At 43.5% G+C, this 254,906-nt stretch overlaps 1 protein-coding gene across 1 annotated transcript; it reads left to right on the plus strand.

Moving 5' to 3' along the window:
• The first annotated feature begins 36,440 nt into the window (after positions 1–36,440).
• LOC126484944 (histone-lysine N-methyltransferase 2D-like) lies at positions 36,441–184,485 on the plus strand. Its single transcript, XM_050108544.1, has 8 exons — positions 36,441–36,761; positions 113,551–113,745; positions 122,287–122,927; positions 132,062–133,691; positions 137,409–137,558; positions 168,011–168,280; positions 174,749–174,915; positions 184,335–184,485. Exons 1-8 carry the CDS (start codon positions 36,441–36,443, stop codon positions 184,483–184,485), a joined length of 3,525 nt encoding a protein of 1,174 aa, XP_049964501.1.
• Positions 184,486–254,906: the final 70,421 nt, after the last annotated feature.

Here is a 254,906-nt window from a genome sequence, read left to right on the forward strand (position 1 = left end):
AATGGTTCAAATGGCTCTGAGCACTTTGGGACTTAGCATCTGAGGTCATCAGTCCCCTAGAACTTAGAACTACGTAAATCTAACTAACCTAAGGACATCACACACATCCATGCCCGAGGCAGGATTCGAACCTGCGACCGTAGCGGTTGCGCGATTCCAGACTGTAGTTCCCAGAACCGCTCGGCCACATCGGCCGGCCAAAAACTGGTAACTTGTTTTAAACGTATAGAAATATAAAATTATGCAATTCACAAAACGAAAAAAAGTAGTTGAACCGTGCGTGGCTCGTGTTCGTGCCATCTCTTATTTAACATCCCCTCTGACTGACAAGTTATTTTAAATGTTGTCGGAGTACTGGCTCTGAGGAGTCGGTCAGTTGGCGTGGAGGGAGGAATTCTCGGCGGGGCGTAGTTTGGTCGGGGCCCGCTGGCGGTCTCTACGTGATGTCTGAGAGTGTGGCGCTGTTCCCATTGCTACGAAATCCGTGGCTCAGCGACCCTGAACATGAAAGTTGAATTTTGATTTAACCTACCAGCAAGTCAAGACTGTTCACATTGTGTCGTTTGGAGTTCGTTGTCGGCTGTTGAGATATTCCCGCGAGCAACAACGTTGTTTTCAAGTTGGAAAATTCTAGCCACCCTCCGGTGGAGTTTCACTGTATTTGGTTATTTGAACTGAAGTGCACCAGCGAAATTTTCTGCCTCGTGGCCGTTAACGTTCCGGTTACCTGACCTGTCCGTTGACGTAAATTTCAGGCAGTGTAGTTTCCTCATCGTGTTGTTGGTGTCCAGTACGGTGTGTAGTTTGACAACTCTGTGTATGATTGGTTGTTCCGTTGAACTCCCTATTGTCCCCTGGTCGGGTGAAGTGGAAGTTATCTTGTCGGTGGGTCCACTGACTGTCGGTCTTTTGGGTTGTCTTCGGATCGTGAATGGTTGGCCCGACTGCCTGTCTCACCTAAGATAGTGTTTGAATTCGAGGCTGACCCTCGAACATCTGGACGCCCTTGTGTGTACTGCCTTATTTCATTTTAATTGTTCTTTTTGTTGGTACTTGTATGGCTTCTAGCCGGTTTGGTGTTTTAAAGTAGAGTTGTTTTACTCTTAAGGCCTTCAGCCTAGTTTAAGATACTGTTTCACGTAAGACCTTTGGCATTTTAAAATTTTTGAATTTTTAAGTCTTCGGCTTCAACCGATTTGAATTCAACTTTTTTACGTCAACCGATTGAATTTTTAAGTCTTCGGGCTTCAGCCGGCTTGAGCTTCAGTTGTTTGTTCTTACGCCTTCAGCCTAAATTAAAGAACTGTTTCGCGTAAGGACTTTGATACTTTTAAAAAAAAGAATTAATGTTTTGGAGTTTTCCGATTTGAATTTAACTTCTTTACTTCAGCCTAACTAAAAAACTGTTTTAAGATAAGGCTTGCCTTTTAAATTTCTGATTATGCTTGCGTTTTAAGTCACTGGCCTTCAGCCGTTTTTGAATTAATTAATTAAGTCCCAAAGATTAAGGATGTGTGTTTAAAAAAATTTTTTGAGCTCTTGTAATGTTGGATCAAATAATGAAGTTGTATGTTCGAGTGTAACTGACAGCCCCTTATTTTGGCCCCTTTCCACAATTTATTCTATGTCCTGTCCTGCGGTTTAAGCAGGGCATTTGAGTAGTATCCTATGACTACATTGTCAATGATTCGCAGCTGTTCGCTCAACTCATACAAATTCCTAATGCGTATATCTAAAGGAACAAGAATTGGAATGATCACATAGGCTCATTCGTAAGCAAGGTGGGTGGCACAGCGTAGCCCTAGAAGTCGTAGCTACGCCGGTGTTTCTCACTCGCCGATGCGGGGTGCAGCCACTATCGTTATCGTTTTCGTTTTCCGTGGCTCCGCTGCCGAGTGCCAGCCTTGCCTTGACACCCTATTCTTCGGACGACACCATAACAGTGATGTAATTTCAGATCGCTGAATGAAAAAATTATCACTCAAATTGACAGATGATACGAACCTACCATAGAGCCTTGTTTGAGTCCATTCTGAGCTTTGCAGCTAGCACATGGGCCCATCATCTCTACCTCACATCACACAAAACCATAGTGCGACGCCGACAAAGAAGCATCCTTTAAAGAATGTCAGGAGCGTTTGGGACGAAATCTATAGAGGTATTATGCGTCGTCCTGGGTGTATACACAACAGACATTACGGTACGTTTCAGAGCTGCAGCATACTGGATGAAAAAGGGTCGATAGGAAACAGTACAGGAAATTACAGGCCAAGAAATTATTGGCAAGAAACAGCTTAATGAATGGCGAAATGATACTTGGCAGACCGAATGGGACACAGACAAAGGACGCAGAGTACACAGACATTCTTTTCGAACATCCGAGAACGAATGAGAATGAAATATATAGATCCACTTTCTTACAGGGCATGTACCGTACCCACATCTCCATAGCGTTGGAGTAAGTGATACAGACATATACGCACGTGAAGAAATTGACTCAGCGGAACACATCCGATTACACTGCGACGTGTTTAGACACACACGACCACAACAGCACGACAATGGCATACGGCAAAAAATAAGACAGCTGGATGATTGGTTAGAACTAACCACCATCACAGACAAAATTTCATAAGCACTCCACACAGCATACAGACAGGAACGACCCCACATGAGACGGATAATAGAGACACACCCTACAAGACAAGGCAACACATGCAACGATTCCGACATCGCAGCTACTGGCTCTGGTGCCTCAACAAACTCAGAACAAGAAAACATGGATACACAGAGCACTGTAAACGTAAATAATAGAACAATGGAAAAATAAGTATGTCTAGAACATTTACCAACGATAGAAAATGTATAAGGATTGTAATTATAGGTAAGTAACACAAAAATAATTGCTAATTTTAATATCATTACGGCTTACACTACAGAAATACACTGAGGTAAAACTTCTAGGGGAGGCGAGGCACGACGAACTTCCAAGGTTGTTCGCCGCTCACGTGAAAAGCCATGTCATTTCCAGTAATTATCCAAGGATGTCATACTGCTGTCAAATGGCATCTAAGTTGAAAATTTCCCGTAATAGATCATTTTCCGTAATGCTTTACAGAAATTTCACTATAACAGTAAAATTAATATGAAAAATTTATACTAATTTATTATATATAATGAAAAATTGTAAATAATATATTAATAACATTTGTACTTAGATTTAAGCTAATTGCAGCTCTCTCTGGGAGCGGATCGAAGTTGTTCCGAGGCCCTCCCACCTGGAACAGCCAGGTAGTGGGACATCTTCATCTACTGATAACCTCAGCTATCACCTGTTAGTGACTTCTTAAATAAACAAATTGTTTCTGTTTTCTTTTCCTAAAAATTACGTTCATTTTATACCAGTATTAACTCATTATTGTTACTCTTGTTTTATCACTCAAAATAAATTTTGTCAGAAATATGGAAGCATGCATTATAACTTGACAAACTGTAAAATGTACGACCCGCTTTTTAAAACAGGCAGTAGGTTTTTAAATATGCAATAAAAGAAATGAAACAACATGATATACTTTACTAATGATGTACTTGTATGCTTACTATTTAGGAATCAATCTGCCTAAGGAACATTGAATGGGTACTTATCAGTCGTTCGAGATACACTGCATTTGCTGTCAGATTCAGTTTTAGGGGCATAATGCGTTCTCAGATTCAGTTTCAGTATTTTGGCCCCTATTGAATGAGTTTCTGTGGACGCCCATAGTTTCTACTAGTAGCCTTTCACGGCCTCGGTTGCGATAGTTATACCAGCACTTTGTATACAGCGAAGAGTGCAGACAACTCGCTTAAAAAATGTATGCTCTTCACACAAATGGAATCGGAGCTGAGCCATTTAAAAACCATACACACAATTACCGGAGAGAGCATGGGAATCCACTTCGGATTCACACAAGCGTTCATTATCTAGAAAAAATGTTTGGCAAAGTGCAACAGGGAAAGTTTCTCAGCGGGCGTCTGCACTGCACACTAAAAGCTTTAAACGAGAGGAAACAATAGAGCCTGCTGCACGAGTGGCGCCGAGAGTTTACTTACAGGGCAGGAGCCGTATCCAACAACGTAAATGAATAGGTTTCTCTCATCAACTTATAAAGTATAACCAAAGTGTGCATACGACAGCTAAATCATAGAAACATACAAAATGCGGCAAATAATGGTCCCAATTAAAATGTTTACTGAGCTCCTTGATAGATCGAGAAATAAGACATCTTGATTGCTTATTAATTACTAACATCTTGCTTTTGTCAACATTATAATCCTAGGAGTTCTAACAGTTCTGTCTGGAATTTTAAAAAAATAAAAAGCTTTCCTAATGCCAAGGACTTTCCAGTTGTCACTTTTACAACAGCATCAGTGCTTCCATTTTGACTACTTGTACTACAACAGTATGGAACGCTGACTTTTTCCTTCATAACAGCTATTATCTCATGCTATTCTGGAGAATCTCTTAATCTCTTTCGCAGTTAATGGCCATCCGTATCAAATTTCTCGCAGGTAGTTTTAACAATCAAGAATTACATTTTGAGCTTCTCGGTTCTACTGCGCCATACTCCAATGTCCAATCAAATACAAAATCCATTATTTCCAGAATGATATTAAGAGACTGGAAAGAGTAAATATGTCTTGAAATCAATCATTAAATATTTTCATGTTACAGGACAATGTACGTGTTCCACAATGAAACTCGACGGTTACAAACTCTTTAATCCTTCTAAGAAATAAAATAAGAATTGTACCATGAAGGAATTTATGCTGTAAGACAAAAAACAGACGTAATACGAAGGAATTATCCAAATGGGACGGAAATCGTTAGATGAGATTCACATGTACAGAGGAAGAAATGATTAGAATTTCAGAAAAATTGGACGATTTGTTCAAGACAAAGAACTGCACAAACTGAGCAAATCAAATTCGCATTGCTCTACCTCTGGGCTTGACAATAATTGACCGAGTTGTTGGACGTCCTCTTGAGGGAATCGTGGCAAATTCCATCAACTGGCGCGTTAGGTAGTCAAAATCTCCAGCGGGCTGGAGAGTCCTGCCCACAATGCTCCAAACGTTCTCATTTGGAGAGAGATCCGGGGTCCTTACTGGCCAAGGTAGGACTTACCAAGCACGAAGACCACCAATAGAAACTCTCGCTGCGTGCAGGCTGCCATAATCTTAGTGAAGTATGAGCCCAGGCTGGCCTACCACGTGTGGAAACGAAATGGGGCGTAGAACACCGTCGACGTACCGCTGTACTGTAAGGGTACGGCGGATGACAAAGGGGGGTCGTTTTGAAACAAAATGACTCTCCAGACCATGACGCCTGGCTGTCAAGTGACAGTCAGGTTGGTATTCCACCGCTGTCCGTGGTGTTCCCAGACACCTCTTCGGCCTGGAGGCTCGCTGACTGAAGTAGAATTGTCTTCAGTGACGAGTCCAGTTTCGAATTACGTCTCGATGAGCAGTGAAGACGTTGTTAGCAGTAACAGCAGAACGGATCAGTCAGGAAAGCTCACTGACTTCAAATTTGTACTAGTCACTGGATGTAACAAGAGTAATAAATGCATCGGGAACACTTCAACCCTTCTAAAGTTGCTCGACGATCGGTGATACGACTCTGATGTTGAAACGCGAAACGCGAAAACCATAGCTAAACTACTATCAGGCAGACCTAATGTACTGACGGAGAGGGACCATCGAGCATTTCTGTAGTCAATGCTAACCGACTAATGCTAAAGAGCGACCCCACTGGACGGTGAATTGGTGGAAACAAGTGATTTGGGATGATGAATCAGGTCATGCCGACAGAACGGTTTGGCTTTGGCGTATGCTTTGAGAACGTTAGTTGCTGTCATGTATTGTACCAAGAGCGAAGTACGGAGGAAGTGGCGTTACAGTATAGTGATGTTCTTTTTTCTGTTTTTCGTTAGGGTATGGTTCCCTTTTTGCGCTTAAGCAAACACTAAGTGTGGAGGAACACATTTTACAGCATTCTGTACTGCATACTGTACAGCAAAATGAATTGTATCAGCACGACAGTACACCCTGTCATAAAACATCAACTATAATACAATGTTTTGAGGACATTTACATCCCTCAAATGTACTGGCCTGCTCAAGAGTCCAGACCTCAACCCAGTGGAACTTTGCGATGAGTTCGAATGTCAACTTCACTCCAGACCCCAGCGTCCATCTCTGGTTTCTGCTTTTGAGGACGAATGGGCTACCATTCCTCCACAGACATTCACACATCTCATCTAAAGTATCCCCAGTAGAGTTCAAGCTGTCAAAGTTGAAGGGTGGACACACTACACATTAATATTTACTTATATATGTTCGTACGATTTTGGCCAAATACCGTATATTACAGCACAGATTTACCTGTGGTCTGGAGACAGGAAGCGATCGTCAGGAGGAAAAGTCGGAGTTTAATAGCCCGTCAACGGGAAGACCTTTGAAACCTGACGGGTAAGGCTAGGGGAGGAAACGATGATAAACTTTATTGGAAATTTTTACATGGCTTTACGTTGTACAGAATGTCAATGCCCTATATTATTATATAATTTAATTGCATCTTTATCTTAATAACTCATCATACATTTCATCAATTTCTTCATCATCTGCAGAGCTAGTTGGCATATAAACTTGTACTACTGTAGTAGGCGTGGGCTTCGTGTCTATCTTTGCCACAATAATGCGTTCACTATACTGTTTGTATTAGCTTACCTGCACACCTATTTTTTTATTCATTATTAAACCTACTCCTGCATTACCCCTACTTGATTTTGTATTTATAACCCTGTATTCACCTGACCAGAAGTCTTGTTCCTCCTGCCACTGAACTTCACTAATTCCCACTATATCTAACTTCAACCTATCCATTTCCCTTTTTAAATTTTCTAACCTACCTGCCCGATTAAGGGATCTGACATTCCACGCTCCGATCCGTAGAACGCCAGTTTTCTTTCTCCTGATAACGACGTCCTCCTGAGTAGTCCCCGCCCGGAGATCCTTACCCAAGAGGACGCCATCATCATTTAATCGTACAGTAAAGCTGCATGCCCTCGGCAAAAATTACGGCTGTAGTTTCCCCTTGCTTTCAGCCGTCCGCAGTACCAGAACAGCAAGGCCATTTTGGTTAGTGTTACAAGGCCAGATCAGTCAATCATCCAGACTGTTGCCCCTGCAACTACTGAAAAGGCTGCTGCCCCTCTTCAGTAACCACACGTTTGTCTGGCCTCTCAACAGATACCCCTCCGTTGTGGTTGCACCTACGGTACGGCTACCTGTATCGTTTGAGGCACGCAAGCCTCCCCACCAACGGCAAGGTCCATGGTTCGTGGGAAATTATTCAGGTAGTGAAGGGAGACGAAAATTTAATAGTCATGGGTGACTGGAATTCGTCAGTAGGAAAAGGAAGAGAAGGAAACATAGTAGGTGAATATGGATTGGGGCTAAGAAATGAAAGAGGAAGCCGCCTGGTAGAATTTTGCGCAGAGCATAACTTAATCATAGCTAACACTTGGTTTAAGAATCATGAAAGAAGGTTGTATACATGGAAGAACCCTGGAGATACTAAAAGGTATCGGATAGATTATATAATGGTTAGACAGAGATTTAGGAACCAGGTTTTAAATTGTAAGACATTTCCAGGGGCAGATGTGGACTCTGACCACAATCTATTGGTTATGAACCGTAGATTAAAACTGAAGAAACTGCAAAAAGGTGGGAATTTAAGGAATGGGACCTGGATAAACTGAAAGAACCAGAAATTGTCCAGTGTTTCAGGGAGAGCATAAGGGAACAATTGACAGGAATGGGGGAAAGAAATACAATAGAAGAAGAATGGGTAGCTTTGAGGGATGAAATAGTGAAGGCAGCAGAGTATCAAATAGGTAAAAAGACGAGGGCTAGTAGAAACCCTTGGGTAACAGAATAAATATTGAATTTAATTGATGAAAGGAGAAAATATAAAAATGCAGTAAATGAAACAGGCAAAAAGGAATACAAACGTCTCAAAAAAGATATCGACAGGAAGTGCAAAATGGCTAAGCAGGGATGGCTAGAGGACAAATGTAAGGATGTAGAGGATTACCTCACTAGGGGTAAGATAGACACTGCCTACAGGAAAATTAAAGAGATCATTGGCGAAAGGAGAACCACTTGCATGAATATTAAGAGCGGAAACCCAGTTGTAGACAAAGAAGGGAAAGCAGAAAGGTGGAAGGAGTATATAGAGGTTCTATACAAGGGCGATGTACTTGAGGACAATATTATGGAAATGGAAGAGGGTGTAGATGAAGATGAAATGGGAGATACGATATTGCATGAAGAGTTTGACACAGCACTGAAAGACCTGAGTCGAAACAAGGCCCCCGGAGTAGACAACATTTCGTTAGAACTACTGACAACCTTGGGAGAGCCAGTCCTGACAAAACTCTACCATCTGGTGAGCAAGATGTATGAGACAGGCGAAATACCCTCAGACTTCAAGAAGAATATAATAATCCCAATCCCAAAGAAAGCAGGTGTTGACAGGTGTGAAAATTACCGAACTATCAGTTTAATAAGTCACGGCTGCAAAATTCTAACGCGAATTCCTTACACACAAATGAAAAAAGTGATAGAAGCCTACGTCGGGGCAGATATGTTTGGATTCCGTAGAAATGTTGGAACACGTGAGGCAATACTGACCCTACGACTTATCTTAGATGAAAGATTAAGGAAAGGCAAGACTACGTTTCTAGCATTTGTAGACTTAGAGAAAGCTTTTGACAATGTTGATTGGAATACTCTCTTTCAAATTCTGAAGGTGGCAGGGGTAAAATACAGAGAGCGAAAGGCTATTTACAATTTGTACAGAAAGCAGATGGCAGTCAGACGAGTCGAGGGGTATGAAAGGGAAGCAGTGGTTGGGAAGGGAGTGAGACAGGGTTGTAGCCTCTCCCCGATGTTATTCAATCTGTATATTGAGCAAGCAGTAAAGGAAACAAAAGAAAAGTTCGGAGTAGGTATTAAAACCCATGGAGAATAAATAAAAACTTTGAGGCTCGCCGATGACATTGCAATTCTGTCAGAGACAGCAAAGGACTTGGAAGAGCAGTTGAACGGAATGGACAGTGTCTTGAAAGGAGGGTATAAGATGAACATCAACAAAAGCAAAACGAGGATAATGGAACGTAGTCGAATTAAGTCGGGTGATGCTGAGGGAATCAGATTAGGAAATGAGACACTTAAAGTAGTAAAGGAGTTTCGCTATTTGGGGAGCAAAATAACTGATGATGGTCGAAGTAGAGAGGATATAAAATATAGACAGGCAATGGCAAGGAAAGCGTTTCTGAAGAAGAAAAATTTGTTAACATCCAATATTGATTTAAGTGTCAGGAAGTCATTTCTGAAAGTATTTGTATGGAGTGTAGCCATGTATGGAAGTGAAACATGGACGACAAATAGTTTGGACAAGAAGAGAATAGAAGCTTTCGAAATGTGGTGCTACAGAAGAATGCTGAAGATTAGATGGGTTGATCACATAACTAATGAGGAGGTATTGAATAGAATTGGGGAGAAGAGGAGCTTGTGGTACAACTTGACTAGAAGAAGGGATCGGTTGGTAGGATATGTTCTGAGACATCGAGGGATCACCAATTTAGTATTGGAGGGCAGCGTGGAGGGTAAAAATCGCAGAAGGAGGCCAAGAGATGAATACACTAAGCACATTCAGAAGGATGTAGGCTGCAGTAGGTACTGGGAGATGAAGAAGCTTGCACAGGATAGAGTAGCATGGAGAGCTACATCAAACCAGTCTCAGGACTGAAGACCACAACAACAACAACATCTTAATAACAAATATTTTGTTCATTTCTCGATGCGTTTCGGTCACTGGTCAAGAAAGACATTGAATTAAGATAAATATGTGCAACTATGACCAATGCCTCTCGTTCTGCGTTCATGCAATGCGTTTACAACGTTGTGTGACATAGTTCAATCAGTTGCTGGGCTTCTGATTTCCATTTTTTTCCGTGACTATCAAATACCGTTTCGTAATATCTACTCACTTCCGCTAAAAAAATCTCTGTAATGCAAGATTCGAAAGTGAATGCAACGCACAGTACTTTTATATTTCCCCTGAAAACTCTTAGAACGTGTAGAGGATAGCAGGCGTACTACACTAAAGAGGAAGGCACGTCTGAAGATAAACCGTTTCTGTTCTAAGGGAACAATCAATTCAAACAATGAATTCCACTTTCGTGCATGTCCTCAGCATAATAGAGACAGTATTTTACTATAATTCTGGTAGTTACACTGAGGTGACAAAAGTCATGGGATAGCGACATGCACATATACAGAAAGCGGTATTATCGAGTACACAAGGTATAAAACGGCAGTGCGTTGGCTCAAATGGTTCAAATGGCTCTTAGCACTACGGGACTTAATATCTGAGGTCATCAGTCCCCTAGGCTTAGAACTACTTAAACCTAACTAACCTAAGGACATCACACACACCTATGCCCGAGGCAGGATTCGAACCCGCGACCGTACCAGCAGCGTGGTTCCGGACTGAAGCGCCTAGATCCGCTCGGCCACAGCGGCCGGCAGTGCGTTGGAGGACCTGCCTTTGTACTCAGGTGATTCACGTCAAAAAGTTTTCGACGTGATTATGGCCGTACGACGGGAATTAACAGACTTGGTACGCAGAATGATAGTTGCGGCTACCAGCGTGGAACATTCCATTTCGAAAATCGTTAGGGAATTCAACATTCGGAGATCCACAGTGTCAAGAATGCGCCGAAAATAGCATATCTCAGGCATTAGCTGTCACCACAGGCAATGAAGGGTCGACGGTGTTCACTTCACGACCGGGAACACTGGCATTTGCGTAGAACTGTCAGTGCTAACAGACAAGCATCACTGCGTAAAATAAAGCCAGAAATCAATGTGGGAGGTAAGACGAAGGTATTTGTTAAGACAGTTGGGCGAAATTTGACGTTAATTGACTAAGGCAGCAGACGACCGACGCGAGTACATTTGTAACAGCACGACATCGCCTGCAGCGCCTCTCCTGGGCCCGTCAGCACTTCGGTTGGACCCTAGACGACTGGAAAACCTTGGCCCGGTCGTATGTGCCCCAATTTCAGTTGGTAAGAGTTGATGGTAGGGTTCGAGTGGGACGCAAACCCCACGAAGCGATGGACCCAAGTTGTCAACAAGGCACTTTGAAAACTAGTGGTGGCTTCATAATGGTGTAGGCTGTTTACATGGAATTAATTGGGTCCCCTGGTCCAACTGAACAGATCGTTGAGCGGAAAAGGTTATGTTCGGCTACTTGAAGACCATTTTCAGCCATTCATGACTTCATTTTTATGGATCACCACGTCACCGGGCCACATTTACTTTGAAGAACATTCTGCACAATTCGAGCGAATGATTAGGCCATCCAGGTCCGACGTGAAACCCATCGAACATTTATGGGACATAATCGAGAGGTCAGATCGTGCATGAAATTCTGCACCGGCAATACTTTCGCAATTATGGACGACTGTAGAGGCAGTTCAGTATTTCTGCAGGGGACTTACAGCGACTTAATGAGACCACACCACGTCAAGTTGCTGCACTACGCGGGCCAAAGCAGGCCCGATATGATACTGGGAGGTAACCCATGACTTTGGACATCTCAGTATAATATTCTTTAATCAGTTAAGTAATGAGCCAATAATGCTTATCGCTAAAGTACACACGAAACATAGAGTATGCAGGTGACTGTCTTTCCACAGATGTCCTCGTGTTATCGCTCTACTAAGTAACCTAGATAAAAAATTATTCACATCTTGAGGCGTCATGTTAATATCATGTGACGACGCCTGTAACCTCGATAATGGATTCAGTTCTACAGAGAAGAGAGAAGTTTCTTCAGGTATGCCACATCCAGATGAGGTGGGGTTAGATACTGTTGAACTAAAGAAGTTCGTGGTTTTATGGGACTGCGATCGGGTCACAGTCGAGGTACGGTAGGTAGGTACGACTGGAGCCCTGTAAACACAGTTGTTGCCGCCTTGGCAGTGTCTACAGCGTACTCATCATCAAAATCTATAGGAATTGGCACACTTTGTCGGCTATGAAGTTGAGTTAAGCGTCCCGGCTTAATTTTCTGACAGCCTGAATGAGCAGATCAGAGTAATCGTATGAAAAACAAATTCAAAATATTACAGGACCACCTCCGGTCTGAAATACACCGTCTATATATCATGCTCAATGGTCCGTCGGTGCAGTCGACGGCTTGTATCATAGACTACTTCATGTGTCCCTGTGAACAACGGCCTTTTGTGAGGTACCCGACGCCAAATGTCGAAAGTTCCCTTTGTTATGTTACCTATGAAACAGATTTAGAAGGACCTCCATTCACTGACTACAACAGCTGCTGTCGTTTTGAGACCTATTGTCATTGAGAAGTTGTCTCCTGCCCCTGTCGCAGGGTCTTTTTACAGTCACTGCTCTATGTTGTGTCACGACGCTGCGAATGATACACCATTACTTATAGAAAGTTTGAACAGTCTGCGTTGACAAACCAGTAAATCGGGCAACTTCGCTGATGCAGTAATCATGGGTATGTTCAAACACGACGACTCTTTTCTGCCGTTCGGTCGCGTCTCTGCGTCTAATTATCTTACTGCTATGAAACCACACAGTCAGTTGGTGCATACACATGACTTCACTGCAATATCTTATGTCAGAGATGGACGGTTAGAAAATTGCCTCGTGTCATTTCTACACCTTCTACAGCACTCCAAAGTTTTGCATGTTGGTATTCCGGTTGTTATGGGTTTATTTATCAATTGCTATTTTTTATTTGAAGATCAATGTTCCTGTCTGAGTCCAGGTATTGTCATTTTGTCATTTGGAGATACTGAGTGGGGCTGTGCATGCTACAAAATGGAGTGCCAAGTGGAGAAATCGGAACATTTCCGACATATTCTTCTGCTTGAGTTCAGTAGAGGGGTGACAGCAGCGTAGATAGCCAGAAACATTTGCATCGTGTATGGGGACAACGCCGTTGGGCAGAACATGGCAAGAAAATGGTTTTCTCGTTTTAAGAAGAATTTTTTCGACTTCAGTGACTCTCCGCATTCAGAAAGATCGTTTAAACGGATTAATCCACAATGATCCACATCAGTGTACTCCAGAACTGGCAGGTGTCATGAACTATGATCATTTCAAAATCATGAAAAAGGTTCAAAAATCGGGTGTATGGATATCGCACGCTGTAAGCCAAAATCAAAAACATCAGCGGGTGCCCATATGAACATTTCTTACTGTTCGTCACCAATTTGCTCCTGAACAACACCAATCATTCGTATCCTGTATCGTTATTGGTGGCAAGAAATGGAGTCTTTATGCTAACATAAATAAAAGAAAGGAATGGCTGAGCACAAACGAAGCAGCAATCTCTCGACAAAAGATAAAGTTGTGCATCTGGTGGGACAGCCACGATGTGGTGTACTACGAATTGCTTCCACGAGGTGTAACCATCACTGCTGTCATTTATTGACAACAACTGAGACGACTTGCAGACGCAGTCCAAGAACAACGACCAGGAATACTGCGTAAAGCGATGCTACACCTTTTCCGCTCTCTATCGAACAACCTTCAAAGAATTCCTTACCGCATGAAAATGAGCTCCGAACATGGCTCGGCGAGTTCTTCACCTCAAAACCAAGTGATTACTACAGTCGCGGAATCGAAAAGTTACCTCAGTGTTGACAAACTGTTGTAAATAGTGAAGGAGAACATATTATTGATGACTAAATTCTCTGTTGTGTGTTCCTGATGTGTTTATTAAACTTATTGAAAAACGCTACGAGCGTATGCACCAACTCAGTATTTTGTCCTGTAAACTCGTTTAATGTGTGGACGTTGACTCCAAGATGTATGGACATTTACCTGACTTACTGTAACGTTAAGTCTGAACGAGTCTGCGATTATGTTTGGCACTTTATTCGTAAACGTTCGTCTCATTGGCATTATAAATTCCAATTCACATCTGTTACAAAGAACGTGAACCTCTAAAGTGACAATAATCAGTTCAAGTGGTTCAATGCCAAATATATAGAAAATCTAAGAATACATAAAAAGATAGCGTGGTTGACAGACATAATATTATACAAGTATCACTGTCAAAAAATCTCTACACGCAGGTTCATAGTAAGTGCTAGTGATGGCCTGGGGTGACCCATACTCATCTATATAGACAAGCCATAGGCGGTAGAGGTTGCTAGCCCCGAGGCACTATCATATCCAGAAGTATGAGAACCACCTGAATTGCACCTCGCCTGATTTGCACGCAGCCCACATCAAGTATCTGTCTTGCAAGTCTTCTGATCTCTTTGCAGTACAGTCGTTTGACTACACACAATGGATACCACAAGAGAGCACTAGAGAACACTGTTCTTTAAGGAAATCAACACCACGATATATTATATACTAGAAAATTTGTCACTAGGGATGAGTCCCTCCTTACCGCTTGTCAACTCAATTTCGTTACAGTAAGTCACATTTCAAAATCGCTCCCACTTATTACAATTTGACTTAACTAACCTCATCTCTTAAGTCATTTCAGAAATCTTTAGGCAAAATCAAATATTTTTACGATCAAGAGATTTTAAGACAATTTCTGAACTCCTGAAGTTCTATTACAGTTCGAAATATTTTTGCTCTTTAAAAGGTTTTTCTCACACCTGTGCAACGTCGTTCCTGATACGAGTGGTTTGTCATAAACTGAATGTTGAACTAACCAGTTGAAAGCAACGCGATTAACAGCGACAAGCGTTCTGTGGAAAGCTCAAATCTAACGTCGTATCACCAGTAACTTCTCTGTACTCATAAGTGAGCAGTTAAGTGCACACATGCCTGAACTTCAAACGACACGACGAACCTTGTTGTTCTGGATCTGTATTGAAACCAAGCACCCGTACCCGCTATACACTACAGGCCATTAAAATTGCTACACCACGAACATCACGTGCTACAGACGCGAAATTTAACCGACAGGAAAAAGATGCTGTGATATGCAAATGATTAGCTTTTCAGACCATACACACAAGGTTGGCGCCGGTGGCGACACCTACAACGTGCTGACATGAAATAAGTTTCCAACCGATTTCTCATACACAAACAGCAGTTGACCGGCGTTGCCTGGTGAAACGTTGTTGTGATGCCTCGTGTAAGGAGGAGAAATGCGTGACATCACGTTTCCGACTTTCATAAAGGTCGGATTGTAGCCTATCGCGATTGAGGTTTATGGTATGCTGCTCGCGTTGGTCGAGACCCAATGACTGTTAGCAGAATATGGAATCGGTGGATTCAGAAGGGTAATACGGAACGCCGTGCTGGATCCCAACGGCCTCGTATCACTAGCAGTCGAGATGACAGGCATCTTATCCGCATGGCTGTAACGGATCGTGCAGCCACGTCTCGATCCCTGTGTCAACAGATGCGGACGTTTGCAAGACAACAACCATTTGCACGAACAGTTCGACGACGCTTGCAGCAGCATTGACTATCAGCTCGGAGACAATGACTGCGGTTACCCTTGACGCTGCATCACAGACAGGAGCGCCTTCGATGGTGTACTCAACGACGAACCTGAGTGCACGAATGGCAAAACGTCATTTTTTCGGATGAATCCAGGTTCTGTTTACAGCATCATGATGGTCGCATCCGTGTTTGGCGGCATCACGGTGAACGCATATTGGAAGCGTGTATTCGTCATCGCCATACTGGCGTATCACCCGGCGTGATGGTATGGGGTGCCATTGGTTACACGTCTCGGTCACCTCTTGTTTACATTGACTGCACTTTGTACAGTGGACGTTACATTTCAGATGTGTTGCGACCCGTGGCTCTTCCTTTCATTCGATCCCTGCGAAACCCTACATTTCAGCGGGATAATGCACGACTGCATGTTGCAGGTCCTGTACGGGCCTATCTTGGATACAAAAAATGTTCGACTCCTGCCCTGGCCAATACACTCTCCCGATGTCTCACCAATTGAAAACGTCTGGTCAATGGTGGCCAAGCAACTGGCTCGTCACAATACGCTAGTCACTACTCTTCATGAACTGTGGTATTGTGTTGAAGCTGTATCCAAGTTCTGTTTGACTCCATGCCACGGCGTATCATGGCCGTTATTACGGCCAGAGGTGTTTGTTCCGCGTACTGATTTCTCAGGATCTATGCACCGAAATTGCGTGAAAATGTAATCACATGTCAGTTCTAGTATAATATATTTGTCCAATTAATACCCGTTTATCATCTGCATTTCTTATTGGTATTGCAATTTTAATGGCCAGTAGTGTAATTAAGCAAAGCTTTCGCCAGGCACAAAGAGACGAGATATATAAGAGTTTTCACCAATATCAGTTAGCTAATCTTAACTAAAAAAATTTTGTGCTCTGCCTGAATACTGTCGAGACCTTTATCTCCCTGTTCAGTAACCACGAGGAACGTTTGGTACAATTTCAAGTGACTAAGTCTGCACTTGTTATAACGAAGTGCATGATGTAAAGTTTTGTCAGAGATACTCGAGCGAAGCATGTAATTTGAGTGTTAGTTAAGTAAATTTAGATTTTAGATATCAAGTTTTTCCATCAGCACCGAGATGTCTGAATTTGGGATGAGGATACTTTTTTCTCTTTTTTTTGCCTTACTAGGAATTGGATCAAGCACCTACCTTCGTTGTTTTCTGTACACGAATTATTAGCCACCAGTACCAAGACGTTTGCATATCTGACGAGAAATAACGGTACCTATCGTTATTGTTGAAAACGCATGAAGAGACATTAAAAATGAAAATTGGTTGTCACTAGTAGTTCGGTGTGCATGTAGAAGGGCTTGAAATGAAACCATGGATATTTTTGTGATGGACCAGGATTCGAAACCACACATGCGCCTTTTGTGGAGACCTTGAGAAGTTTGCAGTCGTGGGAAAAACAACTAAATGACCGAACTATATCGTTCCGTGTGGGTTAGGTACCGCGAAAGAGGAGATCAGAATTCAAATCCCAGTCCCGCAAAAAAATTTTCAACTAATCAAGTTCAAGTAAAATAAGAGCCCTGTGACATTAAATGACCATTGGCTCATTAAAAAAAATATTGTTTCTAGTGTAAGGAAGCTCATGGGCCACAGAGTTTCTGTCTGCCGTGAGTTCCGCCTCTGCTATGGCCCAAACTATAGCGGCTCTGGTTCTTCACCTGCCATAACTAGGCCTGAAGGACGTCTGTTCCTGTGTCTTTAAAATGCACGCCGGAAGTGGGAATGAAACCCATATCTAAAAACTATGAAACTAAGATCAATTCATCAGACCACTAGACGTACCTGACTGTGTCATAACGCATTATGCACCTAGCTTACAAATTGGACACAGTGAAAAAATGCAGTTCTCTGTTAACTGGTTGATTATCAGGAGACTTCTGACACGGAAATTATGCTAGTCTCATGTCAGCGATACGTAAAGATGCTATCATAGCCTCGATTCGAAGACATTCAGAAATTTTCATTATTTAAAGAAATTTGTTAGATCGGGAAACGCCATTCAAGAGTATGAAGTTACCAAATATTATGATTATTATGGCCATTATCACTATTAACTCCTTCATTCTGCTGCTGCTACACGTGTGCTTGAAGGAAACATTTGATGCTTCTTGGTCACTTTTAGAAATATTTAGTTCGCAGCAAATGGTTGTGGCTTTCTGTGGAAACTGGACCGTCCTTTTCATTGTCATTACTATTGCGAAATACTGGAGACGGAATGCTTCCTTCTGTTCGTCAGAGATTTCCAGGAGGCAGAATAACCTTCCAACATGACCGTTCTCCTGTACATACAGTGAACTGTGTAAAACTCGGATTCCAAATGAACGGGGACTTTGAGCTGTTCGACTGTGCTCCCAAAGGTGCTGACCTCAGTCCCATAGAGCACGTATGAGCAGAGATGGAGAAAATTGTTAGGTGTAGAAGGCCAGCACCGACAACCAAGATAGCGCTGTCCAAAGGAGTTCATGACGCGCGGTAGAGTTGTCACAGATTGACATATTTATCCGGAAACTTGTTGCGTCTATTCACTAGTTGTTAAATGCAGTTGTAGGTGATTCCGGATACTGGGCACAGTACCGAGTTATTGTGTTGTTAGGGAGAAATTGTTAATGACAAACAAAGGTTTTTTCATCCTTTAAAGAAGACGAAAATTTGTTTGACATATCTCTCATTTAAAAAGAAAAAAGAAGAAAAGAGGAGTAGAGTATGCATAAAAACAAGGCTGTCTGTTTAATTCTTTTCAGTCGTTCAGTAGTCTCTTGATTTTAATTTATTTTACGACCTTTGACCAAAAAGACTGAGAAAAACTTGAAACTATTTTTGTTACCTACCGCATGACGGAAATTTCTATTAAGGCAACAAAGAAAAAGTATTTACCTATTTCGTCGAGGAAATGCGTCTTATCTATGTGCAGAAACGTTGCCACTACCGACAGAACCACAAAAAAGATACCATTTTACTTTACTGCGAAGTAGAAATCACAGTACATACAGATAAAAAGTGGTGCAAGAGCAGCGGTGTAGATGTAATACTTTAAAAGTATGGATATTTATTGATTCCTGTTGTCCGTCTAAACTATTAACTAATTAAAATTCATGGAAATGAGAGAATTCGAAACTCCTGTCTGCACATTAGAAACTGACCACCTTACCCACCACGCCATTCTACCAATATCGTCTGCCACGCTTACGAAAGGGTATGATATGGTCTGTAATGTCATACCTTTTCCATGAAAAAGAAATGAAATACAGAGTTAAAGCAACGCAATGTATATTTGGTAACTTCATACTCTTGAATGGGATTTCTCGATCTCATAAATTTCTTGACATAGTGAAAATTTCAGAATGTATTCGAATCGAGGCTATGATGGCATCTGTACATGCCGCTGACATGACACTAGCATAATTTCCGTGCCAGAAGCCTCCTGACAACTAACCAGTTAACAGAGAACTGAAATCTTTCACTATGACTAATTTGTAATCTAAGTGCGTCATACGTTACGACACAAACATGTACGTAGCAAGTTTGGGCTTCGGTGGTCTGGTGGATTGATACTAGTTTCCTAGTTGTGAGATATGGGTTTTATTCCCACTTCTGGCGTGCATTTTACACACACACGAATAGAAGTCCTGCACTCCTAGTAATGGCAAATGAGGAAAGTCAGGTTTCACCGAAATATAGGCATCATATGTCTTCGCTCTCAGATTGGGCAGAGCAGGTTTAGCAGAGGGAGAGGCGAAATTCGCGGCAAACAGAAACTCTGTGGCCCGTGCACTTCCTTACGCCAGAAACATTACTTTATTTAATGGGCCAATGGTCACTTAATATCACTGGGCTCTTATTTTATTTGCACTTGAGACGTTGAAAAATTTGGTGCTGGCCTGCGATTTGAATTCAGATCTCCTCTCTCGTGGTATCTGGCCCACACGGAACGATACAGTTCGATCATCTCCACGAAAAACACATATGTAGTTTGGAGTCCTGATCCAGCATGAAAATTCCGTGCTTTCATTTCATGCCCTACCATATGCACACCGAACTATCAGTGATTAATTTTCATTTATAATGTCTCTTCATGTATTGTCAGCAGTAACGATAGGTGCCATTATTTCTAGTGAAACATGCACACGTTTCGCTACTAGTCAGCAAACAGTTCGTGGACAGAAAATTATGACGGTAGCTGCCGGGGCAAAATCGTCTCAAATTCAGAAATCTTGCTTCTGGTGAAAAAATTCGATATATGATATCTAATTTTATTTAGTTGACAATCAATTTACAGACTGGTTCGAGTTTCTCTCTCAAAATTTTGCATCATGCACTTCCCTTTAAACAGGTGCAAACTTAGTCACTTGAAAGTATATTAAACGTTTTTCGTGATTACTTAAGCGGGAGGTAAGGATCTTGACGCGATTCAGGCAGAGCACAAAAATAAGATTAGGTAACTGATACTGGTGAGAACTTCGATATTTCTCGTCTCTTTATGCCTTGCAACCGGCACGAAAGCTTTGCTTAGTTAGAACGGGTATCGGTGTTTGGTTTCAATACAGATCCAGAACAACGAAGTTCGTCGTATCGTTTGAAGTTCAGGCATGTGCTCAAATAATTGCTCAATCGTGCGTACAGAGAAATTACTGGTGATACGATATTAATTTTGAGGCTTCCATTGACCGCTTGCCGCTGTTAATCGCGTTGCTCTCAACTGGTTAGTTCTACATCCAGTTAATGACAAATCACTCTTATCAGGAACGACGTTTCACAGGTGTGGGTAAAGGTTTTAGAGAAAAAAACACTTCGAATTGTCATAGAACGTCAGGACTAAAGATGTTGCCTCAAAATCTCTTTATCACAAAAATATTTAATCTTGCCTAAAGATTGGTGGAATGACTTATGTGATGAAGTTAGTTAATTCAAATTGTAATGAGTGTGGTAGTGATTTTGAAATGTCACTTACTGTAACGAAATTGAGTTCATAAACGGTGAAGATTGGCTCATCTATAATAACGCGTTTCCTAGTATTTATGATATCGTGGTTTTGATCTACATCTGGGCCGATTACCTTAAAGAATTGTGTTCTCTAGTGATCTCTTTTGGTATCCATTTTCCACAAACGACTGTACTGCAAAGAGATTAGAGGACTTGCAAGACAGCTACGTTATGTGGGTTGCATCCAATTGCATGCATGCAATTTAGGTCGTTCGGATACTTTCGGGTATGATAGTACTAAGAAATCAGCATACCAGTTGCAAAGTCTTTGATTAAAATGGTTTCACTTTGCAGAATGTGTTCCTAAAAATAAATATAAAATAAAATGCACCATGTAGAGCTAAAAGCCGTACTTATACCAAGATAAATGGTGTAAAAAGCGGCATAAAATTTATTAACATATTTCTTCTGGCGTGAGAAAGTAAACAAAATGTATCTTTCTATGAAGGGTTATTAAATGAAGCAGTAAATACTTATTTTAGATAGTACCTATGATGGTACTTGCAGGAGGCAGGACGATAGTGTATCAATATCTATGAAACATTCCGAGGTGCAGAACGAGAATTGTGACCACAACATCTCCCGTGCTGAAGTCAAGTGTTATTGGGATGGAACGTAGCAGCTCGTATAGCTCTTGGCTCATTTTGAGTGTTATTAGTTAACTAGTACACGTAGACCACCTTAAGAAATATCGTGGATCTTTTTATATCCAATTATTGACATCTTAACAATTTTATACCTGGAACAGATATTCGTTTAAACATGGAGAGATCGAAGGTATTGTGCTTCTCCGTGTCACAGCTCAGCTTCCATGTTACTTAGTTTTTCCGGTTATGGGAAAACGAAGTGACTGCTAATAATTTTATTTTGTTCACTGCTGCAGTTATTCAAATTGTCGAATCTCTGTTCTCATTGACTGCGTTACGGAGACATTCAATAAGACGCGCAAGTGTCAAGTGAAAAAAAAAATTGGAAGAATACAGCAATTAAATCACAAGTATGGTAAAATCAATACACACTGGCACTTGATAAATTTCATTTTCTTGGCAACAGCATCAGCCTTTAATCACACATCTCCCAATCCCTCCCTACCAAAACGTTCTTAGAGCATACTTTTGATTATTTTCTAGGGACGAAATTCTTCCTTTTTACTTTTCTGTATAAATGTTAGCTGCAGATGAATATAGCACGAATGTGTATACACAGATTGACAGTTTACTCAAACATGCTTCAGATTTATGTACCACCATTCTCGTAAACACATGGCCAAAAAATTTCAATAGTTAGTCCTAAAATTTTAGACCATGTAATGTCGCGTCTCGATATTTTTTAACATATAAAGTGCCTCATACGAATACTACATTTACAAGTAAATGGAAACTGTACCTACCTATGAAAAGTAACTCGTCCTTCATTGACGTACTTTTCGTTGCATCCGTAACAGCAACAGTACTGCACCATAGCTGCTACTAATACTCCAACATACAGAAAGCCACGTAAAACAAGGTAAGTACGTATAATACTCAAGTTTCGCTGCTGTCACAACACGCTATCAAACAGCGTCGTCCTAATAGCACGGAATATCCCGGTCTGATAATGAGACCATGCTCAGTAGGCTATGCCCACTCCATCGAGCCGGCCGCGGTGGTCTAGTGGTTCAGGCGCTCAGTCCGGAACCGCGGGACTGCTACGGTCGCAGGTTCGAATCCTGCCTCGAGGATGGATGTGTGTGATGTCCTTAGGTTAGTTAGGTGTAAGTAGTTCTAAGTTCTAGGGGACTGATGACCACAGATGTTAAGTCCCATAGTGCTCAGAGCCATTTGAACCATTTAGCCACTCCATCGATATTTACTCTCTATTGGAAGGTCCCACTCTTTGTGACGCCTGTGGCCAGAGTACCTAGCCATACGCGGAGCCCCTGCGGCATGCGATGCTGTTCACACTGATTGCTTCCTGAATGCGTCGAAACAGGCATTCGATTCACTCAGTTCACTAAGCAATAGCTCAGTTGCTGTTTTCTAAGTACGTAGATCTCTATTACTTTTATTGGTATTTTGTGGTTGTCAGTCATGTCATCTTTCATGTATTCTTAAATTTTCTGTACATCTGACTTATTATCGTCACATTACTGTTCTTTCTATTTTGTTACAGATCTGATTATGGAATCGCTCATTGTGAATTGTATACTACATGTGATCAAGAACGACATTTACAAATAAAGTTACCGGACGCTGAAGCACTTTGCGGCGTAATTAAGCCATTAAAGGCACGATCTTCTTCGTCAACGGCAAGATAATCACTGCACTGAGTAACGTAAAGACATGCAGAGTCAGGTTGTAGTTTAAGATGCATGGGCCCTGACTACTACGAGCTCTCTACAAGCACTGACTTCTACGAGTTCTTAACAGGCACTGTGTAGGTGGCTTAATAATACTCTTTGGCGCAATCTCTGGCGCAGTGGCTCAGTGTAGCCACCTTTCATATGCCCCTCCTCCACAGGCCAGAATTTGATGGTATTTTTGCCAGCATTGGTGGTGAAAATACCACCAAATTCGTCCACAAAAATACAGACAAAAATAAAAGATAATATTAATACTTAAATATCACATAATTAGTTAAAATTTTGGCTTTGCACTGACCTTTCAATAACCTAATATATAAAATACAGTAAGCAATACAACTTCTTTTCATACATGTGACTTTACATAAGAGTTCACACAATACACAAAAAATCAGTTTATACAAATGTTCACATAAAATACTTTTAATTATTCAAAAAAAAAAAAAACAAATAGTTGATAATTCCAGCCCAGCAATGGTCAACAGTTGCACCCAGCAATGTTGAGAGCAGGTGCAGACACCAACAAGTGACATCATTTCAGTAGAAGCAGTCCATCAGTTGCACCCAGCAATGTTGAGCAGGTGCAGACACCAGCAAGTGACATCATTTCAGTAGAAGCAGTCCATCAGTTGCACCCAGCAATGTTGAGAGCAGGTACAGACACCAACAAGTGACATCATTTCAGTAGAAGCAGTACATCAGTTGCACCCAGCAATGTTGAGTAGGTGCAGACAGCAACAAGTGACTTCATTTCAGTAGAAACAGTTCTAACAGTGGCACCCAGCAATGCTGAGTAGGTGCAGACAGCAACAAGTGACTTTATTTCAGTAGAAGCAGTTCCATTAGTGGCATCCAGCAATGTTGAGTAGGTGCAGAGAGCAGTCCATGATATTCACTATCACTGATCACACAGTTCATCAGCAGAAATTAAACATTTCTAAGTGTCTCACATCATGTTGAAAAGTGCAGGTAACAGTCCATAATATTTACCCTCACTAATCAGACAGTTCAGGCATGAACAATAGTTTGAATGCACATACAAATGCTTTTACACTAAACGTACAAATCATAACAAACACACAAATGATGTCAGATAATTTTCATATTAACTATTACAAATACTCAAATATCAGTAAACCTATAATATTTATGGGTGTCAGTGCAAGCCACTACAAACAAATAAAATAATATTTAGGAGATAGGTGGGTAGGATTAGGAAAGGAAAACACACTCATTCATCTTTCATCCACATTAAGTACTACTGTGTAATTGAATGGTGTTAACTGTGTAAATGTAATTCTGTCAAAATCTGATGTTCATCATGTGTATCAAGTAGTAGTGGCAGCAATGTATAACAGTCAATAATAGTTAGGTCAACGTCATAGTCATCATGTCAAGACCAATGTTTGCCAAGCCAGATCAAATGTACTGTTGTTGAACAACTGTCAGTGAGCCAAGATATGCAAATACTTCCTCTCTTCAAAAAAAATATATACTGCTTAGTGATTTAACAAAGTGAGTGTATAGACTGTCTTCCTTCTACTTTAGTGTTCTAGTCTGCTATCTTCATCCTCCTTGTTCCATAAGACCAACAAAAAAAATATGCATCTCACTTACTTTACCTCTTATATACGAAAACTCCAATAATCATCAACTTCACATAATCTCAATAATACCTCAATAATACCTCTTCAGTGCGTCGATACATATAAACCTTATTATTAATAGCATTTACCTTACCTCTTGTCCACCAAAACTCCAATAATCATCAACTTCATATAATCTCAATAATACCTCTTCAATACATCGATACATATAAACCTTATCGCCAATATCATTTCACTTCCATAACAACTCTTTCCTCTAGTCAGTCTCCTCGAACAAGTACAGATAAAATCCTAATGCAAACCTCATCATCCCATACAATCTGAAGACACATTGCCAACACACAACCTCTGTGTAATCCATCTGACCCAAATCTTCTACTCATTATGAATTGTAAACAAAAGAAATGCATACATGACCTCTAACAGACTTAGTTCGAATAACTCTTAATAATTAAGTACGATTACGGAGTGTGAATGATCATAATATTTCACAGTGTGTACACCACTTCAAGAATTATGGCAGAAGCAAACATGTAGAGTATTTCTTGTGTCAAGTGTCACTTCCTATTTCAATTGCTCACGAAGAATGCAGTGTAATAATTGTTAATGGTCTAAACCTAGTAGTGGTATGTCATGTCGTTAGCTTCCTTCCTATTAGCATAAATTTATACAGCTTCCATAAAACCTCAGCTCATGTGACTTCTATGAAGTTTCTTGTACTAATGTCGTTCGTCGAATTATAGCAGTTCATTTTCTTATCTTAAAAATATAAGGCACTGAGCGTAAGCAAAACATGCAATAGCGAGTAAATATACCAGTAGAGAACAGAATGTCAACAAGTGGATGCAGCACAATTCTTACAACGAGGCTCTGCCAAGCAAACAATCTATAATTAACACCATACTGTAACCTAAACTCTATGTTCGTACACTGTACATCAGCATTGCTATATACCAAATTAAAGAGTAGTTGTGACAACAAACAGAAATGTATAAATATGCAATCCATACGCATAGCAGTAAACATATGTTATCTAACATAATAAACAGGTCATTAGCATCATATCAGCATAAGCAAATAAATGTTCATATGTCATCTTAATAAGTAAACATGAAAGCGCAAGCAAATAAATCACAAAGTATAACCTACATACATAAACACAGTCAGCACAATTAATCAGGTTACAATTATAATTTAAATAAATAAGCACAGCAGGCACATAATTAAAAAAAATATGACATCAGTGAAAAAGCATAGCAGCCAAGCGATGCATAATATATACAAATAACAATCCTGTTCATTAATAAAACATTGACAAAAATCAGAAAATGTACGCAAGCACGTCGCTTCACACATAAATTCATAGAACATGAAATTAGCACAAAGTATGAATCACGTAATCGCGAGCAGCAAATTACGTCTAAAGTACGTACCTAAGTGGAAATATGTTACCTGAAAAATAAACTCAATTAATAGTTACCTTTTTAGTTTATTAGTTACTTCTTGGAAATTACATTCTTCCTGAAAATTTCTCGATAGCAAGTCGTCTTAACGTCGGACACGCACAGAATTTACCTGAAGTTCTTAAATATTTTATAGAACCGTATCCTGAAAAATACTGAATGTTAATAACATAATTCATCAAATCACTATAGCTTTATACTGAATTTAATCGGAGAAATTAAACTGTGTATTTGTTTACGGCTGTCAGTGCATTCGCACTGAGCGCTCGATCAGCTGTAGGCGCGTGACGTAGGAAGCAATTGTTCGCGGTCAACGACTGCCTTGTGCGGCGCGCAGACTTGACTGTTGCTTTGAGTATATGCCGCCGCAAAAACACAGCGCGTTATCCTTGTACTCTCCGCATGTTTACATCTAGCTGTTGGTTTCTCTAAAGTATGTCATTCCACAAAAATTTTTACGTTAGATATATGATATATTCCTTTAGAGCGTCGAGATTTAAGAGTTTCTACTTCGACAGTGTTATCATGAATAATTTTACGAATTCTATATGGACCGTTATAAAGCAGAAAAAAATTGCGACACAAGCCTTTTCCTTTGCGAGACAAACGGTGAGAATTAACACCTTCTGACCAACTGACAAGATTTTTAAACGACCAGGACGTTTAGCTGATCTCTCTCTTCTAGCAGCCGCAGATGCAATATTTCGTAGATACAAGTTGACAACTTCAGAATGCCGCAGTTTCCGTGAAGGCGGAAAAGGAACTATTTCAGAAATGCGATTTGTCGGTGCTTTGTTTTTTAATATCTGTATAGGCGGTAAAGAAGTTGAATCATTAGGGAGTTCATTCAGAATGTTTTGAAAAATATGAAGATACTGATCCCACGTTCTGTGATTCTGATGACAATAAAGACGACACAATTTATTGATTTCCTTCATCCATCTCTCTGAAGCGTTAGATTGAGGGTGAAAAAGTGAAATGAAAATTGGTTTAATTTTACGACGCTGTAGAGTACGAAGCCAAATTTTAGAACGAAACTGTGATCCATTATCTGATATAACCTTATCAACATGACCAACTTCTTTAAGAAAATGTTTGATGAAAGCATTAGATACTGAACGAGCTGTTGCTTTGCGTAAAGGTGTAAAACACACATATTTTGACGTCAACTCCACTGCTACGAAAATGTACGCAAAACCATTAGTAGAACGAACCACTGGACCGAACAAATCGACTGCAGCCATCTCCTTTAATTTCGCTGGAATGATAGGAAACAACGGTGCTCTGTGAGAAACTGTTGGCGGCTTAGCCTTTTGACATAATTTGCATTTGGCCAGAACAGATCGAATACGTTTTTCCATATTACTGAAATAACAATTTTCTCGTAATTTATGAAAGCATTTTCTGGGACCAAAGTGTGCATAACTGAAATGCGTATACCAAATCAATTTATTGACCCACTCATCAGGAATACAAACTAACCAAACGGAGTTGTCGACCGATTTTCGTTTAAAAAGAATGTCATTGCGGACTAAATAATGCTGTCTAATCGCCACGCTTTCCTTTCTCCTCCACTTCTCCTTAATGTCCTTCCAGATAGGATCCTTATTTTGTTCCTTAGCGATATCCTGGAGCGAAGACGAAATAAAGTTCTCAAACGCAACACCTTGAATATACATCAAACAATAATTGTTTTCTATGCAGTCCTCTTCAGCACTTTGTTTCAAACCCATAGGTGCACGTGATAAAGCATCAGCAACAATATTTGAAGAACCCTGTATGTAAACAATACTAAAATCAAATTCCTGTAGGTACAACGCCCATCGTGACAATCTGCCGTGAGTTAATTTTGTTGACATAAGAAATTCCAGAGCTCGATGATCGGTGTAAACCTTAGTATGTCTGCCAAACTAAAAAGTCCGAAATTTTGTAAAAGCCCAAACAACAGCCAAAGCTTCAAGTTCCGTAATCGAATAATTCTTTTCTGATTTAGAAAGAACACGACTTCCAAATGCAGTAGTTTTCTGGACTACAACGCCGTCTTCTTCTACCTCTTGAAATAAGTGTGCCCCTAGGCCCTTGTATGATGAGTCCGTCGCCAAACAAAAATCTTTAGATAGATCCGGATGTGAAAGAAGTGGAGCAGCAACTAAAGCATCACGAAGCTGCTCAAATTCTGACTGAGCTTCCTCATCCCAACACCAATTAGATTTCTTTCCGGATAGTTCACATAAACGAGGTGTGGCCAAATCGTCCAATCTAACAAAGCGTCGAAGAAAATTACAGACACCAAGAAAACTACGAACATCACGTTTTGTAGTAGGAACAGCATAATTACGAATAGCGTCTAATTTTTCTGGATCAGGACGAATACCTTCTGTAGAAATAATGTGACCGAGAAATTTCACCTGAGAACGACCAAATTCAGATTTTTCTAAGTTCACTGTAATGCCAACTCTTGCAAAGATACGTAACAATGAATCCAAAATTTTGTTGTGCTCACTCCAAGAATGTTTAGCAATAAGAATATCGTCAACATATGAAGTAATATTGTCACGAAGATAAACAGGTAAAATTTCCTTTAACTACGAATGAATGCTGCTGAAGGTAAAGTTCAAACGGTAAATTCCAAAGTCACTTTTAGGTACAATTAGTCATATCAGGTTATTGTTTACTTACTCTCTAGATAGATTGATAGTCGAAGAGTTGTTTTGACAGATGCAAAGAATAGTAAAAGAGTAGGCAGCGGTACAGAAAACTAAAAGAGAAATAGCACCACTACAGCTCGGGGCCCTATGCTCGCTACGGCACATATTCACTTAGAGTAGTGAATCCCCTGAGGACTTTAATAGCCGCACATAATTTCCAGTTTGTGACTTAGTGCCAAATTTGGCAGAAGTGCGTATATAAATTGATCTAACCATGCACATGGATGTATGTCATTCTTAGAATTGCGGAAGATATTAAATTTCCTAACAGTCAAAAAGTGTTTATAGTCAAAGTTTTCGCCTCGTGGCGACGAAGACCTACCGCGTCTGTCCCAGTCCGAATGTCGGCTATTGTTAAATTCACGCGCCTGGCGCTCTCTTGTAGCATCCCGTAAATGAAACAAATTACTTTCTTCACACCCTTCTGCTAAACTAACACTTGTCAATTTATCTGAGATCTCCTCAACTCTTTCCGATAAGTCACCTAATTGTTCTTTCTGTTTATTTACGTCTTCCGTAAGTGTCGCGACTCGGGTTTCAGTATTGACACATTTGGTAGCTAGCTGTTCATATTGTTGTGTTAGGTTATTTAATCTGTCATTTGGTACGGATTCCTCGATTCTCTCAAATATTTCTTCCTTATCGTGTGCACATTGTAAATTTAACTCTGAAAATTTTTGTACTATCACGCGATCTTTTTCTTCCCGTTCTCTGTCCTGTTCCTCTTGTCTGATTTCTGTTGAAATTAAACTATTATTGTGAGCATTCAAAATCGGTTGTACTTCTTCTCTAATTTCTTTCTTTGATTCATCTTTCATGTTTTTGAAACATGTCCCTGTTCGTGAGCCTAACTGTGTTTCCATTGTTTCCATCTCGGTTTTACTTGTTCCTATTTGTGATCCCAGTGAGTCTAACCGTGTTTCCATTGTTCCCATATCAGTTTTAATTTCAGATCGTAACTGTGATCCAACTGTTTTTAATTCGGTTTTAATTGTTCCTAGTAGTGATTCAAACTGTTTTTCCATTCGTGATCCCAAATTTAATATTGCACTCATCAACTGCTCCGTTTCTTCTGTCGTTAACCACGTAATCTGTGAATTTTCTGATTGAGAAAAATTTTGAACTGTTTCCGGACTATTTTCCCTACTTATTAAATTGTTTTCCACTACATTATTCATGACACTGTTTTCCTCTGTTGGCGAGTTCGCCATGTTAACAATTTCGTTATTCTCACTATCCATCATTTTTGCCTTTTTCATTGACCGCGTAATCATTTACAAAGTATACCAAACTCGTCACTATATGAAAATTACACACAATGACTCTTTATCTCCAACAATACCATACACCCGAGATGTTTCCATCAAACACGATTAACGAACAATTGAAATAATTGCACTAAATTGTCAAACCCATAGACAAGGCAACAAATTTAAATTTTGGAAAATACCATTAGAAGAATGACAATTACCAAATCTACACATGCAAAATAGACTACAATTACTAAACTCAAATTACTACAACAATACTACTGTCTACTATTTTTACAATCAGAAGAATTCCAAGGGACGATCCAAAGCAGCGGTCGCCACGTGCGTGGGGGCTTAATTAAATATGATTGAAAATACTTTTTAGTTTTTAGTAGCTGTATGTCCGATTACGCTGTTTCGTAATCGGTTGGCCCTGACTAGTATTATTATGCTATCTGACTGCAAAGAACAACAACAAAGAATGAAATGAAAATTTTCGTTAACACAATTAATTAATTAAGTCCCCAGCAACTATGAAACCTACGAAACCAAAGCATAAGTATAACTGTTCTGTATGTGGAAGTATGACTCAACGCACATCTGGCACGGTTCTTCTTCAACAAGACAAGAATTTTTAAATACCAATTTTACTGACGTGATAAAAGAAAATTACAAATACTATAATTGCGTAAGGAAAGCAGAATTGAACTCTAATACAAGAACACACGCCAGATGCTTTGTTGACTGAACCTGTAATGACGCATTATTTAGGATACTGAAATTTAAAACAAACTGAGTTAGTTACCTCATTTATATTGATGAAAATCACTCTAATCCTTACATTATATCTCAACCAGAACTCTCCAATATCACATCTCAGCGAGCACTGCCTAATAGCACATCTCAACAAACACATCTCAGTACAGACTACCACGAGACCTCGACAGGCACTGACTACTACGAGCTCTCTCCAAGCACTGACTACCACGAGCTCTTAACAAGCACTAACTTCTACGAGTTCTTAACAGGCACTGACTACTACGAGCTCTCGACAAGCACTGACTTCTACGAGTTCTTAACAGGCACTGTGTAGGCGGCTTAATAATACTCTTTGGCGCAATCTCTGGCGCAGTGGCTCAGTGTAGCCACCTTTCAAAGATACAACACTGAACCATGACTAGCGGCCTGTTCAACAATTCGTGAAGCACGTAGCATTACTCTACACCCCTTGCTCCTTCATTCACAGTTTTCTTCATCTCGTTTTTGCTGACTTCGAAAGGTTGGTAAGGCGGCCTAGCGCCCCACAATATGTAGCATTCATATTTTAATGATTTATATCATAATCATCGTCACCACCATCATTATCATAACCATGATCCCGACTTCTAGATGAAGGCCGTATCTCCTGCTCGAGTCCCTGGAGTCTACTCATCGTCTGAAAGACCTTTGCCCGCCGCTGTGACCAAGCGGTTCTGCACGCTTCAGTCCAGAACCGCGCTGCTGCTACGGTCGCAGGTTCGAATCGTGCCTCGGGCATGGATTTGTGTGATGTCCTTATCTTATTAAAGAATGCCAGTCAGCAGCCTGTCAGACCGTCTAAACACTCATCAGAAATGTTAAAAGGTCTTTCAAAAAATGGTTGAAATGGCGCTGAGCACTATGGGACTTAAATTCTAAGGTCATCAGTCCGCTACAACTTATAACTACTTAAACCTAACTAACCTAAGGACATCACACACATCCATCCCCGAGGCAGGATCGAACCTGCGACCGTAGCGATCGCGCGGTTCCAGACTGCAGTGCCTAGAACCGCTCGGGCATCCCGGCCGGCTCTACACAACAGATCACATGCATGAACCTCTTACAAGCTTTTCGTGAGTAGTTATTCATTGTTTAGAATCATCACCAAATCCCTCTCAAGGAAGAGAGAAAATGCATTCGGTAGCGTTATGCTAGGATTCAGACTGATCAATATCATCAGTAAGAGGGTTGTATGCAGTGCTTAGCAATGTGAATGGCAGGATGTGTTCTTTTCGTCTGAGACTGTTGACAGTGCAGTATAGGATCAGGTATACTGGTAGACAACAAAAAAAAAGGAAGTGAGAGAGGGGGGGGGGGGTGGAAGCAGAAGGGAGAGAGGCGGAAAGAGAAAGTGAGGGAAGAAGAAGAAGAAAGAGAGAGGGGAAAAGGGAGAGAGACGAAAGGTGAGAGAGAGGAGAAGAAGAAGAAGAAGAAGAAGAAGAAGAAGAAAGACTGTTGCTTCTGTCTCACCCTACGTCTCGGAACCAGGAGACTAAGCTTATTTTTTTTCCTAAGAGCTGTTACACGAAAGACTAATAAAGATATATGCTCCTTTTGCTACGTGCCAAACAATGTCTTTTGGACTACACACATTCGTGTTTGTGAAAATGAGGGAACATGATGAAAACGTTCAAATGATGCGAAGGTTTATGAAACATTTGTATGTTTGTGAAGCTCTTGATCGTTTAGAACGTACAAGCTTTCGGCAGAGTTCCTCACCGTCAAAGTGACAGATGCTAGTATAGCGGCTGGCTGCTCACCTACACTCCAGGGTACAGTCATGACGATAGAGACAGCACCACCAAGCCACTTCCATACACTTCAATGTACCTTTCCGGGGTCCAATGCGGCCCATATTTTGCTCAACTTCAAGCCATCCTATTCTTAGGTCTTCAACCATCAGGTTGGTTAGTGGAAATTCACCATGAATTTCTGTTTTCGGTCTTCCTCTTGAGAGAGGTACGGGTGGTGTAGCTGGTATTTTATGTTCAGTGGTAGAAGCAGAGATATTTTGTTGTCCGTGAGAGGTTTGGGTGCATAGAACGAACTGGGCAGTAACCAGAGACGTAGCCTCCGAGCTCCGCCCCTAAGCCGACACGTAACAGTGTTTTACTTCGTCTCGTTGTAATATCTACTCCTTCGTACGAAGTGTAGCACACGGCTTATATATGTTTCATCGTTCGTTAGTACCTCTGATAGGTGGTGTCCCAGGCCCATTTGACGACTTAGAACTTGGGTAGCTGTACAGTCTACGAGGATGTGGCGAACTGGTAATGTTTCTCCACAGACACACTGCTGGGGTTCCTCTTGCTGTAGTAGAAATTCATGAGTTGTTTTGGTGTGTCCATTTCTGAGATGACACAAGGCAATACCTTTCCTTCTTGAGCTTTGTGGCGATGTCTTCCAGAACTAGGTTGTGTGTTCGACAGTCCGTAATTTATTGGATTGTCAACTATATTGCCGTTTGTTTTCCCATTTATTCAGGATGTGGCGGCTGATGCATGCCATTAAGTCAGGATTTGGAATGTCTAGTTCTGGTGTTCTCGTCCCCATTCATTCTGTGGCTAGTTGCCAGCCAGCTGATGACGGCGTCCAGATAAAGGCGGTGACTTGTGACACCAGATGTCTATGCACAGTGTCACGTAAAACCCGTAAATTACAGGCAGGCGGCTAATGGGCGTGGATCTGGTACAAAACTACGAACCCCTCTCCCCCAATAATGACAATGAAGTCTACCACAGTGGTGGAATTATTTGCTGCATCACCTTCTGTGATTCAATAATTTTGTTATAATGGTTGAATATCTTAGGTAAACTGGTCTGATTTGCCATTGTTTCTATAGGAAGGAAATATACACAATAATCTGAATGAATTTTATTTTATTCTCTTGATTTCTATAAAAATAGTTGTTACTTGCATTTTAACGTTTTCGTAAGAAACAGAGTGGAAATGCATATGTCATCTGATGTTTTTTCTTCTGAAATATCAGTGTTAATCTCGGAAGAAACATTGACTATCAATTTTACGTATAACTCTGGTATTTTTTAGTGTTTGTACATAGATAGTTACCTCATCTGAATCCACTGTTGGCATTTAATACTTGATGAGTCCTCCACGTGTCTTAATCACCGCTTTGTACCGTGTAGACTTTGATAGATAAACTTGTGAATGCATTCGTCACTCAGTTGATAAAACCACACACGCATAAGAATCTCCAGCAGGTCCTGTCTATTCCATGGATTCTAATTTTCTACAGCATTTCTCATAACTTTCCAACAGTTCAAAGTAAGATTCAGATCAGGGCTATTTCCATGCCATTCTAATATTTGAACTCTTCTCTAACGAAAATGTGCATCTAAAATGTAGTAATGCGTAACAATTAAGCTGGAACATCATCTGCTTCATGCTTGATACAAACATTGATCACAGGAATTACTTTCAAAGCTCCGTCTCCAGGAGCAGAATCATCCTCGAAAACGCAACTGGACACATCTCCACACTGACTTATTAAGGTAATAAGCTTCATTTAAAGCATGCTGATATATAACATTTACATTAACTGTATCATTTATTCATCTGTCCTGTGTTACACACGAATGCGAAAATGCTGTACTCTCTGACTCACAACCACTTCGCCATCGGAGCCATGCAGATTAAATTTAAACTCATCTGAAAAGTTTACTCTGCTCCACATCTCTGGCGCCCGCGTCATATGTGCTATTGCCCACTTTATTGTTTTTGTCAACAAAGGCTTCTTTCTGTGTCAATGGGTAGCGAGTTCAACTTTCAGCAGTCGGTTTGTAACAATTCTACTGGTTACTGAGACGTCGCACATATCTTCCCAGTCTTGATTCAGTTCAGCTTATGACAGACTACGATCCATGAGAGAAAGTCTTTTCAACACCCTTCCTTGTTTGACAGACAGCCTTTTTCTACGACTGCGTTTCTCACGATCAATAGTCCATTTCTCCTTATATTTCTTCAGTAACCTCTAAATTATGGACTGATTAAAATCTATCTTAGAGGATATCTTTCTTGTGCTTCGACCAACTGATACATAAGCAAGTATAGCACCTTTCTTCTTTGGCGTTAATTCCACTGGCCGGCCCATCTTCTTATTTCAATGTATCAGCCATAATGACTGCATTGTAGATGCAGGTTGTTAGAAAATATGGTAGAAACTGAACGAAGAATATGTAACCGACGGGTTAACAACAGTGGACTAATATAGCCTGAAGCAAACAGCCGCCAAAGAGAAAACTATTAAGTAATAATTGGTGATACAATAAATATTTCTACCACGATAGATATGAACTATACATGTGATAAAAAGTATGCGGACACCCCTCAAAACATACGTTTTTCATATCAGGTCCATTGTGCTGCCACCTACTCCATATCAGCGACCTCAGTAGTCATTAGACGTCGTGAGAGAGCATAATGGGGCACTCCGCGGAACTCGTGGACTTCGAACGGAGTCAGCTGACTGGGTGTCATTTGCGTCATACGTCTGTACGCGAGATTTCCACACTCCTAAACATCCCTAAGTCCACTGTTTTCGATGTGATAGTGAAGTGAAAACATGAAGCGACACGTACAGCACAAAAGTCTGTTGACTGGCAAAGACCGCCGACAGTTGAAAAGGGTCGTACCGTGTAATAGGCAGACATCTATAAACACCGTCACACAGGATTACGAACTGCATCACGATCCACTGCAAGTACTATGACAGTAAGGCGGGAGGTGAGAAAACGTGTATTTCGTGGTCGAGCAGCTGCTCATAAGCCACACATCAAGCCTGTAAATGCCAAAGGAGCGTAAACATTGGGGCCTAAACATTGGGCGATTGAACAGTGGAAAAACGTTGTGTGGAATAACGAATCACGGTACATAATGTGGCAGGGTGTGGGTATGGCGAATGCCCGGTGAGCGTCATCTGCCAGCGTGTGTAGTGCCAACAGTAAAATCGGAGGCGGTGGTATTATGGCGTGGTCGTGTTTTTCATGGAGGGGGCTTGCATCCCTTGTTGTTTTGCGTGGCACTATCACAGCACAGGCCTACATTGATGTTTTTGGTGAAGAGCAATTCGGGGATGGCGACTGCATCTTTCAACACGATCGAGCATCTGTTCAAAATGCACGGCCTGTGGCGGAGTGGTTACACGACAATAACATCCCTGTAATTGACTGGCCTGCATACTGACCTGAATCCTATAGAACACTTTTGGGATGTTTTAGAACGGCGACTTCGTGCCACGCCTACCGACCGACATAGATAACTCTCCTCAGTGGAGAACTCCGTGAAGAATTGGCTGCCGTTCCCAAACAAACGTTCCAGCAGCTGACTGAACGTATGCCTGCGAGAGTGGAAGCTGTCATCAAGGCTAAGGGTGGGCCAACACCATACTGAATTTCAGCATTACCGATGGAGGGCGCCACGAACTTGTCACTTTCAGCCAGTTGTCCGGATACTTTTGATCACATAGTGTAGTTCACAACTATCGTGGTAGAGTTATTTATCTATCACCAATTATATTTTTCTGATATCCAGTATCACTAATATCTGGCTACCACAGGACGCCAGGGGCCGAGGGGAAGGAGAGGTTGCCGGCACCCGCCTCACCTCTCGGCAGGCCTTCTGAGCTGCCTGCTGTCCACGCGATGGGGGCTGATGACGTCACCGACCCTCGGAGGGAGGCTGGCGGCGGAGAGGAGAGCGGCCCGCTGGCAGCGGCCGTGGCGCCCCTCCTCATCGGACGAGGCGACTTTCGATTGCGTGAAGACGCTTTGGCCGCGCCCGGGGCAGGAGAAAGCCGGGAGCCGCGCGTATGTGAGAGGCGAGCGGGCGGCTGGAGCTGCGGCTGGGGTGACCCGGATCCTCAGTCGAGGCCCGACCCTCCGCCAGCGACGATGCCGCTGCCGCCCCAGGTCTCGCTGCTGCACCTCGTGCTGCTCGCCGCCGTCGCGGCCGCCTCGCCCGCGGTGAGTACCTCACTACCGCCGGCGACCCTACCGACCTGTACACCACCGACAACTCGTGCACCGTTTTTAAAAATTATGAATTGATCTTCACGTGCGGCTCCTCAGCCGTGTATTTTTAAAGACATTGTTTTGGTTCCTCGTCGTCTGTTTTTTACGAGTATTTGCTTTGATTAATTTTGCACGATTGGCCAGTTTCGTTCCTACAGACCATTCTCAAGTGCAGTAGATGTCAACAATTTGTGAGCGGATATAGTACGACATGTTGGTACCCCAGCACTTGTGAATGGCCTGAAAGGACGAAATTGGCCAATCGTGCAAAATTAAGGGAAGCAAATACGCGTAAACAACAGCAGAGATGTCAAAAATGGTTCAAATGGCTCTGAGCACTATGGGACTTAACTTCTGAGGTCATCAGTCCCCTAGACCTTAGAACTACTTAAACCTAACTAACCTAAGAACATCACATACATCCATGCCCGAGGCAGGATTCGAACCTGCGACCGTAGCGGTCGCGCGGTTCCAGACTGTAGCGCCTAGAACCGCTTGGCTACCTCGGCCGGCGCCGAGATGTTCTTTAATCATATATTGTCTAAGGGACCATCCAGGGCTTTCCTATGGATCAGTTCACTAGGTCGTTGAGTAAAAGCTCTATCGTCAGATAGCCAGACCAAGTGCAGATGGCGAAAGCTGTTTCCAGCCTTTTGATTTAGGTCCCCAATGGATCAGCTACAACAGGCAGTTGAGAATTTTGTCTGAAAACGGCGAGTAGTGTTCGGGGGACCGTTTGTTTCCTTCCGACCCGTGGTTGCCCGTGGCCTGGTTACTGGACTTTAGAAAAATATTGCCTTACTACTGCACTTCATTGTCAACCTCGTTGTGTTTGTTGTGCACCATCTCGCAGTATGTTTTGTTCAATATATACTGCACCAGTTATAAAAAGGAAAATTTTAGCGACAGATGCATAGGCATGACAGCCTTATCGTAAGCAATAAAAGGGCGCGCAAAATCCTACCATGGCCACAGTTTTAAATGAATGAAGCGAAGTATGTATCGTTATGCAAAACGCATTTCAGTAGCCGCATGAACATCACCAATATTAAAGCATTATTGAGCCAGAAGTTACTGACAACATTTACACACAAATGAATTTTGTCGATATATGCATCTACATTCACATAAAAATCCCGAAAGCCATCATACGGTGAATGGCGGAGCGTACCATATATCACTACAACAAGCGGTGTTCAATAAATAATGCAACCCTCACTTTTTTGGGAGGTTTCGGCTGAAAAAAGCGGAATGTGTGTGGGGACATCGTGGAATATTCTCAATTCAGTCCCCATAGTTTCATGAATTGCCAATCGGTGGCGGCGCTGTACGTTGCCTCCAAAATGGCGTCTGTAACGGAGGTACGTTCCAAGCAGAGAGATGTCATTCAGTTTCTTTTGCCGGAAAACCAGAGCATGCACATATTCAAAGGCACTTACAGATGTCTACGGAGACCTGACAGTGAACAAAAGCCCGGTGAGTCGTTGGGCAAAGCATCTATCCCATCTGAACAAGGTGGCGCGTCGTGACAATTTTTTGTCAAACATCGTCACAAGCGATCAAATATGGGTTCATCATTTCGAACAAGAAACAAAACGGCGGTCTATGGAGGGAGACCACACCACCTTTCCTCCGAAGAAAAAGTTCAAAGCCGCTCTCTCAGCCAGTAAAGTCTTGGGGAATGCCTTCTCGGTCTCTGAAGAGGCTACTCTGATGTCCTTTTTTCGGTGCAGCGAGCACACTGAAGTGCATTGTGCTACCGTCAGGAAAATGAAGAAACGATTTCTGCGTGTCCATCTGCACAAAAATGCAAACGAACTTCTCCTTCTCTGTGATAATGTAAGGCCTCACAAGTCTGCGCACCTTAGAGCAGCTTACAGAACTCCATTGGACCGTTCTTCCTGACCACCCTACGGCTCGGATATCGCACCTTCCGACTTCCACCCCTTTGGCCCAATGAAAGATGTACTGTGCAGAAGCAGTAGGTGGATGATGGGGAGGTTATCGATGCAGCACGACCTTGGCTCCGGTGTGGGCCAGTAGTGTTACCATTCGGGCATACAGGCCCCCCCAGTAAGGTGCCTCAAGGCCGTCGTACTGAACGGATATTAGGTTGAAAAGTAGGGTTTGTAGCCAGATTAGTGGAGAATAATATGGTGTACTGGAATCCCGAATAAAACCAATCTGCTTTCAGCAGAAAAATGTGTTACATTACTTACTGAATGCGGCTCGTAGTAATCCCCTTTCCTGTTCGAATCGCAGATGCGAGGGAATAACGACTGTCTAAATGTTTCTGTACGAGCTCTAATTTCTCTTATCTTGCCTTTGTGACCCTTATGCGAAATTTACTATGGTGGCAGTATAAACGTTTCACAGTCAGCCACAAACGTCGGTTCTCTAAATTTTCTCAATATAGTTTTGGGAAAAGAACGTCGTCTTTCGTCCACATACTCCCATTTGACTTTAAGAAGCGTCTCCATAATACTCGGGTGCGGACGAACCTGCCGGAAGATTTATTCTACTTACGTCACTCAGATCTCCTCAAGCCACAGTTACAATGTTGATGTGACTGAAATTATGAACACATTTTAGAATGGCTCGTACTATTCTGTCTAAAGCACGTCACAAGACTCGCATGGACAGGCAAGTCGTTGAAGTGGCATGCAACTGAAAGACGTCCGCCAGGCCCTTCGGCCAAATAAAACTATTATTATTACAAGACTCCCAGCCGCATTCTTGTCGCACGCGTTCTTCTCAGTTTCGGACAGTAATTGTGTCTAATGTAGGATTACTTGTGTGAGTGCCCATACTGCTGAACGGCCGGAGTTAGCGGTCTCCTATCCCTGCTAGTACGACTGTAAACCGTTCTTTAGTTGATGGACCGTTCAACTGAACCTTGCGCTTCATCTGTTACAAATAAAGTGTTTGGACCTACGCAGTTTTGTAGGGAGTGTGAATCTCATTCGTATTCAGTTGATCAGTCACTCAGCTTTGGGTTAATTCACAATTCAGTCATACGCCAAGACTTTTCCGCAGAGCACCTGTAATTTCACTGCAGTGCGCAGGTAGAGGGTGCGCTAAATAACATTCAAATGGTTCAAATGGCTCTGAGCACTATGGGACTTAACAGCCGTGGTCATCAGTCCCCTAGAACTTAGAACTACTTAAACCTAACTAACATAAGGACATCACACACATCCATGCCCGAGGCAGGATTCGAACCTGCGACCGTAGCAGTCGCGCGGTTCCGGACTGCGCGCCTAGAACCGCGAGACCACCGTGGCCGGCAAATAACATATCACAAGTAGCGATCCCACTGGTGTATTTCTGAAAGTGCTTCAAACAAATTACTCCGATACTCTCTACGAACTTCCCACAATCTCTATTACAGGCTGCTATGGGTTGTAAAGCGGCTTTGTAATTGAAGTTTTGATAGCGAACTTATGTCCGGAAGCGCTGAATATAAAAAAAGAATGAAGATTGTATCACATTCAAATCTCCTGCTTCGCGGTACCCACACAAAATGAGAAGAGGGCGCCGTCAGCATTAAACGATTGTAGAACAATAATGGAAACAGTTACTTCATAAACTGTCTACGAGCATGTGTACGAAGTGATTTGAAGTGGAACGACCACATAAAGCCGGCCGTTGTGGCCGAGCGGTTCTAGGCGATTCAGTCTGGAACCGCGAGACCGCTACGGTCGCAGGTTCGAATCCTGCCTCTGGCATGGATGTATGTGATGTCCTTAGGTTAGTTAGGTTTAAGTAGTTCTAAGTTCTAGAGGACTGATGATCTCAGATGTTAAGTTCCTTTGTGCTCAAAGGTATTTGAACCATTTGACCACATAAAACTAATCGCAGTAATGGCAGATACCAGACTGTGGTTCATTGGAAGAAATTTCAGGAAGTGTAGTCCATATACGAAGAAGGCAGTTTACAAAACAATCGTTCGATCACTACTTGACTGCTGGTCGTCATATGGGGTCACTACCAGATACATCTCAATCTACATCATTAATCTGCAGTTCACAGTTAAATGCCTGGCAGAGGGTTCATCGAACCTCCAAGCCGTTTCTCCACCGTTCCACTCTCGAAAGGAGTGAGGGCAAAACGACTCTAAATCTTTCCGTGCGAGCTCTGATTTCTCTTATTTTATCATTATGATCATTTCTCCCTATCTAGCTGGGCGTCAACAGAATATTTTCGCAATCGGAGGAGAAACTTGGTGCCGGCCGCTGTGGCCGAACGGTTCAAGGCGCTTCAGTCCGAAACCGCGCTGCTACGGGCATTGATGTGTGTGATGTCCTTAGGTTAGTTAGGTTTCAGCAGTTTTGAAGTCTAGGGGACTGATGACCTCAGATGTTAAGTACCATAGTGCTTAGAGCCATTTGAACCAAGTTGTGGGAAACTTGGTCATTGAAATTTCACGAGAAGATCCTGCCGCAACGAAACACCTTTGTTGTAATGGTTGCCACCCCAATTCACATATATTGTCCACTCTCCCCTGTTTGGCGATAACGCAAAACCATCTGCCCTTCTCTAAACTTTTTCGATGTCCACCGTCAGTCCCATCTGATGCTGATCCGACATGGCACAGCAGTCCTCCGAAAGAGGGCGGACAAGCGTAGTGTAAGTACTCTCTTTAGTAGACCTGTTGCATTTTCTAAGCGTTTTGTCTATAAATCGCAGTCTTTCGTTTGCTCCCTCACAGCTCCATCTACGTAATCAAAAAAATGGCTACGAGCACTATGGGACTTAACATCTGAGGTCATCAGTCCCCTAGAGCTTAGAACTACTTAAACCTAACTAACCTAAGGACATCACACACATTCATGCCCGAGGCAGGATTCGAACCTGCGACCGTAGCGGTCTCGCGGTTCCAGACTGTAGCGCCTAGAACCGCTCGGCCACTCCGGCCGGCATCTACGTAATCATTCCAATTTAATTTACTCGTAATTGTAACCTCTAAGTATTTAGATATGTTTGCAGCCTTTAGATTTGTGTGCTTTATCGTGTAACCGAAATTTAGCTTATTTCTTTTAGTGCTCATCTGGATGACTTCATAATTTAGTGTCAACTGTCACTTTTCGCACCATGCAGATATCTTACCTAATCATTTTGCAATTGTTTTTGAACATCTGATGACTTTGCAAGACGGTAAATGATTGCTGAAAACAATATAAGAGGGCTGCTCCGTATTGTCTCGTATGTCATTTATGTAGATGAGGAACAGCAAAGAGCCTATAAGGCTTCCTTGACTTTTAATGGATGAGTTCTCGTTAATTACTACGAACTGTGACGCTTCTGACAGAAACTCACGAAACCAGTCGTACAACTGAGGCTTTCCTCGATAGACACGCAATTTGATGAGAGGTCTCGTGTGCGTAAAGCCTTCTGTAAATCTAAAACTATGGAATCAGTATGACATCTCTTGTCGATAGCACTCATTACTTCGTGAGTGATACGACTGATAGAGGAATAGAGAAAATTCAAAGAATAGTAGCAGCTTTCGTTACAGGTGCATTTAATAACTGCGAAAGCGTCACAGAGATGATCAACCAATTACAGTTGCAGACTCTGCAAGGGAAGCGTTGTGCATCACTGTGTGGTTTACTGTTGAAGTTCCGAGACCGTACCTTCCTCGATGACTCAATAAGTACAGGGCGATAAGACACAGTGTGAAAGCTTAAAGTATGTTGCATGGTAGGTTTCGCTGAGAAATAATTGTTAAGAAAAAAATTCGATGTGTTGCGCCGTTTCCGAGGCAGTTCAAGTTAGCCAATCAGACCGTTGCGCTCACAAATTCAAGCAGCTCGCCAGATACAACTAGTGTTAGTTGTTCTCGCAGTTAGATGGTAATACACGAGACTATATAGCCTTTGGTTCGCATTCGATCCGAATTTACGTCGCATATTAAATATTTATGCCGTGTTCTTGTTCGGTTATAGGAAACGAACCGAAGAAGACGTTTGGCGACACCGTCTCTGGTGAACTGCTTGAATCTGAGCGCGGAACGGCCTGCTTGGCCAACCTCGCTGCTAATTAGCTCGTAAAAGGCGAGGCGTATAGAATTATTTTCTTAACAGCTGATTCTCAGCACAGCCTTCACTGCAACACCCCTACACGCAAAAATCTGTACACGGCCCAATCTAGCTACTTTCACGAATGATGAGGACGACACAAACACCCAGTTCCCGGGCAGAAAAGATCTCCAACCCGGCAGGGAATCGAACCCGGGACCCCGTGATTCAGAGGTAGCAACGTTAGCCGCTAGAACACGATCTGCGGACAGAGAGAGGTTCAAGCCCACACGGAAGCTTACTGGCAGTCGTTCTTCCCGCGAACTATTCGCGACTGGAACAGGAAAGGAGGATGTGACAATGACCGCAAGGTGGCTTACGGAGTACATTTGTAGATACAGTGCAGATGTGGATGACATCACATACCATTTTTGTCGAACTACAACAACGGCTGCGGTACGTCCTCAAGGAGGACTGTGGTGCTCCACGGACACGGACGGAGCTCTTTGAAGAGGACGCCCTATGACACGTGGAAGACAACCCGACGACGAGTACTCGAAACATTGCCCATGCCAAGGTCAAGGTCAAGGGCTCGAGTAGAGCAAACGGGTCACAGCTCACTGTCTCTGCTGTGTCCGTACCATGAAGCGGGAGATTTGAAACTGATCCGATACTCAAATTTATTTCACATCCGAACATGTGTTGCTTATCAAAACTTTATGTGGTAAATCACCCTTGCAACTCGCAGAAGCCTGTGATAGGAATTGTGAAACACCCTGCATACGCTGATTTGCTGTTGGTAGATCATTGTTAGAATGCTTCACGATAATTATGTGCAGTTCTATTTGTGATTACTAAAATCGCACTGTCTCTAGTTCAGCCTCGACGCGGTTAAATACACATATTTTTGTTTCGCTCATTCTATTACAAAAATAGTTCAGAGACCGTGCAATTGTTGGCTTGGTAATATAGCGTCAATGTCTATACAGGGCGATTCAGCTGCCGCTACCGCTGTGGTTTTATGCAACACGCAGTGTTATATCTGGCCTTTAAAACCCACATGCGAGATTTTCATATTCTCTCACTCGCTTCAAGAATGAATACAAAAGTGGCCTTTAAACTCACCCTGACTCCTGCATTTAGCCTCCCCTGACAGAATTTATAGTATGTTGCTTATTGGATTCTCACCTTCCACTGCACGAATTATTTCCTCTTTTTAGTCAAATAAAAATGGTTCAAATGGCTCTGAGCACTATGGGACTTAACATCTATGGTCATCAGTCCCCTAGAACTTAGAACTACTTAAACCTAACTAACCTAAGGACAGCACACAACACCCAGCCATCACGAGGTAGAGAAAATCCCTGACCCCGCCGGGAATCGAACCCGGGCGTGGGAAGCGAGAACGCTACCGCACGACCACGAGATGCGGGCCCTCTTTAGTCCTCGTAGTTGTCTTTGAGTGGCATTATTACGTCACCGGCTCAGTCGAGCACTTACAAATTGTAAAACTGGCATTTGTGTAAATTTTATGTAACAATATTGAGAATTTTAACTGTGGAAAAGGAACATTTACATCATTGTATTCGTCAGGCCTTCTGACTTCAGAAACTACTGCGCTTGCAAGTTTTAACTATGGATCATTTGTCAACGTAATTAGTTTTGGCGTAACCTTCAGAAAAGACGTTAACGAAACAGCTGAATACGTTGTTGGTAACAGACCAATCGATAGAGACCAAAGAAGGTCGAATATCGGAAACAGTTCGTGTCTAGTCAAAAATTTTTGTACAGTAGCAGGAGAGAGTGCCCCACGAATAAAACTGGAAATCTGATGAGGGATAAGTGTGGGTGTGGAGGTGCGTTTGAAGGGCATATTTGTACGTTTTTCTTGAATACTTCGAAAACCGTGGCCTCCAGCGAAAACATTAAATTTACTACAAGAAAGCTCCTGTTGATTTCTACTGTAGGATTAATAGTATGCGTATAGCGATTGAGAGAGTATGTAGGCCAGAACAACAATGCGTGTTGCATAAAACTACAGCTGTAGGGGCAGCTTTATCATCCTGCATATTTCTCCTACAGTCAGGCACGTCCTGTTCACCAGATCTTCTTAGATTCTTTTACAAAATTAGTCACACTTTTTTATTGCTAACCTTGCAGTTAATGACAACACTACCGTGTTTGTATACCGCAACCATCCGTCCGAACGCCATACACTCTGATTCTGTCTGACCCAGTCTGCCTGCTTAGCTGGGTGGTAACGTGCTCGCCTCCCACGCAAGTGGGCCCGGGTTCGATTCCCGTCCAGGTTGGAGATTTTCTGCCCTTGTGGACTGGGTGTTGTGTAGTCCTCCTCATCATTTCATCCTCATCACCGGTGCGCAAGTCGCCCAATGTGGCGTCGAATGAAATAAGACTAGCACTTGGCGGCCGAACTTCCCCGAATAGGGGCCTCCCGGACAACGACGCCGTACGCTCATTTCATTTCCATTTGTCTGACCCAGTCTGTCAGCGCATAATATAAGACGAAGGTGAACACGAGGTATCGGTGTCTAGCTACATTCCGAGCAAGTTCATTAAATTTTTGTGGGAACCTTTGATCCTGAGGTAGTTGGCCAAAATCGTGAGGTGCCAAAGAAACTGGTGCACCTGCCAAATATCGTTTATCGAGTAGCTCCCCCCCACCCCCACCCGAGCACGCAGAAGTGCCACAGCGCAACGTGGCATGGACTCGACTAATGTCTGAAGTAGTGCTGGAGGGAACTGACACCATGAATCCTACAGTACGTAGCAATACATCCCAGATACGATCAATAATATTCATGTCTGGGGAGTTTGGTGGCCATCAAGAGTTTTTAAACTCAGAAGAGTGGTCCCGGAGCCACTCTGTAGCAATTCTGGACCTGTGGGATGTCGCATTGTCCTGCTGGAATTGCCCAATTCCGTTGAAATGTATGATGGACGTGAATGGAGGCAGGTGATCAGACAGGATACTTACATACGTGTCACTTGTCAGAGTCGTATCTAAACGTATCAGGGGCCTCATATCACTCCAACCGCAGGCGCCTCACGCCGTTACAGAGCCCTCACCAACTTGAACAGTTCCCTGCTGACACGCAGAGTCCATAAACTCATGAGGTTGTCTCCATTACCCGTACACGTCCATCCGCTCGATACAATTTGAAACGAGACTCGTTCGACCAGGCAATATGTTTCCAGTCATCAACAGTCCAATGTCGGGCTCAGACGAGGCGTAAAGCAATTTGTCGCGCAGTCATAAAGGGTACACGAGTGGACCTTCGGCTCCGAAAGCCTACGTCGGCGATATTTCGTTGAATGTTTGGCACGCTAACATTTGTTGATAGCTCAGCACTGAAATATGCAGAAATTTGCTGAGGGGTTGCACTTCTGTCATGCTGAACGATTCTCTTCAGTCGTCGTCAGTCCAGTTCGTGCAGGATCTTTTACCGGCAGCAGCGATGTCGGAGATTTGATGTTCTACCGGATTCGTGATATTCACGGTACGCTCGTGAAATGGTCGTACGGGAGAATTCCCACTTCATCGCTACCTCGGAGATGCTGTGTGCCATCTCTCGTGTAACGACTGTAACACCACTTTAAAACCCACTTAAACCTTGACACCCTGCCATTGTAGCAGCAGTAACCGATCTAACAACTGTATCAGACACTTGTTGTCTTATGTAGGCGTTGCCGACCGCAGCACCGTATTTTGCCTACTTACATACTCTGTATTTGAATGCGTATGTCTATACCAGTTTCTTTGGCGCTTCAATGTAGTTTTCCGATGGAGGTTTCTGACCATCTGATTATACTATAAGGATATGGGCTGCTACTCTTAACAGCGCTTGTGCCAAATCCTTATCAGCGGCAATTTGTCCATTTCTTTGACACCTTTCATATTTATCACACATTGTCTACGACCTCCCTGACCTACGGACGAATTCGCTAAATCGCTTTGACAGTGGTCGAATCTAGGTAGCGTGCACAAATCGCGAAGGATTCACAATTGATTTCAACGCCAGAAAATATTTCTCCAATCGATCTTTCTGACCACCTCGTATTAGTGGTGTAGCTTACACTACGTTACCACTGACCGCTGTAACTAGCTGATTTACTCACTTTTGTACAGGGAGGACATGTGGTTAGAAAACTGTTAACGAATGTCCCCAGTTCGTTGTCTAGATCGCAGGGCTGTGGGTTCGATTCCTGGCCGGGTCGGAGATTTTCTTCGCTCGGGGAGGGTATCTGTGTAGTCCTAATCATTTCGCGTCACCTGTATCACGAAGACGCGCCAGCCGCCGAAGTGACGTCAAATGGAAAGACTTGCACCAAACGGCCAGTAATGCCATATGAGCATTTTATTTTTCATTTGTTTGTTAAATAGTGCAGGAAGATTTGAAAAGCGTCAGTGGTTGGTGGGAGGACTGACAGCTGACCCTCAAGAGGAGAAATGTGAATAAACTGCAGCTACAGGAGGGTAAAATATATTTTGTGTCGCAACCGCTTTCTTCAGCCGCTATGTGATTCTTATTTCTAGGAGACAAACCAACGGTGACACAAAATACATTTATAAACTGGATCTATTAGTTACTGCTACTGAAACTTACTGGCAGATTAAAACTGTGTGCCCGACCGAGTCTCGAACTCGGGACCTTTGCCTTTCGCGGGCAAGTGCTCTACCATCTGAGCTACCGAAACACGACTCACGCCCGGTACTCACAGCTTTACTTCTGCCAGTATCTCGCCTCCTACCTTCCAAACTTTACAGAAGGCTCGCAGGAGAACTTCTTGTTTGTGTATACTTTCTGGAATGATTCACTGGAATAAGACACAGCTTAAAGTGGACTAACAACATAAATCTGTCAGCGTTAATTTTGGAGAAACTGTCTTAATGGGACAGAGAAGATTCAAAAAGGGCCGCACGATTCGTAACGAGTTTGTATAGTCAGCGCGAGGACACCCAACAAACTCCAATGAGAGATGGTATAAGAAGGAAGTTCTGTACAATGGAGTGGTTTAATAATTCCAACAGCCCACGCTCCAATACCTCTGCCAACTTGAATCGATCACAACAACAAAAATTCAAGACTTTTCAGGTCCATCGCAGAATATGTACGCGAATACGCCCAGCCTCGCAACTGAACTCTGCTCTTCACAAACACAGTTCCATATTCTCCATTGCTTTGCCATCTTGCTCTTTCACCTTCTCCAGACTCAAGTTTGTTATGTCTGTTGCGTAGCTGGGCAGTGCAGATGACTGATGAGTGTGCATTACGCGAAGTGTAATAGAAATGAGTGAAAGTAAAAGACGGTGCTGACACGTGGCCTGCTTCCGTCTCAAGTAGCCTGCTTCCGTCTCAAGTTACAAATGAGCGGAACGTGAGGCTTTGCTGCTTTCGTGTGGTGTGATGTACCACGACCTGCAGATGGTGTATTGGACCCACTGTATAACTTGTAACCGAATCGTGCTGCGTACGGTACGAACTGCATCAATAGCTCGACTTCTGATATAAGATTTCAAATTACTTGAACGCTGAGCACTAAAATTTTATTTCCAGCGCTAACAACGTTGAGTATCAGTGGACAAAGTCCAAGACTATTTTACAATGCGCTTTAAATAGGTATGTCCCGGGCAAGGTGTGAGGGATGGGAAAGACCCGTCAGAGTTCAGTTAGAAAACTGCTACGTAAGCAAGGAGATCTTCACTGCAAATTTAAGCGTTATCAAAGCCAAACAGACAAACAAAAACCAAAAAACGCTAAAATTAGGGTAAGGTGAGCATTCAACGGATTCGAAAGTCAAGTTCTAAGAAGTGTCATTCTTATGTTAAATCAGCAAACAGATCAAAGCCGTCTGCCCAGGCGCTCTGTAATCATAATGGTAGTGAAGCGAAGGATGACACAGAAAAGGCCGAAATGGTAAACGATTTTTTCCAAAACTGTTTCACAGGCGAAGATCACACTGTGGTGGCTCTTTTAAATCGCCGCACAAACTACAAAATGGCTGATATCGAAATAAGCAACCATGGTATAGAAAATCAGTTGTAATTGCTCAACAGGGGGAATGCCACTGGACCTGCTGGGATACTAATACGATTCTACTTAGAGCATTTGAAAGAACTTGCCCTCCTCTGAAAGCAGTGTACCGTAGGTCTTTGAAAGAGCGAAGTGTTCCTGATGATTGGATAAAAGCACAGTTCATTCCCATTTTCAAGAAGGGTCGTTGAAGAAGGGCACAAAATTATAGGTCTATATCTCTGATGTCGGCCAGTTGTAGAATTCTGGAACATGTTTTTTGCTCACGTAGTATGACATTTCTGGTGGCCGAAAATCTCCTCTGTAGGAAGCAACATGAGTTCCGAAAACAACGATCTTGTGAAACCATGCTCGCTCTGTTCGGCCGCGAGACCTAGAAAATAGAAGATACAAGCACCCAGGTTGAACCGTGCCCCTTGACTTGCGGAAGGTATTCGATACAGTTCCGACCTGCCGCCTAAACAACAAAATACGAGAGTAAGGAATGTCAGACCAGCTGTCTGACTGAAATGAAGAGTTTCTAGCAAACACAACACAGCATGTCATTCTGTACGGAAACAAGTCTTCAGATGTAAAAGTAATGTCGGTCGTGTCCCAGGGGAGTGTTATAGGATCATTACTTTTCGCGGTGTATATAAATGACCCTGTAGAAGCTTTTCGTGGATGGCGCTATTGTCGCTACACAGAAGTCGCGACGGTGGAAAATTGTAGCGATATGCAGAAAGGCTTAGTGCAGGTAGTAGCAGTTGACCCTCAACATAATCAAATGTGACGTATTGGGAATACATAGACAGAAAAACCTTTTATTTTATGAGACCACAATTGCAGAAAAATCACTGGAAGCAGTTACTTCCATAAAATACCTAGTAGCACGCTTGCAGAGCGATGTGAAACCGAACGACAGCATAAAATTATTCGCGAGTAAGGCAGACGCCAGACAGATTCATTGGAAGAATGTCAGTAAATGTAGTTCATCAGCTAAGGAACTAGCTTAGAAGACACTCTTTAGACCAGTACTTGAATATTGCTCGCCAGTGTGAGATCTGTACCAGATAGGACTAACAGAGGAAATAGAGAAGATCCAAAGGAGAGCCGCGCGTTTCGTTACAGATTCATTTAGTAGGCATGAAAGCGTCACAGAGATGACCAATCAACTCCAGTGGCAGACACTGCAAGAGAGGCGTTCTGCACCACGGTGTGGTTTATTACTAACGTTCCGAGAGCTTTCGTTCCTAGAAGAATTAAAAAAATATATTGATTTCTCTCACGAAACGACCATGAAGATAAAATTAGAGAGAATCGAACCCTCACAGAGGCTTACCGACACTCGTTCTTCCCACGGACATTTCGCAACTGTAAAAGGAAATGTGGGAAGTATCAACCGTACACAAAGTACCCTCCGCCACACACCATAAGGTGGCTTGCGAGATATAGATGTAGATATAAATGTAGGTGTAGTATTAAAAGAACAGCTAGGAGTGCAGAAGCTTACTCTGAATCAAGCGCGGAATCTACCAGTTGCATCTGGAGCATAGACTATTCTATGAGGTACCGGGACTGCAGCCGGATCATGTTGACTTCTTGCCACGATATTTCGGCTGTCCCCAACCCACCTGAAGATGGCTGAACGTTTACCAGTCGAAATATTGTTGCAAGAAGTCAACATAATCCGGCTGCAGTCTCGGTACATCATAGAATATTCAGTACGTCGGGGTAACTTCTGGAGCATAGGCTGTTAAATTCCTCGCAGACAGCCAGACAAGCAGAGGAAACTAAGGGAAAGTAGTTTTAATACACCGCTGTTGATTTTTCTTTTTTCCTTCAATTTCTTTATGCCTTAAAGTGTGGGAATAGTCTCGCTCTATCCTTTCTTCCATTTCACTCCATTTCTTCATTTGCACGATTGTTTTGTCCCAGTTTCTCCACCCCGTCCTTCCACGTGGTGCGGGATCTTCCTCGTCCAGCTCCACCCTGCATACTCACTGAAATACTTGTTTGGCTTTTCTTTCCTCTATTTAGCTGGAATCTTCAATTGGTGTGTTAATGTGAATGTTGGACGCTTCAGTTACTGAGTCCAAATTAACAACCATTATACTTGAATTGGCAGGTTTCCAACCAGTCACTGTCTGTGATAAGCTTTTATGATTATTAACGATTAGATAGGAGAAAGAAGGAAAAGTGGGAGGTGGAAGCAGAAAGGGTGGAGGGAGTTATTGCTATAACGTTTCTACGAAGCGTTCTCTCTTGTTGGAGAAGAGATAAAGTCAACAAGAAGAAAGTTGAGTGGGAAGCAGAGTGAAAGGGCCTCTTGACGCCGAAGAAACCGGAGTCAGCAGACGTGCACATCTAAAACGAACTGGTCGTGAAGCAGTATAGAGAATCACGAGATTATTGACACTCACCTGAAAGATGTCACGAATGCTTACCCAGAGAAACATGAATATAAGAGAGGGGTGAGCTTGAAAATAGCTCAGGAAGCCCAGAGATGAAATCATTCAGCTTTCATGATGCATGGGAATTACGCAGTGTTACGACAGAAAACTCTCCAAGTGAAGAAGCTTCATTAAAATCGAAATTATTGGTTCGGTGAGAGAAATTGATAAATACTCGTACAAGAATCGAGCAGTTTCAAGCTCTTTAGTATCTGGCAGTAATTTCTGAAGTTATGTGCAGCTTGAACTGTTTCTAACACGGGCGGTAATTTTGCGTTGTCGTCTTCGCAGCTTCTACGCGACCTGCATTAAAGGCCCAATACGGAGGCAGCATCCTTTTGCAGAGTGTGACTTCCGTCTTGCTCATTCTTCTGATCCTCCCTTCTCACCCAAATTTATAGGCATTATTAAAAAACGATGCGTCGTTCGCTACATTCGTCTGAAATCCTTCGTCATCTCCTGCAGCCAAGTTTTCAATGGTGTTTACAGCAAAATAATGCTTTTAAAAAATACTTATCTCTGAAACGATGTCAAGTGACAAAACCACACCACTTCAGTCGTAAGAAAAACGAGTGGGAGACTACAGATGCTTGACAGTATTCTCGAGCGGTCAGCAACCAAAAGCTATCAAAAAGTTTTCGAAAATGAGTAGTATTCGTCATCTGCTGCATCCATTACATTCGCGCCAATAAAGTGTCCCCGTTTTTCTTAATGTTCAGAGACATCAATACGCATTTGTAGTCTGAAATTTTGTGTACAAACAAAACGAAACGTCATAAATCTTCATTGCAAAATTTAAATAATAAGCGTTTATTTTGCTATAAGTATGGGAAATTGTGGCAGTCTAAAGTACAAATTAGTTCATGTATCGCATTGACAGTACACGCTGGTTGCATAACTGATTTGTCGATCACTATTGTGCTCAATAACCATACAATTTAACGAAATAATAAAAAACGATAGCTCCAGACCATAATAACTTTCTTTTAACGTTGTTTCCTTTCTTGTGCTGGAGCCTGGAGCTCACGAGGTACGTGACACGATATTCCACAACCAGGACGATGATGAGCACGATCTGTTCCTTCCTGCGTCTGTTAGGAAAGAAAAGATGCCTAGTTACAGTCATTAAACAGCAATAAAACACCTCGTCTGTGAAGGTGTTCGCACAGAGCTCTGCAGCACTTTCCTCGCTGCCAGCATTTCCCCACTTTTGGAAGGGAAGCAATTAAGCACAATACACTATAACTTAATATGTTCGTCAATGGAAAGAGAGACTACACAATAGGAGGTTGCCATCATCAGTTGAACGTTCCTATGTATAAACAACTTTTCCTGAAGTTTCGTTTTTTATTGGTCTAATAATTCTTAATCCTATAGATTTCTGGATCGTGTAACACCATTTTAAGGCACTAGCGTCTCTAGCAAGTTTAATTACCTCTATGATTCCTTTTATTAATGACACACAGAAGGCAACAGATCGCGGTGACTCTTGTGAAATGTCGTGTCATGTACCTCGTTAGCTGCAGGCTAACTGAAACAATAGCTACTCCACAAGAAAGGAAATAGCGTTAAAAAACAACATTATTCTGATCAAGAGTTATCGTTTTATGTTATCATTAACGCACACAAAAAAGAAGCCGATTATTTGAAACACCGCTGTTATTGTCAGGAGGATACTTGGCAGATCGTGTCTAGTTACTTACTTTGTGCGTCTGTAACGTTACTGAGAAAAAAAAAATCTTTCTGCCTACGTACTCTACTGTCAAGTCTCCAATAAAGAAAAGGAAAATTAGAACTTTTGACGTCTAATAACATGTGTATTAGTAGACACCGAGAACGAAAGAGGAAAAGGAAGAGAAGATGAAACGACCTTGGACTGCTCAAAAAAGCAGCACGCGTTCGCCTACATTGATTTGGGGGAAATTAAGCAAAATCTAAATTCTATGGACGGACGGAGAACGAAGCCGGCTGCTCCAGATTACGAGAGCTGTAAGAGGAGCGTTCAATAAGTAATGCAACACATTTTTTCTCGGCCAATTTCGCGTGAAAAAAATGCGTAATTTGTCGCGGGAGATCGTAGAATATTCCCGCCTTAGCCTCAATGATTTAAAAAAGTTCCATTAAGTGGCGGCGTTATACGTAACCTTCAAAACGGCGTCTGTAACGGAGGTACGCTGCAGGGCAGCGAACTGTCATTGAGTTTCTTTTGGCGTAACACCGGAGCATCGCAGATATTCGTAGGTGCTTGCAGATTGTCTACGGAGACCTGGCAGTGAACAAAAGCACTATGAGTTGTCGGGCGAGGCGTCTGTCATCATTGCAACGAGGTCGTTCGAACCTGTCCGATCTCACTCGTGCCGGCAGGCTACACACAGCTGTGACTCCTGCAATGTTGGAATGCGAGGACAGTCTCATTCGAGGTTACTCCTGCATATAAGAAGGGTAGAAGGACGGATCCTCAAAATTACAGACCAATATCCTTAACATCGATTTGTTGTAGGATTCTCACACATATTCTCAGTTCGAATATAATGAATTTCCTTGAGACAGAGAAGTTTTTGTCCACGCATCAGCACGGCTTTAGAAAGCATCGCTCCTGCGAAACGCAACTCGCCATTTTTTCACACGATATCTTGCGAACCATGGATGAAGAGTATCAGACGGATGCAATATTCCTTGACTTCCGGAAAGCGTTTGACTCGGTGCCCCACTGCAGACTCCTAACTAAGGTACGAGCATATGGGATTGGTTCCCAAATATGTGAGTGGCTCGAAGACTTCTTAAGTAATAGAATCCAGTACGTTGTCCTCAATGGTGAGTGTTCATCGGAGGTGAGGGTATCATCTGGAGTGCCACAGGGAAGTGTGGTAGGTCCGCTGCTGTTTTCTATCTACATAAATGATCTTTTGGATGGGGTGGACAGCTATGTGCGGCTGTTTGCTGACGATGCTGTGGTGTACGGGAAGGTGTCGTCGTTGAGTGACTGTAGGAGGATACAAGATGACTTGGACAGGATTTGTGATTGGTGTAACGAATGGCAGCTAACTCTAAATATAGATAAATGTAAATTAATGCAGATGAATAGGAAAAAGATTCCCGTAATGTTTGAATACTCCATTAGTAGTGTAGCGCTTGACACACTCACGTCGATTAAATATTTGGGCGTAACATTGCAGAGCGATATGAAGTGGGACAAGCATGTAATGGCAGTTGTGGGGAAGGCGGATAGTCGTCTTCGGTTCATTGGTAGAATTTTGGGAAGATGTGGTTCATCCGTAACGGAGACCGCTTATAAAACACTAATACGACCTATTCTTGAGTACTGCTCGAGCGTTTGGTATCCCTATCAGATCGGTTTGAGGGAGGACATAGAAGCAATTCAGAGGCGGGCTGCTAGATTTGTTACTGGTAGGTTTGATCATCACACGAGTGTTACGGAAATGCTTCAGAAACTCGAGTGGGAGTCACTGGAGGAAAGGAGGCGATCTTTCCGTGAATCGCTACTGAGGAAATTTAGAGAACCAGCATTTGAGGCTGACTGCAGTACAATTTTACTGCCGCCAACTTACATTTCGCGGAAAGACCACAAAGATAAGATAAGAGAGATTAGGGCTCGTACAGAGGCATATAGGCAGTCATTTTTCCCTCATTCTGTTTGGGAGTGGAACAGGGAGAGAAGATGCTAGTTGTGGTACGAGGTACCCTCCACCACGCACCGTGTGGTGGATTGTGGAGTATGTGTGTAGATGCAGATGTAGATGTAGAGGTGGTTGACGGATCTCAATCAAACACCTCGCTGCTCTACTGGGCATCTGTGTTGGTAGTGCTGATATGCTCGTCCAGCAATTGGGGTATCAGAGGTATGTGCCTGCTGGACTCCTCGCGACTAACAAGAGTTCGCAAAGACCAAAGAAGGCCTGATACGCACGCGGAACTGCTTGAAAGTTACGAGGCAGATCGCAAAAATTTTTCGAAAATCGCCACAGGCGATGAAATGTGGGTTCATCTCTCCGGACCAAAAATATAAAAAAAGCGGTAATCCATGGAGGGAGGCCACACTACCGCTCCTCGGAAGAAAATGCCGGTCATTGCGACGGTCTTCTGGGACTCTGAACGGGTTGTTCCAAGTCCTCCCTCATCAACTCTGAAGTGTATTGCGCTATTCTCAGGAAAACTAAGAAACGATATCAGCGCGTTCGTTGCCACAAAAATGCAGAAGAACTTCTCCATGACTACGTAAGACCTCACAAGCCCCCACCCTAGAGGAGCTCACAAAACTTCATTGGACTAATCTTCCTCATCTACCCTACAGCCCGAATCTCGCACCTTCCGACTTCCGTCTGTGATCCTCATCCACCCTATAGCCCGAATCTCGCACCTTCCGACTTCCATCTGTTTGGCCCATTCAAGGATGCACTCGGCAAGAAGCAGTGCGTGGATGACGCAGAGATTATTGACTCAGCAAGACTTTAGCTCCGACGTCGACCAGTACAGTGGTACCATGCGGTCATACAGCACTCCCAGTAACGTTGCGTAAGTCCGTCGCACTGAACGGAGATTATGTTGAAAAATAGGGTTTTGTAGGCAAAAGAGTGGGGAATAATATGATGTATTGGTTCCTGAGTAAAACGAACCTGCTTTTGGATAATAGTGTTGTGCTAGTTACTGAATGCCTCCCGTATGTCAACCACTCCTACTCCTCGCTCTGTCACCTCTTCATGTTTCCTGAGCCTGTTCATGACACTCCTCATCTGCTCATAAGCGTGAACTATTTCTTCTATCGAAGGAAAGCGTCCTTTGCATTCTATATGTATCCTCGCGAATTAGATCCAATTTACTAAGCGAGATGTATCAGTAGTTAAGTCACTGGACTCAGACACTGATCCAAGAGGGTTGGGGAGGGGGTAGCGGGTTCATAGGAGTCACGACCCACCCCTCTCCCAAAAAAAACTTAATAGAAGTGTTTAAACTTAAGTGTAGCCGGCCGTGGTGGCCGAGCGGTTCTAGGCGCTACAGTCTGGAACCGCGCGACCGCTACGGTCGCAGGTTCGAATGCTGCCTCGGGCATGGATGTGTGTGATGTCCTTAGGTTAGTTAGGTTTAAGTAGTTCTAAGTTCTAGGGGACTGATGACCTCAGAAATTGAGTCCCATAGAGCTCAGAGCTATTTCAACCATTTTAAGTGTACCATTTTCCAAGTTCCATAGCTAACTCTCAGAGAACGAAGTAGTATGAGAAGTAAAAGTGTCGTAAAATGGCGAGGAATTCCAGAAATTACAAGCACGATACTTTTCAGTTGCTTGCGCGAGGAACTGCCTACGTGGATGTTCTTGCAGTCTGATCGGTAACACTGCAACTAGGGAAGGCGCACATTCATCGTATGCTGTCAACAACAAATCTGAACCACTTCGTAAGTCTACAGGTACACCTGGAAAACCACAAGGAACACTGAAAGGGAAAGACCCTACACTTTTCAAAAAATCTGAAAGATTAACACCTCGGACGTCAGTGGAAACGATTTGAAAGACAAAGCATTCCCCTCACTTGCACGTCCATGTAGCCGTGGACCGCAAATCTGGTTTCACAGTCGTAGTGCTTAGTGACATACTGATAATAGTGACTCCACCCTGATATTTTACATTGTTATGTTATCAAAGTTGAGAGAATTTGTTCCTGTCATAGTTCTTAAATTAATTGCACCACTCATGTACTTCTCAAATCTTCAGATATGAGCTTTTCAGGTACCATACTTGTCTGCATTCCGATTTCTTGGACATTAAGGGAAAGCGATATAGTAAAAAGTGACAATGAAAATACTAAAATTATTGTCATTGTATTATGTCCAATGAAGAACAAAAATGGCTATTGGATTTTGAGACGAAACAAGGACATATACTCATTTTGCCCTAAAATAACAGATGAGACATGGAGGCAAGACAAAGAAGAACTTAGAAGGAATGCAAGTTTTCCACAAGACTTTTCTCGACAGAGACAAATTCAGAATGGAAACCAAAAAAGTCAAAGCTTTTCAGAAAGATGAAGCAAACGGAGAAACAACTGGTGTCAAATGGTCAGATGAGAGGAAAATGGAAGAGTTTTGGAGAAGGATGAAGGAAAAGAGAAAAAATATTACCTTGACGTGGGCCTTAGTAGGCCTGAATCAAAACAACGCGGCACGTTAAAAGTTGGGATGATACCGAGTTATATTTGATGGAATGAGGAAAAGAGAGAGAGAGAGAGAGAGAGAGAGAGAGAGAGAGAGAGAGAGAGAGAGGAGAGGGGGGGGGGACTATAAGAAACACACCCTCTGTTTTCACCTAACAGGGAAGAGCGAGATTCAGATCCCCGTACGACAAGGCAGATTTAGATTTCCTGTTGTTTCTCAATTAAGACGAATTCCCGGATGATTCCTTTGGAAAAAAATAAGGCCTATTTATTACCCTATTAGTGTCCAAAATCATCCTGACCTCTGTCTCTATTGACCTCCTCCCTTCCTTGGTTTTTAAATGCGAACTAAACCTCTAACAGTTTTAACGAAAGAGGCCGCCGAATGTCAAGTATTGTCAAACACTGCGAAATAGTATTCCTGAACAAAAAAATGTAGAATTTTAATCGTAGAAGTAACTTTTCGTTCAACTAATTTCACGAACATTGCTTCATAATGCTGAATTACAATTTCTTGAAACATGATGAACGTCTTGCTAGTGATAGTACAAAACTTTCGTACAAAACGGGCGTCCTGTAACCTTTCATCAAAGAGAAAGGCTCTGATGTCTATCAGCTGCATAATTCGGCGTTTAGGATCTGCGCGTGTCTCGCTGACTCACATACTTTAAGCGTAGTTGCCCTAGTGGCACGTCGTACTAACTTCCTGGTACCGGAGGACTTTCCAGGACAGTGTGCTGAATCAACATTACGTTCGCATTTACTTCGTTTGAAGGCTATTAACAGTAGTATGTTTTAGGTTGGTTATTACCTCCAAGTTCATCTGGCAAGAGTATGCCATTAATGCATATTTTCCCTTAGGCAGCAGGTCGGGTGTTGAAGTGTGGTAGTAAAACGAAGAATTTATACTGGCATGCGTAGTCCGCTTGGTGGTGCGGCTACGACCGTGCAGAAAGCCAAGTAGTAACTTGCATGTCGTGTTTATTGGAAGAGTGTTACATACAGAGGAAAAACAACTAACACACTGATGTGTGTACACATTAAGGTACCACATATAAAAATCTCTGCACTTTTACTCGTTACAAAATGGCTCTGAGCACTATGGGACTTAACATCTGAGGTCATCAGCCCCCTAGAACTTAGAACTACTTAAACCTAACTAACCTAAGGACATCACACACATCCATGCCCGAGGCAGGATTCGAACCTGCGACCGTAGCAGTCGCGCGGTTCCAGACTGTAGTGCCTAGAACCGCTCGGCCACTCCGGTCGGCCCTACTCGTTACAACCCATATACATACAGGGTGGTCAGAAACAGTCTGGAAAGCTTGTAAGGATGTGGCAGAGTAGTTTTTGCTGAGAAATAAATGTTAAGAAAAAATCTAATAAGTTGCACCGTTTCCGAATTAATCAGCACTGAAGTGAGCCAATCAGGCCGTTGCGTGTGCAGATTCAAGCGGCCCGCCAGATACAATAAAATAGTGTCAGTTGTTCTCAGAGCGTAGATGTTGTGCACGAGACTGCTCAGCCTTTAGCTAGGGTTCGATCTTTACTTCTGTCCCGCTCTCTTGTCCGGTTTTATAAAACCAAACGAAGAAGAAGTTCGGTGACACCGCCTCTGGCGGGCGGCTTGAATTTTCGCGTGCAATGGCCTTACTGTTTAACTTAATGCTAAGTAAATCGGAAACGCCGAAATGCATCAAATTTTTTTCTTAACAAATATTTCTCTGCACAGCCTACCATGCAATACCTTTACAAGCTTTTCAGACTGGTTCTGATCATCATCATCATCATATATACTGGTGTGTCCACCAGAACGTATGGTGCACAACAATGCACAGAGGGTGTGCCACATCACAAGTCCAGCATCCAGGTGAAAAATGAAGAGCACAAAACAGCACAGCCGATGTTTTACATCTCCGCCTTACGTCACGCAAGTTGTTCACAAGTAACATCCGTCCAATGAACATCCATCCCCCAAACGCAGATGCAAAAGGACACAAGGATACTCTTAGATACACTATGTCATCAAAAGTATCCGGACACCCCCAAAAACATACGTTTTTAATATTAGGTGCATTGTGCTGCCACCTACTCCATATCAGCGGCCTCAGTAGTCATTAGATATCGTGAGAGAGCACAATGGGGCGCTCCGCGGATCTCACGGACTTTGAACGGGGTCAGGTGATTGGATGTCAATTGTGTCGTACGTCTGTACGCGAGATTTCTACACACCTAAACATCCCTAGGTCTACTGTTTCCGATGTGGTAGTGAAGTGGAAACGTGAAGGGACATGTACAGCACAAAAGCTGCATGGGGGCTTAATTAAATATGATTGAAAATACTTTTTAAATTTTTCGTAGCTGTATGTCCGATTACGCTATTCTCGTAAACGGTTGGCCCTGACTACAATTATTACGCTATCTGACTGCAAAGAACAACAACAAAGAATGAAATGAAAAATTTTCATAAACACAGTTAATTAATTAAGTCCCCAGCAACTATAAAACCTACTAAACCAACAAAGCACAAGTGTAGCTGTTCTGTATGTGGTAGTATGACTCAACGCACATCTGGCACGGTTCTTCTTCAACAAGACAAGAAATCTTAAATACCATTTATACTGAAGTAACTAAAGGAGATAAAAATACCATAATTACTCAAGAAAACCAGAATTACACTCTAATACAAGAACACAAGCCAGATGCTTTGTTGACTGAACCTGTAATAACGCATTATTTAAAACATGGAAATAATGAAAAAACACGCAATATTTTACCTTCATATATATTGACGAAAAGCACTCTGATCGTTACAGTATTTCCATTAGAATAACATCTGCTATCTCTCCCATCAAATAACTACATAAAACATGGAACAACACTCTCCACTATCACATCTCACTCCGACTTCACGACAAGCAGTGCCCACTAGCACATCTCGGCACGCACTGTCTTCTACGAGCTCTGCCCACGCACTGACTTCTACGAGCTCTCTCCAAGCACTGTGGAGGCGGCTTAATAGTACTCTTTGGCGCAATCTCTGGCGCAGTGGCTCAGTGTAGCCACCTTTCAAAGCCTACAGGCCCACCTCGTCTGTTGACTGACAGAGACCGCCGACAGTTGAAGAGGGTCGTAATGTGTAATAGGTAGATGTCTATCCAGACCATCACACAGGAATTCCAAACTGCATTATGATCCACTGCAAGTACAATGACAGTTAGGCGGTGAGAAAACGGATTTCATGGTCGAACGGCTGCTTATAGCTATACATCGCGCCGGTAAATGCCAAACGACGTCTCGCTTGGTGTAAGGAGCGTAAACATTGGACGACTGAACAACTGTAAAACGTTGTGAGGAGTGACGAATTACGGTACACAATGTGGTGATCCTTTGGTATTGTGTGACTATGGCGAATGCTGCCCAGTGAACGTCATCTGCTAGCGTGCTAGTGCCAACAGTAAAATTCGCAGACGGTTTTCATGGAGAGGGTTTGCACCCCTTGTTGTTTTACGTGGCAATATCGCAGCATAAGCCTATATTGATGTTTTAAGCACCTTCTTGCTTCCCACTGTTGAAGAGCAATTCGGGGATGGCGATTGCATCTTTCAACACGATCGAGCACCGGTTCATAATGAATGGCCTGTGGCGAAGTGGTTACACGACAATAACATCCCTGTAATGGACTGGCCTGCACGGAGTCCTGACCTGAACCATATAGAACACCTTTGGAATGTTTTGGAACGCCGACTTCGTGCCAGGCCTCACCGACCGACATCGACACCTCTCCTCAGTGCAGCTCTCCTTGAAAAATGGGCTGCCATTCCCCAAGAAACCTTCCAGCACCTGACTGAACGTATGCCTGCGAGAGTGGAAGCTGTCATCAAGGCTAAGGGTGGGTCAACAACACACTGAACCCCAGCATTACTGATGGAGGGAGCCACGAACTTGTAAGTCATTTTCAGTCAGTGTCCGAATACTTTTGATCACATAGTGCAGGATGTATGAACAGTTAATCCTACAGAATCAACGTCGTGCCTGAAGACAACACCATGGATCATCTACAGCTGCTGTCCAGAAATGCCCAATTGGACATTCTGCTAGTTGTACCAGTCATCATTTACTGGATTCAGGAATAGACCAGCGTTCAAAATTAGATCAGTCCTAATGAACTTCGCACTCAAGATACATAATATCTAGAATACTCTTTTGAGAGAAAATTGTTTGTGTATTCTCCCGAAAGGTAGTTGTAAATATTTGCTGATTTGTGTGGCCTTCTGTATTGTCATAGTGTACCTAAACCTATTTGGTCCTGTGATGAGGCTGCACAGTGACTATGTGCAAGCAAGCCACCTCATAACAGCTGCTGCTTTCGGTCTCTTCCCGTGACATTCGTGTTGGGCGTCAACTACGAGTACACTGGTGAATACAACAGCGGTAAAGAGTTACTGAAAGAATTTAACGATATTCTCGTTATGATGGCAAGCACTCGTGCTTTTTCCCACCTGTGCCCTCAATAGAACGGTGCAATATCATTCTGATAAACGATGGTTTCATCGACATAAAATAACGCAAATCCCCAGCGGGTGAGCGGGAGTGACGAGTTAGCCAGACTCTCTAATCATAAAATCAGTAAAACAAGTTTTTGTCGTACATCGACTGATTAAAGTCATATGTCCAGTTGATAAGTAATCATACTGATAACGAGCAAAGGATAACAAGGAGCATATCTGTTCCAGTGGAGAGAAACCAGCATAAGTGTAAACAGATTCAGACGTATCCCAACGAAGTATAACATCGTTACTGTTCACGATGTGCGTAATTGTTGTGGTTGTATAACAGCGGTGGCTTAATGAACCTGTCGCGGACGATATTGTAGTGTAGAAGGATATCACAACGACTGAAAATTATGGGGAAATATAGGAAGACCTTCTGCGGATCAACAATGGGAGGAATTCTCAATGGCTGACGGTCTATGTAGGCCATTGCGACGTACCGCGTATTAGTACAATATCTGGTCAATAACATAGCGATGCTGCTAGTGGACATTAATATGGCTGTGTCCAAAAAAACGGTTCAAATGGTTCTGAGCACTATGCGACTTAACTTCTGAGGTCATCAGCCGCCTAGAACTTAGAACTAATTAAACCTAACTAACCTAAGGACATCACACACATCCATGCCCGAGGCAGGATTCGAATCTGCGACCGTAGCGGTCACGTGGTTCCAGACTGAAGCGCCTTTAACCGCACGGCCACACCGGGCGGCGGTGTGTCCACATTTCGCCTTTGTAACGGCTATGGCTCTGGGGGGGGGGGACAGTTTCAATGACGTTTCTGAGTGTCTGTGGATGAATGGTAACCTGTTCTACTCAAGCACCGAAACCAGAGAAGGTACTGATTTGGACTCTGGGGTATGAAGCGTAGTCGACGTTCTGACTCATCCCAAAGGTGTTCCACTGGTTTCAGGTCAGAACTCTGGACCGACCGGTCCATTTCAGGAATGTTATTGTCCACAAACCATTGCCTCACAGATGCTGTTATATAACAGGATGCATCCTCATGCAGATACAGTCATCGTCTCCGAACTGTTCCTCTCCTATAGTCTGTTGTAAAATGCGTTCATATCCATCCGCATTTATCATTCTCTTGAGCATAACAAAGGGACCGCAACCTAGCTACGAACAACACCCCCATATCGTAACACCATCTTCTGTGGACTTCATTGTTGCCACTACACCTGATGGCAGGTAAAGTTCTCGAGGCATTCGCCAAACCCAGACCATTTTATCGGATTGCTACAGTCTATAGCGTGATTAATGCCTCAACATAACTTCTACTGTGCATTGCCATCTCTCTTTAGGCCACCTCAAGCGTCGCTTAACACTGACTGCCGATGTTAGTGCCTTATGAGGAGCTGCTCGACCATGTACCTTATTCTATTTAACTTAGTGCGAACAATCAATGTAGTATCTGGGCTACTGGTAGCACGCCGAAACTCACGAGTGATTCCATCGGCTAATTTCGTGCTGCTTTCTACAACCACCTTCCACAGTGCACGATTGTCCCTGTCCGTGCTTGGTTTTGCTTTAGCTGTGGCTCTTCAAATGGCTCTGAGCACTCTGGGACTTAACATCTGAGCTCATCAGTCCCCTAGAACTTCGAACTACTTAAACCTAACTAACCTAAGAACATCACACACATCCATGCCCAAGGCAGGATTCGAACCTGCGACCGTAGCGGTCGCGCGGTTCCAGACTGAAGCGCCTAAAACCGCTCGGCCAGCTGTGGTTGTACCTTCACGTTTCCACTTCACAATAGCATCACCAACCGTCGACTTGGGGAGCTTTAGAAGGGCTGAACGATTTCTGAAGGATTTTTTGTTCAGCTGAAATCCAATGATTAGTCCACGTTGGAAGTCAGTGAGTTCTTTCCCTGTTACTGCTTCCATATCGCAACACAATGCTCCCTACCTTCTTCTATACTGGAGGGTCTGCCTCACGTGACGTCTAGTGGTTGATTCCGCACTAAACAGCTGTAACGACCCTGGCTATCCGCCCAACTACGCGTCAGGATGGGTGAGAGAGATGGTGAAGGAGAGGGAAAATTTACGCCGGGGCGCATAATCAAACAACGGTAGTGCTGACAGGCGTTTATTCGAGCAGTCTTAAACAGCACTCCGGCCATCCTTGCGGCCGCGCTGTGTGCATACAAACGCAACCGATCGCGGAATGCGCTGACGCTCGATCCGCCTGTGATGTCTATTGTCCTGGGTAGTGGGCAGCAGCTCCCGCGATACCGAGCGGCCCACCAGGAGACGGCGCCGTGCGTGTCGCCAGCGGTGAAGAACATGCGCGGCCCGGCCATTTCCTTCGGAGTCTTGTCAGCTATACTTGTGTATTGCCGCGCTTACTCCTGTTTCCCATGTCACGCGCTTTAACCCCTAGAGATCGACCGATACGCTGACCGATGACGTCTAGGTGTTTAGAAGGCAAGACCGTAGGCAGCTTTCAGCCCGTCGCCGAAGTCCCTCAGACGGCGGATTCTGGCCGCACACACACTCGTCGCATCGGTAAAGTTTCAGCTGGTCTTCATCACCAAGGATGCGTCTTGGTTTCTCTGCAACTCAAAAGCCCGTCATTCTTTCCGGGTCAAGAGGCAGACAGATTGGCGGCACTATTGATTGCTTTCAACCCCTAACTGAACTCCGCCCGATTAGGCCATGAAGGCCCAACGGTACCGACCGGCCGCCATGTCATCCTCAGATCACGGGAGTCACGGATGCAGGTATGGAGGGGTATTGGTCAGCACACCGCACTCCCTGCCGTTTTGTCAGTTTACGAGACCCGAGCAGCCACTTCTCAATCAAGTACCTCCTCAATTTGTCTAGCAAGGGATGAGTGCACCCCGCTTGCCAACAGCACTCGGCAGACCGGATGGTCAGCCACCCATCCTCTAGCCCAGCTCGACAGCGCTTAGCTTTGGTGATCTGACGGGAACCAGTATTACCAATGCGGCATGGCCTTTGGCTTTCATAGGTAGTTTTTACCTATAAATTGATACATTTACAGACGCCGGCGCCAGTAATTTTGACGCTCTGTAGCTTCGTCGGACGAAGTTTCCGGACGTGGGTTCCTATTCAAAACATTAAGTACGCACTCCCCTCGACAAGTCGCAGAATTTTGTAACGGGAATTCCCAAACACCCTGTTTAATGACAGCTCCGGTAGGCTCAAGAGAAAGGATTCGCACTCCGCATTGGTTTGTACACTGGTTACGGTATGTTTCGGAGAATAATAATTAATTTTGAGTCCGACTGCCGAAACTAATCGTAACAAATACGATGACGGTCAATTGTTAGGTAAAATATTAGCTCGCACTACTTGTATAATGATGTGCAAGGGCTCTACACCAATTCGCCAGCCAAACAACATGAATTAATGAATGTTTATTTCTCGAATAAACTGGACCCATTTAAAATTTATTTGTAGAGGAGTATGCAAGAAAACATTATGTGTTGAAGGTATATACAAAAAAAAGAAACTCTCCTCTTCTGAGTGATAAACTGGTCACAAACTCGCGCTTATCTAGGTAGGGAAAGGTGGTCGTGATAAAGTGAGAGAAAACATGAAAAGCCCGTCTACTGTTTTTTCATCTCAGCGTCTCAGATGTTATCACCTGCCGACTTAAGCACTTAGGAAGCGGCAGGAGAGCACACTGCAGCTCCATTAATTGCCAGTCGTCAGATAGACTAAACATTTTCTGAATGGATACAGCTTCGTGAGAAAGACGACGGGAAGCTGAATTTTTTGTTCCTCGCTTGCCTGTGTCGATGGCCCAGTCCTAAGTGACCTTTTTAAAGGTATGGTGTCACACAGTCGTCCTTCGAAAAACAGCTTCAAAAAAACTGAAGCAACATATAATATTTACATGCACGAGGAAGACCGAGAGCTTAAGAAGCGACTCTAGTATTCAAAAGCAGTAAGGTTGTAATATTCGGTAGATCATCCTGTTTTAGGTTTTATCGTGGTTTCCGTAGATTACCTTCGGTGAATCAAGTTATGCTTCCTCGCACTGGTATGGACGTTGCCTTCCTCTGCCTTTTCTCTTGGGTGTTAGATGCTCACTTTTATTGCAACTAAAGGAAGATGTGTTTTACAGTAACACGTTTCTGTGGCTTCCCAAACGTTGTCAAAAATATCGACCTAATTGGAATACAATAATATTTAATGATGCAAATAAAAGTAAGTCTGTTAAGTAGTATACTTAGAAGTATGCGATAGGGGAGACTGGGTCTAGGAGTTTCTTACGGACTCGTGTAAATGAAGGTTGAAATCTTCCATCTCTTTCGACAACTGTCTCAACAAAATAATTCGTTAGTATACACATTTCATAAACACCTAGCTGCGAAATCTCTATCAGTTACGAGACGGTGAGTTATGGTGCCACTAGTGATTTTAAAGAAGAATAAACGTCATAAAGACAGTATTACTGCACAAAAAAGCTCATTAGACGAAATAGTAGTAATTTCAACAAAATGTCAAAGTAATCGAATAACAAAGCTGTTCCACATCTTAATAAAAGTAATGAAACACCAAAAAATTTTTATTTCAGCTTTTAGTGGCATCCTGCTATAAAATAAATAATTAGGACTATTTTGACGTGGTAATATCAAACTGTCAATTAGAAAACTTAATAATTAATTCTCACTGTCCGCGGAATAACATTCCAACAGCTGTTTTAAAAACACTTCAAGATTTTCCTGCGTATTAGTTGACAGTAGTGAAATATGAATATTATGCTTTTTATTTAAATTCCATTTACATCTTCACGTGGTTGATGGGTTGTTATGTATCCGCGTTTCTTTCTTTCCAGAAGTATCTCATGGAATTTAGGTTAGAGTTCAAGGCTGATCAGGGCATTTATAATTAGCAGGACAAACAATTTTCTGGTAATTCTTGTATTATGGCAGACTTCATACTTGTTCTAGTATGGAAAGCAATAATTCGAAATTGTCTTTCAAAGGCAGCGTAGGAACCAAAAAAACTAAACCTTCTAACATTTAGATTTATGTGCTGCGTTACGAGAGGGCAAAGGGAAAGCAAGCTTATACACGTATTCTGAAGCCCGCTCCTAAAATTTTATCACCGGCATTATGGGTCGTTCCAACTTGTATCCAAGTCACTCGCTCGTCACATTGGACTGCAGACCATCAGCACTTGTGTCATTTACTACTCGAGATAACAGGTTTAAGAACGTACAGTAGAAATTATGGTATGCAGGTAAACCGCTTGGTTTATGAACAGCGGCAACAAATTTCGATGCGTGGTCAAGATCTTCTGTTCCCACTCCTCAGTAAAGCTACATCCTCATGTATCTTTCATTCAGCGACTTTCGACAAGCCGCTTTCTTCACCGCATGGGGTTTCCTATAAGTTAAATGTCCGAGCCAGATCCTGTTATGAGCGCGACTCGAAATTTTTTGCACACAATCACATCATCCGCTGCAGATTTAGACGACGACGCTGACGTAGTATTTATGGGTGTAAGTGCACCTTGGTTATCACTTTAAGAAATCGTATTTTTCGAATATGTTGTGCTTTTCTGTTCTTGTCTTCTGAATTTACAAAGTAATGACTGAAAAGTTTAAAGTTGTTTAGGAAAACACCTTCCTCAATAGATGAGTTCCATTTTCAGGTTTTTTATTGATTGATGGAAGAATGTTAGTGTCCTGTTTTAGGTTAAAACCGTGACGAGAGAAACATCTACATGTCCGGCCTTGCCCACGCAGTAGTAGGCCCTCTGTCGCAAAAAATGGGAGTTTATGTAAACTCCTCTGCTGTCTAGTATTGGTTGTTACATTCCCTAAATCACAGATATCAATGAAATAAAAATCTACCATGAAATTAAGAAAAAGTCTGCTTAATTTTTCTTTTATTGTCACGATATGGGTTTCCACCTTTTTTTGTATCAATACATCTTCACATGGCGGCACAAAGGAGAATATTAAAACTGGTTTAAAAATAAATGGCAGTAGGTTCCTTGCATTATTATACGAACGTACTCACTAAGTTCCAGTATTGCTGTTTATGGCAAATAGCTGCGTCTTATGAAAGTAGATTTTCATCAAGTGAATATTTGCAGTAGTAGCCTACACTCTACACCCGTTAAAAATATCTGGACAGCAACGTTACCACTCATTAGGAGACGACAAAACCGGAGATACTTCAACTAAGGATGTTCTGACAGAAGCTTTCCCGACTCCCCCATTTCAATACAGAATTGAACGTCCTGGAAGGCTATATGTCGGTTCTGTCATAGTTTCCCGATGAACAAATCACAGACGCAAAGCTCAAATGGTTCAAATGGCTCTAAGCACTGAGGGACTTAACATCTGAGGCCATCAGTTCCCTAGACTTACAACTACATAAAACTAACTAACCTAAGGACATCACACACATCCATGCCCGAGGCAGGATTCAAACCTGCGACCGTAGCAGCCCCGTGGTTCCGGACTGAAGCGCCTAGAACCGCTCGGCCACAGCGGCCGGCACAGACGCAAAGGTCCGGAGACTTATAATCCTTTTATAGATTACATCTAGAGTGCTATCAGGAAGGACTCGCTTGCGTTGATTCAGGAACCACTAACCCCTATGAGGTGGGGCGGCTATGGTACGGTCATGCATTAAAAGGGCTCCCTGCTATGTTGTGGAGCCAAGGCGCGAATCCTGTGTTTGAAACGACGCATTTTTTGGTGATCCCGACTCCAGCTGTGAAATCCGCAGGCTCTACATTTGCGACGGCTTGGCGTTAGGCACCGGTTCTGGTACGGCGACGTCGGGTTGAAACACGCGTCAGTGTGCATTACAGCTGCAGACAGGCCACATGAGTCTGGACAATTTGAGCAGGGCTTTACTCGCGAAGCTGTTTTATCAGAATAGAAATAGTCCTGCCGTTACTCGCTTGTTTCGATGCATTAAGATAATATGGAGAAGTCCTCTTTCCTCCTCGGCGTTGAAGAACATGTTTCGATATGTACGAATTAACTGGCAATTTGGGGATTGCTCCAGGGAGAGGTCGACGACCAAAAATTGTTGAAGAAATTACTGTTGACATGGCTGAGAATGCTGGACGAAATGTGCGATTTTCAAATGCTGCACGAACTGTGTAGCGATAGCTGAATATTACATGCACCACTGTCGTTCCGCGAAGTAGTAAAATAACATCTATTGTGAGTCCAGGCCCATGGTCGTCACATTGAGCAACATTTCTAACCTGGAATGTAAACATATTACGCAGTTAAATATTACGGTCTCATGTGGAAATTAAAATGCATTTCTTTCACTGGCTTATTCATTACTTCCTTTCCGCATGTACATACAACTGTTTCTAAAAATTTGCTTTGTGCTGCAATCACTAGTTGGTCGTGCGGGCATTCTGAAGTAGTGAAAGTTGAATCCCGAACTGTATTTCATAGAAATACAGTAGAAATCTTTCATTGCGTGTTGTAAGTAAGATCTTGCTTCCATTTATGTACACATAATTTTACTAGTAAGTAATGATAGTTCTAAAACAGGACCTTCAGCAGTCAGTTATACAGCATTTTGTGTTCAGTAATACGCAACTAAACAGTAAATAAGGTGTGCAACGTCCAACTAGGTTGACCATATAGAAGATTACTGCTGCACATTCCCTTCACTCCGTTGGCACTGCAGAGACGCAAGCGCGCACAGTCACGTGTTTTTAACGTCTTCTTAATGAAAGAAAGGTACGCCTCTTGTTGCGCTCCAGCGCATTGTCCACCTACCGCGCACCGGCGGAAATGTATACGTTCAAAAGGCCACTGCACAGTGATGTGTCTACAGAAGTGCCGACACAGTGTGATTTGAGGGGACCGCAATGCACGCTATAAACACACGAAGGATGGCGTGAGGTCTGAAAACAGGATACGTAATGAATGCTATAAAGAAAAGTACGAAGCTTTTGGAATACTTAACTTTAATCCATCCTTGTTGTATACATCGTTCTTGATGAGACATGCTTCATACGATAACTGTCAATTGCTATGTAAGGCTAATGGCGCCTTGCTAGGTCGTAGCCATGGACTTAGCTGAAGGCTATTCTAACTATCTGCTCGGCAAAGGAGCGAGGCTTCGTCAGTGTAGTCGCTAGCATAGTCGTCCGTACAACTGGGGCGAGTGCTAGTCCTTATCTCGAGACCTGCCTTGTGGTGGCGCTCGGTCTGCGATCACACAGCGGCGACACGCGGGTCCGACATGTACTAAATGGACCGCGGCCGATTTAAAACTACCACCTAGCAAGTGTGGTGTCTGGCGGTGACACCACATTTCTCCCCCGCAAATCGGCAACGGTCGTGTAATAAGGCTTCCGCCCGCCGTGGGGAGGACCCCATGTTGACGTATGCGATGAGGTGGGGAGCCTAACAACAGGCGAGGCTGTGCCACCCGCACCCGGCCATTCGGTCCGAGGGGAGGTAGGAAACGCCTGAAAACCTAGTCCAGGGTGCACGTCAACATGCGGTGTATGCGCCCTTAGAGATATAGGAGGGGCCGAAGGGTCGACCTCCATTGCGTCGGGGCACCCGACGCGCGAAGACGCCATGTGGTCCGGAGCGGGCAAGAGTTGCATGGCGGAGGACAGCTGGTCACGGGAAGCAATCGGCGGCGCGTAACCCAGGGAGGCGCTTGGCGGTTGCAGCGAAGCGTCCACTGCGGGCGGCGCCGGCGGGAGAACAAGCGGCGGCGGCGGCGGCGGCGGCGGCGCGTCGCCATGGGGCAAAATGGAAGGCAGCGTCGGTAACACCTGGGGATGAGGCGAGCCAGTAGATGGGTCCCCAGGGCGCTGACCGGACGGCACCGTCGCTGAAAGCAGACGGGGAGCGGCAGAATCCAGGCGACGACAGAGGCGCAGCTGAGTGAGATGCCGACGCACCTCACCAGAGGCCCCCAAAACCAAATACATCGCGCGGCCGAAGCAGCGAAGAATGCGCCCTGCGAGCCAACGCCGTGAACCTCGATAGTTGTGATAGAATACAACGTCGCCTGGAGCAAAAGCAGGAGTCTGCCGCTGCACAGGAACCTGATGTGGCGGATGCAGCAAAGACATCAAGGTTCGATGAGGACGACCATGGAGCAACTCAGCCGGCGAGCGACCATCTCGGGGCTGAGAGCGATACGAAGACAAAAAGAGCAACAACGCGTCCTCCCGAGAATGCGACTCTTTCAACTTCAACATCTGTGACTTGAAAGTCCGGACCAATCTTTCAGCGGCACCGTTTGACTGAGGCGAAAACGGCGCGGATGTCAGATGTTGAATACTATTGGTCGTGCAGAATGACTGAAATTCTGCGGACATGAATTGTGGGCCATTGTCGGAAACAATAGTCTGTGGAAGGCCTTCAATGCAAAAGATAGCAGATAACGCTTGGATGGTGGCTGATGACGTCGTGGAAGACAACCAAACAACAAAAGGAAAATTACGGAAAGCATCGACCACAACCAACCATCGAGCATTCCAGAATGGACCGGCAAAATCGATGTGCAAGCGTTGCCAAGGGGAAGTGGCTTTCGGCCATGCAAAGAATTTTCGCGGCGGTGCGGATTGTTGTTCGGCATACGCCATGCAAGAAGAGCACATATTCGTAATCGCAGCATCGATTCCGAACCAAGTACAGTGCTGACGAGCAAGTTGTTTCGTTCGCACTATACCCCAATGTCCTTGGTGAAGAAGCCGTAAGACAGAGGACTGTAACGAACGTGGGACCACGACTCTGGACTGATCATTATCAGAACGCAACAACAAAACACCACGTCGTACAAAAAGTCTCTCCTTGTGAGCAAAAAATCGGCGAACCAGCGGATCCTCGATCCGAAACTTTGACAAGGCCATTGCGAAGCAACAAAACGCAAAACGGTAGCAAGGACAGGGTCAGCAGCTGTGGCTGTAGCTACACGACCAAAATCAATCGGAAACGAGTCGACCACGTCATCGGTTTCCGAATCAATGAACATGCAAGCAAGTTCGGAAGAATCGAATGCTCTATCCTCACATAGACGAGAAACACTGTCTGAAGGCACAGTCTGGTTCACTGATAGGACCTGATTGACTATTGACAAGTTAAACAACTGAAATAAATCTAAACCAAACGAGTTCACTGCAGAAGAAGAACGAAGGACGTAAAAAGACACAAGTTTTGTTTGTCCCTTGTATGTTGCAAGAAGGCTGCACTGTCCTAACACAGGGATATACTGACCGGAATAGCTAGTTAACTGAACATTTGCGGCATGCAACGGAGGTTTGCCCAGCTGTTTGTACATGTCGTGATTGATCAATGAAACTGCAGCTCCGGTATCAAGCTAGAATGGTATGACCTTGCCATTAAAGTCCAAATCTACAAAAAGTTTATTGTCCTGCTGACGACAAGAGCGACTGTCTCGTGCAATTTGAACTGATACAGGTACAGCATCACTTGCTAATTGACGTGATTTCCGGCGACGTCGATGCACACTTTTTGTGGGACGAACACAGTCACTGATAGAGAAAGTGGCACTGGACGGAGTGGAATTAACTACATGAATGTCCACGGGCGAAGGTCCACGAGCCTGAGTGTCCTTGGTTTGATTCCGTCGCGAAGCAAAGGGCCTGGAATGATTAAGAGTGTCTGATCTGAGCTTTTTCTGGCAAACACTTTGAACATGTCCTTTCTTATTACAGTAAAAACAAATAGCTTGGCGTGACGGGCAATTGTCACGCGAATGTCTATTTGCACACCGCGGGCATGATTTCACTGCATTTGTATTCTTGCGCGGCACACGTGGAGAGCTAGGCGGCAGCTGCGCGGACGAGCGCGAGGGCTGTTTATCGGTTCGTGCAGCGCGCCCGGCGGGCCGGTTAATGTGACACACGGCTGGTGAAGTTTCAAATGATTCCTGTGCAAAGTCAAGTGTGTCTTGTCTATCTAATATGTCTATCACTTGTTGAAGGGAGGGATTAACTAGTTTGAAAATCTGTTCGCATATACGAACATCAGAAACGTTCTGTGCAATTGCATCACGTACCATTGTATCTGAATAAGGGAGTCCACATTCACACTCTAAAGCACAATCCCTTGTAAGGCCTTGCAAAGTTGCAACCCACTCCCTATTAGTCTGACCGGCCGTACGTTTCGTATGAAAGAAAGTATACCTCTTCGCAACTACAATGACTGTGTCTTTGAAAAAGGCATCTAACGCCGACAAAATTTCTTCATAGGACAGAGTTGCTACGTCGTGTCGGGGAAATAATTTCACTATCACACGGTACGTTTGCACGCCGACACAAGACAATAAGTGAGGCTGCCGCTCGTTACCTTGAATTCTGTAGGCGGCGAGATGAAATCCAAATTGGCGTGACCACTCCGTCCATGTTTCCTTAGCTGGGTCAAATGGCCGGAACGGGGGTGCAACAGCATGTTTTGGCTGCGGTAGCGGTGAAGCGGCGGCCGCCGCATCGGTTTGCATTGCACCTTGACCCTGGACGAGCTGTCCAAGGGCATCCAATAACGCCTGCGTCTGCTGATTCTGTAAGCGATAAAATTCGGACAGTACATCTGGAGAAGCCATGACACAAGTAAATGTAAGCAAGTAGAAAGAACAAGACCCTTTTTTGACTCGTCGCCATATGATGTGTCGACAGAAGTGCCGATACAGTGTGATTTGAGGGGACCGCAATGCACACTATAAACACACGAAGGATGGCGTGAGGTCTGAAAACAGGATACGTAATGAATGCTACAAAGAAAAGTACGTAGCTTTTGGAATACTTAACTTTAATCCATCCTTGTTGTATACATCGTTCTTGATGAGACATGCTTGATACGATAACTATCAATTGCTATGTAAGGCTAATGGCGCCTTGCTAGGTCGTAGCCATGGACTTAGCTGAAGGCTATTCTAACTATCTGCTCGGCAAAGGAGCGAGGCTTCGTCAGTGTAGTCGCTAGCAAAGTCGTCCGTACAACTGGGGCGAGTGCTAGTCCTTATCTCGAGACCTGCCTTGTGGTGGCGCTCGGTCTGCGATCACACAGTGGCGACACGCGGGTCCGACATGTACTAATGGACCGCGGCCGATTTAAAACTACCACCTAGCAAGTGTGGTGTCTGGCGGTGACACCACACACAGCCCTTTCGCTCCGTAACTACATGGTGATTTCAAAAAGTAAGGTGCAGCTGACGTAACGGCAAGACCACTGCGCGACAAGAGCGGCACATTTTCAGATGAGAGTATAGTGTGTGTCTTCTGCAGAGACAGTTCTGCTGAGGCGCACCACAGCGTGAGAGTGAAATGTGCGACAACTGTAAACGTACTTCAAAGTTAGAGTACGTGACAAGTACGATTCTTGTGAGAAGAACGTCTAAATTGTACACAGATCCACTCTGAAGCTCTGACGGTATGTGGACCAAGTGCAGTGACACGTGCAGCCCTGGTGAAGTGGTGTCAACAATTTGACCAAGGCCGCCTACATATGGGTGATGCACATCGGGAAGGAAGGCGATCGACATCGAGCACAGACGACGAAGTACAAGCGGTCGAGGAACTGATTCGAAGCAACCGCAGGTTTCACGATAATGTGAACGTTCACACAGTGTTTCTCGAACAGCTCCGTGGGCAAGGAGCGGATATCTATCGTCGAGGAACTGAACGATTGGTAGAAACTTCCGACCGTTGAAACTTCCTGGTAGATTAAAACTGTATGCCGGACCGAGACTCGAACTCAGGACCTTTGCCCTTCGCGGGTAAGTGCTCTATCATCTGAGCTACCCAAGCACGACTCACGACCCGCCCTCACATCTTCAATTCTGCCTTCCAAACTTCACAGAAGCTCTTCTGGGAACCTCGCAGAATTAGCATTCCTGGAAGAAAGGATATTCCAGAGACATGGCTTAGCCACAGCCTGGAGGCCCAGTGAGGCCGTAGTTCCAGCCAAAGATGGTTCTGTGATGTTTTGATGGTGTTTTTCATGTCTTAGGCCCACTTCGTGTTATCGCAAACTTTAACCAGGACATTCAGTTCAGCATTCTCGGTAATCTATTATTACAATTCCCTCCTGTATACAGGGATACTCACCTAAAACTGAAAAGTGCTATTGATATCTATAACACATCCCGAGAAAAAATTCTCAAAGAATATGCTTTTTTCGGGCCAAAGATAGTAAACCTCCCCTTAAGGGAATATGAAGAAGTCCTCTTTCCTCCTCGGGGTTGAAGAACATGCTTCGATAAGTTAGGATTAACTGGCAATTTGGGGATTACTCCTGAGAGAGTTCGACGGCGACAAATTGTTGAAGAAATTTCTGTTGATATGGCTGAGAACGCTGGACGAAATGTGAGATTTTCAAATGGTGCAAGAACTGTGTAACGACAGCTGAATATTACATGCTCCACTGGAATGAGAAGTGCTACTGATGTGCGTTTTTCCAGAATAGATTGGTGGTCAGGGACTCATTGTTATACAGTAAACATACTGTAATAATACGTAGAAAGTGTTATTGTGCAAACATAGACTTTTTAAATGTAACCATAGCTATTGACATTAGGAAACTAAAAATAGGAGAAATCAAAATGTTTGTGGTGTTTGTTGCACGATTCTAGTGCGAGTCGTTTACGAGGTATTTTATTTTAAAAAGTTTCGACACTGTCACCTGTTTGTGCCATTCAATCTGCGTAGTCGCTTGGTAACATGTTCTAATGTTTGCTTACAGTGTGCTTGTGTGTTCGTTGAGTTCACTGCGACTTGCTAGTCAGTTTGTCACAGTCCAAGCAGTAGGTCATGAGTGGACGATGGGATTTACCAATGCAGAAAAAGCAGACATGCTCATGAGTATGCAGACTGTAAGAACACTGCAGTTCCTGTTTGTACGGTGTATGCGGCAAGATATCCCAGTCGATGTCAAACATCTCGGCAATCTTATCAACCTGATCAACCAGTTACGTGAAAGTGGTAGTGTAACACTTAGGCAGAGTAACAGAAGGATACAAGCGACAACAGTAGAGGGGGAAATTAATGTTCTTGTTGCTGTTGTAGTTGATCCGCACGTTAGCTCCCGTGAAGTAGCACAAGGAAGTGGCATGAGTCAGGGAAGTGTCCTACGCATTCTCTATCGACATAGGTTCCAGCCCTATCATATCTCTCTCTCTCCATCATGGACAGCATGGAAACGATTGTGAGAATCGTGTTAAGTTTTATACAACGGCATTATGACGGGACACTCCCGATGTATCATGTACCTCGTTTAGTTGTGAAGCCACGTTTACCAGTCATGGCAAAGTAAACCGCCGTAAATGCACTATTGGTCTATTGACAATCCCCGTTGGCTTCGTTAGGTGGAACGTCAGAGTCGATGGGGTGCAAACGTGTGGTGTGAGTTAATGAATCACCAGCTCATAGGCTCGTTTTTCATGGACGGGGCACTGAACGCGCACAAGAATCGCAGCCTCCTAGCAGAACATCTTCCACGGATGCTAGAAGACGTCCCTCTGCAGACTAGGAGAAACCTGTGGTACCAATATGATAGCTTTCCGTTCATTGTATAGGAAGTACTACAGCATGTCTTTACGAATTCTTTCCTAATCTTTGGACTGGGTGTAGTGGACTTGTACCTCGGCCAGCCCGTTCGCTGGATTTGACGCTTGTAGACTTTTTCCCCTGGGGAAATTTTGAAACTTGTTTATTTCTGAAACTGCTGAGAGAAATCGAATGCAAGTGAACGTACTGCCACTTCGCTTATCTTTAGTTTTTGAACATTGACCCACAGAACTTCCCTGACAAATACAGCACAGACTTATTATATTCATTAATGGCCCACAATATACAAGGACAACGCAATCTGACTATTCATTAACACAAAAGAATGGCCCTGAATTAGAAGAAATCCTAACAATAGCCCATACATTTCATAGAAAATCTTCATGACACGAACTACAGCAGATACAGCAAGTATACAGCCAGCTAAATAAAAAGATTCTAACTACTGTAGGCTCTAAATACTAATCGGCATGTGGTTATCAAAGAAAAGATTTTGTTGCAGAGCAAACAATGTATTTAGCAGACTTCACCTTAATCATGTGACATCCGGTTCGAAAAATTATGTAATCGTCCGTGACATCCAGTTCCAAAAATTGTATAATCGTCAATAATTCCATTACCCATCTTTTACAATCCATGTCCAACCAAGATTAAATTTTCATGACGGGCACAAGTCCAGACCGTCCACTCGCGCTGACACTGCTTCTTACCTCCATCGCTGCTAACTATTAACTTCCAACCTCCATCACTGCTGACTATTAACTTCCAGCTGCGAGTCCGACCAGCCATAGAGTGTCATACAGAGGGCGCACAGTGCTGTCAGAGATATTAATGCAGTCTATAGGGCTGCATAGCGCTGCCAACATACAAACACATAAACAGGCTACTTACAAGCTGAAAGACGCTGTCTACAAGTACATAGCTACACTCGATGATATGTAACAACGTATTATTGCAGCCTGCTCGAAATCTCCGCTTAAATGCTAGCAAGTTAGCAGCAGTTATTCCATACCAGACTGGAAGCGTGTATTGCCGCTACGGGTGGTCATTTTGAACACAGCCTGTGATGGTCATTTGTCCCCTTACTAGTCAAAATCCACACAACTAGCGTACGCACTTGTAGTGTTTTTTAGTGTGTGCTGCCACAGGTATTGCACAACTGTCGCTGTGGGAACTTTTCAAAATACGATATCTCGTAAACGACTTGCACTAAAATCTTGCAACAGTCACCACTGACATTCTGATTTACCCTAATTTTATCTTTTTAATGTCAATAGGCATTGTTCCATTTGAAAAGTATATAGAATGAGATTTGGTAGAGCACTTGCCCGCGAAAGGCAAAGGTCCCGAGTTCGAGTCTCGGTCGGGCAACAGTTTTAATCTGCCAAGAAGTTTTGAAAAGTATATGTTTGCACAAAAAATACACTTTCTCAGTATTATTACAATCTCTTGATTGGATAATAATACGAGTCCCCGACTACCAATCCATTCTGTGAAAACCGCACATCATAACCACTTTCCATTTCCGGAATATCTGCGGTGCAACATATAGGTGATTCACCCTGTATTCTGTGGATCACACCGTCTTCCAAAATGACAACAGCTGTGTTCGCACGTTGCACACATATTTTCCTCGTTTGAAGAACGCTCAGGTATCCATCGCATCCCGAGTGACCGCTAAATCACCTGAATTTAATCCAATAAACATGTATGGGACTATTTGGAATAGCAGATGAAACGTAGCAGTCAATATATCCGCAGTTATTTAGCTCTACTGGATGTAATAATCAGAAAGTGGCTACGACTCGATATGGCACGACTGAAGAAACTTGTGGACTCCCTTCGCTGACTGGAGGTCATTAGCAAGACTAGAGGCAGTATATCTCCTGGAGGGGGGGGGGGGGGGGGGGGGGAAGAAGGCAGGGGGGATTAATTTCCTTTTCGGTGTGCTTATTACGTACGATGGAAACACTGGAACTTTCCTGCAGTCTGTCGCAGACTTTCACAATGCCGTTTCGCAAAAAGAATGTCTCACTCATCCAAAGATTCCCCCTTAAATTCACAGAGGTTTTCCGTAGCACTCACGTAATTTTCAAACAGACCAGTAGCCAATACAGCATCCAGTTTTTGTGTTGCTTGGATATCATCCTATAATCCGACCTAGTTCGGATCCCAAACGCTCGAGGAATGCACAAAAATGCGTTGCAAAATCGGACTATAATCGGGCACCTTTACAGGTGCGCTGCACTTTCCAAAAGCCCTCAACTTGTGGTCAAGTTATTGGCTTCGCTGTCTCTATATCGCAGGGCCCTGGGTGCAATTCCCGGCCAGATCGGAGGAACTGGATGTCTGTATTGTTTTAATCATTTCATCTCATCCTCATCACCAAGCAAGTCGCCGAAGGAGCATCAGCTAAAAGACTTCACGAGACGTCCTAACAGCCCTTTATGATTACTCATCTCATTTCCTTACAATTCTTCCAATGAAACGAAGTTAGCCATTCGCTTAACTTCCACTTCATGTCGTTTCCCGAAGTTACAACCCGATATTTAATCGTTTAGGACCAGTCAAGCAGCGTATAATTAATCGTGCATCCACACGTTACAGAAATATTTCTTCCATTTATCAGCATTAATTTACATCTATCCACATTTAAAATAAGTTCTCATTTATGGGACCAAATGGACATTCTGTCCCAAGTAACCCTGAATCAACCACTCACTCAACACAACAACGTCATTACCAAACACGTATGTGTATCGCAAATACACTGAAGCGCCAAAGAAACTGGTATAGGCATGCGTATACAAATACAGAGATATGTAATCAGGCAGAATACAGCGCTGCGGTCGGCAACGCCTTTATAAGACAGTAAGTGTCTGGTGCAGTCGTTAGATCGGTTACTGCTGCTACAATGGTAGTTTATAAAGATTTAAGTGAGTTTGAACGTGGTGGTATAGTCGACGCAAGAGCAATGGTACACAGCATCTCCAAGACAGCGAAGAAGTGGGAATTTTCCCGTACGCCGATTTCACGAGTGTATCGTGAATATCAGGAATATGGAAAAGCATCAAATCTCCGTCATCACTATGGCCAGAAAAAGATCCTGCAAGCACGCGACCAATGACCAGTGAACAGAATCTTTCAACGTGACAGAAGTGCTACCCTTCCGCAAACTGCTGCAGATTTCAATGCTGGGCCATCAACAAGTGTCAGCGAGCGAACCATTCAACTAAACATCATCGATAAGGGCTTTCGAAGGCGAAGGCCCACTCGTGTATCCTAAATGACCCCTCCCGCCGGAATTTCGAGTTCTCGCTCGGGTAGGGTGTGTGTGTTGTTCTTAGCATAAGTTAGTTTAAGTAGTGTGTAAGTCTAGGGACCGATGACCTCAGCAGTTTGGTCCCTTAGGAATTCACACACACATCCTTAATGACTGTACGACACAAAGCTTTACGCCTCTTCTGGGCCCATCAATGCCGAAATTGGTCTCTTAATGACTGGAAACATATTGCCTGGTCGGACGAGTCTCGTTTCAAATTGTATCGAGCGGATGGACGTGAACGGGGATGGAGACAACCTTGTGAATCGATGGATCCTGCATGTCAGCAGGGGAGTGTTCAGACTGGTGGAGGCTCTGTAATGGTGTGGGGAGTGTACACTTGAAGTGATGTGGGACCCCAGATACGTCTAGATACGACTGTGACGTGTGACACGTACGTAAGCATCATGTCTGATAACCTGCATCCATTCATGTGTACTGTACATTCCAACGGACTTGGGGAATTCCAGCAGGGCATGCGACACACCACACGTCCAGAATTGCTACATCGTGGCTCCAGGAACACTCTTCTGAGTTTAAACACTTCCACTGCCCACTAAACTCCTCAGACATGAACATTATTGAGCATATCAGGGATGCCTTGCAACGTACTGTTCAGAAGAGATCTCCACCACGTCGCACTCTTACGGATTTATGGACAGCCCTGCAGGATTCATAGTGTAGCTCCCTCCAGCACTACTTCAGACATTAGTCGAGGCCATGCCACAACGTCGTGTTGTGGCACTTCTGCGTGTTCGTGGAGGCCCTACACGATATTAGGCAGATGTACCAGTTTATTTCGCTCTTCAGTGTAAGAGTGGATTTACAGCACTGTACTTTGTACTTTAAATTAGTTGCCGAATACAGGAATAATAAAGTGAGCATTTCAAGAAAGAGAAGCAGCTGTATAAGTGTCAAGAACTCAGATCACAAGCCAGTAAGTACTAACCAATGAAAAGAGTATGAAGAAAGGCTATACAAGGGAAACGACCATGAGTAATTATTATAGAAACGGAAGACAAAGTAAAAGAAGATGAGATGGTAGCTGTTAAAGTCTAAGAAAAATTTAACAGAGCACAGAAGGACCTAAGTCAAAACAAGGTCCCTGGAGTAAACGACATTCCCTCAGAATTAGTGATATCCTTGGGAGAGCCAGCCATCACTAAACTATTCCACATAGTGTGCAAGATATCTGCGACAGGGCAAATACCATGAGAGTTTCAGAAGAATGTAATAACTTCAGCTTCAAAGAAGGCAATTGCTGACGGATGCCTAATTATCAGTTTATTAAGTCATACTTGTAAAATAATGATTCGTATTATTTCCAAAAGAATGGAAAAACTTGCAGATGCCGACATCGGGAAACAATAGTTTGGGTTTCGGAGAAAAGTAGGAACACGCGACGCAGTACTGACCTTGCTACTTTGCTTGCAAAATGGGCTGAAGAAAGGCAAACCTACGTTTATAGTATCTCTATATTTATAGCAAGCTTTTGACATTGTAGACTTAAATGCACTTTTTGGAATACTGAGGGTAGGAGGGATGAAATACAGCGAGCGAAACGTTATCTCCAACTTGTACAGAAACCAGACTGCACTTGTAAAAGTCGAAGGGCATGAAAGGGAAAAAGTAACTGTGACGGAAGTGACACAGGTTTTCAGCCTATCCCCGACGTTATTTAGTCAATACATTGCGCAAGAGGTAAAAGAAACTAACGCAAAAATTTGGATAGCGAATCAAAATCAAGCGAGAAAAAAAAAACTGAGTTTTGCAGTCACATTGTAATTCTGTCAGGGACGCAAGGAACTTGGATGAGCATGGAATAGCCAATGTCTTGAAAATGGGTTATAAAATGAAAATCATCAAAAGTAAAACAACAGTAATGAAAACAGTAAAATTAAATCAGGTGATGCCACGGTAAAGACTAGAAAATAACACATTAGATGTTCAAGTGATTCTCTGAACGGGGCTAGAAAATAAGACACTAGAAGTGATAGATGAGTTTTGTTACTTGTGCATAAAAAACTGATAACATCAAATATAAATTTAAGTGCTAGGAAGTCTGTTCTGGAATTATTTGTCGGGAGCGTAGCTTTATGTGGAAGTGAAATACGGACAATGAACAGTGCAGACAAGAAGAGAATGGAAGAATATTGAAGAAGAGAATACAAGCTTTGAAATGTGGTGCTAAAGAAGGATGATGAAGATTACATGATTATATCACGTAACCAATGAAGGGGTACTGAACAGAATTGGGGAGAAAAATATTTATGGCACAACTTGACTAAAAGAAGGGATCGTGTACAGGAAGAGAGCAAGGGTCGAATACAAAAAACAGGTTCCAATGAATGTTGATTGTACTAGCTGTACAAAGATGAAGAAACCCACACAAGACAGACTAGCATGAAGAGATACATCAGACCAGTTTTCGAAATGAAGACCACAACCAGAACAACGACAACAAGGACAACGAAGCAAGTGTGAGTTGGTGCAGATGAACCAAGCATGTCTCTACTGTTGCAAAAGGAGGAAAAGCGACAAAAATTTCACACAACGGAAGAAAACCTAACACAGACCCACTGCGATATGCGGTCGGTGAACCGGTTCTTCCATACCGGCCTACGCTACCTTTCTCGGAGATCTATATTAGGTATTTTCGACCTGTCATTAAAATGCGTGTTGGTTGTTTCCTGACCACGTAGTAGATAGTAGCGAGGTAACGCCTGTCCGTAACAGGTGACGTCACTAGAGAAATGCTGTCCACTCCGGCTGAGGCATTTTCTTTTTTGTACTTTCTCCGCTATGACCAGTACCGGCCTTGGAGAAATCTACGACACGCAGTCAAAATGTTGACTAAGAATTTCCGCCCTGGCATTCCAGTGGGCGTCATTAGAAAAGTTGTTCTTGCTCTCCGAGCTCTCCATGATGAGAGATTAGCTCGTTGTATGATTTTTCAAGAAAAGTGGACACACAATTTTAAAAAAAAAGTGAACCCAAGTTATTATTTCTGTGGTACAATTTCTTCAGTAAACTATCTATACATTGTAGCTCCTATTTGATAACTATTGGTTCATTCACACGGAAAGGAAAAGCAGCAACCAGCCAACGTTAATAATACAATTTATTAAAAACAAATGCCGCTGTTACTGATTTCGAACAGACGGGTTCGTCATTAGACGGCTGTTGACGTTTACAGTTTAATTAAAAGTAAACATCAGTCTGAGTATGAACGTGTAGGTTCTAAAACGGCAAAGATTCAACTTTATTTTAACAGTATACTTATATGGATATGTCCGAAAGAACAAACACCATATCCGTATAAGTATATAGTTCTGGCAATACCGGCCATGACCTTCTTCTTGTGTGTGGATGCACACATATTGCCGAACTCTTACGGGACTTGGTAAGAATGTCTTCCATGAGTAATGAGTATGTTTGGTAGGGACACTACAAACGTAGTCTGTGGACATATAAGGTGAGAATGTGGGTTTTGCAGGAGGCGTGCGCGAAACATTCCCTGCAATTGCACTATCCTCTGTGCCCTCAGTGGCTCAGATGAAGCCGCCACGGCAGCTTAGTGTGTTCGGTCAGAGGTTTTAGCTACCCTCTGTAATAAAAAAAACTGAGTGAACGGATCAACGAACAATCTGAACGGGTGTCATTGGACGTCCGCCACAAACAAATTCAACGAACAATTTAGAATAAAATAAGAGCAACCAAAAAAAAAAAAAAAAAGAATGATGGACAGGGCATCTGCCAAGTAAGCAGGAGATCCCGGGTTCGAGTCCCAGTCGGGGCACACATTTTCACCTGTCCCCGTTGATATACGTCAACGCCCGTTAGCAGCTGAAGGTATTAATATACAATTCTAATTTCGTTTTTAATAATGGCTGGTTTCTGTTTTTACTTTCAATAGAAAACCATTGTCTCATGACGCCAGTTTTCGCAAAAATAGCGTATTTTAGAGCTACTTCGAGTGAAATTCTTTACCCTCCCTGGTAGCCCTTCGTTTTGGAGTGCCGCTTCCGGGTCGGGTAGGTGCCCCAGCGCCTCATCGAATCCGCCCGGCGGATTAACGAGGATGGCTGGTGGACCGACCAGCCTGGATGTGGTTTTTAGGCGGTTTCTCACATCACACTAGGTGAATGCCGGGCTAGTACCCATCTAACGCCTCAGTTACACGATTCGCAAACATCTAGCAAACCTTAGCTCATTTTCACACGGATCACACTTCACGCATACAGTTGAGGTACACCTATTCCTCCCAGGGCTAAGGGGGTGACGACAGGAAGGGCACACGGCCACCCTATAAATTGAGCATGCCAAATTCGTTCAGTAAGCGTGCCAACCCCGCCCCAATGATGGAGAAAGGCATAAGAAAATGGTGATGACTTCGTGAAAAATTCTTTATTGAAGTATCATGAGAATCTCTGTTTAATATTTACTGGGAAGTATAGCATCCTGTTTTAATTTAAGTGTGTCATCTGAATCACTGCTGTAGAACGTTTTACCGGTAGTCATATCACGTTTTCTATTTGTATCTATCTGTACCATCATTTACTGGTTGATAGAAATGTCACAAAGAAGCATTTATTTTTAAACTAAAAAACCAGCCTGGCGGTCTAGTGTAAAAGAGCTTGCCTGCAAATCGAAAGGCTGCAGGATCAAATCCTGGTCGGACGACGGAATGTTTCAGTCTGGTTTTAACCTATCCTTTTCTTCTCAGTGCGTGAAAATTCAACAATAACCGTAAGTGGCTCGAATTACAGGTTAAACTGTGTGTTCCCCTTCCCTCAGTGGAACTGTTGGGGTAGGTTATAGACACGCAGTTTGCAGTAGTGGCGTCCAATTGAAAGGATTGCGTCAGGCCGTAGATCCACACGTAATTATTTGAAACAGAATTTTGTTTCTCGATATTCCAACGACTCTTTTCTCAAATGAAATCTTCTGTTCTATTCCGTTATTTTTATCTGTAGATCTGCGAGAAAAAGGGACTAATCATTTCTGAGTTGCTCAGAGATAATTAATTACTTTTAGCCTGAAGAAAATTATCAGACGAAAAGTATCTCATCTGGAGCTCTGTTGCTCTCCAAGCAAAAGAAAGCGTTCAGCTACCTCTTTCACTGCCTTCCTGGACTTGGCATGAGTCACGAACTACGCGGTCGCAGAAAGCGAGAACATCGTCCGTTAATGAGTTTCTGGAATGAAATTTTCACTCTACGGCGGAGTGTGCGCTGATATGAAACTTCCTGGGAGATTAAAACTGTGTGCCGGACCGAGACTCGAACTCGGAACCTTTGCCTTTCGCGGGCAAGGGCTCTGCCAACTGAGCTACCCAAGCACGACTCACGCCCCGTCCTCACAGCTCTACTTCTGCCAGTACCTCGTCTCCTACCTTCCAAACTTTACAGAAGCTCTCCTGCGAAGTTTGGAAGGTAGGAGGCGAGGTACTGGCGGAATTGAAGCTGTGAGGAGAGCGCGTGAGTCGTGCTTGAGTAGCTCAGTTGGCAGAGCACTTGCCCGCGAAAGGAAAAGGCCCCGAGTTCAAGTCTCGGTCCGGCACACAGTCTTAATCCACCAGGAAGTTTCACAATGAGTTTCTGGTTATTTAATGACCTGTATTTAACTGATTTATCCTATATCTGCTCTTTTTTTTTTTTTTTTTTCATTTCGCTTCTCACTGCACTGCAAAAGTAGACAAATTTTGGAAAAGCTGCAATAGCGCACAAAAACGGATTGACATGTGCCTCTTGAACAGGTGCAGTTCGAAGATTAGACATGTAATCCTGAGCAATTAAATTAGAAAACCTAATTAGTGGCTTGGAGCACACCGTCTCGAGTTCATAGTGGTGCCAACCGTCATGGCATGGACTCGGACAGACACAAAAACAATAGAGCATTCTGGAGCAACGGCCGCTCAACTGCAGCCCGAAAATGCTCAAATATCTTAGCTGAGTCCAAAGCGTACATATCTCCTACAATTGCTTGCCAGTCGTGTTTTATAGCACTAAGGTCTGTATGGATGACCATACAGACAGAATTACTTATGTCCAAGGAGTGTTTCTTGACTTACTCTAACAGATCACGGAACTGAAGAGGTTGTTCGTTCTCTTACTGAAGGTACGCATTGCCTTAGGTACGCACTGACTTAGAAGCTGATGTTTATTATACCGGCAAGGGATCACAGATCTTAGTACCTGGTATAAATTTGAACTTGATATGTCTCTCAGTTCCTCAGAAAACGGTGCTTAACAAAAGGACCTTCAGTCAGCCTGAAAACAAATGAAAAAAATCTTGTGACATACTTTAAATTCCGAATTTTCAGATTTTTTTCTTTGGTTGTAGGGTGAAAACTTACTTCTTGCCAAATTTCATGGTTCTAGGACGAAGGGAGGTACCATATAGGTTTTGGTGAGTGAGTTTGCGAGTGTCAAAATATGACGTAAGTGGCTTTATCTTTCGACTGCATTGACTTAGAAGCTAATGTTTATTATACCGCCAAGTAATCATAGACCTTAATATGTTACTTAAATTTCAACTCAATACGTTAACGCGTTTCTGAGAAAAAGGGTTTTGAACAGTCGCACAGACAGGCATACAGACAACAAAGTGACTCTACAAGGGTTCCGTTTTTACCGAAAGTGGTTCAAACCTTAAAATTAGGATAAGATAAGCGGAAAGAATCACTCTTGTTTTCCAAAGTGCTCCTTGCAGTCCAGCTAGTACAATGACTGTGCGTAGAGGGTTAAAAAGAATGGGGTAGAATGGTCTAGCAGTTACTCATAAGACACACGCTTCTGTAATCAATGTTAAGCGACGCTTGAGGTGGTGTAATGTGAGATCGCCACTGGATGATGGATGACCTGAAACGAGTGATTTAGAACGGTGAATCACTCTGTAACTAGTCGCTATCCGATAGAAGCGTTTGGGTTTGATGAATGCCAGGAAAACGTTACCGGCCATAAGGTGTACTGTCAACAGTGTAGTATAAAGGAGATGGTGTTACTGTGTAGTCCTGGAAAAATTGGTGCCTACGCTTCTTCCCACACTGTTGTCCTGAGTCCCTTTCATCACCATTCGTTCTGCACTCAGTGCTCAGTGCTCTGTAGTCAACTGTCGAAAGCTCCATAATCTGTGCCATGTAACGGTATGAAGCTCCCGTGTCCTTTGCGTCTAGCATACAGTCTTTATAAAAGTCCGAAAATGGCGATAAACTAGACGTACACGTCCTCTGGACATGCTGTGTTGCGATCTACATTAAGAAAGTCCAATTACATATCATCCGTCATATGTAGGAATGACTTCTCTCTAGGGAAGTGAGCTGTATCTTGGTACATTTTTTAGACTTCCACCTCTAACCAGACCTTTAACACAAGTTTTATCATTCTATTTTGAAATGACAGCATTGGCGCGTGTGTGTGTGTGTATGTGTGTGTGTGTGTGTGTGTGTGTGTGTGTGTGTGTGTGTGTGAGTTCACAGGTGCTGAACAGCGAGGTTATCAGCGTCCTTATAAAGATTAAAAAAACGAATGTGGATAAAAATGGCTAAAAACATTGTGTCATAGTGAGGCGTAAATTTACAAAATGGTACTCACCCACTCCCACCTCACCACCGAGCGAGGTGGCTCAGTGGTTAGTACATTGGACTCGTATCCGGGAGGACGACGGTTCAAACCCGCGTGCGGCAATCCTGATTTAGGTTTTCCGTGATTTCCCGAAATCGCTTCAGGCAAATGCGGGGGTGGTTCCTTTGAAAGAGCACCGCCGACTTCCTCCCCAACCCTTCCCTAATCCGATGCGACCGATAGCCTCGCTGTTTGCTCCCCTTCCCCGAATCAACCAACCATCCCACTTCATCCGTGTTGTCCCACACAATCACCATCTCACAGGCCTTAAGCGAAAGGAGAAAGGGTGAAAGGTGCCGCACCTGGGAGTAAAACGACAGAGGAGCTAAATTAACAGCGCGGAGAAAAAGACTCGCTGACTCCTTACAAAAGCAAGTGTGAGCCAGTCACAATATTAACACATTGAGAACATCTCCCTAAATTTTTAGTAAACGGGTTGGACATAGAACTTTAACATTCTAATCGCACTCATTTGAACAATACTTAAAATAGAGGGCAAGTCTGTCGACAAATCTGCCGCCGCCCAACATTCAGCCTCTCCTGTATAGCACTAAGTCTGTAATTACTCTGGGCCTCGTAAGTAACGAGGGTGGCATGAGGCTAAAACCGTGGTTTCGGTTGTCAAGTGATCCACACCAAGGGATTCCAGCACACACTTCGCGCGGGTTCCAGACGGCCTCGTTGCCCGTGGAAGATTAGTTAAGAGGATTTCCATAGCTGGACAAACAACGATACGGTACGCTGGCGAATTAGGAGTAGTGAAGAACTTACATGCCTGATGCACCATAAGGAGTTGCCGCCGGATGGTAAGTGGCGGTTCACCAGCCTCAGCACAAACCGTGTGTGAGGTGCTGCTGTGAGCGTCCGTGGCTAGCCCGATTCCCTCATGGGTTATAGAGCCAATGTGTGGTTCAAATGGCTCTGAGCACTGTAGGACTTGACATCTGAGGTCATCAGTCCCCTAGAACTTAGAACTACTTAAACCTAACTAACCTAAGGACATCACACACATCCATGCCCGAGGCAGGATTCGAACCTGCGACCGTAACAGTCACGCGGTTCCGGACTGTAGCGCTTAGAACTGCCAACAGCCGGCGCCAATGTGTGCTGCAGTCTTTCTCTGAAAGTACAAAAATCGCTTCGCAAAAACAAGGTCCTACCAAATATCAAAAACTGTTGCAAGACACAATACGGTTCGTTTCCTAGGAATAAACATTACATTAAAATTTAAAATTGTTGCAGTTGAGAAAATCTTGTCTATTTTGTATGTAAATGTCTATGTGCTACATTATTAGTCTGCTACATCCCAATAATCAGTAAGTGAAATGAAATTAAGGAGAAGTACGCTGCTGGAAAACCTCTTTTAGAGATTTCCAGACGCTTCAGTCCGGAACCGCGCGACCGCTACGGTCGCAGGTTCGAATCCTGCCTCGGGTATGGATGTGTGTTATGTTCTTAGGTTAGTTAGGGTTAAGTAGTTCTAAGTTCTAGGGGACTGATGACCTCAGATGTTAAGTCCCATAGTGCTCAGAGCCATTTGAACCATTTTTGAGAGGTTTCCAATTCATTCAAGATTTATTATTGCAACAATTCATATGAAGTACATGAAATGATTACATTTTACAGCACAAACGTTTCTGAGGTACCAGATATCGACCAATGCTGAGACCAATATCAGGATGTGGTGTAGCCTCCACGGGTAGTAATGCACGGGCTGACTCTACCGTCCAGTCGATCATGCAGTTGGCGAATACTGTCCCTGGATACGTTATGCCGAGCCTGATCGACCTGTTCACGTAGTTTTAAGAGTTGTTGGCTGACGAGTCACACGAGCCAGTGGCCAGGCAAGTTGCTGTACATCTTGCAGAGCACGTTGAGATTCACTGGCAGTGAGTGGGCAAGCACTATCCTGTTGGAACGACACATCACGTACCTGTTGCAGGAACAGAAACAGAACGGATCTAACAACATTCAGCGCGTATCAAGTGCTGCTTAGCGTCCCTTCCAAACATATCAACGGTGAACGAGAATTGTACAGACAACAAGGCCTAGGTCGGGACCAATGCGTGTTCGACGAATCCACTTTACAAGACAGCACTCACCAGGCATACGCGCAAACCACCATCACTTGGGCACAGGCAGAATCTGCTTTCATCGCTGAAGACCACGGGGTGCTTTTCCATCTTACAAGCAATCCTCTGACGGCACCAGTAAAGCCGTGCGTGTCGATGCTGTCCCGTGAGGGAAGGATGGGCTAGAAATGTGCGTGCTATAACATTACAGGTCGGGATTGACCAATGAGGTCTTGAATATCTTATTTGTATCTATCAGCTGCTATGGAGAAATTGAAATTTGGGGGATTCCTTAATATAGTTTTGCGTGATTAAGTCCCGACGCTATGTAAAGCTGTCATTTAGTTACATGCAATTTGCGATCTGTTATATGTTACTTTCCGATAGTAAACCATATTTTTTCTGATTACCGTTAAAATATAATGACGATAAATGTTTGAGACCATTTGGAATAATATTTTAATAACTATGTAGATGACATGACGTCATTCGTTTACTCTTAGAAATAAAGAAAAAAAGAGTGTTAATTGTGCGTTTATGTACGGTCAGTGTCGAGTTCAGTGATTACGATTCCAGAAATAATTGACTGGAAGAATTTCAATTGTACACAATCGTGTAGGGCGAATTGTGACCTTGAAATTGGTTGTAGATGTATGCAGGTCAATTTCGTGTGACATTGAAATTGGTTGTAGATGTATGCAGGTCAATTTCGTGACAGGTGGTGGTGGTGGTGGTGGTGGTGGTGGTTAGTGTTTAACGTCCCGTCGACAACGAGGCCATTAGAGACGGAGCGCAAGCTCGGGTTAGGGAAGGATTGGGAAGAAAATCGGCCGTGCCCTTTCAAAGAAACCATCCCGGCATTTGCCTGAAACGATTTAGGGAAATCACGGAAAACCTAAGTCAGAATGGCTGGAGACGGGATTGAACCGTCGTCCTCCCGAATGCGAGTCCAGTGTGCTAACCACTGCGCCACCTCGCTCGGTTTTGTGACAGGCTAGTAAGCTTCGCGAGTGTGTCGCGGTATCAAGACTGCTTTCGCGCCGCCGATGGTTTGCTTTAAACTCGCGAAAATACAATTTACGCGAATTCTTAATTATCGTGAAAGGGTAGAATACCTGATGAGCCATTATGGAGGACATAAGTTTGGATAGAAAGATCATTTTCAAAATCCAATATAAATCCTGTTGATCGAAGTAGCCTAGCAACCCAAAAGCTCATACGTGGTTATCAGCAGAAACAGTGTACTATTTTTCATGCACACGTTTACACTCTACATCGAGGTGTGGATGATTTGTGGGCGTGAAATAAACATGTGAAAGCATTTGATTAAATAAAAAGGAAAAATATAAAGAAGTTTATTGGTATATTTTGTTATTTCATGAACAGTGATGTTTTCTTGTAGCGGTGTAGAGCCGTACGTATTATTGATATTGTGACAGACTGATCGCAAGTGCTCTCGTTACAAGTCGAGTTTTGGGCCCGATCAAGAGTAGCTGGTTCTTAAAGTCTCAAAGGTTACGTCAAGAATAATATCACACTTAAATAACGCAACATCGAAATCAACTACCTTTATACTATATTAAGCTGGCTATTCCGGAATCAGGTAATACCGTGGCCGTGTAGTTGTGTATTGTCGACAGCAAATAGGTAAACACTATCATAAACATTTCTCATGCTCTGATATCGACGAGGGAAAGAAGAGACGACGACGACGACGTACACGTATACAGTGCCCGTAGTCCCACTGCTAATAACCAGTTCGCAACGGTTGGTACTGACACGTCCGGATTCACAAGCCTCCTTATCTGTGCTGTGGTGCTGTAATATCTGCCTCTGCTGCCCTTACAATACGACGACCCTGGCGGGCGTCTGTGCTGCATGGATGTCCAGTACCTCGTCTATGGGTGTGACAACGCTCACGTCACCACTGATGTCAGCATTGTTACAAAACTGACGCAGCACGTCCAGCTTGTGTGGCAGTTCTCCGAAAGGACCACCCCGCAACTCGGAAGGCCACATTTGACCCCTTCCAGACTTGCTTACCTGGTTCTAGCAAGCACGAGTGCGTCTCTGCGGCATGATTGTCTGCTTGTTTCACACTTTTGCACCACACTGAGCCTCCTCACTGGGAACATTTCGTATTAAAAAGAAGATACAGATGGTGCTCTGGTAGCTATACCACTACACCATCTTTTGGCGGACGACTTGGGACCATTGTCAGTACATCTACTATCACCCAGGTGGGATATTCTGTCATCGAATCAAAATCGACGCCGCCTTTCCAGTTGTACTAATTTTTTCCGGATGTATATTATAAAAAAACAGTTACAAATAAAAACGTTTTGAAATAGAAGCTATTGGCACCTAACATAAATTTCCTTTTTCAAGACAGATAAAACTGTTCAGACATTAAAGAAACTCAGTTCATTTGCAAAAATTACGTGTTCCATGATAGAAGACGTCCTTCCGTTTCATGGCACAAGATTATTTACAATCAACAAAGTATGGCTTAACTGCCCATATGTTATGTAAATATCTCTAAAACTAGATAACACTTTACTCACCATAAAATTCTGTACCTGAATAAAAAACAAATATATTTCAAATAAGTTTGATGTATTATACAGCACTTAGATGTGTACCGAGCGAGGTGGCGCAGTGGTTAGCACACTGGACTCGCATTCGGAAGAACGACGGTTCAATCCCGCGTCCGGCCATCCTGAATTAGGTTTTCCGTGATTTCCCTAAATCGCTCCAGGCAAATGCCGGGATGGTTCCTTTCAAAGGGCACGGCCGACTTCCTTCCCCATCCTTCCCTAATCCGATGAGACCGATGACCTCGCTGTCTGGTCTCCTCCCCCCAAAACAACCCCCCCCCCCCCCAACTTATTTGTGTAGAACGTGAAATATTTACAAATGCTGCGCAAAAAGTAACTCCGTGTCTAGCAACAACAAAGCGTGAAAAATGACGGACACTTCTTATGGAAGTCTGTAGTACGCAGTACTTCGTGTGACTTTAACATCAGTCACTAGACTAAACTACTGACTAAAAAACATAGTGTGTTTCTAGGTACACTAACATCTGCGTGCAGCAGTCTCCCCTACGGGCAGTGAGCTAGCATGAGGATGATATTTGAATCGACGTGTCCCACAGGTGTAGATATACGCAAGTATTACTTTGGTAGTCTCCGATTCACGGTGTGACACTTACCGTCAGTATAAAACACATCTGCCGGCCGCTGTGGCTGAGCGGTGCTAAACGCTTCAGTCCGCGGACGCGCTGCTGCTGCGGTCGTAGGTTTGAATCCTGCCTAGCGCATGGATGTGTGTGATGTCCTTAAGTTAGTTAGGTTTAAGTAGTTCTAAGTTCTAGGGGACTGATGACCTCAGACGTTAAGTCCGATAGTGCTCGTCCGATAGTGCTCAGAGCCTTTTGATAAATAAAATTTCTTTGGATATTGCAATATGCGAACCAGCTACACATTACTTTGCAACTCCGCACCTCCATCCTTTATACTATATTGGACTTGGGTAAGACTGATCATGTCTCTTATGTTTCAGCCTCCGGAAGTCTTTAATTTACGATATGTTATTAACTGGCATTCGATCATAACATATCTGACAGAGAACGATGCGTGTTTGATTGATCGAAAATATGGTGTTGTCTCGAAACGACTTATTTTCAGAGCATGCAAACTATAATCCAAAAGCAACGAAATTCGAAAATTCTTTAACCACCAATACGACGTTTCCCATCATTTCAGTACAGCAAATCATACCATTAATGACGCGTTTTCGAGTGTACTCATAGCATGTAAGTTATATATGAAGCCCACCAAATGTGGGCTTTGACTATAAACAACGAAATCCAGTAATGAGCTTCCAAGTTCTGCTTCTGACATAGATAGCGGTCTTGCATCATATTGGTTAAAAGAGTCGTCGTACGCTGCCGAAATGCCGCGGAGCTTATTTCGCGTTTCTTGCTCGGCAGTGCTTCCTCGTCGTGAAATAACAAGAACTGACGTCACAGAACATGCACAGCTCCACGTCCGTATCAGCTTTTAGGTCCCGTGTGAGGACGGGTAGAGACTGGGTAGTTGGAGTGCGTGCCAGGCGGCTGCCGCTGGCAGGGCCGCTGCACCTGGCCGGCGCTCGTACTCTCACGTGCGGACTTTCACGCCCGCCGCTGGCATTGTACGGACGGCCTTCAGCGGAGAAAGTACCGCACTCACTCACTACTGCTGCAGGGCAGGCTTCCTCCCGCCGTCGCAGACTGCACTGCAACGCGTCCCAGTGGACGAAACCGCCAACGCACGTTGCCCTCAAGTAACAGGTTCTAATCCTCACTGTGAACGAAATTTTTTCATAACCAGCATTAGGCCACCAAGAGGCGAAGGGATAGCGCCATAGAACTCCCGATAACAAGACGGCGTGCAAATTAAGAGTGTACATCTACAGCTACACTACTGGCCATTAAAAGAAGAAATGCAGATGATAAACGGGTATTCATTGGACAAATATATTACACTAGAACTGACATCTGATTACATTTTCATGCAATTTGGGTGCATAGCTCCTGAGAAATCAGTACCCAGAACAACCACCTCTGGCCGTAATAACAGCCTTGATATGCCTGGGCATTGAGTCAAACAGAGCTTGGATTGCGTGTACAGGTACAGCTGCCCATGCAGCTTCAACACGATACCACAGTTCATCAAGAGTAGTGACTGGCGTATTGTGACGAGCCAGTTGCTCGGCCACCATTGACCACACGTTTTCAATTGGTGAGAGATCTGGAGAATGTGCTGGCCAGGGCAACAGTCGAACATTTTCTGTATCCAGAAAGGCCAGTACAGGACCTGCAACATGCGGTCGTGCATTATCTTGCTGAAATGTAGGGTTTCACAGGGATCGAATGAAGGGTAGAGCCACGGCTCGTAACACATCTGAAATATAACGTCCACTGTTCAAAGTGCCGCCAATGCGAACAAGAGGTGACCGAGACGTGTAACCAATGGCACCCCATACCATCACGCCGGGTGATACGCCATTATGGCGATGACGAATACGCACTTCCAATATGCGTTCACCGCGATGTCGCCAAACACGGACGCGACCATCATGATACTGTGAACAGAACCTGGATTCTCCGAAAAAATGACGTTTTGCCATTCATGCACCCAGGTTCGTCTTTGAGTATACCATCGCAGGCGCTCCTGTCTGCGATGCAGCGTCGAGGGTAACCGCAGCCATGGTCTCCGAGCTGATAGTCCACGCTGCTGCAAACGTCGTCGAACTATTCCTGCAGGTGGTTGTTGTCTTGCAAACGTCCCAATCTGTTGACTAAGGGATCGAGACGTGGCCGCTCGAACCGTTACAGCCATGCGGATAAGATGCCTGTCATCTCGACTTCTAGTGATACGAGGCCGTTGGGATCCAGCACGGCGTTCAGTATTACCCTCCTGAACCCACCGATTCCATATTCTGCTAATAGTCATTGGATCTCGACCAACGCGAGCAGAAATGTCGCGATACGATAAACCGCAATCGCGATAGGCTACAATCCGACCTTTATCAAAGTCAGAAACGTGATGGTATGCATTTCCCCTCCTTACACGCGGCATCACAACAACGTTTCACCAGGCAACGCCGGTCAACTGCTGTTTGTGTATGGGAAATCGGTTGGAAACTTTCCTCGTGTCAGCACGTTGTAGGTGTCACCACTGGCGCCAACCATAGTGTGAATGTTCTGAAAAGCTAATTATTTGCATATCTCAGCATCTTCTTCCTGTTCGTTAAATTTCGCGTCTGTAGCACGTCATCTTCGTGGTGTAGCCAGTAGTGTAAATGAAAATCGGTACTCGGTTGAAAACAACAAAACTGTGAAAGATGTCTCAATTTGACTCGTAAATGTGCTCGGAATTATAGCAAACCAAATCAGAGGAGAGCTCGCGTCAAAAGTAACCTGAAGCCTTAAAATATCTTGTGCCAAGCGAACGCGAGAGCTACGAAAACGAAATTAAGAGTCCTGTCTGTGATGCAGCGTCAAGGATAACCGCAGCCATGGTCTCCGAGCTGATAGTCCATGCTGCTGCAAACGTCTAGATCTAGATGTCGACAGCACGTTAAAACTTAATCTTCTTTCCAAACAAAAATGGATTTTGCGTACCTACAGCTCAAACATTAAACGATAAATGCGTCATCAAGGAACTGATTAAGAACTGAGTAAAGTGTCTGTTTTCCGATTATGACTTATAGTTTCCAACAATGCAGATGAAGTTCTCTTGTGTTTGATTCTTAGCACGGGGGAATAATTGAGCCATTAAGATCAGCACACAAGTTATGAATGCCATTTCCACCTAATACATCAGTAAAATGCTGTATCACCCTGTAGCATACTGGGAAAGTAGAGCTTGTCCGTAACGGCAGCCATCGATTACCTTTCTGCATTTGGAACCACATTTCATGCAAAAAGAAAATAATTATTCTTAATGTTTGCAACTGCAGACTTAACTCAGTGGATTGTCTCCGATGCAACGTGGAGCCATACTGCTATTATTTATGGACGCCAGCGGCAGCAGGCAAATATACATCAAGTACAAGTAACAAAGATATTACATTATCTGGACGTAAATAATTCAGAAAAAATCTCATTAATATATATATTCGTATCAAAAGACTACATCTGATTTAGAAACCAACATGGGTGCTTAGAGCAGTACACACACTGAATGTCGCAATCAACAAGCGGAATACTATATTCTCAGTATGCAACTTTAAAATATACTATTATAAATGAGGAGAAATGATGATAACTTTAAATTTACAGTACCACGGACTGAAAAGATAAAATTCGTTCTAATAATCACCTTCCATATTACCAAAACTGAATAACCTAATAGGTTCAATTTCGCCATGCAAATGGATATTTCCAGATACCTGAGTGTGGAGAAATTTAGAGTACACTCCCGAAAGAACCTAAGTATGCACCACCAAAAGTAATTGGAACGATCTCATCCGATTTCTTCACCACTGTAGAAACTCCGATAGAGCTCGTACCAACCAGACAAAACCAGTCATCCTCCCAAATCACGGAGATCTCTAAAGACAACCAGAACATGGCAAAGAATGGTGGAGGCACAAGGGACACCACGTAGCTTCTAAAATGCTAAAGTTTCCTATTAGCTGAGAGCCAAACCGACCTTCCGAAGATACGAAAGTGCCTCATTGGGCATACAAAGAATTTTCTCAGGAGTCTTATTTTGATCAGTCGAAGCTGAGTACAGCAGACACGCTACGTACAGTAAATATGACGTCGCGATTTATGAAAAGCAAAAATATACACTGAAGTGCCAGAGAAACTGGTTCAAATGCCTCTGAGCACTATGGGACTTAACATCTGAGGTCATCAGTCCCCTAGAACTTAGAACTACGTAAACCTAACTAACACCGACATTGGACTGTTGATGGCTGGACACATGTTGCCTGGTCGGACGAGTCTCGTTTAAATTGTATTGAGTGGATGGACGTGTATGGGTGTGGAGACAACCTCATGAATCCATGGACCCTGCATGTGAGCAAGGTGCTGCTCAAGCCGGTGAAGGCTCTGTAATGGCGTCGGGCGTATGCAGTTGGAGTAATATGGGACCCCTGATACGTCTAGATACGACTCTGACAGGTGACACGTACATAAGCATTCTGTCTGATCACCTGCATCCACTCATATCCATTGTGCATTGCGACGGACTTGGGCAATTCCAGTGGGACAATGCGACACACCACATGCACAGAATTGCTGCAGGATGGCTTCAGAAACACTCTTCTGAGTTTAAATATTTTCGCTAGCCGCCAAACCCCAAACATGAATATTATTGAGCGTATCTGGGATACCTAGCAAGGTACTGTTCAGATGATATCTCCACCCCCTCTTACCGATTTATGGACGGCTTTGCAGTATTCATGGTGTCAGTTCCCCCCAGCACTTCAGACATTAGTCGAGTCCATGCCACGTCGTGTTGCGACACTTCTGTGTGCTCGCGGGGGCTCTATACAATATAATGTAGGTGTATCAGTTTCTTTGGCTCTTCAGTGTACATTTAGTATCAAGATTTATCTCCTTTGAGACTGACATGCTGTGTTCTGTTTACTGGGAACTCTCAAACCCATTCAAACAAATGATCGACATTCCTTAAACTTGTATTTTGTTCGTCAGACAGCCGCGTGGAAGTTTACTAAACGCCTTTCGGAAGTCACGCAATTCGCCAGTGTATACTGCTTGGGTCTGATGGATGTATCAGAATTATTGATCTTTTTACTTGTTTTATCCGCTTTCTGAGCGAGAGAAAATTGTCTGTCAGTATGCCTCTATATTTGTCCTAATTTATCTTATCTTACTCTCGTGATCTCTAAGTGGCATATACGATATTGACACCACGATAGTCGAACAAAGTTTCTCAAAATTAACTCAGTAGCTTTTCGAGACAGCTACGTTGATGAGTACTCTAAAATTGATTGCACTTACGTCTTGTACACTAGTTTATAATGAGAACTGTCACTGTAGTACAAATGCCTTTCATAATGTCAAGTAGTTTCATCGTATTGCACGTGAATTACGGTAAATGCAGATCTCTGATTTCTTCCCACATTCCGGAGACAACTATCGGCGGGATCAATGGAATACGACTAATATATAAACCTTCTCTTGTAATATCTGGGACCACTGAAGTGCCGCTGTTAATAGAGAAGTAGCAGGTGGAGACTGTCAATTGGCTCAAAAATTGTTCAAATGGCTCTGAGCACTATGGGACTTAACTTCTGAGGTCATCAGTCCCCTAGAACTTAGAACTACTTAAACCTAACTAACCTAAGGACATCACACACATCCATGCCTGAGGCAGGATTCGAACCTGCGACCGTAGCGGTCGCGCGGTTCCAGACTGTAGCGCCTAGAGCCGCTCGGCCACACCGTCTGGCGACTGTCAATTCATTGCTGTATCTGGGTATTCCGGAGCGGAGCGGGAGAAGATTGAAAGAACCGCATAAGGTAAATGCTGCCTTCATACAACCGTATCTAGTATGAAGAAACAGAAACATCACATGCAAACTAAAATTTTTATTTTTAATACGAATGTGAAGGCTCTAGGTGTCTCCGGCATATCACGAATACCTGGTAACCTTGAAAACAAGTGTTGCGGAGCTGTGGAGAAGAACAAACCAAATATCTATAAAAGAAAAGATATGTGAGAGAGTGTGGAGATCGTTGGGGCACACAGTGAGAAAACCAGACGGAGCAATCGAGAAGGCACTGGAATGGAATTCCCAGGGGAGAAGAAAGACTGACTTAGAGGTACATGGAAGAGAATAGTGGAAGGGGAGGCAAGGAGAGTTGATAAGACGTTTGCGGAATTGAAGGAAAATGGCCAAAGACAGAGATGGATGGCGAATTCTTCTGGATGCTCCAGCCCCCACAGCGGCCAAAGAAATTAAGTCAAGAAGTAAGTCATCTCCTCTTAAGCGATTGAATTTCTTTTTAAACCGAACTTGGTAGTATATCACTTAGTACCTAGCAAGAAGTTCTTTGAATGGTAAGAACCACTCGCAGCCATGGAGATAGGAGGTGGGACTGGCCAGCTAGATGAATCATACAATATCCAGATTTGTAGGGAACTCAGCTGTGAGAGTGGTCCGATGTTGGAATGCGTGGAAACGTGAGGGTATGCATACGGGTCGTCAATGTTCCGATCGACCATGTGTGATCACCACAGTGGAGGATCACAATATTGTGCTCGAAGTACATCGTAACCCCATCACAACGACGCTCGACGTGCGAGAACAAGTGATGGTCTGAATGCAACATTCTGTGTCAACCCGCACCTTTGGTCAGAAACTAGCAGCAGCCCAACTATGAAATTACGTAGCTTGCGTAGGCTGCCGGTAACGTCACACTGCAAACAGATGCATTTGGAGTGGTATCGCTACTGGGAAGCATGGGCTGCTGATGAGTGCCGTGGCATTGTGTTCATCAATGGTTGATTTGGGATTGGGGGTCAAACGGCGAGATCACCAGTCTGTGTGTTCATCAATGATTCGCCGTTTCGCACTACGCGGGCGGCGACTTGAGTAGAGGTCCATTCTTCCTTTGTTTTGAGAGCACAGTTGTGTTACTCCTGGTGTGATGGGAGCCATCATGTATGACTTCAGGTGACGGCTGCTAGGGACTAAGGGAACGGTACGTCAGGGACATCCTACGTCCTCACGTGTTATCTCTCATGCGACAGTATCTTAACCTCTCAGTAAATGTCGGGAACTATCTGGAACAACACCTGAAACTTAACAACGAACTTCTTCGCAGTTTATTAGTTCTACGAGATGTAATCTCCAGATTATGGCTTTAGCTGTATGTGATATATCCAAAGAAACTTGTGGATTCTCTCCCGCGCCGAATTGAGGCGATTGTCAATGCTAGAGGGGGGGGGGGGGGTTACATGGTTGAATGCAGTGGGGACTAATTTTAGTGCTGTGGGCCTACATATACTCATGAGTATCTAAGGACATTACATATCGATCAAATCAACTACCTCACTCTCTTATACCCACTAATAAATATACATATTCACACTGTGCGTTCATTTTTTGTACGCGACACATTCTCCCAGGAACAAATTTGAAATTGCTGCACTGCCCGATTCCGAAGAAGATTACGATACGTTTCTCTTGGTTCTAACCTCCAAACACCCAGGTGTCAGACACTCAGATCAGCACGCAATGTTGTATTTCGACAGAGCATCAACCAAAATTCCGATTTAGTTCGTACTATGTGCTGCCGTCCGGCAACACGGGCGTAAATGTTAATTAAAAGTAACACCAGAACTACGGAGCACAGGAAAAGCATAACTGTGAATAAGTAATACGTATGATTCCCGTGAGGAAGTCGGTAGAGCGATAGATCGTCGTATCAACGCACCCCAAAGATGACATTTTTTTACTGTGTTATACTTGAAAGTGTTATTTGGGGCTATTAATACTTCCGCACGTGCAATGCAATTGTTTCTTTGTTCTAGTTTTCCGATTGTCTATGTTTATTCTGTGAAATCACAAGTGAACTAGCTGTTTCATCGCGAGTGGTGTCTCGTTCTGTCCCACATGTCCGATAGAACACCACACCTATCTATACAAATGTGCTCTATAGATTTGCTACTTTCAGCTAAAGAAGCGAAAGCAGACTGCCCAAAGAACATTGCTACAAACTCCGAAAGGTCCTTTCCATATAACAGTTTCACGTGTGAACAGTTGATATAAATAGTCGTCAGCTGGGTTTAGAGGTAGGACCTTAGGTTCGACGGCCTGATATGCTACCAAGTCACCCATGCCAGATTTAAAAAGCTATCCTTCACTGATACCCTTTCCCTGCTCTTTATTTCTGGTGTTAATTTTAATTACCGTTTACGCATGGTCCACTGGATAACAGCACACAGCACTAACTAAATCTGTGTTTTTGTTGATACTCTATCGACGTACAACGTTTGGTACCGATCTGAGTGTCTGACATCTGGAGGTTTGGATGTAAGCCAAACGCCGGAACAAATGGCTCCTGCTACACTCTCTGTTCGCTAAGATCTGTCTGGAAAGAACGGGCCCCTACAAAGGGGTAGATTCATCACCACGGCTGAGAATACGAACCAAAAAAATTTGTGCTTCACCAGAGGGAGCAACGATTAAACTTTGTATTTTTTAGAAGGTTCTTCAGTTTACCATATCTTTTTTTACATTTGTTACTTCAAGTTAGTAAAAGTCCATATGCTTCAGCTCGAATATTGTAGCATATTTGTATGAATTTTTGTGGAGTATAAAAGTACTGAAGTAGGAGTTACCTAGTCTCTTCGGTTTTGTGTACCATCATCCTTCTACCGTTATCATGACAACAATGGATGTGTTTGTGGTGTAGCGATATGTTTAGGGTGTTACAGATGATTCTAAAAATTAAAGGAAGGGAGAGGGGAGAAAGTGCTGGCACATAATAATCTATTCTGTTCGGGGTAGCCGGAAAGCTTGACATTCCCATGCAGTAGACGGGTCCCCATCACGTCCCATAACTTTTATGAATGAAAAGACAAGAATGCTTATGTTTCATAGTATTAATTTATTTAGTTAACTGTTTTTTGCATCTCACTCTTCGTGTTTATTATCTTTTTTCAAAGTTCGCCACCAATGCTACATCCCCTTTGTTGACGATAGTTAGTTCGTGTCGCATAATGGCCTTTTGAGTCGAAGACCGGTTAACTAAATAAATTAATACTAAAGTAAACACTAATTTTTGTGCATTTCATTTATAAATATGAAGTTGTTCTATGAGGCGGCCACAGAAGAATAAATTAATAACATAAAATTTACCACCGCATCTGAATTATCCGTGTCACATTGCATGAGGTCACGAAACCCTTTCGCATTATGTCTTGGACATCGACGCACTTCCTAAAAGGTCAGAAATTGTATGCCATTACCCGTCCTTCTTTGGCAGCAAAATTCTAGCGGTGGAGATTTCTCCTAGCACCACTGACATTTGGATATAAGTGTGTCATGCAGTGAAGGAATCTGACACGGATAATGGTAAAATGCCCGTAGCTCGGTGACATTCAACTCTGCTGTCCCTTCGGTTCTCCTCAAGAGGAGGGAGTTGCGAGGCGGTGCTGGTTCTCGCCGACTCGGTTCTTTCATTTCCACAGCCAACTGCTGCAATACAAAAACAGCTTCACACAGCACAAGCAGTACAATGACAGCCATCTATTCTGAACAGATACACACACGCTGTAACTAAGGAAGAACAGGCACCTTACCTCTGTATTCCGCTGTCTTATGTAAACTTACTGGAATACAATATCGGTAAAAATCGCAGCACCAAAAATTAATTGATATTCAGTAACCACAATTCGAGAATACCTTTATCTAGATAACATGCTGGAGCGATTGGTATTGCAATATCACAGGATAATGTAAGCGCGAGACAATCTACTGCTATTGTGAAATGCTGGTAGATTAATAACCGGGTGTAACCGCCAGCTTGTTGAATACAAACACGCAAAAGTGTATGCATTGTGCTGCGCAGGTGCCGGATGTCATTTTGTTGGATGGAGTTCCATGCCTGTTGCACTTGGTCGGCCAATAAAGGGACAGTTAATACTAATTATTTATGTCGCTAGAATTGTCTTTCGATGGTATCCCACATACGCTCGATTGGAGACATCTGCATCTACGTGACTACTCTGCTATTCACAATAAAGTGCATGGCAGAGGGTTCAATGAACCACCTTCAAGCTGTCTCTCTACCGTTCCACTCTCGAACGGCACGCGGCAAAAACGAGCACTTAAATTTTTCTGTGCGAGCCCTGATTTCTCTTGATTTATCGTGATGATCATTTCTCCCTATGTAGGTGGGTGCCAACAGGAAGTTTTCGCAATCGGAGGAGAAAACTGGTGATTGAAATTTCATGAGAAGATCTCGTCGCAACGAAAAACGCCTTTGTTTTAATGATTTCCACTCCAACTCACGTATCATGTCTGTGACACTATCTCCCCTATTTCGCGATAATGCAAAACGAGCTGCCCTTCTTTGTACTTTTTCGATGTCGTCCGTCAGTCCCACCTGACGCGGATCCCACACCTCACAGCAGTACTCCAGAATAGGGCGGACAAGCGTGGTGTAAGCAGTCTCTTCAGTAGACCTGTTGCACCTTCTAGGTGTTCTGCCAATGAATCGCAGTCTTTGGTTTGCTCTGTCCACAATATTATCTATGTGATCGTTATTAGTAATTGTAATCCCTAAGTATTTAGCTGAATTTACAGCCTTCAGATTTGTGAGACTTATCGCGTAATCGAAATTTAGCTGATTTCTTTTAGTACTCATGTGAATAACCCCACACTTTTCTTTTTTCAAGGTCAAATGCCACTTTTCGCACCATAAAGATATCTTATCTAAATCATTTTGCAAGTCGTTTTTATCATCTGATGACTTTACAAGACGGTAAATGACAGCATCATCTGCAAACAATCTTTTTCCAGTATCGCAAAGCTTCTGGTGGCACTATTACACGACCTTGTCCAAACTCAGTGAGATGCTGATAACGGCGTCTTTGTCGCCTTAAAGCCATTCTTGACTAACATCAACTCACCAAGTCCAAACTCAAAGGTAACTACCGCTCAGGACCATTACAACGCGTATTTAAAACAAACCTAACTTGCGACCTCATAGTGGCACTACTGGCGCCACTCTTATGCGACTGGCACGAAATCTGAAAAGGCATTATCTTTTAAATGTAAAAACATGCCAATCTAGTGTCGCACAACTCCTTGGTGTTGCGATTTTCTTTTCGTCATAGTAGATAAAAACAATTACACGGCTGAAGATTCTTATGCTTCATTCTCTTCTCCCTTCACGCATTAGGTACTAAACAGGCGTGTTGTAGCTCCTACTTTCCTTCCATTCTTAGGAGAAGTAATTATAAAATTATAATTATCACCACAGCAAGGTACAACTGCATAATTAAATTTTTTGTTTGTCTGCCGGTACGTATCAGCAGTCCTGGTACACACTGAAATCCTCGCGCTGTAGTACCTTAACACGGCACTAGAGCTGCCAAAGGAAAATTCCTCAACCCTCTGGTAACGTGGAGTACCGTGCAGTAATTCATTTCGGCAGCAGCGTAAATGACCCAGCTGAGCCGGACCGGCCCGGTTAACTTCATTTGCCGTCTCTATTAGTCTGACGCAGCTTTAACGTTTCCGCTGCTACTGAAAACAATTTAGCGCACTATACCCCACTTCACCTGATGGTTGAGGTATTTTGCTTTGGCTGCTGTAGCGGCGTGCTAAGGTATTATGGCAGGATTTCAGTGTGCACCAGGGTGCATACATGTAGCTGCAAGCGAACCAAAATCTTTATTACGCAGTTGTATGTTGGTGAGGTGATAATTAAAACTTTATGAGTACTCCTCTTAGTAGGTAGTTCAGTGCTACTCTTCTGATACTTTCAGGGGAGATGGACGTCACCCGCCCGTCCGACTGTATGTGGGTTGTCGATTTATTTTCGTAGTTGTCAAATGTCTCCAGAATACTATGCCCTCTGAGATTGTCATTGACTCTTTCTTCCCTTATTTGCTATAGCCGTGAGATTCTTTCCACCCGTTCAAAAAATCAAATTTCGGCTGCTCAAACTGCACAGTGTCTTTGTTCCACGTACTCAGAGACCCCTGAAATTAGTATGTTTTTGTAAAATTTTATTGGTATGTCCTTGCTAGCTTCATTCTTAGGGTTCCGTTCCTGAGTCGATGAAAACGGAACCCTTATAGGATCACTTTGTTTGTCGTCTTCTGCCTGGCCATCTGTTCAAAACCCTTTTTCTCAGGAACCAGTAGACGCAGCAAGTTGAAATTTATACGACATACTAACAGTTATGGTCCCTTGGCGGTATAGTAAACGTTAGCTTATAAGTCAATGCATTCAAAAGATGCGGCCATTTATGTAACATATTTTGATATTCGCAAACTCACTTATCAAAACCAATAGAATGCTTCACGTTGGTCAAGAATCATGAAATTTAGCAAGAACCAAAGTTTCATAATACAACCAAAGGAAAAAACTCCGAAAATCGTTAATTTGTAATTATATCACACGAAAAAATTATTTTGTCGTTTGTCATCAGGCTCATTGTCTGTCTTTCCGTTCGTGTGTTAAGACCCTTTTTTCTCAGGGAGAGGCAAGCGTATCAAGTTGAAATTAGAATCGTGCACTGAGGTCTATAGTCCTTTGGTGACGTAAAATTGTTAAGCTTCTGAGTCAATGCAGTCCAAAGATACGGCCATTTACGTCACACATTTTGATGTACGGAAAACTCACTCATTAAAACCTACAGATTACTTCATGTTGGCATCGAACCACAAAACGTGGCAAGAAGAAAGGTTTTAAAGTACAAGCAAAGGGAAAGAATCAGAAAATTGTGAATTTGTAATCATATCACACGAAAAAAATAAATTAAAAAATGCTCGAAAGTATTAGAATTCCTGGGACCGATATCTTCATAGAAAGTTAAAGTCACTTTTTCAACAATTTTCTCTTCTAGAGTATCTTTGCACATAACAGGCAATTTTATTACAAAGGATTTTGTTTAAGAAACGATCAAATTTAAATCTTCAGTTGTGTTATAGAGATGAAACAATACCATTTGTAAAACTCTTCATTAGTTGTGAAAATTACTTCATCAACATGCATAAAGCTCAGTATGGATTTATAACCCTTTACATCCTCTCCAGTGATACAATTTTCCAGCTGGTATTTCTACATCTACATCTACATTTATACTCCGCAAGCCACCCAACGGTGTGTGGTGGAGGGCATTTTACGTGCCACTGTCATTACCTCGCTTTCCTGTTCCAGTCGCATATGGTTCGCGGGAAGAACGACTGTCGGAAAGCCTCCGTGCGCGCTCGAATCTCTCTAATTTCACATTCGTGATCTCCTCGGGAGGTATAAGTAGGGGGAAGCAATATATTCGATACCTCATCCAGAAACGCACCCTCTCGAAACCTGGACAGCAAGCTACACCTCGATGCAGAGCACCTCTCTTGCAGAGTCTGCCACTTGAGTTTGCTAAACATCTCCGTAACGCTATCACGCTTACCAAATGACCCTGTGACGAAACGCGCCGCTCTTCTTTGGATCTTCTATCTCCTCTGTCAACCCGACCTGGTACGGATCCCACACTGATGAGCAATACTCAAGTATAGGTCGAACGAGTGTTTTGTAAGCCACCTCCTTTGTTGATGGACTACATTTTCTAAGGACTCTCCCAATGAATCTCGACCTGGCACCCGCCTTACCAACAATTAATTTTATATGATCATTCCGCTTTCTTATACCTTCAGCATGACAGAGATTACTTCAGAAAATAATAATGAATTATAGCGAATAAATAGGCATGTAATGCTTGTATATGGTGTAATGAGCCGCTCGGTTACAGGTACTATGTCACAGATTGCGTGTCACCTCCCGCCGAAGGTTGGAGTCATCCCTTGGCCGTGGGCGTGTGTGTTGTTCTTACCTTAAGTTTGTTTCAGTAGTGTGTAAGTCTAGGGACCGATGACCTCAGCAGTTTGGTCCCTTAGGAATTCACAAACATCTGAACATTCTTGGCGTAATGAAGTATTTGTAAAACTAAGATGTCAAGTGAGAAAGAACTAGTCAATTATTGATTAATATGAGTAGAAAGAATTATCTCTTTGATATCGAATAGAATAATTTATTTCAGTCACATACCGGGCCAAGCCGCAGGAGTATATTGAAGCGGTGCTATTAGCCAAATCTAATGTGGGCACTGCAACTGTTTCACGGACAAAATACGGACCGGGTGATACTGTGTATAAATGTGTGTTGTGAGAGAAATTGACGGAAACCAGGAAGAGACCACTCTCTTCCAGCTTCCGTGTAATAGAGATGCAAATTAAGTGAAAGGAGTGCGGTAACATAAACTGGAGCGCCTAATGAGACGCGACTCCTCCGGGGCGCTGTTCGTGACACTGGCCGTCGCGATTGCGCAACGCAAGAAGAGCAGGGCAGAGGCGGGGGGGGGGGGGGGGGGGGGGGGGGGGGGAGGGGGGGGGGGCAAACCGCAGACTTCCGCTGCGGTAACTGTTCCTGCACGGCACGGCTCCATTTGGACTCTCTTGTTCCAACCCTTTAACTGCCATCGGGTTCATAAGACGACTACGCGGAAACTACAAGGCTTACAGAACAATGACGCAAACAGTGGACATGCTGTCGTGACCACGTGGTGAACGCGCATATCCCTCATTCCCTACAACGTTAAACAGCTTTGCTCGCTAGCAAGAGCCTGAGCAGGCTCGAGTGTTCACACTCAAACTCAACAAGTTGTTAAGCCCATATGTAGACAAATCATCCGCTCCCTATTGTTGTCCTGAATTATTTCGCCCCTGCAGTTGTACAACGAAATGAAAAGATTTGCAAAGCAGGTAGCTGTCGCCCATCCCCAAACAACTCGTGTCAATGAACTCTTCGCATTTATTGAAGTTTGCCGCGTCACTAACGGTGCCCATATTCCACGTGTAATGTGAGTCAAAAAATTGAAGAATGCTCCGTCCATTGATGTGTGTCTGTTACCTGTTCAAAATGGTTCAAATGGCTCTCAGCACTATGGGAATTAACATCTGTGGTCATCAGTCCCCTAGAACTTAGACCTACTTAAACCTTACTAACCTAAGGACATCACACACATCCATGCCCGAGGCAGGATTCGAACCTGCGATCGTAGCGGTCACGCGGTTCCAGACTGAAGCGCCTAGAACCGCACAGCCACACCGGCTGGCCTTGTTACCTGTATGTCTAATAGTACCTGCACAGCCGTCTTCTGGAGCCGCGGAGACATCTATGCATAACCCCGTACATCTCACCCCTCCCCGCAATGAAAAACATAGCAGCGGGAAATATTTTTTTCTTATTGTTGCTTCTGACTACGGCGTTCAGTAAAATATAAATACTTTTGTCCACCACGGTGTGTACCGAATGTCTGTTTAAAATTTGTCCAGGCGCTCCATAGTTGCGCTTACATGTCGCCACGTTTCCTTCCTCATGTGGACAAGTAAAGCTGCTACGGTTGTCCTAGGCCCGCGATAATTTTCTCCTGATACCAAGCGATAGACTATCTGATCAAAAGCACCTGGACACTCATGTGTAATCGACCACCGAACGTAGCGAGAAGGGGACCCGTCAATATAAAAGGATGTGGGGAGTAGTCTGTTCTCAATGGAGGAGCAGTAACAGCATAAATGGTCAGTCAGGAGTTGTCACTGACTTCCGACGTGGACTAATCATTCCATGTTACCTGAGTAACAAGTCCACACTTGAGAGACTTGAAAGCCAAATCTCTGAAGGCACTGAATATCTTAAAGTGCCTGAGCCACCGGACTTGGAGAGCGGACAGGGCGCCACTGTTCAAGTTTTATAGGGCTTTCGTGCGTTCGCGGCTGGACTATGGGTGCACGGTTTATGGATCGGAGAGGCCTTCATATTTGACGTCATTGACACTGTCCGCCACGGCGAGATTCGGCTGGCCACTGGTGGTTATAGGACCAGACCGATATCCACTCTCTTGCTGAGGACGGGGAACAGGCATTCACCATCCGGCGACAGCTCCTCATGGTGCGTCAGGCGTGTAAGTTCTTCGCAGCCCCGACTTTTCCCGCATACCATACTGTTGCTCGTCCGCCTCTGAAACGCCTTTTCTCTGACCATCCGCGAGCCACATTGCCGTTTGGGAGCCGGCTGCTGTGGCTGAGCGGTTCTAGGCGCTTCAGTCCGGAACCGCGCTGCTGCTGCCGTTGCAGGTTCGAATCCTGCCTCGGTCATGGATGTGTATGATGTCCTTAGGTTAGTTAGGTTTAAGTAGTTCTAAGTCTAGGTGACTGATGACCTCAGATGTTAAGTCCCATAGTGGTTAGAGCCATTTGAACCATTTTGAGCCGTTTGGGATCCACATGCAGTGTGTACTGGAGTCATTCGGTGTGGAGCTAGTACAGCTCCAAATCCAGGGTTTTAACCGTCTGCCGGTCTGGTTACTGCAGAAGCCCAGCGTCATTTTAGATTTATTGCAGTACAGGACAGATGGCACTCTTGGTTCTGTTTTTAATGCGATATTTTCTGACATTTTATGTGAGCATCACAACTATATGGCTCTTTTTACGGGTAGGTCGAAACAGGGGGACTCGGTTGGTTGTTCTGTTGTTTTCCCTGGTCGTGTCCTCAAGGTACGCCTGCTTCAATACTTTCCTGTCTTTCGTGCAGAATTATATGCGATCTTGCGGACGATGGAGCAGATGAGACGTTCTTCCAGTGCTAAATTTCTTGTCTGTTGCAGTAACTCAGCTCGATCTGTTTCTACACAGATTGCAGAAGGTGTTGGATATGTATTTCTCTGACTTAAATTGGAACTAGCACTTGTGGAAAGCTGTAGAAATGGGTGCGAGTGGAGGATGTGTAGGGTGTGATTAAAAGGAGGTTGTAATTTTACTGTAGTAGACAGATTCGAGGAAGGTGACTCGTTCAGAGATATGAGAGTGCGTGAAATATGATTGACTTGTGGTTGTGAGCCTATGCAAGTATGTGTTTGAATGGACGTAATAATATATAGCGTAAGGCTAAAGATCTGAGAAGTGAGTGTATATTTTTCTTCTTAAGACTTCAATCAGCAAATCATCTACTACCACTGTCTCTCATCGCCTATAACTCAGCGGACATATCGCGAAATGTCTGATATAGTCTCGAGACAGAATGTGTTGCAAAAACTAATGAATTATGAGTTGCGAGCGGTGTGATGGAGTCGCAAACAGCGCTTGCATACGACGTTCCTTAGCCGAATGACTTTCAAAGTTGCATCATTGGCTCTTAATACACACATTTCTACGATCACCATCACGGTATTTGTCCGGAAAACACCACCTCATTCAGTGGTAATGTCGTACCTCGATTCGTAAAGCGGTTATAGGTTTCAACGTGGCTTCTTGGGTGCACCTGCAGAACGATGAGAGGTTGTAAGAGTAACATACGGTAGTTGTTGGGATCGCGATTTTTTCTTTAACATGTGCTCGATTACGTCTATGACACGGTAGTATGACTCGCAGGAAGAATGTAAGAGACATGCACAGCCATCGTTGATTTTCGATCAGTATTATTTGGTGTCATATGCATCCAGTTATTGAGGAGGTAACATTATACTTAGTATTAGTGCTGAGTGTGTGATATGTTCGCATTTGAGCCTCAAGTTTATAAAGTATATCTGTTTGTGTAAAGGAAATGCCTATATGCTGTTGTAGGGAGGCTATGGATTTGACTTGGAGTACTGTGATAGCGAAGGGAAGAGTATGTCGAGTGGTAAGGAAGGTACGGGTATTACCAGAGCCACAGCGTTGAACAGAGTGTATTTCCAATACTTCGCTCATTGCCGAATACTGTTCAGTTGAGACCGAGATCGTAAGATTTAATTGTAGGTATAAAGATAGGAGATATATGTGAGGGCTTTTCTAGAATGTGTTCGTGTATGCAAAGTCTGTGGTGGTATTGATTCGCGTTCCCATGTTAATAGTAGCAGTCTTTCGAATGCAGACGCCTGTTGGAGTGTAGGAAAGTATCATAGTTAACTTTACCATCTTCTAGACGACCGAATAGCGAACTAATACTTAGTATGTTCTGGACGGCTTTCGTGATCAGGTGTAACTTTGATAAGGTGATACGTCTGCGGTGGAGCGGTATTCCCTCCAATGTAAATTGTTCGGTAGACTGCTTCTCTACATTTGGTGCCTTTATTTAGTTGAGGGAATATCGATTGTGGTGTGTTTCTCTGAGTGCCCTTCACTCTCCGAAACGTTTGCACCCAGCGTAGTCCAGACTGTCCAGGATGCCCTCCTCCAGCTACGACTGGGGAAGGATCTGTCTCCCTGCTGGGTGCCAGGGCACTTGGGAACTGCGGGGAACAAAGAGAGGATCTAGCAGCCAAGGAGGCGTGTCATGATCCTCAAGTATTTCAGTTTGCCATTCCCGTGCATGCTATAACCTCGCTGTTGAGTTCCAGAGTCTTGCGTCGGTGGGAGGATGAGTGGCTGGAAGTAACAAACAATATGATTCGTATAGCGAAGCTCACAACGCGGCTGTGGTGTACTTCCTACCAGCCACACAGTCCTATGACATACGGCTTCTAGCTCCGGCATCTCCAATGTGTTGTGCATGTGATGTACAGATTACTGTGCGCCACATGTTATTGGACTGAGTTTTATTTACCGACCAGCGGGCCGCGGCTGATTTGCCGATGGTTCTGCAGTCTATTTCAGGTAACGTTCAAACGAATGTGATCACAGTTTTAAAGTGTTGTGAATTGTCCAATGTTTTTTCCAAGGTTTTAGGGAGCTGGTTTTAATGTGTTAACAGGGTGATTGACTCACCCACGTTTTACTTAAGTGGTCAGCCAGTGACAGTTCCCTGTGCCCCTCTTTTAGATCCTTTGTCTATTTACCCGTGTTTAGGTCTCCTGTATAGCACCTTTTATTCTCTCCCTTTGTCTTATCATGAATGATCACATTTTAGTGATTTTATCCATATTCGTTTCTTTAAAGTGTGTAAAGGCGGTGATAACCTCGCCGTTGAGAGCCCGTCAGCGCCAAAAAACACACACACACTCACTAATAAGCCCATCAGAGACTTTTCACCCCATCTAAAGCTACCCAAGTCGACTATTAGTGACGTGATTGTGAAGAGGAAGTACGAAAGAACAACTACTGCTAAAGCAGCACCAAGCTGACGTCAGGAACCGTAGAGAATTGCTGAGGGCGTTTGTAAAAAATGGCACAAAACCGACGGAAGAAATCATCATGATTTCCCAAGTGCTACCAGCAGCACATATAGCATAATGACTGTGAGGAGGAAATTAGAAGGAATGGGTTACAATGGTGAGCTGTTCCTCGTAAGACACACATTTCTGCAGCCAGTTCTAGGCGACGCTTCAGATGGTACAAGGAACGACGCCACTGAACGATACATGATTGGGAAGAATGATCTGGAGTGATGAATCACGGTTACTCCGTTGCAATCCGATGGCAGGTCTTGTGTTTGGCGAATGCCTCGAAAAAGTTGCTTTCCGTCATATGTCGAGCCAAACATGAAGTGCGGAGGACGTGATGTTACGGTACTGGGATGTTTTCCGTTGTTAGGGTGTGGTGCCCTTATTGTGCTTAAGAAAACGAAAATGCGGAAGAATATCAACACATATTACAGAATACTGTACTGCGTACAGTAAAGGAACGCTTCGGAGACTATGTTTGTTTCTGTCAGCATGACAATGTGTACTGTCATTAAGCAGGTGCGACGGTCATAGCTCTGCCGGCAATACCACTCCTGAAACGGCCTGGCCGGCGATGAGTCTAGACCTGAAACGAATGGAACACCTTTTGGATGAGCTAGAACGTCGACTAGGTGCTGATACCAGCGTTCAATACCACTACCTTATCTGGTTTCGGCTCTTAAGAAAGAATATTTTACCGTTCCTCCAGAGACATTCAGACATATGGCTGATACTGTCCACACAGGAGTTCAATATGTCATAAAGGTGAAGGGTGGACACATCTCAAGGTATTCCAGAGCTATGTTGGAACACAGAAATAAAAGCACATTCGCACTCACACACACGCTCTTTCTTTCTCTCTCTCTCTCTCTCTCTCTCTCTCTCTCTCTATCTAGCTATCTATATCTCTCTCTTTCTTTCTCGCACATAGACACAGTTTATATGCATATGTGCTTGACAGACATTGAGTATTGCATATACAGAGTTATCCAACGGCCCCAGACGACCAAACGATAGGTTTAATGCAACCCGCAACGCGTCCAAATACCACTCACAAGATTTTCATATTATCTTGTTCGCTACACACAAACTATCAGTGCTACAAAAAAAATTAACAGGATCATTTAGTAGTAAATTTTATGTAGCTAAATTTTGTAGAGATATACGTTTTTGCTGGAAGCCACAGTTTTCGAATTATTAAAAAAAGGAAAACCTACAAAAGTGACATTCAAAGGCGTGTTTCTAAAAACGTGGCCTCCAGCGAAAACGTATCACAGTACAAAATTTAACCACATTAAATTTCCTACAAAAGAGGTCTCGTTCACTTTTTCTGTGGGACTAGTAGTCTGCACATAGTGAGTGCGGAATATGAAAATCACTCTCTTGGTTTTTGAAGGCGTTGCGGGCTGCATAAAATTCATTGATAGCGGCAGCTGAATCACCTTGTGATATTTTATGAATTATTGGTTGTTTATTTGTTATGTGTATGTTGTTTCTCGAGCAGTGTATAGAAGATGCGCAGCCCAGTACTTAGCTGTGCCCAGTACACGGTAGAGTGAATGTATGCGTGTGGTCTGCAGGCGTCGGCGGTGGTGTCGAAGCACGGGCGGCCGGTGCATGGGCCGCCGCCGCCCCCAGTGAAGGTGGTGCCGTACTACATCCGGGAGCCGGAGCCCATCATCGAGATCATCGTCAAGGAGTCCAACACGACGCTGCCCCCGCCCCCCGCGCCGGAGCTGCCGCCCCTGCCGCTCACCAAGTCCAGCAAGGAGCCCGTGAGTAGCCTTCCCCACCTCACCTCGTCTCAACACACCTCACTCGCCCCGCTCAAAACTCCTGTTTCCCTCACTAGCTGCCAACTGGATATTTTTGCTGTCGTGTCACGCTTAGTGATGTCGAGCATACTTTCCTGTCTATAGTTGAGGAGTTTGATGCAAGAAGGAGGCAGTTCCACTTTATCCAGTTTGTGGCATTTTAAAAAAAAGTTTTAAAAATTCAGTTCACCAAATCGAAAAAATTGTCAGCCTTGTTTTAGGCTATGGGGTATCTAATACTACTGACGAGAATACACACAAATGCATGCACTCAGGTAGGTGCAATAGAGTTTTGAATTTTGGAGCTGCCTCAGTTTTGCTCCAAAGTGAATGAAAAACTCTTTGTAGGACCATTTTCTTAATAACTAACCATATGTCAGTCTAAAAAACATTTATTAATAAAGAAAGTACAACATTATTGGCATAATACATTACTACTACAGCTCTTATTCAGTCTTCTAGCTCCCCTTCAGTCACCTCAGGATCGTTTGAAGCATCCAGCCAAATACACATCTTGGGTATGCTTAGTCGTTAGGCCATTAAAAGCATTAATAACACGATGCCTTGCTTCAACGTCAAATTTAGTAGAACAGTTGTATTTGTAACTGCAATAATTACCTGTAGTCTGGCGAGGCATGTTTTTTCCACTCGTGCTCTTGTACTTATTTCCATCAACCTTCCGCTGTTTTCTTATGTTCCGTTCCCGTTGTTCCTTGTGCGATCCTTTTTTCCTCTTCAGTGGTCCAACAACTGCGTCTCTGCTTCTTGAATCTTCTTCTGAATCAGTAGAAGTCTCATCTCCACCAGGCTCGTAGTTTTCTGAAGAGTCCTTCCTCTACTGTTTCACGCATATTCTCAGAAACCGTGAAATCAAACGACGATAAAGTCACGAAACTGATTGTAAATCTGATAAAAAATATCCCTCACAGAGAACGCGTGATGTTTAAACTGGTCTGCTGAACAATACGTATCACAACATCCTTCCTGCTATAGTTTCGGGGAAGCTCCCGGAGCTGCCTCTGTTTTCATGCAAACTCTGAATACAGGCAGCTCCATCTGTTGGATTTCTCTGAAACTAGTGGGTGGAGCTGCCTCTTTCTTGCACCAAATGAAGAGGCTTCTTTTCGTATGTGATAGAATGTTCAACTCAATAGAACCAAAAAGTGGAGCTGTCTCCTTCTAGAGCCAAACCCCTCAATTTCGTTTTCTGCTATCGGAGGAATCCGCAAAGACTATTGAGAATGTAATATCTTTCTCAGAAGCCAACTATTTCGAAGAGTGAAAATTTCCACCACTTTCCTTGGATGGCTATAGGCATCGGCTGGGTGGTGAGTGGCGGAGGGGGTAAAAGAGAGTGGGATCCCCCTTTTGAAATGTAGGGTACACATTTTTGATGATTCATTACAGAGCCCTCACGCATTTCTAGAAGTGTATCTGATTCTATTAAACTTCAGATTTAACACTACTGTGCACAACGGCATTTATCATCACTACATAACTGCTATTCGTTCCGTGTTTGCTTGCAAATAAATTGTTTTTGGAAGGGGTCCACCGTGAGCAAATCAATTTTTTCCTTTTCTTCTATTAGCCATAGATGTTCTGTTGAAGTTTCAGCATCATCAGTGGGCAAGAAAAATTGTGTTTTGCTCACCAATAAATTTGATAATGAGTAGACGCGGACACAAGAGCTTCAACCTCAAGATGACTATTTCAACGCTCTGCCAGGTATTTCCAAGTAAGCTCTACAATTAATTCCGAATCACCACAGCAAAATTACATCAAACTATTCTGAACATAAAATTCATCAGAATCTGTCTTTCGCGTAATGTAATGCGTAAATACAAAATTTGAGCTGTCTTCCAAAGTTGTAAATACTTTCTCATAAACTCGACTTTACGTATGCATAAGTAGTAAGAGCACTTTTCCTGTTGTTTAATAGAAGGAAAAAAAGCCCACTGATGACGCTGAAACTTCAACAAAACAGGTCTGAGTATGAAAATAAATGAAAAAAAACTTTGTTTCATTCAAGTCGGATCCCTTGTTAGACTGCCAGGCTGTTTACGGGAAACTGTACAGGAGTTTGGAGTTTCTCAAACTCTACGGGGCACAATGTAGGACAACATGTAATCATAGAGTTGTTAATCCTACAGTCCACTTGACATGGTTGCATTATAATTTGACGAAATGTGGAGACAAGACTCATATTTCATCAGTTATAATCGGTTTAATGAAAAATTTGAAGATTGTTTTCAGAGATTTTCAATGCCGTATTCACGTCGTCGAATGTTGGCCATGCACTACATTTTACTCGAACAATACAAAACATTTTGATCTCGAAACATATTTTGTTCCGCTTTGATTATGACAGTCAACATTAAAAAAAAGAAGGCGTGAACATAATGCAATAAATCCATTTACATGATCACATTCAAGAGCTGTAATTAAAAGAACACTTGCAAATGTTATTAAAGTTAAATAAGCGTTTCTAAAAGCTTTTTTCATATTTGTTCACTCTGTGAGCTTTCCATCAGTGGCATTCTAGATTATTTTTGTTGATATACAACAGGATTTCCATATTCTTTCCGAGTTTTGATTCAGTTTCAGATGTTTCATTTTCAGTGTCAGCCTAACATTGCTGCTTTACGGATAAAGATATATTTTGTTAATATTTTGTAGTTCTGTTACCTAGCCAACTGAATAGGTCAAATTTAATGACATGACGATGTAATTTCAGATCGTTAAATGAAAAATGTGGCATCAGTTGTCTGAGACACAACAACATTTGCGTTCTTCTTATTAAATTTCATTCTTGAGAACAATTTGTTCTCAGACTCACAGAATCAGTTATCTTGGTTTTAGAATGCTGCTCCCCTCCCCTTTTTTGATAAATTTCTGTGTGTATGCCCAAGACAGCAGCATTACAGTAATCTCTGGTTTAATAAACTAGAAAAATTCAATTAAGAAAGACTAACAAACTAAAAATAACATTATAAAAGGAAAGATTAAAAGTGTAATATCAAATGCTGCAGCGAAAAGAAAGTCTTAACAACAGAGGCTCATGCGTTGTTATTCTTGAAGTTGCTATGTCTACGGTAACACATGAAAGAGCTTACTTATAGCCAAATAAAGATCAGACTAAGACCAATAACCCCTCTAGCGATGAAGTAGTGAGATCACACAATCGATGACATAAAAGAATTACATGAAATATGATAACAAATCAATCATAAGTACATATCAACTGCAGGTGCTTATAAAATAACACAAAAGCAACAATCGATAAATTATATGTCCTCAGTTAATGCTTATGAGTAATGTTAAACGAACAACATAAAAATGATGTTCAAGAAAACTTCGAAAACACACATATAGTAACAAAACAAGTCAGTATAAGGTACCTGACAGTGTTGGTAAAATTTCCACGGACGTTATTTCCCACTTTCCACCTCACGTCCTGCCTGTCATCTCCATAGTTTTCGTACCTAACAGACCCCTATCTTTTTACCCACTCCCACTCCATACTGTCTCCTCCGACAATATTCTCATCCAATGCAGGTCCTTCAGATTTTAAGTGAAAGAGCAGTGCTTCATTGTTTTTATCAGAAGAATTTTACCTCTCTGTGATGTGTTTTTAAAACACATATATTTTTATTTCTTGGCTGTCCACTTTGTTTTTAATTTAAAATATAAAAACAGACCCAAATTTTGTTTCTCATTCCATATTTTTTAATTCGGTTGGCTGAAGAGCGGAATATTGTATCGCCAATGGCTCATCCTCCTCCCATAGTGGCGAGTGCGATAAAATAACATTAAAGGAAAAAACTGGTAAAATACATGAAAATTTATAAAACATATTATATTCAACAACATTATATTAAGAGAGATGTCCGAAACGAAAAGTGTATTTTTTTTTTTTTTTCATACACTGTTCCTTTGTACATTCGTATATATCGTCCTTAAGTGATTACTTTAGACAGAATGACTAGACAGACAACTTAGATATTAGGAGGTAATTACTGCTTTGGCATCATATTTTTAACTTTTCCCTTTATAATGTTACTGTTCAGTTGCTAGTATTACTTAGTTTGGTTTTCTTGTTTATAGACATAAAGATGATCGTAGTATACTGTCTCAAGCGGTCATTGAATGACTAAAAACTGTAACAACCGTCTGGATAAACTGAAGAGAAAAGAGAAACTAGTTGTGTCTAACTTGAGAACTATTTCTTTGTCACTGAAGGTATTGTCATGTTCTCTCTTTCTGCGGCATAGCTATAGAGCTTCTTGAAGCAGCAAATGGACAGGAAATCAACTAATTCCTTAAGATAGGAACTCTTCCGGTATTTGCCTTACTCGACTTAGGGAAAACAGGAAGAACGGTGGTACGGGTTTTGAAACTCGTTCTTTCCGAAAACGGGTCCAGCAGGTTTACCGTTGCTTCATCTTACACACCCGACCTCAGCCGACAAAATTTCAGAGGCTGTTCAGGGATGTTCTCGGTGTATTTTGGTACAAGGGACCTACGGGCTCTGGTGAGTCATTACTAATTAATTGTATTAGATTTAATTTTTTATCCTGATGTATGTTTCCTTCAGTAGTGCACTGAAAATATCTGTACCGCAGTATCAATGTCGGAGGTATGGGCTGTGAGTCTTGTTTGGGAACAAACTTGAATCATTCCCTCACGGTTCTTCAGTAATGTACACTATACTCTTCGCTCTCGAGTTTGTGTTCAGTGCTGCACGGTTCTGTCTAGGCTTTTGTTTTCCGACAGTGTTAGTTGTACCGTGACAATAGTACACAGCAATATGTATAGGTTTACGGATGAATATTTCACCAGTATGAACCTCGTGTGTGGATTCACTGAATGCAATGAGAGGGCAGCACGACGTCGCTGGAGCAAAAACGACGTGAGTCCCCAGAACATAATACAATACCTTGTCCACATTACTGGTGCAATTTCTTTCACAGATGTCGCTGAAGTGGAAAGCAGTTGGAAGAATTTGGTGAAACACGAAGCAACAAATCGTTTCAACTGCCTTTCATTTAGACGACATTTGTGAAACAACTACCAACAGTAATGTGGACAAAGTAATGTATTTCGTTCTGGAGATTCAAGTTGTTTCGGTATAAAAATCGGGTTTCTCATTAAAGATTTTAGAATAACTGTCTTTTAAACCCTCTGTGATCCTAATGTTATAGGTATTTCTTGAGATGATATCATTTTTAAACGGTTTCTAACCCACTTTGATTTTTGTCGCTTACAGAGACATCTGTCACTAACGAAAAAAAATTTTAGATTCAAAAGTTACTTTTTTTCCGGAATATCCGAACCCGCAATCTCTTTAAGATTTCGAAGTTGACCCGCCATCCCGTCACATGGGGATGGGTCAGGGGTCGAGTTTGGTGTTGTTGGATGTCCCCCTTTGAGGTGAACGACTTTTATTAAAATCTTTTTTAATCTAATTTGTAGCTTTTTTATGTATTTCCAACAACGATTTTAAATTCTCTCCCGGTATATCTTAATCAACCTACAAACCAGTTTAATATCTTCTAATTCATGCAAGTGACAATCGGTATTCTATTTTGAGTAAACATTCATTTTTTCTAACGCAATGTACGAGGCTTGTTTTTTAAGTAAGTGCCGTTTTTAATTTTAAAAAAGACGTGCTAAGATATCTCAATAATTTTATTTTTACATGAAAGCCTGTACCTTAATCTACTTTTCTATATATTTCCGTCAATATTGAGGCACTTGTCATAACGTTGTACCAGTTGTTGAATACCCTCCTCATAGAAGTCTGCTGCCTGACTTGTTAACCACTGCATCACCACTGTTTTGACTTCGTCAGTCATGGATTGTGCGGCTGGTCCCGGCGGAGGTTCGAGTCCTCCATCCGGCATGGGTGTGTGTGTTTGTCCTTAGTATAATTTAGGTTACGTAGTGTGTAAGCTTAGGGACTGATGACCTTAGCAGTTAAGTCCCATCAGATTTCACACACATTTGAACTTTTTTTTTTGACTTCGTCATCGTCTTGAAGACTCTCACCGCGCAGGTGTTTCTTCAAGTGCAGGAACAGATGGTAGTCACTGGGCGCAAGATCGGGTCTGTACGGAGGTTGATCTAGAGTTTCCCATCGAAAAAATGTGATGAGATCTTTGGTCTGATTCGCCACATGCGGACGGACATTGTCTTGCAGCAAAACGATGCCCTTGCTCAACTTCCATGGACTGTTGCTTTGATTCTGGTGTGACGTAGGCCACCCATGTTTCATCGCCCACAACAATTTGGCTTAAGAAACCGTCACCGTCGTTGTGGTACTGCTCAAGGAAAGTCAATGCACTGTCTAAACGTTTGGTTTTGTGCACATCCGGCAACATTTTCGGTATCCAATGTGCGCACACTTTTAGGTAATTCAAGTGCTCGGGCACAATCCCATACAAAACACAACGAGAAACATTAGGAAAGTCATCCCGCAAGGAGGAAATCGTAAAGCGTCTGTTTCCTCTCACCTTATTGTCCACTTCCTGCACCAAACTTTTATTAACGACCGAAGGACGCCCACTCCGTTATTCATCATGCATATTTGTGCGGCCATTTTTAAATGCTCTCACCCACTTCCTTACCATTCTATCACTCATAAAGTTTTCTCCGTAAACTGCACATATCTCACGACGAATGTCGATCGCTTTTAGGCCTTTAGCACTAAGAAATCTTATAACAGCCCGTACTTCACAGTCGGTGGGACTCACGATTATCGGAGGCATCTTAAACACTCAGTACACAACGTAAACAAGGAAGGATCAGACAGTTATGGCGTCAGTGCGTAAATTAAGGTAAAGGTTTTCATGTGAAAGTACAATTATTGAGATAACTTAGCACGTCTTTTTTTAATTTCAAAACGGTACTTACTTAAAAAAACACGCCTCGTACATTATTACAATTTTTTAAGTTTTTAACATCTTTCGACTGAAGAGTGGCGAATTGTACACTACTGGCCATTAAAATTGCTACACCAAAAAGAAACGCAGATGATAAACTGATATTCATTGGACAAATATATTCTACTAGAACTGACATGTGATTACATTTTCACGCAATTTGGATGCCATAGATCCTGAGAAATCAGTACCCAAAACAACCACCTCTGGCCGTAATAACGGCCTTGATACGCCTGGGCATTGAGTCAAACAGAGCTTGCATGGCGTGTACAGGTACAGCTGCCCATGCAACTTCAACACGATACCACAGTTCATCGGCGTATTGTGACGAGCCAGTTGCTCGGCCACCATTGACCAGACGTTTTCAATTGGTGAGAGATCTGGAGAATCTGCTGGCCAGGGCAGCAGTCGAACATTTTCTGTATCCAAGAAAGGCCCGTACAGGACCTGCAACATACGGTCGTGCATTAGCCTGCTGAAATGTACGGTTTCGCATAGATCGAATGAAGGGTAGAGCTACGGGTCGTAACACATCTGAAATGTAACGTCCACTGTTCAATGTGTAGACATTGCGAACAAGAGGTGACCGAGACGCGTAACCAATGCACCCCATACCATCACGCCGGGTGATACGCCAGTATGGCGATGACGAATACACGCTTCCAATGTGCGTTCACCGCGATGTCGCCAAACACGGATGCGACCATCATGATGCTATAAACAGAACCTGGATTCATCCGAAAAAATGACGTTTTGCCATTCGTGCACCCAGCTGCGTCGTTGAGTACACCATCGTAGGCGCTCGTGTCTGTGATGCAGCGTCAAGGGTAACCGCAGCCATGGTCTCCGAGCTGATAGTCCATGCTGCTGCAAACGTCGTCGAACTGTTCGTGCAGACGGTTGTTGTCTTGCAAACGTCCCCATCTGTTGACTCAGGGATCGAGACAAGGCTGTACGATCCGTTACAGCCATGCGGATAAGATGCCTGTCATCTCGATTGCTAGTGATACGAGGCCGTTGGGATCCAGCACGGCGTTCCATATTACCCTCCTGAACCTACCGATTCCATATTCTGGTAACTGTCATTGGATCTCGACCAACGCGAACAGCTATTTCGCCATACGATAAACCGCAATCGCGATAGGCTACAATCCGACCTTTATCAAAATCGGAATCGTGATGGTACACATTTCTCCTCCTTACACGAGGCATCACAACAACGTTTCACCAGGCAACGCCGGTGGACTGCTGTTTGTGTATGAGAAATCGGTTGGAAACTTTCCTCATGTCAGCACGTTGTAGGTGTCGCCACCGGCGCCGACTTCGTGTGAGTGCTCTGAAAGCTAATCATTTGCATATCACAGCATCTTCTTCCTGTCGGTTAAATTTCGCGTCTGTAGGACGTCATCTTCGTGGTGTAGCAATTTTAATGGCCAGTGGTGTAACTGCTGACAGCCCACCACCCGCCCATGTGGGCGACATGGATGAAACAACGACAAAGGAAAGAAAATGTTTGAGCTGCAAGACGTGCCGCGTGTAACCCGTCGCCTCCCGCCGGCAGGTGCACGTGTTCTACGTGAAGTACGAGAAGGACCCGGCGGGCGGCATCGCCTACGACGCTCCAGTGCCGGCGGTGACGCCGGAGCCGGTGCAGTCCGCCGTGGAGAACGAGGCCGACCCGGGGCCTTCAGCGGGCGCCGGCTACGGGGTGCAGCCGTCCCCCTACCCGCCGCCGCCGCCCCCGCCACCCCCGCCCTCCACCACGCTGCGCGCCATCGTCAAGCCGGACTCGGAGCTGATACACACCTCTAGCAACCTCAAGGTCACGTTCGGGAAGGGAGGTCACGGTCACGGACACCACGGCAACGGCGGCGGCGGGCGCTACGGCTCGCGGGTGCTGCGCGTGGCGCAGGGAGCCGAAGAGTCCGCCCCCGACTCCGCCGGGGCCACGCCGCCCCCCCAGCCGGCCACCACCACGCTGAGCGCCATCATCCGCCCCGACTCCGAGCAAGCGCACAGCTCCGCCGGCCTCAGGGTCACGTTCGGGGCGGCCGCCGACGAGTCGGCCCGCGAGGAGTCCGCTCCGGAACCCGCCGTCGCTGCGGCTCCGTCCGGCACCGGAACGGGGCTCGGCGTAGGCCCCACCGCACAGGCCTCCTCCAGGATCAACCGGCAGCAGGTGCCGCCGCAGCAGTTCCCCAGGTCAGTCGGCCTACGTGCAAACTCTGATCGTCCTGCACCGCGTTTCTCAACCAAGTTCCAGCTTTTGGAACTGATGATCTACAGGGTGTCCGAAAAGTCTTTCCCTGATTACATAAATTGATAACTCAGGCTAGAAGTAAGATACAAATACGAAACTGGTGTCTAATTGTTTACAAACTATCAAAGTTTTTTTTTCACACATCAGTAAAATTCTGCATGAGCACCCTTGGTAGCACGTAGCACATCTAGGTGATATTCAGTTTCCGTCCACACATTAGCCAACGTCACTGGAGAGATCGATTCAACGACTGTGGTTATCCGTTGCCGCAGGGTTTCAAGATCTGCTACGCGTGTTCGGTAGACCTCGTCCTTGGCATAACCCCAGAAAAAGAAGTATAATGGGGTTATGTCAGGAGAGCGTGGAGGCCAAACCGTTGGTCCATCACGACCAATCCATCGCCCAGGAAAGGCCATAACGAGAAAGGCACGGACGTCCAAACCCCAATGAGGCGGTGCACCGTCTTGCTGAAACAAGACATCGGGGTGATACTGAGGCAGCTGAGAAACAGCATACAGTTGCAACATATCCGGATACACTGCATATGTGATGGTAGCCTCAGCGAAGAAGAATGGCCCGATAATTCGATCGTGCAATAGCGCGCACCAAACATTCACCTTTGGACTGCCTCTGGTGCACGCCATGACCTCGCCAGGGGGTTGTGAACCCCAAATGCGCACATTGTGGCGATTCACTACTCCACTGACAAAAAAGGTCGCTTCGTCGGAAAAGGCAATTCGTCTGAGATAACCATCATCGTCCTCAATACGTGATAGCAATTCGACCGCAAAGTCATATCGACGTGTACTGTCCATGGGCAACAAGGCCTGAACGATTTGCACTTTGTATGCACGAAACAATAAACGTTTGTGTAAAATGTCATGGAGAGAGCTTTTTGGCATCTGTAATTCACGTGAGGCCATGCTCACCGATTTCTTCGGACTTCGCAGAAAAGACAGCCTTACAGCTTCCACCCTGTCTGCTGAGGTTCTTGGTCGACCAGACCTCGGAAGGTCACCAACCGATCCTGTGTTCTTGAACTTCTCATACCAGGCTTTAATGCTCTTGACATCAGGTGGATCCCTTCCAAATGTTGTCTGGAAGTGTCTCTGCACTGTGGTTGGTGATCGTGTCTCATGGAACCACAGGACACACTGTGCCTTCTCCTGACTGGTTAACATGGCTTCTTGGGCACTGCACCTCATCCACTACTTACGTAATGCGAACCTAAAGCAGAAAAAAACTTTGATAGTTGTAAACAATTCGACACAAGTTTCATATTTGTATCTTACTTCTAGCCCGAGTTATCAATTTATGTAATCGGGGAAAGTCTTTTCGGACACCCTGCACATCTACACTCATGCTCATAAATTAAGGATAATGCTGATACATGGTGAAACAACGCTCTGGTGGGCGGTTTGCGGGTTTAAATCACTTCGGGGTATGACCATGCGGTGCATTTGACCTGCGGTCGTCGTACGGTGGCGCTGGCAGCAGTCCACATACGCAGAGGTATGTTGGTGCATGGCAGAGTACGGCGCAGCGAGTAACTTGGGTTGAGTTGTTTGCGGGAGGAGACCAAAGAGCTAGGTTATCGGTCTCATTGGATTAGGGAAGGAAGTCGGCCGTGCCCTTTCACAGGTTGCCTGGAGCGATTTAGGGAAATCACGGAAAACCTAAATCAGGATGGCCGGACGCGGGATTGAACCATCGTCCTCCCGAATGCGAGTCCAGTGTGCAGGAAGTAAGTGTGCAGACTTTTTAGACGTGCTAATGGTGACTGTGTGTTGAAAATGTCTCAAAGAACACATATTGATGACGTTATAAGGGGTAGAATACTAGGACGAAAGGAGGCTGGTCAAATACAGTAGGTCGTAGCACAGGCCCTCCATGTGCCACAAAGTGTGATCTCAAGATTATGGCAACGATTCCAGCAGAGAGGAAACATTTTGTCCTTGCCCAGTTTGCCGCTGTTCTTCCCTTTGGGTGTCAGGAAGGTTCCACTAAAAAAAAAGAAAAAAGAATAGCATATAGGTCAGCGTATCTGCCTAGTAATCAGGAGAATCCTGCTGGTTCAGCACAAATTTTGAACTTTCCCCATTGATATACACTCATGCTCATGAATTAAGGATAATGCTTATACATGATGAAACAACGCTCTGGTGGGCGGTTTGCGGGTTTAAATCATCTCGCGGTGTGAGCATGCGGTGCATTTGACCTGCGGTCGTCGCACGGTGGCGCCGGCAGCAGTCCAAATACGCTGAGGTGTGTTGGTGCATGTCAGAGTACAGTGTAGCGAGTAAGTGTGCAGACGTTTTCAGACGTGCTAATGGTGCCTGTGTGTTAAAAATAGCTCAAAGAACACATGTCTATTACGTTATGAGGAGTAGATTACTAGGGCGACTGGAGGCTGGTCAAACACAGCAGGTCGTAGCACGGGCCCTCTGTATGCCACAAAGTGTAATCTCTAGGTTATGGCAATGATTCCAGCAGACAGGAAACGCACCCTGGCGCTACAGTACGGGAAGTCCACAGTGTACAACACCACAAGAAGACTCATATCTCACCATCAGTTCCCACAGACGGCCACAGAGTACTGCAGGTAGCCTTGCTCGGGACCTTATCGCAGCCACTCGAACAGTTGTCTCCAGACACATAGTCTACAGACGACTGAAAAGACGTGGTTTATTCGCCCTGAGTCCTGCAAGGTGCATTCCACTGACTTCTGGTCACAGGAGAGCCCGTAAAGCCTCGTGTCAAGAACACATTACATGATCATTGGAAGAGTGGTCCCAGGTTATGTTCACGGACTAGTCCCGGTATAGTGTGAACAGTGATTCTCGCCGGGTTTTCATCTCGCGTGAACCAGGAACCAGTTACCAACCCCTTAACGTCCTTCAAAGGGACCTGTATGGAGGCCGTGGTTTGATGGTGTGGGGTGGGATTATGATTGGTGCACGTACACACCTGCATGTCTTTGACAGAGGAACTGTAACAGGTCAGGTGTATTGGGACGTCATTTTGCACCAGTGTGTCCGGCTTTTCAGGGGTGCAGTGGGTCCCACGTTCCTCCTGATGGATGATAACGCACGGCCCCATCGAGCTGCCATCGTGGAGGAGAACCTTGAAACAGAAGATATCAGGTTAATGGCAACGTATCGCTGCACGTCTACAAACCCGTAGGACACTTCAGGAGCTCCGACAGGCACTGGCGCAAGAATGGGAGGCTATACCCCAGTAGCTGCTCGACGACCTGATCCAGAGTATGCCAACTCGATGTGCGGCCAGTGGACGTGTGCATGGTGATCATATCCTATACTGATGTCGGGGTACATGCTCAGGAAACAGTGTCGTTCTGTGGAACATGTGTTTAGGGATGGTTTTCTCAACTTATCACCAATACCGTGGACTTACAGATGTGTGTCGTGTGTGTTCCCTATGTGTCTATGCTGTTAGCGCCAGTTTTGTGTAGTGCCACGTTGCGTGGCACCACATTCTGCAATTATCCTTAATTTATGAGCATGAGTGTATATCTGTAGTCTGTAAGCCACTGTGAAGAGAATGGCAGAATCTACTTTCCATTGTTTCCGTCATTAGGGCTCCTTTCCTTTCCATTTACGTAAGAAAACATCGTTCTTGTGAAACACAACTAGCTCTTCTCACTCGAAATGCTGAGTGCTATTGACAATTCAAATTCATTCCGTGTTTCTACATTTCCACAAGCCTTTCGACACTGTACCACACAAGCTGCTTGTACAGAAGTTGCGTGCCTATGGAACACCGTCTCAGTTATGTGACTGGATTCGTGATTTCCTGACAGAGAGGTCACAGTTCGTAGTAATTGACGCAAAGTCATCGAGTAAAACAGAAGTGATTTCTGGCGTTCCCCGAGGTAGTGTTATAGCCCCTTTGCTGTTCTTCGTCTATATAAACGATTTAGGAGACAATCTGAGCAGCCGTCATAGGTTGTTTGCACCCGACGCTATCGTTTATCGACTAGGAAAGTCATCAGAAGATCATAACTAATTGCAAAACGATTTAGAAAAGGTATCTGTATGGTGCGAAAATTGGCAATTGACCCTGAATAACTAAAAGTGTGAGGCCATCCAGACGTGCGTGGAAAAAAAAGAAATCCGTTAAACTTCAGTTACACGACAAATCAGTCAGTTCTAAGGGCCGTAAATTCAACTAAATACATAGGAATTACAATTACGAACATCTTGAATTGGAAGGCACACATAGAAAATGTTGTGGGGAAGGATAACCGAAGACTGCGTTTTATTTGCAGAACACGTAGAAAATGTAACAGATCTACTAAAGAGACTGCCTACAGTACGCTTGTCCGCCTTCTTTTAGAATACTGCTGCGCGGTGTGGTATCCTTACCAGATAGGACTGACGGAGTACATCGACACAGTTCAAAGAAGGGCAGCACGTTTTGTATTATCGCGAAATTGGGGAAAGAGTGTCACTGAAACGATACTGGATTTGGGGTGGACATCGTTAAAACAAAGGCGTTTTTCGTTGCGGCGGAATCTTCTCACGAAATTTCAATCACAAACTTTCTCCTCCGAATACGAAAATATTTTGTTGACGCTGACTGACATAGGGAGAAACGATCATCATAATAAAATAAGGGAAATCAGAGACCGCACCGAAAGATATAGCTGTTCGTTCTTCCCGCGTGCTCTACGTGATTGGAATAGAGAATTATTGTGAAGATGGTTCGATGAACATTCTGGCAGGCACTTAAATGTGATCTGCAGAGTATCCATATAGATGTAGATGTAGACGGATTGCGGGGGATGGAAAACCTGTGGGAAGTGACCATTCTGTGTAGTCTATGGCTCTTGGTCCTTATAGGCGCCTTTTCAAGGCACAGTAAAATTTGTTTCCCGTCTAGCACTGTAGCACAGCGTGCTGCAGTCTACAGCACGTGTACTAGGAATTAGCTTTAGTATACAAGGTGCCGGCCGCGGTGGTCTCGCGGTTCTAGGCGCGCAGTCCGGAACCGTGCCACTGCTACGGTCGCAGGTTCGAATCCTGCCTCGGGCGTGGATGTGTGTGATGTCCTTAGGTTAGTTAGGTTTAAGTAGTTCTAAGTTCTAGGGGACTGATGACCACAGCAGTTGAGTCCCATAGTGCTCAGAGCCATTTGAACCATATACAAGGTGCTCTTGTAAAGTTCAGCGAATGGTCTCAGAAAATAAAGGAAAAAAAGACTTACAAAAAGAAAAAGCCTTTACTGGCCTTCAAAGTAATCGCCACTAGCTACAGTACGCTTCTAACATCGGCTGTGAAGCTGCTGGAAACTGTCAGCTTGTTGTGGAATCGCGCGAAGCACCGTGGTCACGCGTTGTTGGATATCCGCAACGTCTTCGTGCTCTACTTTCTCGCTCAATGTAAGATGGCTGTTCTTCAACACCCTCCTTATTCTCTGAATTTGGCGCCAGTAGTCTTCTTTTTGTTTCAAATGGTTCAAATGGCTCTGAGCACTATGGGACTTAAAACATCTGAGGTCATCAGTCCCCTAGAATTTAGAACTACTTAAACCCAACTAACCTAAGGACATCACACACATCCATGCCCGAGGCAGGATTCTAACCTGCGACCGTAGCGGTCGCGCGGTTCCAGACTGAAGTGCCTAGAACAGCTCGTCCACAGCGGCCGGCTCTTTTTGTTTCCTCGCCTTAAATCAGCCCTGAATGGCTTACGCTTCTCAGACATATCTCGTGACGAGGGCGCGTCATGTAATTCCACAATAAGCATATACTAGTAGATTCCAATAGTTTTATACCCGCTGTCAAAAGTGAGGTGTAGCTAATGGTGATTACTTTCAAGTCCAGTAAAGGTATTTTGTTTATAATTCTTGTTTCCTTTATCTTCTGAGACCATTAATCGATCTTTTCAGACGTACCTTGTATGTTGGAAGGTTGAAAAAACTGCGACCAATCACTTTCTTATGGTAATTCATTTGTCTTCGTAAGTTTCCGGCTGGTTTCGCTTGGAATGTGACACATGGTTCTGAATTAGCGGAGCCAACGAATATACAATCTAAAAACTAAACTAAGTAAATTAATAAAAGAATACAGTGCTCGTTGTAGGCTGCATTCTGCTACATTAAAATCTTTCTATGTCATGTGTTGCATATCGAGCTCATCACATTCTTTTCTCTCACAGACATAAAAGCACAAGTCGTACTCCATCGTAACACACTCTAAGTGCTACAGACTGACAGCTAAAACATGCTCCAGCACTTAGAATATGTTGCGATGGAGTACGACTTCTGCTTTTATATGTGTTGCATAAGAATGTGATGAGCGTGATATGTAATACATGATATAGCAAATGTGCTTGACAATGGCTCACGGCCGGCCGGAGTGGTCGTGCGGTTCTAGGCGCTACAGTCTGGAATCGAGCGACCGCTACGGTCGCAGGTTCCAATCCTGCCTCGGGCATGGATGTGTGTGATGTTCTTAGGATAGTTAAGTTTAATTAGTTCTAAGTTCTGGGCGACTGATGACCTCAGAAGTTAAGTCGCGTAGTGCTCAGAGCCATTTAAATGGCTCACGGCCGAAATTAGATAACAGCACGATTTTAATAAAACATAACGCAGCCTACAACGGACAATTCTTTTATTAAACACTAAATGAAATGTCTTCGTTTCCGCAGAAATGTCAACGCACTCCGTCTCCGCATAAGAGTCATCCCACACAAGTGTCACAAACTCGGAGCGCAGAGAGAATGATTGTATAAACGCCTCTGAGCGCGCTGTGATGAATCTGACCTTGTCCTTGCTATCCGCAGTATAGCGATACACCAGCGGCTGCAGTACAATTCCAGCTTCACCACTTAAAGCTGGTTCTTGAAACTTTGTAAATACGCTCTCACGGGATAGTTTGTGTCTGTCTTCAAGCACCTACCAGTTCAGTTTCTTCGGCATCTGCGGGACACTCTCGAGTGGATCAAACAAATCGGTGACCACTCGTGCTGCACTTCTGTGCATACATCCAATGTTTCCTGTTTGGTATGGCTCCCACACATTCGAGCGATATTCTAGAATGTTTTGCAAGTATTCTCCTTTGTAGACTGATTGCATTTTCCTAGTATTTTTCCAATGAACCGAAGTCTTTCACCAGCTTTACCTACAACTCAGCCTATGTGATTGTTCTATTTCATAGCCCTACACATCGTAACATCCATGTATTTTTATGAGGTTATCGTTTCCATTTTGTCTCACTGATATTATAGACATAGCATACCACGCTTTTTCTTTTTTCTTTTAACTGCACAATTTTACATTTATGAATATTTAAAGCGAATTGCCAACTTGGTACTACTTTGAAATCCTCTATATCCGATTGAATATTTTTCCAACATTTTTCAGGCAGTACGTTATAGATAATCGCCTCTGTGGAAAAGCTGAGGCTAGTTTTTACTTTGTTTGTAAGGTCATTAACGTGCAGCATGAACACCATGAGTCGCAACACAAATTTCCTTGGAACACACCTTACTTTACTTCTCAATCAGTTGATGACTCGTCATCCAAGATAATAATCTGCGTCCTTCCTACATCCTCAGTCCAGTCACAGATTTCACTTCGTACTTCATATGATCGTACTTTCGGTAATAAATATAGGTGTGGTATTGAGTGACGCCTGTGTGCGATATACGTGTGACGTTAGAATTCGTTATCATATTTCGCCATCTTATCAGCAGCTACCCAGGCTGCGTGCAGAAAAGGCCAGAGACTTGCGTACACGGTGTCTCCTCAATCGTCCTTCCAACGTAGACATTCCCTCGTATCTCTCCTCCACCTTAACGCTCTTGTCTCAACAATAAAGAAGAAACACTCGTTCCTAGCAGCGCAAAATCCTTTCTACACTACTTCATCACCTAGTCATTTTTTTCGAGATCCTTTTCAGTAACAGGAATCCGATTCTGGAATGAACTCTCTCATTACATGAGAGAACTGAATAACAGCTCCAGCTTAAAAAGACATTAAATGAGATATCTACAAAGACAACAGTAAGTCTGACTTCGTTGCTGAACCCTGTTTACCCCATTACAACTAAGGATATGGTGTCTGTTCTTTCGGACATGTTCGAATGTGGGTCTCGCGGGAGGCGTGCGTGAGATAGTCGCTGCAGTCACATTATCCTCTGTGCCCACAGTGGCTCAGCTGGATATAGCGTCTGCTATGTAAGCATGAGATCCAGGGTTCGAGTCTGGGTCAGGGCACACATTTTCACCTGTTCCCGCTGATATAATCAACGCCCGTTAGCAGCTGAAGGTATTAATATATAATTCTAATTACGTCCACTTCTTTCTAACCAGATCTTCGTCATTTCCCAAAGCTCTTTAGCTACTATAACATACTTAAATCCATCTCCCTCAGAACTCGCTCTCTATCTAAATACCACTTTTGAACAGTAACAGGCAAACTTTGTACCTGCTACTGTCGCTGTCACTAATACTGTTATTAACATAACAATAATAATTATTATTATTATTGTACTAGACCTACTATTAATGTTAACAGTTCCTAGCACTATTATTCACACTATCATTCGCTACATTCCAAACAATTTTATTAATACCATTTTAGTACTATTTATCGTTTTAAAATTATTGTTACCTCTTAAGAAATTACGAAGCAAAAAAAACTTCACGTGCAGAACTCTAGTGCGACGTAAGAGAGGATCTGAAGACCCTACTCTGACCACGTTAAATAAGCGAATAAACTACAATTAATAAATATAACAATTAATGGTGAAATGTCATGGGAAGGCGAACTAACACGAGTACGTCGTCTGATGCCTGAGTCATTCTGATGAGCACAGTCCCGGTAGAAATGAATTCCTAACGCCCCACATTCATATAGGTGGCGATCTATGTCACAGTAGAGCAGTAAAATATAAATTTTCTCTCAACCACATTAAATCATTTGATAAAAAAAAAGAGGACTTGTGATGTACAGACGCAGATGTGGTCGAAGTGTTTGCTACGTAGATTTCTTAAACACTCTAGAAATAACACATCAATGACGGTTAGACGTCGGTGTGATCTGTTTGCAGATCGCCATTCGGCACGCCGCGGCCGTTTGAGCAGCCGCAGCCGCCGACTGCGCAGGGCCAGAGGCCGCAGTTCCGGCCACAGAGCTTCCGGCCGCAGCACAGCACCTTCCAGCAATCTCAGAGGCCCGCATTCCCGCCATCGGCACAGGCTCAAAGTTCCTTCCAGAGACCTGGTCTGGCGCCACCGCAGCCCAACACCTTCCAGCAGAATGGAAAGGGAAGCTTCCAGTTCCAGCAGACCTTCACGGGATCCACTCAGAGGCCAAACCCCTTCCAGTCGCCGACTGCTGTCGGAGCCACTGCTTTCCAAAGACAGCAGCTCTCCACCCAGAACGCCTTCCAGCAGTCACGTCCCGCATCTGCTCCCACTGCATTCCAGCAGAACTCCGCCTCCTTCCAACAGCAGCAGCAAGTTCCTTTCCAAAGGCCAAATCCTTTACAGTCCTCACAACCCACCTTCTCGCAAAATAACTTCCAGACTTCATTCCAGAGACCAAACAGTTTCCAACAGGCATCACAGGTACCAAGCCAGAATACTTTACAAGCCTCGCAGACAAGGCCAACTGGTTTCCAGCAACAACAAGTGTCATTCAGTCAAAATCCTTTCCAGAGGCCGACCTCATTCCAAAACCCTGTCTCAAATCAGGTATCATTCAGACCATCTCAGCCATTACAGAACAATTTCCAATCAACATTCCCCAGCCAGGGTGGACTGCAACCAACGGGTCCCTTCCAGAACACACTGCAAAGCAGCAATCTCGCTCAAAGCAATTTCCAAACCCAGCCGCGTCCAACATTAAACACTTTCCAGTCCAATGGACAAAATTCTTTCCAAAACCCTACTGGGCAAGGTCAGTCAGCCCCTGCACAATCACAGCTGCCCACCGTCGTCCAGTCAGTAACACGATATGAAGAGCACCTCCAGGAAGGCCCTGGAGCGACGCAGAAACCTCAAACACAACAACAGCAGCAGATATCTCAGCAGGCTGTATTCCAACAGAATCAGCAACAGAATTTGTTGTTACAGCAAAGACAGCAACAACAGCCACAGCAGCTCTTGCTACAGCAGCAGCAGCAGCAGCAACAGGAGAGACAAAAACAGATTTTATTACAACAGCAGCAGCAACTCCTGCAGCAACAAAGACAGCAACAGCTGCAGCAGCGACAGCAGCAGCAGCAGCAACAACAACAACAACAACAACAACAGCAACAGCAGCAGCAGCAGTATCAACAGCAGCAGCAGCAATATTTCCTGCAACAGCAACAGCTGCTGCAACAGCAAAAACAGCAACAACAACAAAAGCAACAGCAACAACAGCAGCAGCTGCAGCAGCAACAATACTTCCTGCAACAGCAGCAGAGACAGCCTCAGCAGCAACCAGTTCTGCAGCAACAGAGCCCACGTGACAACAGGAACAGTGACAGCAGGCAAGCCGGCAGCAGTAGCAGCCCCACCACTGGCGCAGCCGACAGCAGCAGCAGCAGCGACAGCAAAGCTGGTGACAAGACCAACAAGACTGCGGCAGCGCTCGCTTCGCTGCCAGACGAAGTTCCAGCTGACCTGCGCCAGCAGCTGCTGTCGTCTGGTGTTCTGTCAAACGCCGACATCTCGATCCTCGACTACGACAAGGTTAGTCCAGTCTGCCAGATAACTTTTAAGAATGCTCATTCAACTTCACCACACTTAAAAAATGTGGATGAATGTCAGATGAAGTCTGTAACAAAGAGATACAACCTGATAATGTCCGATTACAAAATCTGTGGTGAACAATTTGAACATGCCACATTATATTTTATAGGTAACACTAACAAGCGGTATGAAACAGGACGTTCACTTATTATCTGTATCTGGGAGGCGGAAGGATTTGTTCGAAAGGTTGTGAGAAAATGCTCTGCACCTGTAAAAGAAATCGCAAAAAATACACTATTGCGGCCAGCTCTAGAGTATTGTGAGAATGCAGAATCTCGCGGCGGTAATACTGAATAAAAAGACCTTGACTTCCCAGCCGCGTTAAGTGATTAGAATTACACGACCTTCGGTCCTCATGTACACTAGCTGCCGACTGTGACGTCACTGGTGCCCGCGTTGACTCTGCGGCGTTCGATGCGTCCTCTTCAACGCCCCGATCGCTGGATCCCACGCCGTTGTGAGCTGCTGGCCATCCTCTCTGCTTAGGGTCTTATCGGTGAATTTTATTTCAATGAGTTCTTTAATTTTGCAATTCCGGAAGCCGTTAGTGCGAGTCACGACGAATGTTTCGTCAAATTTTATCCCTTGTCCGTGTCCAGATAAAATTTCATGAAACATCCTTCGTGCCTCGCACTAACGGCTTGCGGGGCTGTATGATTAAAGAAGTCATTGAAATAAAAATCGCCGATGGCACCCTAAATAGAGAGGATTACCTGTCATATCTCCATGTGATCTTGTGAGAAGTTTGGTATTTACATGAGAACTCTAAGGGTGCACTGTGGTATCAGGCACTGTACGTCTCTATTATCCAGTACCGGTGCATCAGCCATAAGAAGTGTTTTGACTGCTTGTTTGGATGACAGACGCCACTTCTTTCTTCGCCTCGTTGGTCGCCTCAAATATCTTCCATTTAGCACCTCTTTTAGCACTTCTTGTATTCTATCGGTGGCCTTCTTGGTCGCCAGTAAAGTAATTATCTTTTACACAAATCGAGCTCGCAACCTTACATGCTACACAGACCGTAACAATTCAGCATCAGTTTGAAGAAAGTCAGGACATGTAATTAATGGTGGCCAGGGAGCATGTAACTGAACACCACCTGTCTGACAACAAAATGATATCTACAAATCTCTTATGAATTATAATCTCTCATTTATGAACAATGTAGGTAAATATTACTTATTACTAAGTGGTAGCAACAGGGAATCTGTGCAACCCATCCTTTAAATTAATGCAGCTTCAGAAATAAAAAATAAAAATAAAAACAAATCTACCGACGATAACACCTAGGTGTCGGTGTTTGTGTGGCTAAATATTGAGAAAAATATTACGCAGAACGCGGAGTATTTTTAAAGAACTGATATTAATGCACTAACACCACAAACGACGACAGGAGATTTGAACCTCAGAAAAAATAGGGGTAGTAGTACTTTTTACGATTAATAAACAAAGTATTCGAATAACTTTGAGTCAGGAATTGTGCTTTGTTTCCTCCACACTCAGCCAAACGGAACGTCCTCCTCCAAGTGTTCAGCGCGGCAGACTGTCATCTGGTGCACCCGGGTTCGATTTCCGGTACTGCCAGGTTATTGCCTGGTCACCATGGCTATACTTACAATAGCGGAAATGTGAAAGTGTAAGGTGTCTACGTTGAACTCTAATGTTTCGTAGAACACATTTGAGGCTATGATCTGTTCTAGTACCACTGTCATACACTGAAGAACCAAAGAAACTGGTACACCTGCCTAATATCGTGTAGGGCCCCCGAGAGCACGCAAAAGTGCTGCAACGCGACGTCGTATGGACTCGACTAATGTCTGAAGTAGTGCTGGAGAGAACTGACACCATGAATCCGTCAGGGCTGTCCATAAATCCGTAAGAGTACGATGGGTGGGCATCCCAGATATGGTTTATAATGTTCATGTCTGCGAAATTTGCTGGCCAGCGGAAGTGTTTAAACTCAGAAGAGTGTTACTGGAGCCACTCTGTAGCAATTCTGGACGTATGGGGTGTAGCATTGTCCTGCCGGAGTTGCTGAAGTCCGTCGGAATGCACAATGGACATGAATGGATGCAGGTGGCCAGACAGGATGTTTACGTTCGTGACACATGTCAGAGTCGTATGCAGACGTATCAAGGGTCCCATATGACTCCAACCGCACAAGCCCCGCGCCATTACACGGCCTCTACCAGCTTGGTAGTCCCCTGCTGACACGCAGGGTTCACGGGTTCATGAGTTTGTCTCCATACCCGTACACGTCAGTCCGCTCGATACAATTTGAAACGAGACTCGTCCGACCAGGCAACGTGTTTCCACTCATCAACAGTCTAATGACGGTGTTGACGGCCCCAGGTGAGGCGTAAAGGTTTGTGTCGTGCAGTCCTCAAGTGTACCAGTTCTAGAATACTGTAAGAATGCAGAGTCTCGCGGCGGTAACATTAAATAAAAAGTTCGGCTACGTAAGCTCATATCGATGATGTTTCGTTGAATGGTTCGCACGATGACACTTGCTGATGGTCCAGCATTGAAAGCTGCAGCAATTTGCGGAAGGATTGCACTTCCGTCACGTTGAAGGATTCTCTTCAGTCGGCCACGTTCTTGCAGGATCTTTTTCCGGATGCAGCGATGTCGGAGGTTTGATGTTTCACCGGATTCTTGATATTCAGGGTAGTACACTCGTGAAATGACCGTACGGTAAAATCCCCACTTCGTGGCTACATCGGAGATGCTGTGTCCCATCGCTCGTGCGCCAACTGTAACACCACGTTGAAACTCACTTAAATCTTGGTAACCTATTGTAGCAGAAGTAGCCCATCTAACAACTGCGCCACTTGTTCTCTTATATAGGCGTTGCCGACCGCAGCGCCGCATTTTGATGTTTACATACCTCTATATTTGAATACGCATGCCTATAACAGTTTCTTTGGCTCTTCAGTGTATGTTCATTATTCCTTTTTTATGACGCAGCTGGCATCACTTTTTCATCTAGCATCGTATAACACTTAAACGCTTATGTACTGGATTAATTATTCACCCGCACGGATAGCCGTGAGCGCTGACGCGCTGCTTCCTGGACTCGGAAAGGCGCGCCTGCCCCGGATCGAATCCGCCCGGCGGATTAACGACGAGGGCCGGTGTGCCTGCCAGCCTGGATGTGGTTTTTAGTCGGTTTTCCACATCCCGAAGTGAATACCGGGCTGGTCCTCACGTTCCGCCTCAGTTACACGCGTCGCAGACATTTGAAACTTGTCCGCACTATTTCACGATTTACACTATACGCAGACAGTTGGGGTACACTGATTCCGTCCTGGGGGGTACGGGGTGGCGGTAGGAAGAACATGCGGCCACCCCTAACACTAACATTGCCAAATCCGTTGAAACCACGCCGAGCCTGCGATCGCTGCAGGATTATGGCGTAAGCGAAAGAAGAAGAAGAAGAAGTACTGGATTAGTTAATCATTGGTGTTTCTCTCTCTGCCTTTTGTGTGTGTATGTCTGACTGAGTGTGCAAGCTTGTATATTCGTGTGTGTGTGTGTGTTTGTTGTGTGTGTGCGTGTGTGTGTGTGTGTGTGTGTGTGTGTGTGTGTGTGTATGTGTGTGTAGTCTCTGCAAATGGAAGATTTGGGGATAACCTAATTTGATGCGCCTTGCTGCAGATTGGCGACATTCCAATCGAGAAGCTGCCGAAGGAGGCCCTGGAGAACTTCTACGCGGCGGGCAGCGCTCCTGTCCCCTCCGTCGTGAGGCCTGACAATTCTACTGCCAGCGCCGGCAGCGTGCCCCAGGCGCAGCCAGTGCAGATGAAGGTACGTCACGTCACTGCTCACCACCACCGGCAGCGCTCATTTCCACGATGAAAATTTCTGCTCCCCTGCTTTTGAAGTTTACTAACATATCGTATTTTTGGTACAGTAACTCCAGGCATTACTTTGCTTAAGTAGCCCTGTGATGACTTACGGTTGTCATATTCTGGCACAGGATGGAGGACGTTTAGGGGTTTAAGGTCAGTCTACAATTCCGAGCGTCGAGGAGCAAACGCAAAAAGATAAATTCCCCGTGAAGGCTGGCTGATGACTTGGGTCAGCACCAAACACTGTCACAGGGCACGTACTAGAGATTCAGATTCTGGGACACGTCAGGAGACTCATGCAATTCAGGGGTCTGATTAACATTATTTATTTGCGATCACACTAACTACTACACTGAAGGCTACTTCTAAACATTAGAAAAAAGCAAAGGAGATAATTGGTTGTACAGCAGAACTCAATGTCTGAAGCCACGGGGGCAGATGCTAACAGAAGTAGTGAACACTAGCAGCACGTTACGTACGAACTTGGGAGCAACACTCCAAGTGAAGAAAACAGACATGTAGGAGTTTACCGAGGCTGGCCACGAGCGACACGGAGTCGGCGCCTCAGCGATCTGACTGAGAACTCCCTCTGAATACAAAAACATGGGTTTTTAAATTATCGTGGCGTGGAACCATTTCTTTCCTCCTATAGTCGACCCACCAATCCACCGGCATTTAACAAGCTTTGGCCAATCAGGTAAGTCGTTCTTCACCTCCAGGGCGCCTCAGGCCAACCACATTTGCACTACTGGCCATTAAAATTGATACACCACCAAGATTACGTGCTACAGACGCGAAATTTAACCAACAGGAAGAAGATGATGCGATATGCAAATTATTAGCTTTTCAGAGCATTCACACAAGGTTGGCGCCGGTGACGACATCTAAAACGTGCTGACTTGAGGAAAGTTTCCAACCGATTTCTCATACACAAACAGCAGTTGACCAGCGTTGCCTGGTAAAACGTTGTTGTGATGCCTCATGTAAGGAGGAGAAATGCGTACTATAACGCTTCCGACTTTGATAAAGGTCGAATTGTAGCCTATCGCCATTGCAGTTTATCGTATCGCGACATTGATGCTCGCGTTGGTCGCGATCCAATGACTGTTAGCAGATATGGAATCGGTGGGTTCAGCAGGGTAATACGGAACGCCGTGCTGGATCCCAACGGCCTCGTATCACTAACAGTCGAGATGACAGGCATCTTATCCGCATGGCTACAACGGCTCGTACAGCCATGTCTCGATCCCTGAATCAACAGATAGGGACGTTTGCAAGACAACAACCATCTGCACGAACAGTTCGACGACGTTTGCAGCAGCATGGACTATCAGCTCGGAGACCATGGATGCGGTTACCCTTGACGCTGCATCACACACAGGAGCGCCTGCGATGGTGTACTCAACGACGAACCTGGGTGCACGAATGGCAAAACGACATTTTTTCGGATGAATCCAAGTTCTGTTTACAGCATCATGATGGTCCATCCGTGTTTGGCGACATCGCGGTGAACGCACATTGGAAGCGTGTATTCGTCATCGCCATACTGGCGTATCACCCGGCGTGATGGTATGGGGTGCCATTTGTTACACGTCTCGGTCACCTCTTGTTCGCATTGACGGCACTTCGAACAGTGGGCGTTACATTTCAGATGTGTTGCGACCCGTGGCTCTACCCTTCAAATGGTTCAAATGGCTCTGAGCACTATGCGACTTAACTTCTGAGGTCATTAGTCGCCTAGAACTTAGAACTAATTAAACCCAATTAACCTAAGGACATCACACACATCCATGCCCGAGGCAGGATTCGAACCTGCGACCGTAGCGGTCGCGCGGTCTACCCTTCATTCGATTCCTGCGAAACCCTACATTTGAGAAGGATAATGCACGATCGAATGTTGCAGGTCCTGTACGGGCCTTTCTGGATACAGAAAATGTTCGACTGCTGCCCTGGCCAGCACATTCTCCAGATCTCTTACCAATTGAAAACGTCTGGTCAATGGTGGCCGAGCAACTGGCTCGTCACAATACGCCAGTCACTACTCTTAATGAACTGTGGTATCGTGTTGAAGCTGCATGGACAGCTGTACCTGTACACGTCATCCAAGCTCTGTTTGACTCAATGCTCAGGCGTATCAAGGCCGTTATTACGGCCAGAGGTGGTTGTTCTGGGTACTGGTTTCTCAGGATCTATGCATCCAAATTGCGTGAAAATGTAATGCCATGTCAGTTCTAGTATATTATATTTTATCCAATGAATACCCGTTTATCATCTGCATTTCTTCTTGGTGTAGCAATTTTAATGGCCAGTAGTGTAGATTTCTCCCCTGTTCCTACTCGGTAGGTAGGTATGCTTCTGGGTTTTACGCTAACAAACTCCAACTTTAGTATCAATAGCGTCCAGCTGAAATCTAAACTCACTGCCATGCTGTTATGGCCAACAACAACAATGTTTTACATCATTTTGCCCGGCGCTCCGTCCTTCTCTGAGTGGGAACTGCTGTAGTAGTACTCTAACCAGTGTAGACCCACTGACGTTGCAGCGCTCAGGAGCAAGTATCGAGCTTGCTGCCTCTGCTAAGACGTGCCTTTTCGTGACCATCTTCTACAGTGACGCCTTACGACATCGTCTAGGCGGTGGATGGAGTTAACCGGTTAATTCTCTGAAGTGATATTTCCCCCCCGGGATAGCTGCCCAGAGCGTCTGATATTTCACGTTTCGGCAAGAAAGGAAGAATGAATCATTTGTTGGTGTTAATAACGACCATCCTCCTTTACCTCCTCTGCATTACTGCAGATGACGTGTCACTGAGCACATCTGTTCTGTACATGCAGTACACGTGAGGCGCCTAGTTCTTTCCACTGCACTGTGTGGAATACGAGGGTTCTGTTATAGTTCACTAACCTGCTGTCTTCAGGTTGATGGTTCTGTATCTTGAGGCTGAAACTGACTTTTAGCGAGGTTCTGTTCTGGAATAATATACCACTTCTTTGGGATGCCACTCGCGTCTTTTAATATAGCCACACGAGAAGACTACATGACATTAATACAACACCTTCTGATACAGCAAAGTACATGATCAAACACAATGTTTACCAAAATGTATCTTTGCACTATTTGTGGCAACACATCCTACGACAGACAACATGTCTGTTCTTCTCGACTGCCTAATACAGAGTAACGAGCAGCCCGAAACACTTCGCTCGCCATACCAGAAAAGGCGTGACCCGAACGCTTCTGAAGTGCTTCGTCTGCAATTTCGTCAGTCTTTTGTTTTTGGTTTAAATTGTTTTTAATAATTCTAAAATGACTGATTGATAGTCAGCTGTTGAGAGATATTTATATTAAAACGTGAAGTCATTCCAGTGAATAGTTTAACTAATAATAATAACTATACTTTAAAGTTTTGGCGCCCTTGCTCCGAACACAGAAGCCAATCACAGAGCAATAACATTATGCTGGCGGTCTTTCTCACGGGAATGGTACCGAATCTAACATCTGTCACAGGTACCTCACACCACATTTCGTCATCCATATACTTCTTGCATCTCCACTGCTCTGGGAACAGCTCCTTGGAGCCTAATATGATGGCTGACTAAGCCAGAAATATTACAACGTCTCTAATGTTACTATTTATCTCCGGTAACCTAACCGCTACTACGTTTGCCTGGTCTCTGCATTGTGTCTCTAATTTCCTACCTTGCATAGCCTTTGATGGCTCCAAATAGCCTTAAGCGTAACAACGTACAAGACATTATGCCGTCAATATGTGACACGGTATTTCTAACTATTGACATAGTGTTCCACACGACTTTTTTGTGACAGGGCCGTTAAATAATCGTGAGTAAACTAGCCATGGTTTCCTTCGGGGTTAGCGTCAACCTCTCATTGTCATCCTTGTCATTATACTTTATTTTGATTTAGTCATACAGCTGCAGCTCGAGGTAAGCAGAACGGACAAAAATCAGTCACCTCCAAAAGCATACTGGATAATGCCGCCTCTGGCCTCGGTAACGGACTCAATTCGGCGAGGGAGAAAGTCCGCAAGTTCCGTTATGTACGCTATACCCATTTCAAACCACTCAATGATGACTAGATCCCAAATTGCAAATAGTTGATTCCTACATTTCACCCGCTGTTCCAGGTAGTCCTAAATATTTTCTATTGGACCGAGATCGGGTGATTTAGCGGGCCAGTCGAGGTGCGATTTGGTGGCTAAATGTTGGCCGGACCAGGTACGTACGGTTAAAGCCCTGTGGACATTACGATTGTCATCTTGGAAGACGCGAGTGATCACAGTACACTCATCACGCAGATGTAGAAGAAGGGCAACACTTGGTCACCGAGAAAGTTAACATAAACATTCTGGTTCATGTTCAAGATAACGTGAATGAGCGGGACCTATACATGTTACGAAAAATTGTCTCAAAACGTCACAGAATCTGTTCCAGTTTGAACTACACCCTCTACACACATTGCAGGTTAGATGTCTCATTGGGCCACTGGTGTACTCGACGTCTTGCGTCGTTTGAAAAGAGGAAAAAATCACGACTCGTCGGAGCACGCTTTACGCTCCAAGAGGAAAAATCACGACCCGTCGGAGTGCGCTACACGACCAGAGTCAGCTACTGTCCATGTTTTGTTTTGTTTGACCCACTGAAAACGTGCAGCTTTATGTGCTGGTGTGAGCAATGCTCTCTTGCAAGGTACTGACACCAAATGCCTATTGCATGCATTTCGTCGCTATATTCCCTCGGAAACTGATTAAGATGGTCCAGCATTCACTAAGAGCTCCGATTACTGTAGAGACTGAAACGCATTACATTGACAGGGCGTGACACTCGTCTCCAGTCTTTGTCAGTTAGGATCTTCCTATGATCAGTGCTCTTGCGCCGTGTTACACAGCTGCGGAAGATACCCCATTCCGCCATGATGAAACAACAAAAGAAAAAGGTTCAAATGGCTCTGAGCTCTATAGGTCTTAACATCTGAGGTCATCAGTCCCCTAGACTTAGAACTACTTAAACCTAACTAACCTAAGGACATCACACACATCCATGCCCGAGGCAGGGTTCGAACCTGCGACCGTAGCAGCAGCGCGGTTCCGGACTGAAGCGCCTAGAACCGCTCGGCCACAACGGCCGGCATGAAGCAACAAACGGGCCAACTTCATTCACGATGTGGTAATGGGGACGACCAAACACGATAGCTCCTTCCTGCCATTCTGTTACATCTCTTCGTCGACATATCTTCAAAAATGTTCAAATGTGTGTGAAATCTTATGGGACTTAACTGCTAAGGTCATCAGTCCCTAAGCTTACACACTACTTAACCTAAATTAGCCCGAGGGAGGTCTCGAACCTCCGCCGGGATCAGCCGCACAGTCCATGACTGCAGCGCCCTAGACCGCTCGGCTAATCCCGCGCGGCCAACCTATCTTAATGCGATGATTGCACACAAACGACTAGCACATACAGACCATTTCACTGTTAAATAACCCCAGCGTTGGGCGGTCGTCTGGTACTTTCCACCATCCATACAGCTCCGATGCGACCACTCTGGTTCTTTAAGTGGGTGACTAATACGAGGGGCAATAAGTAACACAGCACTTTTTTTCCTCGGCCAGTTTCGGTGGAAAAAGTGTTAAATTCATTGTGGAACATCGTGGAATATTCCCGCTTCAGTCCCTATAGTTGAATAAAATTCCGATAGGTGGTAGCGCTACACGTAGCGTTCAAAATACCGTCTGTAGTGGAAGTGCGTTGCAAGCAGACAGCTGTCACTGAGTTTCCTTTGGCGGAAGACCAGAGCGCTGCAGATATTCATAGGCGCATTCGCAATGTCTACGAATATCTGGCTGTGAACAAAAGCACGGTGAGTCGTTGAGCGCGGCGTCTGTCATCAACGCAACAAGGTCGTGCAAACGTGACTGATCTCTCGCGCCCCGGCTGGCCCCTCATGGCTGTGACTCCTGCAATATCGGAATGCGCGGGCACTCCCATTCAAGCAACACTATGCTACTCAACTGTATGTTTCTGTTGATAGTGTTGACATACTCGTCCACCATTTGAGGCATTCCAAGGTGTGTGCAACGATCAACTCTCAACTGTATTGTGCTACCCTCAGGAAACTGAAGAAACGACTTCAGCGTGTTCGTCGCCATGAGAACGTGAGGCCTCACACAACTCTGCGTAGCCAAGAGGAGCTCACAAAACCTCATTAGACTGTACTTCTTCATACACCCTACAGCCCGGAACTCGCACTTCCCGACTTTCAACTGCTCCGGGAAGCAGCACGTGGATGATGAGGATGTGATTGATACACCAAGACGTCGACCAGCACAGTGGTATCATGCGGGCATACAGGGTCTTCCGGTAAGGTGTCTTAAGGCCGTCACATTGAACGGACATAACGTTGAAAAATAGGGTTTTGTAGTCAAAATAGTGGGGAATAATATAGTGTATAGGAATCCCGTATAAAACCTACCTGCTTTAAAAAAAATGCGTTGCGTTACTTATTGAACGTCTCTCGTATGTTGACTGGTGAGCTTATTTATTCCTTGCTGTTGTATTCTTACAGTTCGGGACAAATGAGATGAAATCGTTTGTCAGCTCTGCACGAGAGGCGTATTCCAGTGGTGTTCCGCGGACGATGTCCTCCCAGTGTGCGCAAGCGCGGACTTTCGCCCATCAGTCAGCGCGTGAGGCCTCTCCCTGGACCGTAACTCTCGCCGCAGTGAGTGAGAGTTTCACTGCGGTAACCGCCGCCTCTGGGTCAGACCGTATTTCCTTAGGCTCTGCTCCTTTCTCCCGGGTATCTGTGGTCAGTTCGTCGCTAGCTCCGTGATCAGGACACCGCCATACGCCACAGAAGGGGCCCCATCCGGTCTGAACGCAACATGAAATTGAGTGTGTGTATTGTTCCTAATGGGGACCCGTATAGAGCAATCAGCATTTACGTATATATATATATTCGCAAACCACTGCAGACTGACTGACTGCTAAGGGTACATCGTACCACAATTATCAGTTTTCGATTTTTTTCATACTCCATTCACATTCTTTCTTTCTTTCTTCTCTCTCTCTCTCTCTCTCTCTCTCTCTCTCTCTCTCTTTCTTTCTTTTTTTTATCAATCTTCTGACTGGCTTGACGCAGTCCACCACAAATTCCTCTCTTGTTGCAACCTCTTCATTTCAGAGAGCAGCACTTGCAACCTACGTCCTCAGTTATTTGCTGGATGCATTCCATTCTCCGTCTTCCACTATAGTTTTTACCCTCTACATCTCCATCTAGTACCACGGAAGTTATTCTCTGACATCTTAGTAGATGTCCTATCAGTCTATCCTTCTTCTAGTCAGTGCAACATTTGTCTGTAACACCACTTTTCAGATGATTCGATTCTCTTATGTTTTGGTTTTCCCACAATCCATGTTTCACGACCACAGACTGCTGTGCTCCAACATACATTCTCAGAAATTTCTTCCTCAAATTAAGGCCTATGTTTGGGACTAGTAGGTTTCTCTTGGCCAGGAATGCCCTTTTCGCCAGCGCTAGTCTGCTTTTGATGTCGTTGCTCCGTCCGTCATTTGTTATTTTGCTACTTCGTGATCACCAATCCTGATGCTAAGTTTCTCGCTATTCTCATTTCTGCTACTTTTCATTACTCTCGTCTTTCTTCGATTTAATCTCATTTCATATTCTGTACTCATTAGACTGTTCATTCCATTCAGCAGATCCCGTAATTCTTTTTCTTTTTCACTCAGTATAGCAATGTCATCAGTTTAATCCGAACACTTTGTTCTTCGTCTTCCACTCTTATTATTTCTTCTCATCTCTTACATATGTTGCATCTTACCCGTCTCTCCCTATATGTTAACCCTATTTTTCTCAGAATTTTGAACATCTTTCACCATTTGACTTCGTCGAACGTTATTTCCAAGTCGACAAATCCTTGAACGTTTCTTTATCTTTCTGTAGTCTTGCTTCCATTATCACTCGCAACGTCAGAGGTGCCTCTCTGGCGCCTTTACCTTTCCTAATGCCAATCTAACCATCACCTAACACATCATCAATTTTCTTTTCCATTCTTTTATATATTCTTCTTGTCAGCAACTCGGATTCATGAGTTGTTAAGCTAGCTGTGCTGTAATTCCAGCACTTGTCACTCTTGCGGTCTTCAGAATTATGTGGCCGATATTTTTTCGAAAGTCATATGGTATATCGTCAGATTCATATTTTCTACACACCAACGTGTATGGTCTTTTTGTTGCCCCTTTCCCCAATGAACCTTACACAAAACAAACGTTAGATCAGAAGCATTGTCGTGCTATCATCCTTGAATACCAGTCCTCCAAATTTGCGCAACTTGAGTTCGCGACAATAACCTCGCCTTTCATCGAAAGATTGCCTTTCAGGTACCCCGGGGCTCTCTGTTACACTTTCGTATGAGCTGTACCAAATTGTTGCGATCATGACAGCGCGCCTCTGAATGCGTTCAACGTATGTTGCCAAGCCTAATTGATAAGAATTCCAACGCCGTAATAATAGTCTAAAACATGTCGACTTAGCATCTTGCATGCGATTTCCTTTACATATCCACAGCACGTACTCAGTATTATCATTATCATTATCATTATCATCAATATATCATCATCATCATCATCATCATCATCATCATCATCACCACCACCACCAACTTCCTTTCAAGGATTAGGCTGTTGCCTGTTCCCAACTCACAAACAAAATCTTCGCATCTTTTTCAAGGTCTTCGAACACCTCTCTCCCTTTCAGATTGTCGTTCAGGATATTCTGGGAAATTCTGTGGCCTGACATTCTCATGAGGTATTGCCTATAGTCTTCACGACATTGTTGAGTTCTTGTATTCATGCTGAAAATATTTTATTCTGTTCTAATAGATTCAGTTTCTAATTATGTCTCTACTTTTGTAGCCCTTCGTCTTCCCTAGGAAACCTCATCTTTGCTGTTTCAATTTTGTTTCTCTATTACCAGACATTTTATAGTTGTATTTCTCGTATGTTCCGTTTAGCTGGTATACTGATATTTGGAGGTCATCTTCATTCTTTTGGTTAATAGCTATAATAACCAGCAAACAGAAGTACATTCCGGTATTGCTCATTTGCCATCTTAATTCTTTTGTTTACTTTACTTTTCCATTTACAAAGAATGATACTTCACACCCTTGTCTAACACCTTGACAGTTAATTATTTCTTCCAATCGATTCCTACCTATGTTTATTATAATGCGTGTATTTTTATTAAGACTTTTCACTGCCTCTGTTAGGTTCAGACATAATCTTCAATAGGCTGTCACGGCTCGCACGGTAAAAAACCTTCTCATGGTCGATAAAGGCTAAATGTATTTCTATGTTAAATATAATGTTTTTAATTACAAACACGTAATCTGTGCATGAACGATCTGATCTAAATACATTTTATTCTTCAGAAAGAATAGCTTCTGTGATATTCCTCACTCGGTTATTGGTCGTCTTCGAATATAGTTTGCAGCCAGTGTTAGAAGACCGATGCCACAATAGTTTTTACAGTCATTACAATTTCTTGGCAAGTGAGATTACTTTTGTTGTATACCGAGAATCTGGGACCTTACAGTTCGTCCAACAAGTACTCAGTACTCTTCCTTTAAATCTAAGTCTTGCAGACACCTCTCTATGGAGATCGATATTGTTCCAAGTCTATTTTACCGATTATTATATGTCGTAATTGTGACTGTATAGATTCTATGAGACTTAAGGCACTTCCAGAAAATATGTCATCCACCCAATCCTTTAAATAGCAAGGGCAGTTAAATAAGACAGTTAATGACTCATGCATCAATGTTGCAGACGAGAATAATATACAGAAGAACGGAAAATAAAATAGAAGATCTGTTAGATGACGAAATATAAAGGCGCCAGGGTGGCAGTTCTGACGTCGCAGTTTCTAATGGAAGCAAGATCGAAAAAAATGAAGACACTCTTATAGGATTTGTCGGCCTAGAATAAGCGTAGACGATGTAAAACAATATTGCAAGTTTTTCGAAATTCTGAGAAAAATAGGAGTAAGTCATAGAGAAAGACGGGTAATATACAATATGTACAAGAATCAAGAGGGGACAATAAAAAGAAAACCACTAACGAAATACTCGGATTAAAGAGGATGTAAGATAGGGATGCGGTCTTTCACCTCTATTGTTCAGTCTACATATCAAGTAAGCAACGGCGAAAATAAAAGAACGATTCAAGAGTGGGACTGAGCTTCAAGGTAAAAGAATATCAATGATAAGATTCGCTGCTGGCATTGCCATCCTCAGTGAAAGTGAAGAAGAATTATAGGATCTGTTGAATGGAATGAACAGTCTACTGAGAACAGAATATGGATTGAGAATAAATTGAAGAAAGACGAAAGTAATGAGAAGTAACAGAAAAGAGAACATCGAGAAACTTAACATTATAACTGGTAATCACGAAGCAGATGAAGTTAAGGAATTCTGCTACCGAGGCAGCAAACTAACCCATGATGGACGGAGCAAGGAGGACATGAAAAGCTGACTAGCACTGGCAAAGAGGGCATTCCTAGCCAAGAGAAGTCTGCTAGTATCAAACATAGGCCTTAGTTTGAGGAACAAATTTCTGAGAATGTACATTGGTGCACAGCGCTGTATGGCAGTGAGACATGGATTGTGGGGAAATGGGGGTGAACGAGAATCGAAGCATTTGAGATGTGGCGTTATAGAAGGATGTTGAAAATTAGATGAAGTGATAAAAGATGAGGAAGGTCTCCGCAAAATCGACGGGCAGAATAACGGGTGGGAAACATTTAAATGAACGAGGGACAGGTTGATAATACACTCCTGGAAATTGAAATAAGAACACCGTGAATTCATTGTCCCAGGAAGGGGAAACTTTATTGACACATTCCTGGGGTCAGATACATCACATGATCACACTGACAGAACCACAGGCACATAGACACAGGCAACAGAGCGTGCACAATGTCGGCACTAGTACAGTGTATATCCACCTTTCGCAGCAATGCAGGCTGCTATTCTCCCATGGAGACGATCGTAGAGATGCTGGATGTAGTCCTGTGGAACGGCTTGCCATGCCATTTCCACCTGGCGCCTCAGTTGGACCAGCGTTCGTGCTGGACGTGCAGACCGCGTGAGACGACGCTTCATCCAGTCCCAAACATGCTCAATGGGGGACAGATCCGGAGATCTTGCTGGCCAGGGTAGTTGATTTACACCTTCTAGAGCACGTTGGGTGGCACGGGATACATGCGGACGTGCATTGTCCTGTTGGAACAGCAAGTTCCCTTGCCGGCCTAGGAATGGTAGAACGATGGGTTCGATGACGGTTTGGATGTACCGTGCACTATTCAGTGTCCCCTCGACGATCACCAGTGGTGTACGGCCAGTGTAGGAGATCGCTCCCCACACCATGATGCTGGGTGTTGGCCCTGTGTGCCTCGATCGTATGCAGTCCTGATTGTGGCGCTCACCTGCACGGCGCCAAACACGCATACGACCATCATTGGCACCAAGGCAGAAGCGACTCTCATCGCTGAAGACGACACGTCTCCATTCGTCCCTCCATTCACGCCTGTCGCGACACCACTGGAGGCGGGCTGCACGATGTTGGGGCGTGAGCGGAAGACGGCCTAACGGTGTGCGGGACCGTAGCCCAGCTTCATGGAGACGGTTGCGAATGGTCCTCGCCGATACCCCAGGAGCAACAGTGTCCCTAATTTGCTGGGAAGTGGCGGTGTGGTCCCCTACGGCACTGCGTAGGATCCTACGGTCTTGGCGTGCATCCGTGCGTCGCTGCGGTCCGGTCCCAGGTCGACGGGCACGTGCACCCTCCGCCGACCACTGGCGACAACATCGATGTACTGTGGAGACCTCACGCCCCACGTGTTGAGCAATTCGGCGGTACGTCCACCCAGCCTCCCGCATGCCCACTATACGCCCTCGCTCAAAGTCCGTCAACTGCACATACGGTTCACGTCCACGCTGTCGCGGCATGCTACCAGTGTTAAAGACTGCGATGGAGCTCCGTATGCCACGGCAAACTGGCTGACACTGACGGGGACGGTGCACAAATGCTGCGCAGCTAGCGCCATTCGACGGCCAACACCGCGGTTCCTGGTGTGTCCGCTGTGCCGTGCATGTGATCATTGCTTGTACAGCCCTCTCGCAGTGTCCGGAGCAAGTATGGTGGGTCTGACACACCGGTGTCAATGTGTTCTTTTTTCCATTTCCAGGAGTGTACATGTGTGAAGACATCAAGGAATAACTTCTGTGGTCCTAGAGACAGCTCTAGGCTGTAAAAGGCAAAAAAACATAGAGGAAGACAGAGATTAACCAACAATTAATCGAGGACGCGGGCTGATACTCTGAGACGAAGAGGTTGGCACAAGAGAGGAAGTCGTGCGGGGTCGCGCCAAACTAGTCAGAAGACAGCTGACCAAAAACAAACTGTGATTGCATACACATCCAAAACGAATGTGTCAAAAAGTGCCTTCTTCTACAAATTTTCTGTATTTGGTTCTTACACAAAGCACTACGGTCCTTGCAACTCCATCTTGAGATGTTGCAATTTATTCACATATTTTCCAGGTTATTAATCGGTTTCAGGTACACGCATTTCTTTAATAACTTTTCTTATGTCTTGACCAGACTTTTTTTATTTCCAAAAGCATCTTACACGTTACGAATTTCTTTAGTTTTCAAAGGCAGTGTTAAGCCAATCATATAAAAATCATTAGATACACTGTATCGTGTCAGCATTCTCAATCACGAGATCTGGTCTGCGGCCATGACCAAGGAGCTGATTTCTGTCGTCGGGTGACTGAATGCTCCGCAGAACGTTCCGGCCGATGTTTACAGAGAGTTGCTGACGATTTTGAAAAATAGTGATAGGTATCTGTATCAGTTTGAAGTTTCTTGCCATGCCGTAATAATGAGCAACTTACTTTTTGGAGTCTCCTCGTATAGTCACGTTGTGAGAACCTTATGATAACAGTATGCTGCAGAATCGCGTTCCGCTACTTTAATTAGTAAATCTTGTGAAGATACGAGGTCTGTTCAAAAAATTCCGGAACTTTGTCCACAAAACTTTTCTGCGCTTACCTTGTACTTCTTGTTCGTACTCTCCTTCGAAATACTCTCCTCCACAATTGATACACCGCTCCCAACGGCGTTTCCACATCCGGAAGCAGTCTTGGTACGCCTCTTGCTGGATCACGCGAAGTGCCGTCTGCGAATTTTCTTTTATCTCGTCTATCGTTGTAAATCTTCGTCCTTTCAACCGGGTTTCCAACTTTAGAAATAAAAGAAGTCCGCAGAGGCCACTTGTAGAGAGTACGGAGGAAGAGGCAGGAACAGTGATTTCCCTTTTTGTGCAATAGTCAAAGGTCTTTCTCGTCTTGCTCATGAGTCGTGGGATAAATTTGGCGGCATTCCGATTTTGTGTCAGGATTTCATGATATGGTCCAACTGAAATGTTACATTCTTCTGCAATCTCTTGGACGGTCAGTCTTCGACTGCCATGCACCATTTAGTTGAAGGAATGACATGAGCGTCGTCGGTAGAAGTCGAAGGGTGTGCCGCACGAGAGTCATCTTTAACTTCCGTCCGGCCATTTTTAAACCGTGTGAACCATTCGCAACAACGAGTACGGCTTAAGCACTCATCACCGTAGGCTTCCTGAGTTACTTGGTGTGTCCCTGTAAAGGTTTTCTTGAGATTTACGAAAAATTTAATGCAGGCGCGTTGCTCCTTTAACTCTGCCGTCTCGAAATTCGAAAACTGTGCGACAAAATGTTCTACTCAACACTGCACTGATCAATAACTAACAGACACAGAACAATGAAACTTCCGACAATTACACATTAAAGGCAAGCGTGTGCAAGGATGTCAACCACATTTCACTCCAACACACCATTGGTGTGGTATTACGTATGTTCAGGAATTTGTCGAGCGGACCTCGTATATCAAACTGTATTTATTTCTAGAAAGATAGGTGCTTGCTTTATCTACGCATGAAAATTTCGAGAATACATTTATCCTCAATTACGACCATTATATCATGTTCCTTGTAATACATTAGCTGATGCAAAATGTTCGGACACTGCTATGTAATACGAATAGGCCCCTCGAGTCACGAGAGGCGGGCCGGGCAGTATAAAGAGAAAAATTTGAAAATTTGTGGTAAGTTCCTATGGGACCAAACTGCTGAGGTCATCAGTCCCTAGGCTTACAAACAACTTAATCTAACTTTAACTTACACTGGGGACAACACACACATGCCCGAGGGAGGACTCGAACCTCCGACGGGGGGAGCCGCACGAACCGTGGCTGGTCAACCTAGACCGCGCAGTATAAAGAGAAACTGTCTTGTCAGAAAGAAGCAGTAACATCAGCATGGATCGATCAGGAAATCTCGGTGACTTCGAACATAGAGTAGTCATTGGATGTCACCTGAGTAATAAATTCATCAGGGACCCTTCTAAGACTGCCCAGGTCGAATCTTTGTGATGTGATTGCGAAGTGGAAACGCGAAGAAGCAAACAGAGATAAACAAAGGCCAGGCGGGGAGCGGAAATTCCATATTAACGTACACTACTGGCCATTAAAATAGCTACACCAAGAAGAAACGCAGATGATAAACGGGTATTCATTGGACAAATATATTATACTAGAACTGACATGTCATTACATTTTCACGCAATTTGGGTGCATAGATCCTGAGGAATCAGTACCCAGAACAACCACCTCTGGCCGTAATAACGGCCTTGATACGCCTGGGCAATGAGTCAAACAGAGCTTGGATGGTGTGTGCAGGTACAGCTGCCCATGCAGCTTCAACACGATACCACAGTTCATCAAGAGTAGTGACTGGCGTATTGTGACGAGCCAGTTGCTCGGCCACCATTGACCAGACGTTTTCAGTTGGTGAGAGATCTGGAGAATGTGCTGGCCAGGGCAGCAGTCGAACATTTTCTGTATCCAGAAAGGCCCGTACAGGACCTGCAACATGCGGTCGTGCATTATCCTGCTGAAATGTAAGGTTTCACAGGGATCGAATGAATGATAGAGCCACGGGTCGTAACTCATCTGAAATGTAACGTCCACTGTTCAAAGAGCCGCCAATGCGAACAAGAGGTGACCGAGACGTGTAACCAATGGCACCCCATACCATCACGCCGGGTGATACGCCAGTATGGCGATGACGAATACATGCTTCCAATGTGCGTTCACCGCGATGTCGCCAAACACGGATGCGACCATCATTATGCTGTAAACAGAACCTGGATTCATCCGAAAAAATGACGTTTTGCCATTCGTGCAGCATTAAGGGTAACCGCAGCCATGGTCTCCGAGCTGATAGTCCATGCTGCTGCAAACGTCGTCGAACTGTTCGTGCAGATGGTTGTTGTCTTGCAAACGTCCCCATCTGTTGACTCAGGGATCGAGAGCTTGCTGCACGATCCGTTACAGCCATGCGGATAAGATGCCTGTCATCTCGACTGCTGGTGATACGAGGCCGTTGGGATCCAGCACGGCGTTCCGTATTACCCTACTGAACCCACCGATTCCATATTCCGCTAACAGTCATTGGATCTCGACCAACGCGAGCAGCAATGTCGCGATACGATAAACCGCAATCGCGATAGGCTACAATCCGACCTTTATCAAAGTCGGAAACGTGATGGTACGCATTTCTCCTCCTTACACGAGGCATCACAACAACGTTTCACAAGGCAACGCCGATGGACTGCTGTTTGTGTATGAGAAATCGGTTGGAATCTTTCCTCATGTCAGCACGTTGTAGGTGTCGCCACCGGCGCCAACCTTATGTGTATGGTCTGAAAAGCTAATCATTTGCATATCACAGCATCTTCTTGCCGTCGGTTAAATTTCGCGTCTGTAGCACGTCATCTTCGTGGTGTAGCAATTTTAATGGCCAGTAGTGTACATTAACAGTTGTCCGGATACTTTCGATCTGATACTGCATTTAATGCAGTGCTGTCGACTGCCTTTCATTACTGGAGATTTACTGCTCGCAGTTTCTATACCCAGCGCTACTTAATGTAATCTCGACAACAGCAACTCATCAGATCTCACTCGCCATGGCGAATGGTGCTTCATTGCCTATAATTCAAGGGACGCGATGCAACACGGTATTTCATGGTCGGTGTTCGAAATTGCTTTCGAATACAAAGCCAGTGCTCTCCTGGCTTCCGCGATTATTTCACATAATATGGAGGCGATAAAAATTACTTTCACTCCGTGCCGGAATGTGTTCTCAACGCGGCGTGAAATAAGGCCTTGAACTGCTTACTGCGCTCGGATGGATGCAAGTTTTCTTTGCTTTCTCCGCCTACGCTTCACGGCGGGTTCACAAGCTTTACGCCGAATTTAACGCAGAACGCAACCAGTCCTTCCGGAAAGGAGAGCAGCGAAGCAGAAGTCACCCATCTTCTGAGGCAGGAAATGAGATGTGAGTTCAGTTAAAACAGAGAAATCGACTTGGAGTAGCTCTCCACTCTGTAGCAATACTCGACAGACTCGTCAATACAACATCGTCCCAACCAGAGTGATTGAAATGTTGATGTCTGTGACTCGGTCGAGGCACCTTGTGCACTGAAACTCCAAAAAAGTTAGTACAGGCCTGCATGTTCAGATACAGAGATATGTAAACAGGCAGAATACGACGCTGCGGTCGGCAACGCCTATATAAGACAACAAGTGTCTGGTGCAGTTGTTAGGTCAGTTCCTGCTGCTACAATCGCAGGTTATCAAGATTTACGTTAGTGTGAACGTAGTGTTATAGTCGACGCACGAGCGATGGGACACAGCATCTCCAAGGTAGAAATGACGAGGGCATTTTCCCGCACGACCATTTCACGAGTGTACTGTGAATATCAGGAATCCAGTAAAACATCAAATCTTCGACATCGCTGCGGCCGGGAAAAGATCCTGCAAGAACGGGACCAACGACGACTGAAGAGAATTGTTCATCGTGACAGAAGCGCAACCCTTCCGGAAATTGCTGCAGATTTCAATTCTTTGCCATCAACAAGTGTCAGTGTGCGAACCATTCAGCAAAACGTCATCGATATGGCCCTTCGTGTACCCCTAATGACTACATTACACAAATCTTTACGCCTGGCCTGTCCCCGTCAACACCAACATTGGACTGTTGATGACTGGAAACATGTTTCCTGGTCGGATAAGTTTCGTTTCAAATTGTATCGAGTGGATGGATGTGTACGGGTATGGAGACAACCTCACGAATCCATGGACCCTGCGTGACAAAATGGCTCTGAGCACTATGGGACTTAACATCTGAGGTCATCAGTCCCCTAGAAACTAGAACTACTTAAACCTAACTAACCTAAGGACAACACACACATCCATGCATGTCAGCAGGGGACTGTTCTAGCTGGTGGAGGCTCTGTAATGGTGTGGGGCGTCTTCAGTTGGAGTGATATGGACCCCTGATACGTCTGGATACGACTATGACAGGTGACAAGTACGTAAGCATCCTTTCTTATCACCTGCATCTATTCATGTCCATTGTGCATTCCGACGGACTTGGGCAATTCCAGCAGGGCCATGCGACACCCCACACGTCCAGAATTGCTACAGAGGGGCTCCAGGAACACTCTTCTGAGTTTAAACACTTCCGCTGGCCACCAAACTTCCCAGACAAGAACATTATTGAGCATATCTTGGAAGCCTTGCAATGTGCTGTTCAGAAGAGATCTCCACCCCCTCGTACTCTTACGGATTTCTGGACAGCCCCGCAGCATTTATGGTGTCAGTTCCCTCCAGCACCACTTCAGACATTAGTCGAGTCCATACCACGTCGTGTTGCGGCACTTCTGCGTGCTCGTGGGGGTCCTACACGATATTAGGATGGTGCACCAGTTTCTTTGGCTCTTCAGTGTAGAAAGCAGCAGCACCTTGATACTTGGCCCAAAGGTACTGCGAAAAGAAAGTACCAGTAGCGTACAAGATATCTGTTGCACAAAGATATTCCTCTCGTTAGTGGCACTAGCGTGCTTTCCTTAATCTAAGGACCGTAGTATGCAGTTTAACAACGGCGTAATTTTGTCTCATTCCTGACTGTTCAGCATTTACTCTTCCTTAACAGTAATACGTAAACAGTGCATTCATGGGTAACATTTTGTCGATCTACAGTTCTCAGATCGAATGTGGCAAATAGCATTAAATAAAGGGACGAGAACCAGTAATTGACTGCAACATTTATACGAGAACTCTTCCACAAATTTTTCGCGTCTTATTTTGAGGCAATCTAAGCGCTCAGCAACAAGCTAGTCTTCTCAAACACTCCATGTGAATACGAAGAGTATTCTCTCACTAAGGTCAAGACAAATTACGTATGCCCTGTATGTACGAGTTTGTGCATCGTCTCATATGACATTTCCGTACACAGTTCCAGATGTAGAGTATATGTGCCTCCCACAGATAAAAGATATTCAGATGATCCTAGTAATACACGTATAAAGTCATAAGAGAGTTTCTTTATTTACTCGTTCGGGGTTTACAAAGGTATTCATCATACAACGTATTAATTAAAATATTCTGATTGCTCTATACTAAGTCACAATATTCTCATAATACTATACAGTATCAAAAATATTCTTGAGCCACTCTGTTGCTGAATCGGAGGGTCTGTGTATGTTCTTCAAACCTCCCTCATAGCCATGAACTTCACGACCAGTAAATGTCCATTGACTGAATTTCCCAGCACTCACATTCACGACTGTTTGACAGGTCCCTTTTGTTCATCAGTTGTTTATATCTGTGAAGACTAGTCCTAACACAGTTCAAAGTTTTCCACAATTTCCTCGGGAGATTGAATCCGTCGATCTGCTTGTTGGGGTGCCTCCACCAAGTTATGCCTGCTTAAAGCTCATACTTCTTTCTAAGCTGTCTTCGAGTCGAAGCCTTGCAGTTATTCCCAGTTTTCCGTAAAGGCGACCTGGATTTAAGGCTACTGAGCTTTGCTAGGTCTTGGTGTAGAGGAGTTCTGGGTCGTCTAGGATTTTTCGGTATAATCTTGTGACTAACTGAGATCACCTAATTTCAGGGGGCTCTGTGATTGCTAGGACGGAAAGCCGTCATATTGTGTAGCCCTGAGTGTTCCAGAGATTATCCAGACTGTCTCCTTCAGTTGGACGTCCTCTATGTGAGCACTTCTCACCCAGACTGGCAAACAGTATGCAGCAGCACTGTAGCCAAAGGCTAGTGCTGAAGTCCTCAGTATGCTCGCTCCACAACCCCTTGCCGTTCCAGACAATTTCGACAGGATAGCATTACGGGATTTTAGCTTCTGTTTTGTATCTTCTAGAGATGAGCTATACGTTAGAACGCGATCTAATTTCACTCCCAAGTATTTAGGCTTATCCTCAAGCCTGATGTGCTGTCCATTAATAGGGAGTTGTAGTATTCTGTTTGTATCTCTATTGTTAAGATGCGATATGGTGCTGGTCAGCGGATTGGATGTAGATGCCAATTGAGGCAGTAGGTTTTCAGTACTTCCAGGTCTGCATTCAATATTTTGTCGAGGTCATTAAAATTTTTACATTGATATTGGATGGCCAAGTTGTCATTTGTGTCTGGCATGACGGCAATATATAGTTTGAAGAGGATGGGTGCTAGTGCCGAACCCTGTGGCAGGCCGTTATTGAGAACCATGGTCTTGCTGTTCAAGCCGTTAAGGTAAATCTTGGTTTTATTGTCTGTTAACAAGTTTTTGAATAAGGTGTAAGATAGTCTGCATCTTATAATTCTAATTAGCCTACGCAATAGCCCCTCAGTCCATACTGTATCGTAAGCTGATGTAAGAGCTACGATCATACCGGTTTTCATCTTGTTTTAAAAGCTTTTCTCAGTACAGATTATGAGGGACAGCACTTGATCGCAACAATTTCTACCTGCCCTAACACTCGCTTGGTATGTAGGAAGGTTGACTTCGATGTATACAGTTAAACTAGTCAGTAATATTCTCTAAAATAGTTTGTAGGAGGTTCACAGCAGGATATTAGTCTGAAATTCTTTGGGTTTTAGCACCGGTATGACTTCTGCTTCTTTCCAGACCTTAGGGATTGTGACTGTTCTGATGCATTCTGCGCAGAGTTTGGCCAACCACCTTCTTCCCAATGTTCCTAGTTCCTTCAAGAATCCTGGTAGGATCTCATCAGGCCCATCCGCTTTTCCTACCTTCATCAGCTTAAACGCCTGGATAATCTATTCTCTTTCAACTTCTTTCGCAATGTGCATGTTGACTGAATTATTAAGTAAAATATTTATATTCCAGCCCCTGGCACATAGGCTGGCCGGCATGATAAGCACGCTATGTGGGAACAGCATCAAGCTGCTTTACAAGGCAGCCTACATGTCAGGGGCAAGAACTGGTTTTTCCGGTCCCTATCATGCAGGCTGCCCTCCATGGCAAATGTCTTGTGTTGTAGTAGTATCAGCCTGCTTTGCATGGCAGCCTGTACTTCAAGAGCAAACAAATGAAGGTCAGTCCCCTGATGTGTAACGTGCCCTTTATGTCTGGTGTGTTGAAGGTGTAACATCAGCCTGCTTTACTGACTTACTGCTTTGCTGTATTGCAGGAGCTACATGTACTGATGCGTACGGCTTGGGACACGTTGAGATAGATAGAGGATGACTGTACAGAGTGAGGGGGAGGAGGAAATGGACAGAGAGAGTTAGGAGGCAGAGATAGGTGGAGTTGGGAGAATGAGGAGGACAGACACAGGAAGGAAGAGGTGGATACAGGTAGAGTGAGAAGGAGGTGCATTAAACATATGTGTCAAATGCATACATAGTCGAAGCTGCAGAGAACAGTCTACTTGTCTTTATAGTGCAACTAGAATTGCTAGTGGTCCCTGCAACCCTCTCAAGCAATTTTTGCTTCCTCATTTGCCTCTTACAACAGAAATTAGATGACCTTGCATATAATCACTTGTGCCTGATTTTATTTTATTTTGTTTTTTTGCAACATGCTCATTATAATACTTGCAATACTACATGTATGTACTGTGTGTGTGTGTGTGTGTGTGTGTGTGTGTGTGTGTGTGTGTGTGTGTGTGTGTGTGTGTGTGTACTACAGTATTTCTGTTGTATAATGATGATGACAATGATGGTGAGAGAAGGGAAAGGGTGAACCCAGTGCCACCACATAGCCTACTCCTTGCGAATAATGCCAAAGGGCTAGCCAAGCTTAATGTCCCCATCTGACAGACGAATCACCATTAACAGTGTCACATGTCCTCACTTCATGAGACACTATAGACAGGTTTCATATTTAAACCAGGACATTAGTGCAAAGTCTGGTGACCAGGAAGTTCACACTACTACCTCTCCTCCCTTACCAGCCAAATGGTCGCAGTGGCAACTTTTTCCACCACCAGTATTTGAACCGACTTACCCCTGGATCAAGTGCCATCACAGAAGTGTGTGTTAGCGACCTCGGCCACAGTGGCAGATTCTTGGGCCAGATTATGAGGAAACCTTCCCTGCAACTAAGGTGTGTGAAGACTGTGTTGCTGCCTTTCTCGCCTTTTCTTGTGTCTCTAAAGGGTTGGCATTGCACAGTTTGTGGCAGTTGGTGGCCACATGCCCCTCCTAACGCCACCACTCTCCCTGGGACCAAATTCGTGTACCCCATCTGTATGCAGCCAGAGTAAATCGCTTGTGCAAGTGTGAGAATATTTTCGTTGTGTGGATCTGTGGCACAGCACAGGTACCTAGTTGTATGAGGGAAACTATCTGAAAACCATATCCAGGCTGGCCAACTCACCATCCCTAGTTGTTAATCCGCGAGGCAGATGCGTCCTGAGCAGGTTTGCCTCCCCAAATGTTGGAAGCAGCATTTCAATGCTCTCAGCTATCTGGGTCGGTCAAGGAATGTTCTGCCATGCTATAAAGTAATGAGATAGAAATGGTAGCGATCGAGGTCTGCAGCTCGGCAAGTGACAATTAGCTGAGGCTGTCGCCTCTTCGGAATAGTTGAATGCTCACGACTAGAATGCTTTTCAGCGCTGGTGCGACGTTATCTTGCGTGAACTCTATGTAGGGTAAGGTTGTATTAGTCGTACCACATCCTAAGTCGTATTCCAGTAATATCTGATCCCACTTTTATAAAATGCGACATCAAGTTGTATAAAACTGAATTAAATAGTGGTGTAAGACTCAAAAACGAGTAAAAGGACCGCTGGATATCCTGACAGACGAACAATTAACAAATAAGTTTGACTGTTTTTGTTACACCGTCTCATTCATTCGTAAGTAATTTCCGGAAATAATGTGGTGATAGTTTTATATCATGTCTATTTTCGTAGTACTCTGCCATTCATTAAAGCATAATCAAACGGTAGAAAACTTTGAGGTTATGTCTGTAGTTCTGGTTTGAAACGGTAGAGGTCTCATTGCCTAAGTCGTAACTGTGGGGAATTCGTTAATCGTACCAATACGACTTGGCGTTGATGGAAATTACATAGCAATTAAAAATTATTTGTTTCAGCTGATTAATATGACGAAGAGAGCGAATAATAAGTGGAAGCAGGAGGATATGGACGAAGCTTTACTGAAAAATCAGAATGGTGAAATTGGTTTTAAGGAAACGTGTAGAAGATATAATATACTAAAGCCTGCACTGCATTTGAAGGGTTTAAATAAAACATAAAAAATTGGAAGACCTAATGATATGACAGCAGAAAGAGAAGATGTATTAGCACAGCATATAGTTAATTTAAGAGTCTAGTTTTTCAGAGTAACTATTACTCAATTAAGGACATTTGCCTACCAATTTCCCCAGAAATGTCATCTAGCGCATCGCTTCAATAAAGAACGAAAGATGGCAGGTAAAAAATGGTATTACAGGTTTCTGAAAAATCATCCCACTTCGTCCTTTCGAGTTCCTGAAACAATATCGATACCACGAAAGGGGGGGGGGTTGAAAAAGATTGTGGTAGTAAGTTTTTTGATAAATATGAGGAAATACCAGATGAACGTAAGTTTACTGCTGACCAAATACATAACATGGATGAAAACCCACAATCCACAGTTCACAAACCGTGTAAAGAAATTGCCCGAAAAGCAAACAACAGATGGCCGCAATCACAAGTGGAGAAAGAAGTCTTATAATGACATGCGTACGTGTAATGAATGCAGCAGACGAATTCATACCTCCAATGTTAATATTTAAGTGCAGCAAAATGAATGAGGTGCTATAAAGGGGAGCTCCACCAAATACAGCAATTGGCTGCTTGACAAATGGATGGATAACATCAGAACTGTTTGTCCGGTGACTTGAACATTTCATATAACGTCCAAAAGTAGAAAAAATGATCAGAAACCAATTCTGCTTGTACTGGATGATCATAGTAAACACACCAAAAATTTAGAGACATTTCAGCTGGCTCATGGTTGTGGTATAATCATGGTGTCATTTCCCGTTCAAACGAGTCATCGTCTACAACCTTTGGACAGATCATTCTTTAAAATAATTAAAACCAGCTACAGTGACGTGGCATCTCCGTGGGTACCTTCACACCATGGAATGACATAAAACAAACTAACATTGCAGAACCCCTGGCTAATGCATACTTCAGAACAGTTTGCCTGGACACAGAACTAAGCAGTTTTCAGGCAGAAGGTCTGTGGCCATGTGATCGAAATGTCGCGAAAGAAGAGGACTTTGTAGCTATTATGTACATATTATTGATGAATCAGATCAAGAATCGGCCGGTGAAACTGAAGCGACAATGAGAGAATCTGGTAGGCCTCCTAATGTTGCAATATGATCAGTGTGGACTTTCTACAATGTCTCAAGAATATGGATCCGAAAACAATACTGCAACAGTTGCCGAAATGAACAGCCAATAAATAAAGTCTTAGTTGAACACTTTACGTCCCATCCCGTATATAACAACAGTAATCAAGAAAAATGCGAAACGACCGGAGCCAGCAATGGAATTAACATCGAGTCCTTGCAGAAAGGAAATAGAAGCCACAGAAAGGGCAAATAAAAAAACATATTCTTTGCACTGACCTGTAAAAAAAAGACAGATAGATGAAGACTTTAAAAGGAATGAAAAAATGAAGGACAGAGTAGTTACGTCAGCTAAGTAAGGAAGATTGAGATGACATGATTCAGTGTACGAAATGTAAAGTTTGGATATGTGACATACGCGCTAGGCGTGAAAAGCAAAATTAAGAGATATTTCTGTGAAATCTATGTTGAAATCAGTCAATGTAAGATATGCCGGTTTAAGGAACTTAATTTGTTGAGAATTTATATTTTGTTTATTTTGTGTAATTTCATTACGTGTAGCTGTGGAAGTAAACCTACGTTTATAGTTTTTAATTTGTTATTGTGATGTTTTGTTGCATTATTCTATGGATTTATTACGTCGTCGCTGATTTCGCATCCTAAGTGCGACTTAGGCGATAGGGGGTTCGGATTAGGAAACTTGGCGCCTTCACTGTACCGAAGGTATAGATCTTAAAAAGGTTGAAAACTGATTTTGAGGAACGAGTTTTTAATTTATAGCTTAAAAAATAAAGATCCAGTGTACGCAAAGCAAGTTTTGTTATTTACACTGAAGAGCCAAAGAAACTGGTACACTAGGCTGATATCGTGTAGGGCCCCCGTGATCACGCAGAAGTGCCGCAACCCGACCTGGCATGGACTCGGATAATGTCTGAAGTAGTGCTGGACGGAATTCACGCCATGAATCCAGCAGTGCTGTTCATAAATCCGTAAGAGTACGAGGGGATTGTGAACTCTCCTGAACAGCAAGCAGCAAGGCACTCCAGATATGCTAAATAGTTTTCAAGTCTGGGGAGTTTTGAGTTTTGTGGCCAGTGGAAGTTTTAACTCAGAAGAGTTTTCCTGGAGAAACTCTGTAGCAATTCTCGACGTGTGGGTTGTCGCAGTGTCCTGCTGGAATTACCCAAATCCGTAGAAATGCACGATGAACATGAATGGATGCAGGTGACCAGACAGGATGCTTACGTATGTCGCACCTGTCAGAATCGTATTTAGACGTGTCAGGGGTCCCATATCATTCCAAGTACACACGCCGCACACCATTACAGAGCCTCCACCATCTTGAACAGTTCCTTGCTGACATGAAGGGTCCATGGATTCGTGAGGTTGTCTCCATACCCGTATACGCCCATCCGCTCGATACAATTTGAAACGAGACTCGTCCGACCAGGCAACATGTTTCCAGTCATAAACAGTCCAATGTCGGTGTTGACGGGCCCAGGTGAGGCGTAAAGCTTTGTGTCGTGCAGTCATCAAGAGTACACGAGTGGGCCTTCGGCTCCGAAAGCCCACATCGACGATATTTTGATTGAATGGTTCGCACGCTAAGGCTTGTTGATAACCCAGCATTGAAATCTGCAGCAGATTGCAGAAGAGTTGCACTTCTGTCACGTTGAGCGATTCTCTCAGGCGTCGCTGGTCCCGTTCTTGCTGGATTTTTTTCCGGCCGCAGCGATATCGTAGATTTGATGATTTACCGGATTCCTGATATTCACGGTACACTCGTGAAATGGTCGTACGGGAAAATCCGCACTTTATCGCTGTCTCGGAGATTCTGTCCCATGGCTCGCGCGCCGAAGGTGACACCACGTTGAAACTCATTTAAATATTGAGAACCTGCCATTGAAGCAGCAGTAATCGATCTAACAAGTGCACCAGGCACTTGTTGTCTTATATAGGCGCTGCCGACCTCAGCGCGGTATTCTGCCTGTTTACGTATCTCTGTATTTGAATATGTATGCCTATACCAGTTATTTGGCGCTTCAGTGTAAATTACGCTACCTGCAGACGCCAGAAGCTGAATAACTACCACCTGGACACAACGAGAGCTGGCTCGAGTGGAAATCTTTAAACAGATTACGATCAGGAGTTGGTCGATCCAGAGACATCCTGAAGAGATCGGGCTTCATAACAGAAGATACGTCCTGTGATTGTGGACAAGAAGAAACCACAAGCCACATTCTCCAGTGCATTTGTGCCCTGCGTCCTGCACGAAGATTGATCTGCAAGCCACTCCAAGTGACTTGGAGGTTGCAAAGTACTGGGCACATGTAATATAAAAATGGTTCAAATGGCTCTGAGCACTATGGGACTCAACTGCTGAGGTCATTAGTCCCCTAGAACTTAGAACTAGTTAAACCTAACCTAAGGACATCACAAACATCCATGCCCGAGGCAGGATTCGAACCTGCGACCGTAGCGGTCTTGCGGTTCCAGACTGCAGCGCCTTTAACCGCACGGCCACTTCGGCCGGCATGTAATATATATATATATATATATATATATATATATATATATATATATATATATATATATATATATATATATACAGCGTGTTACAAGAAGGTACGGCCAAACTTTCAGGAAACATTCCTCACACACAAAGAAAGAAAATATGTTATGTGGACATGTGTCCGGATACGCTTATTTTCCATGTTAGAGCTCATTTTACTACTTCTCTTCAAATCACATTAATCATGGAATGGAAACACACAGCAATAGAACGTAACAGCGTGACTTCAAACACTTTGTTACAGGAAATGTTCAAAATGTCCTCCGTTAGCGAGGATACATGCATCCACCCTCCGTCGCATGGAATCCCTGATGCGCTGATGCAGCCCTGGAGAATGGCATATTGTATCACAGCCGTCCACAATACGAGCACGAAGAGTCTCTACATTTGGTACCGGGGTTGCGTAGACAAGAGCTTTCAAATGCCCCCGTAAATGAAATTCAAGAGGGTTGAGGTCAGGAGAGCGTGGAGGCCATGGAATTGGTCCGCCTCCACCAATCCATCGGTCACCGAATATGTTGTTGAGAAGCGTACGAACACTTCGACTGAAATGTGAAGGAGCTCAATCGTGCATGAACCACATGTTGTGTCGTACTTGTAAAGGCACATGTTCTAGCAGCACAGGTAGAGTATCCCGTATTAAATCATGATAACGTGCTTCATTAAGCGTAGGTGGAAGAACATGGGGCCCAATCAAGACATAACCAACCATGCCTACCCAAACGTTCACAGAAAATCTGTGTTAATGACGTGACTGCACAATTGCGTGCGGATTCTCATCAGCCCACACATGTTGATTGTGAAAATTTACAATTTGATCACGTTGGAATGAAGCCTCATCCGTAAAGAGAACATTTGCACTGAAATGAGGAATGACCCATTGTTGGAACCATTCGCAGAAGTGTACCCGTGGAGGCCAATCAGCTGCTGATAGTGCCTGCACACTCTGTACATGGTACGGAAACAACAGGTTCTCCCGTAGCATTCTTCATACAGTGACGTGGTCAACGTTACCTTGTACAGCAGCAACTTCTCTGAGGCTGACATTAGGGTTATCGTCAACTGCACGAAGAATTGTTTCGTCCATTGCAGTTGTCCTCGTCGTTCTAGGTCTTCCCCAGTAGCGAGTCATAGGCTGGAATGTTTCGTGCTCCCTAAGTCGCCGATCAATTGCTTCGAACCTCTTCCTGTCGGGACACCTTCGTTCTGAAAATCTGTCTCGATACAAACGTACCGCGCCACGGCTATTGCCCCGTGCTAATCCATACATCAAATGGGCATCTGCCAACTCCACATTTGTAAACATTGCACTGACTGCAAAACCACGTTCGTGATGAACACTAACCTGTTGATGCTACGTAATGATGTGCTTGATGCTAGAACTGTAGAGCAATGAGTCGCATGTCAACACAAGCACCGAAGTCAACATCACCTTCCTTCAATTGGGCCAACTGCCGGTGAATCGAGGAAGTACAGTACATACTGACGAAACTAAAATGAGCTCTAACATGGAAATTAAGCGTTTCCGGACACATGTCCACATAACATCTTTCCTTTATTTGTGTGTGAGGAATGTTTCCTGAAAGTTTGGCCGTACCTTTCTGTAACACCCTGTATATACAGGGTGTCACCTAACGTTACCGCTGGATATATTTCGTAAACCACATCAAATACTGACGAACCGATTCCACAGACCGAACGTGAGGGGAGGGGCTAGTGTAACTGTTTAATACAAACCGTACAAAAATGCACGGAAGTATGTTTTTTAACACAAACCTACGTTTTTTAAATGGAACCACGTTAGTTTTGTTAGCACATCTGAACATATAAACAAATACGTAATCAGTGCCGTTTGTTGCATTGTAAAATGTTAATTACATCCGGAGATATTGAAACCTAAAGTTGACGCTTGAAACCTCCGACGTTCAGTTGCGTGTTGTAACAAACACGGGCCACGGTCGGCGAGCAGCATCTGCAGGGACATGTTTACGATGACGACCGTGTTTACGTGTGTGGCTGTAGTGCACTGTTGTGGTTTGGTCTTGCTGTCGCAGTGTCCGCATGTAGCGCTTGCTGCTATTGTTATTCTGCATTCGTCTCCGTACGCAGACCAACTGTAGTACACCATGTTACCAGACGTCTGTGATAGTGTAGTGTTGTAGGAACTGTGACCATGGTGTATTCGAACTCTGAAAAGGCGGAGATGATACTCATCTGTGGCGAGTGTCGACGAAATGCAGCTGAAGCCTGCAGGGTGTATGCAGAACGGTACCCGGACAGAGAGCATCCAACGTGCCGCACATTGCAAAACATCTACCGCCAACTGTATGCAAAAAGTATGGTCGTAGCACGCAAACGGATCCGTAACAGGCCCGTCACAGGAGAAGCGGGTGCAGCTGGTGTGTTAGCTGCTGTTGCCATGAACCCACACATGAGTACACGGGACATTGCGAGAGCCGGTGGACTGAGTCAAAGTAGTGTCATGCGCATACTACATCGTCACCGCTTTCACCCGTTTCATGTGTCGCTACATCAGCAATTACATGGTGATGACTTTAATCATCGAGTGCAATTCTGTCAATGGGCATTAACAGAGAATGCGTTGCAGTTCTACCTGTTTACCGATGAAGCGGGTTTCACAAACCACGGGGCAGTGAATCTACGGAACATGCATTACTGGTCCGTGGACAATCCTCGCTGGCTCAGACAGGTAGAGCGACAGCGACCGTGGACTGTAAATGTATGGTGCGGAATCATTGGCGACCACCTCATTGGTCCTCACTTCATTGCAGGGGCCCAAACAGCTGCAACATACATCGCGTTTCTATAGAATGATCTGCCAACGTTGCTCGAAAATGTCCCACTGGAAACGCGTCGACGTATGTGGTATCAGCAAGCTGCACATTCCGCAATTAACACTAGGCTGACCCTTGACAGGATGGTCGACGGGCGTTTCATAGGACGTGGAGGACGCATAAATTGGCCAGCCCGTTCTCCTGATCTTACACCTCTGGACTTCTTTCTGTGGGGTACGTTAAAGGAGAATGTGTACCGTGATGTGCCTACAACCCCAGAGGATATGAAACAACGTATTGTGGCAGCCTGCGGCGACATTACACCAGATGTACTGCGGCGTGTACGACATTCATTACGCCAGAGATTGCAATTGTGTGCAGCAAATGATGGCCACCACATTGAACATCTATTGGTCTGACATGTCGGGACACACTCTATTCCACTCCGTAATTGAAAACGGAAACCTCGTGTGTACATGTACCTCACCCCTCATGGTAATGTACATGTGCGTCAGTGAAAAAGATCAATAAAAAGGTGTTAGCATGTGGACGTAATGTGCTGTTCCAGTCTGTTCTGTACCTAAGGTCCATCACCGTTCCCTTTGGATCCCTACGTAATTCGGTGCTCTCCGATACACACGATCGAACAGCGGAGGAGTGGTACTCAAGCGTCAACTTCAGGTTACAATATCTCCGGATGTAATTAACATTTTACAATGCAACAAACGGCACTGATTACGTATTTGTTAATATGTTCAGATCTGCTAACAAAACTAACGGGGTTCCATTTAAAAAAACGTAGGTTTGTGTTAAAAAACATACTTCCGTGCATTTTTGTACGGTTTGTATTAAACAATTATACTAGTCCCTCTCCTCACGTTCGGTCTGTGGAATCGGTTCGTCAGTATTTGATGTGGTTTAAAAAATATATCCAGCGGTAATGTTAGGTGACTCACCCTATGTATATATATATATATATATATATATATATATATATATATATATATATATATATATATAGCTACTGTAAATTTGTATGTTTCTGACTCGAGAATAATAAAAAGAACCAAAAGTAATTCTCTCTTAAGGGGTCGGACGTGAGCGACTTTACCCTACGTCATTTTCTAGGAATGAACGACTGTGCAGCGTCTGTACGGAGAGAGAGAGAAACACGAGTGTGACGCCGGTGCTGTTGTTTCGACAGGTGGTGCGGTACACGCCCGGCACAGCAGAGGGCCGGCGCGTGGTGGAGTCCCACCTGTCGGCGCCCGCGGACGCGCGCGAGACGCTGGACCGCGCCGTGGTGGTGGCGGGCGAAGCGGGCGCCGAGGCGCAGCTGCAGCAGGCCGCCGCCGGCTACAGCCGCTACCTGCCGCTCAGCGTCGCGGGCGCCGCCTTCCCCGTGCCCGACGCGCTGCGCGGCCGCAACATCACCAGCGTCGTCATCCTCGCGCCGCTCGAGAGCCCCTCCCAGGTCAGCCACGAAACACCCCGCCGCTGTTTCACAAGCAGGCTGCGAGAAGTTACGTCTTTGGCGTACATCTGATCTCGGAATACGGGGAGTTCCGAAGTCTTCGTATTAAACTTTCTTTCTTTCTTCTTTCTTTCTTTATCGTCGCCTTGTCCCACGTCACGTAGGGTTGGCGTTGCTCTTCTGGATCCTTCTCCTCCGTAGTACTCTTTCCATTGCCTCTTCCTTCTTCCATCCTTTCTCCCTCAGGTCCCCGGATATCTTATCCTTCCACCTCATCTATGGTCTTCCTCTCCTTCTCGCTCCTTCAATCTTTATATCTTCAACTCTGTTTCCAATACACCCTTCCCCTTTCCTCTGTAAGTGTCTGTACCACCTTAGTCTGCTTTCTTGTATCTTTTTCCCCATGGGTCCCACTTTCACAGCTCCTCTAACAAATTCATTTCTAATCCTGTCCTTCCTCGTTACCCCACACATCCACCTCAGCATCCTCATTTCCGCCACTTCCATCTTCCTTTCCTGGGCTACTGTGATTGGCAGAGACATGGCCATTTCTTGGGCTACTGCGATTGGCAGAGACATGGCCACAGTTGCCCGGGAAAGGAAGATGGAAGTGGCGGAAATGAGGATGCTGAGGTGGATGTGTGGGGTAACAAGGAAGGACAGGATTAGAAATGAATTTGTTAGAGGAGCTGTGAAAGTGGGTTTAGCCGGCCGGAGTGGCCGAGCGGTTCTAGGCGCTACAGTCTGGAACCGCGCGACCGCTACGGTCGCCTCGGGCATGGATGTGTGTGATGTCCTTAGGTTAATTAGGTTTATGTACTTCTAAGTTCTAGGGGACTGATGACCACAGCAGTTAAGTCCCATAGTGCTCAGAGCCATTTGAACCATTTGAACCAAAGTGGGTTCAAAATGGTTCAAATGGCCCTGAGCACTATGGCACTTAACTTCTGAGGTCATCAGCCCCCTAGAACTGAGAATTACTTAAACCTAACTAACCTAAGGACATGACGCACCTCCAAGTCAGAGGCAGGATTCGAACCTGCGACCGTAGCGGTCGCGCGGCTCCAGACTGAAGGTGAAAGTGGGACCCATGGGGGAAAAGATACAAGAGAGCAGACTAAGGTGGTACTGACACTTACAGAGAAAAGTCTTCGCATTAAACGTCTAGGGGTAATAGATCACATGGGGCACGACTTTTGTTGGAGACACAATGCTCGATAGCGTTTTCCAGCAACATGCAGCTTGTGTGTGAGATGTGTGTTACCTATCAGCGCAAGTCAAATGAAAACAGAACACCCGCCACAATGGTGCCTTGGAATCGTTGCATTCAAAAATAATCACTGTTGTATCCTCGTTGCCACGGTAGAGTCTTGTACCATAGGAGTCGAGGAAGAGGATGTTGTTCAGTGGCCGGTGTCCTCTTTTTACAACACAACTGCACACGTGTATTAACAGGCTTCTTTATTTACTTTAACAGACAGCAGATACTTTAACAGCATCCATGTGTTGGGTACAAGCTCTTCAATATTAATCCACGTTAGCCTCACTGCTGGTGAAGTACAAGTCCCGCTATTTACACTAATCTGGTCGCAGTGTACTTATAAAAATGACTTTTTTTAATAATAATAATATCAATATTTATATATGTGTTTGGAGAGAGAGAGAGAGAGAGAGAGAGACTGATTTTTGATTGATATTTTTACTTTAAGTCGTAACTGGTACCTGAATTTTGGTTGCTGCCTCCTTGAATGATCAGCTTCTCCACCAGTTGTTGACGTATTGCAATTTGGAGGAAGTTATTGTTCTTTAAGGTTTAAAATACGCCTCTGTTAGTTATTTGGCCGTATTGCGGATAGCTTTGAGCCCAAGTTTTCGCGGCTTTTCGTACCTACGGGACCACTGTTGTAAGTAAGAAAGATGAAATTGCAATGTGCTTTCCGTGAGAAAAGGAGATTGCTTGGCGCACAAACTTCCTTCAAACTACACGTCCTGCTACATCAAAATTGGTCAGTGGAGTTCAGCACCATACTATTGTACAAGAACATAATCCAATTACTGTAATTAAGAAATCTGAGAGGTTGTTACTTATTGAATGAAAACTATAGAGAATGCTCTCATTCCATGTAGGCTTTCACGGCCGGCGTCTTTATCAGTAAACTCTTCCGGGCTAAGTTGCCGTGGTCGATCTGTAGAACTTCTTCTCCCTGACGTTGATATAGAGAATGCATTTATTTTCCTGAATTTTAGTGAACTTTGTACACTTACAATTCTGTCGATTGATAGACGGCAACGACAATGAAGTTCAGTCCTTTCCCAAAAACAAGATATTTCTATTCTTCACTTCCAGAAAATTTGCATACTTAACCGTGTGGCAACTCTTTCACATACTTTACTCGGTTTTATCAATTTTCATTAACTGTAACAACACGTTCTGAGCGACGGCCTAGCAACACGTCTTCTTGGTTTTATCAATTTTCATTAACTGTAACAACACGTTCTGAGCGACGGCCTAGCAACACGTCTTCTTTCCACAAGATACCGATTAACAGTCTTTTTTTAAATAAAATCAATTGTCTTCTTTTTTAGAGTCCATACTTAAAGATTCTCTAATACTATCGTTGTGGGGACTGCGCGCTAAGGAGTTTCTTGCTCTCCAGCTGCGCTTTTTGTTTAATCATATTTACATTTATGGTAGTTACATACATTACTGAGCTTCTCAGAATAAAATCAGGCACAAATTAGTTAAAGAAAAAAAAGCAGTGAGGCACACATAACATAACATACTGACAGATCGCAATTTAGAGTGTGAGTTAGTGCACCAGTGACTGAGTGGCTGAGGTAGTGACTGAGACTGAGCTAGTGACTGAGACTGAGTCCTCCAGTCAGCGGTGGCGATCAGCGGTGGCGATCTAAATACTTGGGGTCGAGAGGGCGTTGGCGGCATGTTGCTTGTGAGTCTGTCTTTGGCCTCTCTCCTGATATGCGAGCTTCATCCGGCCTACTATCGATCTTCTTGCTACATTTTTGCCGATGGTTGTGCTGGCAGCAGCTTACGCCAGCACTATCACCACAAATGTTAAGACACATATCCCACAAGGAGACAATATGATCAATTCCTCTTTCATAGAACGTGGTCAGCTACCAAAACCAACGTCTGTGCATGTCTTTCTTCATGTCGCCAGTGTGAAAATCACACTGAAAGATCCTGGCTGAACAGATGATGTTGCAGTATTTCGCAAACAAATCGCTGAAGTGTAGCCTTCGTCCGATTGGCACTGAGGAACGAGCGTTAGCAACAGGATGATTCCATCTGACACCATTCCTGAGCATTTAGATATTATGGCACGTCGCAGTTTTGCATAGTGTCTTCGTAGCACTATGCATTGATTGTGGTTCCATTCTCGAGGAACTCGACAACCAGAGGGTGCCTACAGTCAAACAAGGAGGTCATCATGGCCTTACGTGGTGCCATCACCTCGAGCTCAACGACAAAGCAGTCGGAGGAAATATCCGACATCTCCACCGTCAACGAAATCCAAAGCTATTCACTCAAGTTCCTGTAAGATACACGATAACGCCCGCCTCCATACTGTCAATCGGACGAAGGCTACTCTTCAGCAGTTTGGTTGGGAAACACTGCAACATCCTCTGTAGAACCCCAGTCTTTTACTGTGCGATTTTTAAATCTTTGGCAACCTGAAGAAAGACGTGTGTGGACATCAGTCTTAGTCGGACAAGGAAGTGCAAGACTGGCTGTGTTTGTGGATCTGTCAACAGGCAACCGCGTTCTACGAAACAGAAATTGTTCATCTCGTCTCCAAGTGGAATAAATATATTAACATGTGGCGATCACTTTTCAATAGAACCATCCCATGGTCCCGTAGTGGTGCATAGTCGTCTTTCATTTGACTGCTCCTTAAATAATCCAGTCATCTGCTCTGCATGAGAGGGGGTAGGATGGGTTCCTGATTTACTTCTAAAATACTTTTTTCCAAATTAAAGACACTCATTCTTGAGGTTTTCTTGTTGGAAATCACTCTATCAGTTTACTGGAGTAGTTAGTATGCAAACGCAGCACACGTAGTTAGTAGATACTGATAGTTCGGAGAAACCTCGTCATCACATGCTGGCAAATTCAATAAAAAGAAACGTAGCATTGCCGAGAGGTATCAGTGAGCATATTGTCTCTGACAAAAGTTGTTCCCCATGACTTGTTCTGTCACCCCTAGATGTTTGAAGCAAAACCCTGAAACACCTTATTTTGTCAAGTCTCTGCCATTTTGTTTGCATCAGGAGGCAGAATTAGTCCTGTTTGCAAATGATACAAGCATTGTTGTGAAGCCATGCAAAAAACTATGAACAGAGAGAATACTAATTTATCTTTTTCTCAAATTTACTGAATGGTTTTGCACGAATGTGCTAGCTTTAAACTAAAAAGAAGAGAAACAAGAAAAAAAGCAATTCATTCAGTTCCTTAGGTGTCCATATTGACGAAATCTTAAACGGGGAAAACTACTTAGTAGACTTGCCAAAAAGTTTAGGTTTGCCTACTTTTGGCATAAGAATAATACCCAATTTTGGGGATGCAGAAGACAGTTAATTAAAATATTTTGCATATTTTCATTCACTGATATCTTGAAGGATAACATTCTTGGGTAACTCTCCTCTCAGATAAAAAGCATTCACTGCACAAAAGAAACTAATTAAAATTATGTGCGTGGTTCACTTCTCTAAAGCTTGCAGACACTTCTCTGACCAGCTGGGAATACTATCCACAGCCCCACAATACATTCATTCACTGAAATTTGTTATCAACAATCCATCTGAGTTTGACAGTAACAGAGATATTCACAAGTACAAGATTAGAAGGATAAACTATCCGCATTTGCCCTTTAATGTAACTAACTTTGGCACAGAAATGTGTGAAATATGATGCTATGCAACTCTGACAATCTACTGATGAAAATAAAATATCTGACAGGTAGCAGAAGTGTTTTAATATGTAGATTAAATATGTTCCTCCTTAACAAGAGTTTCTATACAATAGAGAAATTCTTGTATGGTTTTGAATCGAAATAATTAGTCATTTTTAGAGGAAAAGCTTGTGAATGGGTAGCATATATATGGCGGTGGTGGTGAGGTCCCACACTCCGAGGAGTGTAGGGGACGATGTAGGAGACCTGCACTGCCGACTAGGCAGGGTCCTAGCGGAGGTGGTTTGCCATTGCCTTCCTCTATGCTCGGAGGAAGGCTATATATATATATATATATATATATATATATATATATATATATATATATATATTCGCTGCTTCTGCCTATGGGTTTGCAACCCACAACGACTTCAAATTCCAAGCATTAGATTTTCATGTTCTCTTGCTCACTACATGCAAACTTATAGTCCTACAAAAAAAATTAACAGGACCTTTTCGCAAGAAATTTAATGTAGTTAAATTCTGTACTACGATAAGTTTTCGACAGAGACCATAGTTTCTGAATTATTCAAAAATGACGTGCAAAAGTGAACTTTAAACAGGTTTTTCTTGAATAATACGAAAACTGGCAATCAGCAAAAGCATATCCCAGTATAAAATCTAACCAAATTAAATTTCCTATGAAAAGTCATGTTAATTTTTTCTGTAGCACTAATAGTTTGCACATAGAGAGCAAGAGAATAATAAAATTTCAAATATGGTTTTTGAAGGCGTTGCAGGTTGCATAAAATCTATAGGCAGGGGCAACTGAACCACCATGTATCACCTTTCTTATACAGGAGTTTAACAGTGGCTGATTGTGTCATGGCATATGAGTTGGGTTTTGTTGTTCAAATATTGTGTCTGCCTCTGTGTGTGTGTGTGTGTGTGTGTGTGTGTGTGTGTGTGTGTGCTCAGAAGAATTTCTCCTGCTTACATTGGTTGAATTACTAAATACAGCTTCCAGCGTTCTTTTCATTAGCATTATCCACTGCTTGACTATATCATCACTTCCGTTAAGCCTCGGTTTATACTGGATGACACTGTGATTCCTACAGTCAAATGTGTTAGATAGGTCTCAGAAAATGCTTTTAATGCTTCTCAGGTGATTGCTCTTATGAAACCCAAACTGCTATTTACTAAGGACATTATTGTAAGATACTGTTCTGGAGTACATCGTCTTCTCAGATATTTTGGGGAATTATGTCATTAGCGAACAGGTAGGTACTTATTGACGTCTCTCCAGTCACCTCTCTTATGAGGGGGTTTAACAATGGCCTATTGTGCCGTGATATAACGATCTGGTTCTATTACTTAAGACTTCTTCTAGCTAATCGCATCTGTCCGCGTGATCGTATTTTGGTTATTAGTCGACGACGAGACGCAGTCATAGTGGGGCACCTGACAGTAGGTCTACGCTGCCGGGACGGAGTCTCGTCCAGGTGGCGTGGCTGTCGCTACCGTGCAGCCGGTTGACGCTGTTCCCTGTTTGCAGGAGGAGGGCGCGGCGAGCGCGCGCTCTGACGAGGACCCCCCATCGCTGCCCGCGAGGCTGGCCAAGGTGCTGGCCGTGGCCGACCGCAAGAACATCGACGACTGGCTGGCGGCCGAGAGGCAGCTGCCCTCCACCAAGCAGAGCATCGTGCTGCTCGTCACGCCGCCGTGAGTACCCACACCATTTCACCTGCCACATTCTACAGGCTCTCTTTCAAAGATTAATCAAATTCACTACGTCATACGAGGGTCACTCCAAAAGAAATACACACTATTCTTTTTTTTAAATTCCATCTTTTATTCTACATGTTTGAAAGTTTTACAGTGTGTAGATACATCCTTTAGGAACAATATTTTCATTTCTTCACATAATTTCTATCCCTCTCAACTGCCTTACGCCATCTTGGAACCGGGGCCTATATACTCGCACGGTAAAATTCTGGACCGACCTGTTGGAGCCACTGTTTGGCAGCGTGCACAAGGGAGTCATCATCTTCAAACCTTGTTCCACGAAGAGAGTCTTTCAGTTTCCCAAAGAGATGATAGTCACATGGAGCCAGGTCAGGACTGTAAGGCGGGTGTTTCAGTGTTGTCCATCCGAGTTTTGTGATCACTTCCATGGTTTTTTGACTGATTCGTGGCCGTGCATTGTCGTGCAACAGCAAAACATCCTGCTTTTGCCGATGTGGTCGAACACGACTCAGTCGAGGTTGAAGTTTCTTCAGTGTCGTCACATATGCATCAGAATTTCCGGTTGTTCCACTTGGCATGATGTCCACAAGCAAGAGTTCTTCGGAATCGAAAAACACTGTAGCCATAACTTTTCCAGCAGAAGGTGTGGTTTCGAATTTTTTTTTTCTTGGGTGAATTTGCATGATTCCACTCCATCAATTGTCTCTTCGTCTCTGGTGAAAAATGATGGAGCCATGTTTCATCACCTGTCACAATTCTTCCAAGAAATTCATCTCCACCATTCTCGAACTGTTCCAAACATTCGCTGCATACCGTTTTTCTTGTTTCTTTGTGAGCCACTGTCAACATCCTGGGAACTTACCTGGCACAAACCTTTTTTAACGCCAACACTTTCAGTATTCTGCAATCACTTCCTTCCTCTATCCCAACGTAGCGTGACCATTCGTTCACTGTGATGCGTCTGTCAGCAGTCACCAATTCGTTAACTCTCTGCTCATTGTCTGGAGTGTGTGCAGTACGAGGCCTGCCGCTGTGAGGACAGTCCTCAATATTGCCGTGCCCGCTTTCATCACGTAACCTGCTTGTCCACCGACTAACTGTACTGCGATCGACAGCAGCATCTCCATACTTTTTTTCAACCTCTTGTGGATGTTTCCCACTGTCTCGTTTTCACAGCCCAGGAATTCTATGACAGCACGTTGCTTCTGACGAACGTCAAGTGTAGCAGCCATCTTGAAGACATGCTGTGATGGCGCCACTCACAGGGACAGGTTGTACTAAGTTTGAAAACAGGCGGGAAGGATGTATCTACACACTGTAAAACTTGCAGAATAAAAACAGTATTTTTACAAAAATAGTGTGCATTTCTTTTGGAGTGGCCCTCGTAGGAAGGGAAAATCTAGCAGAGAACATGAAACTTGGTGATCGTTCCTCTCTATGACATATTTTTCCCAACGACGGATGCCTTGACGTAGACTTCGGTTTTACCAGATAGCCTCTCGGCTGTTCAGGAAACGTTCCACCTCGAAAATCACTTTGTCGTCTTTTTGGTAATGCTTGTCACTAGAGTTGCAAAACTACCGTAGGCTACCACCGTTTTAGTCATCGCTCGGTCTTTTGATTTGCCTGGTGCGACCCCTCACAAATTCCTCTCCCGTGCCAACCTCTTCATCTCAGCGTAACACTTGCAACATATGTCCTCAATTGTTTGCTGCTTATATTCAAATCCCTGTCTTCCTCTAAAGTTTTTGCCCTCTACAGCTCCCTCTAGTACTGTGGAAGTTATTCCTTGACATCTTACCAGACGTCCTGCCATCCTGTCCATCTTTGTGTCAGTGCCTTCCATATATTCTTTTTCTGACCAAGTTTACACAGAACGCCCTCAGTCCTGATCTTATCAGTCCACCTAAATTTCAACATTCGTCTCTAGCACCACATCTCAGATCATTCAATTCTCTATTGTCCCGGTTTTCCCACAGTCCCTGTTTCACTACCATACAATGTCCGCCCCGATAGCTGAGTGGTCAGCGTGATGGATTGCCGTCCTACGGCCCGGGTTCGATTCCCGGCTGGGTCGGGGATTTTTTCTGCTCAGGGACTAGATGTTGTGCTGTCTTCATCATCATTCCATCCCCATCCGGCGCGGAGGTCGCCCACTGTGGCGTCAAATGTAATAAGACCTGCATCAAGGCGGCCGGACGTGGCCCCACAAGGGGCCTCCCAGCCAATGACGCCAAATCTAGTACCTTCCGCCGCGGAAGTCGAACGCGCAGCAGAACAAATGGACGTGGTCAGCCCACAGAAGGCTCCGCCTCTGCGGCGGCTATTCCGCGCAGCGGCTCTCGCGCAGCGAGGGTGCCACCACTAAGCCACGTGCAGACAGCGGCCAATAGCCGCTCCCTAAGGTTTCGTATATAAGGACCCCCTCTTCCCTAGTCCAGCCAGTCTGGTACTCGCTCTGGATTTCGTTTCTATCTCGGCGGTACTGCGTTCTGGTCGTTGCTCGATGTTGACATTTGCCTGCCTCTGGTTCCGCGTGGATTTACGTTTGGTGTTTGGTGTTTGGTGTTTGGTGTTTGGTGTTTGGTGTTGTGGTTTCCACAAGCCTCCGTTGTTTATCTCTTTCTTGTTGTGTCGCTCATAGTCGGTCGTGGTCGGTTGTTGTCAGTTGTCGTTGGTCTGCCGTCCGACTCGTCCTGTGTTTACCCAGTGGTGCGTGCTCCACCGCCGGCGGCTTCCCCGCCTGGCGGCTCTGATCCGCGACCAAAGGCGTTCCCGCTGTTGGTTGTGGTTACTACATTTGGCGACGGGGTAAACGGAAAATAGGAGTATGGAAGAGATATTGCTCACTCTCTTAGAGCAACAGCAGCAGCTCATGCGACAGCAGCAGCAGCAGTTGCTCTCGGACAGGGTCAATAAGCGGGATTCCCTCCCACCTCTTTCCCCAGGTGCCCCGCTTTCAGACACGTTCGCCGTCGTTCCCACCGTTCAACTACGCAAAAGAGTATTGGGAAACGTACCTGCATCGTCTGAAGCAACATTTCACGGCCTTTCAGGTGTCGGATGACACTCTGCAGCGGTCGTTGTTCTTGTCTTGGGCCTTACCGGACACGTTTTTCTTGCTCCGCAAGTTGGTACCATTGGCCGACCCCGTGGCTCTCTCCTTTCACGAGATCTGTGTGTTGCTAACTAACTATTATTCCCAGCGATACCATGTGGTTGCGTCTCGCTTGGAATTCCATCAATACTACAAGCAGCCGGGTCAGTCCTACCATTCCTGGGTGACGGATTTGCAAGGCCTCAGCCGCAAATGCAACTTCACGTGCACCAATCAGCAGTGCAAGGCGTCATATGCAGATTCGTTAATTCGGGATGTGGTCGTTCAACTGGCGCCCGATCCAGAGGTCCGCACTGCGGCGTTAAAGTTGGACAATACCTCGTTGGAAGACATTCTGCATATTGCCCATTCCTTCGAAATTGCTCAAGCGGCGAATGAACGTCTCATGGCGCGGCCCCAGGTGGCGGCGGTCGAGTCCACTTCCCGCTCCACTCCTTATCGCCGTCGACGGGGCGCAGTCTCCAGAGGGCACCGCCGTCGAGATTCCTCGCTGTCTGACGTCTCTATGGCGTCCGAACCGCCGGTCGCCTCTCGATGTCGGCTGCGTGGCCCCCTCCCGTCGCGCCCCCAGTGCTTCTCGGCCCACACTCGAGCTGACTGTCCCCATCGCTGGAAGACCTGTTCGCTCTGCGAGAAAGAGGGCCACCTTCGATCTGTCTGTCAGAGCCGCTCGACCCGCCCCCGTCACGACCCTGCGGGCCAACAGGAGGCCGTCCATGCTTTACACGCAGTCGCCCCTCGGACCGACACATTGGCTCAAACGTTATTCCTCACCCTACGCATCTTTAACGAGGACGTCCGTTTCCATGTCGATACGGAGGCCACAATTTCTTTGGTCAATCTGACGACATATGCGCGTCTCGGGTCTCCAGAATTGTCCCCACCCTCTCGGAGGTTGGTCGCCTACGGCGACGGTTCCATCCCTCTCCGTGGGCAGTTTTCTGTTATGGCCATCTACAAAAACGTTCCCCGGCCCCTTACCTTATTTGTGGTGGACCACCCGTCGGCTTCGGACATTTTTGGACTCGATGCATTCACACGGTTTGGCTTTTCCATTCAAGACGAAGTGCAGTTCGTTTCGACTACGGTTCCCTTTCAGGACCTAGACGATCTGTGCGCGTCCTTTTCCTCTCTGTTTTCGGCAGACCTGGGCTGCGCTTCCGATTTCCAGGCACACATCACTTTACTGCCGAATGCACGGCCTCGCTTTTGTCAGGCTCGGTCTATTCCTGTAGCTTTGCGCGCGGCCGTCAAGCAGCAACTCGATCGGCTCCAGGCTGCGGGGGTTATCGAGCCAGTACAATCGAGTGCCTGGGCAACGCCCTTAGTGGTCATCAAGAAACCCAATGGATCGCTTCGTCTTTGTGGGGATTTTGGGGCTACGGTCAACGCTCAGTCTTTGGTCGAAACTTATCCTATTCCTCGACAGGAAGACCTTCTCGCTAAACTGGCAGGTGTCGAGTACTTTTCTAAGATTGATCTGGCAGAAGCCTATCACCAATTGCCATTGGATGAGGAATCGCAGGCCGTCGTCGTCATCAACACACCTTTCGGTCTCTATAAATACAAGCGTCTTCCGTTTGGCATTTCCTCTGCCCCTGCGATTTTCCAGCGGTATCTCGAGCAACTTACGCAACCAATACCGGCTTGTGTCAATTACCTCGATGATATCTTAGTCACAGGGCGCACACGCCAGGAACATCTGGGCAACCTCAGTACCTTATTTCACGCCCTGCAGGCTGCGGGTTTACGTTGTCGACTGGAGAAGTGCAGTTTTTTTCAACCGGAAGTGGAGTACTTAGGACATTGGCTCAGTAAAGAAGGCATTAGCCCTTCGGACCGCAATGTCGCAGCCATCGATGCCCTTCCCCGTCCACAAAACTTATCCAAACTCCAGGTATTTTTGGGGAAAGTCAATTATTACTTAAAGTTTTTACCCCAAGCCGCCCTCATCGCGCATCCCCTAAATCGCCTGCGTCGCAAAGGGGTACCTTACACGTGGACTTCTGCCTGCGATCAGGCTTTCACCCACCTGAAGACGATGCTGAAATCTGCCCCTTGCCTGATGCCTTTCTCTCCGGATCGTCCCTTGGTGGTGGCGGCCGATGCCTCAGCGTACGGGATTGGGGCAGTCCTGGCACACAGGAATGAGAATGGGTCGGAACAACTTGTGGCATATGTATCCAAGACGTTAACCCCTGCGCAAAGGAATTACTCTCAGATCGAAAAGGAGGCTCTTGCCATTATTTTTGCAGTTCAGAAATTTCACATTTACCTGTTTGGGGTGCAGTTCACCCTCCTCACGGATCACAAGCCCTTAGTGTCGCTTTTCAGGCCCCATTCGCATCTCCCAGAACGGACGGCTCAGCGTCTTCAGTGCTGGGCGTTGTTCTTGCGTAATTACACTTACACCATCTGCTATAGGCCGACCAGTCAACACACTAATGCAGATGCCTTGTCACGTCTCCCAGCAAGACCTGATCCAGCGTTCGACCAGCAGGAAGTCCTGTGCTTCCACATCGACTCTGCCCGCCAAGAGACTCTCGATGGATTTCCTCTGACAGCCACGCAAATCGCCGCTTCCACGTGCAGGGACCCCATTCTGCAGCAAGTCCTCCGCTATGTGACCCATGGTTGGCCTCCCTACCTTACCCGACATTTGAAAACTGACTTCAGCCCGTGGCGTCATGTCTCACACAGACTTTTGGTGATGGAGGACGCCTCCTGTTGTCCACGGACTCGGACGCCCATCCGGACTTAGGCCACCGCATCCTGCACTTATTGCACCGCGGGCACTCGGGGATGTCTCGCATGAAGGCGATGGCTCGACAACATGTCTATTGGCCAGGGGTCGATGGAGACATTGAGCACCTGGTCCGTGGTTGCACAGTGTGTGCGCGTCATCAGGCTAGTCCTACACAATCTTTCGCGCCCTAGCCAACACCCAGCCAACCCTGGGACAGGATCCATCTCGATTTTGCAGGCCCCTTCTTAGGCTCCATGTGGCTCCTCATCATTGATGCCTATTCCAAATACCCATACGTGGTTCGCATGGCGTCCACCACCACTGACGCCACCCTCACCGCCTTGGCGCAGGTGTTGGCCATTGAAGGCATTCCTCAGACGTTGGTCACAGATAACGGGTCCAATTCACGGCGTCCTCGTTCCAGGCCTTCTGCTCCGCTAATGGTATCAAACACATTCGCTCTCCCCCCTTCCATCCTTCATCCAATGGCGCGGCGGAATGCCTGGTCCGCACTTTCAAACAGCAGCTGATGAAATCAGTGGAGCCGTCGGCCACCACCTCGGCCCTCACCTTGTTTCTAAGCACCTACCGCACTACACCAGTCGCCAGTCATAGTCCTGCCGAACTCCTTCACGGGCGACAACCTCGGACCCTCCTCCACCTGCTGATACCATCCCCTTCTGGGCCCCGCTCTCGCCCTTCCCAGCGCTACGCCCCGGGTATGGCCGTGTGGGCCCGCTCCTATGGCAGCACACCTGCATGGACGCCCGCTACGATAACAGCGGCTCATAGGCGGCGAGTGACGACCGTACAGACACACAGAGGGCTCGAGCGTCGCCACCATAACCAACTCCGCCTCGGGCCCCTGCCTTGATTCCTCCCCCACCACATTCCCTGCTTCCTGGTGCGGACACGTCCCTTGAGGTGGAGCCCTTCCCTTCAACCCCCATCTCCTCGCCAGCTCTGCAGGCACCCCTTCCGCCTCGCCGCGGTATAGAGACACCCACTGACCCCCTGCCCTCTGGTGACACCTTGATGGATGCCACAGACAGTCTGCCCTCCCCTCCCTCAGTGGTCCCACTGGACGTCTCACAACCCGTGCCCTCGTTCCACCCGCCTTGGCATCGTCTGGGGCATTTCTGCCCCTATGCACCAATTTCGGGAGGGAGGGATCTAGTACCTTCCGCCGTTGAAGTCGAACACGCGGCAGAACAAATGGACATGGTCAGCTCATAGAGGGTTCCGCATCTACGGCGGCTATTCCGCGCAGCGGCTCTCGTGCAGCGAGGGCGCCACCACTAAGCCACGTGCAGACAGCGACCAATAGCCGCTCCCTCCAGTTTCGTATATAGGGACCCCCTCTGCCCTAGTCCAGCCAGTCTTGTACTTGCTCTGGATTTCGTTTCTATCTCGGCGGTACTGCGTTCTGGTCGTTGCTCGTTGTTGACATTTGCCTGGCTCTGGTTCCGAGTGGATTTACGTTTGGTGTGGTGGTTTCCATAAGCCTCCGTTGTTTATCTCTTCCTTGTTGTGCCGCTCATAGTCGGTCGTGGCCGGTTGTTGTCAGTTGTCGTTGGTCTATCGTCCGACTCGTCCTGTGTTTACCCGGTGGTGCGTGCTCCAACGCCGGGGGCTTCCCCGCCTGGCGGTTCCGATCCGCGGCCCAAGGCGTTCCCGCTGTTGGTTGTGGTTACTACACCAAACGCTCATTTCCATTACTACCATACAATGCTGTGGCCGAAACCTACGTTGTCAGAAATTTCTTCCTCAAATTAAGGCCAATGTTTGGTACTAGGAGACTTCTCTTGGCCAAGAACGCCCTTTTTGCCAGTGCTAATCTGCTTTTTATGTCGTCCTTGCTCCGTCTGTCATGGGTTATTTTGCTGCCTAGGTATCAGAATTCCTTAACCTCATCTACTTCGTAACCATCAATCTTGATGTTAAGTTTCTCGCTGTTCACATTCTGCTACTTTTCACCACTTTTGTCTTTCTTTTATTTACTCTCAATCTATATTCTGTACTCATCAAACTGGTCATTTAATTCAGCAGATCCTGTAATTCTTATTCACTTTCACTGAGGACAGCAATGTCATCAGCGAATCTTATCATTGATATCCTCTCACCTTGAATTTTGATTCCACCCTTGAACCTATCTTTTATTTCCATCATTGCTTCTTCTATGTACGGATTGAACAGTAAGGGTGGGAGGCTACATTCCTATCTTACACACTTTTTAATCTGGGCACTTCATTCTTGGTCTTCCACTCTTTTTATTCCCTCTCGGCTCTTGTACATCTTGACTACCATAGAATTCGGTAAGTCAGCATGGATTACGGAAGTTTTCGTCATAACAATAACCAGTTAAGATCGTGCTGCATTACCTGTACGTTAGGTGTGTTGGTTAACTAATACATGAATTAGGGAACTTGTACTTTTGTCCATAAAAATAAAAATGCACGAAAACTCCCACTTACACGAAAATGCGAAACGGAGAGGTTTTGGTGTTGTGGTCTTCAGTCCAGAGACTGGTTTGATGCAGCTCTCCATGCTGCTCTATCCTTTGCAAGGTTCTTCATCTCCCAGTACCTACTGCAAGCTACATCTTTCTGAATCTGTTTAGTGCATTCATCTCTTGGTCTCCATCTACGATTTTTAACCTCCACGCTGCCCTCCAATACAACATTGGTGATCCCTTGATGCCTCAGAATATGCCCTACCAACCGATCCCTTCTTCTTGTCAAGTTGTGCCACGAACTCCTCTTCTCCCCAATTTTATTCAATACCTCCTCATTAGTTATGTGATCTACCCATCTAATCTTCAGCATTCTTCTGTAGCACCACATTTCGAAAGTTTCTATTCTCTTCTTGTCTAAACTATTTATCGAACATGTTTCACTTCCATACATGGCTACACTCCATACATATACTTTCAGAAACGACTTCCTGACACTTAAATCTATACTCGATGTTAACAAATTTCTCTTCTTCAGAAACGCTTTCCTTGCCATTGTCAGTCTACATTTTATATCCTCTCTACTTCGACCATCATCAGTTATTTTGCTCCCCAAATATCAAAACTCCTTTACTACTTTAAGCGTCTCATTTCCTAATCTAATTTCCGCAGCAGTATCGAAAGCTTAAACATTATTTCGTTTTTGCCATAAACCGTACTTAATTATGTACGAAACAAAACTCCACAAAAACAGTTCGTTCTTTATTCAGATAAGTTATGCATATTATTATTATTATTATTATTATTTCTGTTATTATTATTATTATTGACAGCAACTGCAGTCGTATAAATATGTTGCTCAGCATATCTGTTATACAGCAGATGCTACTAACTTCGCTCTCTCACATTTATCTGAATTTAAAAATTTGTGAACATCGAGAATGTATATGTACGAGCCGCACTGTGCTCTAATGCTATTTTTGCGTATTCCTTGTCACGAAACTTCTCCAGGCGATGACCCGAACCACAGGTTCACTGTAGGAGCCCGCGGTTCTTAAACACGGCCCTGTTGTCGTCAGGTCGGAGCCGGCTGCGGGCGAGGACAAGGACATCTGGATGTACGACCTGGCGGCCAGCGGGGTGAGCAGGCTGCGCGGCGAGCTGAGCGCCGCCTTCGTCAAGGTCGCAGAGGAGAACGCCGCCGGCGCCCCGCCCCAGGAAGCCGCCTGACGCGGCCCCGCTCTCTTTGTACATAGCGACACTTTTCTAAATAAATTTTTTACTCTTTTTGATAAATCTCCGTGTCATTCATTTCGCACCTTCCTCGCCTGAAACGTTCCCGTGCTTTGTCACCTGAGATCAGCCAGGAAACGTTTAGTGGCAATCCCACATCGGTTCTGCTGAACTTTTTTTCACTCCAAGGAGAAGAGCACGTTGTTTGAGTTCCAGCACATTTCTAAAGGCGTGGTTCATTTCAAACCAATTACCGTGAGAACTGGTAGTGGGGCAGAAGCAGAAGCTCATGCTGTGGACTCGGCAGTGTCAGGGACAATGCACCGCAATGACTGACTTATCGCCGGGGAATAAACTGATAGAAGTTTTGCGTTGACAGCACTGTAAAGACATTTGTGCGCATAATTGTGCAGTATTTTTAGAAGTATTGGAAATAATACATCATCGGCATACACTGAAGAGCCAAAGAAACTGGTACACCTGTTACTATCCTGTAGGGCCCCCGCGAACAAGCAGAAGTGCCGCAACATGACGTGGCATGGACTCGACTAATGTCTGAAGTAGCGCTGGAGGGAACTGACACCATGAATCCTGCAGGACTGTCCATAAATCCGTAGAGTACTAGTGGGCGGAGCACGTTGCAAGGCTTTCCAGATATGCTCAATAATGTTCATGTTTGGGGAGTTTGGTGGCCAGCGGAAGTGTTTAAACTCATAAGAGTTTCCCTGCAGCCACTCCGTAGCGATTATAGACGTGTGGGGTGTCGCATTGTCCTGCTGGAATTTCCCTAGTCCATCGGAGTGCACAATGGACATGATTGGATGCGGGTGATCAGACAGGATACTTACGTATGTATCACCTGTCGTGTCTAAACGTATCAGGCGTCCCATATCACTCCAACTGCACATGCCTCACACCATTACAGAGCCTCCACCATCTTGAGCGTCCGCCCCCGGTAACTGAATGGTCAGCGTGACGGCTTGTCAATCCTCTGAGCCCGGGTTCGATTCCCGGCTGGGTCGGGGAATTTTCTCCGCCCACGGACTGGGTGTTGTGCTGTCCACGTCATCACCCTATCATCCTCATCGACTGCAGGTCGCCGAAGTGGCGTCAAATGGAAAGACTGGCACCCGGCGAACAGTCTGCCCGACGGAGGGCCCTAGCCATACGAATAAATAAAAAAATCAGCTTGAGCAGTCCCCTGCTGAGATGCAGTGTCCATGTATTCATGAGGCTGTCTCCATACCCGTACACGTCCATCCACTTAATACAATTTGAAACGGGACTCGTCTAATCAGGCAACATGTTTCCGGTCATCAACTGTCCAATGTCGGTGTTGACGGGCAAGGTGTAAGGCTTTGTTTCATGCAGTCATCAATGGTACATGAGTGAGCCTTCGGCTTCGAAAGCCCACATCGATGATGTTTCGTTGAATGGGTCACAGGCTGACACTTGTTCATGGCCCAGCACTGAAATCTGCCGCGATCAGCTGAAGAGTTGCACTTCTATCACGTTGAACGATTCTCTTTAGTCATCATTGGTCCTGTATTTGCAGCATCTTTTTCCGGCCGCAGCGATGTCGGAGATTTGATGTTTTACCGGATTCCTGATATTCACGGTACACTCGTGAAACGGTCGTATGGGAAAATCCCCACTTCATCAATATCTCGGAGAGGCTGTGTCCCATCGCTCGAGCATCGACTACAACACCACGTTCAAACCCACTTAAATCTTGATAATCTGCCATTGCAGCATCAGTAATAGATCAAACAAATGCGCCAGACACTTTTTGTCTAATATTGGCATTTCTGGCCGCAACGCTGTATTCTGCCTGTTTACATAGCCTTGCATTTGGATATGCATGCCTATACCAGTTTCTTTGGCGCTCCAGTGTATAATTGTGTATATTAATTATTCACAGTAAGTAGATACTCGGGTCGGTGGCTGACGAGAGTAGCTGTTTTGATAAAATTTGATTTCGGTCAGATAGTCACTTGTTCCATGAACGTGAGCTTCAGATACTTTATGCCAATACACTGGTATTGTTGTAGCATTTTTGATTCCTTGTTACGGTCACCCTGTGACTATGATCATATACAGAGGACAGCCACATGTCCTTATTTGCAGTTAATAACACCGTTTCGTTTACATTTATCGAGCTGCACAGAGTGCAGTGTCAACTGCTAGCTACCTTTGACTATGTTAGCTGTGCTGAGAAAGCTGTGAATGTATATGTGGTGTCTGCCCTTTTGGATATGTCTGGAAGGACAGACACCACTTTGATCCTGCAGCCACTATGAATCAAGACATAAAATAATTAAAGACATTAGCTGCCAGTTGGTATTGTTTTACGCTCATGCTCATAAATTAAGGATAATTGCAGAATGTGGTGCCACACAACGTGGCACTACACAAAACTGGCGCTAGTAGCATAGGCACAAAGGGAACACACACGACACTGATCTTTAAGTCCACGGTATTGGCGATAAGTTGAGAAAACCGTCCTGAAACACGTGTGCTACAAAATGCCACTGTTTCCCGCGCATGTACCCCGCCATCAATATGGGATATGATCACCATGCAGACGTACACAGGCCACGCAGCGGGTTGGCATACTCTGGATCAGGTGGTCGAACAGCTGCTGTGGTGTAGCCTCCCATTCTTGCACCAGTGCCTGTCTGAGCTCCTGAAGTGTTGTAGGGGTTTGAAGACGTGCAGCGATACGTCGACCGAGAGCATCCCACACGTGCTCGATGGGGTTGTGTCTGGAGAACAGGCAGGCCACTCCATTCGCCTAATATCTTCTATTTCAAGGTACTCCTCCACGATGGCAGCTCGGTGGGGCCGTGCGTTATCATCCATCAGGAGGAAGGTGAGACCCACTGCACCCCTGAAAAGGCGGACTTACAGGTGCAAAATAACGTCCCGATACACCTGACCTGTTAGAATTCCCCTGTCAAAGACATGCAGGGGTGTAGACGTGCACCAATCATAATCCCACCCCACATCATCAAACCACGACCTCCATAAAGGTCCCCTTCAAGGTCATTAAAGGGTTGGTATCTGGTTCCTGGTTCACGCGAGATGAAAACCTGGCGAGAATCACTGTTCAGAGTATACCTGGACTCGTCCGTGAACATAACCTGGGACCACTGTTCCAATGACCATGTACTGTGTTCTTGACACAAGGCTTTACGGGCTCTCCTGTGACCAGGGGTCAGTGGAATGCACCTTGCAGGACTCAGGGCGAGTAAACCACGTCTTTTCAGTCGTCTGTAGACTGTGTGTCTGGATACAGCTGTTAAGGTGGCTGCAGTAAGGTCCCGAGCAAGGATACCTGCAATACTCTGTGGCCGTCTGTGGGCACTGATGGTGAGATATCGGTCTTCTTGTGGTGTTGTACACTGTGGATATCCCGTTCTGTAGCACCTGGACACGTTTCCTCTTTGCTGGAATCGTTGCCATAATCTTGAGATCACACTTTGTGGCACACAGAGGGCCCGTGCTACGACCTGCCGTGTTTGACCAGCCTCCAGTCGCCCTAGTGTTCTGTCCCTCATAATGTCATCAATATGTGTTCTTTGAGCCATTTTCAATGCAGTCACCATTAGCACGTCTGAAAACGTCTGCACACTTACTCGCTGCACCGTACTCTGACATGCAACAACACGCCTCTGTGTATTTGGACTGCTACCAGCCCCACTGTGGTACGACCGCAGGTCAAATGCACCGCATGATCATACTCCGAGGTGATTTAAACCCGCAAACCGCCCACCAGAGCGTTGTTTCACCGTGTATCAGCATTATCCTTAATTTATGAGCACGAGTGTATATCAATGGGGGAAGTTAAAAATTTGTGCTGGACCGGGATTCAAACCCTGGTCTCCCGATTACCAGGCAGATCCGCTGACCACTATGTTATCCTTTTTTCTTTTTTTTCCAGTGGAGCCTTCCTGACACCAAAGGGAGGGACAGCGGCTAAATGGCAAGGACAAAATGTCCCCCCCCTCCCCCCCAGGAACCAAGGATAGCATAGGGAATAAAAACCAGTAGAGGTACAATGTGTGTCAATGAGACAAGGGTTTTTTTTTTAACGCCACCAAGAGTAGCAGGAAACATACGTCACAAGGAGGAGGGAGCGTCAATTCACACACTCAGTGGGACTATCAGTGAATATTTTCTCAGGGAAGAGCATTCCAATGACCACAGAATAATCGGTACTAAGAGTGGAAAATGTATGGATCAGCTGCTCATTGCGATAACACCCCGAGCTGTGGGATGGGTTAAGAAGAAACTACAAAGAAAATTAGAGAAAGTTTCTTTATTTGAAATTGCAGACAACTGCACAATGCCATTCATTTAGGAACTGCCATAATTGAAGGAAATTTTTCTCAACGTCAGCAAACAACTAATGAACTGCATGTCTAAAAATCCACTTTACGGAGTTTGTCTTTGTTTGTGGGAAGTATCCTGAGTCTGCAAAGAGGAGCAGGTGAGGTCACATCTGATGAGAAGCTGTATGGTTACGAAAGACCAGCATCTGTCGCATCAGGCAGCAGACACCTATCACTGATCTGCACACCAAGCGACGTTCGTCGGTGTCCAGAACACCACAGAAATTTTTCTCTAATTTTCTTTGTAGTGTTCTTCTTAACCACCCCAGAGCTGGGGTGTTACTTCGATGAGCAGGTCATCTACACATTTGCCACTCTTAGTACCGATTATTTTGTTTCTGCAAGGTGAATCCTGTGAAGGCATGGTTTGCTTCCCATTGACTGTAAGGTACCAAGCAGACTGGACATCAGTGCAAGATAAATAGCGCACACCATCCGCCGGACGGTACGCCAATCAATGCTGCCTCTCAACCACATTTGGTGTCCCGTTCTGCTGGAGAAAGCCATAGATCGCCTTCGTGGAATAAGCACATTGACGTAAGCGCATTTGCAATAGCGTTTTATGGAGATAGCTCAGTTCGAGGGAAAGAAAGCAGAAGTAAAAGAAGGATGACTTGAAGTCTGAATGTTGAATAGGGGCTGAGAGAGAGCGTGGAGCAAGGGTCTCCAGAAACAGTCTGATGAGGCTCGTTGGACAACAGCGCCAGAGCACCATCTGAGAGCTGACGAAAAGAGCCATCATTCTGTCAAGGACAGAGCCTAAACTGTACCTGCACCGTGGGAGGGTGAAAGTCTCATACCGAATCTTGAACAGTAAGCCGTGGGAAACATATGAACCCAATGCTGCTAGCATGTATTGGAGCAGTGGGCAGTATGAGAAATGTCTGTCCCACGTGGGGGTACTTGGCGCCAAATGCACATTAACATGTTGCATCTGTTGCAGAAAATTGAGGCTCATAAACGATGATCTAGGAGCTAGCAGTTGAGGGCAATCTTGTGCTGCCGATCTCCCATAAAATCGAGTCCTAAGCATCGGATAGTAGCAGCTACATGCAATGGATCAGTGCTGTCCTCAGGAAGCCCCGCACCTATAGCCATAGTGCTCGATTTGTGGACATTAGGGCAGCTACCAGAAGCTTCATCGCAACTGATAATCCATGCTAAGGATTTCCTGACCTCTGCACTGCTGTAAATAATCAGGATGAGATCATCCATGTAACTAGTGCAGCAAAAGATGTGGCCACCAAGAGATATCCCAGACATGCATTAATGGAGACCACAAAGGATGCAACAGTAGAGATAGCCGGCAGCCTTGATGCATCGAATGATGCATCAAGATGGGAGGAGTGACATCGCCATTGTAGAGTACATGGGCCATCACTCCACTAAGGAGACGCATCACAATATCGACAGTAGTATCAACAGTGCACTCCTTCCATGTAGTTGTGATCAACCTGATCGAAAGCCTGGCTGAAGTTAAGAGTGGCCAAAAGCCCAGGCACATGACGAGCTTGACCAAGAGTTATTATGTCTCGATAGCGACAGAGGGCAGTGCGGATGTTACTGGCACCTCCCAAAGAGGCTTGAGCAGAGGAAACCATATACCAGGTCGACCATTTAAGCTGTGCAGCCAATAGTCAAGTAAAGATCTTCGTATCATGTAGAACAATGCCAAGGGGCAATAACTGCAAATATTTGATGTACTGCAAGGCTTGTGGATGGGAATGAGGAGATAGTCAAGGAAACAGTCAGGGATCTGCACGACAGAGGACATCAGGGGACGAAGTATCTGATAAAACTTAAGTGGGAGGCGGTAAGGGTCAGGTGACTTGTTCACAGAATCCAATTTGAGTGCATCATGGATTTATTTCTCTGTGACAACGGTTAGCAGGTCCATCATTGCATTCCCACGAACAAGGCCAAATGAGAGTCACGAGGTCGCTGCCAGGGTAGGCAGGGTGGTGACATTGTGTGGATAAGCATAGCATTATGTGCATGTAGGGCAGACCCTATACCACATTGGTTATCCAAAAGCCGTCTGTCATGAACCATAAGAACATTAATCAATGTCCCTTGAAAGTGGCATTATTTCGTTACCACATGGTACATAGACAGACACTCATGCATGAACCCTTCGTGTGTGCATGCCCTGACCATAGCTCCTTCAACGTAGTGCCAAGAGAGAGCAATGAACTGTGCCTTTGCATCTCCGTTACCTGGCATCATGTTTGATTCCCACGCTTTGCTCAGAGGACAGGCTATGTCGAGGCACATTGACAGGCTGTCCACACGGTCTCGAAGGGCAGTGAAGTAGATGGAATGTGTTCAGTTTCCATGGTCCCTGGCCTGGTGGCAGAGAATGATGGCACAGATTTAGGGGTGATGGGCCAGACTTCAGCAGGCAGAATTCCACCGACAATATTGCAGGAGGTACAAACACGATCGGGGCGACTGGTATAATGGCTAGTGAAATGGGTAAACCCCAGACGATTGCCATGAAGATGCTCCCAGGAGTCCACAGGGTTGATGCACTGGACAATTGCTGCTAGTGCCGCACATGAAGAGTGATGCCTGGGTAGAGCTGAAGTTGCCTGCCACGATCAATGCTTCCTGCTGACCAGGAAGAGGTGTGACCACCTTGGAGAAGCAAGTGGAACATTCGCAGTGGTGACCCAGACCAGATGGTATATAGACGCTGATGATCCTGACACCATCAAATGTGAGAGTCATACCTTGGGCATCCAGAAGATAGGCAACTGCTTCAGTGAGGATACCATCACATAAGAGGACCGCCACCCCACTACAAGTGGAGGAAGAGTGAGAGACATGTGATGTAAAGCCAGGCAGGGTGTCAAAAGCTGCAACATTCACCCCCTGAAGGAGAGCAAAGTATTTGAAGTTGTGCTGCTGACACAACTTAGTGACTATTTCTTGAAAAATAAGTTCCTAACAGACACAACATGGATTCCGAAAAGATCATAGTACTATCACAGCAATTACGGAATTTCTTCACAAAACGTGTGGTGCCCTTGATCAAGGAATGCAAACAGCTGGCATATTTCTAGACCTCACTAAAGCCTTTGACTCGGTAAACCATGAGTTACTTTTAAGTAAACTTGAGTCATACAATGTAAATGGTGCATCCATGCAATTGCTGGCTACATATTTATTTAACCGCAAGCAGTGTACAAAGCTGACTTACAAAATCAATAATCAGATCATTAATTTCCAGTCCAAATATGAGACAGTCACACAAGGTGTACCCCAAGGCTCAATTTTGGGCCCTTTCCTTTTCCTAGTTTACATAAATGATATAGAGCAACCTTTCAACTCCCAATTGGTAACCTATGCAGACGATACCTCACTGTTATTTCTTGGTCAACAAAATGATGAGTTAACGTTGGTAGCAACTGAGGGCCTACATCAAATAACTACTTATTTCCAAGATCAAGGTTTGAAAGTTAATATCAGTAAATCTCAGTTATTGCCATTTAAACTTACAAACTCACACCAAACCTCTATCAGTAACATAGGTGGAATTGAAGTAGTGGACACAGAAGGCTGCAGATTTCTAGGTATTCACCTAGATGAAAATCTAAGATGGGTAAACCATATCAAATTTTTATGCAATAAAATTAGCAGTTCATTACATCTAATCAGCCAGTTATCAAAAGTAGTCCCACATCAGACATTAAAAACAATTTATTATGGAACCACTTTTGCACAGATTAATTACGGGATAGAGATATGGGGTTGTGCTGCCGACATACATATGAACAGAATATTAACCCTACAGAAAAGAGCAATCAGAATCATCCATGGATAAGGGTATAGAGATTCATGCAGGGAAATCTTTGTTCATCATAAATACCTCACAGTCTACTCACTGTATCTTTACAAATTAATTATATTTTTTGTGACACATCAAAACAAAGCAACAAAGTGCTCTGATATGCGTGCCTATAATACAAGAAATAAAGACTGCTACTACAGACAAAGAACAAAATTAAAAACAACAGACCATAGTCCATGCATTAGTGGTCAAATATGGTACAACAGATTACCGAGCTCTATAAGGTGCCACAAAGGGAACTTATTCAAAGTGAAACTGAAATATTTCTTGATTGACAAGTGTTTATATTCTTTAAGTGAATATTAATATTAAACATAGGAAAAATATATCTAAAAACAAAGATGATGTGACTTACCAAATGAAAGTGCTGGCAGGTCAACAGACACACAAACAAACACAAACATACACACAAAATTCAAGCTTTCGCAACAAACTGTTGCCTCATCAGGAAAGAAGGAAGGAGAGGGAAAGACGAAAGGATGTGGGTTTTAAGGGAGAGGGTAAGGAGTCATTCCAATCCCAGGAGCGGAAAGACTTACCTTAGGGGGAAAAAAGAACGGGTATACACTCGCACACACACACACATATCCATCCACACACACACACATATATATATGGATGTGGGTTTTAAGGGAGAGGGTAAGGAGTCATTCCAATCCCAGGAGCGGAAAGACTTACCTTAGGGGGAAAAAAGAACGGGTATACACTCGCACACACACACACACACATATCCATCCACACATATATATGTGTGGATGGATATATATATATAAAAACAAAGATGATGTGACTTACCAAATGAAAGTGCTGGCAGGTCGACAGACACACAAACAAACACAAACATACACACAAAATTCAAGCTTTCGCAACAAACTGTTGCCTCATCAGGAAAGAAGGAAGGAGAGGAAAAGACGAAAGGATGTGGGTTTTAAGGGAGAGGGTAAGGAGTCATTCCAATCCCAGGAGCGGAAAGACTTACCTTAGGGGGAAAAAAGGACGGGTATACACTCGCACACACACACACATATCCATCCACACATATATATGTGTGGATGGATATATATATATAAAAACAAAGATGATGTGACTTACCAAATGAAAGTGCTGGCAGGTCGACAGACACACAAACATACACACAAAATTCAAGCTTTCGCAACAAACTGTTGCCTCATCAGGAAAGAAGGAAGGAGAGGAAAAGACGAAAGGATGTGGGTTTTAAGGGAGAGGATAAGGAGTCATTCCAATCCCGGGACCGGAAAGACTTACCTTAGGGGGATATATATATATATATATATATATATATATATATATATATATATATATATATATATATATATATATATAAAATCTGAATATTTGTAATAGGTACGATGTAACACCCAATATTGTGCCTTATTAGCTACAATGGTACATTTGTACATGTATATGTAATCACATATATGACTGTACTAAACTTGTAAAAAAATGCTATGACGTTTGCAAAAGACACCATTTGGTGTCTCCATGCAAAAAAATACAATAAATAAAAAAAAAATAAAAAGCAACATCAGTGTCTGCAGTGTACAATATTTCGTGGAGTAATGCCATTTATGGCACACACAATTGGTATTGACTCTGACCATGGGTATGTTATAAGTCTGAAAAGCTGCTATTGGCAGGCAGGTGGGCGATTCAGGCATAGAGGACATACAGGGAGCTCCCACTAGGCCCCTGTGAAAAGGCACAGCACTGTTGAGCCAAGGGAGTTCCATCATCTGGTACACCTCAAGTACATTCATCCTCAGCATCAACATTGTCTGCACAGGGGCCAGACATCTCAACAGGCCTGTTCAATAGAACACTTTCAGATGTGCACCCACAGGTAGTGTTAGACACAGAAAGAGGGGCAACCACGTCAGATGCAGGCATGGGATGGTTGGTGTCTGTAGGTGGATGCTGTCATCATGTGGGGTATGATGCTGTCTCTTTTGTTCTCTCAGCAATCGTTACTATCTAACACGCTGTTCTGTGTTGGATGGTGGACAGCTGTCATTTGTCATGTGGCCAGATGGGAGAAAAGTGGAGGTTGGTACAGATCCAAAATCAACAATCATTGGGTCAGGACAGATGTCTTTTTGCTGCTGTCAGCTATTGTACATTGGTACTTCCGCCATCAACAGTGTAGGAGAGACAGGGAAAATGTCCATTGCATCACTGAGGGGAGTCAATGCTGTTGTTAACTGATGCAAAGTGAGTACAGAAGGGAGCCCCACCGTAAGCACACATAATAATGGTAACACAGTGGGTGCTGCAGAGAGAGCAACATCTCTAATTAGCTTCTGCACCAGTGTGTGTTGGGGTCATTCCGAGTGGGTGTGGCCTTCCTGGCCACAACCTGAACAAGTGTGTAGCCCTGCAGCTGTCAATAGCCAGATAAGAAGGCACATGTTTCCTCAATCCAGTTTTTATCTAATGGACACCACTGAGGACATGGTGGGCTACGAATGTTTTCCACATTTGAGCAACGTGACTGACAATGTTACTGCAAGGTTTAAAGGCAGCTACCACAATATTTGATGGTACCTCAAACACAAGTTCGAAAACCCTCAGTGTTTCGAGGCCAAAATCAGCATGATCAACCATGACAACCCCTTTGTGGCCGTCAGATTATCAGAGCTTGGAATCATGAGCATGGCACCACACCACATTCGTGCACAGCTTTTCATTCACCATCTTGATACACACAGTGTTCGAAAAATAATTTCCAAGAGGATCTTGCAGTGAGAGACACATTTGTCCTGCATAAACTGTTTGACTTCATATGCTTTTGGTTTTGCATGACCCAAAGGAAAATGTAATTTAATCATGGCTTAGTGATAGGAAAACCACCACAGTAGTTGATAAACATGAAGATAAACCACTACGCGAAAGTAAACAAATGCACACTCACTCACGAGCAGCACTACAGGCAAGGCGCAACCGAGATGTGGTCACCTCACCACTGCTGAAGACAGACTGCAATGAAATTTTGTGCCAGACTGGGATTTGAACGTGGGTCCCCTGCTTACTGTGCAGATGTGCTGACCACTGAGCCACCTGGACACAGTGATCAACACAACTGCATGGGCTACCCCAGCATGCCTTCTGACAGACCCAAATTCTCAACTTATTCACACACTACTGATGTTGCCCATTATGCTCATGATCACAGCATTTCACCAGTCCTTGGAAGAGTTTGAGCTTGGTGTGCATCTGCACTTAAAGGATCATTGGTCATCCTCACCTTGTCTGAAAGAAAAGATACCGTTTTGATCCTGCAGCTACTATGAATCAAGACACAAAGGAATTACTGTCATTAGCTGTCACTGGGCATTGATTTATATCAGTGGTACAAGCTGAAAATGCAGGACTGCGTTTCAATCCTGAGTCCCCTACTTACTACGCAGATTTACTGAGCACTATACCACCAAGAAACAGAGGTCAACCCAACTGCACATACTACCCTAGCACGCATAAATAATTAAGGTGAGGATGGCCAAAAAGTCCTCCAGTGAAGATGCACACCAATCTTGAACTCTTATGGAAATCAGTGAAATGTCACAAGCAAAGACAGTAGTGGACAAGGGGCACTACATCAGAACTGTGTGGCTAAGTTGAGAATTTGGGTCTAATGGGAGAAGTGGTAGGGTAACCCATGTAGTTGTGTTGACCATTGTGTCCAGACGGCATAGTGGTCAGTGCATCTGCTTAGTGAGGAGGAGACCAAGGTTCGAATCCCAGTCACACATCTTTAATTTCATCATATCTTGAAAGCTATTGATATCAGCTGAAGTGATTCGACTTCATTCGAAACAGCTTGTCATACTGGGAAACAAAAGTATGAGCTCCTTGGTCACTTGATCAGTTTCAGTGTATACACGACCTCAGTAGGTAGTCTTACAAAAATTCTACTCTCTTTTGTAATCGTTAGGCCCAATATTCATAATTAAAGTGAACTTTGCCAGTCACTTTTAGTGTCTTGAGTGATGTTGATTATATTTCTCAGATAATGGTACAAAAATCATGCAACACAGAATCTGTTAGTGCTTAAATTAATGAAATAAAAATTTTATGAGCAGTAAAGTTGCTACTCACCATATAGCAAAGATTCTGAGTCACAGATAGGCACAACAAAAAGGCTCTCACAATTAAAGCTTTGGCCATTGGTCTTTGTCAACAATAGACACACATACACACATACTCACGCAAACACAACTCACACACATGACTGCAGTCTCAGGCAACTGAAATCACACTGCAAGCAGCAGCACCTGTGCATGATGGGGGTGGTGACTGGGTGGGGGTAAGGAGGAGGCTGGGGACTCCAAACAAACAACCTCCTTCATAGTCACCAGGACCAACTATATCCTCACCCATAATCACTTCTATTTTGAAGGCATGACCCACAAACAAATCCGGGGCATGGCTAGGGGCACCCACATGGCACTATCCTACGTCAACCTATTCATGGGCCATTTAGAGGAATCCTTCCTAAAATCCCAGAATCCTAAACCCCTTACCTGGTTCAGATTCATTGAGGAAATCTTTTCTACCTTGATCAAAGGTGAGGACACCCTATCCACATTCCTCCAGAACCTCAACAACTTCTCCTCCATTTGCTGCACATGGTCCTACTCAACCCAACAAGCTACCTTCCTAGATGTTGACCTCCACCTCAAAGATGGCTACATCAGTACCTCCATCCATATCAAACCTACTAATCAATACCTCCACTTCGACAGCTGCCACCAGTCCCATACCAAGAAGCCCATTCTGTACAGCCTTACCACCTGTGGTCATCCCTTACAAAATATACCGAGGGTCTCACTGAAGCCTTCACTGACCTTTATTATCCTCTCAATCTTGTACAAAAACAAATCTCCTGTGCCTTATCTTTCCAGTCTCCCACCACCTCCCAAAGTCCTACTGACCGGCCACAGAGGAGCATTCCCCTCATAACTCAGTACTGCCCAGTACTGGAGCAACTGAATTACATTCTCGACCAGGGTTTTGATTACCTGTCATCGTGCCCTGAAATGAGAAATGTCCTGCCCACTATCCTTCCCACCCCTCCCACAGTGGTATTCTACCGTCCACTGAACCTCCACAATATACTCGTCCATCCTTACATATCCCCTGCTCCCAAACCCTTACTTCATGGCTCATGTCCCTGTAATAGAACTAGATGCAAAACCTGTCCCATGCATCCTCCCACCACCACCACCTACTCCAGTCTAGTCACTAACATCACCTATCCCATCAAAGGCAGAGCTACCTGTGAAACCAGTCATGTGGTCTACAAGCTCGGCTGCAACCACTGTGCTGCATTCTATGTAGGCATGACAACCAACAAGCTGTCTGTCCACATGAATGGCCACCAACAAACTGTGGCCAAGAATCAAGTGGACCACCGTGTTGCTGAACACATTGCCAAACATATCCTTCATTTCAATGACTGCTTCAAGCCTGTGCCATATGGATTCATCCCTCCAACACCAGCTTTTCTGAATTGCACAGGTGGGAACATTCCCTGCAATACATCCTACGTTCCCATAACCCTCCTGGCCTCAACGTTTGGTAGTCACTGTCCTCACCCATCCAGCCCCTTCCCTGTTCCCATTCCAGCATTACACAGCCATCAGTCCACCACCACGCCCAGTCTTTTTATTTCTCTCCTTTTCTGCTACTTCCTCCCCCCCTTCCCCACCTCTCCCCTGCCCTCTGTCTAACCTGCAGCACTTCACTGTCTGCCACTTCCACCATACTATTCCTCCCCCTCCCCGCCCCAGCCTCTTCCTTACCCCCACCCACTCGTCTCTCCCATCATGCACTGGTGCTGCTGCTCGCAGTGTGGTTTCAGTTGCCTGAGACTGCACTTGTGTGTGTGAGTTGCGTTTGTGTGAATATGTGTGTGTGTGTGTGTGTGTGTGTGTGTGTGTGTGTGTGTGTGTGTGTGTGTATCCGTTGCTGACAAAGGCCAATGGCCAAAAGCTCTAACTGTGAGAGTGACTCAGTATCCTCGCTATAAGGTGAGTAGCAAGTTTCCTTCTCATAGTATTGTTACATTCCATCCAGGATTTTCCATGGTTTGAAGTTTATTAGTACATAGTGCCGAACAATGGCCTCTAACTTCATCACTGCTAAAGAGTCTCAGGAAAACCTCCTGAAAACCTCGGTCAGAATCCAGGGATTGGAATTATTTTTAATTTATTTCTGTGACGGTGTTGTTCATTGTCCCAAACAAGTGCATTGTGACTTATAAACTTCCAAAATTGTGTTAACATGGGTCATCAGCCTTGCTTTGAACAAGGAAACAGAGTCAAAAATTGTAAAATTTGTATCAGTTTCTGTTAGCAGATATTTTTGTTTGATTGCTGGTCTTCATGATTATCACAACCTTTAGATCAGTCTGCATAAAATAAACCTCTTTAACAATTACTATTGAATCTGCATAAAATAAATCTCTTTAACAATTACTATAGAAATATGTAAATTTTTGTTGACAATAAATAAGTAGTCTACTTTCCTTCAACATCTGCAATATAAATGCCAATTTATTGAAATTACTGAATACTGAGAATGTGGTAACTCTTTATGTTTTCAGTAACTGATTTCATCTCTTTGTAATATCGAAAAAACTTCTACTAAATTATTTTCCATAGTAAATGTCATTAAATAATGCTTATTTTAAGCTGAAAGTAAATTCACAATCATAAATATATAAGTACATAACAAAAACATCATGTACTGTGTTGTAAACAAAGTATAGTGTATTCTACCACAGATGAATCTCAGTCTATTACATTACACTTCCAGCTTATGCAGAGAATCTCCACATAAAGAAAATATGGTAGCAGTTCACAGCTATATAGGTGAACAGCCACACCAAATACACAACAGCTAAAGTTTCTACAGAAACAAATGCAGTTTACTAGTTTTAACTACAGCTTGACAAGACTGTCTTTCTGATTACATACCATCTCCAACTTTCAAATGGTTCCATGATCACATGTGAGTCTTATTCTTGCTGGTCAAGTGCACATTCACAAAGTGCTGAAACTTGTCCAAAAGATAATTAAAAAGATAATCCTTGTCATTGCACAGGAACTCATTTGTAAAACTTCCAAGTTTTCTATACTGCCTTAATAACTTTAATGATTACTAAAAACAACTAACTCCCAAATTCACAATCCCGTCTCCAGCCATCCTGATTTAGGTTTTCCGTGATTTCCCTAAATCGTTTCAGGCAAATGCCGGGATGGTTCCTTTGAAAGGGCACGGCCGATTTCCTTCCCAATCCTTCCCTAACCCGAGCTTGCGCTCCGTCTCTAATGACCTCGTTGTCGACGGGACGTTAAACGCTAACCTAACCTAAAACCCAAATTCAGAAGTATGAAACACTTTTGAACACCATCCCAACCCCAGAGAGCCTACAATGGCCTCCTGTATCTACAATGGTTGCTGGACAACATCTAGATTACATGAGCCAGAAATGACTCCTAAGATTATTTAAACATTCAGGCCTTCTAGCAAAACAGCGTCAGGATTGGAATTCAGAGTTTCTCAGTGGTCACTATCATGTCCCAGCAATAGGATTATTCAGGAAAGAGCTGCTGCCTGCCACAACTTCTTGTGATATTGTTAATGCTGCTAGTTAAGTGATATTTTCTAGTCAATGAATGATGCTACAAAGCTCCACATGAGAGTGGACACCAGCAGTTTCATCCAGTTAAGTGACAGTCACTTTGCCTGAGGACAATATCCACCCCACATCACACTGACCAGTACTAAACAGTTGTAAGGGGCTGCCTAACTTACAATCAGTAGGCATTTAGTCTAAGCATTATAGAACTTATTGCTGCAGTAATTAAATTTTTAAGTGCCAAAGTAAAGTTCTTTACAAAGAACACATTTTAGGGAAATGATAGAATAGGAAAAGCGTCATATAAGATATCAATACTTGATCCAAAAAATACATACAAATATAGAGAACAACAATATTTAAAACGAAATACACTTCTCCCTCTTGCTGCAGCCTTTACACAGAATTATATATTTTTCTAATGTTAAAATCTTGGAGGTAGTTATTTCATTGTTTAGTGATTTTCTTATATATAACAGTTTTTGACCAAATCTGTTTATGTTATTATGTACCCCTAGTATAGACTTCTTTGTTTTCCACAGTATGTAAAATCTAAATAATAATTCTCTTTCTGGTATTATACCTCTTTCAATAGAGTAAACTTGTGGGAAAATTATTAACTCCTCAAGTAACAATTGCAATCTGTCATGGAAGGAAAGCAAGTAACAAAATAATGATCACCACTATATAAAAAAATCAGAAATCAATCTTAGACACCCAAGCTGACATGCCACAATAAATAAAACAATAACACTATGCTATAGAAAATACAGGCAGGGAAGTTTTATAGGCTGCAAAAAGGCTAATCAGTGATTCAGATATCAACAGGGGGAGCAATGAAACAAAATCAATTTGGAAGGCTGTGGACAACAGCATAGGAAAATGTAAAACAAAAACTCATAAATTCAAAATCAAAAGTGAGGATGAAGTGACATAAGATGCTCAACAAATTGCCAATATATTCAATGAACTTTATGCGAACATGACACCAAACCAAACTAAAAGTATGTGCAATTCAAACAATTAAAATCTAAATGTGCCAACTTGTGAAAAGACAATGTTTCCACACCGAGCAACAAAATATAAGGTGATAAATTGTATTAATAAACTAAAAACTAAAATATTTAGTAGTATTGAGAGAATTTCAGACAAGGTAATCATAGTTCCACCAGTATAGATTCTCAGTCAACTGACATTAATATTTCTTTCAGGGCTGGGGTGTTTCTATCAGACTTAAAGTTATCCATAATACAGCCACTCCACAAAAAGGATAACATAGCTTACATATATAGTTATTCACCTTTGTCACTGCTGACAGGTTTTTTCTAAAGTAATTGAAATACTAATATATGAAAGGCTAGCAGACTCCATGAATAAAAATAAAATATTGGCTAATACTCAAAATGAGTTTATAAAGAACAGTTCAACAGGAACAGCAGTCTTACAGTTCATGAAAATGGTCCTAAATGCCTTTGACAGGAATGAATTAAGCTGTGGGATATGCTTAGTTTTATCAAAACATTTGACATAATCAGCCATATATTACTGCTAATGATACTAGATTGTTACTCGGTCCAGGGACTAGCCTTCAAATGGTTCCCACTCCTCAATGGCGATTTGGCATAGATGCCTCTGAGTCATTGGTGGGTCACGTCATTCATAAACAGCCCTTTTCATTCCATCCCAGGCATGTTTGATAGGGTTCATGTCTGGAGAACATGCTGGCCACTCTAGTTGAGCAATGTCATTATCCTGAAGGAAGTCATTCACAAGATGTGCATGATGGTGACATGAATTGTCATCTATGAAGATGAATTCCTCGTCAATATTCTGCCAATATGTTTGCACTATCAGTCGGAGGATGGCATTCATGTATCGTGTAGTCATTACCATGACCACCAGTGGCGTATGTCGGCCCCATATAATGCCACCCCAAAATAGCAGGAAACCTCCGCCTTACTACACTCGCAGGACAGTGTGTAAGGTGTTCAACCTGAACAGGTTACCTCCAAACACATCTCTGATGATTGTCTGGTAGAAGGCATATGCGACACTCATTGGTGAAGAGAACGTGATTCCAATCGTGAGCGGTCCATTCATCATGTTGTTGGGCCCATGTGTATCATCCTGCATGGTGCCATGGTTCCAAAGCTGGACCTTGCCCTGGACATCAGAAGTGAAGTTGCGCAACAAGCAGCCTACTGCGCACAGTTTGAGTCATAACATGACATCCTGTGGCTGCACAAAAAGCATTATTCAACATGGTAGCATTGCTATCAGGGTTCCTCCAAGCCATAATCCATAGGTAGTGGTCATCCACTGTAGTAGTAGCCCTTGGGTGGCCCGAGTGAGGCATTTCATCGACAGTTCCTGTCTCTCTGTATCTCCTCCATCTCTAAACAACATCGCTTTGGCTCACTCTGAGACACCTGGACACTTCCCTTGTTTAGAGCCCTTACTGGCGCAAAGTAACAATGCAGATGTGATTGAACCACAGTACTGACTGTCTAGGCATGGTTGAACTACAGATGACACGAGCTGTGTACCTCATTCCTGGTGGAATGACTGGAACTGATCGGCACTGAGCACTGGAGGCACACAATTAATACCCACATCCATGTGTGTAGCTGGAAGCAACACGAAGATGCTAGATGTTCTTTTTTCCTATACCAGTTACAAGTCATCCAGTATTTACAGCACATGGCACTGTCATGTTGCATGAAACCGTATTAACAAGATGAGAGTACAAAGTGCTGCTGTTCCTATGGTTGTTGTTTGACACATCACTGTCCAGTGCAACACAGAGGCCATGTTTGTTCATCTGCCACATCATTCTCTCCCCTGAGAACTGACTGAATTACACTATAAGGATATTTCTTGGAATATGTAACACATTGTATCTACCTCAAACTTCCAGTTTGTCTTGCATGTATTCATCCACTGATTAATAACACTTCAGTGTTATTTGATTTGACGATCTGGGAATACAAGGTGGAGGAGATTCAGGAGCAGCTAGATGCTTGGGAAGAAACTGTGAGACAGTATGGAATGAAATATCATGTACACAATGTGAGATCCTGGTTAAACTAGTAAGAAAAATAGACCAAACAAGCAGAATAAGGATTGGAGGTGAACAATTGAGTAAGGTGGAGAGTGCCAAGTACTTGGAAAGTGTGATAGAGCAAAATGGAAGAAATAAGAAACAGATAAGCGAATATGTCAGACAGGCAGAAGCATTCCTGTGAACTGTTATGAGTGTGGTCTGGAACAAAGATGTCCCAGCGAAAAGTAAAGAAATGGTATATAGTAATTACTATATCCCAGTACTGATCTATGCATCTGAAACATGGGTAATGAAGGAAATAGATGTAAGCAGATTACTGGCATGTGAAATGAAGTTCCTCAGAAGTAGGATAGGAGTAAAAAGGACAGATAGGATAAGGAATGAAAGCATAAGGTAAATAGTGAAAGAGGAACTCGTGCAGAGCAGGAGAGAAACAACAGGGCTAAGATGGTATGGGCACTTAAAGATAGTGGAAAATAAGGTGATTCCCTAGTAGATACATGAAATAGAGATGTAAAGGAAATGACCAAGTGAAAGACTAAGGGATACATGGCTGAAAGGTGTGGAGGTTTGTGTTGAAAAAAGAGGTGAGGGCTGGACCACACTGATTACAGAAAGATGATGGGAAAACAGGGCTAGATGGCAAGGATTATGTTCCAAACAGACCCAACCTGTAGTTGCAAACTGTTCAAGGTGATGGTGAGATTTATAGCTATGAAAAGAAACTGTTTGTCATTTAATGAGGACCTTTTCACACTTCAATCATGTGAAAACAGAATTAGAATATTTTAAAAGGTTCAGGAAATGTCTTAAATGTAAAGCTTAGCTGAATCATGCAGCCCACTGTCCTTTAGTTGATGAGATGTTATGTTGATAAGTTGCTATTGATTATGTTCTATTAAGTTATGTTGTATATGTCTAGTTCTCTTGAACCTAAAGGACTTTTACTGGATACGGGGAAAGGGAAATGGTGCATGATAAGTTATTGATAAATTCTTCTTGATGAGGATAAAAAAGCCATCACAAGAAAAGTAGATGTCCAATGTCCGTCACTGTTCCCTAGTCATATTCAAAATTTGGCATTGCTCACAGTCTAGGTTAGCACATATGAATTGGGGAAAAATATGTGTTTGGGCCTCACTCTAATTAAGCTAGTAGCATTTCACCAGTACATGGAAGTATGCACAAGAAAGTCAGTATTAATGCCTTAGGAAAGAGCCATGGTTTTACTTCATTCTAACTAAGATAGTAGTGTTTTAACAGCTGTAGTTGGTTTTACTAAGCCAAGGCATCTGGGAATCATGTACTGAATTTTGAAATATAGATTGCCTTTCATCTTTCTTGGTGTACCCCATTCTTCTTGCCTTGCCTTTCTTCAGCAGATGTTAATAAGATTGAATGTGTCCATAACAGGTTGCAAAACAAGTAAAGGAGACCCTGTTGTGATTATATCTTTCATAAGAAGATCCACCTCATTACGCTTTTCACACAGTGAGATTTAATCCATTGTGCCAAAATTGATTTACCTTGTTCTTTACACTGGTGGCATATCTCCATGACACCAAAGGTATAATTATTTTAGTTGTGTTTCCAGTTTTTTGAGATAATTACTTTTAAATCTGACATATAATGTCATATAAACAAGATTTTGGTTGGAGCTATTTCAGATATGTGTTTCAGTGATTCCAAAATAATAATTTATTCAGCTGTAAAAACTGCCAGGAGTTTAACTTTTCTAAATATTTATGATTGTAGGCTTAAAAATGTGTAGGTCACATTATCTGTGGAACCTATTTTTGAACTGTACATGAAGACAAAACTGTGTTCTGTCCAAATGATATGAAATTCTGCATAAAGCCTTGGATATATATTGAGAAGGCAATGCTATGGATATATCTGAAGACACAAGGAGAGAAACTCCAGAAATATTTGTGATTACTGGGTGGTCCTCTACTGACAGGCAAGAGACGTAGTACTTGTTGGCTGACATCTGTGTACAGAGGTAAAGCAGGGTTTTGTATGCTTCTATAACAGAAGTATTTGTTGTTGCAGGATCTTGTTGAACAGAAACCATACTTGCTCATAGCAGTTTCGAAGCATCAAGACGTCGAGCTTTGTGATGTATGGGCAGGCCATCCATGGTGCGGCTTCAGTGACCAGTGCCATTGCTGATTGCCAAAACGCGCAAAGGGAGGCATGTGTGGAGGGGCTAGAGGAGGGCATGAATGGCGGCGGATGACTGACCTCGGCATGCCGGGATGGCATGGGTGGAGCATCGTCAGCAGGCAACAATTGAGGATGCGGCGCAGTAGCCATGAAATGTGAGGGATCCCGCAAAGTGAGAACATGAGCATCCGTGCCAGGCCAGAGTGAAGTGGACAGGGTGTTGGCAGAAGATGAGGATGGAGGGTGTAGTGTGGCAGCCACACAATGCAAAGGTTCCCGTAAAGTGAGAACAGGAGTGCCCTGCCGGTCCAACTGCATCAGCGCGGAACCGGCAGCAGGGAAAGTGTAGCTCAACACAGGAGCGAAGCAGAGTGAAAATGCATTAGGAGAGGGAGGTGGTATCGAAAGAAGCAGCTCTGCAGAGAGGCTACATAAGGTACTCTGTGCATGAGCCAATTCAGCAGAGTTGGTAGCAATGTGGGTGTGTAACTCCACATTATGTGTGCGGAGCCCATTGATCTGTTTGCTGATGTCCGCTAAATCAGAGAGACGTGCCATAATACCTTCAAGCAGAGGTGCACATGTGGAAAGCATTGTCAACAGAACAGAGGCATGCCAAGTTCGTTCAAGCATGGGACAGTAGAACCAGACACGTGGCAGAGCATAGTGACCTGTAGGTCTGGCGAAAGTTTGTAACGGTGTAAAAAGTCAAACCCAATTACAGGTTTGTCCATGTTGATGATGTGGAAGGTCCAAGGAAACATTATGCTCAGTGATAGATGAAGCAACATCTTGATGGAGCCGAGGACCACATTAGGAGAGTGATTTGCAGTGATCAAATAGAGGTTAGCAGGAGAAAGCATGTTGCTTGCATGCTTGACCAGTATAATGCCGACATCGGTGCTGGTGTTGATGAGAAAGCAAGCGCCTGATGACAAGTCAGTGACATAGAGGCGTCGCGCCGCCAGAGCAAGTGGTGCAGCATCAAACGATAGGCACCGTGAAGAATCATGGCAGGATGTGGTGCCTAAGCATGCCCACCTGTCTCAGTTGGAAAAGGCTCAAGGTGCACAACAGTTGCCGGTGGCGTCCCTGTAAGTAGTGTGGAAACAGCACAGGGCTGGAAGCCAATCGGGTTGCAGCTTGGGCTGTCAGGGGGCCGCAGGCAGTACCTCCTGTAGGCACTAGGTGGCAGTTCCTGATAGGCAGCTATGGTGATGAGGCGAGCACACTGGTCTCTGTCAGCAGAGCGTGGAAGTGAAGGTGCAGGCATGCCAACTGATGACGACGGGGATGTCGTCTGTGACAGGCGGTGTCGAGGAAGAATGATTGCATATGCCCAGTCGGCCATGCATAGGTGAACCTCGAGAGGATTGGTGACGTGAGATAGCAGGTGAAGTTGCGGGTCTGATGGCAGTTTGACCAACCACAAAGTCCAAAGCGCGATGTCCGGTATTGTATGATCATCTACCAATGCATGAAAGTGCCGCCAAAGCTGCGAAAGTTTGCAGTCATCGAGGTGTTCGTCATGAATGATCTGGTGGATAGCCTCTGCCAGAGGGTGAGAAAGGCATTTGATAAGTAATGTTTTGGCCGTTAAATACTTGGGTGAGGCGGGCGGCGAGAGTAGCAGATCTCAGATCAGGTCTGGATGAGCATGGAGGTGGCTCACCAGGCAGACGAAATGTGCATCGTCACCCCAAAATCCCGTGGATATCCAGTATGTGATCCACCAATGTGAACTGAGTCCTAGGGTTGTCCTTTTGCAAAGCAGGCAGCTTAGGAAACCTGTCGGGTAACACATGTTGATGCAGCACTGGCAGGTGAATATCTGTGCTTGCAGGGTAGGAAGCACCCAACACCAGGAGTGCAGTAGCAGTGAACGGTGCATCGCCCGAGGTCTGTATGGGGGGTGGCCACAAGCAGCACACGATGTGGAGTGAGCCAGAGCAACCGACAGCTCAATGTGTCCCAATGGCAGGCCCGATGGCAAACATGGCGTGGGTGTAACGGCCAGTGCTGTTGTGGCAGCAGGCGGAAGGCGGTCGTGGTGCAGCCACAGGGGGGGCTTATCTGGTAACCGGCGCAGACGGAATGGCTGGTGCCGTTACGAAAGCAGGTGGAAGGTAATCGTGGTGTGACCACAGAGTGGTGGGCGTGGAAACCAGCGCAGTCAAGACGACTGGCATCACCGAGATGGTGTACAGGGGGGTGGGGGGTTGTGACATCACACATATAAGAGTGTGTGACCCCATGCACTTGATTGTTTGAATTACAATTCTCAGACATCATTGGTACATCAAACCAAACCAAAGGAGACTGTTTAGCTGAGGCTTGAAACACAACGTCCTTCACACAATTATCATTCACAGTGGTGTGCACTGTCTGTGCAGCAATTCCTGCAGGAATTGCTGCACAGTAGCATTTGACAGTGGCCATGTTGGGCCAGTAATGGTTAAGTAGCCGCTGGCATGACTGGGGCCCAGTAATTGTTCACTTTCAACTAAACACATATTAGGTACACTTGTACATGTGCGAGCACAGTTAAAAGGGCATGGGGCACTAGCACAAAACAACCAGGTAGATGTACTGTTCTCAAGATAATGTGGGCTGGCACATTGAGTCTGTTACTGATGAAAATAAGCACAAAATAATTCCTGAATGCACAACGTTGAAGTCAGGGTCACCACTGTGAGTTTTACGTGGCATTGAATCTTTATAATACACTTTTAGGATCAAAACGACATTTATTTTGTCACTTTATAGAATGAATACAGAGAGATGACTGTCAAACATAGTGCTAGAACACAAAGACGAGGAAACAAAACCAAAGAGCATAGTCAAAGAACTGTTGCTTCACGTCAGAGATGCCCCAGCACCTTCCCTTAAATTTTGAATAATATTCATTCCCAAATAGTTCCTCATCACACCCAAATCTTTCATTTTAAAGTTGTCACTCAGTAACAGCTTTAAATTATCAGTTCCACTCTGGGAAGATGAAGCTATCAGCAGATTCTCAATGTAAACAGGTACATATGCTTTATGGCTATTTCCTGTCTTTACATACAAGCAGTACTCAAAATCACTTCTCACAAATCCTAAGCCAGTTATTACCATGTGAAATTTAACATTCCAATTTTTTGGGGAGTCTTTTGAACAATAAAGGGCCTTTCTAAGTTTACAAACTTTATCATTCATCTTACTGCAACATCCAGTAGGTAATTTAACATAAAAGTCTCCAACTATCTCTCCACAGAGAAATGCACTATAAACATCGAGTTGATGGATGCGAATGTTATTCTCATTTTTTAAAAAAGAAAAGTCTCCCTGTAGTTAGTTTTGCTACTGGACTGTATATTTCTGAATAAGAAAAGCTTTTGCTAAAAGACAAGCTTTATAAGAAACAACATTACCTTTTTCATCTAAAAACCTACTTTGTGTCAATAACATCATACTCATTTGGCTTACACACAAAATATTATGTGCTGTTTTCTTCCAGGGCTTGCAGCTCTCTTGCTATCACATTTTCCAATTTTTAGCTTCACTACAAGACATTGCTTCAGTGTAGGTGCTGATGTATTCATCATTCACTGCTGTCAGCAAGCCCAGCTCATAATCCTACAAGTAATTTGTGTGCTGAATTTTCCTCCTGGCTCTAAGATTGTATGTCTTCTTATCATCAAAAGCTACATCCTTTTCTGCATCCTCGAAAGAAACGTCTCTGTTTTCGCAATCTTTACTGATTTCTTGTTCTTCTCTAGGGTGAGTTTTATTCTCTTCCACAGCCTCAGTCCTTATTACTTTTTTCTGTTCCTCTGAATCTGAAGCTTTATCTGTTTTCTCTTCATCAAAACAGATAGTATCTGATTATTTCACATAATCATCTGTTTTCTTGTCCCTTTCAGATACTGCTGATGGCAAGAAAATTATGTCTTGATGCACCTAAATGCTCTTTATGGAAGTTATAAATATTCTATACCCCCTCACATCACTGTCATAATCCGTAAATAAACCTATCTTGTTTTTGGGGTCTAGTTTCAGTCTCTTTTCTTTGGGTACCAGGACAGACACACAAGCTCCAAATATTTTCAAATCTGCTAAGGGTAACTCTCTGCCAGAAAAAGCTTCAAAAGGAGTTTTACCTTCTACAGGACTTGGACCAGTTCAATTTAGTACATAAACCACCATGTTAAGTGCTTCAGTCCAAAAATGTTTGGGCATTCCTGAAAACATTGACCGAGCAGCTTCAACCAAGGTGCACACTTCCCTTTCAGCTTTTCCATTTTATTGTGATGTGTACACAATGCTTCTTTAATGGGTTGTGCCATGTTCACTCAGAAATGCACTAAGTCATATTCATAAACTCCATTATCACTCCTTAGAACTTTAATTTTCAGACCAGTTTCTCTCTCAGTTTTTGCATTACAGTTTCTAATCAAACCTTTAACTTCATTCTTCTGTATCATAAAGAATACTTTGCGATAACCAGCGCAGTCATCCTTCAAAAGCAAAAAATATGTTGCTCCTCCAAGTGAATGCATCTCCATTGGTCCACAGACGTCTGCATGAACCAGTTCAAATGCAGCATTAGCTCTCGATGAACTGACAGGGAAAGGCGAGTGATGTTGTTTACCTGCCAAACATTCTTCATAAGTGACAAAGTCATCAATGAAGCTCACTCCTTTACATGACAAAAACTCTTTCATTTGTATAATGCTCTCCTGTACAATTTTTCATGCCAGACACACACGTTTTCAACATCTTTAGACAAACTGACCAGACCACTATCAATATTGAATGACAAAAGCTCACAAGTGTCATTACTGTCAACCACAGTGTCTGTTTTATCTGCACATGTCAAAGTAACTACTGGCAGCTCTGATTGTGTTTCATTTAGTGAAAACAACATATAATACATTTTGTTGACATGTTTGGATAATGCACAAACTCCACCTTTACTGTTTAAGAATTCACACTGTTTCTTGTTTGATACTAAACACATATCTTTGTCTAACAAATTTCCTACAGAAAACAGATTCAGTTTCAGTTCAGACACAAAAAAACACTCCAATTAGTACTGTTTTGATAAATTTAACTCTGTTCCATGGATACAGTTCCACAGTACTGTAAAGGGCAAGGGATTATTTTTAGGAAATATGGTGCGAAATTGTGATTTAGTGTGTTTCAATGGGCGATGTGCCAGCCTCACAGCAGACAGCGGATGAAGGCTGGTTGGCACGTTATGCAGATGACACAGCTTTGCAACAAGCGTAGGTATGTGTGTATGTGGGCGGCAGCCATCAACGGCCAGAACACAGCATTAGCAGAATTAAGCAGGCGCGGGCCATGTGTGGCGCAGTTACGTTAGCCAACTCATCGAGAACATTCTAATAAACACAGCGCTGTGTAACCAGCAGATTCAGCAGTGGTCTGCACTATTTAATGGCATCAGAGGTGGGCGTTGGCATCAGTTCGAGAGACTGGGCGTTCAGTCGCTGTTACGTCGTCATCATCAGTAGTGACGTTGCCCCCGGAGACCGGCCGGCAGAGGGCATTGCCCACTGCTGCACCGGCGACTCCTGGCATCGTCATGACCACAACGTCTGCAGGAGGCGAGCTAGGCTGGGCCTTGTGCTGCTAACCTCCAACCACCTGTGCAGCCACTGACCGAGCATGGCGTCATGTTCCCCGGGCTGCGTGCATCAGCACGTCTCCACCACAACACGAGCGGTGGGGCTGAGCTACTGGAAAATGTATTGGAAGAACCAACAATAAAGAGGAAGACTGCTAAAAATGGCCAACTTCTTCTACCGAGCCATGCCCTACAACCCCGACCACGTCACCCGCTCCAGTCATCCTATTACAAGTGGTGTCAGTCGGCCAACCTGCGCATCACACACTCCTGTTACAATTGGTGACAGAAATGGTCTTCTCCCTGGATTTGGAGGAAATTGTGGTTGGTAATCGACGAGGATATGTGGCACCTCAGAAGGGCAACAATGGATCAACAACTCTTGCAACATGACAAGTTAAGTTCCAATTTTTTGTTTGGTGGTTTGTCTGAACCTGTAGCATAGTCCATCTTCCCTTCCTGTTCTTCTTTCTGGGCTTACTGTAGCCTTGATTTGATAGCTGGTAGTGATGGAGCAGTCTGTGTCAGCCGAGGTGGCTATTCAGCAGCTACTTGAGCGAGTGTCGGAATTAGAGTAGAGCTTGCTCGGTCTAAAGAAGCAAGCAAGGAACGGTTTCCTGTTAATGCAGTAATTCTTGACGCTAATGCTGCATCTTTGGTGACCCCTTTCTCGGGAAAAGCTGGGGAGGATGTTAAGATTTTTTTTGAGAACCTTAGCACGGCCGCTAAATTGGGAAATTGGGGTGCAGAAACACTTTTGCATGTGGCTAAGTTGAAAGTAACTGGGGATGCCAGAGCGTACGTTAGATGGCATGAAGAATTAAGGGATGCTCGGACATTTAAAGCATTCAAAAAAGGGTTGCTGGAAAGGTATTGGAGGAAAAATACTTCTAGATGTTATAGGGAACAATTGAATAGAATGTATCAAAGGAATGGGGAATCAATAGAAGCTTTTATAGATCGAATTCGAAAAATTTATGTTAATACCTATGAGATAACGAATTCCGATAGGGTTAATGAAGCCATTCTGCAGAAAGCTGAGCAGAGGGCACTAGACGCTTTTTTGCGGGGAATACAACATGAAGCCTCCCGCAAGATTAGGATGGAATTCCCTAAGACTCTCAATGAGGCAGTCAGAATCGCTGTGGCGTTAGAGGAAGTTGAAGCAGTAATAATGACACAGGACAGGAAAGCAGTGTTTAATCCACAAATAAAATGTTTCAGATGTGGTCAGATGGGACTCATTAGACATGATTGCAAGGAAGTACAGTGCAGGAAATGCAGACGTTGGGGTTATCAGGAGCATAATTGCAATGGATCCTGGCAGAAACATGATAGGAAACCACAAGGTGGGCGTCATCCCCCTCAGTTAAAAGGGGCAGGGGGTGGTGTGTCCACTGTGCAACACTCCCAGTAAGGTTTAATGTTAGTGCAGAATCAGTGGCAGACTTTTTTCTAATCGGTTTGGTGAGGGGCAGACAGTGCAAATTTTTATTGGATACCGGGTCTCAGGTATCCATGGCAAGTAGAAATGTACTCAGTAAAGTAGAATTAAAACCACCATGCTAGACGTTAAGTGGCGTGGGTGATGAACAGGTGAAGTCACTCAGATATGCGGTGTTAAACTTCCGAGTGGAAATGAGGAACTTCCAGGTAAAGGTAGAAGTTCTTCCAGTTGTTGGCAGCAGTTATGATGTCATACTTGGATTGGATTTCCTGGTTGCGCATCATGCAAAAGTTAACCTGGAATGGCATACAGTAGAACTGGACGGAATGCAATTTCGCCTAGGTTCTGCGGTCCAAAAACCATTACTGTCGCAAGGAAGCGCCCAGACGTCGGGTGGGCCACCTGAACTGCGTACAAGGTACCTTAGGGTTAACTCACGGGATGCTATACCAAAGGGTGCAGGGAAAATAATCTGGGCAGATGTTGGAGCTAGCGTGCCAGTAAATTCATTTTGTGTCATTGAACCTTTGTCTGAGAATGAGCCGCTGGATAAAATGAAGCGTTTTTCGCACCATAGCATGTCCTAAGTGCAGGAGATAGAAGGAAAAAAGGTTGTGCCTGTCAGTATTGATAATTTTGGCCTTGTGCAGTTAGCACGGGGTACCGTAATAGCATATCTGGAGATAATAGGGGAAGATGAACTGGATAAGGATTTCGCAGCAGATTACACAATGCTGAGAGAGTCTGTCAGCTGGTCCGCACTGAGGGGTAAAGTAGCACATTTAGAAGGGCAAGACAGAGAAGTCATGGAGAACCTTTTGATGGAATATAAAGAGTTATTTAATTCTCATGGTCCACTGCCTGCCACACCGTTAGTTCAGCATTACATCCCCACTGGGAATGAAGCACCGGTGTATAAACGTCCATATCGTGTTCCAAAATGTTTACAGCCTGTCATGGAAGAATTTATTAACCAACACCTTAGGGATGGGATAATAGAATCTAGTAGTAGTCCACTCCTGTCATAATAGTGGGTAAAAATCACCTGATGGGGGCAAGGCATGTTGTTTTTGTTGTGATTATCGTTTCCTGAATCAAAAAACTGTATCGGATGCAAACCCAATGCCTAATATCACTGAAACTCTGGATAATTTGGGTCAGTGTGAGTACTTCACAACCTTGGATCTTCGAAGCAGGTACCACAAGTTGGAGGTCGCCCTGGAAGACCAACCGAAGACAGCTTTTTCAACACCTAGAGGTCATTTTCAGTATCGGCGAATGCCTTTCGGACTCAAAAATGCTCTAGCAACGTTCCCAATGGTTACTAGATAGCGTGTTACGAGGGCTGAAACCTGATCAGTGTATGGTATATTTGGACGACATAATTGTTTTCTCAAATGACGTGTAAGAACATGTGCGCTGTTTGCGTGAAGTTTTTGATTGTCTAAAAGCAGCGCGGTTAACTCTTCATATGGAAAAATGTCATTTTTTGTTGCAAGGAATCCATTATTTAGGTCATATTATAGGACAGGAGGGTGTCCGGGCAGATCCAAAACTTGTAGAGGCGGTAATGAATTATCCGACACCTACAAAAGTAAAAGAGTTGCAGTCTTATTTAGGTCTCGCCAATTTTTACAGGAGGTATATTCCAAAATTTTTGGAAATTGCAAGGCCCCTCACACAGTTGTTGAAGAAGGGAGCAAAATTTCACTGGTCAGCACAATGCGAAGAGGATTTTCAAAAGTTAAAAAATTTGTTAACATCTAGTCCGGTTTTGGCTTTTCCAGATTTTAGTAAACAGTTTATATTATCTTGTGACTCTAGAAATTTTGCTTTGGGTATTGTATTAGCTCAGAAAATAGATGGGCAAGAATGCCCGATAGCATATGCTTCCAGACAGCTAAACAATGCAGAAAAAAATTCTCAACAACCGAGAAGGAGTTATTGGCATTAATTTTCGGAATAACCTATTTCCAGTGTTATTTGTACAGACGACGTTTCAAGGTGATAACTGACCATGCAGCACTTAAGTGGTTGTTAGGGCTTAAAAACCCAATCAGTAGATTAACTAAGTGGGCTTTGCGTCTTACTGAGCACAATTTTGAAGTGATTCATCGATCGGGTAAATAGCACGGAAACGCGGATGGTCTGAGTCGTAAAGTAAGCGCCATGGAATGCACAGGAATAAATGAGAATGAATGGGAGGAGGCACAAACCGCCGACACAGATTGTCAACGATTTACCTCACAGCGACAGTTCGCCGTGGAAGATGGAATATTGTACCGTAAAACTAGGAACGGTCCACGCATAGTCATACCAGAAAAATTACGAAGCGAAATTTTAAGGCAAGCACATGATTCAATGTTTTCTGGTCATTTGGGTCGAAGAGCAATGGAAAGGAGGGTAGCACAGCATTATTGGTGATCAACGTGTAGGCAAGATGTTGATCAGTACGTAAAGAATTGCATTCTGTGTGCTCAACAGCAGTTAATCACTATGTTTTAACAATAATATATCATTTTTCATGCTATGTGTCTATGACAGCTATTCCAGACCAGCAAGCCCATACAGCGGCTCATGCCATGGTATACCAATGGATATTGAAATTTGGAACACCTGAAACTATAATTACAGATCAAGGAACAAACTTTATGTCTGACTTGATGAAACAGTTATGCAAGTTGTTGCATGTAAAGAAATTGAGAACAAGTGCGTTACACCCGCAGGCTAATGGTCGGACCAAGAGTGTTCATCCTACAATAGCTAAGATGTTAAGTTATTATGTAAATTTGCAACACAACAATTGGGATACCCTACTGGCATTTGTAACTGCAGCGTATGACTCAAAAGTGCATGAAGTATAGGATTGTCTCCATATGAAGTACTGTTCGGTCGGAAGATGCCATCTCTGAATTGCTCAAGACCCCACCAGGAACCGATATTTTGGCTGTTAAGGATTTATCCACAAAGTTGAAAACAATCTGGTGGAAGGTGAAAAAAATTAACACTAAAGCGTTAGAGAGACAGGACAAAGTTCACAATAGAAAGGCGGCTTTACCCAAATGTCATGTAGGACAATGGGTGATGATGACTAATCCGTATGTGCCAAAAGGCAAAACAAAAAAAATTGTATCCCATTATCAAGGTCCTCTCCAGGTGATCGAGATGACATCACCAGTGAATGTAAAATTACAGCTTTCAACTCGCCCTACTATTGTGCATGAGAGCCGAATTAGGCCTTTCAAGGAGAATTTTGAGGAACTTCCTTCTTTGTCTGCAGTAACTTCTAGTGGAGAGAAAGATGAATCTAAGAAAAAGAATAAGAAAGGAGTAGATAAACAAGAGAACCAAGCTAATTGTGAAAGCGATCAGACATGCTATTATGGTCTTAGGCCACATGTAAAAAGGAAGAGCTAATGTGAGTTGTTTTTCTTTTGTTTCTCAGGAGGCATGATGTTCTGGTAAGACCAGCAGTTGGGCAGTTGACGGCAAAATCTGTAAATTAGAGGATACATTTGATTAACTTCATTCCATGGTGGCTAATCAGTCAAGGTTCAATGACACACAGGGGGAATATCAGCTACTACGATCAGCTTTTTAACCCCGACCACGTCACCCACTCCGGTCATCCTATTACAGTACCATGTCCAGTCACAGCATGGAGTTTATCATAACCCACAGTAATTTTCAGTAACCTTTGCACATTGTCCAGTTTCCTAAACTGTTCTCTCTTATTGCACATATGCTCAATAGACCTATATTCATGGTCCAATAATCTTCTAGGTCAACTCCTTGATTCATACACATGAAGACATTTACATCCTGATGGAAGTTTTTATTTCTTGTCACAGATCTTTAATTACCTTTTCAAATTTCTCTTTGGTTTCTTTTGCAGCTTGCTCAACATTGGTGATAGGCTACAACCCCATCTAACTCACTTCTCCACTGTTGCTTTCCTTTTATGTCCTTGGACTCTTATGAATGCAGCCCTGTTACTGTACAACTTGTAAATAACATTTTGCTCCTTGTATTTTATCCCTGCTGTCTTCAGTATTTCAAAGAGTGTAGTCCAGTCAACATTGTTAAACATCTTCCCTAAATCTGCAATGCTATAAATTAGTTTTGTCTTTCTTCAACCTATATTCCAGGATAAGTCATATCAGCAGTACTGCCTCTTGTTTTCTTACCTTTCTCTACATTGATCTTCCTAGATAACACTACTACCAGTCCTTCTATTCTTTTATAAATAATTTTCTTCAGTATTTTATAACAGTGACTTATTAAACTCATGGTTTGGTAGTATTCACACCTGTTTGCACTTGCCTTCTTTTGAAGTGGAATTATTACACGCTTGCAGAAGTCTGGGAATATATACCCTGTCTCATATATCTTACACATTAGGTGGAACAGTTTTGTTAAGGTTAAGGGTTCATAATCGTTAATACCTGTATCATAACAGTAGAAATTTGGCTTTCCTTAAATTATGGTACCTATATGTGCATACCTGTATCTACATACATTTCTCCACTGTCCTTATTGATAATAAAATAAATTATATATGCTATATGCCTTTTTTTCCTGAATTTGGATTTGGCAGCTGTCAGTCAAAGCTGAATTTGGATTTGGCAGCTTTCAGTCAAAGATTCATAAATTAATATTATTTGATGAGTCTGGTTGGTTGAAGTGGCATCCATTTACTTCTGATTTGAAATGTATTTTACAGGGCTTTCCTTTAACTGTTACTGCAAAAAATATAATTCTGGCCTCACTATTGTACATAGAGGTTTCATAATTTTTGTTACTAATGAGTTTATAATTGGAAACAAGGCAATGATTAGTCATTTACATGTTGTTAATGCTGGTTGCCATATTGTTCGTTGCCCATTTGTAAGTATGGAGAGTGTACTTGTAAAGGAGGAGAGGGAATGCGGAAATGTCATGTCATTGTCGGATACAGATGTTTCATTGTCATCTTCCTATGATTCCTACATCCAGCATAGAAGGTTTTTGCACAAGAGGGTGACAGCTACTAGACATTTCCATTGCTGTGTTAGGAATATTGTTACAAATGTACCTAAATATAGTGGTGATTGCTTGGAAGAGGCAAGGGAGGCCAGACCTCCTTGCTTTTGTGTAGTAGAAGTAGTGGTAGTTGTAGCAGTATTTATTTTTACAATAAACCTCTACACACTTTTTCAGTGAGTGCAAAAGACTTTAGCTCACGTTATTTCCTCTGAACAGCTAATGCTTTAGGGAGCAAGTCAAAGTGTAAAAGCTTAAGTCTAACCTAAAGCTGACTGAGGTGTGAAGCATATGGCAAGAAGGCAAGATACATACCAGGCCTCCTGTAAACGCTCAGTTGCCATGTTAAACATTATAAACAGGAGAGAAGATACTACCTGCCTTAGCTATGCTCAAGTGATTATGTGCTAGCCCCACAAAAGAAAACTTATACTGCTGCCCGTGTCTGCTGAGGGTTTTGATGATCTGGAGAACTTGTCTAGAGGTTTAGTAAGGCATACTTCTTCTATAAATATCATCTAAGTAGTTTTATTATGTTTCAAGAACCATCCAAACAAGTGTTTAGCATTTCAGAGCTACTTCATAAACATCATAAACTGATGAAAATCAGACACCACAATGAGCTTAAAGCTAACAGAGATCCGTTTAGCTTCTAGTGTTAGTTTCACTGTCCTTCTACCTCTTCCTATAGATGCTCACAACAACAGTGCATGAACATTTGAACAGTTTTTACTGTTTTTGAGATACTTGTTCACAGGCTCTGCATAATAATAATCTGACCATTCACAGGCTCTGTATAATAATAATCTACCCTTTTTCAAAGTAACTCATCTCAATTGCTTTCCCCATTTGCAGTTCATATCTTCACTAGGGCAGTCCTGCATCCATGTCTGCTCTGCTTATATAATTTTGTTACCATGTCACATACTCACAGTGCCACCAGGTGGTATTCATCATCACAGTGGTCAGTGGTCACAATGTTTTGGATTATCAGTGTACAGACCCAATCCCTCCTCATGTGATATTCATGTTTTTGGAGGCCTGAAGAAAGACATTCTTGGCCATCAATTTCCTTTGGACAAAGAGATGCATGCAGGGTACAATCATGGTACTATAGGCAACTGCAAACTTTTTCCATGAAGGCATCAACTCCCTTGACACAAAGTGGGACAAATGTATTTATAGTTATGGTGATTACTTTTCAAATAATAAACAGTTTACTTTTTTCTCATCTATGTCATTTCCATTTGACTGTCCCTTATAGTATATGAGTTTTGCTATTCGAGCAACAAAATAACTGATGCAGGCTTGTTGTTGCAAGAGAACCATTTCTAATAAAGAGAATTTCATTAATATTTAATATAAATTTAAATCTTTGGAAGTCTTTTCTAAAGTTATTTATATGGAATGTAGCCTTGCGCAGAAGTGAAACATGGATATAAGTAGTTCAGAAGTGTTTGAAATGTAGTGCCAATAAAGGAATGCTGATTATTAAGTGGGTAGATGAAATAACTAATTAGGAGGTGCTGAACTGAAATGAAGAAAAAAGAAATTTATGGCACAATGTTTCTCCAAAAGAAGGGATCTGTTAACAGGACACTCTGTGAGGTCTCAAGGAATATTCAGTTCTGTAAGGGAAGCAAGTGTGGTGGGTAACAGTTGAACAGGGAGATGTAAACATGAGTACAGCAAGTTGCAGTAGTTATTCAGAGGTGAAGAGGATTGCACAGGATAGACTATCATGACAAGCTGCATCATACCAGCCTTGCAACTGAAGACCAAAACAAAATAACAACAATGTCACACAGAGATATCCTTTTGAATATGAAATTGTAGATACCAAGTAAAACCTAGATTGGTAGTCTCGGTCTTTCCCATTTGTAAACTAATACATAAATTTAAGCAATATTGTATGTTTTAGTAATATCCAAGAAGGCTGGTGTTATAGTTTCTCTTTGTGTGAGTGCATTAAAATTACCTGCAGATAAAAAGATCAGAGAGTTTATTATCAGTTTTCTCTTCAAGGAACTGTTTTATAAAATTTTATGAGGTTTTGCCTATGCAAGATACCATTTCAAGAGATACAGGATTCTGTTCATGTTGGATTTCAAGTAAACCTTCTTGGTACCATTGATATTATCAAAGAAGGTTTCTAGTCAAGAAGAATCATCTATGCCTGAATTTTCTCCTGTGGTGATTGCAGTGAAAAGCTTAGCTTCTATTCCACACTTCCAATAAGCCAACCTTTTGGTACAACTTGTTTTCTTTTCCTGTTTTTAGAATCTTTTTAGTCTTATCTCTGAGGCATTCATAATTTAAATAATTTTCTAAAGTCACACGTTTCCATTTTCTGTCAGTCTACTCTATAGCTACTTATGAACATCATTGGTTCCACTAAATGGTAGTTGTCACAGAAATCAAATTTCAGAATGTGCAACTAGATGTAGCTCCATTGATGACATCCGATAGAATATAGAATTTATGCACAGCCATCATGGAAGTATCAGAGTTGTTTACCAGACTGTACTGTACATTCATACATTGCCCAAAAACCTTACTTTGTTTCCCCTTGATTTTGATAGTATTGAACTACTTTATCTTCTCTATAAAGTTTGAGTTTGAGCCCAAGCTGAAAATGCTTGGAGTCAAGATGGGTGTGTTCACTGTCATGGTGTGTTCACTGTCATGCCATGTGGCTCAGTTTGGCTACACCAGGGTAAGCCATTCCAGAGAAATGTAGAGAAGTTGGCTAAAATTTGGTAAAGGTGGAGTTTGTAATGAAACTGGACAATGCCTCACTCATTTTTAGTACATAACCCAATACATTACTTTAGTGTAAAAACTGATACACAATGTCACATGTATGATGCATGAAGTCAATATCTCTTTGGTTGTTACTAGCAGGCTCTTTATATTAAGTGCCCATATGTATTTATATTATAACTGGATTATTCTGATGGGTTAGTGTGGGTTAGGATTCACTGCTGAAGGGGGTTGTTGGGCAGCTGAAGAAGGGCTGATAATGGTTACAATGACTTCTTTACTGAGGCTTGATTACAATTATTAGTGGGCAGTGCGGAGAATATGACAGTGTCTCACCAGATACGATGGTCTCCAGCTGGTGACTGCACATTCCACTGCTCAGCAACTGGGGCTGCATCACTAGGTACAATTGCTGGGACCACAATTAACGCTGACAGGTACTGTGATACTCTGAAAAAACTCAAACGGGCAATTCAGAACCGGAGAAGAGGAATGCTGGCATACACATTCTCCATGACAACGCTTGCCCACACATTGCTTGGCAAATCGTTGCTCTCCTGGAACAGTTTCAGTGGAACATAATCACCCATCCACCCTATAGTCCTGACTTGGCGCCCAGTGACTATCACCTGTTCCCTAGGTTAAAAGAACATTTGGCCGGAAAGCGATTCAGCTCCAATGACGAGGTGAAAGAAGAGGTTCATAACTTTCTGAACAGCATGGCAGCGAGCTGGTATGACATGGGCATACAAAAACTGCCACAGCATCTACAAAAATGCATCGACATAAATGGTGATTATGTCGAAAAATAGCTAAATGTTCAAGCTGTAAACTGATGTAAACCATTGTAGAAATACACAGGTCTATGTACTTATAAAAAAATAGGAGATCTTACTTTTGGGATTACCCTCGTACGTGTAACCAATATTAGCTTGCAGTGGTGGTAAGAGAGAGATGATTATATTGTATTCTAATAGGGTCTCTTGGACAGCCGAGTAAAATGTTATTGCGTCCATTTGCTGTTAGGATGGGATGCGTGGGTGGTAGTTCCGGGTAGTGCAGAATGTGGAACACAGAAAACTTATTTTTACCATTTACTAATAATAAAGGCGGTGCAACAATGCATTACGCGCGCCTGGTGACCTGTCACCACTGTGTTGAGAGCGATACATGTTCACAACTGGTCGGTCTCAGACTGCTCTTCACAGCCGGTGGCTGTGTACACGCCACGGCACGTAACTCAAATTGCATTTCCTGTCTGCATTGCGCGTGATAAGCGCACAGCACGGCAGCTCTCCTGCTGTCCACTATGGCCGTAGAATTCTACCGTTACAGAACGAATTTTTTGAGTTTATTTTAAAAGATGTGCAGTTTTGAGATTTTATTGTTATTATTCTTGTTGTTACTGTTGTGTATGACTTTGTACACAATGGTAAGGCAAAGTGGGCTATAGAGTTGTGCAGCAACTGTCATCATAGTAATGCTGGACAGGAACACAAATGACTAGTGAACAAGTTAACACAATAAACAGAAGATTTACTTAACTTGTATTACTCCAAGAATACAAAGACGTATCACAAATAATGCGGAAAGGAACAGAAACCACCTTTCACAAATTTGAGGCTCCATGAGCTAAAGAATGGACGTCAGTGTTGGAGCCTCGACTAGGTGGCATGCGCATAGCTTCATGTAGTGAAGTGGTTTCAAATGTGAGTGGACCAAGAGGCTGCTGCTGGCCATCCTATATTGCAATGGCAGGGGGAGCTTGTAGTCCAGAGCCATTGGGCATGACTCAGTGTACATACTCCATTGGGTCCACCAGATCCTGCACAACTGCTGTTGGTGTTTGACAGATACAATTCATTGCCAACTTTGATACCCATGATACAATAATAATAATAATAATAATAATAATATACCACAAAACAAACTTTCTGATTCTACCCCACCAGATAGAAAGGAAATACGAGAGATCATCAGGGGCTTGAAAAACAACAAAGTGTCTGGCAAAGATTCAATAATTGCAGAACTTTTGAAGTATGCAGGAGACAGTTTCCAGAAATGACTTGAAATACTCTTTCAAAAAAATCAGGCTCACGGGAGAGATTCTAGAAGAATGGAGAGATGCTGTCATCCACCCATTGCACAAGAAAGGAGACAAATCCAATGTCAATAATTACAGAGGACTATCACTTCCACCAGTAGCATACAAGATCCATGCCATTGCTCTCAAGCATAGAATAGAACAACACATAGGTCAATGACTAGATGAATATCAAGCCAGCTTTAGAACAAGAAGATCATGTGCAAAGCACATCTTTACCATCAAAACCTTAATCAAAACAAAGACACTAGCAGCTGATAAGAAAGTGATCACAACATTTATGGAGTCCATAGATAGAGACACATTAATAGAATTGCTGAAAGAATTTGGAATAAATAATAAGACAATGAGGCTCATTCAGCAAACACTAACCAACACCCAATCACAAATTTAATTTTTGGTTGAACTGTCAGAGCACTTTGAAATCAAAACAAGTTTGAGACAAGGAGACAGACTCTCTCCGATCTTGTTCAACTGTGTTTTAGAACAATTTATCAGGGAATGGCAAAAAGAAATGAGTCGGTTAAACTTTCCAAATGGAATCAGGCTAGGCCGCAAACAGTCTGGGCTTACAGTTGAATGCCTCGCGTTTGCAGATGATATAGTGTTTTTTGCAGAGAATCTCCAAATTGCAACTAACCAGATTGAATTCCTCAAGGAAACAGCAGTGGAAGCAGGATTGCAAATATCTTTTGAGAAGACACAATATATGAACATAAATGCCACTGATCCAGACTGGACAATGAGGACCAATTATGGCGACATCAAAAGAGTTCAGAAGTTCAAGTACCTAGGAGAGATTTTGACTCCAAACAACAATAAAAAAAGGTAGCAATTGAAGAACGGGCAATAAAAATGGAAATAGCAGTCAGATTGTGTCAGAACACATACAATTCTAAATCACTCTCATACCAGGCCAAATTCCAACACTACAGCAAAGACATCAAAGCTGAATATTTATATGCATCAGAGACAATGGCCAGGAAGGGACTTTCAAACTTGGAAAAGAAAGAAAGGACATTCCTTAGAAAGATTCTTGGGCCCAGAAAAATATCTAATGAATTTACGTTGTGTCTAAGATCAAATCAAGAACCTTATCAACAATTTGAAAATATCACCACCACCATGAAGAAAAGAAGACTGTCTTTCTATGGACATATTAAAAGAATGGAATCAGAGAGGCTCACCAACAAGATTCTTCTCTTCCAGGAAAACAGGAAGACACAAGTTCCATGGGTGCGCTGGGATCTAGAAAAATGCAGGATCATGGCAGAAGAAATAGTGAACAGACAGATCTTAAGTAAAAAGGTTGCGGAGGTGAAGGATTTCATCAAGGAGAAAATGAGTAAGAACAGAGTGTTCTCGGCAGAAGAATGTGCATGAGTGAGCCAATGGATGAAGGAGTATTGGCGAAAGAGGAAGGAAGAGAACTTTAGAAAGTGACGGAAGTTGTGTAAACGGAGCCCATAGATGGCTGTAATGAAAATAAGTAAATAAACTATTATTATTATTATTATTATTATTATTATTATTAGTAGTAGTAGTAGTAGTAGTAGTAGTAGTAGCAGCAGCAACAGCAGCAGCATTCGTGGTGGTGGTGGTGGTGGTGGTGGTGCTGTTGCTGCTGCTGATGTAGAGATATTGTAATTATAGGTAGAGAAGGAAACACACCCCCCCCCCCCCCCCCACGAGTCAAAATCCAAGTTACCTTATCCTGCAAGCCTACACTGACATTGCTGCATAAAGGCAAGGGAATCTGACACAGTGCCATTGCTGCATGGACTAGTGTTAAGCAGTGACTTTGTGGGACAGTGTAAATAGCTGAAGTAAGAGTAGTAAGCGAGGACAGTGAGAACAGTTGGAGCCAAAATGTATAGATATAGCAAATAACTGAGCCTGTTCCCAGCACACATGTATGTAGTCTTTAGAACTAACTATGATGTAAAATTCAGGGACGAAATTTTCAAATTTTCCAAAAAGAGGGGGAATGTTGTATTGTGGAAGAATGACATACTTTCAAAGGCCTATTTCTGGAATTTCTTCACAGCTGACATTACGATCAGTTCACTAGCCATCATGTATATTATGACAGCCTCTGAGCAATCCAACACGGTGGGCTCCAAATAGGAGTTTCATCAATCTTGCTATATGGCACCATCATCAACAGCAACAGCAACAGCAACAGCAAAAAAAGCAGCAGTGATGCGTTACTGGTACACTGATGGAGAAAGACTGCAGCACCCTCACAGACTGTGTTCAGTGGCACTACGGTATAATATGTGCATACTGATGGGTTGTAGTGTTAGTGATTCATTTGACAAAGTCATTGGCGAGCAGGTGGAACTCACAAGGTTGGTCTGTGCAGTCTCTCTTTTGGCTGTGCAGGCAGTAACTTTGCTGTGCTTAGAGGTGAATACTGTTTGCAACATTCATTTTTGGACACAACATGCCACACTGACAGGAATGTACTCCGGTTGAACAGTTTCAGCCATTTTAAAGTGGTCACATGGTGAGCCTGTGGGAAACTATGAAAATATCAACAGATTGGTGTGTATGTCGAGCACAGTGTATCAGTAGTGTGTTGCTACTTTCAACTGTGGTCTGTGGAACATCCCCTTACCTGTATGCGGTATCGGCTACTAACCTCTTGGCTGCACTTTCAAATACGTGCCCTATCAGTTATGCTGCAGAGTTTCCAACAGCTGTAACCATGGCATGAAAGTGGTGCCATGAATGATTATGCCACCATCAAAGAGATGCAAGCATCCCCTATCCAGAGCTCCAGCAGCAGGTGTACTTAAATTCGAACATCCACGCACTTGCCCCCATTTTGTGTGTTTGCCAGTTGAATAACATTTACAGACTTTCATAGTGGCCAGGGTTTGTCATCTACGGAATAGTTATTGTATTGAAGACTGTCTGATTTGTAAATGTGCAGTATCTGTATATGTTCTACTATTCAAAGCTACTGTTAGCAACAGATGCTGCAACCACAGCAACAAAGTTGTGTGTTATTTTTACTATTTGATATTAGATGTAGACTAAATTAATACCTGAATTCTTTGTTCATTAACAGCATCTGTTCCTCACTCCTGTATCCACTGAAGAATCACACAGTGTGCAAGGAAGTCACAACAGACTAGCAACAAGGATGGTATGTGGAACAAGGAGCTTTTTCAGCAGCATCTAACATAGCTTGTTCAGTTTCAGAGCGAACAAATAGCAGAACTGCTGTCAGCAGTTTCTTGCCTCACACAAGTGTAAGCAGCCCAGCAGCAAAAGGTGCCAGAAGCTAAAGAAGGAATTTAGCTGCTGCCTCCACTCTTCCAACAGTTCGACGAGACAAAGGAAACATGGAAAGAATACATAACACAGCTGCATCAGCATTTCAATGCCTACGAAATCATAGATGAATCACACCATTCATTTTCCTTTTCATATGTGGAAGTGTACACCTACTGACTTTTAGTGAAATTATTTCCCCTCATTGAGCCCCACACCCAGCCCTATGGGGTCGTAATTGCAAGAATAGATGAATATTTTGGGATTCAAATACATATTGCTCTTGCAAGGAATAAAATTTTCTGCACACATCAGAATGATCAGTTCTATAAGGAATGGATTGCAGACTTACAGAGCATGACTAGAGACTGTAAATTCAATTGTGTCTGTAGTGCAATTTATCAGGATTAAATGCTCTGTGAAGGTATTGGCTCTTCAGACAAGCTGAGTGCAAGTTTTGTCATTGCATGGGACATGCAAAAACAGTCTGCCTGCAAAAGACTAGAAAGCCCTCCTCTCGTTCGTACAGGAATCAAGCAAAACAGGGACAAATAAATCAATGTCATTTCATGTTCAGATTCTGTGCCGCCTCCTCCTCAAAAATCAGACCCACACACTTCAAAAAGCCTCTCCCAATCTTGAAATTCACAAAAACAATTCAGTACACAGATGGAAATAAAGAAGTTTTTCTTAACACGAAATGGACAACTATATTCAGGGAACACACTGAAAACTTTGGATTACATTTCAAATGTGCATTGCAAAAATTGATTCTGTAGAATTCCACCTTCAATTACCATTGGATAAAGAAACAAAGAAAATTTTTGTTGTGAATACTCATGTCGGCTTGTTTGAATGTCAATGGCTACCTTTCAGAGGTGCTTCCATGCCTGCGTTGTTTCAAACATTTCTTGAACAAGTGCCTTCTTGTTTTATGACATAATCATCTCCAGACAAACACTGGAATAACACCTTAAAAATTTGGACTGTTTTATTCAACTTTTAACTGAGGTGCACCTCAAATGTAATTTGCAGGAACATTCTTTTTTCAACACAATGAATGAGTACTTAAGACATATAACTGACAACAATGGTGCTTTAGGCTTGCAGTAGAAACCTCATCCTATGGCATCAGGGCTCTTTTATCCCACAAAATTGGCAAAACAGAATGCCCCATTGTATTTGCTTCCAAAGCTTTGAACAATGCTCAGATTACCCTGTCAGCTGGAGAGAGAAACCCTGGCTATAATACACATTGACACCAACTTTGATCATTACCTGTATGGCAGAAAATTTTTCCTGGCCACAGACCAAATTTCAACACACAAATTTTGACAGATCTTCTCATTTACCTGTCTGCACAGATGCAGCATTCGACACATCAGAAGCTTCTTGTTTACATTTTGATTCTTCTGATTCACATGCACTGAATTATTTTCCTATTTATTCACGACGGATTGCCCAAGCCACAGAGCAGGACCGATCACTATGATTGCTAAAAAGGTCAGCTGTACTCTCAAAAATGTATTTCCAATCCCTTAGTGTGAAGATAATTTGTGCTCTACAACTGATTATCTCTTCTGAATCATGTGATTCTGCTTCACATGCCTAATGACCAGACCATAGTGCTAATCCCCACCCCATTACAACAGCAACAGCAAGTGTTAAGTCTTCTACATAGAGGCCATTGGGTAACAGTTTGCGCTAAGCAGCTAGCGTGCCAACATTGTATGTGGATTGGGTTAGATAAGCAAATACAGTATGTGATGGTAGAATGTTGCACTTATGAAGAGAATGAGGCCACTCTGCACCAGGAATGTTTTTCCTGACCACATTCTGACACTCCACAGCAATGTCTCCATATAGACTTTGCTGGCCCCTTTGGCAGACATATTGGTTGATCAGCATTGATGCCTATAGTAAATACCCCAGTGCCTTCAATGAATGCTGCCAGCACTATCAGAATGTTGTATTTTCTCCCGAAGGCTTGCCACACACAATTGTTTTTGAATAGATCTCCTTTTCTTTCAAGGAATTTGCACAATGTTACAAACACAATGGAATCCAGCATGTCAGGACAGCACCATTCTTGCCACAGTCTAACTGCAAGGCTAACGTTTCATTCGAATGCTCAAGAGATAAAAGTCAAAACTTCATGTTCCACATTCACATGAAGATACCTTACTGGTGTTTCTGAGTTCATGCCATATTTTGCCTACTCCTGACATTTCACCAACAGAATATTTGCATTGGAGATGCCATCAGACCTTACTGCATTTGCTTTGTCCTTACCATTCTGCTCCAGCTTCAGACTTCATCATGGAGCTTCACCCAAACATCGAGTTCAACATCGAGTGTACTGTACAACAGGCCACACTTATGGGAACCTTACGTTGTTCTCAGATCAGCTGGCAGTGGCAGTGCAGGCACACATCAGCACCAACAAAATCAGCTAAAACTCCATGAATTCAGCGATCCTGCCAAAGATCAAACTGTTTCAGATTTCTTTATTGCATGATGTCTGGCCACTGTGATGCAGCCAGATTTGTCTGCTGCTACACAGCTTACTGAGCAGGTGCCACCATCTGTGGCTGTTTCCCAATGGAAGTCTCAGCCTGCCCAATTGCAACGCTGTTGCCACCAACTCTGCAGATTGCCTCTCACAGGGACATCAATGCCATCACTGTTAGCTAGTTAACTGCACCCCCATGCTCCTACCTGTGCCATTAGATGCATCCTGTGCCTGGTTTTCTGGGGCAGATTTGTCTGCTGCTACACAGCTTCCTGAGCAGGTGCCACCATCTGTGGCTGTTTCCTAATGGAAGTCTCAGCCCGCCTAACTGCAACGCCGTTGCCACCAACTCTGCAGATTGCCTCTCGCAGGGACATCAATGCCATCACTGTTGGCTAGTTACCTGCACCCCCATGCTCCTACTTGTGCCATTAGATGCATCCTGTGCCCGGTTTTCTGGGGCAGTTTCCCTGGTGCTTGCAAGATGCAATGTCGGGACTTGGATTGGTGTGCGCTGTCTATGGTACAGGCCTCCTCCCATACCTTCCAAGTTTAGTGTCAGGCGCACTTTCGAATATGCTGCTGCCAGTTAAGCCATCACATTTCTTACTCCTGCCAACATGGCACAAGGGCGCAGCCATAAACAATTACAATGCTGTCAATAAGACGCAAGAATCTCCTTTTAGGAGCTGGTTGCTAGCCTGAATGTAAGTTTGGAAGCAAGGAATACAGCAGAAAAATGGGGAAAATGACATTATTATATTATCAGAATTATCCTATCATCTTATCAAAACTTACATAAGAAGGCACAACTAGTGATAAAGGACATGAAGGGGCCTTATTGTGAAATGGTGCAACAGTGACCAACATCTTACAGTCTCATTTCAGGTTTTGAACGGTTCTTGTGTGGAAAGTACATGTTTTAATGCCACACGTCAAATTTGGTAAGAAATATTGGGAGTAAACTTTCTGTTCCAAACAAATGGGGAGCAGAGTTGAAAATATTCATTGGTTTACCACAAACACTGTAGCCCAGTTTTATTATTCTTGTTAGTTCTTTTGTCATTCACTCAGTAGTTATCTTGAGCTGTCCCACAGAAAAAAAATCATCAACTGATTCTATGACCTCAGAGGAGAAAAATCAGAGAAATAAGAGCTCATATGGAGACACACTGACCACCATTCTCCCTGCACACCATTCACAAATGGAACATGAAATGTGGAAAATGGTAATAGCACTAGAAGTATTTTACACTGCACACCATAAGCTGGCTTGCCCAATATAAGTTTAGATGTAGATGAAGAAAGTTAATCTGTACAATTTTATTTTTTATGTATTGATACACAGTATTTCAGTCTAATTAAAATTGACTAATCAGGCCTACTTTTACACTTACTCTGCTGCTTTCATCCATTTGTCAATAAAATTTAACTGTACTAGAGACAAATACTACAATATCAGGTAAACAAAGAAGGCTCTCATATGTTTCTTTAACACTATTCCTCATTCTTTAATTGATTCTAGGAATCTGATGACTTCCTCTAAGGCAATGGTCATCAAACGTTTTTGCTCAAAGGCCAGAACTAACAATATGATGAGGCACCTCGGGCCGCACATTTAAAGGTCTTTTTATTAACTGGCAAACCACATAAATGTTGTTTATGAACCTCCAATAGACTAGTTACAGTAAAGAAGTGAGAAGGTTTACCACTGACTTTCTAGCACTTATCGTTAAAGTCGATACCATTCGGACCACTACGTGTAGAATGTTCTCTGTTTCAGATTGTTGCCACCCTCAATGACCCGTAAACTGTAACACTCTAATTGCCTGACAGAATGTTGCTGCATTGTCTTTGTGAACAGATGGTTAGCAACAGCAAATGGACTTATACTTAAATGTATTATGTATCATGAGACGTGATCACACCTGTTTTCTACATGTTTTGAAAGTCATTTTTCTTCAACTCACTTGACTGAACTACAACAGCCTTAATTTTATTTCATACTACATGAGGTACCTGGCATTGCCAAGGTATGTATTTATTCCAATCTTATGTTGTTCTGTCTCTCCCTTCCCTCACTCTCTGTCATCCATCTCAACTTTCCCCTCACTCACCATCTCTGCATCCCTTTATCTCTACACTTCACACTCCCCCTGTATGTGTCCATGTCCTCCTCCCCCTTCTCTCTCTCTCTCTCTCTCTCTCTCTCTCTCTCTCTCTCACACACACACACACACACACACACACACACACACACACGTACCACATATGACTGACCATCTCTACAGGGTGGTCGGGAATTCCTGTTACAGACTTCTAGGACTTGTAGAGGGGAGTGAGTACATCGTATTTTGAATAGGAACCCATGTCTGAAAACGTCATCCAATGAGACTACAGAGCATCAAAGTTATAGGCGCGGACATCTGTAAATATACGTGTACACGGGGTGATTCCATGATGATGTTACAGACTTTCTAGGATGATGGATAATGATAAATGTATTAATTTGAAGTAAGGATCGCTGTACCAGAAACGAATAGGTTGAAAGTTATAAATGAAAACCATTCTGATACATCTGACAGTTGAATACATGTACCGGTTCTTGTGTTGCGAAGAGTGTAGGGCTGGCAACTTTCAGTGGTGGTAGTGTGGACAAAAACAAGAAAAAATGTCCAGTAAACGTGGGCTCTAAATTGCGTACCTGAGGAGCTATGACCATTCTTTCATCTTTGCTAATGTGAAACACATATCCTCTATGAGCGGCCGTGGGCATGCGGCACATTTGATGCACGGCTCACATTGATGGCTAGCAGGCTGCTCACGCCTTTAGCACTGCGAAACACTGGCAAGTGGTGCATTAAATGAAAGTGGTTGATGGTTTTCAGTTACTTAATTACTTCCCCGACTTTAATCACAATACTATGCAGTTTCCCTAAACAAAACACCGCTACACCAGACAAGTAGATAACTAATGTTACCTGTGCAAAGCCGGGGAGGGTCCGGGCCGCATGAAAACATGATCTGGGCCGCAGTTTGATGACCACCACTCTAAGGGTGTAAGAGTAATCTTGTCTGACTCCTCTTTCAGTTCTGAGTTTCCAACTATTGTTGTTAGGTCTAGTGTAAGCTGTTGCACTGATGTGTATAACATTTAATATACTAGCAGAGAATGCTGTATTTTCAACATCTTATTGTAAATACATTGTCAGAATTGAGTCATCAGTGTTGTTGTTGTTGTTGTTGTTGTTGTTGTTCCCCCCGTAATCTATGAGCCCTGCCAAAGCAGTATTTCGCCATCATCATTGTGTTCAATAATTTCATTTATTAATTGCACATTGTCCTTGATTCCGTACATTCTAAAACCAGCTTGTTCACTTATTTGGTTAAAATCTTATGCTTTTCTACACAGTTAGTGTAAATTTAGTAAATATATTGTATGTTAAACAGAGGAGGCTGGCTGGTCTTTAGCTTTTTTGTGTGTCTCCTTTGTTGCTGAGTAATATCCTCACAATATTGTTACTATTTTGTAGAACTATCTTACTGTGCAGTTATTCCATGAATAATTTTGCAAGTTCCTTCTGTATGGTTTTCTCTCCGACATTAGTACGTTGAAACATCCTCATTTCTGTTCACCTTTCCTGCCCATAAACTTCTGACACTACTTTGGAATGTCACTTTCATCATTAAACTGTCAGGGTTGGATTTATCTCTTGAACTATACAGACATCTAAATAAATCTTGGCAGCCTTGTAAAATTTTATTTCAGTCGTTGGTTGCTGTGCCACCTGCCATGTAAACTTATGAAATGTATTGCCTACTTTGTGTTTAGTTTCTATTACACTCTTACTGTGCTTTTGTACCTCCTCACAGTCATTCGAAGTTATTTCCAAGTAGTTTTGTTTATTTCGGCTTATTCTATTAAGTTCCTATTATCATTGGTCTGAACTTACATTTCCTCATTAACAGTTCCTTTTTTTTTCCATTTGACATTTCCTTTTACTTTTACTGTCTTCATACTTGCAACATATTTTGCTATTTGCATCCCAAAATCTACGTAATTCCTCTTGGTAGTGCTAAATGTTAACCATTCAGAGACTGATCAGTTTTACCATTCCTCTGTTATGAAGAGCTTCCAGCATGCTTCAGTGACCACCACTGGATGTAGCAATGGACCAAGTTTTTGGAACTTGTTGATGTTGAGTTATCTCCTAAATTTCATACATGTCAAATGCCACTAAGAAAGTGAGAACACATTGCCATGGTGAGTTGAGTGCCATGGTCGGAGAGGAGGCTGATGTCTACTCAACTGATCATAGGCAACTGCTGGAGGATGTGGTACATGTTAGCCACATTAGACTTGCCTGAAAAGACAGGGCACTTCCAGAGTCAACATTTGTCTCCGTGCCTATGTTTGGATCCAAAATGGAACCCACATACCGAATTTCTAAATCTCTTATTAAGAATTAAGCATCACTCTTCAACAATATATGGTGGAATAAGCTCTGTAATAAAAAAATGTTGGGGAAGGTTGAACACTAACAAACATAAAGAGTAGGTAGAGAGACAAATTTTGTTTTGAATCTTACTGATCTGGAGAAAATATATGAGTTATGAAATCATTAACTGTAGAGCAATCACACTGTAACTGTAGTATTTCCTTGTGAGGCCAGTTGGTACATGAAAGTCACAAATGTGAAGAATAGCACAAGATAACTTAAGTGAATTTGAGCAACAAATTTTGCAAAATGTTTATGGATCCATGAGGAAAATATATCAAAAATGTTTTCAGTTGCTCTGTACGAAGTATCAAAGAGGTCCACAAGCACTTATGTGGGGCATACAGACTGGATATTATGAGAGAGAGAATGACCAGCATCAGAATGAAACACAGACGGGTCCATACAGGTTGGCCATAAATTGAAAAAAATGGTGAACAATGTCTGGAAGGCAACTGAACAGCTTTTACTTCACACTCTCAACATGCCCCATCAATTGATGCTGAACTTTTACCCACAGCTACGTAACTAAGTGCTGCAATTTGTTCAACACACCAACACAACTGACACAGGGATAGAGTTTTGTGACATTTCTTCACTTACACCACAACAAAGATGAGAATTTTCTACACTGTTTTATCATTGGGGACATATGAAATTTTCCAGTAAGATGCACTATCCTTTTGGGGTTGACAGAGAGCCCTTGTTAAATTTTCTATTTTTATTTAATTACTTCTGACAAGTGTAGACCACATATGCACTACAGCATGGTAGACCTTGTAGAAACTGCAATAGGAATTTTAGAAATTCCCATAAAGGTATTCTATTCTTACATGGAGACTTTTTATCCTCTGCAGTTTATTGAACAATGGATTATTCTGCTTCTCTCAAACAAGAGGACTTTTACAATTAGTATACTTCTGGCGCTGTACCAAGCAACTTTCACTTCCATTTCTTCAACAGAAGATATTTCTTACAGAATGATATGTAGACAATGACACTACTGTACAAATTCAGGTAAATTTTTTATTCCAATCTTTGGCATACAATTTACATTCCATCAGTGAACAAGAATCAGTGTGTGGCATCTCTCGCGCAGAGTGCCCTATCTATCACTTTGGCTTCTTTGGACCGCTTTTGTTCTAGTCTTCACTTTCGGCTCATAACTTGTACTACAGCTAAATTTCTTATGTACCAGTGATTAATAAATTCACATTCGATACTTAGCATGTGTTATCTCCAACCGATTCTATGTCGTAACCACAGTGGTGACACAGACACCATCATCATCTCATCGCGAGTTATTTTGGGCTTGTTTTCGTCATTTACGAACTTCATGTGCCAGCCCACACTGTTCCACCACAACGGCTCTACCAGTGTCTTTTGGTGCAAGTGTAATGGGCCCCATTAACTACGCCGCTTGCGAACACGAGTGGACAAGTGTACCTCCTTCGAATCTGCTTAAAAGTGAACAGTTATTTTCGTCCAGCCACACTGGCAGCCACCTAACCTTACCCGGTTCCACACGCCACCACCTAGCATGGCAGCACAACAAAAGCCACAACATGGACAGTGCACCCTGCCTGCCGGCAATGTGAACGACCTTCCAGTTAAAGACATTGTGGTTTATTCTTTATGTACATTGTTACCTTCAGAATGACTTGATGTGCTGACAAAGTTCAAGTTCCAGAAGTGTGAATCGAACATTTCTATACACGGGTAGCACATTCTAATATACATAGTGTCACAAACCACCCACCCACCCCCGCACGCCGTCTTGGTGATGCTGGTCACCTCAACCGCGCCGGTTTCTGCGTCTGTCGCACCGTGGTTGCACCACAACCGCCTTCTGCCCACTTTCAGAACAACGCGCTATTTCAATGACACCAGTTGCCTCAACTCGTGCCAGTTTCTGCGGCCGCAGCACTGGGGTTGCACCACGACCGCCTTCTGCCCATTTTCTTAATGGTGCCTGCCGTTCCACCCACGCTAGTTACCGGGTCAGCCCCCCCCCTCCGCGAATGCCTCCTGCCCACTGTTGCAAGAGCACCAGCCATTACACCTGTGCTGCATTCTTCGTCAGGCTTGCAGATTGGACACACCGTGCTGACATGCATCCGCTCCCTCCGCACTGCATGCATCACGCGGCCACCACCCCACAAAGGCCTCAGTCTATGCACCATTCAGCCCTACAGCACTTTCGGCATCAGAGACGTTCTGTTCTGCTACCACCGATCTCTATCTGCTGGTGCTGACTCAACATGTGTTTACAGGCAGGTTCCCTAAACTACCTGCATTGCAAAATGACAATCCAAAAACTTGGTTCGCCGTTGTGGACCATATCCTGAACATCCACAGCATTTCTGACAACGGCGCCCATTTTGTCTGTCTGATGAGTCATCTCCACACATAAACGGACCTTATCAGTGACTTGCTCCTCTCACTGCCCGTCTCATACTAATATTCGATGGCCAAAGCACTGCTTATCGAGTGCCTTTCCTGCCCTTCCATCACATTATTCATGAGGAGCATCTCAATGACCACATACCTTCGCAGCTTTGGCAGTGCCTACGTCATTAATTGATGATCAAGCATTACCTAACGCCATCCTTTGGACATTTTGGATGATCAAAATGCCTTCGGATCTGCAACTCCATCTACTGTCTCATGTCGCCGACCCACTCGAAGTTTCATTAGGTATGGCGGATCAGGCTTACGCTATCATTTGTCACTGACACCGCCTGTCACAAACGACATCTTCATAACCCTCAGTTGGCATACCTGCACCTCCGGTTCCGTGCCCTACTGGCAGAGGCCAGCACGCTTGCCTCGGCACCTCAGCTGCCAGTCAGGAGCTGCCACCTAGTGGCCTAAAGGAGTACTTTCAGTGGGCTCCCTACAGCTGCCAACCTTGTCAGAGCAGCAACCTGATCGGGTACCAGCCCCGACGCAGTGAGCTGCGGCTCCCTGCCGCACTGCACTGCACTGCCCCGCCAACCAGGCTACCCGCTGTACTGGTTTCACGCTACTTACAGGGGCATTGCCCGCAACTGCCACTCACCTTGCTCCTACCTGAACGAGACCAGTGGACACGTTTATGCACCATGTCCCACCTCATTCCTTCACGGCACCTATCATCCGACACTACACCACTCGCTTCAGCAACACAGCGCCTCTACGCCACAAACATGTCAACGGGCGTCCGCTTTCTCATCAACAGTGGTGCTGACATTAGCATAATCAAAGCCAAGCATGCTGCAGACGCACTATCACCTTCTACCCTTGCCAATTGTTCTCCTATTGCGGTCCACGGCTCAATCAAGATGTCATTTCACCTGTCACTGGTTCACACCTACCCTTTGACCTTCCACGTTGCCAACGTGGATGAACCTGTGACCAGGTTGGATTTTCTATACCATTACGAACTTTCACAGGACCTGCAGGCCACCACGCTCCACCACATGTCTGGCTCTATAGTTCTGTGCTCACACGAGTTCAGCACGACTTCGCTCTCCACCTCCTTGGCTGTGCTTAGCACTTGTACGTCCCTGGTCAAGTGCATTATTACACAGCTCTCTGACTTGTTGGACATGCACCCACAAATCGATGAACTATGCACCCAGAATAATGCCTTATGCACCCGCATTCCCTCTGCCTCCGCTGAATTGTCACATGCACATCACCTATCAGCAGACCCACAATGAGGAAGTCCATTGCACGCCTCTACAGCGTCTTCTCACCAATCTGCCCTGTGTCGAGCATTCCACCACCTGATGTTGTTTTCTCACTGCCGCACACAAATCTACAAGATGCATCTGCATGCTCCACTCCTGCATTGTCTTCCATCACCGACTTCAGCCAACACCCCACCTCACTCTGTGGCGTCTCTAACACAGAGTGCCCTATCTTTGACTTTGGCTTCTTTGGACTGCTTTTGTTCTCATCTTCACTTTCGGCACATAACTTGTACTACAGCCGTATCTGTTATGTACCAATGATTAATAAATGCATATTCATTATTTAGTGTGTGTTATCTCGAACTGATCCTACATGATAACCATAAGTGCATTACCCACACTGCTGAATAAGACAAAAAGTATGCATTAAATTTTGAATATTGCTAACAATCACATTTTACTATTAACTTCATCGAAACGAGGCTCAGGGAACCACAAAAGGAAGAAATTACTTACAGTTGCTCATACGTGAGTGCTACAGCCAGTAACAGTCCCTAGGTCCACTTGCAACAGAACATATTTCTATATAAATGCATAATATTGTTGATGCATGTTCACAGTTATCACCTGACAAGATCCAGAGGCTTTTTAAAAACCTTCCCGACAGTAATGTGTGCTTGAACTCAGCATAATATGTTCACCTTTCAGAATCGATATTTCGCAGTAGAAACCTTCTGAATGCATCTGACAGACAGATAAACTTCAGGTGCCAGAAACTCTCCCCAACTTCTTTTAACAATACAGATGCCAAACTGCTAACTTCATTGCAGTATCACACACACAGGACAATGGCTACTGCAGAGAATGGCGAAATGACTGGATCCAGAATAGAAGTCTACAGATAATGTGGAGTTAAAGGTAAAATGCTTACAGTGGAGAACAGTTTAGCCAAACTGAAGGCCCTATTCCAAATTAGACCCAGTTTCTTAATGTTCACTTTAAAATAAGTATAAGGATTAATATGAAAATTTTAAAGCTTCCTAGATTACTGTCCATTGCTTCCATTTCCAATAAATATGGTTGGCAGATGACACCCATTGTTAGTAAGCTGTCCATGTTTCACCCTTTTTAGATAACTGACTAGGCCACTTATTCTTCATTTAACTTCTCAGTCCACTTAAACTGAGACAGCAAATGAGTATTTCCATGCAGTGATTTTTATTATTATTAGATAGAATACGTGAGAATCAGTGTTAGGAACATTTTCTGCACTTTTGGTGATTTCCGAGTTCCAACACAAAAGAAACTCTCTTTCAAGGCAAAAGCCTATTGAGATGAGTGCTAAGAGCAACTACTAATGAATGAATCTGGATGATGGCTGTTGAGCCCACTGAAATTACTCACAAAACGTTAGCACTTTTGAGACTGGAACATCAGCACATGGTGCACGAGACTCTTCCTGTTAATGAGATCTGCATTTATTGGACACCTAACTCCTGAGAGCAACCACAAAAGCTCTGGAGATTTGTCTCTGGCAACAAATATTAGAAATTTTCATTTTTGGTGGTCAGAAGCAGTATTCAGTATTTTAAGTGGTGGTGAAATATGCATGAATCACTTTAAGCCAGAAACCAAGCAACAGTTATGCAGCTGGATCTTCCAAAAATGGACACACACTATGCGTATGGAAAAAGTGCAGTTGTAGGGAAAAGAATGGTCAGTTTTCCCCCCAAGAACTTTCCACACTGCTGTCACTGTTGTGGCTGGAGATTGACCTAACTTCAAATTTGATTCCTGGATTTTGCTTACTGTTCATACTTTACAAGAATCAAGAAAGAATACCCAAAATACAGTCTGCACAGTACCCACAACAATGCAATAGCCCATTCTGCTAAACTTGCTTATTTGCACCATTTCTGGTTCTGGGCAATCTCTTCCTGTTCCCCAAAGTCAATCAGTTTCCATCTGGAGGACAGCAACTGTCTTTAGTATGGTGCATACACAATGGATCTGCCAATGAAAGCCACCATGAAGCCTTCATCAAAAGCTCAGAATGGGTGTGGTGGCTCAAAGAACATGCAGGTTAGTTCTTTGAAGATACGTAAAGATATGAGACTTTACGAAGACACCTCAAATCTTCATGAATGTCCCTTGCATGTAGGTTATGCCTAGGTAAGGATACACTGCATATTTTCAGTAATGTTAGTTTGAAAAGCACAGAAGTAGAAATGCTGTGAAAACGTGTAAGTGACATGATACACAGTTTTAGGCTGTGTGATACTAACAGTTTTGCTCTAAGCACAAAAATCTTTTAACTATTGTAATGTAACAGACTTATCTATTACAGTATGATTTCCTAATCATCATGATACACAATATTTCAGTATTTAGTGCATTACTTAATACACTGTGTCTTACTATGTTACCATGTATTTACATTTATGTTTATTCCTTTCACAGTAATTACTCATTGTCTAGAACTATTTAGAATAAGTGAATACCCTGCAAGTAACAAGTTAATTATACTATTTCATTTACAAAATTACTAAGTTTGGAATTTCATGTTTGCATGTTCCTATTTTCTTAAAACAATTTCTAATCCAGAAAGATGACTGTTCAATCACATAAAGAAGTTTTGGGAAAATTAAAGAACAGAAATTTCTAGAAAACCATTTAGTAAATGATAATCTCTAACAGGGTTCATAAGATAGCTGGATGTACCAAATCATGTTACTGTGAAGTAGAAGCCTCTGTAAATGACAGTAATTAAAATGATCAAGTACTATAGCACCATTTTGCATATTTGAAAAGTTATTGTTTACAACAATATTTAACAAAATTTTGCATGAAGAATCAAATATGCTGAAAATGTGACCATTACATAGATGTTTACCCTTTTACAGCAAAAAAAAAAAAAAAAATATATTGTTATGCGTAAGTTCTTATAAACATATAATTGGTCTTTAGAACATTACTAATTTTCTACAATCAGCCATGTATTTCTTATTATAAGTTGTGAATATAATAGGGGGAAACATTCCGCGTGGGAAAAATATATCTAAAAACAAAGATGACGAGACTTACCAAACAAAAGCGCTGGCAGGTCAATAGACACACAAACAAACACGAACATACACACAAAATTCAAGCTTTCACAACAAACGGTTGCTTCATCAGGAAAGAGGGAAGGAGAGGGAAAGACGAAAGGATGTGGGTTTTAAGGGAGAGGGTAAGGAGTCATTCCAATCCCGGGAGCGGAGAGACTTACCTTAGAGGGAAAAAAAAGGACAGGTATACACTCGCGCGCGCGCGCGCGCGCGCGCGCGCCCACACACACACACACACACACACACACACACACACACACACACACACACACACACACACACACACACACACACACACACACACACACAAGCAGACATTTGTAAAGACAAAGAGTTTGGGCAGAGAAGTCAGTCGAGGTGGAAGTAAAGAGGCAAAGATGTTGTTGAAAGACAGGTGAGGTATGAGCGGCAGCAACTTGAGGCCTGGCGGATAACGAGAAGGGAGGATATACTGAAGGGCAAGTTCCCATCTCCGGAGTTCTGACAGGTTGGTGTTAGTGGGAAGTATCCAGATAACCCGGACGGTGTAACACTGTGCCAAGATGTGCTGGCCGTGCACCAAGGCACGTTTAGCCACAGGGTGATCCTCATTACCAACGAACACTGTCTGCCTGTGTCCATTCATGCGAATGGACAGTTTGTTGCTGGTCATTCCCACATAGAAAGCTTCACAGTGTAGGCAGGTCAGTTGGTAAATCACGTGGGTGCTTTCACACGTGGCTCTGCCTTTGATCGTGTACACCTTCCGGGTTACAGGACTGGAGTAGGTGGTGGTGGGAGGGTGCATGGGATCCACAAGGGTAGGAGCCAGAGGGTAGGGAAGTGGTTTGGGGATTCCGTAGGGATGAACTAAGAGGTTACGTAGGTTAGGTGGACGGCGGAAAGACACTCTTGGTGGAGTGGGGAGGATTTCATGAAGGATGGATCTCATTTCAGGGCAGGATTTGAGGAAGTCGTACCCCTGCTGGAGAGCCACATTCTCCGGAGATGGGAACTTGCCCTTCAGTATATCCTCTCTTCACGTTATCCGCCAGGCCTCAACCTCCGCTAATTTCAAGTTGCCGCCGCTCATACCTCACCTGTCTTTCAACAACATCTTTGCCTCTTTACTTCCACCTCGACTGACATCTCTGCCCAAACTCTTTGCCTTTACAAATATATATATGTGTGTGTGTGTGTGTGGGGGGGGGGGGGGGGGGGGGCGCGGGCGCATATACCTGTCCTTTTTTTCCCCTTAAGGTAAGTCTTTCTGCTCCCGGGATTGGAATGACTCCTTACCCTCTCCCTTAAAACCCACATCCTTTCGTCTTTCCCTCTCCTTCCCTCTTTCCTGATGAAGCAACCATTTGTTGCGAAAGCTTGAATTTTGTGTGTATGTTTGTGTTTGTTTGTGTGTCTATCGACCTGCCAGCGCTTTTGTTTGGTAAGTCTCATCATCTTTGTTTTATTATAAGTTGTTACATTTTTGTATAAGGGATAGCACACAGGCAAACAGATACCTCTGCTTTAGAGTTAGTATTATGGATTTGAAATTATCAGAGACTGGAATCGACAACTGCATGACTTTGTAAATTCATCTCTTGCATCTGGAAGCAATAAATCTGAAGATAACATTCAAATAGTGTGTGGTTGTTATATTATCATGAAACATCCTTGACCTGTTATTTCTATATGAAAGCTAAGTACAAATATTATTTTTGCTCTAACGACATCTCTTTAACTAAAAGCATGTGCTGACCTGTCTTGGTTGAAGCACCAGTTATGTCGTGTAACAGTTTTTCTGTTGTAACAACAAGATTGCTACATCAGAGTAGTGTTCAACTGTATATTGTGCAGATTATCTGTTTGACATGTCTTTGAGGCTGACCTGATGAGCATATCCCTTTGAGTGAGTATTGAAGCAAGTGCACACATTTGAGGGCACACTAACATCTGCAGCTATAGTTGAGAGCCATCAGAATCTTATATAGGGTATCATCATTGATTGCTATAAACAGTAAATGTAGTTGTGCTTTAACAATTTCTGGGTTGGGGATTAACTACCTGGTTGTTCATATGATATTATCCAGATCAGTCATTTATGCATAGCTCATTAAAAAGGAGCCTAATGCAAGTAAACACTACAAAATTATTAAATAGAATTTCTGGCCAGTACTTATTTTCAGAAGACTATTTTTGTACTGCTGATATATATTCAAAAAGTGTACAAAACTAGACTGTTCCCCTTATCCTTAAGCAATGGAGTTCATCTTGGGGCATAAGTGACCTTGAGATGTAATTGATGTGATAGGAAATTAATGCTACGTACAGTCCTACTGGTATGTTATACTATATATTGCTTTCCATATCTTGTCTCACAAAGTACATTATTGGCTCAGTATCTGAATGAAGTAACCAAGGATGTACTTTAAAATTGTGAATGTTACTATGTCAATTTAATGTACATTTAGTAATCAACAATGCTGTATCATTAACACAATGATTGCCTGGAGGCAGGCACCGGCCACAGTGGAGCCTCGTACATTACACTTTGGCCTGCTGGTGAAACATCTATCAGTATGCATGCTAATCAATGTATGTGTATCATACATTCAATACCACAATTTTTTATGTTCTTATCCAAAAATCATAATTATTGAATCAAATGTATTAATAGTAATAAGCAAGTAAACAAATGTCTAGAAATATGTGCATGTATTTGGACTTTAAACTAATAAAGAAACTAATCACACAAAAATCTAAATCCGTTAAGTGAGGAAGAAACAGTTTATACTAAGGAAAGCTGTACATTTTAAAATATTAATGTCACTGAAACATACATGAAATTTGACAAGTAACATAAAATCTTTCCACCACTTACCAATTTATAATTAATTATCTTGAAAATCTGAACCAGTATAAAGAACTGCCATTACTGTTGTTACTATTTTATAAACATGCAGGCAGCACAAGTCAGGAGACATATTTAATGAAAAGCGTGTATGTTTTTGTCTTGTGCAGTTACTGAATAAATTGAAGTGAGAAGCTGATCAGTTGAAACTACCTGTACTTGTTTATACTATACACATGCTAAGTACTTCATACAGTGTGGTCAGAAAGTCTGAAAAGCTTGTACAAGTGTTACAGGATAGACAAATGCTGATGGTGTTGAGACAGCAACCAGCCACAAATTTACTTTCAGTTCCTTTATTCAAAGGGTACTGTTACCGGTTTCGAATAGTTGTGATTCATCTTCAGATAGTTTACACGCTTTCCTTATGACATGTGGTGCATTTTTTACAGATTAATTGTCCTAAAATATAAATAATACATAATTATAAGCACGTCATACAAAGATGGTTGCGTTACAGATCTTCGTTGCATGTGACTTATGTGAAATGTCGGTTTGGAGTGTTTGTTTTCATAACATTCGTCCAACAGATGTGAATACATTCTCACTGCAGTCTTATTGTTGCACACGTAAATTTTTCTCACTGAAATGTGGGAACGTATTCACATTTGTTGGACAAATGCTATGAAAACAAACACTCCAAACCGACATTTCACATAAGTCACATGCAACAAAAATCTGCAATGCAACCATCTGTGTATGGCATGCTTATAATTATGTATTATTTATATTTTAGGACAATTAATCTGTAAAAAACACACCACATAACATAAGGAAAATGTGTAAACCATCTGAAGATGAAGCACGATTCGAAACCGGTAACTGTACCCTTTGAACAAAGGAACTGAAAGTAAATTTGTGGCTGGTTGCTGTACCAACACCATCAATATTTGTCTTCAAATAACAGCCGTGGTCTCCATCATGTCATCATATGACAAAATTGCGTTACAGAATAGGTTGTGCTGAGAAGTAACTTAAAGATTTTTACATTGCCCTGTTTCCGAGTTAACCATCATTGAAGTTAGCCAATCAAGCTGTAGCGTATGCAAATTCAAGTGGCTCACCATATACTATTAGTGTTAGTGGTTTTAGGAAACCAAATGAAAAACACATTTGACAACACCATTTGGCAGGCCATTTGAATTTGTGCACAGAGCGGCCTAATTGTCTAACTTTAATGCTAATTAACTCAGGAATGGCACAATATACTGAATTTTTTTTTTTTTTTTTTACTAACAATTATTTCTCAGCACAACCTACCTGCAACATTCTTAAAACAAAGATGATGTAACTTACCAAACGAAAGTGTTGGTACATTGATAGAAACAATATGTTGTTGTTGTTGTTGTTGTTGTGGTCTTCAGTCCTGAGACTGGTTTGATGCAGCTCTCCATGCTACTCTATCCTGTGCAAGCTGCTTCATCTCCCAGTACCTACTGCAACCTACATCCTTCTGAATCTGCTTAGTGTATTGATCTCTTGGTCTCCCTCGATGATTTTTACCCTCCACGCTGCCCTCCAATGCTAAATTTGTGATCCCTTGATGCCTCAAAACATGTCCTACCAACCAATCCCTTCTTCTAGTCAAGTTGTGCCACAAACTTCTCTTCTCCCCAATCCTATTCAATACCTCCTCATTAGTTATGTGATCTACCCACCTTATCTTCAGCATTCTTCTGTAGCACCACATTTTGAAACCTTCTATTCTCTTCTTGTCCAAACTGGTTATCGTCCACGTTTCACTTCCATACATGGCTACACTCCATACAAATACTTTCAGAAACGACTTCCTGACACTTAAATCTATACTCCATGTTAACAAATTTCTCTTCTTCAGAAACGATTTCCTTGCCATTGCCAGTCTGCATTTTATATCCTCTCTACTTCGACCACCATCAGTTATTTTACTCCCTAAATAGCAAAACTCCTTTACTACTTTAAGTGTCTCATCAACAATAACAAACACAAAATTCAAGCTTTCGCAACGCACGGTTGCTTCATCAGGAAAGAGGGAAGGAGAGGGAAAGACGAAAGGATATGGGTTTTAAGGGAGAGGGTAAGGAGTCATTCCAATGACTGGATTGGAATGACTCCTTACCGTCTCCCTTAAAACCCACATCCTTTTGTCTTTCCCTCTCCTTCCCTCTTTCTCCATCACTGTCACCAGCTTGGTGCAGAAAAATACTTTTGTTATTTTTGGACACATTAGATGGGATGAGAATATTGAAACTGGCCTTCCTTTTTTAGCCTTCCTTCTTTCCTTACTGAAGGAGGAACTAATAGCTCCAGAATTGAAGATACTTTTTTTATTCTTTCATGTGGGTCTATTGGCACTGCTGAGCAGTCAGTCACCTGAAGGTACTGGTCAACAATTCTTATCATAATTTTGTAATTTTCTCACGTGTATTCTCCTACTGCATGTACAGTAATCAACGAGATTTGGCTTTACTTTGCATTTATTTCAATATCATTCCTGTCTCTTAATGATTTTCTTTTTATTGAAGCACAAAAATATACTAACTTTTGTTAATTAAGCAGAACAATAATTAAAAACAATCTTCAGGCTGGCTTCCTCGCTGCCAGGAGCACTAGTGTCACTCCAACTGTCAAACAGTAACAATTTCACAGCAATGAGTGTCGTGACCGAATGTCAGACTGTGGAGAACCACACAACCCAATTGCAATGAAGTTCTGAAACCTTATGTCTGCAGTATGCTCTCGTGTCACATAATGGAGCTGTTATGCCGCAGTGTGTCTTGTATAATTATATGTGTGTGTGTTACAAATGTGCTAAATACAATGAATCTTGTTTACAATAATGAACACACGAAGAATCTATGTAAGTGACAGAATTTGTTCAGATGGTGAAGCAAACCTCTTTTTTAGCTTACCGACACTGCAAATCAAATGTTTATAGATAGGAGACCAATTGTACTATGCTACTTTTTTTCCCTCTATTTTGCATTCATCATCGTCATGTTATCGAAGTCAAGATAGACATGAAGACAATACCCACCACAGATGTGGAAGTTTATATGCTAACTAGCTCCACAGGAGACAATGAAGAAATGTAGATGAGATAAAAGAAATTATTCATATAGTTAAAGGAGATGAACATTTAATTGTTATGGACTGGAATTTGATAGTAAGAAAAGAAATAGAAGGAAAAATAGAAGGTGAATATGGAGAGGGGGTAGGAATGAAAGAAGAAACTGCCTGGTAGACTTTTGCAGAGAGCATAATTTAATCATCATTAACACTTAATTTAAGACTCATGATAGAATGCAGTATATGTAGAAGAGACTTGGAGGCACCTGAAGGTTACAGACTGATTATGTAATTTTTGCCAAGGAAGTTTCCCAAACAGCTGTATATTTTGAGAAGTTATTTTATTTAGAGAACCAGATTCAGCATCTCAATAATGCCCATCTTGAGGCCCCTATGCACTGCATATGTTGGCAGTCAGATATATGGATACTTGCATAAACAGAGCCATAAGTATCTGGAATCCATGGTTCCGTTTTAGGAGTGTTTACTTCGAAGACTTTAGCGCAACATCTGTGCTGAAGTCCTTGAAGTGCACACTCTTGAAACAAATTCATAGAATCCAGATATTGATGGCTCCATTTATGTAAGTATTAATATATCTGATTGTCTAAACTTTGAGTGTATAGGGGCCTGAAGACAGATGCCAAAACTGGCTGTCCAAATAAAATAACTTCTCAAAATATATGGCTGGCGATCTTCCTTGGTAAATATTTGACTGGCCACTGACCTCTATCCACAATGGATCAACAGAGACTGATTACAGAATGGTAAGACAGGTTTCAAAACCGTATTTTAAACTGTTAAGACTTTTTCAGGGGAGGATGTGAAGTCTGATCTCAATTTATTTTTGTACTTTCAACACTGCAGCCCAGTCAGCAACTGTGATAATCTAATATATAAGAAAACTATCAGCCTCAATTGTGGTAATGAAACCAACCTTTACCTAGGTTTCAGCCCAAATAATTGAGCCTTCTTCAGAAGGGATACCTGAATCTATAATTTGTCTAAGAGGGCATGGTCTAGAAATAAAACTAACACAGCCTGAATAGGCATAGTCACATTTTAAAAATGCGGTACATACATACTAAGTCAACACCAATACTTAACTTAAGCTCTGGGGTGTGCCTCATCTCCATGGACGCCATGTGGTGGGCCTTGGGAGCTCACGTGATTCAGGTATATCTTCTGAAGAAGGTTCAATTATTGGGGCTGAAACCTAGGTAAAGGTTGGTTTCATTACCGCAATCAAGGCTGATAGTTTCTTATGTACTCATTTATTTGTTATGAACTGTAGATTGTAACTGATGAATTTGCAAAAAGGAAGGAAATCAAGATGATGAGACCTGGGTATGTTGAAAGAACCGGAAGTTGTTGACAGTTTCAAAGCAAGCATTATGCCATAATTGACTGAAACAGGGAAGGAATACAGTAGAAAACAAATGGGTAGCTCTGCAACATGGAGGGCACATGTCCGTGATTGACAACACATCAGTAAACAGATAACACTGTAGAGACCAAGCATAATTTGTGAAGTGTATTTCAGTTGCTGTTGATAGTTTCTCTGACAGTTGTTCACAAATACTATTTGCTCAAACTTGCATCTCATTTAATACCCATAATAATTAGCAGTTGCCTCCGTTTTATCACCCATTGTTTACAACACAGAGAAACCTTTCTGGCACGTGCTTCCTAATAGCATCTGTATATGTGCAGGTTCCAGAGTACTGTGGAAGCCAATCAATATTTTCAATCTTGTGAAGATAAAATATGAAGACAATGGTATGCAATCAGAATCACCTACATCTCTTTAAGACCTACATACATTATCTATTAGTTAATTTCTTTGACATTCATTCCAGTTATGTCAACATTTGATTAGAAATCGTAGTAACATTAGAAGAAGCTAGAAGTTACTCTGCCAATTCTGTGAATTGTGGCTCAGACAGTGATTATTGTGTGAAAGTCCAAACCAAAATAGAGTACATTCCAAGCCCAAAAAACAACATGTACAGTAATAGCTTTCAGTAACAAAGAAAAACTGTGTAAATTTTTTGGTTAAATGAAGGGGAGAGAGAACACTTAAGCTTAAGCAATGTACAAAGCCAGTTTCATAAAATCTGAACATGAATTAAGTAAATGGAAGACAGAGTTACACAAAGTACCATAGATGTGCCAAAATGATCCTCAAAAAATGTGAAAGAGGAAGTATTCGAAAAATTTAGAGTTGCTAATGAGAGTTAATGCACCATTACCAAGGGAAATCTACAATACCGGGTGCCCTGAATTTCAAGTGATATGATCATTTCTGGCAACCAGCAAATTATAAGAGGAAGAGGAAGTTGCAAAATTAGGAAGTTAATCCGAAGTAAATGCATAGAGGAGCATCATTAATAGTAACACTGTAGAGGAATTCATGCTGAGCTGAGGCTTCTTGTTCTCCTATAAATGCTGCATATAAAGCCAGCCTGTCTGGTTTCATGCAAACTGCACTTTGTCGTTTCAAGTGAGAGAGGGGGGAGAGAGGGGGGAGAGAGGGGGAGAGGGGGGGAGACAGGGGGGAGAGGGGGGGAGACAGGGGGGGAGAGAGGGGGGGAGAGAGGGGGGGAGAGAGAGGGGGGAGAGAGAGGGGGGAGAGAGGGGGGGAGAGAGAGGGGGGAGAGAGGGGGGAGAGAGGGGGGGAGAGAGGGGGGGAGAGAGGGGGGGAGAGAGGGGGGGAGAGAGGGGGGAGAGAGGGGGGAGAGAGGGGGGAGAGAGGGGGGAGAGAGGGGGGGAGAGAGGGGGGGAGAGAGGGGGGAGAGGGGGGGGGGAGAGAGGGGGGGAGAGAGGGGGGAGAGAGGGGGTGAGAGAGGGGGTGAGAGAGGGGGGGAGAGAGGGGGTGAGAGAGGGGGGGAGAGAGGGGGGGAGAGAGGGGGGGAGAGAGGGGGGGAGAGAGGGGGGGAGAGAGGGGGGGAGAGAGGGGGGGAGAGAGGGGGGGAGAGAGGGGGGGAGAGAGGGGGGGAGAGAGGGGGGGAGAGAGGGGGGGAGAGAGGGGGGGAGAGAGGGGGGGAGAGAGGGGGGGAGAGAGGGGGGGAGAGAGGGGGGAGAGAGGGGGGGAGAGGGGGGGAGAGGGGGGGAGAGGGGGGGAGAGGGGGGGAGAGGGGGGGAGAGGGGGGGAGAGGGGGGGAGAGGGGGGGAGAGGGGGGGGAGAGGGGGGAGAGAGGGGGGAAGAGGGGGGGAGAGGGGGGGAGAGGGGGGGAGAGGGGGGGGAGAGGGGTAGCTTGTGCAATCGAGAAATGCTATGACACATTCATATACAACAATGTGCCAGAGATAATTATCAGCAGATTTCTGTTTTTGCAACTGTATCTCTGTTGCCAGGAACATTGTGGCAAATTGGATTTTAAAAAAAGAAAAAAGAAAGGAAAATACCGGTTACTTACAAAAGTCTTGTAACTGACACAGCACAATCTGAATAAAATGGGACAGAATAATTTTGAGTGTTGCATCCAAAACATCATCTTACCATTTGCAGAGAATGATTCGTTGCTTTTGTTAAACTCCTGGCCTGGACATAACGACTTCTCTGTCTTCAGGAAAACGGTGAAAATACTGTTAGTATAATTCGGATTCCAACAGGATACAACAGTGTGGTTCATCCTTTCAATAAGAAAAATTTTTCAACAGTTTAAGATATTTTTTCAGGTAACTGTTGGACGACACAATTTCTGATAGTTCTTTGCCATTTCAGATTTATCAGCACAACAGTACTGTTAAACTTCTGTCATTTTTGCACCATCAGTTTGCATCACCACATTTCACAAATTTGATCAACTACACCTAGTACACAACACAATATACAGAATAACGGTTACAACCACTTCTTATTACAATCCGATTTTGTCTGAATAAAACTAGTTAATACCGTGAAGCTCCTGAATGCATTAATTTCTCTTATCAGGTGTGCCTGGTGTAAGGAAAATGTTTGTTTTCATCATCCCACATAAGCTTCGCATTTTTGTGATGACTACACGGAATAAAAAAGGAACTATTGCATTTTGGGAATGAAAACATGGTCCAGGTAGGATGTATTCTTTATATCGAGTGCACAATTTGCCAATTTCAACCGTGGGTCATTTTCAACCACGTATCTTAAGCTTTAAAAATGTGCTTGAAAATGACCAAGAGTTGAAACTATCCTAGTGAATGGATAATAAAAATAATACAGCCTACTTGGGCTGTGTTTTAATTCTCAAAACACACTGAGGTTGGGGACCCGGTAAAAAATTTGAAGTAGTTTCGCTTTTAATAAAAGATACGTTATTCAAAAATTATCATAAGAACTGTGCTACAGGGATTGTTATAAACATATTTAATGTAAACACATTAAAGTCTTGATTGGTGGAAGTCATCTGTAATGTAACATCATACACTGTCTTGATTTTATTTCCTCTGCTGATCATATGTGTAAAAATTACATCTGCAACACTTTACCTGTCAATATGAGCTGCAGATTATTAAAAAAATTAATGAAATGAGCCACTTCTGGTATGGTGTAAGTGCTTAAAATTCATGCGAGTTCCTTTGTACTTTGCATTAGGAGGCACTATGTCCTCCTGTCATGGCAACGTCTGCTTATTTGCCGATTTGAGCATTGTACAAACTGCTGCTATAAGCAATTCTTCATGCATCAAAATGGACAACTTTAACTGTTTTTCAAAAATATTTGCAGTGTGCCTTAGCAAATCAATTTTGACAGTGCATTTCTTTCAGTGTATTCCATATGTGTGAAAAATTTCTGGGTAGTTTTCGATGTCACATTAAATCATTCCCTTATAAGCAAAGAAGGGAAAGACGGAAGGAGTATATAGAAGCGCTGCACAAGAGAAATAAAATCGAAGGCAATGTTATAGGAAGGGACGAGGATGTAGAGCAAGGTGAGATAGGAGATACAATACTATGAGAAGAATTTGACAAAGCTCTGAAAGACCTAAGTAAAAACAAGAGCCCCAGAGTAGGTGGCATTCCCTCAGAACTACTGATGTCCTTGGGAGAGCCCGCCATGATTGAACATTTCACCTCGTATGCAAGACGTATGACAGGCAAAACACCCTCAAGCTTCTAGAATTTAATAATTCCAGCTGCAAAGAAAGCAGATGCTGACATTTGAATATTAACGAACTATCAGTTTAATTTGTCATTTAAAGAAGAATTTTATAGCTTTGGTAGATTTGAAGAAAGCTTTTGATAACCTCAACTAGAAAATACTCTTTGAAATTCTGAAGGTAGCTAGGGTAAAATTCAGGGAGTGAAAGGCTATATATAACTTGCACAGAAACCAGACAGCAGTTATGAGTCGAGGGACATGAAAGGGAAGCAGTGGTTGAGAAGGGAATAGCACAGGGTTGTGGCCTATCCCCCATTTTATTCAATCTGTACAACAAGCAAAAAGTAAAGGAAATCGAAGACAAAATTTGGAGAACACACTGTAGTTCACGGAGAAGAAACAAAAACTTTCCAGTTTGCCAATGACATTGTCATCCTGAGCAGACAGCAAAGGACTTTGAAGAGCAGTTGAATGGAATGGACAGTGACTTGAAAGAAGGATACAAGATAAACACCACAGAAGCAAAACAAGGGTAATGGAATGTAGTCTGATTAAATCAGGCAATGCCGAGGGAATTAGATTACAAAACACATCAATGAAAGCAGTAGACAAAAGTTTTGCTGTTTGGGCAGTAAAATAATTGATGACAGCCAAAGTAGAAGGGTTAATGGAGACTAGCAACGAAAAAAAAAAGGTGTGTCTGAAGAACAAACTGCTAAGAAGTCATTTATGAAGGTATTTGTCTGGAGTGTAGCCTTGTATGGGAGTATAACATGGATGAAAAACAATTCAAACAAGAAGGGGCTAGAAGCTTTTGAAATATGGTGCTACGGAAGAATGCTGAAGATGAAATTGGTAGATTGTGTAACTAATGAGGTGGTACTTAATAGAACTGATGAGAAATAAATTTTAGGAACAACTTGACTAAAAGAAGAGATTGGTTGATATGAAACATTGTTACATCAAGGGATCACAAATTTATTGTTTGTTTGTGTGTGTGTGTGTGTGTGTGTGTGTGTGTGTGTGTGTGTGTGTTTGTTTGGGGAGGAGGTGGGGTGTACTGTACAGTGAGAGCAAGAGATGAATGCAGTCAGTCAGTAGTTAGTTTATGTTGCAGTAGTTATTAGGAGATGATGAGGCTTGCACAGGATAGAGTAGCATGCAGTGCTATATCAAACCAGTCTTTGAACTTATGACCACAACAATATCTGTATGTTCTATTTTAGGATAAAAAGACACTTTTGCAGGTTCAAATCCAACAGTGTTACACAGTACCCATCATTCTTCTGCATCAAACAGTAATCAAAATTTATGCACTGGAATATTGTTTTTGTAATATTATTAACAAGGTTCTGCAAATTTTAGATTGTTTGTATCACTTCCCTTTCTACAAGTGGCTTCACAAACTTCCCAGAAACATAGGACGAATGCCCCATTTCCACTACATTAACAAATTTAAAAAATATTACTTACATGAAACTCAATAGAAAGATCACTATCTGTACTTTGTGTGCTTATAGTATTAACTTCCTCCTCTTTCTCCTCGTGCTCCTTTACATGGATTAGGTGATTTCAACTGTTCAGGTCAGTTAAGTGCAGCTGTCAGTTCTGTGGTCTCTCTCTGTCTTGTCCCTCTATGTGTATAGTCAAGAATTTGTTTTGGAAGCCTATTTTCAGGCATTCTATCTACCTGATCCCACCCTCTCAGTCTATTTAGATTTATTTTCTCGTGCACTGAATCAACTTGTGATACATTCCTAAAGTCTCATTTCTGAAGTGATGATCTCTGATGCACCCTTCAACACAATGGACAAATATCATTTCTGCAGCCTGGTTTCTGCTCATATCCTTTGATCTTTGATATGGGAACCCCAGTTCAAGATCCATAGGGCACACGAGGTACTGAATGGATTTTGTAGAACTTCATCTATGTCTCTTTTGTGGCTTGCCTTTGTAGCGTACTTCTAATGGTTCCATGGATGGCATTACATTTTAGGACCTTTATATCACGTTCATAATCAAAATTTTGTTCCATTTCACTGAAAACTTGAAAATGGGACACAATTATTATTTCTTACAACAATTAACTGCAGTTTGTCAATTAAAAGCCAATGACAATGTTAATAATATCCATGGCTTACAAGAATTCACTGACAGAACATTTCCAATTAAAGTATGCTGCAAAACCAGCAGTTAATTACAGTGTTAATATTTTTTTTTTTTTAACTGTCTCCTATTATTTGAAATTGTGGACCTGCGCATGGCTGATGAAGTATATGAATTAAGAACAGTCACAGAACGTTCCATATGCAGAATAAACTTTTGACCTGTTTCCCTTAACAATGGTAATATTTCAGACATTCCATGTATCAAACAATGGAAACTCCAGGTATGAATATCAACAATGTAGGGAAAGATAGATAGTTACTTACCATAAAGAACACACATCAAGTTGCAGACAGGCATTTATTGTGCCTCTCTGCAACTTGACATGTCTTCTTTACATGTAAGTTGCACTCTACATTTTCCTACATTGTACACATGCCATTTAATTTCAGATGTTTCCACAAGTATATTAAAACAGTGGGTCATGTTACAGTATGCTTTTATAGTCGGTAAAAACCCCATATTACTAGTATGGCAGCCTGGCAAACATTTCATGTAATTTGTACACAACCAGACCAAATCCCTCAGTCAAGTTATTGCGGCCAGCAAAAGTAAACCGCGGACAGTTTACAACTATACTCTAATAAAATTGCATGGTATTGTCAGCTTCTCCAAACCACAGAATCTAAAGTTGTAGTATCCTGTAACCTTATAGAATGGGGTAACACTTCCTTAGGCACTGTACAGCAAGGTATGCACTATTCAGCAGGCCTCGTTTTTAACATGCTTTCGGCAAAAATGGCAAAAAACTGTGACAAACCACAGAAATGTTTCCTTGTAGCACATTCCTATTCTGCACAAGAGTTCCTCACAGCAGTTGAGAAATTTTCTGTGTGATGTTATTTGTTTCTATGTGTGCAGCTTTTATTATTAATTCTTTAATTTATTGTTTACATATTTTTAATGTGCATTCCAAGTTATCATCTCCCCATGCCACGGAACAGCTCTATTGCCTGTTGCTTCTGAATCATTCTCCTATGGAGATATGATAATACACTCTTTGTTACCAGTACTGCCAAACTAAAACTGTTCTTGAAGATTGCTCAGTAATTAAGACACTATAAAGCATTTCTACATTTTAAATCCTGGGAACTAGCATTCACTGTTGAGAGTCGTATATACTATTTTCTTGTAAAACCTTCCTCGAAAACTGCTTACAGTACTCACATCATACCTTCAGCCTCCCCCCTCCCATTCCTTCCTTTAGTAATTACTTCTCTGTAACAACAAAACTGTGTCTACAGTAAGACTGCGACGAATTCTGCCCCTACAGTAGCCCTACCAGATTATTAACTGATCTCTATGACATGGTGATATAAAGGGGAAGAGGGGGCAATCTCAATCTTTCGCCCAGCAAAGGCTTGTATTGTGGGGTACAACAACTTTATCGAAGTTCTTTTTTAACAGGGGTTTTGCAGTGTACAAGGCTATTCCTCATATCTTATTGAAAGTCAGAGTGTGGTCCTAGCTTTTCAGCTTTTATAATAGATTTGTGATTATCTCTGACACTGTAATACAAACCTAATCCACTTTAACTTGCAATTCCAATCATGCAGTCTGTAGTCTTTATTCATGTCTCTTTCACTGACCTATTCCCTTCCTTCTTGCCTTCGCTTCCCCTATCTTCTCTCTTTGCATCACCCCCCACCCCCCAATATGCCCACATGCTCCTGCGTAACTTTTATACACACAGTTTCACAGTTTTCTTCTGATTCTCACTCTCCTTTGGAAAGACTTCAACCATGTACACAATTAAGTGCAGCACTCATATGCCTGTTACTTTCATTTGTTAAGTAACTGGTGGATTTTTCCACAATAAAGTTGGATATGTAGTACTCCCTTTTTTCCTTCATTATTCTATCAAGCTGAGGTAAGCTTAATGTGCTGTCACCTAAATTGTGCAACACCAGCATCAGCAATGCAGCAGAAGTCCTGTTTCTGTTTCCCAAAGCAAATATTATATATTTTAAAACTTGTCTCAAAAGCACAGCACATGTAACAAACCAAGAGTGAAACACCTACAATGAATGAAATTTCAAGCTCACAATG

The sequence above is a fragment of the Schistocerca serialis genome, chromosome 6, assembly GCF_023864345.2.
Source record: "Schistocerca serialis cubense isolate TAMUIC-IGC-003099 chromosome 6, iqSchSeri2.2, whole genome shotgun sequence".
Lineage (NCBI taxonomy): Eukaryota > Metazoa > Arthropoda > Insecta > Orthoptera > Acrididae > Schistocerca > Schistocerca serialis.

Excerpts from the sequence above, each read along its gene's own strand:
- LOC126484944 (XM_050108544.1), top strand. The coding sequence starts at position 36,441 with ATGGGGGCTGATGACGTCACCGACCCTCGGAGGGAGGCTGGCGGCGGA. Across the intron at positions 133,692-137,408 it reads CGATCCTCGACTACGACAAG|ATTGGCGACATTCCAATCGA; the intron begins GTTAGTCCAGTC and ends GCCTTGCTGCAG. Across the intron at positions 168,281-174,748 it reads CGCTCGAGAGCCCCTCCCAG|GAGGAGGGCGCGGCGAGCGC; the intron begins GTCAGCCACGAA and ends CCCTGTTTGCAG.